The 288,358-nt window shown below is 46.7% G+C and overlaps 2 protein-coding genes and 1 long non-coding RNA gene across 6 annotated transcripts; 1 reads left to right on the top strand and 2 right to left on the bottom strand.

Annotated features, from left to right (window-relative positions):
• The first annotated feature begins 99,780 nt into the window (after nucleotides 1-99,780).
• Nucleotides 99,781-209,331, top strand: TNRC18 (trinucleotide repeat containing 18). 4 transcript variants are annotated; one of them, XM_054995628.1, is made up of 30 exons: nucleotides 99,781-99,854; nucleotides 100,001-100,400; nucleotides 102,640-102,972; nucleotides 135,143-135,268; nucleotides 137,088-138,932; nucleotides 149,370-149,472; nucleotides 152,332-152,537; nucleotides 153,501-153,647; nucleotides 154,590-154,774; nucleotides 157,171-157,597; nucleotides 158,529-159,482; nucleotides 160,599-160,771; nucleotides 162,223-162,359; nucleotides 162,780-162,908; nucleotides 165,386-165,560; nucleotides 167,065-167,413; nucleotides 168,647-168,925; nucleotides 180,094-180,321; nucleotides 188,570-189,015; nucleotides 190,666-190,827; nucleotides 191,484-191,625; nucleotides 194,102-194,219; nucleotides 195,754-195,829; nucleotides 196,444-196,552; nucleotides 197,532-197,648; nucleotides 198,147-198,311; nucleotides 199,919-201,243; nucleotides 203,875-204,111; nucleotides 205,910-205,984; nucleotides 206,678-209,331. In XM_054995628.1, the coding sequence occupies exons 3-30, from the start codon at nucleotides 102,780-102,782 to the stop codon at nucleotides 206,882-206,884; spliced, it is 8,835 nt and encodes a 2,944-aa protein (XP_054851603.1). In that variant the 5' UTR covers nucleotides 99,781-99,854; nucleotides 100,001-100,400; nucleotides 102,640-102,779; the 3' UTR covers nucleotides 206,885-209,331. The 4 variants fall into 4 exon arrangements, with proteins under 4 accessions (XP_054851603.1, XP_054851604.1, XP_054851601.1 ...); XM_054995629.1 differs by having other exon boundaries at nucleotides 160,596-160,771; nucleotides 167,065-167,299; XM_054995626.1 differs by having other exon boundaries at nucleotides 160,596-160,771.
• A 35,277-nt stretch (nucleotides 209,332-244,608) lies between these two features.
• On the bottom strand, nucleotides 244,609-245,214 carry LOC129340706 (uncharacterized). Its single transcript, XR_008598045.1, has 2 exons — nucleotides 245,126-245,214; nucleotides 244,609-245,052 (listed from the first exon to the last, which is right to left on the bottom strand). It is a non-coding gene; the product is annotated as an uncharacterized LOC129340706 (long non-coding RNA).
• A 12,205-nt stretch (nucleotides 245,215-257,419) lies between these two features.
• On the bottom strand, nucleotides 257,420-287,919 carry SLC29A4 (solute carrier family 29 member 4). The gene is made up of 11 exons (XM_054993492.1): nucleotides 287,848-287,919; nucleotides 280,284-280,453; nucleotides 272,521-272,660; nucleotides 272,137-272,250; nucleotides 270,992-271,120; nucleotides 269,412-269,486; nucleotides 264,455-264,720; nucleotides 262,603-262,738; nucleotides 261,775-261,962; nucleotides 260,350-260,590; nucleotides 257,420-258,790 (listed from the first exon to the last, which is right to left on the bottom strand). The coding sequence occupies exons 2-11, from the start codon at nucleotides 280,442-280,444 to the stop codon at nucleotides 258,648-258,650; spliced, it is 1,593 nt and encodes a 530-aa protein (XP_054849467.1). The 5' UTR covers nucleotides 280,445-280,453; nucleotides 287,848-287,919; the 3' UTR covers nucleotides 257,420-258,647.
• Between the last annotated feature and the right edge of the window lie 439 nt (nucleotides 287,920-288,358).

Here is a 288,358-nt window from a genome sequence, read left to right as displayed (position 1 = left end):
CAATGCTATCAATCAGAGGATACATCTAATAAGCAGTGTAATAAGGTTGGGAATTGCAGAATTTTGAAACGAGAACTGGTGTCTATACAAAATGTAAGTATTAAAGAGGATATGTTAAACAAACTACCAGGACATTCCATCAAAGACTTAAAGGTCGCTGTAGTTCAACAGAAACCTTTCAAAAACAAAATCCAATGGGAAGCTGCTGAATTGGAATTCATATGTAAATTTGTCTCTGTCAAGCTGGGACTGAATAGGGACTATGAATGGTTATCTCATTATCAAAAGTAACTGATTTCCTTTACCGAAGCAAACTGATCTCCATATCAGAAGGAGCTGTTTGCATCTACTCCTCCCTCCCCTCTCCTCCTCTATATCTGACCAGTTTCTTCTTGCCCTCCATGCATCTGACGAAGAGAACTGTGACTCTCGAAAGCTTATGCTACAATAAAATTGGTTAGTCTTAAAGGTGCTACTGGACTCTTTTTGATTAAACAATACAGAACATGGTATTACACCAGTAGGAACACAGTACATTTTTCTGGACCTGTGTGTTATGATGTCGCCCTGTTTCTCTTACCACAATGTCCTCCTGAACAATTCTGTTTTACATAGTTGGCAAAATGCCAGGTGTCGTATGACAATATTCGTGGATCTGTGTTGAAGAAGAAAAATTAACAGGGATCCCTGCGGCCAGCCCATGCCGACTTCTTCCCACTTTCCAGCCACCGAGATTAACAGATTAAGCCTTTAACAATACTGACGCCCAGCAGATGTCACTAGAGGCTATAAGATAAAGAGGAGGATTCGCTGGCTCTAAGCAGGAGATCTTGATATATATCTAAAGTTCTAGCATGATTCATCATCCCAAAGATTTGGGATGGGCTCCTATGACTTGTTCAAATGGCAGCGTTTTGCAAAGATAGAAAGAAGAACCCTGTAAGGTAGGCTAGGAGAGTAACTGAAGTATGGGAAATGCTTTCAGCTCTCAGGAATGGTGCTATATAAAGGCTCTGCTGCTGTAACAGTAAGTAAAATGTATAGTCTGCAGAGGCATGTTTCTGGCCAGTAGTACGGATCCTTTCCAGCTCTGAAGGCAGACTAAGATTCCAGCAGCCCAATGTTCCATCGCTTGTGTGGTTTTTTCTTGGAGAGCTGTTCTCTATATTTATGAGAAACGTCATGTCCTGAATTTGACCGCTTTGTGCAAAATTTTCCATGCATTCCTAGTATTTGAGGTGTTTGTGGCTCCCTGGGTGCCAAATTTCAGCTATCCCTGGGACTGAATAGCTTAATCAGTTAAAGCAGAGATGGGGCACCATGGCATGCACCGATAGATTTCCTGGTGTCCATTCGCTTCTTTGTCAAAGATCCAGAGGAGTTAGTCGTTTTAGTCTGCAGTAGCAAAATAGCAAAGAATCCAGTAGCACCTTTAAGACTAACCAACTTTATTGTAGCATAAGCTTTCAAGAGCCACAGCTGTCTTCATCAGATGAGAGACGGTGCATCTGACGAAGAGAGCTGTGGATCTCAAAAGCTTATGCTACAATAAAACTGGTTAGTCTTAAAGGTGCTACAGGACTCTTTGCTTCCTTGTCAAAGCATCTTTTCCCCAAGCAAAGAGCTCGGCCTGGCTTTCCTCTACGCCATAGCAGCAGGAGATGCTTCAGAAGAACCCAGGAGGCCTCACCTTTGTGTCTGTGGGAGCACCCATCTAAAAGCGGTTGCCTCCACCTCCATTACAGGTAGATGTTTGGCTTGGAACCTCCCAAAATTTTGTGATGGACCCTGATGTGGTGGCACCCACTCCCTGTTCTGAAAATCCCAACAGTGCCCTGACGGCAGGCTCATTAAGACTGGGGCACCCTGATTCAGAGGTTCCTCCTGGTCCCCATTTAGTAAGAGAAGCACACAAATGCCCTGACTTTCTCTAGTAACTGAGCAGCTTGTCAACCTCCTGGTGGGGTCTGGACATATTCCAGAATTATAATTGATGTTCAGACTATGGAAATCAGTTTCCCTAGAGAAAATGGGTGTTTTGGAGGGTGGACTCCATGTCATTCTACCCTGCTCTCCCCAAGCTCCATCCCCAGTTCTCCAGGAATATCCCCTGTATCTGGAATATTGGATGGTCCTCTTTCAATGCAATCCTATGCATGTTTACTCAGAAGTAAATCCTGTATTATTTAATGGGGCTTACTCCCAGGTAAGTGTTCTTAGGATTGCAGCCTTTGGCACATCGAAATATTGGCAGTGAGCGATGCCTTCTAACCCACGCAGTGCAATAAAAGTGGAATTGCTTTTTTAAATATTTGCCATTGAGATAATGTCATGCCAGGTGAAGTATGCTCTTCCTATTGCAATAACTTGAAACTGAGGAGTATATTGGAATTTCCTTCTGCTGTGTTTACAAGTTTCGTTGTTAATTAAAAGTCGTTCAGACTTTGCGCAGAGTTTATACTGACCTGCAGCTGAGTTTGTGCAAGGAGTTCTACACCTGATCTGGGTAGCTCAGCTCTTGCAAAAGCTATCGCATATGCCGCCAGTCAACAATGCTACTGATTAAAACAATCCCAACAGCAGCAGAGTATACTTTGAAGAAAATGGCATAGAACAAAAACAAATGGCCAGGTGGGGAGATAAGATTCAGAGGCAGTAAAGAAGTTAGATAAGCCCCAAAAGGTAAAAGAGCTTGAAGGTCTGCCAAAAGGAGTTGGGAGTTTGATATGGTCTCTTGGTTTTAAGGAAACAATAAAACAAACTTTTTTTATTAATAGAATACCTTTGATCTTGAAATTGCAAAACAGAGTCCAGAAGCCTCGCTGTTCCTCTCATGCTGCTTCAAGCTTTCAACAGGGCTCAGTTTGAGATGCGCGGTTAGTTCCAAAACCAGCGGCGCAGGGCTTGGAGGAAGTGGCATGCTTAAGAGCTGTTCGCACCTTACTTTGCATCAGATGTTCCCCAGGATTTCCATGCAGAGCATTCCCAGTTGTGCAGGGGCCTGATTTGGATCTGATTCGATTCACATACTGCCCCCCCCTTCCAGATACAGAAATGGCCTCAAGGAACCACTCTTTGCCCTGCTGCAGAAACTTGCGTAGACTGATGGCAATATGCAAGTTTCCCTGGAGGCAAACAGTGGTTCTCTCGGCTATTTCAGGTCGAGAATCTCCTTCTCTCTACACACCTGAATGTGGCCCCTGCACACCTGGGAACTCAGTTCCCAGCATGCTTGTTGCTAGTCCACACATCTGCCACGCAGACTGTATAAAGTGCGAGTCATCCCTGCAGCCTCCCAGAAATTTCTCAGCAGAAGGAAATTTCAGTCAGGTAATTTTCAGTTTGCAGTCCACCCACAACAGCTCTCTGCGTTGCCTGTCTTCAATGGAATGTTGCACAAATTCAAAGTCTGGCATGCTCACACACAAACATGCAAAAAGCAGAATAATTCCATGTTCTAATTTCCCAGCATTGTCAAATGTTGCTTTTGGAAAGTGACTCTTTTTTAAAGAAATACTTCTATACATCCTCTATCTACATACCTCCCTGTTCATCCATCCATCCAAAGCACCTCCCTCTCCTGGAACGCCTGTCTGAACAGAAAGCTTTTTGCTGCCTTTCTAAATGCCTGTAGGGGCAGGTTGAGGTAGACCTGGCTAAACGAAGCATTCCAAGGCACTGGGCTGGAATGGAGGCAGCCCTGAAAGCCCCTAACTAGCTCTTATTCACTCTAAGAAAGTTTTACACCTGGGAATTCCATAGCTAGCCTCGAGGGGTAAGACAGTGATCCGTCGTGTGACACTGCGGTGTGCCGTGCTGTTTCCTGATGTGTTTCATGCAGGGCTTTTTTTCAGCAGGAACACAGGGGAACAGAGTTCCAGCACCTCTTGAAAATGGTCACATGGCTGGTGGCCCCGCCCCCTGATCTCCAGACAGAGGGGAGTTGAGATTGCCCTCCATGCCGCTGGCTGTAGATCAAAACAAGAACCCCAAATGCATTATATTTACACTCCATCTTTCACTCAAGGAGTTAGGCACAGTTCTCGGCATAAGAGCCAGTTTGGTGTAGCAGTGAGAGTGCTGGCTGTTAGGGAGATAGGAGTTCAAATCCTTACTGAGGGCTCAGTTTTGTTATTCGAAAGCAGCTGCCCCATAAAAAAAAAAATTCTTCTTTAAAACTCTTATCAGCTTAGTAGGGACACCTGTTTCAAATATAGTAACTGAGTGGCAGTGGAAGAGTTAACCCTGCAATTCCTTTCCTTTCATGCCCTGAGGTAAACTGAGGCCACATGTCAACAGCAGTTGTTCATATTGTGATGATCTTTTCTTGTATCCTTATTGTGACGGGCAGAAAGTGCAGGTGAGTTGTGCTTCCCCTTGCAATGTTTCTGATGGAACAAAAAAACCCAGAAGCGTCTGAACCTAGGACATTCCCCCATGTGGGTTTTCTTTTGAACCTTATGTTGGGAAGTATGGCTCAAGTCATTTGCACTTCCTTTCCTCCCACCTATTCTTGAGAATATCCAAGAACTGCTATAGTAAACACACACACACATACACACAGATTCCATCGCCTTCAGTCCTCTCTGTGGTTTCCCTCCCAGTGGGAAGAAGCCTGAAATGTTTGGTAAATGAAACTGTGCCCAATTCCAGCAGGAGGGCTTGGTGGCATCGCAAAAGTGCTTCGGTAGCTTTTGGCATTAGGTTGCAAGTAACAGATCCCCCACCCGAACATGTTATTTGTATTTCCCAAGGGGACACAACTACAGAAGATACAGATTTCTTCCCTCCTCCCCTCTGCTGCAGCATGCAACCACAGCCAGATATTCCCTTCTAGGAAGAAGTGCTGACTCCAGACATTTTTCCCCCAAAGGAGAAAGCTCTCTGCAAAGATCTTCTTCGCCAGTGGGACACGAAAGAAGATGAAAGCAACCAGCAACAGGCCATTATAATAACAGCAGTAACAACAACAACAACGATTATGATAATGATGTTGATGATGATGACGACGTTCTTTGAATGGTAAAGAGACCAGTATAATGCCATTGAGCCAACCTTCCAAGGCAGCCATTTTCTCCAGGGGAACTGAGCTCTGTCACCTGGAAATGAGTTGTAATTCTGGGAGCTCTCCAGCCACCACCTGGAGACTGGCAACTCTAGGCTTTGGGGGGGTGAGACAGGCAAGCCTGCCCCCCACTTTCCACGATTGTGGCTTTGTGAGGAGGGCATATGAGCAAGGCTTGCCCACTGCCGCCCGCCCCTAGGTTTGCCAGTGTCCAGGTGGTAGCTGGAAATCTCCCAGAATTACAGCTGATCTCCAGTCCATAGAGATCAGTTCTCCTGGAGAAAAATAGCCCTTTCAGAGGGTGGACTCGATAGCATAATATATTGGTGCTGCTGCCGGCAGGGAGCATGGGCAGGGGGGGGTGTGTGGCTCCAGATGCCTCCGCCTGGCAGCCACCTCGATCGGGGCACTGTGAGTGGGAAGTGCAGGGGGGGGGGCGGCTCCAGGCTCCTCTGCCCAGCAGTTGCCCAGGTCGAGGTGCTGTGGGGTGGGGAGTGCAGAGTGGGGGGCGGCTTCAGCTCCTCTGCCTGGCGGCCACCCAGGTCAAACTGCAGTAGCACAGGGTGACTCCCCTTCGTATCTCTGCTAGGGGCGCAATAACGCGCCTGCACTGTGGGATCCGGAATGAGTCATTGGAAACCTGCTTACTGAATTATGTAGTAAGATAAGATTTCTTTTTTTTCAGTTTTATATAAATTTTTATTTTTAATTACTAACATCTAAAACTACAAAAAAAGGGGAAAAGGGAACAAGGGGAAAGGGAAGGGACAACATATAAAAAACACACACTACATCTACAAGTATTGCATTCCCTTCATAATACAATTATTTGAAGTTAAACTTTCTAATATGCTATTAGATTGGTAGATCTTATAAAATACAAACTACAGTCAGGATCAGGTCTTCTTCCCCCCCCCCTGTGTCTCAGTCGCAGCTCTCTCTGAACAGCTACAGTAGCTGCGCTCACTCCCTCCTCCCCATTCCCCCCTTCAGATTCTAAATCTTCTCCTTGCTGAAACTCTTGATGATTAAACACAAAGTCCCTCAGCTGTGCTTCCGATGTTATCTTGTAGGCTTGGTCTTTATAACTGAACCAGATGCCTTCCAGAAATAACCATTTGTATTTTATTTCACGCTTCCTCAGAAGAGCTGCAAACCTTTTATATTTGAATCTTCTTTTCTGAGCTAAAAATGGAACGTCCTTCAATATCTTAACCTTGTTGCCCAGAAAGTCCAAGTCCACATTGTACGAATTATATAAGATGATGTCCCGAGTCTTCTTAGATGAAAAATCAATAATAATCTCGCGAGGCAGCTGACGCTTCGTTGCATATTTTGAAGATGTCCGGCGGACTTCCAGAATATCGCTTTTTAACTCTTCTTTAGTTGCCTTTGCGGATGACGCCAAAAGTTCCGACACCAAATCCTTTAAGTTTTCACTTTCCTCCTCCTTCACATTCTGAAGACGCAATACCGTCTGAGCACGATCCACTTGTAACCCTATCAATTGATTCTCCAAAAGCTTTACTTTGTTGCTTTCATGAGTACTGCGTTTTCCCGAGCAGACTGCTCTGCCACAGACGCTACGTCTTTAATGGTTTTCACTTCGTTCTCGACTGAGCCAACCCTTTGACCGATTTCATTTAGCTTATCAACAAAGGGCTTTTTTTTTAATAATAATTTTTTATTTTTAATTGCTAACCACAAAAACTACAAAGAAGGGAAAAAGGGAACAGGGGGAAAGGGAAGAAACAACATATAAAAACACACACTACATCTACAAGTATTGCATTCCCTTCATAATACAATTATTTAAAGTCAAACTTTCTAATATGCTATTAGATTGGTAGATCTTATAAAGTGCGAACTACAGTCAGGATCAGGTCTTCTTCCCCCGCCTGCGTCTCGGTCGCAGCTCTCTCTGAACAGCTACAGTAGCTGCGCTCACTCCCTCCTCCCCATTCCCCCCTTCAGATCCTAAATCTTCTCCTTGCTGAAACTCTTGATGATTAAACACAAAGTCCCTCAGCTGTGCTTCCGATATTATCTTGTAGGCTTGGTCTTTATAACTGAACCAGATGCCTTCCAGAAATAACCATTTGTATTTTATTTCACGCTTCCTCAGAAGAGCTGCAAACCTTTTATATTTGAATCTTCTTTTCTGAGCTAAAAATGGAACGTCCTTCAATATCTTAACCTTGTTACCCAGAAAGTCCAAGTCCACATTGTACGAATTATATAAGATGGTGTCCCGAGTCTTTTTAGATGAAAAATCAATAATAATCTCGCGAGGCAGCTGACGCTTCATTGCATATTTTGAAGATGTCCGGCGGACTTCCAGAATATCGCTTTTTAACTCTTCTTTAGTTGCCTTTGCGAATGACGCCAAAAGTTCCGACACCAAGTCCTTTAAGTTTTCACTCTCCTCCTCCTTCACATTCTGAAGATGCAATATTGTCTGAGCACGATCCACTTGTAACCCTATCAATTGATTCTCCAAAAGCTTTACTTCTTTGTTTGTTGCTTTCATGAGTACTGCGTTTTCCCGAGCAGACTGCTCTGCCACAGACGCTACGTCTTTAATGGTTTTCACTTCGTTCTCGACTGAGCCAACCCTTTGACCGATTTCATTTAGCTTATCAACAAAGGGCTTCATAGCTTCAACGACCGACCATTTAACCAGCTCTTCAAGAGACTCTCCTTTCCCCTGCAAAGCAGCCGAAACAGATTTGCCCACAGCAGGGCTCTGCTTTTTTGTCGCCATCTTAGGGGGGGGGGAGTCCGCCAACTAAGTTCCAAAACTCAATGAAGGGGAAGATATCCGAACCTTCTTAGCTTCAACTCCCACCAATCCTTCGCATACGCTTAGAATAACAGAAGGGATTCGCTTACTTTCAGGTTTTCACCTTAAATCTGCTTGTTGCCGTTCTCCATGGCCCGGCAGCACGCGATGTGCTGCGCAAGTCTGCCGGCCTCCGTAGGAGCAAATGGGCTATTTACCCCCTGCATGAACTTCAGGGGGCTCTTCCCACAGCGCTCCGAACCCTGACCCCCTCACTGGGAGTCCTAGGGGTTAACCCTCGCAGGTCAACCACCCGGTCAGGCTGCTCGGGCGCTTCCTCCCGGACCTGCATGGCCAGGAAAAACGAAACCGAATCCGTAGTAAGATAAGATTTCAAGAACCACAGCTCACTTCGTCAGATGCAACTTTATTGTAGCATAAGCTTTTGAGAACCACCTCTGACTAAGAGAGCTGTGGTTCTTGAAAGCTTATGCTGCATCTGACAAGAAGAGCTGTGGCTCTCGAAAGCTTATGCTACAATAAAGTTGGTTAGTCTTAAAGGTGCTACTGAACTCTTTACTATTTTGCAACTACAGACTAACACGGCTAACTCCTGGTTCTTTGAATGGTTTCAGCTGAGGTAGGAACATAAAATGGGAGGAGATTCTACAAAGGAAAAAATCAGTCTCTGCTGTCCTGGTCAAACCTCCTCAAGTGCTGGTCAGTTTAAACTATGGCCACCCACTCTGTGTTATTTATTTTTTTATTTTATCACATTTCTAGTCCGCTCTCCCCGTCAGATGGGCTCAGGGCGGTTTAACAACAGTTTAAAACAATAAAAACATTAAAACATTATATCAAAACAATTAAAATTGGCGGGTATAAAATATTAAAATACAGCACTTTCCTGCATGGGTGGTGGAAGGTCTTCAGTGGTATGGCCGGCGAGAGGACAGCCTAGTCCCCGCCAAATGCCTGGTGGAACATCTCTATTGCAGGCCCGGCAGAAAGATAACAAATCCTGCCAGGCCCTAGTTTCCTCAGACAGAGAGTTCCACCAGGTCGGAGCCAGGGACCTCCCTGGGGCCAGGGACCATCAGCAAGTGCTTAGTAGCTGATCAAAGCGACCTCCGGGGAACATATGGGGAGAGGCAGTCCCGAAGGTATGCTGGGTCCAGTCCGCATAGGGCTTTATAGGTCAACACCAAAACCTTGAACCAGACCCGGTACTCAACCGGTAACCAGTGCAGCTGATGGAGGATGGGTGTTATATGAGCCATGTTTGGTGCTCTGGCAACCACCCGTGCAGCTGCATTCTGAACCAGCTGCAGTTTCCGGATCAAGCTCAAGGGAAGCCCTGCGTAAAGCTAGTTGCAGTAGTCTAATCTGGAGGTGACCGTTGCCTGGATCACTGTCGTAAGGTCATGGGTCGATAAGTAGGGGACAAGTTGTTGAGCCTGTCGTAAATAGAAGAAAGAGGATCTAACAACCGCTGCGACCTGTGCCTCCATAGACAAGGAAGCATTCAGGACCACCCCCAGGCTCCTCACTCTTGACACCGGCGTAAGTGGCGCTCCATCAAGAGCAGAGAGCCGGAGTCCCGCACCCATGGACCCTAGACCCGCATGTAGGACCTCCGTCTTCAAGGGATTCAGTCTCAGCTCACTCTGCTTCAACCATCCAGTCACAGCTCTGAAGGCACGTTCCAGGACATCTGGGGCAGAGCCAGGCCATGGTAAAGATGCCCTGTTTCTCACCTTTGGCCCCTCTTTCTTGGGATTGTCTGCTCTGACTGGCAGCTGCTCTCAGACAGAGAAGGACTCTGAAGCCTCGATGCAATCTTTTAACTGGAGATACTGGGAACTGCTGCATGCAAAGCAAGTTTTCCACTGCTGAGCTACAGTAGCTCCACAAAGTGAATTGTGCTTTATTGGCCGCCTTCCCCTTAGTGAGACTCCACCCCATCGCTCCTGCTTTCCCCATCTCCTAGTTCATGGCTTGCAGGCTGTGTTCCCTGAATGAACCAGGCCTTTGGATCCAGAACCTGCCTAATATGTGCTTGTTGAGGGTTTTTAATTTAATTTATCTGTATTCCATTTGTTTGAATTGTTCGCCTGTTTAAATTATGGTAAGTTTCTCCCACTGGAAAGAAAAGTGGAGAAATTATACTGGGAATTGTGAGTAAATAATTGTTGATACATTGTACTATGGGATTGTGTATAGTTAGTTTAGATTGTAATGAATGAGAGATGACGTTGATGAACATTTAATTATATAATTTATTAAAATTTGAATTTATAGTGTATGTCATGTTGAATAGGAGCCTTTGGAAAAGTCGAGGGTCAAAACAGGATAGGATATGCTGGAAAAACCCGTCAGGCTCTTCAACCAAATATTGGTGATTGACATGAATTTTCAGACGGTGTTGTCTTTGGAGGTGTCCATATTCCTTGTGATATACAGTACCTGCAAAGAATAAATATAAAAGCATCAGGAAACAAGACATGGTGGTATATCCCTCATGAAAACTATTACTTACCCTGCTGGTTTTCTTCGTGGAAGCTCTACACCAGTTGAACTTTTTGTACAAACTTATTGTATTAGATGGGATATTTTTGTCTGATGTTTATGATGTCTTTAATTATGATATTTATTGACTATATTTAACCATTAATGTTCAAAAGCACTCTGGCACGTAGCACTTTACACTGTTATATAGTAAAAATCATTTAAATATATTTGAATGGTTGAATGAATTGATTTGACTTGTGTGTACCTCCTTGTTAGTTGCTAGTGCTAGGATCCTTTCTTTGTTGGTTGTTAATATGCAAAATGAGCAAGAGAGTTAATAGGAAAATGAGGGAATCTCTAAAGAGGGTTGTGCCTTCTGACAGAAGTAGGTCCAGAGTTCTGTTTTACATGCTGTTGCGTTTAAATAACCTTTAAGGAATTCTCCTTGCACCAATAGGCCTGAGTAAGTCAGGTGATACTTACTCCTGACCTCTGGGTTAGATTTGGCTGCTGGTCTGAGTCAGTGAGAGAGCTAGTCTTGCTTGCAATGCACTTACTGGAAATAGTAAGTGAAGGTTGTGCCAGAAGAAGAGGATGCGTCAGGGGGTGGGGGGTGGGGGTGAAAAATTCAAAATCACTCCCTCAGGGCTCCCCTAAGAGGCTTCCTGTTAAGGTTGCCAAACTCTAGAAATCTCCCCAAATTACACCTGATCTCCAGACAACATAGATCAGTTCCCCTGGAGAAAATGGCTGCTCTTGAAGGTAGTTAATTGGTTTGGATGCAAATCAGCACTTTGCTGGTTTGACTCTTACCACTGCCATGAGCACTGCAGGTGCCCTTGGGTAAGCCACTCCTCTCAGCCCCAGCTCCCCAGCTGTATTATCTTACTATATAATTCAGTAAGCGGGTTTCCAACGACTCACTCTGGATCCCACAGTGCAGGCGGGTTATTGTGCCCCTAGTGGGGATACGGAGGGGAGTCACTCCGTGCCACAGCAGCCCGATCCGGGTGGGTGCCAGGCAGAGAAGCCTGGAGGCCCCCCCTCCCTGTGCTCCCCACCCGCACTGTCCCGACCTGGGTGGCTGCCGGGTGGAAGAGCCTGGAGCCGCCCCCGCCCCGCACTTCCCACCCACAGCGCCCCGATCCATAACATAATCAAAGATCATTGTTCTCCAAAGAAAGAAGAGAGCCAGTATGGTTTAGTGACTAAGAGTGCAGGACTCTAGTCTGGAGAATTGGGTTTGATTCCCCACTCCTCCACTTGAAGTCCGCTGTATTACCTTGGGTCAGTCATAGCTTCTAGGAGCTCTCTCAGCTGCACCCACCTTACAGGGTGATTATTGTTGTGGGGATAATAATGACATACTTTGTAAACTGCTCTGAGTGGGCATTAAATTGTCCTGAAGGGCGGTCTATAAATCGAATGTCATTATTAACATCTGGTGATTTGGACCCATTTTTCTGACGTGCTTCGGACCTCTGTGGTTTCCTTCCCTTTTAAGGCCTTTTGGGGACTTGTTTCATCCACGGCACCCAGTGATCCATTCCTGTCTCAAGGCCTAGTACATTGTTTGAGTGTTGCAGCATTACGTGTGTAAGTTACTTGGGCACTTGCATGTCAAATGCTACAAGCAGACCTATGGCCTCCTGAATGCTATGTTTTTGCCCATGGCGTTTGCCCATGGCGTTAACCTCGTAGCTGAATGTGTGGATTATCCAGCAAAGAGGAATCGGATGATGCTCATGTACGAATCACTCCTGTGTACTCCTTTCTAACGTATCCCTTGTCTGCAGGGCCAAGGCTAAATGAAGGGCTAAAATGGGCACCCTCTGGTTCTGTAAGAAGTCACTGAACTACAGTATGTCCCTCTCCCGGCTTGCAGAATACTGGTGATGAAAATCATTCTGTTGGAGGCACCATAATCTGATTCACTTTCTAGATTTGCTTGTAATGATTGTACTCAGCATCTATTTGAAGCATTTAAAGGACTTTATTATGGTCTTTCTCGTACAATTGTTACAACCAGGGCTTTTTTTCAGCAGGAATGTGGGGGAACGAAGTTCTGGAACCTCTTGGAAATGGTCACATGGCTGGTGGCCCCGCCCCCTGATCTCCAGACAGAGAGGAGTTGAGATTGCCCTCCGCTCCGCTCAGCGCCGCTCAGCGGCACGGAGGGCAATCTCAACTCCCCTCTGTCTGGAGATCAGGGGGCGGGGCCACCAGCCATGTGACCATTTTCTCCGAGGGCAACCCATTGAGTTCCACCACCACCTTTTCCCAGAAAAAAGCCCTGGTTACAACAGTCCTTTAAGGCAGTCCAGTATGATTACCCCACACCTCTGATATAGCAGCTGAGGCTGGAAGGGAGTAATTTGTTTAAGGCCATCTAACAGCCACAAAGGTAAGATTCAGTCCATGGGCCTCTGAGATCATAGGTCAGTCTCTCAGGGTTCCCCAACGTGGTGCATGTGGGCAACGTGGCCTCCTCCATTACTGCTTCTGACACTTGTGAAGCTTTTCAGAAAGTGTGCAGGTCTGCTGTGGACTTGTTATTGGCTGTCCTCATTCAAATGAAAGCAATTCCCAGTTTCATCCACTGGAGAATCAGGAGGACTGGAAACACCCAGATTTGTGGCTCCATTTCCCCTTCTGACTTCCCTTCTTTTTATTCTCCCGTTCTCCCGCCCTCCCACCTTGGAATCTCCTTTGTTTCTTTTTATTTCCCTTCTGCAATTCCTTTGCAAAGGGAAGAAGGAGGTTTGGGGTTTGGCTGCACCCCTCATGGCATCCATTTTGGGTGCCCACAGGGTTTAAAAGTTTGGGGACCCATGATCTAGGTTCATTGTAGCATTTGTTACAATCAGGGCTTTTTTTCTGGGAAAAGAGGTGGTGGAACTCAGTGGGTTGCCCTAGGAGAAAATGGTCACATGGCCGGTGGCCCCACCCCCTGATCTCCAGACAGAGGGGAGTTGAGATTGCCCTCCATGCCGCTCAGCGGTGCGGAGGGCACTCTAAACTCCCCTCTGTCTGGAGATCAGGGGGCGGGGCCACCGGCCATATGACCATTTTCAAGAGGTTCCGGAACTCCGTTCCACCGTGTTCCTGCTGAAAAAAAGCCCTGGTTACAATAATCCATTCCAAAAATAAAATCTTGCCAAAGCTGAGTCAAACGCTAGTAAAATAAGTTGGTTTCAGGTATGATGCTTGAAATTGCTGTCTTGAAATTCATATGCAGGTATGACGCTATGGATACTTTGGTCTCCACAGGAGCCATGAGCTCACCACAAGAAGTGTTTGTCTTTTCAAGACTTACATGCATCTTTTCTTTGCCAGGTTATCAATATTGACCCACATCCACTCTAACTGGATTGTTTGCTATTTTGACTGGATCTTGTCCTACTCTGCAAGGTAGTTTTAGTAACATATTTGGACAAGGCAGCCCCAGATTTGTTTGTTTGCTTAAAATATTTTAATACCAGCTTTCCAAGTAGTATCCAAGCCAGTGTACAATTCATAGATAAATATAAAAGTATAAAGCCCCAACAAAAAAAATCAATCAGTAAAAACAACAAAACAATGGACAAAACCAGGTTAACCATAACACCATAAAGCAGCAGATCACAAATAATCAAATTAGTTCTAATCCCCACCCAAGCCCAAAGCACACTGGATGACCTGGGGCCAGGCACTTGTTCTCACCCTGCCTCACAGGGTTGTTGTGAGCCTCTAGTGGGAAGAGAAAATAATCTGCCATGTGCCATGCTCCTTGGGAGAAAGAGAAGAGTGAAAACGTGATTCATGTGTGTTTTTGCTGATAATATCTGAATCTGAAGAAGTGAGCTGTGGCTCATGAAAGCTCATACCCTACCACAAATTTTGTTAGTCTTAGAGGTGCTACTGGACTCTGGCTCTTTTCTACTGCTGATAATATGACATACTTGGTATGCTGAGTGCTCTAGTTTTAATTTTGTTATTTCGTCAGTCTATATCTCTGTGCTTGTGTGTTTATATCTTTCTTTCCACTGAGGATAATACTTCATGTATCAAAGGAAGTAGGCTTTGGATCCCAAGGTCTTTTGCACAATAAATGTGCCAGTCTTTGAGATGTTATGAGATAGATACCTCCACCACCACCAGGGATAAAGTTGGAAGATCCATGAATTTTGTTGCATTCATCACCTTTTCCACCTTAAGAATCCATTTTCTTTTGAACATTCAGGTAAATGAGTCCCTAATAGCTGCAGTGCTGGGAATAAATGCTGTTCCCTCAAAGGACTGATTAGGAAAATTATAGGTGTGTTTTTATTTGGAGAGTCAGTAGGCCTGCTACCTAATTGCTCTGCCCAGTGGGAGCGGGTTTTCCATCCCGAACTGCATTTGATCCCAAGAGCGTCCTTGTTTTCTTTAGAGTTTCAACAGTAATGCAGTTCTGAGTGTTGTGGGTAGGGGTGTGCGTGCGTGCGTGCGTGCGTGCGTGCTCTTATTCCTTAAGACCTGTGCCAACATAGCATTAGTGGGAGTTAAAGGTGTGGCAGGAGGGGTGGGGGGGAGCGGTTTTAATCAGCGTTTCAGGCATGAGCTTTGCAGCACCCCTGGTTTTAACTCGGTGAGATACAATGCCGGATTTGGGTAGATGATGACAAAGAGAACTGAAAGACTGGGGAGTGGGTAGGTGTCATGCCGTATCCTATATCCCAGTTCCATCTTCCCAATTCATAATGTGCTTGCACTATTTATTTTATTTATTTTTGTCATTTACAGTCCACCTTTCTCTCTGAGACTCAAGGCGGATCACACAGTGTGAGATTAGTACAATCAGTATCAAGGAAATTTCCATACAGAGTCAAGATATTTCCATAAACAATGCCATAGGGCAAATAAATACGAGTTTTCAAAGACATAGCATTTGCAAGAATCCCATACAGAGTGGAAGAAATGCTGAAACAGAACACAAGCAATTCAAGGACTGACATTAGACCACATGAAGCACAGGGTAGCTCCTAGCAGTACATATTTAAAGCAACAGATAATATGTAAAGCAACACAGTGGTGGAGTCTATGGTGCAAAGCACTAGGAAGTTGGAACGCTTCAGTCTGCTGGCATTTCCTGAAGACACCAAAAATAAGTCTGGTGCAATGCGTGGAAATGCATCAAGAAGACCACAGTTCAAAACTTGGCTCAGCCATGCCGGTCACCGGCGTATTCTTTCCGGGCTGCATTTCTTTCCTACCTTAGATGGCTTTTAGAGGGCAATTGCACAAATTCCCGAAGAAGGCTGGTTTGTCAGCAGAATGAGGCAAAAAACAACAGGGAAGACCCATTTGATTTCATGAGGTGCATATGAACCTCCTGGAAGCCATTTGTGGGAAATAAGATACTGCAGCAAATGGATCTTGGTTCCGATCCAGCAGAGACGCCTTTTACATTCTTCTTGCATATTATCCTAACCTATCTAACAGGATGGTGATGGAGATGAAATGTATTCATTTACTTATTTCATCCTGCTTCTCAGCATAAGTCAAGAACCCTTTGTATGGTGCTTAAATAAATATACAGTGTTGTGAGCTTGGTGAGTTTACCTTAAGAAGCATATCCTGGGAAAAGGGAAAAGTAATGTCCCTTGATTATTGCAGATATTCTTCCCACCACCACCACCCCAGACTGTTAGGAAATGGCTCTGTCCACACACCCCTCAAAGCTTGGAAGAAGTGATTCCCTGCCCCCCCCCCACTAAGCTGAAGGGAGAAGGCAGCAGTCTGTCTGTGCCTGAAGAAAGGGAAGTTGAAATTTCTGATGAGCAGGGCTTTTTTTCAGCTGGAATGCAGTGGAACGGAGTTCCGGAAACTCTTGAAAATGGTCACATGGCCGGTGGCTCCGCCCACCAGTGGTGTGGAGGGCAATCTAAACTCCCCTCTGTCTGGAGATAAGGGGGCGGTGCCACTCGCCATGTGACCATTTTTGCCTAGGGCAATTTAAACTTTTAAAAACTCGATGTATTGTCAAAGGCTTTCACAGCCGGAGAACGATGGTTGTTGTGGATTTTCCGGGCTGTATAGCTGTGGTCTTGGCGTTGTAGTTCCTGACATTTCACCAGCAGCTGTGGCTGGCATCTTCAGAGGTGTAGCACCAAAAGACAGAGATCTCTCAGTGTCACATTTTAAAAACTCCTCCCTTGTTCCAGCTGACCCAAAGTGATATCATTGGCCCTGGGAGCATGCGTGCACTTCGTGCATGCACATGTGGTACCAGGGGCACCACCTCCCGCCAAGAGTTGCCCCCTGTGCTGGCAACCCACTGAGTTCCACCACCTCTTTTCCCAGAAAAAAGCCCTGCTGATGAGACAGTGTGGGAACCAGGCCAACTTTGCTGTGAGTTGGCTAAAGCACCTGGAGGTGCAGGATTTCTCTCCTTTTCTGGGATCTGATGTGGGGTAGTAGATCTGCTGCCCTGTAGGAGCACTTCTTTGCCTCCCTCCCCTGTGCTTTATCTGCATTTTTGTAAATAAAGCAAACTCGGCGGTAAGTCTCCAGTGCCATCTCCGCCAGACTAGCTCTACCAGCTGGGGATTGTCACCACTTGGAGAAAGGGGGGCAGGGCCTGTGACAATACATAAAATGGAACACAGCTTCCCTGGATGCCTGGGACCCAGGCAAGACCGGCCCAGGCTCTGGATTGCATCCTCTTTCCAATGGTGGACTGAGAGAAATAGAAACCCCCAAGCGGACTATAAAGGCAAGAGCCCTCTCCTGCTGGCTGAAAGCGCCTGCTCCTGCCGGGGGTAAAACTCTCCTCCATAAATCTGTCTAACTTCCTTTCAAATCTACCTAAGCCAGCGGCCACCGTGACATCCCACGGTGGGGAGTTCCTGAAGTCATATCTCGGTTGCACTAAGTTTTGCTGGACTTGAATCCTCCACCAGATCAGCTTCCTACCTGTCTGCTGTCGCAACCCTTAGGCATTCTACACCAAGACAAAGTCTCCTTCCCTGATCCTCTCCCACTCCCATTTTGAAGGACAAACTGTCCTGCTGAGACCAAGCTCCTAAAAATATAATGCCTTGACCTCTCCCAGAAGGACAACAGCAGAGGCTTCGTTCAAGAAGGGGTGGCCCACTGTTTCCGTCCCCTCTCGAAAGGCGGCCTGTGCTGCTGCTGCTGTCGCTGAATGACATCTCTTCCAATTGGATGTATTCCTGGGACAGCAACATGTTCCTTTTCCACTTGGTTTGTGAAATCCTATAAGGTCCAGTAGCACCTCCTCAATCTCTTTTGATTCTTCGTTTTCTTAAACAACAGATCCAGAGGAGTTAGCCGTGTTAGTCTGCAGTAGCAAAATAGTAAAGAGTACAGTAGTACCTTTAAGACGAACCAACTTGATTGTAGCATAAGCTTTCGAGAACCACAGCTCTCTTCATCAGATGCATTGATGATGTATCTGACGAAGAGAGCTGTGGTTCTTGAAAGCTTATGCGACAGATTCATCTGATGAAGAGAGCTGTGGTTCTCAAAAGCTTATGCCTCAATAAAGTTGGTTAGTCTTAAAGGTGCTGCTGAACTTTTTACTGTTTTTAAACAACAGAGATCTGTTCCTTGGAGGAAGTATTTAAAATATTTTTTTGAAAAGATACCCTCTCTTCTCCTCTTCCTCTTGCTAGGCTGTGTCCTTGTGTCCAATACAGACTTTAATCTCCAGCTGGTCTTTCTTTCTGCATCACTTCGGCCCTTTATAATCCTTCATAATTACTGAAGTCAGTGAGGAGAAAAACGCTTTAACATGGGGTCAGCTGCTGGAACAGCCCTTGCCTCCCTCCCCTTCCTCTCAGTTCCAAATTGACAACGCAGCGCCCTTTTTTTGTGAGTTTAGCATCTTTTTGCATGCAGGGGCGCCATCTGAGCTTTGCTTGGCATTTCACATTAAGCTCTAGAGCCTATTAACTTTATGGCGTTATGGCTTTAAACATCCTTCCCCCCATACACACACACACTGCAGTTACAGCTGTGTTCCTTTTCAGCTACACTCTTCTCAAGATGCTTTGCTCCATGATCTGGAAATACTTCCTGCCTTGAGCGGATGGGCCGTTGGCATAATCAGCGCTTTTTTTCTGGAAAAAGAGGTGGTTGCCCTTGGAGAAAATGGCAACCACCTCTGGTTGCCCTTGGAGAAAATGGTCACATGGCTGGTGGCCCCGCCCCCTGATCTCCAGACAGAGGGGAGTTTAGAAGGCAATCTCAACTCCCCTCTGTCTGGAGATCAGGGGGCGGGGCCACCAGCCATGTGACCATTTTCAAGAGGTTCCGGAACTCCGTTCCACCACGTTCCTGCTGAAGAAAAGCCCTGGACATAATTCCCTGCAGGGGAAGTACCCGAGACAGTGCCTGCCCCAGGATTTTGGGGTTCCTTAAGCTCAGCCTCCCCCTTTGGAGGAAGAGTCAGGCCATGCAAGCCGGGAGTCAGACTGCCTCTGATCTTGAGTGGTCTGTGCCAATCAGAAGGGGTGGGGAGTTAAGGGAATGGAACGTTTGCTGTTCTTGGGGGGAGGGTCTCTGCATATCTCTGTCACCCTCTGGAGCTGTCCCTGCCTTGGAGAGAAGCAGCTTTACCCCACATCTTATTCCGGGAATTCTCTTCTTTATCTCCTCTATACTGTTTTAGTGTTCTTACTGGAGAAAAGTATTTACTTCCGTGGAAGAAAATAATAACAACATTTGATTTATATATCACCCTTCAGGATGACTTAACACCCACTCAGAGCAGTTTACAAAGTATGTCATTATTATCCCTACAACAAAACACTCTTTGAGGTGGGTGGGGCCGAGAGAGCTAGAAGCTGTGACCGACCCAAGGTCACCTAGCTGGCTTCAAGTGGAGGACTGAAGAATCAAACCCAGTTCTCCGGATTAGAGTCCCGTGCTCTTAACCACTACACCAAACTGGCTACAAGTGTAGTGTAGTAAATAAAGGAGTGCACGTTTTGCGGGGGGGGGGGGGGGCGGAATCCTCCCCTGCTTCCCAACCCATTACTTGAGTTTTTGCTGAAAAATGCAGGAGACAGAATAGGGATCTAATTTCATTGTTAGTTCTTCATTCCTCGTTCCCCAGGGCATAAAGAAGCAGCAGCAGAACTTGTTGAGACCAGTCCTCTTACCAAACAGGCATGTCGGACAAAAAAATGTCTCTGGAGAAACTTGTCTCTGCAAAACACAACTTTGTATTGATGTGGCAACTATGGTTGGGTTTCCTCTCCTCCATCCAAGCTACCCCACAATGAAAGGGAAAGATGTCAAATGTTGCATTGTTCCTTAACAAGAGTGTATTCTGCACAGAAAAATAACATGTCAGGAAAGATCTTAGGAAGAACTCTTCTTCCTAGCATAGTAGTCTTTTTACATAAAGCATGGTTTTAATACACAGAGAGATACCTGTAACCTGAAAAATGAAATGAAATCCTGCCCTCAAGTCATAGTTTTCATGGCAAGAGACTATCACAGGTGGTTTGCCATTGCCTGCCTCTGCAACCCTGGCCTTCATGGGAGGTCTCCCATCCAATTACTAAGCAAGGCTGCCCAGCTTCTGAGATCTGATGAGATCAGGCTCTCCTGGGCTATCCAGGTCAGGGCACCTGTAACCTAAAGTGGTACATTCTGAGACAAACATGCCACCCAGGTGTACAAATTGATCCACAGGTATATTCTACAGTGTGGCAAAAGGGGGCTTCTGTCTTGAAGACCAGTGCTCTGCAATACAGTGAATAAAACCTCCACACTTCAGTACACCTGTCTTCACCTTTGGATAACTGGGACAAAAGAGTAAATTCCAGAAGACTAGTCGTGTCAGCCTGCTGCAGCAAAAATAAACACAAGTCCTGTGGCACCTGAAAGGCTAACCAACTGGCTTGCTCTTCCATGAACTACAGCACACTTCAGGCAGAATAAAACTTATGCTAGGATAAAAATGTGTTAAGGTGCTGAGACGTGACTCTCCAGTTTGTTTTAGTAAATTCCAGACCCCAGCAGGTTCTGCTTCAATGTGTGTTCTACGCTGACCTTTCAGATTCATCTAGGCTTCTCCTGTGATCTGCTAGTTTCTGATTCCAGCAGAGTGTGTGTGTGTTGATGAACCTCAGACGAATAGGTGAGACCTTATTCCAGGGGTTTTTGCCTTCTGAAGTTGGATTTGAGGCTACAGGACTTCTTTGGTGGTGGTGCCCTTCTCATGAAATTCCCTCTCTAGGGAGGCCCACTGGGCACTCTCTTGCTTAATCTTCTGGAAGCCAACTGAGATCTTTTCATGTTAGAGGGCCCTCTTGGGGCAGTGAGCCCATGCAGCTGGCAGGTAACTATTATTCCAAGGCCATTCCCTTTGCTGCACTTTTGCCAGGATTACTGGGCTTTGATCCTATTGTTTTATAGTGGCCGTTGTTGGTTTGTAAGTTGGTTTTAATTACGGTTGCAAGCTTTAATTGCCAGATCAATCAATTAAAGCTCCAGCTGATTAAAAAGCAGAGGCCAGTTTTAATTGTTGCTGGCCAAGTGTAAACACTGGGACTTCATGATAAGGGTCCTTGTTTATTTTGTAGGCTATTTTGGTGCCAGCATGTTACCACCACAGAGAGCGAGAATGAAAATATTAAAGATGGATTTTTGCTTTCAGCAGTGAGTGATAACTTTACTTATTAAATGAGAAGTCATCTCACACACCACTCTCCAAGAGTATCTCTAAGAGGCACCTAAACAAAGGCTTTGGTAATATGCAAGTTTATTTTCAACGTAATAGATCGTTTAAAAGGCAGGTGATTAATCAGCTAAAATTATTTAAGCAGTGGACAGTCTTAATTTTTAATGTGTTTTATGGTACATGTACATAAGCTGCACTAAGGGGGGTGCTCTCATCTCAGTCAAAAGATTGAGATGATAAATTGGAAACAAAATTAAGGGCACGAAGCTGCCTTCTACTGAATCAGACCTCTGGGCCCTTCCGAGTCAGTACTGTGTCCTCAGACCGGCAGTGGGTCTCCAGGAGATCTTTCACGTCATATAGGACCTGATCCTTTCAGGTGGAAACGGCGAGAACTGAGCCTGGGAGCTTGTCCATGCCTAGCACAGGCTCTGCCACTGAGCCACAGGCAAAACGGTGGGCCCTGTTCAAGACCATCATTTACTGTAGGAACTAACCACCAACGGTATACAACCACCTGCTAAGCTGGTCTTCTGCATAGTCCTATAGGATGGGTGGTATTCCTTACCCCTAGATTGAATAATACAAGAAAAATAGACCCTTTAAGTTATCACTTTCCCAAATGCTGGTCTGTTTTTACTCCTACTGGAACCAAAGCTGAAGTCACTGACAACGTTCAGTCCCTATGCTGCCTTGTCATCCACGCCTGAATCCAGCATGAACTCGTCGTCTTTACCCTTTCGGCACCATCTCCTAACTCCTCATCCCTTCCTTAAATGAAGCCCAAGTAGGTGTAACGGACCTGAATGTGTGCTCTGCCCCTGTTCCCCCTCATCTCTCCCTCCCTCCCATTTCTGCCTTCTCCTGTGGCAAATTGGAGATGCCAAGCTCCTCGGGGCAGGGGCCCATCAGCCTGTTGTTCTGCCCAACACCTGTGCATGTTCATGGTAGCTAATACTAAGGACCAGGGCTTTTTTTCTGGGAAAAGAGGTGGTGGAACTCAGTAGTAGAACTCAAGATTGCACAATGACGTCACTTTGGGTCAGCTGGAAGAAGGGGGGAGTTTTTTAAAGTTTAAATTGGCCTTGGTGAAAATGGTCACATGGCCGGTGGCCCCACCCCCTGATCTCCAGACAGAGGGGGGTTTAGATCACCCTCCGAGCCATGTGGTGCAGAGGGCAATCTCCACTCCCCTCTGTCTGGAGATCAGGGGGCGGGGCCACTGGCCATGTGACCATTTTCAAGAGGTGCCAGAACTCTGTTCCACTGGTTCCAGCTGAAAAAAAGCCCTGCTACAGACGATGTTGCAGTAGACTAGATCATAGATGGGGGCCCAGCTGTGCTTGCTGGCAAGGCAGCTCTCCCAAGCTGGGACCTGCTCCGTCGGATGGTTTAGCTCGGCCATGGAGGGGGCCCTGGCAGCTGTGCTTCCGCAGGCAGGGCAGAACTTGACAGCCTCTTGTGTAAGGCCCTGATTGCCTGTCGGGGGCTTTTGGTCAGGCTGAGCCAAAAGGCGCTCCGAGGTCTCTTTAAGCGCAAGCCACGCAACCTGTGGAGCTCTGCAGGATTTATGCCTCCCCCACTCACCCACCCCGCTCCACACACTGTTTTTTTTCAAAATGCAGAGGGAGGCGGGAACTATTTACTCAAGAGCGCTGTAAAGCCCTTGCCAGGAGGGCCGGAGCTGATGTGGCTCAGAGAGGGAGGCAGGAGGGGGGAGCCTTTCTGCCTGCAACAGCCTCGCCCTTGCATTGGCTTTCCACTCACAACCTTGCTTGCAAGCTTGGAGGGCTAGAGAAGGGGAGTTGCCTGGAACTAAGCAAAGGCAGCCGCGGCGACAAACAGCGGGAGGTGTGCGATGTGATCCGCCTTTGCAAAGAAGGGGGGGGGGTTCTGCCTTTTTGGGGTGCGGGAGGAAAGACTGCAAAGAGACCGCCGGGATGTGACGGCTTCAGTTGTCTGGCGCTCCCTGAGGGGCCCTTCCCCTCCCTTGATCTAGCAAGAGACTTCCCTGCTTCTCTCCCAGGGTCTCTAGCTAATCTCCTAATAGGGTGGCCCCTTCGCCTCTTCCTGGATCTGTCCAGGGTTGCAAAATCTGATCGCTGGGTAAGAGTGGCTCGCCTTCCCCCCACCCCTTCCCCAAGGTCATGGAAGGACGGCTTGCCTGCAGTTGGATCTTCTCTGCTTGTAGAAGGAATATTTTAAAAAAAGAAAAATGTGTCTGTTTGTTCCAGGCTTAAAAAGCAATGGAAAAACTGTGAAATGAGCCTCATGCCCCTCTCTGTCTCTCTTACTGGTGCTACGGAGAAGGATGTTTAGTTCCACCAAAATATCAGGCATTTTAAAGCTATATGTAGTTTTTAAGGTGCTGGGTGTTTTGAGTTAAAAGGTACTTCTAAAATTTGAGATTTTGCCAACACAATAAATCTTAGGTATCTTCTTACAAGGCTTCACAGTGTTGTTTTGTCCTCTGATATACCAAAAAATGTTTGTTTTTCTTTATTATTTTTCTCTTTCTTTGTTTTGTTTTCAGTTTCATTACCATTGTCAAAAAATGTTAAGGGTGCATGCATTGAATGTAAACCTCTGTTTGCTGGTGTTTAATTTGCAGGGAGATTTAAGATCCTTCTCTACCTCTGCATTATTAATTTGCAAGGGGTTATAGGCCTCTTACTTTGGTGGTTTTTGATTGGCAAAAAAGTGGCTTCTCCTCCTCCCCATTTTTTTCCACACAAGGCAATTTTTCCCCCTGCAGAGTTGCAGGTTGGTTTATAAAATATTACGAACCACTTAATTGAAATGCGCAGCACGCAACCAGCAACTCCATTAGTGGAATTAATTTGAATAGATGGCACTAAAATATACAGGGTGGGAGAGAGCGATCTGGTAGGTAAAATTTAATGTGCCCGCACATATATGTGCATGTAGATAGACCCACAAAATATTCTGCTTTTTTAAAAAGCCGTGTAAAACACCTACAGAAATAAAATGGGATTGCGCTGCAGTTGTAGTAAAAAAATGTAATATGGAACCACATTTAAATGGAAAAATGACATTACTAGAATAGTTTTAAAGAAAAACTGTGATGGAAGAAACAAATAGAGGTGGCAAGTGGTGACATTCAGGGTATTTTAAAACACCCTTGGATTGCCTTGGGGGGAAAATCTTAATCTCAGTTGGACTCGGCAAAACTGCCGTGCTGGTGGGTTTCGTAAGGAGGCTGTTTCTGCCCGTATGGTATGTCCTGCAACCTCCTGACTTAATATCATGTTCCCACCCAGCCTCATTTCGCTGATAAACGGGATGAATTAAAATCTCAGGGTTCTTCTCAAGACATTTCTCCTGGCAAAAGTCCTGCATTTTAAGATCCCTGTTTTTCTTTTTTGGCTTGAATGGACTTTCCAGCCTTCTTGTAAAATTCCCTTTTGCAGTTTGTTTGGGTGTGGGATTCAGAGAGGCCAGGATCCAGAGGCGATTCGGTTAGCAGCAGTGGGAGCAGCCCCTCCCCCATTCTACATGGATAAGGAAGGAAGTATTTTGTCAGCAGGCTGTTTGATGAGGTAGATGCCAACCAAATCTTAATTGCCCATCATATGTGGCTCAAGTGACTTAGCTGAATAGTTACATCGGGAAATACCTGCTGCCAAAGGAATGACCAGCAAAAACATGGCATCCACTAATTTTCTTTCTACTGTGCAGGAAAGTTTTTAAAGTGGGAGAAAAATTAACACAAACTTTGATAATCTCTAGAGCAAGTCTCTACACTTTCCTACATGCCAATTACTGCAATCCGGGAAATGTTCATAAAGCACAAGATGCCAAGTCGTGTGTGTGTGTGTGTGTTGTAGATTGGTGCTCACCTGTGGTGAATGTGAATATCCTCCAGGTGACCATGCTGGGGCTTCTTTTGTAGACTAGAGGCAAGTTGTGTAGTCTTCCATACTGCTAAAATGACTGTGTCCAGACAAGTGTGTTGATATTTTTAAAAAGCCAGTTATATGCTAAGATGCCTGATATAATCTTGACAGTTTGAATGAATAATGCAGGTAGATTTGCTAACCATTAAATTCTAGTATGTTGCCAAAGTCCAGCAAAGAAGGCATGTCTACACTATAGCTTTAATGGTAATTTTCTTTCCACAAGGAATCCAGAGAGGTGTAGTTCTGAAATGGGGTAGTGGAGTACTTCAGCAGAAGTTTCAGCCTCTTTAAGTCCCAAGGAACCTTAGAGGAAGCCTTGATAGTTAGAAAAAATAGAAAAGAGTCCAGTAGCACCTTTAAGACTAACCAACTTTACTATAGCATAAGCTTTCGAGAATCACAGTTCTCTTCTTCAGTTCTCTTCTTCATTTATCTGAAGAAGAGAACTGTGATTCTCGAACGCTTATGCTGCAGCCAGGGCTTTTTTTCAGCAGGAACGCGGTGGAACAGAGTTCTGGAACCTCTTGAACATGGTCACATGGCTGGTGGCCCCGCCCCCTGATCGCCAGACAGGGGGGAGTTTTGATTGCCCTACGTGCCGCTGAGGCGGCGTGGAGGGCAATCTAAACTCCCCTCTGTCTGGAGATCAGGGGGCGGGGCCACCAGCCATGTGACCATTTTCACCGTGGGCAACCCACTGAGTTCCACCACCTCTTTTCCCAGAAAAAAAGCCCTGGCTACAGTAAAGTTGGTTAGTCTTAAAGGTGCTACTGGACTCTCTTCTATTTTTGCTACTACAGACTAACACGGCTAACTCCACTGGATCTTGATAGTTAGACTGATGTAAAACGGACATATGTTTACAGTGTTGAGTTTATAGGGGCAGAATTTTGTGCTGGGTTGTTGTGACTTCTGCCATCAAATGTGTTTGAAATGAAGTTCCAGGGGTTGCTGAGGACCTCAAACGGTGAGACTGTTTTGCACATGTTCAGTGAGCTGCCTTCATGCATCTTAATCCTAGAAGTCCAAAGTGACCAATTAGGAGTCTTTCTATGTGAGACATCTTACATGAGAACATGCAAGTGTAGAGAGATGCAATGTTAGCAGGGAAGCATAGTTTAAAAAGCTCTGTCAATTTCACCTCTCCAGAGGGTTCCTTAATTTCCTCTTCACCTCTGGAAGGGGAGGTGAAATTGACAGATTTAAACTCTGCTTCCGGCTAGCATTGCATCTTCCTACGCTTGAGTGTTCTTGTGTAAGATATCTCATGTAGGGATACTTTAGTCTCGTTCTTTGTAGGGAAGTAAAACATATTAATCCCTTTCCTTGAAGAACTTGTCAACAGAATCAGTAATGTTCCAAGAGATAAACCATCCCCATTATGTGTAAGATTTAAGAGAATTTGGTGCACGCCAGAAAAGCAACTCCCGTTATGAATCTAATTTTTATACTCTTAACAATTTTTGATTTCAGGAAAGGGAACAGAATACTTTGAACATTGTGCTTAAATTAATAAAATAGTTGTTACTGTTACACTTTTGTTAATCAAATCACTTTAAAAAAATTGGTTAATATACAAAAACAAGAGCATGCAACCTCCCATCTCAAATTTTCTGTTTTTCCTACTAGGTACACTTGAAAATGTGTGTGTGTATACGTATATAAGATATGCATGCCAAGGTTTTCAGACTTTCCAAGGGAATTTAGGATTGTAAATCAGATTACTCAATGATGAAAAGGGAATCGCAAATTGTTGGTGCTACAACTGAGAAGTCCCTTTCTTGTGTTGCCACCCTCTTGCCTCCGATGACAAGCAGCCAAAGCAGGGCCCCTGAAGATCATTGTTATTGTCACGTCTATGTATATCCATGCCGTGTTTGTTTATTCTGTGTCACTGATGCCACAGTGTGTTGAATGTCTAATGTCTAACCTGCTGTATTCTCTCAGTAGCCATGTTCTTTTCATATTATAACTGTTATTCCTCCAGCCAGGATGGGTCTCATGTTATCTCACAGGACTATGCATCTCCGAGCAAGAAACGACCTTGGAGACTCCAGGCACTTGCCTTTGTTACTTTGCCCAGATGCTGGGAATTCAGTATTGTGTACTCAATGCTTAGCCATAACTATAATGGGTTCTCACAGAACCAGTATACCCCTGTGTGCCAAAACGTATCCGTTGCTGTAACACAGGAAAACTCAAGTATAATATTGACCTGTTGTTTTGAATTGTCACTTCTACCAAGCTCTGTGATGGAGTTCAGACCTGAACTGTAAAATCCTGAATAAAGCCTTTTCTATTGGAACCAATGTGTGTTCACTGGAGAGGGACTGGGGGATCTACCTGCCAGGAACTGACATTTATGGTCAAGTAGGTTCATATGGTTCTTTGGGATTCTTTCCCATTGTATGTGATTTTTTTTAAAAAAGAAAAGTAATGATCAAATTTTGGGTCGGCAATATAATGAAAATTGCCTCCCAGGAGTATCTCTCCCTCTGCAAATGAATTTAGTTTGAACAATGTCACTTGAATGAAGTTTAATTGGTTATCATCAGGGGCATAAATTGAAGCTAAGGTTATTTTAGTTTCTTTAAGAGAGCCTTATACAAATATATATCTGCCATTTGGGCCTGATTCAACTTTAGAAAATTTGAAATGAACATTGAAACTCCTCTTGCTTTGGAGGACCCTGGTGCTTGATACTGGTGTTGAAACCAGTGGGTTTTAAAGATATAGGACACATTACCTTTTGGAGGTAATGTTTGTTGGAGAAGAAGGTTTGTTGGAGAAGAAAGATATCTGGGTGCTGCTTAATCAATGCAGATGTGATTCTCTTGAGTTCAATTACATTGTTCAAGCCTCTGCAGGTCAAAGACATATTTTTGAGCTTATTCATCTTGGAAAATTATTGTGAACAGATTTCTGAATAGAGGGTCACAAACAAATGGGTAACAAATTCAATAGGTCTGACAAATTGCTGTTTAAGTAGTTGTTGCTCACACAAAATAGTATTGCGTAAAACACAAAACATAATTTCTAACAATTTTTGTGTAAATGAAAGCTGCTCAGAAATTCTCTGAGAAGAATATAAAGTGTTATTCATGAGAGTGTTACAAAGAAAATTAACAATTGATAACCCCCCTAACAAACACATCCCCCCTCCCTTCAAACCCTCCTCTGTCATGAGGTAGATCCGCAGGACCTGGATTAATTTTTCTAGGAAATTGGGGTAGAATTAACCCTACTCACCAAGAGATCAAAAACAGTCAAGGAGGCCCCAAGACCCCCCCCCCCGTTGCTATTAAGATCAATAAAGAAAGAAGAGTTGTCCCAGAGACAGCCAGCAGCATCCAATGAGGTGTCTCTCCTTGACTGGAGAAGTAGTGTTATTAGAGAGTTAACTACAAAGGGCCAACTAAATCTAAAACATAACATCGCACAACATTTTCATATACTTTATTTTATTAGATCATACAATTTCCAAGGATTTAGAATCAGAAATAGAGAGATATTTCAAGATCAACTCAAATGATGTAGTCCCCCCAAACGTAGTCTGGGATGCTATGAAAGCAGTCATCAGAGGTGAATTCATTTTTTTAGCCATGTGCTACCAAAAAAAAAGAAAACACTATAAATCGGAGCTTCTAGTAAAAATTCAAGAACTAGAACAGAAACACAAAAAAGACTGTAATTCCAAAATCTATAAAAAATTACTAGATGCCCTTGAGACCACCTCAATTTGCAGAAACCTACTTTTTCTAAAACAGAAATACTTGCACAAAAGTCCCAAAACTCTATTGGCTTGGAAAATTAATGAGGTCTCTGATGTCTTTTCAACATACTTTCAAAAACTGTATCAGAAGAACCACCTAGTTCCTCGATACACATATTTGTTCTATCAAAACTATTTTTAAAAAATCACTCCAGAACATAAAAACTAAATGTAACAATCCATAGCTAAACAAGAAGTAATTGATGTTATCAAAAAAATTACAACTTAATAAATCACTAGGTAGGGATGGTTTCCCTGCTGAATTTTAGAAGAAATTCTTACAGAAACTAGTAGATCCATTAACATCCACATGTAATCTTGTATTAATCCAGGGTATCAATCTCTATTCCTGGTATGAATCCAATATTGTAGTGATCCCTAAGAAAGGGAAAGACTTCGCATTCCTTGAATCGTACACACCTATTTCTCTGTTAAATCAGGATGCAAATTTTTTTACTGCAATCCTAGCTAATTGTTTAAACAAGTTCATTACACATTATATCCATAGAGATCAAACAGACTTTATACCACATAGAAATATTGCAGACAATGTAAGGAAAATACTAAATATTATAAACCATTGTAAAATTAATCATTCAGAAGCATTAATATGGGCATTAGACACAGAAAAAGCTTTTGACAGACTTGAAATTAATATTTTCAGTCACCTGTTAAAAACTATGGGTTTGGGTTCAAATTTCCAACAGAATATTCAACTACTCTACACTGTTTCCAAAACCCAAATTATTACAAATGGAATAAAATCTGCAGATTTCGGTCTCGCCAGAGGAACTCGACAAGACTATTGCCTCTCTTCTCTATTGTTCACCATTTCTATTGAACCCCCTAGCTGAAATTATTCAGCAAAACACATCTATACAAGGCATTTCCATCCACAATCGAGAGTACAAAATAAATGTATTTGCAGATGGCATGGTGGTGTATATCACCAATCCACTTTCATCAATCTGAGCCTTAGAAAAAGAAATCAAAACATTTGGCCTTATTTCAGACCTTAAAATAATTCAATCAAAATTGGAAATCTACCCTATAGAATTTTCCAATTGATTAGCCAAAGGATTGGCAGGTTCATTTCCCTATAAAAGGGTGAATAAATCATTAACTTACCTGGGAACTAAAATCCTTCTAGACTTAAATGACCTGAAAGAATTAAACTTTAAAGAACTTAGTAACAAAATTATTCATCTCCTTAAGGACTGGCACAAAAAAATCTGGCCAGGTTTGAAAAAATCCATATAGTTAAATGATATCACCACAATATCTTTATTTTAGAAGGCTTCCTATCCCAATGCCCCCCAACAAACTATAAAAATGGCAAATAAATCTTAACAAGTTAATTTGGGTCTACAAAAGGCCCAGAATAAATCACAAAATATTGACACACCCCTCAAAAAAAGGAAGCTTGGCTATTCCTGATTTAAGCAATTACTATAAAACAGTGAAACTCATAATAAACCTCACAATTCTTCTAAAATCTCCCGATCTCATTGATTGGATTCAAATTGAGAAATCTTATATTGGCACAAGTCAATTTGAAGACATAATATGGAACACACCCAGTGCAGATTGTCCAAAACACATTCGTCCATACCACAATCAGTGTATGGGATGGAGAATGGAAATGGCTCGCCCCATCTTTTCCCCCATGACTTCATTTCTGGGACAAAAATGATTTCATCCTGGTAAAGAAGCTGGTTTCTTCAAATTATGGAGGACGCTCCACAAAACAAGACTCATAGATTTACACAAGTATAGACCTATCCTGGACAAAGCACAAATCGAAAGAAATATTGAACTAACACTACCCTGGTATCAATATCTCCAACTACCCTGGTATCAATATCTCCAATATCAAACACTTATTGGAGAATCATGACATCCAAAAAGGAATAACTCAATTTGAATTAATTTTAAGACAACATTCAATGGAAAGGTCTAATATCTAAAATATATAGAATTCTTAACTCAAAAGACACTGAGAAATGAGTGTCATATCAATACAAATGGCATAAAGACTGGAAGTTGTTCTCAGAAATACAATGGGAAGAACATGGCATTCCAAAACTCTCAATTCAGAAGCCATCAACATTAAGATTCTCTCGTTTAAGATTCTAACACGTTGGTATTCGACACCCAACCACTTTCATCATATATATCCAAACACCCATCCCCAGTGCTGGAAGGGATGCGGTTCCACAGGAATATACTTTCACTGTTGATGGGAGTGCCCCAAAATCCAAACGTATTGGCAAAACAATCACTGCACAGATCAAAAAGATCACAGGATATACAGTTCCTTTAAGACCAGAAACAATTCTATTAAACCTATGCAAATACCCCACAATCCCTTCTATCAGGAAAGATTTAACCTTTGTCTTTTTAGCTGCTACTAAAATGCTTTTCGCTTCTGCATGGAAAAAATCAGATCCACCATTAATGACAACCTGGTACAGAAAATTGTGGGACATCTTCATAACAGAAAAGATATCTGACCACCTAGCTTCTATAATCATCCATTTCAGTCATCATTCTTAGAACAATGACTTCCTTTCATAAACTATATGACTAGTAACAACTATTCAACTTTAACTGACCTACTTGTACATAGTTTTTGGGCAATTCTCTGAACAGTGACCATATATATATAATATACCTGAATGCATTTGCTGTTATATAGGTTGTAATTTATGTTGTTGCTCTGTTAAAGTGTTAGATTGTCAGTTGTCCATGTACAAATTCCAAGTTACTAGTTTGTTTTAATTATTTTTGATAAGCTACTCATCTTTAAGATGTAATTGTGTAAGCTTATTAACAATGGTTGCCCTATTGTAATGTTAAAACTGAAAAATAAAGTGTGTATGTATATAAATTAAAAACAGAGCTGGGGACAGGCCAAGCATTTTCGACATGGGCCACGCTGCAAATTGAGCAAGGCTTGAAAGGCAAGCAGGTTGGTAGCAAAGCTGTTTTTAACCCCCTCTTAGGCTGAACAGCAATAGAGACTTTGGCAGAGCCTCTTTCTTGGGTCGGTGTCTTCACACAAGCATCAGAAGAGCGAGCCGTGGAGATGCACAAATTGAGAACTCCATTCATTTCTTCAAGGAGCTTGTGATGCTGCATGTAGATGAGATCATCCCATTTTTTTAAAAATCCCTGTTAAAAGCAGGGAGCACCCTTTTGGAAACAGCTTCCTTTAGCGTAGGACAATGCTCGGCTTGGAATCTTGTAACGTTTTTTTAGGACCTCTTTGCATTTGAAGATTGGTCCCCTTCCACAGCAGCCAGTTTTTGATGGCTGGTTACAAATGTTTGGAGCAGCTTTATATGTTAACAGATCTTTGGTCCATTTTATCCCTGTGGCCTTCACCTTTTGTAGATCTAAGAGCCACCTTGAACCCCCAAAGTGATAGCTTGAGACTCACTGAATTGCGAGCACAGGAAGTACTGTGATGTCACAATGAGATTCGTGACAGCGGAGCCATGTTCCCAGATAAAGGAGAAGCTCTCTCTGTGGTCAAAAGGAATCCTCTCCACCCCTGAATGACTTTCTCTCACTCTCTGGTGGTTGCCATTGCTCTCTGTACATGTGCACTGGCAGCAGGTCCTTCCCAAACACAACAAAAGGGGTGTGTGTCAGGCCTGCCTAGGGGATTCTCTCAGACTCTCCACTTCATCCAACACAGTTGCATGAGTTAAAGGTCTTTATTCAGATAAAATTCCCTAGAAGCACTCTGTTACATAGAGATTGCCCAGAATGCTGAAGTATAGTTCTTCCCGAGAGATTATGCTCTAGTTCCCCTCCCCCAGTCCAAACAAGTCAGTTGAAGTCAGCAAACGTTCTGCAAGAGATGCCCAGTCAAAGTTCCCATGCCTGAAAAGCTTTGATGAGTCTTTGAGCTTTTACATCTTTAGCTTGAACCCACTCATTTTGACCCTGATCAAAGTACTTCCATTTTATTAAGTAAAACAATATTCCTCTTCTCCATTTTGAGTCCAACACCTCTTCCACTTCACGATGAGGTTGTCCATCCACCATAAGGAGGGGAGGAACTCCAGATTTCTGGTGCCAGGTGTTTGCTTCCGGGGATTTCTTCAACAAGCTGCAATGGAATACTGGATGAATATGTCTTACATTCTTGAGCAGGTCTAGTTTTACAGCTACTCCATTTATGATGTTGAGGATTTTATAAGGTCCGACGTACTTCCACCCTAATTTTTTGCTCAGTTGTTTGCCCTTGAGATTGTTTGTGGACACATAAACCTCATCTCCAGGTTTCAGATCCCAGAGGGGGGAGCATTTATGGTCTGCATGCTTTTTGTAATCCTGTTTGGCACTTTCCAGGGTTTTTGTTACTAGATCCCACTGTTTTACGGTAGAGTATTCCTGGCCACCAAAACTGTCTTTGTATTAAGTGCAGTGTTTTTAAATAGCCCAGATACCCAGCCAACTTGGCATTATGACAGTGTTTTAGTATCTCTCCCCTTAGACCCTGTGGGACATACAGTTTGTTGTCCTTATACCAACACTCATTTCCCCCCTTCTTTAAGTCCCCTGGCCAATTATCCTCCCACTCCTGTTCCAGTTCCACCTTAATTTTCTCTCCCCACGCCTGGGGCGGGGAGAAGGGGGGAGGCGGTTCACCTTGGCCACTTGGTTTCTGGTCATCACAGCCCCTCCCAACTGGGTGGGGGGAAACATCATATCTACCGCTTCCTCCCTCTGGCTGTTGTGTTGGGGAAGGCGGGACAGCACATCTGCCAGGAAATTTGACTTCCCAGGGAAATGTTTAATCACAAAGTTGAATCGTGAGAAAAACTCCGCCCACCGCAGTTGCTTGGCTCCCAGTCTGCGAGGCTCTCACAACGCCTCCAGATTTCTGTGATCAGTCCATACCTCAAACGGCACTTTAGCCCTCTCCAGCCAGTGCCTCCATGTACTTAAGGCCAGTTTGACCGCTGCCACTTCTTTATCCCACACCGCCCAGTTACTTTCGGCCTCAGAAAATTTCTGGGACACATACGCACAGGGGTGCATTTTCCCATTCTCCCCCTCCTGCAGGAGGACTCCTCCCATGGCAACATCGCTCGCGTCCACCTGTATCATGAACAGGCAGCTGTCATCGTGATGGCACAACACAGGTTCGGAGGTGAAATGAGCTTTTAATTTCTTAAAGGTTGTTTGGCATTCCTTAGACCAGTCTAGTTTACCGCTTGGTTTCACCTTCCCAGCACCCTTCCCCTTGAACACCCCAGGGGCCCCTTGCAACCCGAAAGGCATGACTCGATATTCAAATTATCCCAAGTGGGGTATTAAAAGTAGTCTTCCACTTGTCCTCCTCCTTTATTCTTACATGGAAATAAGCATCTCAGAGGTCCAGCTTTTTGAAGATTTTCCCTTGAGCCGCTACCCCTAACAAGTCCCTAATCAACGGGATGGGGTAAGTGTTCGACATCTAGATCACATTCATTCCTCTATAGTCTGTGCACAATCGCAAGCCCCCGTCCTCTTTCTTTCTGAACAGGACAGGGGTGGCATGGGGGGAGCTAGCTGGCCGGATGAAATCTCACGCCAGGTTTTTATCAATGAACTTACACAACTCCACTCTTTCTCTTGGGCTCATCGAGTAAATTTTCCCCTTTGGTAATTTAGTCCCTGGGATCAGTTTGATTGCACAGTCTGTAGCTCTGTGAGGAGGTAATTCATCCGCTTCCTCCTCTTCAAACATTTGACTTAAGTCCTGGTATGCTGGAGGAATGCTCTCCCTCTCCTCCATAGTTAAACACACAGTCTCTGGGAGGGGCGGGAGGACTTTGGCCCCACTTGACGTCCCATATATGTTTCTGGCAAGCTTCAGAAGGAAAACACAGCTCCCTAGCCTTCCACCTCACGTAGGGGTCGTGGTCCCACAGCCACCTTATGCTCAACACCAGGGGAAACTTGGTGGTGGGGCTGACCACAAAAGCCCTTTTCTCCCAATGTCTCCCCATTTCCACTGGCGTGGTCTCTGTTTTGTAACTAGGGGGGTCCCCTTCAGCACCATACCATCCATCTGTTTGAAGATTAGGGGCTCAGGTAGCTTCAACACCTCCAGCCCCAACCCCGTCATGAGTGCAGGGGCAATCAAGTCTCTGCTGCACCCTGAGTCAATTAAGGCTCTTACCCTGATGTTCGTCCCCCTTCTTGGGTTCAACGGGGTGACTATTATGAAAAAACAACGCACCCTTTGTGACACCGGGACTTCTGCGATCTGCTGGCTCGTCCCCTTCACAGCAGGTCTCCACCGTTTCCCATTGGAGATTTCGGCTCCTCTTCATTGTCTGACGAGAGCTCTTTACTCGCTTTGTCCCTTCCTTCCTCTGGTGCTGCAGTCGCTGTGGCAGCTTCCTTCCTGGAAGTAGGTCGGAGTCACCCCATTGGGCGCTTTTTCAGTAGCCTCCTCAACTTCAGCTCCAACTCCAGGTGATTCTTACCTTCACCCAGACTCTCGGCGGCAAAGTGGCCCGCTTCCCCGCATCTCAAACACAGCCCCCATTTCCTCTTCTGGTCCTTCTTGGCTGGGGTAATGCAGTGTTGCGACTTCCCTTGCTGCTGGGCCCATGCATCCATCGGGTTTCTCCACTGGCCAGCATGATGCTGCAACTTCAGCAACTCCACTATTTGCTCTTGGTTTTCGATTTCGCAAGCCAGTTGAATCCAGCCAAGGAGAGTTCAGGGGTCATCCTGTGACCATTGCCTTAGCCACAAGGTTGGGGTTCAGGCCAGCTCTGACAAACTCAATTTTCACTCCATCCAGTCCCTCAGCTTGACTGCATATTCCCGGAACTCCGCAGCATATTCCTGGACTGGACGGTTGCTCTGTCTTATCATCCTTAGGCATGTTCTCAGGCTCTCCTCCTTGAGAGGGTCCTTGTACTGTTCCTTGAGAGCCTGGATGAATGCCTCCATGGTCCTCAGTTCCAGGGCTTGGGTTACGTACAGAGTCACATTCCATTTAGCTGTAGGACCGCCCCCCCGAGCCGTGATCCTATGTAACTCACTTGACTGGCTTCATTTGGGAAGTTGTGCCCCCATTCCCTCAGGAATTCCATCACTTGTATGAGGAAATATCCCAATTCATCAGAACTCCCTTCAAAGTGAGCCTCCAGTCCACAAAGCTCCAATGGCTGTGGAGGCAGCACTCCTTCCTCCGGTCACCCTGGGGCCCCTCCTGGCAGCGGCCCTTCTCCCCGGGTGACTCTGGTTGGCTTGCTGCCCGTGCCAGTCCATGGGCCAGTCCAATGAGGGTCAGAAGGTCACACCTCAGCAGCTGCAGCTCTTCCCAGAGTGCAGCCACTGTGTTTCTTTTCATCTCATTGTCTCATGGCTCTCCCCCTTTGGGCAAAATGTCAAGCCTGCCTAGGGGATTCTCTCAGACTCTCCACTTCATCCAACATGGTTGCATTCAGATGAAACTCCCTAGAAGTGCTCTGTTATATAGAGATTGCCCAGAATGCTGAAGTACAGTTCTTCCCGAGAGATTATGCTCTAGTTCCCCTCCCCCAGTCCAAACAAGTCAGTTGAAGTCAGCAAAAGTTCTGCAAGAGATGACCAGTCGAAGTTCCCATGCCTGGTTCCCACACAGCTGCACTGATAAGGTCTCTTGGCAAAGCATAGGCATAGTGAAGGAAGCTACACTACAGGAAGAAGGCCTATCCCCCACAATAGACATGCATCCACAGTCATGTCAGGCAGGCTGGCTTGCCTGCCTGACACAGGGTTTGCAAATTAGCCTTGATCTGAAAAGACTTAAATCTGGAGATTTGAGCCATGAAAAAAAAACCAAAACGATAAAAAGAATGCCAGTAGCTTTAACTAGTGGCTGGTTTTAGGCAACCATAACAGTTTAGCCAGTATTCCAGGCTTGATTTCTGTCAGTAAAAGGCAGGGGGAGGAGACAGAGCTCTTTCCAGGGCTTTTTTGGCCTTTGAAGGAGGACTCTTTGGAGCCAGGCACAGAAGCAACCATCACGCAACTTGATACCACTTGACTTGCATGACTCACCCAGGCTTGGCTTCGTCCTACTGTTCAACAGCAGCCCCTCCCACACACACACTAAAGCCAGTATAGTGGTTAGAATTTCAGACAAAGATCAGAGACACCCAGATTTAAATCACCTCTCTGCTGTGGAGGCTCACTGGGTGACTGATCCAGTCACACATTCTCACCCTAACCTACCTCTTGGTTGTTGCAAGGATAATATAGAGGCAAGGAGAACGATGTAAGCTGTTTCGGATCACCACCACTGGGAAAAAAGGGGTATATAAATGAAGTAAATTTAGAATATAGGTGAAGATGGGGGGCAGATAAAAGGTATGTTGTTTAGTGGGTTTGAAGGAGAGAAGGACACAGAAAGGGTGAGCATATGGAGGCTGCCAGGAGGAGGGGGGAAAGGAAATTTTGTGGGGAGGGGGATACAGGGAAAAGTGAAGTTCCCCCAGCAAGGTTTTGCACTTTCTGCACTGTGCAACTGAGCCACAGGGAAGAGGCTGTTGGGGGGGGGGGGAGTTGAAGACAAGGAACCAGACAAAAGTGGACAGGAAGGAAAGAAGGAAATGGGGAAAGGGAATAAGCTCTGGGGGCGGTCAGGAAAGGGAAAGAAGACATCATGGGGGAGGGGGAAATGAGATGCCCCCCACAAGACCTTGCTGTCCTCACCCTTGTCTTTTCTAATTGGCAGTGGGTTTCAAGCACCAGGGTTTTTAGATTCTGGGGGGATGGAACTAGGGACCTTTTCCTTGGGAAGCATGAGCTCTACCACTTAGATAATGGGGTCTTTAGTTGAGACATTTTCAAAGTTAAGGAATAAGGAAATAAAACCTACATTTTCAATTTTGGACTATTCTCTCTCCCCCTCTCCCTTTTTTTGGCATAAACATATCCCATCTTGTTTACCCCTCCAGATACGTTAATTCAAGTGTGTGATCTCATGCCATATCAGAAGTTACTGAGAAGGAGAAGCAAAATGTGTGTTTCAGCCTCGTTGCAGCATTAATTAAAACGTGAGATAGAAATTGTCGGCTCAAAGTGTGTCTTTCCACCCCCAGTACCTTGAGCCTTAAAATCAAAGAGGGTCTCGGTTTTTATTTTATCTTTGTAATTGCGTCTTCATTGTGGCGGGCTACAGCTTGCCAAGATGCATGTGTGAAGAAGATCCTCTCCGGGGATTTAGTCCCAAACAGAGGCATTGGCTTGTTAAAGAAAATAACCGTGGAAGTGCGGAAACTTGCCTTATTCACTCGAGGAGTTGGAAAGGGACCAAGCTGATGGCAAGCAGCGATAACTGCAGGAAGCGATGTGTAAGGACGAGGGTTAAATGTGAAGACATTACAAGTTTGCAGAGCAAGATTATGTTACCTCTTTTCTTCAAGGATATTGCCAAAAGTCTCTTGGACTGTGTGGCCATTTTTAGTTCTTTGAAAGAAAAAGTCTTGACCCTTGAACCTCCTTTTCTGGACTCCCGACAGCAATAGTCAGCCAGGATTTTTTCCTGTATGAGGATTTTCAACTAGCACCTAGTGAAGTTTCCATGTCTTCATCCGTTGCTAACCTTGCTTAGTAACAGGAATAAGATGCAGGGATACACGTACCACTGCAGAGAAGAGCTGCTTTGGTACAGCTAGCAGGTTCACTTTCCTCCCCGAAACTAATTTATAATAACATTCGATTTATATACCGCCCTTCTAGATAAGTTAACACCCACTCAGAGCAGTTTACAAAGTATGTTATAATTATCCCCACAACAAAACACCCTGTGAGGTGGGTGGGGCTGAGAGAGCTCCTAAAAGCTGTGACTGACCCAAGGTCTCCCAGCTGGCTTCAAGTGGAGGAGTCAAACCCGGTTCTCCAAATTAGAGTCCTGCACTCTTAACCACTACACTAAACTGGCTCTCTGTGTCAAAGAGCACTGTGTACCCAGGGTGTATAGACGGTAGCATGGAACGTCTTTCTTTCCCCAAGTATGACATCCTAGAGGGCTGGCTCCACACGTGCATGGGGAAGCAGCGTGCATTGGGGGAAAACCCTTTTTTTTGCCTGAGACACTTCATAGCCGCTGCCAGTCCGTGTTAGATAGATTTAGTGGCCTGACTCAGTAGGAGGCAGCTTGATATATTTCTTGGTTCCCTGTTGCCTCATGACTTGGCACTTTGCCCTGGGTCATGGATGCATTTCATCGCTGAGAACTGCAACCTTGGATGGGGACTGGCATGCACGAAGGGGCCATCACTGGGCATAACTCAGCAGAGAAAACTTTAATGTCATTTCTCAGTGCCCCAGTCAACGACCTTTTCTCAATGGAGTGGGCTCACACATTTCAGGTGCTTGCTGTCAGGTACAGAGATGCATGCATGAGACAGTCCCTGACTGTCAACATTGCCTCCATTGGAAAACATTGTATGTGGGGTGAGCACAGTGTTCTGTTTGTGGTGTCGATAGCTCGCGCATGGAATTCACCACTTAATAAACCTGAAATAAACCTGGACCCAAATCTTGCTTATCATGAACAAAAAGATCTCTTCTCCTATCCAAACAGAAACATTTTACCACTGCACATTATATGACAGCTGTTAGGTATTTATTTACTTCTTTTATACCCTGCCTTTCTCCCTGATGGGGGCCCAAAGTAGCTTACGTGGTTCTCCTCTCCTCCATGCGGTAGGTGGGTCAGAAAGTGTGTGTGTGAGACTGTCCCAAGGTCACCCAGCCAGCTTCCGTGGCACAGTAGGGATTCGAACTGAGGTCTTCCATATCTTAGTCTAACATTTTCTCTATCCACTACATCACACTGGTTCTCAAGTATAATCTGTGCTTTTTTTTAAAAAAACCTGCACTTACAAAAAGTGAAATCTTTAAATCAGAACGACGTTCTTTTTTCTTCTTTTCTATTTGCCATGGCCAGGGCTTTTTTTCTGAGAAAAGAGGTGGCGGAACTTAGTGGGTTGCCCTCGGAGAAAATGGTCACATGGCTGGTGGCCCCGCCCCCTGATCTCCAGACAGAGGGGAATTTAGATTGCCCTCCACGCTGCTGAGCGGCGCGGAGGGCGATCTCAACTCCCCTCTGTCTGGAGATCAGGGGGCAGGGCCACCAGCCATGTGACCATTTTCAAGAGGTGCCGGAACTCTGTTCCACCACGTTCCAGCTGAAAAAAAGCCCTGACCATAGTCAAAGGAAAGGAGCTATACAGAGCACTGAAGCTGCAGACTTTGCTCTGTCCTTTCCTTGCTTTCCACTGGCCACTGACTTTCAGTCAAATGCTGGTGCCCTAAAGTACTAAAATCCCTTTTTTCTTTTTTAAAATTGTGAGGGGGAGGGCGCCTAAAAGTAGGTGGTCTCAGAATGCTGGATCTTATTCTCTACACCAGTGTCACAGAATATATTGGGGGAAAGGCAAGGAAAAAACAACAGACCGCATTGTCAAGAAGGGCAAAGAAACATTTTACTTCCAAGATCCCTATTCCTGAAGAATTTTGGTTGTTAGTGAAAATGCTGTCTGTGCAGTAATCAGGTCAGTGTAAAAGCTAGAGAATCGGCTTCATATCAGGAACTTTTTAAAATTAAAAAACTACTGTATATTGAATAAAAGATGGCCAGTTTGGCTCCAGATGTGTTTCAACTGGAAGATCATTTGAACCTGTAACCATCTGCAGGCATCGTATGTGTTCATTCTGCCACCGAACTACAGCCTCTCTATGCTTCACGCCCCCCCCCAAATACTGCTGCAGTGCAGGCTGACCAGATTATCAATTTTTCTGCAGTTGTCAATATAGCCCCTGTTATGAGTGAAGGCAGGGCCGCTGCCTGTGAATAACAAAGCCGTTCTGAAAGCCTCTTGGGTTTGCGGCCCTGCTCTTTGAATCTCTCCCTTAATAGTCCAAAGCACACTGGAGTGCTGTCACCCTACCCCTTGTGAGCGCGGTGCCATCCTGCACATGGAGGCACTCTGAATGGGGTTTGCCTCCGCCTGGAAAACAAGCTTAGACATGGCCTCGCACGTAGATTTTAATTTTGTTTGTCTCCCTTTTTCCCTCTGACAGATTGTTGGCAACCTTGATTGCTCAGCAATTTAACTAGAAACATTAGCTTTGGGGTTTCCTTTCCTTTCCTTTCCTGAATTCTGCAGGCCTTACCTGGTATGAAATTAGCCAGGTAAGTTGCATAAAACATATGCCTTAACGGAGGTGGATGATAGCTCTCAGCAGCAGTAGAGGCAAGCAGGTACAGTCAAGTAACAACATACTCATATAAAGTTTAGTGTTGAACAATGACATTGCGAGCTAAATGGCTGATTAATCGTTTTACCGTCCTATATTGGAGGCTATTGCTGGCTATTGTGGTACCTTTCTATTTGTCCCCCTCAGGGCTTTTTTTCTGGGAAAAGAGGTGGTGGAACTCAGTGGGTTGCCCTCAGAGAAAATGATCACATGGCTGGTGGCCCCGCCCCCTGATCTCCAGACAGAGGGGAGTTTAGATTGCCCTGTGTGCCACTTGGCGGTGTGGAGGGCAAATTAAACTCCCCTGTCTGGAGATCAGGGGGCGGGGCCACTGGCCATGTGACCATTTTCAAGAGGTTCCGGAACTCCGTTCCCCCGCGTTCCCCCTGAAAAAAAGCCCTGGTCCCCCTGCAGTCGAGTATTGCCTGTGTGGTGTAGTGATTAGAGTATCAGACTAAGATCTGGAAGACCCAGGTTCAAGTCCCAGCTCTGCCATGGAAGCTTGCTGGGTGACTCTTGAGCTGGTCACACACTCTCAGCCTACCGAGCTTACCATACAGGGTTGCTGTGAGGATAAAATGGAGAACAATGGAAGCCACATTGGGTCCCCACTGGGGAGAAAGGCATAGTATAAATGAGATAAATAGAATAAATTAATTTTTTTCACAAGTGAATTGGCTCTATTTTACCTTGACATGGATGACCTGGCCACCTGGATCCACGCTATCGTAACATGAAGACTTGACTATTGTAACACACTATATACATTGGCAGGGCTTTTTTCTGGGAAAAGAGGTGGTGGAACTCAGTGGGTTGCCCTCAGAGAAAATGGTCACATGGCTGGTGGCCCCACCCCCTGATCTCCAGACAGAGGGGAGTTTAGAGTGCCCTCCGCACCACCGAGCGGCGCGGAGGGCGATCTCAACTCCCCTCTGTCTGGAGATCAGGGGGCGGGGCCACCAGCCATGTGACCATTTTCAAGCGGTTCCGGAACTCCATTCCACCACGTTCCAGCTGAAAAAAAGCCCTGTACATTGGTCTCCCTTCTAAGTTAACTAGGAGACTCCAGTTGGTGCAAAACGCTGTTGCTCAACTGTTATCAGGAGCAAGCAGGAGCAGGAGCATCACCCCCATTCTGCAGTCACTCTATTGACTACCTATCAGTTACTGTGCTCATTTCAAGGTATTGGTTATCACAGACAAAGCTCTTCATGGGCTTGACCCGGCATCCCTACAGGACCCCCTCCCTCCCCATGTTCCTCCACGGCAGCTTCGCCTATCTGAACAGGGTCTCCTGCAGGTGCCAGTCTGCACATGGGTGAAATCGACAGCAGCCCGTGCACGGGCTTTCTCTGTGGTGGCCCCTACCCTGTAGAACAGCCTGCCTGAGGAAGTCAGAGGAGCCCCCACTCTCCTGACTTTCCGCAAATGATGCAAAACCAAATTGTTCAAAAAGGCTTTTTGCTCAGATAGGAGGGCTGTATTGTAGGGAGGGGATCTGCTAATGAGTTAGGGACCATAGACCTCACCACTATGTTGTATTGGATTCCTGCTAATGCTATGTCTTTGTGGACTTGTATTTATAGAACTTGTCAGTCCTAGAATTGATTATGTTCTGTTTCAGTATTTTTCTACTCTGTATTGGATTCTTGCTAATGCTGTCTTTTAAACTTGTATCTATTTACCTTATGGCATTGTTTATAGAAATGTCGTTGATACTGTATTGAAATGTACTTCATACTGATTGTACTAATCTCACACTGTGTAATCCACCTTGAGTGTCAGTGAGAAAGGTGGACTATAAATGACATAAATAAATAAATAAATCTATATTACAGACTTAAACTGACTTTGCTGTCATTCCCGTTTCCTAGGAGTCCTTGGACAGAACTATGAGAATTCAGTTGGTATAAAGACAACATGTGCTTACAATGGAGATATACCTAAGCCAGAAAGGCCAGCACTTAAGAAAGGGTTCCCATTCCTGCACCTTGATTCAGGGAACGGTATTCAGCTCTTGCATTTCTGCCCTTCATGCAAGAGTTCTAAGCATCATTGCACAGATTAAAATAGGGATACTGCAGGTGTATCTGCCATTCCTGGACCAAGGCCTGAACATCACTGGTGCTTTCTTTTGCCTGATTTCTTCTCCCTGTGGTGTGTTCTGTTCATTTATTCAGTAACAACCTGTTCTGCACTGACTTCAAAAGCCTGCAGAGTTTATTAGGAAGCTAACTGCAACACTTTCCTTTTTTCAAAAGAGAACGTCTTGATAGAATGTTTGTTTCCCAGGGAGTCTGTTACATCCAGCAGACAACAGTTTCTGTTCAAATTCATTCAGCAACAGTTACTGTCCAGAGAGGTAATTATTTTAATATAAATCCACTATATAAATCAAATAAAAAATTAAATATTGTGATTTGTTTACAGTCCGCCTTTCTCACTGAGATCCAGGGCTTTTGGCCCCGCCCCCTGATCTCCAGACAGAGGGGAGTTTAGATTGCACTCTAAATTCCCCTCTGTCTGGAGATCAGGGGGCGGGGCCACCAGCCATGTGACCATTTTCAAGAGGTTCCGGAACTCCATTCCCCTGCGTTCCCCCTGAAAAAAAGCCCTGCTGAGATCCAAGGTGGATTACATACTACAAGTGACTACAATATAATAAATAACTAGATCATTCAATAATTAGGACATTCACAGCAAAAATATAGTATGATCAGCAGTAAGGACATTCAATGAAAAACAATACAATAGGGTATTGTAGCTGTCCTTTGCAAAGTAGCATAAATCTGAAACCTTTCTGAATTAAAAGCATAAGTGATTAATATGACATCTTTAGTGATGTTAAACTACTCAGTGTATCAACATCAGCAGATAGTACCCAATAGCCTAGCGACAGTCCCTGTCCTTTACCAAGGTATCTATTTGAGCTATTTCTTGTGACCCAGCAGCCAATAATTCACCCCAATTATTCAATCTTACATAGTTTGCGGAAAGCCAAATGAGTGGGAGCTTTCCTGATCTCCTCACAAGGTGAGAGTTACCACAGAGAAAGCATGTGCGTGGGCAGCTGTTGATTTAGCCCAACTGTATGGTGGGATCTACAGAAGGTCCTGTTCAGATGAGGAAAGCAGCTATGGTGGAACCCAGGGAGATAGACAGTTCTTCAGATATGAAGGACTTAGGCCATGAAGGGTTTTGAATGTAATAGTCATGACCTTGAATTGAGCCCTGTAAGTGATGGAGTAACTGCAGAATGGGAGTGATATGCGGGCTCCATGTAGCTCTTGAAAGTAAATGAGCTGCAGTATTTTGCACCAGCTGGTGGACAGAAGAGGAGTCGTGCATGGGCAGCTTTGAGCGCACGTATGCACACAAATGCACACGTGTACTCATGTTAAATATGTCCAGCTGAGAATGGAAATTTTCATGAGAGCCAAACTCTAATTAGAGGGAAAATTCAGAATTTCTCTGGTTTTAGATAAGGAGCAAGGATAATTTGAAGAGACATTCCTCCGTCTCTTACCTAGAGAGGGATGCTCCTTCTGGAAGGGTGACCATACCATCTGCAATTCTTACAAGTGCTTGTATTTTTCATGTATCACTTTAAAAAAATCTGCTGACCAGTTGCAGGCCACAGAAGTGGCTTTAATTGATTAACCAGTCATTCATTAGTACAATCTGATGCCAGTATATGCATTCTAAACACACTGTAATCTATGGTCTCAGAAGTAACTGTATGGGGGATTTTTTTTTGTCAGTGTAGCCTAAACTTTTATTTTATTTTATTTTATTGCAGGTACTGTTGAGAGACTTTGGGTGGCTCTTGTCTGAGAATTCCTCCACGCACTCTCTTTCAGTTCATTCAACTGCTTGTTTAGCACTCATCAGCCAAGAAGGGAAATTATTTCTGTAGCTGTATGTTTGAGCAAAGCCAGTGTTACTTCAGGAGTGCTTTCTGCTGCTGTGGCGGGATCCACCTCCTGGATCCAGTAGTATGCTTTTTGTTAATATGATATCTTTTCGCCACAGTTTTGTATCTGAGCATCTTGGGGTTGTGCCAACACTTTGTCTTATTTTTTTAAAAAGCATCCTGAACTGTTCTACCATTTAGAAATGGAATGGTATGCATATGTATGGGCAAAGGGAATATTGTTGGAAAGGAACAACATTAAAATAAATCGACCCTTTAATCTAGAGGTCATTTTGAACCCCCTTAAGTTATTCCCTGGATGAAAAATAACGCCTGCAAAGTTAGGCTGGCAAACCACGGCACTGGTGTCAAAGGTTGGCCAGATTTATGGTTTTTAATATTTGCACTATTGATTGTGAGGTTGTCTCAAGGGTTGTCGCAACAAGCACAATTACTGCTCTTTGGACAGAGGTGGTGATTCGGAAGATGTTTTTTGTGAAAAATGGACATTAGCAAGAGGTTTAAAAGCATTCATAAACCTTGGTCTGTTGTGTTTGCAATTTCCACCTCCTTGCTGGTTCTCTAAATCGTCTTCCTTATCCTCTTCTCCACTTTTTCTCTCTCTCCCCCCCCCACCTCTCTCTGTTGTTCATGAAGTTTTAACCTTTGATCATAACCAGAGAACACCCATCTTAGTACATTCCTCTTCTTTTGTTAGTTACCAGCGAATGTATCCCTAACCCAACCTAATATTCTTTCCTCTATTCCTATTGTTTCTTTGGAATGCAAGGCATCAGAGCCCAGGGGTAGAATGGGAAGAGGTGTAGAAGCCACTACAGCGGGAAGGCTGCCAGATTATGAGGGAGTTTTGTAGAAGTGCTTCTGGAAGAATTTGAACTAGGCTCTTCCTAGGACCCTTGAGGACCCTTGAGGCTGAAAACTGAAGAAAGAATAAGGTGGCTCCCTCCCCCAGCTGCCCATTTCCCCTCCTGGCCTAGCCCAGCCTCATAACTATTTCCAGGTCAGGGTTGAGAGCCTATTTGGCTTGGAGCCCAAACTCCTGTTCTGGACACCTCCTGGTGTGCCAAATGATCAATTTGAAATCCTCATCTCAGAGTAACTAGAGGATGATGGATTTTTAACCTTTAAGTAAAGGTTATTGCACAGATATTTCCAAAATAGCCAGAGCAGTTTTTGCATCTTTTAAACAATTATATTTTATTCAATATTTTTTCAATTTTACATCCATTAACAATTAATAAACAAACAGTAAACAGATTTAAAATGTTTTAATATGTAATTCTTGTCTCCTTAACGTTAATGTAGCAGTGTCAATGAAATAGTATACAATACTTACAAACTATTTACAGATGTACAACTATACAATATTCTAAGAAAAAAAATCAAAGATATGCCAGCCTTTGAAAGTATTCCATTCTTGGGGATGTTTGGTTTGTGGATTCATTATTAGTTAGATATTCCAAAACTAGAAGCCATTGCTCCAAGAAATGGGAGTTATGTTTTTGTTGTTCCATTTGGGCTATTTGATCTGCCAGCTTTTCCATTATATAATAGTCCCATAGTCTAGCTCTCCAATTTGTGACTGTGGACAAACTTTTTTGTTTCTGTTTGGAAGCAGTAACTTATTTGGCTATTGATAGTAAAGTTGAGATAAGATTGATTCTAGTTTTTGGTATGGAAGGATCGGACCGAAGATTCAACAATATAACCTCTGGTGTTTTAGGTGCCACTTACCAGGGCTTTTTTTTCAGCAGGAACATGGTGGAACGGCATTCCGGCACCTCTTGAAAATGGTCACATGGCTGGTGGCCCCACCCCCGATCTCCAGACAGAGGGGAGTTTAGATTGCCCTCCGTGCCGCTGAGCGGCGTGGAGGGCAATCTCAACTTCCCTCTGTCTGGAGATCAGGGGGCGGGGCCACCAGCCCTGTGACCATTTTCTCCGAGGGCAACCCACTGAGTTCCACCACCTCTTTTCCCAGAAAAAAAGCCCTGCCACATACCCTTTCTCATCTTATGTTTCTGTTTATAACAAGTACACCTTGATTTGGGGCTCTACTTTTCATATCCAAACATCTTATAAAAGAACCTGAATTATCATAAAACTTCTTTGCTTAATGGACTATGTCTGTTCTGCACTGAGGCTGTATGCTTCATTAATTTAGCTGTGTGCCATAACTTATTACACTGGTGGTTCTTAACCTTTGATCCAACATCACCCAGCAAGTATGCAACATTATCATTCAAATGCTCCCAGAAGCCACAAGTAAAAAAACTAGGACATCAAAACAGCATTCCAGGCAAGGCAACTTTATGTAGTTATATTTGTGATCTCCGCATATGATAGCGAATCTCAGGCATGCATTCAATGTGACCCTTGTGCCCAATAGCTGCCAGCTGACTCCTTAACGTTAAGTTGGATTCCTGTTTGCTAGGTGCCACTTTCTTATGAGCCTCAGGGAGGAACCTGGGATTTTTGTCCTCCTGGTGTGTTGAGCACTATGAAATAAAATCCTGAATGCCTCATTTGCCCCCCAAAGTTCTAAATGCTTCCCTTGATTGTATGTGGCCCTTTGGGCACTAGTTAAGAATCACCGAGTCATTGTAGAATTTTTTTCCTGATTTTCCAGCTAAGTGTAGCTAATGCTTTTGTCAGTAAAAGCATACTTTCTCTTGGTTGTGGAATTATGTGTGCTTGTTTAATATTTCCAAGCTAGGATTACTTCAGGATTTAATGAAAGGTTACAGCTGGCTGTTTGTTTGATTTTATTTATTTTGAATTTTAAAAATTTTGGTACACTCTCACCATGCATGCCTAAAATTAGCTTCACTGCAATTGAATCTCCAGCAATTTCCCTTTGCTTTATAAATCTTTGCAATCTTATCTTGTCTTGAGTGCCACTAATATATGACGCAGGTGCAGCTTATAAAAATAGCACTCTATTATTCTCCAGATACTGACCTTTTTATTCCCTTATTTAAAGCTTGCCAACTATTCAGATTGTAAATATTTTTAAAATACTATCCACCAGAGCTGAACTCAAAAGCAAAAGCTGAAAGATGCTTTTTTTAAAAAAAAAATTATTGGTGAGTACATACAATATTATTCAATACACAAATTCCCATCTTATCTAAATTATATCAGCCCCCACCCTTTCCCCCCCTCCTTACTGACTTCCAACAGCTTTCCAACCCCAAACCCCTCTTATTACTCAAATTACTCTTAACCATAATTTTTCTAAATCCTATATATGTTATATCACTTATTCTAAGCATGTTCAAATTCTTCTATATCTCCGATTTTCTAATATATCAATCTACATTTCACTGTTTAAACTATCTATTTTTTAATACAATCTCCTTATTACTAATGTTAGCTTAGATTAATTAATAGCTAAGTTTCCCCATTAATGGTAAAGTTACTTCTCTCTCCCCTTTATAAAGTCACATATTAATAATTCTCAAACTGCCACAATCCTCCTTTCACATCCCATTTTTTTTCTAGATATTGTTTCAATTTCTCCCAGTCTGCAATATATTCTCCTGGATCAAGATCTTTAAGTTTTCTTGTCATTTTGTCCATCTCAGTCATGTACAGCAATTTGTAAATCCAATCTTCTATAGTTGGTATTTCTTGCACTTTCCATTTCTGCGCATACAAAAGTCTTGCTGCTGTAGTCATGTAAAATAGCAATGTTCTGTACTGCCTTGGAACTTCTTCCATTCCCAAGTTCAGTAGCAACAACTCTGGGTTCTTATTTATTTGGGTTTGCAAAACCTCTTTAATTATTTCTATTATATCTCCCCAGTATTGCTTAGCTACCTCACAAGTCCACCACATATGATAAAATGATCCTTCATGCTTTTTACATTTCCAGCATTTATCTGACATATTTGCATTTCCATGCGCAATCTTCTTAGGCGTTAAATACCACCTATACATCATTTTATATACATTCTCTTTAATGTTGGTACAAGTTGAAATCTTCAAAGTATTTTTCCACAGGTATTCCCATGATTCCATTGTTATAATGAACAACAATGGAGACAATGGGCAACCTTGTCTTGTACCTTTACCTATTTTCATTTTTTTAGTCAAATCATCATTAACTACAATCGCTGCACACTGGTCTTTGTAAATTCCTTTAACTGCTTGTATGAACTTTTCTCCCATTTGTAGCTTTTCCATAGTGGCAAACATAAAATCCCAGTTCAAATTGTCAAATGCTTTTTCCGCGTCTACAAAAAAGAAACCAACTTCCCTATCACAGTGCTTATCGTAATATTCAATAGCGTTTATTACTATGGTTGTTGGGGGTTTTCCGGGCTGTATTGCCGTGGTCTTGGCATTGTAGTTCCTGACGTTTCGCCAGCAGCTGTGGCTGGCACAACAGCTGCTGGCGAAACGTCAGGAACTACAATGCCAAGACCACGGCAATACAGCCCGGAAAACCCCCAACAACCATCGTTCTCCGGCCGTGAAAGCCTTCGACAATACAGCGTTTATTACTGTCCTTAAATTGTCCTTAATTTGTCTATTGGGTAGGAATCCAGCTGAAAGATGCTTGATGTTCAAAAGTGTAATCTGAATTCTGACACTTGATCCAGTTTTGGATTTCCCTAAAGTCATCTTTCAGCTCTGGAAAATGGCTGGGGTGGGAGGAAGGTAGGAACCTCTGGTTTTACCAGGATTTCATGTTCTGCCTTATAGCTCAATGTGCAAATCGGTATGCAAAGGAAGAATTTCAGGGGTGGTTTGATCATGTACACAAGTCCTGCTGATGGCTTTATCTACCTGGATGCCCATATAACAACAACAACATTTGATATATATACCGACCTTTAGGACAACTTAATGCCCACTCAGAGTGGTTTACAAAGTGTGTTATTATTATCCTTACGACAATCACCCTGTGAGGTGGGTGGGGCTGAGAGAGCTCCAAGAAGTTGTGACTGACCTACTAGAATTGGTGTCAGCACACAATACCACATGTTATAACAACCACCAGTGGAACTGTCCTAGTGCTTGATTTTCTGTGGCTGTTTCCTGGGGCAGTGGTTCCAGTACAGACTGAGAACCTGTGGGACACTGTAAAGCCTGGAAGGCAACTAAAATTGAGCTATCCAGTTGTAGGAAACAAATAGGTTCTAGGACCAGGTTCCTCAGGACCCAGGAGCGCTCCCACAAGAGGCAGGTGTGGCTCTAACAAGGTGCTCTGGTTTGGAGACACATGCCATCAAATGGTATTTCATTATGTCTTCTGGCCTTCTCCAGTGGGACCCTGTTAGAAATCAAGTCACCCATGAAATTGCTTTACACTGAACCAGACCATCGGTTCATCAAGGTCAGTCTTGTCTACTCAGACTGGCAGCCCCTCTCCAGGGTCTCAGGCAGAGATGTTTTCTATTCCCTATTAGGAATGTGCGCTTTGGGTTTCCAATTCAGGTTTTTAACCTGAATCAGGCCCGATTTGGATTTGGGATTCCCAAATCGGCCCCAGCATCGCTGAGCCAAGTTGGGAATCCCAAAGCAAAGCTTTCCGAAGCGATTTGTATTGCTTCGGGCTTTGGAAAGCTTTGGGCAAAGCTGCAGCAGCCATGCCCGCAGCACTTTTCTAGCTGTTTGCATTGCAATGTGCTACTTGACTTTCAAACTTTCCACCCCACCGCTTTTTTCCCCTGATGGGTGAAAAAGTGGCAGGGTAGGAAGTTTAAAGCAACACTTTTCCTGCCACTTGCTTCAAATCTTTATGGAGCATACCGAAGCAGTTTACACACCTGCCGCTTCGGAATTTGGACTATCCCAGCAGGAAACCCGAATCTTTTTCAGGTGCACAACCATATTCCCTACTACTCTTTTACTGGAGATGCCCAGAGATTGAACGTGAGACCTTCTGCATGCCAAGCAGAAACTCTATCACTGAGCCATGGCCCCTCCCACGATGGGTGGACCACTTGACTCCTTTTGGAATAGAGCCACCTAACACCTGTTTCATGTTGTGCCGTTGTTGGCTCTTGAGTGTATGTGTGATGTGCCATCAAGTCATTTTTGTCTTATTGTGATCCTATGAATCGACAGCCTCCAAAATGTCCTATCACTGACAGCCTTGTCAGGTCTTGCAAACTGAAAGCCATGGCTTCCTTCTTTGAGTCAATCTGTCTCACGCTGGGTCTTCCCCTTTTCCTACTGCTTTTCACAGTGAGTCTTTGCTGGGGCTTCTTAGTAACTTGTCTGGGATTCTTCAATGAGATCACTAATGGCCAAATTTTTTTTTCTTGTTCATCTTTTTACTGATTCTCTCCCCCTGCTCCCACTTCCCAGATATTGCAAGAGAGTGTAGGGGTGTTGACTTACATTTAACATAGGTAAAATAGTAAAGAGTCCAGTGGCATGTTTAAGACTAACCAACTTTATTGTAGCATAAGCTTTTGAGAATCACTGCTCTCTTCGTCAGATGCAACTTTAATGTAGCACAAGCTTTCGAGAACCATAGCTCTCTTCGTCAGATGCATCTGACGATGCATCTGACGAAGAGAGCTGTGGTTCTCGAAAGCTTATGCTACAATAAAGTTGGTTTGTCTTAAAGGTGCTACTGGACTGTTTACTATTCTGTGACTACAGATTGATATGGCTCACTCCTCTGGATCTATGGACACAGTAAAAATTGCAGTGCTCACCTGTTCCCAAGCAAGCATGACTTGCAGTCTCAGGGCATGCCCCCCAAAGCTGCTCAAAATGTGGCAGGGTTGCTTGACAGACCTGCAGTATGTGCTCTGCAAATTGTATTGTTGAGTACATTTTCTCTTTGCTACCTTTCCATTTTTTAAAAACGCACATGCGGATGAGATGAGTTAATTTGGAAAGCATTCCTTGAAATAAAAGTTTGAAAAAGCAATTGCTTTGGGGCACTAGAATTGGTAGATCTGACCAGGAACGTGGATCAAGAATTTCAGCCTCTCCAATAAAATTGAGTCCCTCCACTATGGCCTCTTTGTGTGTCCATTCCTTCTGGGGGGCAAAAAACCCCTCCCCTGCATAAGTTAGCAGGCAGCCCACCCAACAGCATCTTCCCCTTTGCCTCCCTCAAAGAATGGAAGCATGTTTTCTTTATCTGCTCCTAAAGCAGGATTTATTATCCACACGGCTTCCTGTGCTTTCTTTCAGCATGCTCTATTTCTTCTTGAGAACAATAAATCAAAACTGTACTTGTTGTTTTACTAGCGTGGTCTCTCTTGGCACCACTTGCATATGTGGGATGGGCCCAGTGAGAATCCAGCTTGCTGTTGAGCAGAGGGGAGGGCGGGATCATCTTGTTGCCAAGCAAGCCTAGCTGTTTTCTCTGGACGAAAATGGGGCAGAGATTCCTTGGTGCCCTGGGCAGGAAACGCAAAGGGCTCCCTCCCTTTCCTTTGGGAAGTTCTCCTGCACATGGCCCCGTTGAAACTAGCTGCAGTTCTCCAGCAATGCTCCCATTCACGTTGACAGACGGTGCCCCGTGTGGACCAGCTCTCTTTCTCTCTCTTCTGCTCTGCCATCCTTAATGGTGCTTTAGGAGATGGGTTCCTTCTGCCTTTCTGTGAGACTGCTGCTGGAGGACAGGGCCAGTTAAGGCTAGTTTGTTGTCCTAAGCTAGGTACACCCATCACCCATCCATTCATCACCAGCTGGATCGAAGCAAAGCCTGCTGTGGTATTACCGCAAGGGCTTGGCTTGAACCTGAGTGGCAATAAGGCAGGCCCAGGGGGTTATGCCAGTCCCTTCCCATACTGTTGAGGCCTGGGAATATGCTGTGCCACCACAAGCAGTGGCTTGGGTCAGCTGGTGCGAGAGCCAGCCCTGCTGGAACGGGTGGTCTGCAAGGAAATAACAATAACAGCAGCATTCGGTTTATATACCACCTTTCAGGACAACTTAACACCCACTCAGAGAGGTTTATTATCACCCCCCACATCAGTTACTCTGTGAGAGGGAATGGAGCTGAGAGTGCTCTGAGAGAGCTGTGACTAGCCCAAGGTCACCCCGCTGGCTTCAAGCGGAGGAGTGGGAAATCAAACCCGGCTCTCCAGATTAGAGTCCCATGCTCTTAACCACTACACCAAACTGGATTTACACATTTTATGGGACAAAGGGGCTTCTGATCTACAGAAAGTAAAAGAAACAAGGTGAACAGCTGCCAGTGATCCAAGTGTGAACCACGCACAGATATTTAAGGCAGCAATTGCAGAGGGTGTTCCGGTGTATATTTATGATGTATTTTGAGACCTTGTGTGTTTGTGTGTGTGAGCACGAGCGCACTCATGTGCCATTACCTAATCAAGGGCTAGCAACAACCAGTGTTTGGGCTGCAAAAATGTTTATAGATTATAATATAATAATAGTAACATTCAATTTATATACTGCCCTTCAGGACAACTTAATGCCAAACTCAGAGCACTTTACAAAGTGTGTTATTATCTTCCCAACAATCACCCAGTGAGGTGGGTGGGGCTGAGAGAGCTCCGAGAAGCTGTGACTGACCCAAGGCCACCACCTGGGTGAGAATACTGGGAGAATTATCTAGTGAGCGCCAGTTCTGCCCCTTTCCTTGCTTTGTTCCGCTTTGTGGATACTACCTCTGCAGATCATGCATGGAATGTTTCCTCACACTACACACTCACACCAGAAGATAGAGCCCCATCTGGGGTTTTGTTTGTTCATGCTGTTGGGATGGGATGGTGATGAATGGAACAGCTGGCACGGTTAAAGATCATATCCCAGTTTATTCTGCGTGAGTCTCTGGGGTGTAGTGGACTCAAATCAAGGCAGGTTACTTACGTTACTTGAATGTGAAGGTTACTGGGTGGCCTGGAGCAGCCACTGGCCGTTTCCACATGTCTTACCTGCCTATGGAACGTCGCGTGAAAGACCTGGAAGACAGTGTCCCGGATAACAGCGTCTTCCTGGCGCGATTTTGCATGAGAAGACGCTGTCTTCCGGGTCTTTTACACGATGTTCCACAGGCAGGTAAGACATGTGGAAATGGCCACTGTCTCTCATCCTAGCTGATGTGGTTGTGAGAATAAAATCAAATAAGCCTTCATGCACCATCCTGAGTTCCTTGGAGGAAGGGCAGAATATGAATGTACAGTCCACGTTTTTTTATGTGGATAAGCAAGCAAGTTCCTTCTGGGGGCATTTGCAAGACTCAGCAGGCATTCCCTGATGCAGAAATTGTGTCATGGTCTGCTCTGGATTGGTATGGCAGGATGAGACCTTGTCAGAAGAGGAGGACCTGCCCCAAACCTCACCCTGGCCCCCTCCAAGGTGGAGTCCTTCATGTCTCCCCGAAGGGAACCTTTGCCAGCACCGGCACAGTCCCGAGCGGGCAGGGTGCTGAAGCCAGGAGGCCCCAGCATAGACCCACCTGCTCCAGACCTCCCATGATTTCTGCTGGGAGCAGAGGAGGCAAAGAGCTGGGGCCGAGGCCTGGACCAGATGCAGGAAGGGCTGCCAATCTCGAGGTGGTGGCTGGAGATCTCCAGAATTCCAACTGATCTCCAGGCCACACGGATCAGTTCAACAGGAGGAAATGGCTGCTTTGGAGGGCGGACTCTGTGGCATTACACTCCCCCCCCCCAAACTCCAGAAATCTCCCAGCCTGGAATGGGCAGCCCTAGAGGCAGAAATGCATGCCTGGCCGCCCGAAGCCTCCTCTCTGCTAAGGAGGCACCAGAAGAAACCAATGAGTCACCGCAGGATTTGGGCCTTGCTAGTCCTCCGGAGAAGTGCTGACTCAGCTTGCTCGAGGACCCTAATGCTGGGCCCAGCATTGCCTGTAGGGAAACTCCCTGTATAAGCCTGCCCTTTGAATCACGCAGGTAGGGCTGCCAATCTCGACATGGTGGCTGGAGATCTCCAGAATTTCAAGCGATCTCCAGGCCACACGGATCAGTTCAACTGGAGGAAATGGCTGCTTTGGAGGGTGGCCCTACCCGCGTGATTCACAGGGCAGTGCTATCTGTGATCATTGCAGATGGCATGCAAGAACTGGGGGAGGCAGCAGTGCAACAGTCAGCAACGCGTTCTGTTCTGTTCTATGAGGCTGGAGCCGGTGTGGGATCAACTTGTCTGCGGCTTTGCAGATGAGCCTACCAGTTGCTTGAACCTTGCCGGTGGACCTGTCTGCCAAGTAGGGTTGCCAATTCTGGGTAGGGAAATGGAGATTTGGGGGGATGAGGCCTGGGGAGTGCAGAGTTTGGGGAGGGGATGGACCTCAGCTGGGTATAATTCCATAGTCTACCTTCCAAGCAGCTGCTTTCTCTAGGGGAACTGATCCTAGAGATCAGTTGTAATTTTGGGAGATCTCCAGCCACCACCCTACTGCCAAGTGCTGTTATGGAGGAACTCTGTGGTTGCCCAGGACCTTTCCTCCAGTCCTGTGAGCAGCCAAATTAGAAACTGTGGTGCAGAAGCAGAGAAGTGGATCCAAGCATTCTCTGCTGTTGTTAGAGGTGTGGGCATGCAGCTTTTCAATCATGGGATAGCAAAAGCACCCAGAGAGCTGACTCTTGTCCTCTGCCAGTCTTTTTCAGTTGAGTGAGACACAGAGAGAGAGAGAGAAAGAGAAAAGAGTATACAAGTGGACCAAGGTTGTCTCTAAATCTAGAGGGACTAGAAATACAGAAAACGTCTCTGACCTGCAATATCAAAGCTTGCGCATACATGCGAGAAGGTTTATCTAGAGAGGTCAGGGGAGCATGCACATCTCCAGGTAACTGTTGCCATGGATTCTGGGAATCCTGGAGGAAGAGAGAAGAGAGGGGCCCTTGAAAAACTGAGAGGCTGGGGAAGGGAAAAGGACTCCCAGAGCTGCATGGGACAGAAGGAGGGGAGACCTGGGGCCTGCCACACGGAGCCTGCATGGGAGCAATGGAACACTGTGGTACCAGCCAGGACTCTACTATGAATATATTGTTTTAGGAGAAGGCCCAAGACTTTGTGGGCATCAGTTGTGTGTGGGAAGTTTATTCTTTATGTGTTCCTTTTAACCTTCAGGGTTTGTTTGGGTTTCTGAAACTCTTGCTTAGGCTTTTAAATGCCACACACAGTTTTTACATTATCACGGGAGCCACTGAATCAAAGTGGTAAAGTCATTCCTGGGCAGCCCCACTTCAGAGTGTGGGGAAGAGCTGCACACTGTATCTTTGAATGTTCTCTTTCCAATACAGTCACTGCGCATAGATCAGAGGAAGGAGCCAGGGTGCATCCTCCTTGCTTGTATGTTTTCTGCTTGCATTGCATGTTTTACCTCTATTCTTTCTCAAATGTGCAGTTGGGTTCCTCGCCGGTCGTTCGCTCTCGCTTCCAAAGCGTGTCCCGCAGGCATGCCGAGGTGAAAGCCAAGAGACACAAGATGGAAATAGTCTCATTCTTCAGGGTTACGGAGACAGTGTTGGGTTTAACCAGTTGGTCTGAAGTTATTCTTTTCTTCCCCCTGCCCCTGGAATCGCTCACAAATAAGGAGCAAACACCTGGCATCTCTGTCCTCCTCCCTCCATCTTTTCCACTATATTTTGTCTGGTTCTCTCTTCTCTTTATCATCATCTGGCTCTTGGGAAACAAAAATGTTAGAGTTTAGCTTGGAAGGAGAGACAGTAGAAAAATACTTGTTTTTTAAAATTCTCAAATTAGAAAGTGGGTGGGGGTGGGGAGATATTTTTGTATCTGCTTGGTTTTTCTTTTCTTTTTTAATATGTGTGAAGATGCTAAACCGATGCCGTTTCCACACGTCTTACCTGCCTGCGGAACATTGCATGAAAGACTTGGAATACAGAGTCTTCTCGCGCGAAATCGCGCCAGGAAGACGCTGTTATCTGGGAGTTATGCCCGAAAACGCTGCTGAAACCATTCGAGACTGAGAACCTGAGCGCAACAGGCTCAGAGTAGAGGGGGAGGATTTTTGCAGCCACTCTGGGTCTGGGGGATTATACTGTCAAGCTTTTCTTCCCGCAGTGTTTATTCCTTTTAGCATTTTGTACAGCGAAGAAAAGAAACAAGGCATCATTCTCTCTCTCCCCCTCCCAGATGCTGCTGGAAAGGCCCCCCCCCCCCACTGACTGAAAAATGTGAAGGAGCTACAAAAATCCCACAGCTGAACATTATAACACATGAATGTGTTTGCTCATTCTGCCTTGCAAGGCAGTCCATGTGATAGATGTCGCATCTTGAATTCTGACGTTTTTGTAGGAGTTGCAGTCTCTTAGGCAACATATTAGTACCATGGTACTTAAGCTGCCTCCTACCCCACACCATTTTCCTGCTACTGTTTACCTTGGACGTTTTCAGTTTTCACACACCTGTAAACGCCTCCAGAAAATCATGCAAAACTCTCGGCACGACAGCATCTTCATAGCGTGATTTCCCATTTAATGGCGCAATTTGCACCATTAATCTGGAAATTGTACTATCGTGCCATGAGTTTTGTGCACGATAGTGCTATGAGTTTTGCACGATTTTCTGGAGGTTTTAGGAGTGTGAAAACAGCCCCTGTTGAGGAACCTTGTGTGGCTCTCTTGGTAAATAGCTCCCCAGGCTGTTTCAGGGAAGATGGTGCAAGTTAGAAGGCTTAAGTGCCCAGTCCTTATTTGATGTGATCCAGGGCTTTTTTTCTGGGAAAAGAGGTGGTGGAACTCAGTGGGTTGCCCTCGGAGAAAATAGTCACATGGCTGGTGGCCCCGCCCCCTGATCTCCAGACAGAGGAGAGTTGAGATTGCCCGGCATTCTCAACTCCCCTCTGTCTGGAGATCAGGGGGCGGGGCCACCAGCCATGTGACTATTTTCAAGAGGTTCCGGAACTCCATTCCGCTGCGTTCCAGCTGAAAAAAATCCCTGATGTGATCTTGATTTGAATAGATCCCCCAGATGCCTAGAAATTCAGTTCTGACCGCAGGACCCTGAAACCCTACCTGTCAACCTGACTCGTAGAGGATGCAAGGACTTTTCAGTGTGCAAATTGGCCCTTATTTATGTGGATTCAATCAAATGGGTCTGTTCAAAGGCAAATGGTTAGTAGCTTACAAGTTGTGCCACCCGTTCTTCCCTTGTGCTGTCCCCCTTCCTTGTGCTCCTGATCTCTGCACGCAGGTGACGTCTTCCAAGCAGAGGCATATTCAGGCTCTGCGCACAGTTGCAAAGGGCCAAAGAGAAGGATGATGGCGATGGCACACGGTTGGGTCCGAAAGCGTTAATGCCAGTGCTTTGACATCGATCTGATAGCAGAAGATTAACTCCGCTGCTCCACAAGATGAAAGAGGCCGGGGGACGGGGAGGGAAAGATCAGTTATTGATCCAGGGCTCAGAACTTTTATTATGCTGGGGGATGGAATAAAACCAAGCTGCTGCTTTCTCTTCTCCTTCTCTCTTTAACTTGCATTGGTGGGGAAACAAGGGCCGTTTTCACACGTAGTTAACGTCGTGCAACATCGCACAACACTCATGGAACGGTGGTGCCCTCATGGCGCGATTTCTGACATCACCCCGTCATGATTCCATTTTCGTGGCTCGAAAACAAAATCACAAGAAAATGTCCATCGAAAGCTGTCTCAGTGTCAGTTTGCAAGTGTCGGCAACAGTGTTGCCTCCAGGATTCTGGGAGCCTTCATGTAACGCATCCTCTATGGGGCCCCTGCAACAGCAACCGTGGGGCAATGGACCCTCTGCTGGTCTCAGAAGGGTCTGGCAAATACGTGAGAGGTCTTGCTGGCCCACAGAGCCAGCCCAGGCACATGTACGCAACCAGAGCCCTCGGGAAGGCATGCCACTCACTTTTGTTTCTGGGAGGTAACTGCACTCATTTCTGAGTGGCCACATTCTTTTTTTAATCTTTTGCTTCAAGACTCGCTAACCATGCCAGTCTTTGCCCCTCTCAGACCCCTTCTTTGCTGTGACAGGGGTTGGTTCTTGGACCTGCAAATAGATCTGAGGTGAGGGGAGAGATTGATACAATTGCTGATTTCTTAAATTATATAAAGACGCTGAGGACTGTAAAAATTTCGGAAAAGCAGTGCCGTGTGCTACGTAGTTCCTAAGTGATGGGGTATTGGAGAAGGGGGGGCGGGCGGTGAGCAGGAACTGGTTTCCCCAGTATATGATTGCCGGTTCCACAAACACAGTCTGTTCCCTTCCTTGCCTTTTTGCTTAAGGCCTGTGTCCTATCCACACTGGCAAAGCAGCTTGGGAGGGGAATGCAGGCAGACTCATAGAAATGTGCAGTATTATTATAGAAAATATTCACGTGATCTTTACATTATAGGGTTTAGGGCATTTTCACAACTTATGCTTTTATCTTTAAATGCTTTTTATTCTCAGATTGCTCTCTGGAGGGAGCAATTTCTATTTGGGCCGGCCCTGCCATTAGCCAGGGTGAGGGGACCTGCCTCAGGCAGCATGTTTTAGAGTGCGAGAGAAAAGCTAGCAAATTGTAGATTATTTAATTTATAATTTTGCCATTAAGATTGTAAGAGTGGGGAGGAGATATGGATTTTCTTTCAGGCACCCAAATCTATAATAGTAAAGGGTGGGGGGGAAGAGAGTGCTTGTTACTAGTTTGTAGCATATTGGCAGGTGGAATGTGGCCTGGGAGACCAAATCTGCTTCTGCGTTGATGCTGCCTTCTCAAGAACTCTGCACAGGGCTGTTTTTTGCCTCCCCGGGCACACTCCCACGCTCCACAGCAGGCTGATTTTGGCCAGAAATGGGGAGCACAGGAGCACTCCTGGGGCGGCGTGTGGCCTGCACAATGACATCACTTCCCGGAAGTGACATCATCGTGTAGCCCAGGAGGAGCGCATGCACGAAGATATCTCTAAGGTGAGTACCAGGTTTCCTACCTCCTGCCCGGAGGGTGGGGGACCTGGCAACCCTATTTTCCCACTAAGCCCCCCAAGTGACCGTTTGAGGCGGGATACTGTGGAGGGTAACAATTCTGCACATGGACTCGGCTTGCTGCTACCCACCATTTCTCCCTGGGCTGCTACTGCAGGATCATTGCTTGGACCTGGCTGGTGACAGCACAGGCCTGAGCCCTCGGCCTGTTTTTTGCAAAGGCTCCTTGGGCACTCAAGCACACCCGGTGATGGAATGAGTTGGTAGAATTCAGAGGTGGTAGAAGGAACTATACTGCTTCATGCCCACACCGGAAAATGGGATGCCCCATTGTAAAATGTGCTGCCCTGTGACAAAACTAACTTGCAAGCGGGAAAGGGCATGAGAAGGAGAAAACAGGACTGAAGGGTTTTCATGCTGCTGTTTGTTTTTCAGCTTGCGGGGAATTTTGAATTGAGAGGAGCCTGAAGAAGCACGACCAGAAACCACCAGACTGAAGTGCCCTCATCCTCTTGGACTCTCAGGGCCATTTTTCCTTTCAACATATATGCCCTTGTTAAATTAGAAGGAAAAAAAGGTTGAAAAAATTATCAACCATCTTTACAGTGCGGTATCTTGATATAGATTGTGTAATTTAGCACATTTGGTAACCTGAGGTCACTGTCTGAGTACTGTCAAATATATCCGTGGCAGTTAAAAGCAGAAGCTGTGGGCAGGGAGTCCCTAATTCAAATCTAGGTTCCACCACTGAGCTCAATGAGTTCTCAATAGGGAAGCACGCACACGCACACCCTGGTCTGTAAAATGGAGATTGATGGGCAGGAGCTCCAAATCTCATGCTCCTCTTTGCTGATCCAGCGCCTTGTAGGATTGGTCTGTTCAGCTCGAGCATTCAGCCCCAGCAAAAGAGCCATGAGAATATCATTTGGAAAGAAAGGAAGAGGGAAAACACGCCTCTCCCCCTCCACACAGCCTTTGCCAACTTGGCGTTTTGTAAGAAGAATCCCTTCTATGTATCTCGGTTGGTTTCCTCCACCCAAGTGGCAAAAGTGAGCAAGCGTGCAGTTCTTGTTACATCAAGGGGGTTTTAAAAGGCTGTTGTGTTGGGTTTTGTAATATGGCATGCCTGGGCCTGCTGGGCTGGACACAAAAGAAAACTGTTAGCTTTAATCCTCTCCCCCTTGCCGCACCCCCATCTCTCTCTCTCTCTCTCTCTCTCTCTCTCTCTGGAATTGGTGAACGTATATAATTTGCTTTGCACCACCAGTTCCCTCCACTATACATACTCAGCAGGGAAAATGCAAACCACTATCCCCATAACTTCAGCACTTAAGCAATTCCACGTGTGCGGCTCTGCTTCTTGTGTTCTTTCAGATGCTGTATGATGCCACTTTAAAAAGTTCCATTGTACAAAATAGAAAGGCAACGGTGTGAAGAAGTTGGCAACAGACTTAGCTGGCTGGGAGCCAGTGAACGGGGGTGGGGGAGTGGGGAGCTAGGCCCTGGAGGGTGAAAGTGGCTAAGCGATCACCTGACCTCTTGACGAGAGACAGAGCTCTGATGTTGCTGTAGCAGGGTGGTTAAGAGGTAGGGCTGGGAATCGGCACTCTGCTGGTTCAAATCCCACTACTTGCCATGAATTCAGCAGGTGGCCTTGGGCAAGCCACGCCTCTCAGCCCCAGCTGTATTGTGGGGATAATTATGACACTGACTTTGTTCACCGCTCTGAGTTGGGCACTAATCTATCTAGACAAGCAGTAGATAAGTGTGTTGTTTTTAGTATTGTTATTATACAAAGGTTGCTTTGATTCAGCGGAGAGAAGGTTTGGCTTGACAGCGGCATGGCTGACAGCTGTGAGGAGCAGAATTTACCTGTTTCTTCTTGCTGTGGCTTTTTGGGGGGGAGGTCTCAAGTGAGGCAAAGGTTGCCCAATGGAGCCTGGCCTGCTTTTGGTGTCTTTTAACAGCAGATCTGCATGTTGAAATTGGCCTGTGAAGGTCTTCAGGGCACAGAGAGAAAAATGACCCCTTCCTAAGGGCTGCAGCTCTGACTACTGTTAAAGGCTCGGCTACAGTTGCCAGATGAAAAGTTAGCTCACCCTTGGTTAAGCAGGAGAATGCTTGGTGGGGACTTCTGTCTCTTGGAGCTTCCAGATTTACTGCATCATAAATAAATTCCATTCCAGCCTTTTCTTTATCTCCGATCTCCCAATTGCTCCCTTGACCTTTATGGTTCTTATTCCTATTGCATTTGGACTCGTTCCTTTAGAGCTGACTGATGTTCTGGTATGCTTTAAAAAGAGTCTGCCGTTCTTTTTAAATATATAAATATGTGCCGATGGCGAGAATTGCTGATACTGGAAGCAATGGTGCATTTCAGATTTCAGCAGAGTAGTGAAGAGAGATTTCTGCAGCAAGGGACGGAGCTGTTCAGCAAGGTTCAAAAGCTTGGGATTAAGTTACAACGAAAGAAAGAAAGAAAGAAAGAAAGAAAGAAAGAAAGAAAGAAAGAAAGAAAGAAAGAAAGAAAGAAAGAAAGAAAGAAAGAAAGAAAGACCCTTTTTAAAGAGCCTTTCTTATGCTTACGGATTCCACGGGGTGTTCATCTGTTGCGCTAAAACAACAGGCAGTCTTGTGGCTCCTTAAAGAAAACACATTTGTTTGCATCAGACATTGGGGTTTCTGATCAGATGTAATTTAGCAGTGAGAAAGATGAGTTGAGGCTGCAGTACTGGAGAAAGGGGGACTTAACTCCCCACCCCTGAAGTGTTTTGTAACTGGAAATGTCCTCTCTCGGGGGCTTAAAGCAGGTGGGGGGGGGTCATTTCTGATTGAAAAGACTGCAAAGGAAGGAAAATTCGTCCTTCTCCTTCCTTAATGTTTATGGGGTGTATGTGGCCTTTGGCTGTGTTTCGCAGGCACATCATACCTGGGAGGGGGTCCAATTTCAGATCCCTAACACAGGGGACTACCTTTACTTTTTTTTAACCTCAGGGGTAACAGTTTCCTTTGAACCTGAGAACACATTTATGGATCTTGTTTGAGGTTGCTGGGTGTTAGGTAAAGGCAGTCCCCTGTGCAAGCAAGAGTTATTAGTGACCCATGGGGGGGATGTTGCATCACGATGTTTCTTGGTAGACTTTTTACGGGGTGGTTTGCCATTGCCTTCCCCAGTCATCTACACTTTACCCCCAGGAAACTGGGTTCTCATTTTACCGACCTCGGAAGGATGGAAGGCTGAGTCAACCTTGAGCTGGCTATCTGAACCCGGCTTCTTCCAGGATCGAACTCAGATTGTGAGCAGAGCTTGGGCTGCAGTACTGCCGCTTACCACTCTGCGCCACGGGGCTTTTTGTGCCTCCATCTCATTTTTAAAGGTTTGGTTTAATCCTGATAAATCATAGGTTGTGATTTGATGGTTTTGTGGTGGAATCCCTACTATGTGAGCCACTTTGAACAGGACTCTCGAGAGGCAGCATGTATATTTTCTAAGTAAATGTAGAAATACATTCTCTTTCAAGGTGTCACCAGACTTGAGTTTTTGGTCCTTGTGAGGTGTAAAAAGTAAAGAGGTATATCCACACAGGTTGAATAGCCTCTCCTCTCTTCCATTTTAATTATGCAAATAGATTTGAACCTTTGGCATGCATATCACTATAGATTGAAGCTTTATGGTATCCAGATAGAAAAGCCCAGTTCACAAGTTACAGTGAATACGCGTACATTTGACTGTAAGCAGGGCTTTTTTTCTAGAAAAAGAGGTGGTGGAACTCAGTCGGTTGCCCTCGGAGAGGGCAATCTGAACTCCCCTCTGTCTGGAGATCAGGGGACGGGGCCACCAGCCATGTGACCATTTTCAAGAGGTTCCGGAACTCTGTTCCCCCGCATTCCCCCTGAAAAAAAGCCCTGACTGTAAGAAAAGAACTAACGTGAGTTCCATTTAGAAATATAACTGGGGAACAGTACCTGGATAAATGTGGGCTTTCAGTCATATATTCAGTGTTGATTGTAACATAAATACAACTCAATGCAAGTATAAAGAAAAATCAAGTGTACATTGTACACAGGTTGTACATATGTTCACTGTAATGTGAACAGAGCAAAAGAAAGAGTTTCTTGTAAGGAATAAATTGTGTGGGATCTTGACATACAGGATGGTTACTAGGCACCATGCCTCCCTCTCCCAAGTGTCACCCTTCCCTGAGACCAGACTCAGCTTAGGCAGAGGTTTAGTTCTCAAACGGAGGCTGCTCAGGAATATGATTGATATTAGTGGATGTGGACGTGACTTGATACAGCCGCAAATGTCAAAAGGGTAATATAGACAGACGCAAAGCTGCTTCCAGGAGCAACTGGTAGCCTTCTCATAGCTCTGTCTGTCGGAGGCAGTTGGCTGTGCCGTTCCCAAGGCAAAGGGGGGCCACCTGGCAAGCTTGAAGAGTGGCTCCCCTTTCACTCCGCTGCCACTGTCCTTGCTTCGACCTACGGCTCTTCCTGCAAGTTCTTTGGCAGTCCAGAGTTACTCCTGTTGGAGCCTATTACAGTCCAGGGGACTGGAGTAACCCCTGCATGGGATTGAGTTGATGGGGGGGCGTGGGGGGGCACCCACAGGCTGCAGTTGGGTTCTGCCATGAAGTCAGTAGACTAGGCCAAGCCACTGCCTCTCACTGTCAGCTGGTGATATGTGTATGATGATGGCCTACCTTACAAGGATGGTTTTTAGAAAATATCTATTGCATTTTTATTCCACCCTTTCTTCAGGGAGCTCAGGAGCACTGTTTTCCACTCCTCCATTTCATTTTCACAACAATCCTGTGAGGAAAGTTTTTTTAAAAATTTTTTTAAAGATTTTATTTAAAAAGAAAAGATATAACAATAGAAAGTGCATACAAACTTATATAAGCACTACATTTGAAGTTAAATCAGGCTAATATTCAGAGTAAATAACAACACAACTAAATTATATAATAGCTCTCATTCCCTCTCCTTAGTTGCTTATACCCAAACCTTAGTATCAATAATTTTTAATCAATCATTTCTCCTGTTTTATCTTTATATCATACTAGAAACGAAATCCGTTGTAGCAAAAAATACAACGGGCTCTAGAAAGGGCACAGGGGCCTGGCCGGCCATTGCCCCCTCCCCAGCACCCCGATCTGGGGCAGGGGAAGGAGGGCAGGGGGGCATACCTGATTCTGTGCCCCCTGCCCCCACCCCCATTGTGGCTTGGGGGAGGTGAGCGAGGTATGCCCACCGCCGTGCCCCCTTGCCTCCCCATTGTGCCACTTTGGGGGGGGAAAGGCAGGCAAGACCACCCCTCCACCCTCCACGATTGTGACTTTGTGGGGCTTGCCGACTGCCGCCCGCCCCTAGGTTTGCCAGTGTCCAGGTGGTAGCTGGAAATCTCCCAGAATTACAGCTGATCTCCAGTACATAGAGATCAGTTCTCCTGGAGAAAAATAGCCCTTTCAGAGGGTGGACTTGATGGCATAATAAGCTGCTGAGGCCTCTCCTCTCCCCCAACCCCACCCTCTCCAGAATCTGCACCCCACGATCTCAGCCTTGGGGGAGGTGAGCAGGTGAGCCAGGCTTGTCCACCTCTGTGCACCCCCAACCCCCAAGGATCATGGCTTTGGGGGGAAAGCAGGCAAGGGAGGCTTGTGCACTGCCACTCAACCTCCCTGCCCCGAAGGATCGCGGCTTTGGGGTGGAAAGGAGGCGAATGAGGCTTGCATACTGCTGCTTGACCTGCCGCCCCCAGGATCGCAGCTTTGGGGGGGAGGAGACAAGCAATTGGGGCTGCTGCTGGCAGGGAGCATGGGGGTGGGTGGCTCCAGGCGCCTCTGCCCAGCAGACACCCAGATTGGGGCACTGCGGGCGTGAAGCATGGGGGTGGGGGGCAGCTCCAGACTCCTCTGCCCAGCAGCCGCCTGGGTCAGGGCGCTGCAGGTGAGGAGCGTGGGGTGGGGAGGCGGCTCCAGGCTCCTCTGCCTGGCAGCCACCCAGATCGGGCTGCTGCAGCATAGAGTGACTCCCTTCCATATCCCCGCTAGGGGCGCAATAACGCGCCTGCGCTGTGGGATCCCGAGTGAGTCGTCGGAAACCCACTTACTGAATTATGTAGTAAGATTACCTTAATTTATCTTAGTTTTAATCTGAGTAGTCGAAGAAATCTTTTCATCTTTTCCAGAATTCCACCTTTGAGGACAGTTAGACTGAAGACTGTCCCAAGGTCACCCAGTGCTCTTTGTGGCCGAGTGGGCATTTGAGCTCCGCTCTCCCCATGCTTAGTCTGACATTCTATCCCCCCCCACCCGCTGCTATGCTACTCTGGCTGTTCATCCTGGCAGGGCTGCCTGTTTTCATGTGTGTGTGTCTCTGTGTTTATCAAAGACGGGGCCAATTGCCTTTCAGGTGGAAGGTCCCAGTTTCAATCCTTGGCATCCAGCTCAAGGGAAGGAGTGCTCAAGGAATGCTGCCAGAAAACCTGGCGAACTGCTGCTGGTCAGAGCAAGACCACACAGATAAACCAGTGGTACAAAGGCAGTGTATGAGCCTGGAGGCCACCCTCCGTTCCCCAAGGTGTGTGTGTGTGTCTGGCCAAGAGTGAGCTGAGCGTCCCACCCTCCCCCATCTGTTTTATGTATACAGATCTGCAGGGACGTGTCAGCAGGTTAAGGGAATCACTTTTCTCTTCCCGGCACCTGCCAATTGTCCCCTTACATATTCCATTTTAGGTATTGTCTCCCATCCAGTTTCCCTTCCAGTCCCAGAGGCCAGCCATGGGGGAAAGTTGACCAACTAGAAAAAGTAAGGGGCCCCCATAACAGTTTTAATGGGACCCTCAGTACCCCTTCCTTGTCATTTCAGCACTGTTTACATTTCTTTCAGAGAATTACTGTTGTCGAGCAAAAGTTTTTTAAATGGATGAACTCTCTCTTGAAGGCTTTAAAGTAAATGTTGTATTCTCTCACTTCAGGTGGTATTTTTGGGCTCCTTGGAAAACGTTAACACTCCAGCTTGGCATTGTAATGCACTAAGGAATTGTTTCTCACTTGAATAATCTCCCCAAAATTTACGCTGCTGGAATCAATTTATGCAGATTGAAATGTGCATTCAACAAGACAATATGGACTTTATCTTTTTAAAAAATCCTGAGCTCAGGAAACTCAAATTCCGTTATGACAAAAGCTGACCTCTTCAACTTTTGTTCATTATGGAAATCAAAGATATTTGCAGGGCATTGTACGGTCATTGGGCAGCTGTGATTGCTGGAAACAGTATCCAAAAATGACTTGGGAACCCAGAATTTCACCCCCGCATTGCCTATGCATTTTTAAATCTGTGTCTTCATCCTTAAGGGCTAGAAACTTCCTTTTTTTTGAAACAGGAAGCTGAGATTCTGCACCCAAGGCTGCATTTGGTGACATTTCTGTATTCCTGCGAGACCACAGCATACTTGCAGCCACGAGCCTCTTAATTGGAGGGCACATCTGGATGTGAATCCAGCCCTGCTGGGGATGTGAATAGCATTGCGGTGCAGTCCTTCCTGCAACGATGCAACATTTGTGCATGGATCAATCCAAACTGTGTGTGACGGAGCATTGGGCTTCTGACAGAGCATTGCTCCAGAAAATCCACATTTTAAAAACCCGTGATTCTTAGTGGCAATCACGGGATTAACTGGTGGCATGCTTTCAAACCTGGCAGTAATACACCCCTAAAAATACGCCTCTCCCTGCTGGCTCCCCCTCACTAATCCTACTCACTGGGTGGTCCTCGCTATCCTCCCCAAGATTATGGGAAAGCAATAATGTAAGTTTTGTTAATGCTCTGCTTACAGATAACTCATCCATCACTGTCTTTCGACAGGCTTTCTATTACATAACATAACTGTGCATTTCCATTAACATCCATCTGCCAAATAATATAATGTGCAGATGTGTGGAGATTACCTTAAAGGGACATGCCGTGTCCTTGAGGTCCTCGCATCTCACTTCCTGCTCAAAGGCAGGCAGTATATCAGACTGGGGGAGTGTGCTTCCTATCTTAAGAGGGAATGGAAGCAGGGGAAATTTCAAGGGTGAAAAGGCAAGATTGGTTGATCGTGTGTGTATTTTTTTTTATTGCCAGTACCTGTTATGAGAGACCTGGTGCTGATGAAATCGGGGTTGGGTACAGTGCACTCCTGATGCATTTGCATGCCGGTGGCTGAGGCCAGGGCTTTTTTTCAGCTGGAACGTGGTGGAACGGAGTTCCAGCACCTCTTGGAAATGGTCACACGGCCGGTGGCCCCGCCCCCTGATCTCCAGACAGAGGGGAGTTGAGACTGCCCTACGCGCTGCTGCGTGGAGGGCAGTCTCAACTCCCCTCTGTCTGGAGATCAGGGGGCGGGGCCACCGGCCGTGTGACCATTTTCGCCGAGGGTGATTTAAACTTTAAAAAACTCCCCCCTTGTTCCAGCTGACCCAAAGTGACGTCGTTGTGTGGTCTTGAGTTCCACCACCTCTTTTCCCAGAAAAAAAAGCCCTGGCTGGGGCCATCATGTTTCATATTGTTTGGTGTTCTCTAGAGGGGATGGAGGGGACTGTGGGTCAGTGGCAGAGCATCTGCTTGGCATGGAGAAGGTCTGTTTCAATCCCTGGCATTGCCAGCTAAAAAGATCAGGCGGTAGATGATCTTTTTTTCAGACTTCTGCAGGAGAGCTTGGAGAACCACTGCTAGTCAGAGTAGACAAGAGTGACCTTGATGGACCAAGGGTCTGGACCCACATGGTGGGTTCATGTGTTCATAGTTCTTTGGCAAATCCTATTTGCTTATGATGAGAGAGTATTTAGAGACTTAGGGAATATTGGGGAGAGAAGCAAGATCCAGGTCCAATAACACCTTAAAGACCAACTAGAAAGCTCTGGCAAAGGGGGCTTTGACTCTTGAAAGCTCCTACCTTTGAAATCTAGTTGGTCTTTAAGGCACTGCTGGACCTGGATCTTGTTCTTCAACTGCAGACCAACACGGCTACCCACCTGAAACTATCTTGCGAAGAGGAATATTTGTTGATTTTCAAATATATAAACTGAGTCTCTGGAAAGCATCCATGTGTTCCTTAGTTTTTCAAGAGCCCGCAGATAGCAAAGGTATGCGCCTTACCACCACCACTACCACCTCCCACTTCCACCAGAGCTGCCTCTTTTTAACCAGCTGCAAACTTCAGACTTCCATCTCCTTCACCAACCATGATGGTGTATTGTGCCGGCTGGCCAGTTGCCATCAGCCATCAACACTAACAAGCAGGTAAGCAAACATCAAGCCATCAGGGCCCACTGAAGAAACAGCTTTAGCTATTGGCTAAACAAAAGCCTAGAGAAAATTTTTTAAAGGTTTCCCCCCCTTAACTGAGGCACATAACCAGGGCTTTTTTTCAGCTGGAACACGGTGGAACGGAGTTCCGTCACCTCTTGAAAATGGTCACATGGCTGGTGGCCCCGCCCCCTGATCTCCAGACAGAGGGGAGTTTAGATCGCCCTCCGCGCCGGTGGCGCGGAGGGCAATCTAAACTCCCCTCTGTCTGGAGATCAGGGGGGCAGGGCCACCAGCCATGTGACCATTTTCTCCAAGGGCAACCCACTGAGTTCCACCACCTCTTTTCCCAGAAAAAAAGCCCTGCACATAACAATACCATGATGTACAAATGGCAGTGTTCTCGAGCAGGTGAAAATAACTGCAGTGGGGTTTTTTAACACTCATCTTTACAGGGAGGAGATGAACGGTTAAGCTCAGCTGGACACACCCATCAAGCTGCCTTATCATGACTCTGTCAAGGTCACTGTTGTCTATGTTGACTGGCAGTGGCTCTCCAGGGTCTCAAAAGGAGGTCTTCCCCCATCATCTACTACTTGGTTCTTTTAAATGCAGGTGCTGGGGATTGAACCTGCGGCCTTCAGATTCTCTACCACAGCCCCACCGCCTGAATACAGCAGGACTGCACAAGGTTTGGTGCTTAGGATTAATGCTGTGAAACAGAGCTTGTCCCCCAATATAGCGGATTTAATTGAGGAAGCCTTTGCTAAATTTGAATCTTCAGTAAAACCACAGTTTAATTTTACGTTCCTTCCCCTCACACTCGAGCCCAGTGTTGCATTTCGGTTTGTGGCCAGGGGCTACCATTGTCCAGATCAGCCAAGGACAAAGCTTGTGGAAGCTGAGCCAGGACTGAACAAGATGTGAAACCAGAATCTAGGCCTGAAGGAGTTGAGCACCATGTTCCACTAGGAGTTCATTACTTGGAAATCCAGTAAGAGCTTCAACGTCCGTGGGGAGCTGTCTATAGCACAGAGAAAAGTCAAAGAACACAGCCAGCCACTTCTGGATTGAGTATGACTGCTTCCCCTGCAGCCTGATCCTGATTCCCTGTAGGAAAAATATCCACACATGAGCCAGGCCTGAAGACCTAACAGGGCTTTTTTTCAGCAGGAACATGGGGGAACCGAGTTCCAGAACCTGTTGGAAATGGTCACATGGCCGGTGGCCCCGCCCCCTGATCTCCAGACAGAGGGGAGTTGAAATTGCCCTCCACGCCATGCGGTCCGCGCCATGCGCAATCTCAACTCCCCTCTGTCTGGAGATCAGGGGGGCGGGGCCACCAGCCATGTGACCATTTTCTCTGAGGGCAACCCACTGAGTTCCACCACCTCTTTCCCCAGAAAAAAAGCCCTGGTAATTCCTAAAGGACTGTGTTTAGTGAATGAACTGTGAACTGTGAACTGTGTTTAGTGAATGAATGTGCATCCTTCCAATCAGCCTCCAGTGGCAGTGGATGCTCTGGGTACCACTTTGCGGGGGGTGCAACTGAAGGATCCATTATGCCAGGTGAAAGGTGTGCAGCAGGACTCACCACTGTTTGGGACTTGTTTGGAATCTCTGCCGCAGTCCCCCACTATGGCTGGGCCTCCTTTCAGTCAGGGGGCAGAAAGAAACATACAAGGGGGGGGGGCGTGATATGCTCCCTTGATGGGAGGGCAGTTCTTATTTGTTCCCATTTCAAATCAGTAAAAAAGTGCCTTTGGTTTTAACTTGGGATAATAATAATAATAACAACATTCGATTTCTATACTGCCCTTCAAGACAACTTAGTGCCCAGTCAGAGCGGTTTACAAAGTATGTCATTATTATCCCCACAACAAAACACCCTGTTGAGGTGGGTGGGGCTGAGAGAGCAAGAAACTGTGACCAGGGCAGGCACCACCACTGAGGTGGTGAGGCGGGGGCCGCGGGGGCTGCAGGGCCAGAGGAGGCGCCAGAGGGGGTTCTGGGGGCGGAGGCACGCACCACGGAGCTGGCATGCCTGCCTTGTGCCACTGCCGCCACCGCTGTTGTCCAGCCCCACATCGCTGCCGCTGCCACCACACGCTCCCGGGAGCGGGTGCAGCAGCTGCGGGGCAGGGATGCCAGGCAGCCAGGGTGGCATATGGAGCGCGGGCAGCTTCCTCACGCCGCCCCAGCCACCCGCCGGCCAATGGCCCTGCCTTTACTGCGTGATGACATCATCATATGATGATGTCATCACACTGTCCCCAGGCACGTGCGCACTGTGTGTGCGCGTGAGTGGCCGCAGGCACCAGAAACCCTGGCGCCGGCAGCGGCTGTGACTGACTCAAGGTCACCCAGCTGGCTTCAAGTGGAGGACTGGGGAATCAAACCCGGCTCTCCAGATTAGAGTCTCGCTGCTCTTAACCACTACGCCAGACTGGATGGGGAGGATGTGGCCTTGGGCTTTCAGAACTTTGAGGAAACTATTGGCATACTGCTTTGCTTCCTGAGGCTCACTTGTTCTGAACTCGAGGAAACCGTTCTTAAGGCTTATTTTAAAAAATCACAGCCAGAAGACGTGACTGTGACATTTTTGCTTCGGCTGCAGTGTCTGGGAACTGCACTGGTGAAGGATTATCCTTCTATCCTGTGCTTTCTGGCTGGGACAAGGATTTACACACCGTCCTGCCAGACTCTCCGAGTCTCTTAGCTTTTCCCTGCGAGAGATCCTATCCGAGATCCCCAGCAAATGCAATTGAAAGGTCTTTTATAAAGGTTTTCATTTTGTCAACACAATTACACTTCTAACACTTCCAAGCTGCAATGGACAGAAATCTTCTTGGTTCTAAGTAAGTGATATATTCCCATTGTTATGTGCAAATTATGGGCTATTACCCCCTGGAGGGAATAATCACATTGTCTGAAATGCCACAGAAAGGAATTTGCATGGATCTCAATGTATACCTAAATAAACCTAATATGTACCAAAAATAAGAATCAAGTCCAGGGGTGTGACTTATTAGAACTTTGAAGATTCATCTGTTAACAGAACATTTTCCTTGGAAGAAAAAGAAATTAATGGTTGCTAATTTTTTAAATCGTTGGTTGGGTTCTTTTGCAAAGAAAACAGACCAAGCACTGGAAAACTTTCAGCACATCTGATCACACTCTGAGCCGGACAATCTGTTTCAATAAGTGAAAGATGGAAGAGTACCTCCAGAGAAGTACGCTGGGCTGGTTCCACCATGATGGCTAATTGGCTGCAGTTCCTGTACACGGGCTCATGAGAACTTCTAGCTCTACGAAATAGCTACAGACCTTTAAGTCTGGAGGCCTAAGAAAAGCCTGTTTTCCACAATGGCAGCCCATCTAAAACTTCCCGTGGTCTTCCCACAGAGGACAGGAAGGCAGTAGTCCTCCCATCCATGGTTCCATCTCCTAGCAACTGCTACTCAGGAGGAGAAAGATAGAGGCGCCATTCAGAAATCGTTGGCAAGATCCACTTTTAGACCAGACCTCACATGGATACGTCTAATCCTCGTTTAAAGCCCTTTTAAGTCAGTGGCCGTCATGACATCATGTGGACAAGGAGTTCCAGAAGTTAATGATGCATTCTGTGAAGAAGGGCTTTCTTTTGTCTTTCTTGAATTGACTGCTAATCACGTTAATTGGGTGGCTCTGTTAAAAAGCTTTTTCAGTCCGCTTTCTCCACATCAGGCATAATTTAAGAAACAGCTACGAAAATATCATGATTAAGGGGGCGGGGGAAGTATGATCAACCCCCTCCCTCCAGTCTTTCATAAATGCACTATAGTCAGGGCTTTTTTTCAGCAGGAACACAGTGGAACGGAGTTCCAGCACCTCTTCAAAATGGTCACATGGCTGGTGGCCCCGCCCCTTGCTCTCCAGACAGAGGGGAGTTTAGATTGCCCGGCACAAAGGGCAATCTAAACTCCCCTCTGTCTGGAGAGCAGGGGGCGGGGCCACCAGCCATGTGACCATTTTCGCTGAGGACAATTAAACTTTAAAAAACTCCCCCCTTGTTCCAGCTGATCCAAAGTGACATCATTGTGTGGTCTGGAGTTCCACCACTGAGGTCCGCCACTTCTTTTCCCAGAAAAAAAGCCCTGACTATAGTTGTCCGTTGATTTGTTTATTCACAGAGGCACATGGTTTTGATTTTGCAGGATTTTCTCATTGCTTCAAAAACTGGGTCCCTCAGATACAACAGACAAAAGAAACGTGCACAGGCCATGGAAAGCAATGCGTTGCTCTGGTCACTTCCAACGCTCTTCAAATTAACCAGTCTTCGGCCCAGTCTAACCAAGTGGGTTTGGTCAATTTCAGACTAGTTCAACTACTGGTCTATTGAAATTGACCCAGAACATCAAGAAGAGAGATTTCTCTGTGGTTTCCCCCTCTCCAGTTTCTTCCATTTCCCAGGCAATGCAGATTTCGTTCATTCTTTCCTATTTTGCAGTTCTGCCCTGATCACTAGAAACCCAAATCACGGCTTGTCCCGGAAACTCCCAGGCTCAAGTAGCTCACCCCCTCCCAATTCTTTTTTTGTGTGTGTGGTCCTAAAAGCCATACTTTAGCTCTGTGCATGCGCTCGAATGCATACAAAACTCACAATGCAGCTCTATAATTAAATCCCTCCATTTCCCCTCCTGGAGAGCACTTTCCTTTGACACACACGGTCGAAAAACAGTTGTTATGACATCAAATTCCAGGTTGCTGTAAGAAGGGCCCTCCGCGCTGTCCCTGGCCGCTTCTCCTTGTTGTCAAGGAAATAATAATTGAAAGGCAGAAGCTGACACCGCTCAAGCTTTGCCAGTGCCTGATTAAAGAATGTGGGAGGTGAGTCGAGGTGGGGATGGAGGGAAGAGACTCCAACTGCCAGTTGACCAGAAGAGAAATGCCGTCCTGGCTCCTTCTGACCAGTGGGCTAGTAGCCTGTGTGTGCGTGTGCGCGTGTGCATGTCTCAGTCAGTCAGTGGCTATTGGCCATGCTGACTGCTTGGAACCTTCATGTTCAGAGGCAGTATATCTCTGAATTCAAGTTTCTGGGAGTTCACCCCAGAGCATGGCATCGGCCAGCATATGTTGCATGAAAGGTTTTGGGGCAATCTGGTGGACTGCTGTGTGATGCAGGACTGGATTAGATGGACTAGTGGTGAGATCCAGCAGGGCTGCTCCATATGTTATGGCTCAACCAGGACTCGCATGGCCCTCTGGCATTTCACAGCGGCAGTTCTGCCTGCCTGCAGCCCACCCATATTACAACCAAGGGACCCCTCCCTGAGCTCCCCCAGTATGGCGAGTGTCACGCTAGGGTCTGGGAGAATCCAGATTCAAATCCTCGCTCTGTCAAACTCTCAGCCTAACCTACCTGATAGGGTTGTTGTGAGGATAAAATGGAATAGAGGAGAATGATGCAAGCCACATTAAGCCCTGCCATTAGGAAGAAAGGTGGAGCATAAATGACGTAAATAAATCAACAGAGGTATTCATAGTTGAAGGCTCTTCACTACCTGCCATGTAAGCATCCACGGTTCAGACATCTTGAAAAATTTACAGTGTTTAATGGGATGCTCAGCCTCACAATTCCCTCTTGAAATAGTAAAGAGTCCAGTAGCACCTTTAAGACTAACCCGCTTTATTGTAGCATAAGCTTTCGAGAACCACAGCTCTCTTCATCAGATGCTGGATCTAATTCCCTCTGGATCTAATTCCCTCTTGTTGTACTTCTGACAGGGCAGCTGAAACTCAAAGGTATCTGTCATATATGCCCCTGCATATCTGCCATGAATGTATGTGTGTTCTGTCTGTGGCTCCTGAGAATGGGGGAAGTTCTTTATTGTTCATGCCTGTTATCTTGCAATGTTTACTTTCTCTTTCTCGCTCCATTGAGCTAGTGTCCTTGACAGCCAGCCAAAGCTGGCTCTCGGTGTGCTCTTCCTGAGAACCAAAGATAAATCCATCTTTCTCACTGCTTGTTCTAAATAAGGTTTTACTCCAACTAACCCCCCCCTCCCTTAATGGTCCTCTGTCCTAAGGTGGGAAGATTCCCTATAACCAGGGCTTTTTTTCTGGGAAAAGAGGTGGTGGAACTCAGTGATGGAGCTGACCACACAATGACGTCACTTGGGGTCTGCTGGAACAAGGGGGGGGGGAGTCTTTTAAAGTTTAAATTGCCCTTGGAGAAAATGGTCACATGGTCAGTGGCCCCGCCCCCTGATCTCCAGACAGAGGGGAATTTAGATTGCCCTCCACGCTGCTTGGTGGCGCGGAAGGCAATCTAAACTCCCCTGTCTGGAGTTCAGGGGGCGGAGCCACCAGCCATGTGACCATTTTTAAGAGGTGCCGGAACTCCATTCCACCGCATTCCCACTGAAGAAAAGCCCTGCCTATAACTAACATTATCGGCCCCACATACGTCACTTCTGCCAATTTTCAGCTGTTGATGCACCTTGTACTGAATGGATCTCTAAAGTTACTTCAACTGGAACACCTGTGTGTTATCTGTGGAGAACTTGGGGACCCAACTGCCAGGGACTGACAGTATCTCACCCGCCTGCTGAATAGGTGATTGTGCAACTACAGAAAAGGGCTCCTCCGAGTCCAGAAATGTCATAGGATAGATGATTGTGAGCAGGATGGACCAAGAGTTCCTGCCTTCTTTTGCTTCGCAGTACTAACCAGTTGAAGTGACACTGCTGTTGTCTGCTGCTGCCCAGTAGCTAACCTTTAGGAATTCCTGTGCTCCCATCACCTCTGGAACATTCAGTTCTCTTCTGCTGCTGTGACCGTTGATTCCTGAAGGGGGTGGATGCATCTTAGTCGGGTGTCTCAGCTCTGACCATTCTGCCTTGAATGACTCTTCCAAGAGTTTAGACTCTTGCTCCTGACGGTGTTGCTCTCAGCTTCACTGACACCCTCAACCCCCCTCGCCGCATTAAGGTGTGTATCTAAGAGGGGCCGAGAGTACTTCTGTGTTCATGGCTGTCCTTTGGCATGTGAACACTAATCAAGATGTCTCACCCCTCCTCAGAGGTTTAACAGCAGGCTTGGGAGAGGGCCCAATCTCAGCCTTCCCGCCAGGCGTGTGTGCATGCTAGAAGGACTTTTCAAAGGTTCTTCCGCCATCTTTCTCCAAGCCAAAAAAGAGGGATGCTGTTTTACTAGACCCATAAAATGGGGCCTTGTCCCTGGTGCTAGGAGCAGAAGGAATCTGAATATTTGAAACCTCAAGCCCTGAATGGGAGGCAGTGCCGAATCAGCTTCAAGACAGACTGGACCTTGCCAGCTTTTGCACCAGGTACCTGTCCCTGGAAAACACAGAAAGGACAACTCGCCTGAGCATTCCAGTGCTGCTGTCCCAAGCTTGCTCCAGTAGCACATAGGTGTGGGCCTTCACCAGTTTGTCCCAGCTGGAACAGAGGAGGAGCAGCACCCCACGCTATGTCCACCCTCTCATTCTGCAGGGCCCTCGCTCACCTTCACGGGCGCCATGCTTGCCAAACAGCTCAGGTGTTTGTAAAAGAGTTTGGTCTGCCCCGAACAGGCCGTGTACATTCAGGTTTCTGTACTCGTTTTATAGGAAGCCGTTTCCCAAGCCCCTGCTTTCTTGCAAACCAGGTCAGTTTTATCTGTTTAACTCTGAGCCGTTGGTTCCTTTTGGTCCCCTCTCCTAAGGCGGGCAGGATGTTTTATCTTCTATTTCTCTGCATTTATCACGAGCCTGGCTCAACAGCTCCTGAAATCACAGCTGCAGAGGTGAAAAGGCAGAAAATGTACCGAAAGAGCCCCAGACATCAACATGCAGAAATAGGAGTTGACATGCAGAAATAAGCCACAACTGGTGTGAGATTTATTGATTACGCCTTGTCGTGGCAGGTTTTCTGCAGCTAGTAAATTTATATTGTGCGTGTGTGTGCGCGCACACACACTCACACCAGCATTTTTAGATCCACATGGAAATTCAAATGCTGCTGAAATAAAATCCAAGGGTCTATAACTGTCTGAATGGGTATGAATAGTTGTTAAATGCTTCAGCTATTTATCATATTATATAAAGCCAGTGGAACACATGAAACTGCCCTGTATGGCCTATCAAGGTCAATCTTGTCTACTGTAACTGGAAGTGCTGTTCAGAGCCCAGGCCAAGGTCTTTCATATTGCCTCCTACCATAGATGCCAGAGATTGAGCCTGGGACCTTCTACGTTCAAAGCAGGAGCTCAAGCACTGAGCCCTGGACTTCTTGGACTTTGTCAGACTCCAGCATGGCCAAGAAATTAAATCCAAGGAGAGAGACATAAATCACCTCACTCTTTCTCTCGGGAACTTAGGGAAGCATATATGGTGCTCTCACACTGTTCTTACAACAGCCCTGCAAGGTAGGCTGATGACTAGCCCAAGGTTGGCAGGGAATTTGGGCTTGGATTACCCTGGCTACAAGTCTAACACTGTAACTCAGTGGTACTCACTCTGTGGCTCACAAAGAGCCACATTCATTATTATCATCCATCAAAAGAGCCACACTTATTTCCAGAGCTTTTTTTCTGGCAAAAGAGATGGTAGAACTCAGTGGGTTGCCAGCACAGGGGGCAACTCTTGGCAGAAGAGCTGTGCAACGGACTTAGCAATATAATATATATCAGGCCTAAAAATGCAAACGTTATCTTCAGAGTAACTCCTGCTTAGAAATCACTTCTAATGATCTTTTAGATTTGCTCTTTTTTTCCTGCGCTTGTAACAGCAGAATTCCCTAAAGAGTACAACACCCAGTAAAAAATGACATGTCAGGATCCATACTAGTTTTCCCTTTGATCTTTCCAATATTTCAACGTTGCAGTGATTTCCCGGCCACATGATTTGGCAATGGGCTTTATCAAAATGGTATCTTTTGTATGTTGAGCATTGCAGAAGGAAGTCCTGATGCTCTAATCGGCTTAAGTTTAGTAATCAACCAACAGTGCAATTACTCCCGTCTAAGCCCATTGGTTTCAGAGGGCTTTGACTGGAGTAACACTGTATAGGAAGTACCAAGCAAAACTCTTAATATTGTAAGAGGAATAAAAAATGTAGTTCTCTCCATACTTTTCATTGTTTTATAAATCTGTCTCTCCTCCCATTTCATAGAATCATAGAGTTGGAAGAGGCCATACAGACCTTCTAGTCCAACCCCCTGCCCAGTGCAAGATCAGCCTAAAGCATCTCTGACAAATATTCATCCAGCCTCTTCTTGAAGACTGCCGGTGAGGGGGGAGCTGATTATTGATCCAGCCCCCCCCCCAAACTAAGAATCTGCAAATGTTTTGGCTTTTCCTCATTGGGAAGTTAACCCCACCCCCTTAACTATTTGGTTGCTATGTGGAATGAACAACACAGATCGAACAACTCGATTATTTAAGAATGTGCTTTTATTAAAATGGTATATTTCATATGTTCTGTTGATGCCTGTAACAAAACAGAAAACCAAGTTTCTAAGGTTGTAAGTTTTTTTTTGAAGCAACCTAAATAAACAGCAAAAAAAGGATGGCATGCATTCACTGCAGATAGGCTGATGGAGAATGATTGGCCTTGATAACTATAGAACCTCTCTGTGTCAAGGCACTATACCTCTGGTTATCAGTATACATTTGAGTGTCAGTGGTTGGGGACATCCTCGGGTTCCTTGGAAGAGAAGCAAGAAAGTGAGAACGTCAGCATCCTAAACACACCCTCAAAGTCCATTGAAGTTCAGGATTGCATTGAGAAATCTGTTGGGTATTTACTTGTTTTTGTACTGGCCACTTCGTTTGATGTGTAGATCTTAATGTCCGTTTTTTCTTATTTTGGGTGGTATAGATACCTCTTAATTGTAGCATTGGATATGTTATTCAATACCCAAACTGGGTAATGTGCAGTACATTAAATGTTTAAATATGATATACCTAGGACCTGGAATTGCTAGATTTTTTTTCCAGAAGAGTTAGCCATGTTAGTCTGTAACTGCAAAGTCCAGTAGCACCTTAAAGACTAATCAACTTTATTGTAGTATACGTTTTCGAGAACCACTGTTCTCTTCTTCAGATGCATCGACAGATGCATCTGACGAAGAGAGCTGTGGTTCTTGAAACCTCATGCTACAATAAAGTTGCATCTGACGAAGAGAGCTGTGGTTCTTGAAAGCATATGCCATATGCATATGCCATGAAGTTGCATCTGATGAAGAGAGCTGTGGTTCTCGACAGCTTATGCTACAATTAAGTTGGTTATTCTTAAAGGTGCTACTGGACTCTTTACTAGATTTTTGTTTGTTTGTTTAGGAGCCTACAGTAGTTGACCCTATTATCAAGGCTGGGCTCATACTCCCTTCCTGCCCATCAAGATTCATGTTTTCATGGCTGCTGTGAAGCTGGAAATAACATGGAGGTGGGGGTGGGGCATGGCTCAGCTTCTAAACAGATATTTTAAAAGGCACAAAAAAACAGACATGCAGAGGTTACCAAAAACACTTCAGAGAGTTCATTCCCAGGCCACACAGCTGCTTATTTACCTTTGCGACATGAGGCTATTTATTTTGAAAAATTGTTTTGGGTTTTTTTTTACAAATGCATATTCTGGAATTTCACCTTGGGGCAAAAAAATTGTGTCTTTATGTTTCAGGGTATTACGAAAGCTTCTTTCTCGAGGACCAAATTGCAAATCTGGATTTTCCAGTTCCTGGGGGGGGGGGGGTGCGGGTGGAGGAGGGGATTCTGCTTGTTTAAAAGAGCAGCCAGTTGACAGAGGGGAGTGTTAAGAAGGGCACAGTAGAGACACAGAGCCGCCCAGGTAACTTTTCAACTTTTCTTCCCTGCTGTCTCCTGCCGAGTTAATGCACTGTGATCTTCCAAACACAGCTCTGGAGGATCACCTTGAAAAGCCCCTGTCAGGATCTCTCTCCTTAAAATGGCGAACGCAGTGGTGAATATTTTCCATGTGTGGGGTGAGGAAAAAGAATACTTTCTGAACACATATTAAGACGCCTGCAGATGTTGTGGGCTTTTGAGATGAAAAAAAAAGGCTCCTAGGTAAGTCGGGCATTCAAACGCAGCACAAATCAAGAACTATGTTCTTGTCTTTAAAGAACAAGTGGCCCAGGAAAGAAAACATCCTGCATGTTTTAGCAGAATGGTACAAAACTCACATTCAGAGGCAGAAATTCTACTTTAATTTTCTAACAGTTCTCTCATAACCTTTCAAATCCAATACAAAACTTTGATGCTGCACAGGATGGATATTCAACCCCCTCCTTATGTTTCCCTATTCAATGAAAAACTGGATGAGCAAAGTCTCAACTTATTAGGTTGCCTCCTCTTTAATTTTCAAAATATTTGCTTTCTAGGCCAGAAGGGGGTTTTCCTTAACAGCTGTGTAGGAGTCAAAGCTGCTCCACTTTTTCTCAGTCCTGCATGAAAAGTTGCACTCACCAAAAATTCTTTCTGGAGGGCTAAGATTAAAGTGACACTTGTCTCTCACTTCCTGTCCCCATTCAAAAGCCGCCGTTCAGGTGGCAGGACCATGAGGCTGAGCTGTACCTGTATTTCTATGGGGCAGGGCTTGTTTTCAGCTGGAACGCAGTGGGAAAGGAGTTCCGGCACCTCTTCGAGGGCAAACCACTGAGTTCCACCATCTCTTTTCCCAGAAAAAAGCCCTGCTATGGGGTAACCTGTTTTAGCCTAGTGTGGGTCATGTGAATGCATTCAGCTGGAAAACAGGATGTACTTACCAAAGGGCCTGCATGGGGCCTGAGACATCTCGCTTCTAGACTACAGACAGAAGGTAAATCTCTCCAACAGGAGTGCTGGGGGTGGGGTGGGGGGAGTCTGTCTGTAAAGGTATGTTGATGTCGTGGGTAAACAGAAGAAGAGGGAGGACTGGACTTGGCCAGATGCAGTGGGAATAGGCTGAGCCCCAGCGCCCTGGCCAGGGCGATGACTCATATAAGGCATATCCAACAGGTTCTCCTAGCGTTGCCAGTATCCAGGTGGTGGCTGGAGATCTCCTGGAATTACAACTGATCTCCAGGCAACAGAGACCAGTTTCCCTGGAGAAAATGGCTGTTCTGAAGGGTGGACTCTTTGGCCCCAGCGGAGGCTCCTCCTCTCCCCAAACCCCGCCCTCTTCAGGCTCCACCCTCAAATATCCAGGAATTTCCCAACCTGGACCTGGCGTGCCAGCTACTTGGTCTGGTGAGCCGGTCTTCAACATGTGTCCCAGAGGTGGCCTCCCCTTGTTCTAGACCTCTGTGTCTCCCCCTCCCAAGCTGGTAGCTCTGAGTAGTGATAGTCTTGGAATCTATTAATCTGAGATTCCCCAACTTCTGCAAGCACCTTTAGCATTTTTATTTTATTTAATTTATAATCCACTCCTCCATGCAAGCAGGCTCAGAGCAGATTCACAACGTATAAATACATATAATCTATCTATATACATAAGGCAAGAGTCCTGACTGGCTCATCAACACCCAGCCCAAACCCCTGGACCTAGAAATATGACATTTGGGGAGAACATTCCTTTTATGATGTAAATACCCACTAAGAAGGGATTTTAAGAATTTCGCCTCCTAAGGGGGTAAAGGGGTAAAATGTATTTTCCAAAAGGGATACAGCTTCCCTGTGTGGCTGGCTGGCAGGCTGCTGCCTGCTTGCACCCCCGCCCACTGCCAGCTTGGCCACTTTTCCCTGATTGGGCCAGCCTTTCAAGGTCATTTGCATATGTGGGCTGATTGGGGCTCACAACATTCCACACCTCATTCCCCCCAGCGGTTTTTTGCGTATGTGGCCTGATTGGTCCTCAACCCCACATTCTGTAGTTGCTATTGGGAGTCACTGAGGCCAAATGCACCTCCCAGTCTTCCTCTCAAAGTTCATGAGGGTTACCAGCTCAAAAAAACCCGACACCCCACAAAAAAAAATTACATACCCATAAGTATTATAACTGGATTTAAAATAATTAAATACGGTAGCAAAAGAGCCCCGTGGCGCAGAGTGGTAAGCGGCAGTAGTGCAGCCCAAGCTCTGTTCACGACCTGAGTTCGATCCTGGCGGAAGCCGGGTTCAGTTAGCCAGCTTGGTTGACTCATCCTTCTGAGGTCGGTAAAATGAGTACCCAGTTTCCTGGGGGTAAAGTGTAGATGACTGGGGAAGGCAATGGCAAACCACCCTGTAAAAAGTCTGCCAAGAAAATGTCATGATGCGACGTCCCCCCATGGGTCAGTAATGACTCGGTGCTTGCACAGGGGACTACCTTTACCTTTAAATACTGTAGCGAAGCATGGGTATCAAGCTAGTAAAAACATATAATAAAACATTGGTAACAATCATATAATACTGCACTAAAATACTGCACTAAATGAGAGGGGGTTGTGTGAGTGCTAAACCTAAAATGGCTTCCACAGGAGGCAGCAGAACCAAACAATATGCTGTTACCAAGTTCAGCCTTCCTAGATGTGTGCTGTGTCTCTAGGGTTGCCAGGTCCCCCGACTCGTCCGGCAGGATATCAGGGGCCTGGCACCCACATAGCTGTGTTCTTCTGTCCCTATTTGTGTACGCGCTCCCAGGCTCGTGCGATGATGTCACAGGGGTCAAAGGGTGGCCTGGGACTGCTCCCGCGCTCACCAGGGGGATGAATTGGGATGCATGGGAGCACTCCACACTGCCTGGGGGCGGGGGCACCCCCTAGGGTTGCCAGCCTCCAGGTAGTGGCTGGAGATCTCCCAGAATTACAACTGGTCTCCAGGCCACAGAGGTCAGTTCACCTGCAGAAAATGGCTACTCTATGGAATTAGGCCATGCCAAGGTCCTTTCCCTCCCCAAAACCCACTTTCTCCAGGTTTCTCCAGCTTTCACCCCCCAGATCTCCAGGAATTTCCCAACTAGGAGCTGGCAACCCTAGCACCCCCCCCCCCCCGCTGGCCAGGTAAGTAGGGGCCGGGGAAAGGGTGGGAGCAGTGGATCCTCCACCCTGGTGGGGTGAAATGTATCTCAGAGCCAACTCCATCTTTGCTAAATTTGCCCGAGCAGCCATTTTAGGAGCTAGCAATGCTTTGCTCTGGGGATGGTAAGGTCAAGGCTATCCTTAGTCAAGCCGTGCTAATGAGTGCCCAGTTTCCTTGGGCAAAAGGATACTGATTCAGTTTTGATAGGATTTATTCAGGAGTCTCTATCTTTGGTAATGTTTGTAGGTTTTTAAGGTACTGCACTTTCCCTACAACAGGCCTCATGACCAGCAAAGGTCATGAGAATTCTCCCAGAATTCTCTGCTGCTGAATTGCCCTCTAATTCTTTGCTGTTGTAAAATGCCTTCTCAGAAAGGGAAGTTTTTTCATAGAGCTAAAGAAAAATTAGGAAGACATAGTTACAATTTAGACGGCAGGGTTATGATGATGCAGGTGAGGGAGAGGCGGTGGGGATCTCATCTCATAGCGAAAGCCCTTCCTTAGCCACCACTGCAATGACAGTGGAAGTGCCAAGCCAACTGCACTAGAATTGGAATCCCTTGATTGCCTTTTTTCTGTGTAGGAGGAATTACTCACCCTCAGAGGAGCCTGCTCCCTGTGTCTTCTGCCTCATTGAAAGGAGGCAAGTGCAGAACAGTAACTCAAGCAGAGAAGCAACAGGCAAACCTCATCAATAAGTGTTGGGGGCTCACAGGAGCTTTGGTTTTATGCAATTAATCTTTCTTCCTTGCAGCAAACAAGTTGTTAATGACCGGTTTGGGAGATGACGCATCAACAACTGGACATGCTAAACAGATTCTAACTAATGAGCAACCAATGCTGTATTATTATTATTTTGAGCTACTATAGGGTATTTATTTAATTATTTGTCCAGGTTTATGGATCTCTGACACAGCAACCTTTGACAAAAATACAACCCTTGGCACAATTTATTTTTCTTCTTTTGTAAATAGAGAGGACAAAGGACACCTTGATTGGTGACTTCATGTCTGACCTTTTCCCTCATTGGAGAACAGGCAATGAGGTTCTCATCTTTCCTTCAGTGTTTATCAACAGGTAAGCCTTTTCCCCCCTCTCTCGTCTTCTTTTTTCAAAAAAAACACTGTGGCCTGGATAGATCTAATCAAGAGTCAAGAAAACCGGGGACACTTTTTGTGCAAGAAAAAGCTAGATGTGAGGGAGGAGGAGAGAATGACTTAAGCTGTTTAGTCCCCACTGGAGAGAAAGGTGTATAGATACAATAAATAAATAAATAAAATATTCACAGTGTAATCCTAAGCAGAGTTACTCCAGTCTGAGCCCATTGATTTCAATGGGCTTAGACTGGAGTAACTCTGCTTAGGATTGCACTGGCAGTTTCCCAAACCTGCTTTTCTGTGATCTTTCAGGAAAGAATTTACAGCAGTTTATTGGAGCCCAATGCAAATAAGAAAGATGAATTGATGGGTTAGGCTGAGAAGGAGCTACGCAGCCCACGGCCTCCCTGTGTGCTTCACGGGCATTCGGCTGATTCCCAAAGAGCTCCAGCGGGGCATTTGGACTTGTGCTGTCTTTGTCCAAGTCTATCAGCACGCTGCTGGCTTTGAAGAAATGCTACAGCATTTAAATGTCTGGTGAAAAGTAGTTTTTAACCAGACTGATTGATAGAGAGGCGGGGGCGGGGAGACTATTTTTCGCTCTCCTACAGCACTAGAATTTGGAGGAAGGCAACGAAGTTGTGGGCAGGGCTTTTTTCCCAGCTGGAACACGGTGGAACGGAGTTCTGGCACCTCTTGAAAATGGTCACATGGCCGGTGGCCCCGCCCCCTGATCTCCAGACAGAGGGGAGTTTAGAGTGCCCTCCGCACTGCAGCGGCGCAGAGGGCAATCTAAACTCCCCTCTGTCTAGAGATCAGGGGGTGGGGCCACCGGCCATGTGACCATTTTCGCCGAGGGTGATATAAACTTTAAAAAACTCCCCCCTTGTTCCAGCTGACCCATTGTGTGGTCCTGGGAGCGTGCTCACACTTTGTGCATGCACATGTGGTACCAGGGACACCACCTCCCGCCAGGAGTTGCCCCCTGTGCTGGCAACCCACTGAGTTCCACCACCTCTTTTCCCAGAAAAAAGCCCTGGTTGTGGGCAATAGGTTCCTGAGGGACAAAAGGAAGTTCTTCTTTAGTCAACAATTACATTGCGGGATCACTGTCAGTGGACATAGTGACGGCCATAAGCATAGATGGTTTTTAAGAGGTTAGACTGCCTGTGGTTTCTAGCATCTGAAAACTAGTGGTAGGAGGCAGGGCTTTTTTTCAGGGGGAATGCGGGGGAACGGAGTTCCGGCACCTCTTGAAAATGGTCACATGGCTGGTGGCCCCGCCCCCTGATCTCCAGACAGAGGGGAGTTGAGATGGCCCTCCACACCGCTCAGCGGCGCAGAGGGCAATCTAAGCTCCCCTCTGTCTGGAGATCAGGGGGCGGGGCCACCAGCCATGTGACCATTTTCTCCGAGAGCAACCCACTGAGTTCTACCACCTCTTTCCCCAGAAAAAAAGCCCTGGTAGGAGGTGATATTGGGGAGAAGCCTTGGTTTGTCTCCCCCCTCCAGTCAACTAGTTGGCCGTTATGTGGGAAAAAATGTGCTGGAATAGATGCCCCACTGGTTTTGATCCAGCAGGCTTTTCTTATGTTAGATAGGAGAGGGTTGGGGGTAGACTCCTTTTTCTTCGGAGAGCAGCCCCCATCCAAACCCTTTCCCCACAAAGTCAGAAGAAGCTTCTGAGATTGCCACAGCATGTGTGCATGTATGGAATCACCTGTTCAGAGACAAATAGTTTTTAAAAATTGATAGGGCTAGCACAAGATCCTTACATTAAATGGGTCTGTAAAAAAAGAAAAGCCAGTTTGGTGTAGTGGTTAAGAGCACAGGACTCTAATCTGGAGAGCCGGGTTTGATTCCCCACTTCTCCACTTGAAGCCAGTGGGGTGACCTTGTGCTAGTCACAGCTCTCTGGAGCTCTCTCAGCCCCACTCACCTCACAGGGTGTTTTGTCCTGAAGGGCGGTATATAAATCGAATGTTGTTATTATTATTATAAAATCAGATTCTACAGGACTGAAATGGACATGAGATCTACCATAGGATATTCAAAAGGCATCTGAATTTAATATTTCTATGCAAGTCTATAGCTGTTCTTCTTGCATCTTTTCCCCATATCATCAGATATACATTTGTAACAAGATAATAAAGCACTCTGAAAAGCTTTCTCTAAGCCACAGCTCTCTCATCAAGAATCCTTTTTTTCTTTTTCTTTTTCTTTTCACAAACCAGTCCTTAAGCTGACATTGCATCCAGAACCTAACTAACAGGGCATTAAGACAATGTTGTACCATGAATTGGAGAATTAATGTCTAGAGGGAATTTTAAAGATAACACAGGCCTTTCCCCATCTCTCCAGTTTCATTTTGTCCCTTATTGATCAATTCTGGCTTAAAAGGTCAAAACAGAAAGGAAAACTAATTGTATATCATTATACAGCCAGTAGAGTCTTTTAAAACATGGGTTTTTTGAGGTGTGTGTGTGTGTGTGTAAGTGTATGTTTACTAACTGCAGATATTTAAAAAAAACTGTATACTGTCTTACTTAGTAGGCCAAATGCCCACCTTTCAGGCTCTAAGATAGATTAAAATTGTTTATCCCTGTTATAGATCCAGAGGAGTTAACTGCGTTAGTCTGCAGATGCATCTGATGAAGAGAGCTGTGGTTCTCGAAAGCTTATGCTACAATAAAGTTGCATCTGATGAAGAGAGCTGTGGTTCTCAAAAGCTTATGCTACAATGAAGTTGGTTAGTCTTAAAGGTGCTACTGGACACTTTACTATTATCCTTGTTGCATAACTCACTGTCCAGTTAGAAAGCTGGGCACTGCTTCTATTACCTGATCTTTAAGATGCAGTAGACATGTACTAGATAGCATGCCATCCACTTCTACATACCTACCTGCTCGCTCCTTTTTCTATTTTCAGTTATTAATTCTTTGTGGCCCCTGCCAGTAGATTTTGATTTAGATGTCATTATTAAATGCTTATGCGTCACAGATTGATTCAAGGAGTGTACATTTAGGTTATGGATATAGCAGGATCCATGTGCTAGAGGAAAGCATCATTTCTGGGATCCAACATTTCATATAGTCTCAACATCTCTTGATTTCAAGAAGAAAAATAAAATCAGGACATGAACACCACTGCTTCAAAAGACGGCACTCCAAAAGCACCCTAAAGTAGCTAAGGGACTTTTGCGGCAGCCCAAAAGCATAAATTTGGCACTCACTCCGGCTGAATCCACGAACACTGTGCTACACGTATGCTTGAACACTGTGCTATCCTTTGCTGTAGCACTCATTCACAAATGGGTTATTTGGTCCGCAAACTGAAAATCTAATTGCAGTGTCTGTAATACCATGATAGAACGTCATATCTGATGCTGTGAGAATGCAGCCCCATTCAACAGCGACCAAAAAAAGTCTGAAAAACACTTGTACAAAATGACAGCATGAAATAGAAGCTGGCTAAAGCAACCCAAGCTACCCACAGGCCAGAATGTGTGGACTACAGGAACACCGCTGCTTGGGTGGGGTGTGTGTGAAGGCCCATGTCCAGAAGAAGCCAGGAAGTATCATTTGGTGTTAGCAGGATGGAAGATTCACTTCCGAGTGCACCCTTGAGCCTCACTCACTCACGGGAGTATCTAAATCGCAAGGGCTCTTCTGCATGAAACGAGAGGTACGTGCGTAATCGAAGACCCCTTGATTTCTAGAAAACCTTCAAACAAAGGTTGTTTTTAATCTCCATCTCAAAATGGAAGCAGTAGAAGCGTACCTCCAATGCGGCTCAGGTTATTTCCACTCTGCCTAGAAAGCTGACATCTAGTGTGCGCATGCCTGTGAGCAGGGCTTTTTTTTCTGGGAAAAGAAATGGTGGAACTCAAGACTGCACAGTGAGGTCACTTTGGGTCAGCTGGAACAAGGGGTTTTTTAAAGTTTAAATTGCCCTTGGTGAAAATGGTCACATGGCCGGTGGCCCCGCCCCCTGATCTCCAGACAGAGGGGAGTTTAGATTGCCCTCGGCACCACTTGGCGCCACTCGGTGTGGAGGGCAATCTCAACTCCCCTCTGATCTCCAGACAGAGGGGAGTTGAGATTGCCCTCCACACCGAGTGGCGCCAAGTGGTGCCGAGGGCAATCTAAACTCCCCTCTGTCTGGAGATCAGGGGGCCACCGGCCATGTGACCATTTTTAAGAGGTGCTGGAACTCCATTCCACCACGTTCCCGCTGAAAAAAGCCCTGTCTGTGAGTGCCCTGATCCCAAGAAAAGTGTGAAAGTGGGCTATGCCATCCAACTGTCAAAATGTAGAACATATGTACCCTGTATTATTGGACAAGAGTCCCCCACAAAGCAACCGTGGGGTGGATTACTGGGCTTTGGAAGGTGATCTGAATCAGCCCATTGGGGGGGATTTCATGTCCTCGTCAGGAGGACCTTTTTGTTTGATTCCAGATCACAAGTTTTATTTACACCGAAGTGAGTATGTGTGGGTGGCTCTGTTTGTGAGCTCCCTCTGGAGAATGGAGCGAAGGAAAGATGATGCTGAACTTGGTGTAGCTTTAAAAAAGGTGCTTTGTCCAAATTTAAGAATGGAAAGTCCTCAGGACTATCTGTCCAAATTACTTCTGTGCATACTTTTCCTGAATGTCTTTTTTGGCTTCCTTTTCTGGTGATGTCAGCTTTTACAGCTCAATGTTCAGGCAATTGGTTGGGCATTAAAGGAGGAAGGGAGCTTTGGGAGAGAGCCACATTTCAAGGATGCGCCTGCATGTTTGGAGAGGCTGTCTAGTCCCTGTTAAGAGTTGACAACTATCTTGCTTCTTAATAGATTCTGTTTTTCAAACGTGAATATTGTCGCTAGCTAACATGGATCTCATCCCTTGTTTCCCCTTTTTCTCTCCTCCCTTCATTGGTTCCCTGCCACCAATGCCAAAATATACATAGCAAGCTCTTTGGTGAAGAGACCGCCTCCCATTTGCTTATGTTGCTCAGAACGGCAACAGATAAAGTGATGGGCAACGAGGATTACTTTATTTATCTTCTTCGAATACTACTTTTCCTCAAGGCACATCAGATTGAAGAAAGGGAGGTTATCGAGTTACATTCTCACAACAGCCCCAAGGTGTAGGGTGTGCTAAAAGCCAGTGGTTTGGCTGAGCCCCCCACCCCACCCCTTATTTCAGATTACTAGCTGGCATGTTATGGCAGCTGCCCTCTATTGTGAAAATTTTCAAACAATAACAGCATTCTTTCTCCATTTCTTCTCCCCTCTCCCATGCCTCAGCCATGGCTACACCTCAGTGCATGAGTGTCAACAGGCAGTCGTAGTCTATACAAGCTGTAACATTCTGGCTTCCAATCCATGCAAAGCTCAGCTGACGTTTATTTGCTAAGACATTTGCAGCCAGGGTTCCATTTTCTGAACTGGTTTGCAAATGGTTTAAGCAACCAGTGCCTTGTGGTGATAGATTCAAACCTCCTTCGTTCATATTACCCTTCTTTTGAAACTGCCTTTTCTTTCAAAGGGCTGGGCTCAAGCAAGGGGAATCAGAGCCACCCCTAAAGTACATTTGTGGTTTTAAACAATATAGATGCCTGTATTAGAATCCTCATTTTATCTGGGAGTACCTGCACCCTGAAAAACGGAACATTAACAATGCATCCAAAATGCTCCGCCAGCACTCTCTAATTCTGGAAGTGTGGCTGCAGATTCCAAACACCCCTCCCCCAGATTTATAGCTCAAAGCAAACTATACCAAATTGGGGGGGGGGGCTGCAACTACATTTTATAACTCAGAATCTCTGATGGGGGGAAATCAGGGCTTTTTTTCAGCTGGAACGTGGTGGAATGGAGTTCCAGAACCTCTTGAAAATGGTCACATGGCTGGTGGCCCCGCCCCCTGATCTCCAGACAGAGGGGAGTTGAGATGGCCCTCCGTGCCGCTCAGCGGCACGGAGGGCCATCTCAACTCCCCTCTGTCTGGAGATCAGGGGGCGGGGCCACCAGCCATGTGACCATTTTCTCTGAGGGCAACCCACTGAGTTCCACCACCTCTTTTCCCAGAAAAAAAGCCCTGGGGGCGATGATTATTGCTGGAAAGTCGCTGGTGGGTAGAAGTTTTTTTTTTTTTAAGATACAAGTCAGAAGGTTGCCAAGGGTGTGCTTCAGCACCTTTTCTCTGGTGTAGCTTTCCTAGCTAACCAAGGAGTCATTTGCCTTCTCTCATGGGAGGCTGCATTTCAGGAAAAGCTGAACATGGAGAGCCTGGTGAAAAATCATTCAAAGATTCTACTCACTTACATACAACGTACGCACTTATGTCCCTGCACAAGCCAAATTTAACCCTCAATAAGGAAGAAGCGAGTGAGTTAATAGCACGTCTACTGTTGCATCTTGGGGGGGGCGAGATAGGAGTGGGTAAACAGGGCTTTTCCGCATGATACCAGAGGATGATTAGATAGTGGCCAAAAACTGGTACAGTTTCGGAAAGGGCTCCTCACCAGACTGCTGTCTGTTTTTATTAGGATTTCGACAGATGATGCCTGGTCTAGTTGTCAGAGTTTTGTTTAAGAACCTTACAGCCTGCACTGGAATCCTGATTGTTAAAGAAGTCAGGACCCTTTCAAACAAGACTTTATGAATAAGACTCTGTAATCCTTTGTCAGTCCCACTGTGGGACTGACTCTCTAAGCATGCTCAGACAGGTGACCTCCATTGGAAAAAGACACACGGGAGTAATAGACCACAGTCTGTTTCTGTGGTCTGTGTGTGGGGGTTATACAGTTTCTTTTTTTGAATGCAGTGTTGTGAACTAGCTTTTTTAACAGACTGTTTGACAGTCCCTGTGTTTCCACTGGTCCAGAAAAGTGTTAATTAAAAAATGTGAGAAAGCGCACCCGCACCCAGACCCCCCTACAAACAATCTCCAAAGTGTAAAACTTGCAAAGCTGTGGTGTTTGCTTTCTGAAAGAGTAAATATCCCCAAAATAATGGATGTCCTTATCTCCATGAATGAGCTGGAAAACTGTGGAGTTCTCGGTAAACTGAAACAATTCTGCAGGAATAATGAATAACAATGACCTGTGAAAATGAGACTTTCTGGATTAAGTAGTTACCTGGTGATGCCTATTAATGGATCGCAGAAGTGAGTTTGTGTGTGTATCTATGTAACATCATTATACACATGCATACGGTTATTTCTTGTTTACACCAATGCAAACTGTATTAAGGTGTGTGCGTGCATGCAAACGTATGGGATCAGCCATATACCAAGGCATCTGAAGGGGCTAGCTAAGCACCATAGCTTTACCCAGGGCTTTTTTTCTGGGGAAAGAGGTGGTGGAACTCCGTGGGTTGCCCTCGGAGAAAATGGTCACATGGCTGGTGGCCCCGCCCCCTGATCTCCAGACAGAGGGGAGTTGCGATGGCCCTCCGTGCCGCTCTGCGGCGTGTAGGGCAATCTCAACTCCCCTCTGTCTGGAGATCAGGGGGCGGGGCCACCAGCCATGTGACCATTTTCAAGAGGTTCCAGAACTCCGTTCCCCCGCGTTCCCCCTGAAAAAAAGCCCTGGGACCCCCCTCCTCCACTGCACTGTGCAGTTTTATAATTGAAGAGAATGCAGATACCACAGCTCCATTCCCACAATGTTGATTGGTGCTTCTAACAGATCTGTTACTAGCTTCTTTGGTCAAACTACCTGCAGAAATAAGGGGGGGGGGGGTATACTGAGAAAGGATATTGCACTGTAGTGTGTGCGTGCTTGTGTGTTTTAAGAAGATTATGTACCTAGCTCAAGCAATTCCCATTTAATATTTTGGACAAATGCAGACAATGTCTTTCCCCCAGTTTGTTGAGGATACATTACAGTGGAGTCAACAAGGAAGACGAGTCCGTCTCCCAACAAATGTTTCAGCCGGGTTTGGAGGACGCAGGAGGAAATGTAAAATGAGAGCGCCCATACAACACATAATGAGAGAGCACATACACCACTTAAGAAATTGTGGTGTCATATTCTAGCCATTTAAAACAATTTCCCTCTTGCCCAGTTCTACATGAATATCACACAGAAACACACACACACACACACGCACACACAGAATCTTAGCATGCATCCGCACAGCACTGGGCATTGCTCTATAGCAGTGATTCACAACTGTGTAGACAAAACAGTCCAATTGTGAATGATAGTTACAACCAGGGCTTTTTTTCTGGGAAAAGTAGTGCTGGAATTCAGTGGGTTGCTCTCGGAGAAAATGGTCACATGGCCAGTGGCCCCGCCCCCGATCTCCAGACAGAGGGGAGTTGAGATTGCCCTCCGCGCCGCTCTCAGCTCCCCTCTGTCTGGAGATCAGGGGGCGGGGCCACCAACCATGTGACCATTTTCAAGAGGTGCCGGAATGCCGTTCCACCGCATTCCAGCTGAAAAAAAGCCCTGGTTATAACGCAAGAATAACACAATACCTAATGGGATGAGGATGCTGCCCTCGCCCTTCTTTCCCAGAAAAAGATTCCCTGCAGGTTCTCTGCTCTCCAGGAGTAAGAAAGGAGGAAACTGCATTTGTGAACACATCTGAGCCCATCCTCTTAACATTTCAAGCCATATCATTCTTCCCCCCTCCCACAGCAGTGTACATTAATGTAGGGGGAAATTCATTACAATGTTCATGGTAGTAGAGCAAAATCTTACACATCTCTCTCTCTCTCCAAACAGAAGTTACAGTAGGTAGCAAGTTCCCAGCTAGAATACACCTTCCAAAATAGATCTACATTCCTCATACATGATGTCTTTTCCAATTTTCCTAGCCATGTAGAGTAAGCATGGCATAGGAAGGAGTCTTTAGAAAGTGTACGTTCATGGAACATCTTGCTCCGGCACAGCGGAAGCAGGGTTCCCGCCCCCCCCCCCAAGGCTTGGTAAATGTCTTAGACAACATAGGTATTTATATGTATTTTTAATCTGCCCTTCCTCCAAGGAGCTGAGACTGGTGTATGTAATTCTCCCTTCTTCATTTTATAAGAACCTGTGAAGTAAGACAGGCAGAGAGAATGTGGCTGGCCGGTGGTTACGCAGTGCGCTTCCATGGCAGAGCGGGGATCATGCTGGCAGGCAATTTTAAGGATAGTCAGAGCTCCTCTATAAGGATGCCCCCCTTACAGTTGGCACTTAGGAACATTGTATAACCTGATCCCCCAAATGCTGAGTCTGATTAAAAGGAATTGGAACCCACTTCTGTCTTCCCAAACCACCCAAGCTAACCTCCAGAGGTCTCCTGGTGAGGTTTTGATTTCAGGAATGGAAGAGATTTCAGACTCAGTTGAGAAATGCAAAGTTTAACGCTTAGGTGGAGGAAGGGTTCTCTGTGGGTTGGTGGTAACTGGGGGAGGGGCGTTTCCACCCAGTTCTTTCCCAAAGTGGAAGCCGAACAGGATTTTTTAAACATGCAGTTCTAAAGGCAAAAAGGTTTTCAGCAAAACATTCAGCATGACCATATTATAATTTATATTGCTCTCGCTCTTTCTCTGTATGAATGTGATCTGACAGATGCACAGCAAGATAAATTATTCTGTCCACAAAATATTTAGAGCTCCCTTCTTAGATGAGCTATTTTTGGCTCAAGTTAGATTTCTGGCCAAACAGACGAGACTGAAATACATTCCCTTACAGAACCATCCTAGTATCAGAGTTTGTAAAACCTGTGCATGGAAAAATAGAATCTCATCCATCAACTCCACACACCCCCTGCAACACCCACTTTATAGGTAAACTCCAAATACTAACTAATTTCACATAATTTATCAAGGATGCCCCAGCCCATCATTACAAGAAAAAGGAGGGTATATATGAATATCCCAACAAAAACCACTTCAGAGTTATTTCCATAAACTGGGCAATGAATGGATGAATAGGATTACTTTTAGGGAGATGGGAGGAAATGTGGGGGGGGGGGGGTGGCAGCATCAAACAGCTTTGTAGTATGCAGCCTGGTTCAAACTTATAAAGTAAGAAAACAAGTAGGGAAGGCTTTGATCTCATACATAAAAGCTTGATTACAAAAAAGAAAGTTGTGTGTGGTGGTGGGAGGGTTGACTAGTCCTTTCTATACTGTAAGTCCATTTGCACAGGGAAAGTGCTACAAAATGGAGATTTGGAAGGGAAGGAGTTTTCCTTCTGCCAATTAATTGCTTAAACAAGGAGTTTGAAAAAAGCTTTTAAAAAATACTTAAAGAGTTACAAATTGAAGATGTTCAGAAATTATTCAAAGCAGGGCTTTTAAAAGCAGTAGTCCTACCCAAACCTTATTATTATTTCTCTCTCTCTCTCTCTCTCTCTCTCACACACACACACACACACACACACACTGACATAGTAGCACATAGTTTTGAAGGAGAAAGCAGGTATGAAATGGTTTTATGAATCAAGTTACTGTTGTAAAATTGATTTTAATTTTGTTACCATTTTGTAACATAGGCATAACAGGGAAACACACACACACTTCACAGGGGAGGTAATCTAACAAACATCCCCCCCTTCCCACCCTAAAACTTACCATCTTTTGATATTTTTGCTGTTTAAAGATTATTTCCTTTTTTAAAGACCCAGATTTTAAAGAGGGTTGTTAATGTCCTATCAAGGCGAGGGCTCTTAGAGGGGTGCAGAGCAGGGCAGGTCTTCTAGAAAGAGCAATATATGTTTTTAAAGGGTGGGGGGAGAACAGTGCAGAGAGCTTGGCTCCAAGTTGAGATGACCTTTGCAAAATGGTTGAGGGAATCTTTACTGTTACTGTTACTGTTGTCGAGGAGGCCAGCTTATAATGATGAATTTATACTGTCCCTCAGGAAATGTTCCTGGATTTCTACCATACCAGGCAAAACCCACCCAAAAGTAAGCCTGTTAAACATGATGGACAGGAAGGGGGCTGTATAAAAAGAACTGGAGGGACAGAAAACTGACATGCTTTGATGCAATTCTGATGGTGGTTTTTTTGGTTGCAAATTCAGTCAAGTCATAGAGGCCCTTCTAAGGAAAGAAAAAAATTCTAATGTTACAATATATCAATATGAGAAAACATACTCCCAGTTTTTTTAAAGGTATCTACATTGTTTTGAAGCATAGAAAAAACTGGGATTCAGACAGCTTTACAGATGGGAGGAAGGAAAAAAGATGTTTGTGAAAAACAAATAGCCCTTTCTTCCCTCCCCCTTCAAAGAACAGATACAATGAATTTGACTTAACGTTTAAAAAAAGCGGGGTGCAGAAGCAACCTCCCCCCAAAAACGTTAATAAGGCTTTTAAAAAAAGAAAGAGGCAAGCGTGGAAATTGACGCGATTCTGTTATGAAATTGACGCAAGCGATACACCCGAGGAGCCAAGATCCGCTCCGGGCTGTTCGCATTCACAGCTAGAGAGAGAGATGGTATATCAGCACTAACCTGGAAGACGGTCTTTTGCAAGCCAGATTTTAATATTGGGGGTGGGTGGGGTGGGGGTGTAGAGAGGCAGAAAAGAGAGAGCGCTCTCCGAGTCATCTTCCTTTTAAAAACCACGCTCTTTTTCTTCCTCTTTGGCCCCAAACACTCCACGCCCTGCTTACAAGATGGCTCCCAGCTGCGGTTTATGAGACTGCACCAAAAAAAAATATGTTTTTTAAACAAGGAAGAAAATCTCCATTCCGGTTCTGGTCGACTTTTTGCTATCAGCGCCGATGATCAAACCCATTAGGTATTTGCAACGAAGTAATAAAAAGAAAAAAGAGGCGGATTGTAAAGACTGCTCGGAGGGAGGGAGGGAGGGAGGGAGAGAAGAAAGCAAAGCGCGAGAAAGCCTGACTATTTTCCGTGTGTAGTTCACAGCCGGAGGAGGGAGCGTTGCAGTTACAGTCTTGCAAACCTTAAAAATAGACTTTTAACTTTGGACCCAGTTGAGACCCGAGCAGTAAAGGGACTTTTGCTGCTGGAGCAAAATGCGTAGGATCGGGATGCAAAAATTAAGCGGGTCGGGAGATAGGGAGGGTTACCCTGAAGCGCCCCAAGGAAAGATTGATGGGGCGGGGGGTGGGGGAGATGGCGCTTCAATGTTGGCACTTTGGGGCTTGATGAGAAACACACACAGAAGCGATAATTGGAGGCAGGGGGAGCAAGCCAGAGCTGCGGACCGCGCACCAGGCAGACATTGGGGTTGTTTTAGCAGCTCAGTGATTTATTATATACATATCCCGCTTGCACCTTCTTGGAAGATCCAGGTGCAAACAAATGAAACTTTTTTTAAAAAAAAAATCCCCCACTCTGCGTGTTTTGCAAGGTCCCGTCAATGCTCCAGGTCGGTCTCCCCTTCCTCTTCTCCCACCCCACTTTTTGCAGGGGATCCTGGCGCAGACCAACCCCCCCCCCCTTCATTCTAGATCTGCGGCTGGAAGAAAAGGCCTCGCCTTGGTAGGGAATGTGTTTGGTTACGCAAAAATTTAAAATTGTCCAGCTTAGAAAAGGAGGAATTGACTATGGAGGGGGAGGGAGGACAAGAGTGGCCAAAACAAAAAAAAAATCCTGAAAAAGGTGTGGGGGGTGTCCAAGCCGGTCGCTCTCCACGCCCGCCGGCTGGCAGACCCTTGAGCCTCGCTGCCGTTCGGTGCGAGCCGCCATGTGCCAGGCGAGCCGCATTAATGCTCCTCCGCAGTCGCCTCCCCCCCCCCCCGTCTCCATCTTCTTGTTGATCCTTTGCTAATTTGGAGCCCGTCCATTAAGTCCCGCTGCCAAGTCGTCACCCTTGCGCGGGGGGGGGGGCTTGGGCGAGGTGCCTGCTTGCAATTTGTTGCTAACTCTTTTGCTTTGTAAGGGATTTTAAAATATATATATATATAAATAAAAAAAAAAAACTCTGCGCCCTCTCCTCCCGGCTTATATTACTATTTTCAGTCCCTTTTTCTCACTCTCCCCCCGCCCTTCCGTGTTTTCTCTGCTTCCTAAAGAGGGGAACCTCGAAACCGTCGCGGCAGAGCTTGGGGGCAATTTGAAACTGCTCGACTTTTTTTTTTAACATTTGCGCTGGAATTAAACGACCCCCACTTCTCTCCCCAAGCAGAGGCGAAAGGAAAAGTGTGTGTTGAAAGGCGGGACTAGAGACAGTTAGACAGGGTTTTAAAAATGTATTTTATTTTTACATAACACTTTTAAAAGAACAAATAATGGAAGAGATCGATACGATCTAACTAAAGGAATGCAGGGCAAAACCCTCCTGTGTTTAAACTGGGCAGTTGTATTTTTTTAAATCTGTAAACGTTGCCCCAAAAACTTACTCCGGAAGAATTTTTACCCCCAAGCGGAAGGACCAGAGAATAATAGATAAGACGGGTTTTCACTTTTTCTTCCGGAGAGGATTTTGGTTTTTAAAGTATGTCCAGCCTTAGTATTTTTTTTAAGTTCCTTGTGACTCCTGGAAACTGGTAAGATTTAGGCCAAAGGGCTCTCAATCGCATCTGTAGGTGTGTACTCGGAAGGAAATAGAGACTAGTAGCATCTTTAAGACTAACCAACTTTATTGTAGCATAAACTTTCGAGAACCACAGCTCTCTTCGTTAAATGCAGCGTCAGAAAGCATCTGGTTCTTGAAAGCTTATGCTACAATAAAGTTGGTTCGTCTTAAAGATGCTACTGGAGTCTCTACTATTTTGCAACTACAGACTAACACGGCGAACTCCTCCGGAACTACTCAGAAGGGCGCCCCAGAGAGATGTGTGAAGAGCCGTGTTGAGCTGCAGGATTCGGGGCCAGCACCGCCTTCAAGACCAGCCAGATTTCCAGGGTGTGTGAGCTTTCGAGAGGGAGAGCGCCCTTTGTCAGATGCCCTATCCTGGAAATCTAGTTGGTCTTGAAGGCCCTGCCGGACCCGAATCTTGCTCTTCCGCAGAGCTCAGTGGCCCTTACTCCTGAGAAAGATCCGGTGCGCAGGATCGCAGCAAGGAGGGGGAAAAAACAGTCGATGCTGGGTCTGTTTTAAGGCGCTCCCCGGTCGGTTTTCTCCCTCCCAAGTCAGGTAGGGCTTGTTTGTTTCCAGCCGGGGAGTAAACAAGGGGGGGCGTAGGGGGAGCTGAATCCGCACCCACCCTCGGGTTGGGCTAAAGAGGAAGCCGCTTCAGGGGCCGCTTTCTGCAAGGCGTCGATAGACACCCCCCCCCCAGCGCAGGGGCTCTCCTCGGGTGCAGACGAAGGCGGAGAGGGAGAACTTTCGACCGTCTTTTCCCCAAGGAGGGAGGGGGGCACGGGTCTGCCAGGAAATCCAGCAGTGAAAAATGGATTCCTCCCCCCCCGCACTGATCACACGCACTATGTGAGTTACTAAGCAGAGTTACTCCAGTCTAAGCCCATTTCACTGTTAGATAGCTGGACTCTGATCGGCTTTTGACCAGCAAGAAGGGGCGTGGGGGGGGCGTTTGCTGGGGGGGGGCAGAGCAGCAAATTATTTATTCAGCTCTCGAGTGCATTTCGGGGAAAATGCCTTTTCCTTCCTGTCTGGAAACCAGGTTTCTATAGGAACCTTGTAGCAGATTCGGGAGGGGGGGGGGATTAAGCGTCAGCCTCCGCCGTTTCAAGCGCGGGCCAGAGATTTTGTTTCCAGCCCCCCCCCAACCCGGGTTTAAAGCCGCCCCAACTCCCGCCACGTTTGCAAAGGCAGCCCCCACCCGCTTGCAAGCGAGTTTCAGCCACACCGCCCGACTTGTGCGCGGGTTTTTCCTTCCAAAAGCCCCCTAGACGGGCCGGAGCCAGGCACGCTTACTTGAAAGCGAAGCCTCGGCCTCCGCCCGATTCCCACGCCTCGGCTTCCTCGGCTGCAGTGGAGGTGGGGGGGGGGCTTTTTCTATCGCCAAGTCCCGCTTCGTCCCGGGCTCTCAAGCGCGCGGAGGATCGCCCCTTTAGAAACGCTTCCCAGGCGCGCATTAGGATTGCAGCCCTCGCGGAGTATGCCAGAGAGATTCGCAGCGCGTTTGACTCGCAAGTAAGCCCCACCGCTCCACAAGCCGCCGCAGCCCAGTCCTCTACACATTTTTTAAAAAGTCTCAAGGCTGCAAAAAAAAAATCCTCTGGGTATTACTCGGAAGTAGCCTTGACGTCAATAGGGTTTACTTCCGAGTAACCCTGCCTATAAAAGACGCGGCCGGACTGCTGCCAAAGCTTTCGGCGCCCTATGCTCAGCTTCAGACCCGTCGAACTGCGACGCTTCCTTCCGAGTAAACACGCGCGGGCCGTAAGACAGCGCTCTTCTTCCCTGGAAGACAGAAATCGCCCCCTTTTCCATACAGCCTCCCCCAGACGTTGCAAACCTTTATCATCCGAATCCTCTTTTAAAACTTCTCCAGAAAGGTTCCCAGGGACCAGAGGAGGGGGTGAGGGTGGGAGGGGGCTGGATCTGCCCCCCCCCGCGTTAAGGCGGAATGAAAAGAAGCGAATGGCAGCGCCGAGCCAGCCTCCCCTTTTGATCAGCCAGCCCAGACCGGCGGCGGCGGCGGCGGAGGAGGGGGCAGCCTTGAAACCGCCTCTCCAAATTCCCACCCCCCCCATTCGCAGCATTCAGCCTCGCCTGCAAGGGGGGGGGCGGGAGGAGCGCCTGGAAACTTCTCCAACTCCCCCTCCCCTAGTCCATAATTGGTTTTATAGGAATGGCTGAGGGCCAAAGTGTTTACATGAGGGTGAGTGGCAAGAAGAGCGGCCAATGGGAGGCCGGCGATGGGATTTTGGCAGGCCAGTGGGGAGGGGGTGGGCCGGGAGGAACAATGCTTGTTTCATTGCTAAAGAGCTCCCCTCCCTCCCCCCTCCCCCTTTCTCTTTTTTTAAGATCCACCAAGAGGAACTTGAAAGGGGGGTTTTGTGTAATGTACCTTTTCCAATCCTGAGCTGTCTATGGAGATTCTCAAGTCTCTCGACCAAGCACTACCTGGAGTTTACCAAGCAGCAGCAGCAGCGAAGTTGGATTATTTGAAAAGCAAGCAAGAGACTCTGTCCTTCCCAGGACTGCCTTTTCCTTCAGGGCGGAGGGAACAGCCCAGCAGACCCCTGGGCAAGGAGAAATAACCTTGTTTTTTGGGGGGTCTACCCAAAGAAAGAGAGAAGCTCCTTTGTTTGGATATAATTTTTGAAAGGGGGGAGGGAAGGAATCCGGGTGCAAAAAAATCCGGCTGAAGAATGCCAAGGAAGAGGACTGGATAGAAAATAAAAGGGGCAATTCCTTAAGCAAGGTAAGACCCGACTCTGCATTTTAGAAGTTTTTCCCCCCCCTGCAGGATGGGACCTTTGCTTCTGAGATGAACCCCTCCCAGCATTTTCTCCAGAAGCAGATTGGATTTTGAGGCTCCCAAGTGATTCTCTTTCCTAGCCCCCCTCCGTAAAAATTAATCTCGCACAAATAGGGAGGGTGGCAAAGTAGCCGGAACAGCAGTTCCACACAATTTTTGGTTTTTTGGCAAATGTCGTCTAAGAAAGAAAGCCAAGAAACAGACGTTTTTGGTGAGGCGAGGCTGCTTTTAATTAAAATCAGGAATCCAGCCATATTTTTGGGCAGCTGGGATGAACCAGGAGAGGAAAAGGGAGAAGAATGAGACAGAAATGGCCCAGGTCCCTTCCAGCCAACTGGATTTTTTTTCCTGGTTTGGTTTTCATCAGATTCTTATATGATCGGGTACTAAGGCGTGTGACTGCACTCATATCTATAGATATGGGTAGTTTGTACAGATAGTTCATGAAATCCATGAAAATATAAACTTGAAAAATGTTGGCTTCGTTTTCATCAGATTCCTGTACAATCTTGAACTAAGGTCTGCCTGCCTAAATTAGATAGCTCTACACCTCTTAGTTCAATATTATATAGGACTCTAATGAAGATTAAGTTTTAAAAGTCCAGTTTATATTTTCAGCACACACACATAGGAAGTCAGACCGTCTACCCTCCCATTTGCTTCAAACAGAAAGAAACTAATTGCCAACAATTCATCTTTTTAATAGCATAGAGACAAATCAAAGGGATGAGTGAGTGTCTCTAAATCTGCTGGTAGTTTTAACTAAACCGGGATTAAAGAAAGAAATTATTAATTTAAACCTAATAGAGGATTTTTGTCTAGTGCATTTCATCCTTGGTCAACTGAGAATGGAAACTGATTTGACAAAACTATTTTTTCCATAGAGAGAGAGAAAATGCTCATGAAGCATTTATTTTGTGATGTGTATGATTTCAAGACCGCCAGGGTCTGTCTTTGGGGAGGAAGTCAAAGTCCATTTTAAAAGTGACTTTTACCCAAATCAGCTATGTTATTTTCCAGGTTTCTTTCTCTCCTTTTTGCAGTCCAAAGAGGGGGATATTTTGCCAAGTAGCTTCTTGTATCCTTTTCATGTTAAATACATTGAAGGAATGCTAGACGTGGAACAAAAATTAAAATATTTCAGTCATTTTTTTTTACATCCCCCCCTTAAACCTATTTACTGTGAAGTATCCCCTTGTTGAAATCAACAGGGCTTGCTTCTGTCTCCACGGATGTAAAACTGAGGTGTGTGTTTAACCATAAAATAGATTCTGGTTTTGATGCAGAGACGAATGAAACCGGGGATCTTAATTTTGAACCCGTTTCTAAATTCGGTTTGGGGGTTGGTTTCCTATTAAGTCATAAAATCCAGGCGGCCTTCACAGCTCCATTTTGCAAGTCACTTTAGGGGAATCGACCCTCTCTTTGTCCAGTTAGGGATTGGATGCGCTAGTGTGTGTGTGTTTTCCAGCTGTAAAAAAGGTTAAACATTAAATAGCGTCAGGCCCCAATGGATGGATCCATCACACATACGCTGCATTTTTGTCTATCCAAAGATGTTATTCAGGGTTGAAACTGGAGGGGGTGGGGGGTGAGGAATCAAGATCTGGGCAAAGAAAGAAACACGAATTAAAACTGTGTGATAAAAAATCTCTCAAATGATAAAAAAAATCTCTCAAGGGGGGAGGGTTTAAGCCCCTTCCCCCCATACCTGCGGGCAGAGGCGGGGAGAGAACTCTTTTTCACACCGCGCCGCTTCCGTGGGGGGTAAATCTCAATATGGGCAGCGCGGCTGGAACGCCTGTCAGGCCGAGCTTCTTGCCTGGGTCAGCCCGAGCGAGGGGAGGCGAGGGCGCGCTCTCCGGGCAAGCGGCCCCGGCCTCCGACCCCTTCAGTGGGATGTAATCAGAGCGGGGCGGGGGCCCTTTGCCCGGGACGGGAGTGCTCCTCCTCGGGGAAGTCCCCGTGCAACGCGAAGGGGCTTCCTTCCGAGCAAACGGCTGCTTTGGCGGGGAGAGCGCGGCCCTTGCAAGGTCAGCGCGCCAAGCAGCCCCCCGGACGTGCCTTGACCCCCAGGTCCCCGCCTTGCATGCATCGGAGGGGGGGATCGCGGCCGGTCCCCCGGGAGCCCCCCGCGCCTGCCTCGGCCAGGGCGCCGCTCATGCCTGCCTTCTCTCCCCAGGCGCAGCCCCGCTCCGGACGCCGCGGGAAGAAGACGACGAGGAGGAGGAGGATGGCGCCGGGGCCGCCGCCGCGGGGCCGCGGCTGCCTCCCGAGCCTCTGAGCCCGGGCGCGGCGGAGCAGGCGACCCGCCGGCGGACGATGGATGGGAGAGACCTGGGGGCCCCCCGCGCCGTCCACGGCCCCCCGCCGCTCCTCTCCGGCCTGGCCATGGACAGCCAGCACCGGGCGGCCGCCGCCGGAGCCGCCGCTCGCCTGGCCGCCGGCCTGCCGCCCGCGCCCCTGGCCCCGGGCAAGTACCTCGCCTCCGGCATCGGCCTCCACGCCCACCCGGGTAAGTCGCCGCGCCGCCCCAGCCCCGGCCTCCCTTCCCGGAGAGCCCCGAAGGCCCCCCCCCCCCCTCCTCGGCAGGCGGCTTCCGCGCCGCGCTCCCCCCGGCTGGCGGCTTGCGGCCCCGCGGAGCGCCCCCCTTGCCGGCCCGCCTGCCCGCCTGCCTGCCGGAGGGCGCCCAGCCGCATTTCCCTAGAGAACCCAGAGGCCGCCCCAGGTGGCTGCCGAGCCTGCCGGAGCCTGCGAGCTGCCGGTACGTAGAAGGGCTTCCCTAGTTTGGGGGGGACCCCATTTTCAGACCCCCCCCCCGTGCGTAGCCGAAAGCCGCGGCGGCCGCGGGCTGCGCTGCCTGCGGGGCGCCCTGGACTTCTTGCTGGCGCCTTTGGGAAAGGGGGGGGGGATTTGCATCCCAGGGAACAGCCCAGCCCCGACCCATGGGATGCCGCCTTCGCTTCACCCTCGCCAGCCAGCGTCTCAGCCGTGCTGCAGTTCTTGCCCAGGAACTTGGGACCCTTTAAACAAAGCCCCCACATTTGTATGAGGCAGCCTTTCCGCTGCAGGCGTCAGAAATGCAAAAGGGGCTTTCCTCCCCTGCCCTTCAGAAGGCCTGTGCCTGCAATGTGCTGGTGCGCCGCTCTGGAAGTCCTGTCTCAGAGTGCTGTTTTTTCTTGCTAAATCACAGGCACGAAGGTCTTTTCCCAGTGTGGCTCTTTACTTCGGCATGTGCATAGTTTATTCCTGAGGGCCGCCCCCCTCCACATTTTGCAAAATCGTTTCTGTAGTCTGATGGGGTGTGGGGGGGTGGGGGGGGGGAGAAGACTCTCAGAGGTGTGCGAGTGTGGGTTTAAGAATTAACCAGTTTTGCTAAACCATTTGGCAAACCATCCAAAGTTTTATGGACACTTCATATTATAAGTATTCATAGTTGGGAACAGATGGTTGAGCGCATATTTTAAACCTCCCCCCTCAATTTTTCCACCAAACAAGGTTGGAATGAGATCTGTGTTAGAAAGCGTTTATTTTTAATTGCAGTTTGGATCTCTGTGTTGTAGCTTTACAGTTTCAGTTAATTCCGTTGTTGTTGGAGAATCTTGCTGGTTGAATTGCTGGAGGTGAGGAACTGCAATGGGGGGGGGAGGGAGGGGGGAAACCATCCACCCTGTTTCTAAACGGAGAAGCTTTTAAAATAGCCTTAACGTTCATTTTGTCTTGCTAAAATCTTGTTTGTCCTGCTGGGTATGAAGTCTGTCTTTAACTGCATACGCGACACAGAAATAGCAGGTTTCCCTATGTTTTGGTGTTTAATTTTAACTTTTTGAGAAAAAGGCTTTATTTTTAAAAGGGAAAAACAGAAGCCTTAAAGAAGAACTTTGCTTTCAGGATTAAAACAAAATTATTTACAGTGTGGCCAAAGGAAGCCTGTTTCGTTTAAAAAGAAATTGGCCATGAGGAGGCTCATGCTTTACATTGCAATAGAAAGGGAGCTTAAGAGCAAGTTGTATAGCAAGATCCAGCTTTTGTGATAAGGTCTTCATCTCTCCCCCACCCCCCACTTCTGTAATTCATTGTGTGAAATGGGTTGTACTGCAATAAACAGCTCACTCACTGTTTGAGGGGGGATCTCTCTGTGTGTAAGGACGTTTGTGTGCACCCAATTCAAAATGCATGAAAAGTCATAGCGTTCTTAGAAATTCCCTGCTCCTGTGCTCTTTTCAGTCTCTTTGAAGGTGAGAGTGGATATATGGGGGAGAGGGGGTCAGATACGCATTAATGTAGACACACACAGCCACTTTGAAAACCGTTGGAGCCTTACTGTGTGTGTGTGTGTGTGTGTGCGTGTGCGCATTTGAGCATGAGGTGGATGTTTGTGGTTATGTATGCAAGATTCAGTGTAAAAGCCAAACAGTTGGAAGTATGGTCTTAATTTTTTTTTTAAAAAAAAAACTTATGCACAGAAAACAGTTGTGCATGTAGAATCCACACACACACACACACACACAGCTTTTTAAAAAACAGTCTTTTACTGGCCTGATGGGCACAATTTTTTCAAGCGCTTTAGGCTCTTTCCCTATTAAGGCATAAAACTGTACTTTGAAGTTGCCTGCCCTTTTTTTTTCTAAATTAGATTTTTTGTTTTAAATACTCTACTCAGACGACCCACCCAGATCATGGGCTGCGTTTTGAAACAGCTTTCAACCTCTTGCAGATAGGCAGGCCAGGCCTACACCGTTCCATTATAAACAGGAAAAAATGGGACCTTTTCTCCCCAAACTAGATCAGGAGGACTTTGCGTCCTGGTATTCTGGAAGCCTGTCTGAAATCAGGATGGAAATGTGAACACCAAGTAGGTTTTCTTTAGTACAAGGTGTATTTCTCTCTCACCCATTCACACACACATACACACCCCACCCCAGCTGGGTGTGGAAGAGGTGACTTCAAGTTTATTTTAAGGGGTTGGTGGGGTGACAGATTTTGCAGTAGTGAGACTGGCTTCTCCTCCTCCTCCTCGCCCACATGGAATGAATGACTTTGAAATTTTGTAAACCTGATTGCCAACATCTGCAGAGAAGGAAGCTGGCTGAGTTGAGAGGGAAGATTTATTGGATTCTTCGAATAGGTGGCACCGCCAATTTTCCAGGTGCTAAAACAAGAGGTGGAGAATGAAAAGCAATAAAACGGAGCACTTCAGCAAACACCTTTTTATTTAACCCCAGCCCTCCCCCCACTTACTTTCCTCCCTCTCGTACCTCCTCCTCCTCCTCTGGCAATTCCTAGTCTTTTTAAAAACTGAACTCTTTGTCCAGACAATCTCAAGCTGAGCACAAAAGCTTAAGTCGTTTTAACATGGATATTTAAAACTTGAGGTGGAACCTTCATAGCTGTTGGGTATGTTTTCAACATGTTAAAGAGAATTTCCAGCATTCTGCTTTGCATTTGGTTTTGTTTTTGTTTTTTGACTACTTCCAGCACAGCTGCTCTTAGATCTCTCCCCTTTATCTGGTGGGATCTTATAGTTGTAAGCTGGTCTTGTAAATAGCCGTTTGCTTGCTCACCAGGGGTGAATGGGGATTGCCTGCAGGCGAATGAGCAAAAAGTGGGTTCTCCCTGCCCTCTTTTAAAAAATAACAGTGTAATCCTAAACAGAGTCGTGCCTTTTTCCACTCATGAACTTCAGTGTCTTATAATGGTGTAGCTATGTATGCAAGTGGGCTATTATATTTTGTGGTCTTAATTGCAAGGTGGTTGTGTGAATCCTGGTGTCTCTGTTTAAGTCAGGTAGTTTTGGTACAAAGCACAAAATGGCTAACATCAGAGATGCTTGTCCTCTGGTCCTGATACAGCGGACATTTCCCTTTTTCGGTAGCAGTGGGCTTGCTTGTTGAGGTTGATGATTACTTGATTAATTTTTTTGATTTATTTATTAAAATGCATCTTTGGTTGCTTTCTTCACCTCAGGGAGAGGTGAAGAAAAATGTCATTGATTCAAAAGATGCCGCAGTTAATGAGGCTGTAGATGTTTGTGTTTTTTAAAAAAAATAATAATCAATTATATTCAGTGCAAGTAATTATAAATCCAGAAGTGGCAGTGCAGTCTTAAAAGAGGCATTCTTCCAAGTCTGTCACATGAATACAGGGAATGCTTCTTCTGAGATGATATCTCCTATGTGCATATAATTGCAATACGAACGGAATATGCTTCAGCACCCCTCCCTTTCAGGGCCATTAGCCTATCTTTATGCAAATATAAGCAGACGTATATTATTAATGAAGATTTCTTTAACTGAATGACAGCCTGGTGTGGGAAAGCTGAATGCGGAGCTGTGCTGGGCAATGGCTGAGAAGTGGCTCTTCCCTTCACGGGGTGGGCTGGGTGCAGAGAAAAAGTTTCTGTATGGCAGGAGCCTCTCAGGGCCGTGGTGTGCCTGTTTTGCACACACAGACATCGGCCTCCCCCCACCCTGATCCTGAAACTATCCAATACCAAGCAGGGAGAACAGTGTGCGTGTGTGTGTGTGAGTACGAGTGCATGCACGTGTGTGCGCGTACATGTGCACGTGTGTCTCTGCCTATGCTCCCGCAGTAATATTCCCAGGCAGAGTACTGATCTTCCTATATTGGAGGAATTAAAAGGGTGCACTTGAGTGCCCGTTCGGGATGCATATTAACCCCCCATTGACCATGCGGAAGGGGACACATCTCCCTGTCCAGAGGAACTTAACAATATACATTTTTACAGAAGAAAGTTGAAAGGGCATAAGCTAAACTTACAGGCTGGAACATCCGGTTCAAGGAATTTTTATACCGTTCCTTCAAAATCGTATTTGCCCCACCTTCTAAAAACCACGTTTAGACACGTTTACCAACCCCTGCCATTGTGTCTTACAAATAACTCCCCCAAATCCTTACTTTTTCCATGAATCTTGAAACACTGTGGGCCACAAAAAATTTTTGGATTCAGTTCAAAAGCAAGACATCTGGCATTCTGCCATATCAAATATGCACAGTTGAGGGTTGTTCCTGTTTTAGATACAACACACCAACATCTGATACACGCAGGGAGAAAATAGGTAGTCTCTTAAATAGGTATGGCTGGGGAATATGATGTGGGAGCTAAAACTGGAGATTTCCCTTGAGGAATGTATTCAGAAATATAATGACTTTTCTGGGGAAAGCTATCAGGTTTTTCCCCCCGCTAAAGACTGTTCCCCATTATACCTTAAACATTTGCAGATGCTAGTCTTGGATCAAAATCTACAGAATGTCAGTTCTTAACCTAAAATGTAAGACTAATCTTCTAGACCTCATGGTTATTAGAAAAAGAATTAATTATGCACGGTACTACACGATTGGTGCTATCCTAAGCAAAATTTCACCCTTCTAAACCCATTGACTTCAGCAAACTTAGGAGGGTGTAACGCTGCTTCGGGTGGCACTTCGGATGTTATGCTGTTGTTATATGTGTGCGCACTTCCCATCTTCAGTTGCTCTCTTCTATAATGGGTCTTCCTTATTTCCATCCAAGGATTTTTAAGAATGCCTTTGCAGCCATGATCGGCTGCATTACCAAGCAATAATTTGCAGCCAATCTAAATACCATTTTTTTTTAAAAAAAATTGCAATTAACTGTTTAAACTGCATTATAGCTGCATGCAGGGATGTTTGGTCCTCAACCACCTTCATGTAGATTTTGCAAAGGTGAAATATTTTTAATGGTATAATTCCTGTGAAACTCACATGGCAGGGAGTGACCATCTTGGATCTGTCCCCAAATTCTAATAAATACCCCTCTTAAAAATAGCACGATGCACCGTCCTTTCTGGGGCTGGATGTTTTCAACCGTAGCTTTGAAAGAGGTGTGCCTCGCCAGACTTTGCCCAAGGGAGAGTTCCTGTCCTTCAGTGGGGCAGGGTCACCATGCTGACGTGAAACAGCTCTCTCTCCTCTTTCCTTGTATTTATTTTTCATGTTAACTTTTCAGTAATACCAGCCTGTAAAAGTTTGGGGCGGGGAACAGATGGTTCTTTGTGTGTGTGGTTGGAACAGGCCGGCGTGGCCAGGTGGAGCGGCAGGCAATCCAGACATGGTGTTGGGGCAAGGGGGAATAGGAAGGTAAGCAGGATTTGCTACCTTCTCAATTTGGGATACATCCAGGGCTTTTTTTCTGGGAAAAGAGGTGGTGGAACTCAGGACTGCACAATGACATCGCTTTGGGTCAGCTGGAACAAGGGGGGAGTTTTTTAAAATTTAAATCGCCCTTGGTGAAAATGGTCACATGGCCGGTGGCTCCGCCCCCTGATCTCCAGACAGAGGGGAGTTTAGATCACCCTCTGTGCCATGGAGCAGAGGGCAATCTAAACTCCCCTCAGTCTGGAGATCAGGGGGCGGAGCCACCGGCCATGTGACCATTTTCAAGAGGTGCCGGAACTCTGTTCCACCACATTCCAGCTGAAAAAAAGCCCGGGATACATCAAAATGGAGGTGTTTGACATGCTACTATCACAGCCCTCCAAATGTAATGTTGTTGCCGTGACACTGAAACACTTAAAAGAACTGGGGGTTTTTTCCCCCAAAACCCCCTGTGTGTTTCTAAGCATTTGGAAAATGAGCAGTTTGACATGTTCCACGATTCTTTAATGGGAATAGCCAGTGATGTGAGATCCTTGCGGTTCAAAGTTGCTTTTTATTATTGATTGAATAATTGATTTTATTCCTTTATATCCTGCCTTTCTCCCCAATGGTGATCCAAAGCAGCTTATATCATTAAATTTATCTTTATAACCAACAATTATTTTTGATAGCACTTCTGTAGTGTATAATATACTTGTTATAGATCTCTGCCACAGTCTTGTGAGGTAGACAAGGCCGAGAGATGTGATGAGCTCAGTGCGGTGAAGAATCAGGTTAAGATTTGAGAGACCTGGGTTCAAATCTCGTCTCAGGGCCAAGCTACAAGTGACGAATGACACAGGTTGGACATTTGTCAGCTTCCCTCAAGTTTTGATGGGAAATGTAGGCATCCTGGTCTTGCAGCTTAGCTCTCCGACTGCTGTCCAATGGACTTTTCAACTGTCCAACATTCCGCCAAGCTGCCTACATTTCCCGCCAAAACTTGAGGGAAGCTGGCAGGTGTCCAACCTGTGTCAGGCATCACTTGTAGTTTGGCCCTTTTGCTGATTGTGCACTCTTGCCTGCTGCTAAGCCGTGCCTCTTTCTTGTTACTGGGGGAGGCGGCATGCAGACATAAATTTACATCTTTGGTCTAGTCTCTTGTGCTGCTTGTACTGAGTGTGTAAACTGGGAAGAGAAAAGAGGACTGACATATTTAATGTCAAGTAGTACGAAGGATTAAATGAGCAAAAATTGCCTTGGCAGGATACTTGCTGTGCTTTTATTTTCTTGAACTCAAAGCAGCCTTGGGAGGCTGTGAATATAAATACCAGTTTGGCAGATGGGAACGGTGGCCCTAACCTGTTTCCCTCTGGGTGTTTTTCCCCCTTAAATTTGCCTCCGCGCAGTTGGTTTTTCTCCTGTTGGGTGTTTGTGTATTGTCCCTGGTGGGGGAAATAACTGTTCAAAATTCCACTAATGTCCAGAGGACTGACTTCTGAGTAAACATGGTTTGCTTGTTTGTTTGGCTCATACCCTACCCTTCCTGCGAGCGGGCTCAGGGCGGCTTCCAATAATATTTCAATAAAAATACAATAAAACATTAAAACCACTTAATCCAGATAACATGATAAAAAAATTCCGGCACCACTGATCAAACCAGGCTACTATAAAACCACTACGAGCCATGGGCACCTCCATGGTGTAAATCCAGGGCAGCTGCAGAAGGAAAGCAAGGCGGTCTGAAAGGGGGACACAAAACTGGCCCCTAATCAAAGGCCCGGCAGAACATCTCCATCTTGCAGGCTCTGCAGAACTGTAATAGGTCCCGCAGGGCCCGGATCTCCAGTGGGAGAGCGTTCCACCAGGCCGGGATTAGGGCAGAAAAGGCCCTGGCCCTAGTTGAGGCTAGCCAAATGTCCCTCCGGCCAGGGACCACCAGAAGCTGCTTATCCACAGAGCCCTGCAGGGGACATAACGGTTAGGATTAGACTGAGCTATATATTTGGTTTCCATATGAACCTACCTGATAGTGTTAAGCTCTTCAATGTACGCTCAGCTCCTTTCAAGGGGAGGTGGGTGGCTACTAGAGGCGGGGCCTTTTCCATTGTGGCCCCTTGTCTTTGCAGTTCTCTCCCCACATTCTTCACTTGTGGAGCTTTTTAGGCACCATGGTTCCATTTTCCCAGGCCTTTAGCAATGTATTCTTCTCCCCAATTCTCTCTTTTGCCCTCTGGACTGTTTTATGGTGTTGTGTTTTCTGTGCTGCTGATAATTGATATTGATTGTTTATTGTTGACTGGTTTTTATTGCCTTCTATATTATACTGGTTTTTATTGCCTTGCTTGAATTTTGGAGGTGACCTACAAACTTTTTAAAGAGAAGTAATCAATCCTGTACGCTTTTGCTTGGAAGTAAGTGCCCTTGAATTGGTGGGACTTTCTGCTGAGGAAATGCATTTCAAACAAGGCCAGCGCTTCTTAGTTCACTGGAGAGAATTCACTATTATTGAGCTGGTTGGGAGTTGTGGGAAGGATTAGGGCAAGTAGTTAGAATTTGTGTCCTGAAAGAGTACAAGGAAAATGCACCGCTGAAATGAAGAGATTTCGTTTTTCAACAAGCAAGTTTTGGGACTTGCAAAGAGAGAGAAAACTGCGTATGCGCAGCTGTGCATGCGGGACTGCACAGAAAACACAATGATGAATAGGGCATGAGACTGTGGGAGGGGAGTGAAGAACCAACCATGATTCCAAAGAGCAAGATGGGGGGGGGGGAATCCCTGCCTGAGGTCTCTTAAGTGGACTGGCCTAGGTGGATTCTCAAAGGCTTGATCCAGCGTAAAGTAGCAATCGTGGTTTCAAACCGAGGTGGAGGTATTTTTAAAAATATTCCCTCTCTGAGCTTTGGGGTTGGGACTAAAAGATATAAAAATTCCCTGAGTGATTGTAACTGGCTCGTCCCCATCAAGGAATCCTGCTAACACTTGTTAAAATACACATACACCTCCTGTAGACCGGTTACTCTTTCATCTGTATGCAACAATGCTAAATTTGTATTTGTGTGTTCTCCATGAGAATCCATGGCCTTGTTTTCCAGTTCTTTGTGTGCTTGTGAGACCTGTGTTGGCTCAGAACTCCGGCTGTCGGTTGGAGCTGAATGCTTTTCTACAGAGCCTGTTCACACAACCAGCTAGGAGAGATCTGCAGCATCTGCATGCCTATGTCAACTGGCCTGTAAAAGAGTATTGTGTTTCTGCTGACTATGGAAGAGGCTCAATTTATTTTAATGATTGGTTTTAATTAATGTAGCTGACTGCTTTTATAATTTAGCCTTTCTTCCTTCATGGAATTCTGGGTGACTTACATGGGGTTCCCAGATGGCCCCTGCTCAGTCACCGGCTGGACCTAGACTGCATTGGCGTACTTGCTTGGTTGCTGTGTCTGGTGCCTTCCAACCATATCCTGTGGATGTTCTGTCTGTGGGAATTTGCGTTGGCTCATTCATATGTGGAATTTACCTTGTGAAGCCAGCTAGTGACTGTTACACGGAGAGCCAGTTTGGTGTAGTGGTTAAGAGCAGTGGGACTCTAATCTGGAGAGCTGGGTTTGATTCCCCACTCCTTTGCATGAAGCCAGCTGGGTGACTTTGGGTCAGTCACAGCTCTCTCAGAACTCTCTCAGCCCCACCCACCTCACAAGGTGATTGTTGTCAGGATAGTAACAACATACTTTGTAAACCGCTCTGAGTGGGTGTTAAGTTGTCCTGAAGGGTGGTATATAAATTATTATTATTATTATTATTATTATTATTGAATCGGACTGTTATTGCTTGACAGAACACAGTTCTCCTGAGCACCCAAGAAAAGAAGCTGCAGATAGTTGACACTTGTGCTCCCCAAAAAATCTGGAAAAAATAGTAACTCACCACAGTTCCCCCTACCTCCTTTCTCTTTCTCTTTTAGTTTTTGACAGGGGGACTTGCAAGTGGCTTTTAGGTAGAAAGATGAATTTATCTCAGAGAGTTGCATCTGGATGCATCACTTCGTTACTCAACGCATACGACTAACAACAATATGTGAACCTGATCCTGTTGGGAAAATACTGCATTACATTTGAGATGACATCGGGTGGTCTGAAAGTAGATCTGTAATGGCACATTCACATGTGCAAAGTCATGGCTTGAGGTTGCTGTTCTCCAGTGATGGACCTCTGTGTGCAAACCAAAGACTGCCATAGGACTTTAAGAGGGGAAAGCAAGTGTTTCTTAACTGTTTTTTTTCATCCAGTCCAAACAGCTCTTTCCATATCATCCAGGCTTATGAATGCAGAGTGAGGTTTTGTTTTCTTCTCTGAAGGCAAAGACCTTGTTAGTTATCAGCAGGGCTTTTTTTCAGCTGGAACGCGGTGGAACAGAGTTCCGGCACCTCTGGAAAATGGTCACATGGCTGGTGGCCCCGCCCCCTGATCTCCAGACAGAGGGGGAGGTTAGATTGCCCTCCGCTCTGCTGGTGGCGCGGAGGGCAATCTAAACTCCCCTCTGTCCGGAGATCAGGGGGCGGGGCCACCAGCCATGTGACCATTTTCAGCAAGGGTGATTTAAACTTTAAAAAACTCCCCCCTTGTTCCAGCTGACCCAAAGTGATGTCATTGTGCAGTCCAGGGAGCATGCGCGCACTTTACGCATGTGCATGTGGTAGCAGGGGCACTACCTTCTGCCAAGAGTTGCCCCTGAGTTCCACCACCTCTTTTCCCAGAAAAAAAGCCCTGGTTATCAGTATCATCAGAGGCACATACTTAGCAGAACGGTTATCAAACTTTCTTCTTTCAGGGAGTGCTTTCTGTGTTGCTTGCGGGATCCTTGCGTGTCTGCTGTGGAACTTCTCCATGCTGCAGGGAACTCTGGGGCAGAGGAGCATTCGGTGTGCACTGGCCAAGTTTCTTTGGCCTTATTTTCACCCCATCTGAAGTACAAAAGCATCCTAAAACAGTCAGACTTTTCCTAAAGCTGTTTGTTGCAGTGGAGGATTGGTAGCAGTGAGCCTGCTCCTTTTTAGGGAATCTCCTCTATCTTTCCTTATCAAGGACACCGCCCCGCCATAAGCTTTGGAGCAGACGCTAAGCAAGAGAAAGTGTTAACAAATTGAAACAGAAGCCAGATCCTGTGTCTCAAAAATGAATTGGGGGCCACATTCGTTGAACAAGATCCACAGTTATAAATTCACCTCATCTCTGTAGAGGGTTCTGCACCTGTATACCTGGAATTACGATATGTTCGAGGAGAAGTTGTGATCTCAAACGGCCCTTGAAATTGCGTTTTCCTTCCAGGTTTGTGTGGCCTGTGAAGTTGCAGCCCCAGTATATTTCATAAAATTTGTGGCTGGCGAGAGGCCTGCTTGGTGTGACATGGCTTCTCTCTCCCTTAGCGTCTCTCTTCTCTTTTGATTCCAGTGAAGTGTGTTAAGATCAGCCACGTCCCTTGGCTATGCTGTGTCTGGACCACAAACTCTTCCAGAAGAGTAGAAAGAGAGGGCAGTTGTCCCTCTGGAGACTAGCTGAATCTTGTCAGATGAGGGCCACGGGCAACCATCCCCACATCCTCCAGCTCTGGGGTCAGAAGCTGGATATACATCGGGGGGTCCGAGCTGGTGCCTGATGCGCAGCAGTGAGAAAGCCAGGCTCCAGCCCAAAAGCAGAGCAGGAGCTGTGGCTCCGTAGGAAAGCACTTGTTTTGTATGGAAAGTCTGTTCCCGGCATCTCCAGTTAAGGAGACATCACTGTGGCTTAGTGTGAGATATCTGTTTGAACAAGCAAATCAGAGTGGTTCCCAAATAGCTCCTGAATAAAATCTAGCTCCAGGTGGGTTGGTGTGTCCCATGCTGCTCTGAGTCCTTAGATTGGTGTAACGTGCTCTCTGTGGCCTTTGGAACCTTCTCCGCAGCTTCAGCTTGTGGCTTCAGTAAAAATAGGATTCTTCCATTATAACTTCTTTGCTGGCTCCCAGTTGCTTCTGCCCACAATTCTGTGGCCTCTAAAGACTTACATCACTGGGATGTATCTGAAGGACCTGCTGGTTCATTCTTCGGAGGTCCTTCTCTGTGTGCCCCAGCCTAGAGTTGTAAAATGACTGGTGACCAGAGGCGAGGCCTTATCAGTTGTGTCCCTGCATGTCAGGAACTCCCTTCCTGACATGCATGGCAACAACACTGTTGACATGTGAGCATCAGGCAAAATTTGTGTCATCGTCTTTTGGACTGGTTCTCGTTTTGGGAAAACTGCTGCTGAAATCCAGTTATGTGGCAATTCCAGTGATTCGAATTGGTCTGTGACTCATCTGAGGTGGTTTCAGATTGCTCTTGTTGTTTTGTTTTAGTTTTGATTACATTTAGTGATTTTATTGCCTATTATATAAGCCCCTGTGAGGAATCTGTTTTGGAAAAAAACGGGGTAAAATATTTCATCGCTAAACATCTTCTTGTTCCACTCAGCTCTGACTCTCCCCCCCACCCCCAAACAAAACTGGTAGCCCACACAGCAGTTTTTTTGGCTACCAAGATGTAACCAAGAAGTGGAAGAATTTTTTTGCTCTTCTAAGGTGGAAAAAAGTGGTTAAACGTTATGATTAAATCTCTGAATTTCTCTGGGTTCTGGTATTTTATGTACTGCCAAGACTTCTGCAGGTGAATTCTGAAAATGCAAAGCTCCGGTTTCTTGAAGATGCCAAGTTAGACTGTGGAGCTTAAAAACCCACCTGAGGGACAGGTTGAAGGCAAGATGGCTCGACCACTGGACCAATGGATGAGCGGGGCTGAGACTCCTCGAAGGCTCTGCCATTGGGCTACTGGAAGCCTTTGGAGACCTCAGGCTGGCTAATTTGGTCCTGGGAATTATTCCCACAAGAGAATTTACGCCTGAAAGACTCGTGACCGAATTCACTTTCTGCCTTAACTCCTCCCTACTGGCCTGGTGGCCTGGGCTAAATCTGGATTGTTTCGGGAGGAGAGATGCTGTAAACTGGACGGAGTAGGACTCCCCCCTGCTTCCAGGCAGTGCCTGCTCCGCAAGAGAGGGAGAGACTCCTTTTCAGGACCCTCCAGCGAGAAATTACGGCAACAGGTGTGTGTGCGGGCAGGGCCCGTGAAACGTTTTTTCATGGTGGACTTATTTGCAACATGTAATCCTTGAAAATTGATGGTGCTTTTTTATAAAATGAAACAACAAGCAATTAAACTGGGTAGTGCTTCCTTTGAAGACTCCTCACTTGTGGTCTAAAAACACAGGCGAGAAGCACGGGGGGGGGGCAGGGCAGCCGGAACTCACGGTGACGTTTCCACGGCCTGCCCGTACGCAGGATTCATGTCTGCCCTACTTCTGAAACCTGGCTGTAGACACTTTCCTGTGGGTGTTGATTATGCCACTACCGACAGGGCCAGGCTGGTATGCTAGGTGGCTGTCGCTGCCTTCAGAGCTCTGTGGCATGCTTTCTTCATCCCAGGCATCGTGGAAGTCATTGGCTGGGTTTGGATGCTAACCCTGGAACAAAACATTGGATCTCAAACTGTGGGCTGGGACCAACAGTGGGCTGCAAGTGTGAACCGGTGACTTGGGCGAGGGAGCTCGAGGTGGCGCAATTGGCAACTTTGAGATTTGCCTCCACCAAATGTGTCATGAAGTGCAGCCCGTGGCTCTTTCTAAATAGTTAACGTGCAAAATAAATGCAAACATGCAAAACTGGTTTACTGCCAACTGGTATAAGGTTCTCGTGCTTTAGGTTGGAGATGGAGGCAGGTGGGGCTGAGTTACTTTACGAGCACCTCCTGTGAAGTAGAATAAGTTTAAAAGCAGGCCGCCATTGGAAAGGTTTGGGGGCGACTGAAATAAAGTGTTAGTCTTGGCACTGGCTAGATTTTTCTGGGGCTGGAGTTGGAACCTGCCTCATTACCTGGCTCTATTGCTTTATCTGAACCCCCACCCCCACCCCCAGTGCTTCCCACTTGCTCCTTCCCGCCACATCAGAAACCAGCACTGAGTTTCTCATGGCGATTCCAGCACCGCCTAAGCAAGGTGAAGAGTACTGCTTTGTTGGCTTGCCCTCGAACCCGGCTTGTGAACGGCTTAAAGATGGCCGATCAGCTGTCTTGAAAAGGATTGACTTGACTTTCATCTATTTACTTATTACGTAGGCGTTCCCGCCCTTCCTGCGAGGAACGGAGGGTGGTGGCACTCATGGGGGTTGTTTAGTTGCTGTTACAGTCCTCTGCAGTGAGTTTAGTGTAGAGATAAGAGAGGGCAAGCTCAAGTGATTGGCCCAAGACTGCTGGTTTCCTGGTAGGGATTCAAATCCAGATCTTTTGGACCGTTTGCTGTATCCTGCAGGCTTCGGTCACATGTTGTTTACTTGCATATTGCAGAACCTCAAAGAAAGATTCTCTTTTTGCAAGGACCCCGAACAAAACAAGAGGATGTAAATTTTTGTTTCATAAATCAACCCATCAAATGATCAATGTTTTGTATAATTTAAACACTAACAAGCTCGCTATCTATCTGGCCCAGACACCGTACTCTTCCATATTATCAGCTCTGCTGCTGGTTTTTGTTGAGAAAAGCTAACATGTGAATAGTCTCTGGTGTCAGTCTTGCCTGCAGAGAATTAACAGGGGGAAATGCATGTTCTGCAGGCACAGCCAATCCTGAAATTCACAGGGAACCTTTTACCAGATTTCCAGACCTTGGAAAACATTCATAACCATTTACAACAATGTATCGATGGTCAACAAACTCTTTTCGTTTACTCATTTAGGAAACAAACAGTTTACATCCACAAATGCAAGTGGTACTTTCAAGGTATTTGAAAAATAGTAAAGATTCCAGTAGCACCTTTAAGACTAACCAACTTTATTGTAGCCTAAGCTTTCGAGAACCACAGCTCCCTTCGTCAGATGCTGTGGTTCTCGAGAGCTGACGATGCATCTGATGAAGAGAGCTGTGCTTCTCAAAACCTTATGCTACAATAAAGTTGGTTAGTCTTAAAGGTGCTGCTGGACTCTTTACTATTTTGCAACTACAGACTAACACGGCTAACTCCTCTGAAAGTATTTGAGGACGTTTCTGCATTTGAACATTTGCAAAAGGGGTGTGTGTGAGAATCCTCACAAAGGCAACAAAGGTTTAGATATAAGAGGCATTTTTTCCCTTGCTGTCTGATATGGGTGATGCCACCCCTTAGGTTTGCCAGTTTTACCCAGTGATTTCAAGGGGACTGCTTTTGAAGGTATCAATGCCACTCAAAAGTTGCTTGAAACAAATTCCAGGTAGGAACTGTTGGGTTCAAAGCATTGGGTTTTGGACCTGGTATGTTGGGACCACCAGGGGCTGAAGATGAGACCTCTGGGTCGCATTGGCAGTTTCTCTGTGCCACCCCCCCACCCCCACCCCCATTAACTTTTCTGGACAGCAGTGAAGAAAATGGCTATGTGATTTCCATAGGCAACCATAGGTCTATGAGTTTATTGGGGGTCGGGGGACACTTGTGCAGCTTCATTGCCTCTATTTTATAGCTGGTGGAATATTTAAACTTTTAACTGGTCAAAGGATTTTGAGACACCTCTAACGTCTGGTCTTCTGTATCCTTCCAAAAGTTCCAGGCTCCAGTGTGCTCAGAGAGGTCAGACATGTCGATCACAATCCGTTGTGTAGGAAAACATCTACAGTCAAGTGACCCAAACTTTTGCAGCAACAAACTTGGCAAAGGGCAAAGAACCACAAGGGTTGTAATGTTTACATTTGCATGTGACATTTACAGAACTTCATCAGCGCAGCCAGAATATTTGCTTGTGTGTCTCTCTGTCTTTTGGATTTCCACTTAAGGGTGTGCCAGTGCTTATTTAAGCAGGTTTAACTTTTGAATGCATTTATCAAGGCCGTGCTGAGCCACTGCTGTGTGTTGGGCTGCTGACCTAAGTCCGTGGGTTCTCCTGCAGGTTTGTGATGGGGCTCAGGAATGTGATAGACATGATGAGGGAATACCTGTCTGAGGACCAAATCTGTGGGCCGGTCCTGGCAGGCGCTCCCCCCTTTAAGGCAATTTTAAGAATCCCCTTGCTGGGTGTTAAGGGCAGCCCTGTTTCCTTCTTTTAATATGGCGTGGGGAGTTCATTTCAAGGAACACAGTAAAGTTTATTTCCAGCCTTCCTTTGTTCAGCTCATGAATGGAACATTCTAGGTGCTTTTTCTTATGTGCAGGCATCAGCAGTGTTGTGTAGTGGTTGGAATGCTGAGGCGGGACCTGGAAGACCCATGTTCAGGTACCCACTATGCCGCGGAAGCTTGCTGAGTGACTTTGGGCCCGTCCCACTGACTCAGCCTATAACGTACCTCACAGGGTTGTTGTAAGGATAGAATGGAGGAGAGGAGAACAGTGTATGCTACTTTGGATTCCCACTGAAGCAACTAAAATGAACGAAGCAAATAAAATAAAGAAGCATCTTCTCTCCACCATTCCGATGACGACGCTGGCCAGCCTTTCAGGGTTGTTATCTTCTTGTGATAAATAAGGTGCAGATGAAGCTGGGCTCAGGCTACTGGCGGTTTGACAAGGTGCGTAGGGTGCATTTCCGCATTTTAGACGTGGCTGAGAAATGGCAGCTTGCATCAGGCCATACATGTTAATGCATGCATAGTTAACGCACGCCCTACACGCACCGGTGACCCAGGACTTTGGGGTGGGGCAGAGAACTGCTGTTCCCCCTCTGCCAAACCAGCTATTACAGACTCCCAGTGGTTCCTAGATTTACAAAGTTAAGCAGTGTCCCAAAATGGTACTGCCTTTCACCCCAAGATCAGCAAATTGCTTTTCGGGATGGGATGGCACCCTTCTCCTGGCAGTGGCAATTAATTCTGCCAGTAGGAGAGCGATTTCCATCTTTCCCAGGCTCATTAGCCATGCCCTGGAGGGGGACACTGAGATCTATTTTCAGTCATGGTGACTTAAGACCAGGTCACTGGCAGGTTAAGCCAACTTATGTGGCTTTGTCGGTCTGGCCTCCCATTGAGAAATTAAATACGGAGGACTGATGGGCAGTAATCAATATTGATGAGTGATGGCCAGGAGCCAGCAGTGGCTAAAAGTGAAAGGGCAGGAACGTTAATCATACAAATTCTTCCCCCCCCCTCCAATGGCCACCCTAGCCTACTGAAAAGGGGTAGTGTCCTAAGAAAAGGACTACAATACTGACATTTTCTTAAAATTGCACATGAGGCTGGAGTTCTGTGATACAAACTCCCTATTCATCTGTTTTTTTCCAGCCCAAAGTGACTGGACCAGCATCATGTATAGGTGGTAGCTCCAAAGGAGTTAGCCGCGTTAGTCTGTAGCTGCAAAATAGTAAAGAGTCCAGTAGCACCTTTAAGACTAACCAACTTTATTGTAGCATAAGGTTTCGAGAACCAATGCATCTGACGAAGAGAGCTGTGGTTCTCGAAAGCTGACGATGCATCTGACGAAGAGAGCTGTGGTTCTTGAAAGCTGACGATGCATCTGACGAAGAGAGCTGTGGTTCTCGAAAGCTGACGATGCATCTGACGAAGAGAGCTGTGGTTCTTGAAAGCTGACGATGCATCTGACGAAGAGAGCTGTGGTTCTCGAAAGCTTACGCTACGATAAATGTGGTTAGTCTTAAAGGTGCTACTGGACTCTTTACTATGTACAGGTGGAAGGATCTTGTAGAGTGCCTGAAGCTGCTTGGGAGAAGGTTGGGATAAAAATATACTCTTTGATTTATTTCACTGATACCTCCCCTTTTTGTCCAGCGAGGACCCAAAGTGTCTTAAATTGTTTCCTCCCTTTTATCCTCGCAGCAACCCTGTAAGGTAGACCACACTGAGAGAGAGAGAGTGACTGGCCCAAAGTCCCCCGGCAAGCTTCTGTGGCTGAGTGGGGGCGGGGAGAGAGACTTGAGCCTGGGTCTCCCAGATCCCAATCTGACACTCCAACTACCATATCATACTGGCCAAATAGGTTGATACCAAAGAGCAGCCAGTGTGTGTGTGTGTTTGTGTGTGTGTAATATGGATATGGGCTGTGGAGCTCTGGGTTGGAGGGGGTTTGTCTCTCCTTTCCCCGTGCCGGTGCCTTGATTTTTTTTTTTAAAAGTCCCCTGGGGTAGCCATAATCACTTTACAGAGGAGGTCAAGATTTAACTTAACATGGATTAGCTGGACCTTTAACGCCAGTGGCGGCCCCTTGGGAGTCCAGGGGTGCGTGTGCAACCTCTGCCCTCTTTTATCGGGCTCGTCTCCTCACTCTAAGCCCAAAGCAGGAGGCACAGCTGTCTCTTGCGGCACACCGCCTGCCCTGGCGGGAGGGCCAACCGTCAAGTTCTTCAGCCTGCCAGATCAGACTCTTCGCAACCAGGCTGGGTGGTGGCAGCAGGCGATGGATGCCCTGGCTGGAGAGGCAGTGTGTGTGTGTGGGGGGGGGGGTGAGTATTCTGCTGCCCCAGCCTAGGTTTCGGCTCTCCCTTGCTGCTTTGAACAGTGTTAATTGGTTTCACAATTGGGAGGGTCGTTGTGCAGTGAGGTAGCTCTTGCCCCAGTTCTGGTAGTTTTCTGCCTTATCGGGTAGAAAAACGGTGTCTGCCGCGGTGTGCATAGCAGCCCCCAGCTTCCTGGGAGGTGTACGTATCAGGATAATATTTGGGCCTGGATATGACTCATGTTACAGCGGCCTGTTGGACCCTGCTCTTGGGAAATTGACTGATGTGGGGAGAAGGCAGAAGGTGGCCTGTAGCCCAGCCCCACTGCCTCTCCGATGTGATCAGACCAACTCTGGCTCGTGCCTTTTACGGGGAGTATCTCCTGACCCTGCCTGGCTTATTAGCGCACAAAGCCTTCTTGACTAGTCTAGCTGATCTCCTTGCCTTTCCTTCTTGTGCCCGCAACTGTGACCTTGCTTGACATGCCTGCAGGCTGACATCTTTCAGACTGTCGCATTCGGAACCCATGGCCAGCTCAATTAGAATGTATACATAAGAATGTAAGAAGAGCTCTGTTGGATCTGAGCAGTCTAATCCTCCATCTTGTTTCACACAGCAGCCAATCAGTTGCCCTGGAGGAACAAACTAACAGGCCACAGAGGCTAGGGCCTTCCCTTGATGCTACTTCCCGGCACAGGTAGACGGCAGCTCACCCCTTCCCATCTCCAGAGGTTCCCTTTACTCTCCATGGCTAGTAGCCATTGGTACACCTCTCCTCCATGGGAAATAGTAAAGAGTCCAGTAGCACCTTTAAGACTAACCAACTTTATTGTAGCATAAGCTTTCGAGAACCACAGCTCTCTTCGTCCGATGCATCTGACGAAGAGAGCTGTGGTTCTCGAAAGCTTATGCTACAATAAAGTTGGTTAGTCTTAAAGGTGCTACTGGACTCTTTACTATTTTGCTACTACAGACTAACATGCCTAACTCCTCTGGATCTCCACTATGGAAGGACCTGTCCTCCATACCACTAAGGGTAGCACAAGCTTGAAAAGGTGGCCAGTGAAGTTAATGGTTAGGTGGGTAAGTTAGTGCAATGTTACCCTTGTTGGGGCATGAAAAATACCTAATATCACCTATATACCAGTGGGAACTGGAGTGGCAGGGATTGTCCAGTAAACCAGTCTCGGGCTGATGGGGAGCTCGATACAAATGTCAGCTCTCTCTGTTAGTAGCTATGAAAAAGGCAAACTTTGGGCTAGAGTTGTTAGGAAAGAGAGTGGAAACAAAAGGGTCGGTGTCATAACCAGGGCTTTTTTTCAGGGGGACCGCGGGGGAACGGAGTTCCGGAACCTTGTGAAAATGGTCACATGGCCGGTGGCCCCGCCCCCTGATCTCCAGACAGGGGGGAGTTGAGATTGCCCTCCGTGCCGCTGAGCGGCACGGAGGGCAATCTCAACTCCCCTCTGTCTGGAGATCAGGGGGCGGGGCCACCAGCCATGTGACCATTTTCTCTGAGGGCAACCCACTGAGTTCCACCACCTCTTTTCCCAGAAAAAAATCCCTGATCATAACACCCTTGTTATCTACGGTGCACCCGCATTTGGAATACTATATGCAGTTCTGGTTCCTGCATTGAGAAAAGGATTTTATAGCACTGAGGAAAAGGTGGAAAAATGATCCCCGGCTTCCCAACCAGGAAAGGCTAAGAATTTTGGGGATTTTTAGTTTAGAGGAAAGGGGGCTGAGGGAAGACATGACAAAAGATTTATAGAATTATGTGTGGGTAGAGAATTGGGGTGGGGAAAGAGAGAGAGAATTCCTCCCATAGAACTAGGACTTGGGGTCACCCAATGAAATTGACAGGCAGTAGATTCAGGACAGACAAAAAGGAAGTACTTCTTCACTCAAACCGTAGTTAACTAATAGCATTTATTGCCTTAGGATATAGCAAGGTCCCAGTAGTTTAGCTGGCTTTAAAAGGGGATGAGACAAATTCCATTTCTGACAATTAAACCTCCATGATCCAAGGCATTAACCCCAAGAACACCAATGCTGGGGAACCACACTTGGCCGGGGGGCGGGGGGGACATTGGTCTCTGCGCCTTGCTTACAGACCTTCTGGGGGTGTTACCTGCATGAAACAGAATGGGGAACTAGATGGGACCATTGGTCTGATCCAGGAAGGCTGCTGTTAGGTTCATTGGGCATGCCTTAAAAGGTGATAAGGTAGTCCTGTACACTGTCTGTGGGTTTTCAGAGAAAAAGTCAAGAGGAGGAGGTTTGGCTTGGCTTAAGAAGGAGCTTTGTAACATTAGGGGGGGGGCAATTTTTCTGGTGGTTTGATCTCTTGCCATCATAAAAGGGGGACCCGTGGGGAGATTGGCAGTGCCGCACACAACGCTCCAGCCAAATGCGCTCAGTCACTTGGCAGGCATCTTTGAGCGACTGGTAAATAATCCAAACTAACAATTGATGTTGAAGTCCTGGACCCACTGGCCCTCCAAGGGATCCTTTCAGGAACAAGGTTGTTTGCAGAGAGGGCGACGCCAGCTGAAGGTTAGTGCGGCTGCACAAAGGACATACGGAATCTGCTCAGCAAGGCAATGGTGTGTATTTTGGGAGCCAGCACTCTCCTCAGCCAAATGGCTTTGGAAGCAGGCTGGGGAGCTGCTTCTTACTTCACTGTTGTTGAAAGGAAGGAAGGCTGGCACTGTGAGATGTGTGCACTGGGCCCAACATGGATATTCTCAAATACCGAGAGTCAGGGCTTTTTTTCAGCAGGAACACAGTGGAACGGAGTTCCGGAACCTCTTGAAAATGGTCACATGGCTGGTGGCCCCGCCCCCTGATCTCCAGACAGAGGGGAGTTGAGATTGCCCTCCAAAGCAGCCATTTCTTCCAGGGGATCTAAAATCTGTAGTCCAGAGATCAATCAGTTGTAATTCCGAGAGATCTCCAGCTTAACAACCAACAAAAAGGCACCTTCTGTAACAAACCACTACTACAAGGAGTGGGCAGCCTGCAACCGGAGGAGTAGGGGAACCACAGACCCCTGGAAGAAGCAAGAAACATAATTCAAATATGAATTTATATGTGCTCACTTTCAAAGTGCTTATGTACTTATACTCATAAATAACCTACAAGTTCATACAAAGTTGAGTCAACATTCCAAAATATGCAGTCTATGACAATCAATAATACACACATGAAGGTTGGCAGCTCTACTGGGTGAGCTTGTGACAGTCATACCTTCAGCCTAACCTACCTTACAGGGTTGTTGTGAGAATAAAATGGAGGAAGGGAGAACAATGTCAGCTGGTTTGGGGTCCCCGTTGGGGAGAAAGGTGGGACATAAATGAAGTAAACAAATTCATTAATCAGTCTTGGTTAGCAGGTGGTTTTCTGAGCTATGGTGAGCTGTTGGTCAGTTGAGGTCTTCGTGGGAAAGGGGTGGAGAATTTAAGGGAAGTTTGTGGAAGGTCAACAGTTATTTTTAGATAAGCAAATCTATTGTATTGGCCACTGGCCACAGCAAATAAAACTGTATAAATTCACAGGTTTCATGTTTCAGTAAAAAAAAAATCATTAACGCTTTGGTAGCAAATTAATGATTGTCCCACACAGCCAACCTACAGCTGATTGCGCAAGCCGTTGGCGCTTTGTTGCTGCAATAAGCACAGAGCCATGCATTGATTTGATGGTGCCCTCGTTTTAGTTTGTCAGGATAAGGTCAGTTGTTTGAAAATTTAGTTAATGAGAACAAACCTCCAGAAACAGCTGGGGAAAAGTATACTGGTGTTTCCTTGGGGCATATTGTTAGGGTGTGCCTTCTACAATGTATAAAACTGGGAGTCCGTGGCATCAATTCAGAGCAAAAATGGAATACTTTCTTGCCACGGTTATATTTTATAAGAGCTCCTAAAACTGCAACCTGTCCCGCCCTCTTAGAGACCCAGTTTGGTGTGGTTAAGAGCAGCAGGACTCTAATCTGGAGAGCCAGGTTTGATTACCTACTCCTCCACTTGAAGCCAGCTGGGTGACCTTGGGTCAGTCACAGCTCTCTCAGAGCTCTCTCAGCCCCACCCACCTCACAGGGTGATTGTTGTGGGGATAATAACAACACACTTCGTAAACCGCTCTCAGCTGGCGTTAAGTTGTCCTGAAGGGTGATCTATAAACCAGTGTTGCTGTTGTTGTTAAGTTCTGTGTCTTGGTCATCCAGGGGTTCCTAAACCCTTCAGTTGACAAGCCTTCTGTCCCCACCCTGCTTTATGATCACATCAGGCATATTCATAGTGAATAAACTGAGCAAGCTCCTGATCCGCACCAGCTCCTCCCACTTTTCTTTAAAGATGGCTGCCTTCTGGCAATAGGAAGTGGTGTGCCATGCTTGAAACGCCGATGAGGTTAGACTGGGAAATCATCTGCTCCAGAGGTGCTCAGTTCATTTCTGTCGAGGGATATCTCTGTAGTCTTTGCATCTCTTGGCAGATGAGACATCCGGGCGAACGGATATTGCTGCTGAGGACAGAGGAAGGGAAACGCATGCCGGCAGGATTCTTCAGGGAACATTCAAAATCAGCAGTGTAAATGAAACTCTCCGCAGTGACAATTGGCTCGGGGCTTGAGAAGGAGTGAAAATTAAGACAGTAGAAGTAGCAGATATTGGGGGAATCTTTTGTTGGACAACAGATGATGAGCTTGCACTTTTAAAAAAAAACAGATACAGCAAGGATGTCCACATCAGAGAGACGGAGGAAGACAGCAGCACAGAACAGAAACCATGTCAAAAAACTAGATGATCCAATGAGCTATTGCAAGAGCGCCTGTCCCTTGTTTCTCCAAACTGTTGTTGAGCTAACTAGGCATACGTTGGAGATTTTAGTTGCTCGTCTGTTGACCGGGGTGCCCACCACCAAGTAATTTTTACTGGAGACCCCTGGCTGGCCCGCAGCGCATGCACTGACAGGTCTGCCTTGGGGAGGCTGGATTCCATTTGGGCTGTGTAACTGCATTCCTGTCCCAAGCGGAGCCTGTCTCCATCCGAAACATTCTGGCACTCTCTTGCTGTTCACCTGTCGGTTCCTGATGGGCAAACAGAGCAGAAGTGAGTGCGGGAGATGTTGGCTCGCTAAGGGCATCCTGCCAAAGAGTGGAAGAAGGGAATATCTGGCTCAGAGCGGGAAGGAGATTGTGTTTCTGGATCTGGGAAGGAGGGACCTAAGTAGCTGTAGAAACATTTTAGTAAAAACATGTTTTTGCTTTTTTGATTATTAGTATCTTCAGTACAGGACTAAATTTCAGGATGTGTGCAGGGGAATCTTAATGCAGTTTTTGTTCTTAGAAACCAGCAACTTGGAGAGATATTAATTTCTCTTCTTCTAATTTAGTGAGAATTGTTAGTTCTATTTTGTCTGTAGCTCTGTCTGTAGCATGTGCCTAATATTAAAAATGTCCAAAATTCAAGTCTTGGTATTTCCAGCTGAACACGCAGAGCGGCATTCTACTGTTAAAGTCTGTCTTGGTCTATTCTGACTGGTGGCGGCTTCCTAGGGTCTTGAGAAAGAGGTGTTTCACATCACCTGCAACCCGATCCTTCCGGCTGCCAAGGCCAGGGACAGAAACGGGAACAGGTGGTGTACCCCAGGGGTCCCCAACCTTTTTGAGCCCATAGGCGCATTTGGCATTCTGACTCAGGGCGATGGAGGATGCAGTTTAAAATGAACAAATTGTTTAAACATATTTTCTTGCATACACAGAGCTTACTGGAAGTCGTGCAGTGGTGGTTGCTACTGCTGAAGCACCTTTATAAAAATTGGCTGATTGCACACCCTGTCAGGTCTCTAAGTGGCAAATCAGAAGGCCTTTTGGGCAATGTCCTTATCTGGCCCTGCCCACTTTCCACAAACGCTGAGCAGAAGTTCTCCGTAGGCGCCATGGCCCGATGGGCACCACGCTGGGGACCCCTACGGTACCCACTGATCCACAGATCTTAGGTAGGAAAAGCGGCCCTTGGCTAAGAGAGATCCTGGAAAACCACTGCCCGATAAATAGACAGCGCTGGGCTGGAGAAGCCAAGGCACTGCCTCCATATAAGGGAAGTTTCGGTGTTTGTGCTTCAGCTCCCTCATAAGGATGCATAGAAGTAGCTAAATAAACATATGAAGTTGCCTTACATGGAGCCGGACTAGGGGCCCGTCCCCCTGAGTCTTGGTCTTCCCTGGCTGGCAGCAGCTTTCCAGGGTCTCTGGCAAAGGCACGTCTTCCTCCACATCAGCTACCTGACCTCCATTAACCGGAGATGCCAGGAATGAAACCTGGGACCTTCCACAAGCAAAGCGGAAGCTCTGCCCTTGCTCTTCCGTGATGCAGGAGTAGTTTACCCTGGCAAACGCACCTCCTCGGCTGAGGGTTGAGCCACCCATTTAGGAGCAGAGAGCCAATTGTGCAGGATTGCTCTACTCCCCGCTGCCCCCCCAGCTGCCCCAGGGATGAATGCAAATATAGGAGAGGAAAGGGGTTCCCTTAGGGTATGAATCTGATCCCCAATTGTCTTGCCTGCCAGTCCATGCGTCTGCTCCCAGCTTGTGGCCACGTGGAGGTAGTGAAGCCTCCATCTCCCCCAACTGTCTACCTTACAGCTTATTCCTGTGTAGTGACTTCTGGGGGCAGGGGCAGCCCTGAATTTTGTGCAAGGGATTCCAACCCCCCTTTTTCTTCTGACTTGGAATGGCCTGTTTTTGCTGCCAGTCACTTGCTCTTGGGTGCCGCGTCTGCCTCCAGGGAAAGGAATCATCCTGACAGTAAAATGGACCCCCCCTCCCCCGAACAACTGACCCCTGTGCTGCTGAAACCACCTGTGCATTTAGCAGCAAGCAAGGGGCTGTGGACTTCAAGAAAACCTCAGGAAGGCGAGCCGTTTGCAGGAGGAAGCTTTTGGGAGATAGGGGCTTTACCCTTTTCTCATTTGTCTCATTTCCCCTTCTGACTTCCCACCCCCCCCCCTCCTCAAATTGTTCCCAATTGTGTATTTGCTCCCAGTTGGGTATTTATTGCATTAAAGAGAGCATAGAACCATGTGTGTGCGTGCGCGCTAAACACTCATCTGCCCTTTTTCTTGCAAGTCATTTATACCCTGGCTGCTGTTCTGTGGCAGAGAAGCTGAACTTTGAGATGCACAGAGGTATCTTTGCCATCCGGTGCCTCCTTACGCCCTTTGAGTCCCCAGTCTTGCTTGTATTTATCAGGACGTGGGTGTGGCACCCTTCGCCCTGTTGAATTATTACATAAGGCAAGAAGACAACCAGGACAGCACCTTGGGAACCAAGCCATCCAGGAGAGCAGATCCACCTCTCTCATGCTGACTCACGAGTAATTGCATGTTCTCGGCACCTCCTCAGTGGCCTGCTCCTCTCCCAAATGGGGTTAATGGTTTTGACCTACTTCAGTGTGTTTTGGGAGGAGACGGGTGGAAATCGAAGCAGAAGAGCTGTTGTTGCAAGGACTTGGCAAGCCCAGATGTCTGGGTGAAGGGGGAGGAAAAAAGTAATATTTGTTCTGTTTTCAAAGCAGCCGAGGGTGGAGTTTCAAAACACACACACAACGGGGTGACTCATCACCAAGAGAGGAAGCGTCCAGTCATGAGATTCAACATCAGCCAGACCACTGAAACCATGTACAGCACAATGCTTTGGGGCAGTGTGTGGTTGCAGAGGTTTGGGTGAGGTGGAAGGTAAACATGTGTTCAGATTAGTGCCCCCTGCCCATTTTTCCAAACCACCTAGGGAGACTTGGGAAGGATGCCAGTCTAGCTGATCCCAGTTCTATTCCCCCCTTCTAGAAATGGGGAAGTTGCCAGCAGCATGTCCCTTGGGGCTCGTGGTAAAGAAGGCTTGCTAAATGGCACTGAGTTACGCAACCCTTGAGAGGTTTTGAAACTCTTCTCTTTATGTCTAGATAGGAAGTTTCTAACCCTTGCGGTTTTGGGGGGAAAGATCTTCGCTCTGCAGTTATGCCCTCTTTTCCTGGTGGGGTGCCCTTATCCTAGTCCTGTCCTATAGGGTGGGGCCAACTACCGCACTGTATAGGAAAGCTCTTTGGGGGCTGAGAGCATCCCTTCTTCCAGGGACCAGCACTGGGGAAAAAAATCAGCCCTGCAAGTTTATAATCCACCAGCCACCTCTGTGACTTCCACGTTTTCCCTGCTCTAATTTTATTTCGTAAGAGGGTAGCTGAAGCCTCCCAGTTCAGCGCAAGGCGAGAATTATCTAGAGGTGGATATGAGAACGTGGAGAGCCAGAATGGTGTGGCCTGCAGAATGCAAGGTTAGAACCGGGGACGCATCAGCTCACATCCCCACCCAGCCATAAAACTCCCTGGGTGACGTTGTGCCCTTTATTCTCTTTCTCTGGCTTATTACTCTCACAAGGTTGTTAGGAGGGAAGGGAGAATCCTGCACATTATCTTCAGCCCCTGGGAGGAAATGTGGAATAAAATGCAATTGTTATCCAACAGATAGAAAGTTGACGTCACAAACACCCCCACCCCCCACCCCCACCCCAGTGTTTGTATCTCTGTGGGTGGTTTATTAGCAAAAGCACCTTCTGAAATTAAAAATATTTTCCCAACTATGAAAAGCATGCACTGAAGGTGGGCCGCCAGTCCAGTCCAGCAGAGCACCTTTTACATTCTCTTCATGGGGTAACCTGACCCTGGAAGACTGAAGGCTTCAAAGGCACGATCCAGAAGCTTGAATGGAGTACAGAAGCCTGACCTGGATGCTGTGTGGGCGTCCAAAACGGAAGGGCATCCGAAGCGTGGCTCCTGCCAGCACAAGGCGTGGAGTGGGATCCAGAGCACTCCTGGGGGGGAGCCGGAAAAGTTTTGGGCAGGCTTAGGGGGAGAGCCAAGTGCAAGCAGCGTCTTCTCGCCTGAAGTTTATAACTTAAAAACCAGCCTTGACGTTTATTGGGTTGACAATCTTACTTAAAAATGGCCTTTTCTTAACATTAAGAATCTCCGTGTACTAAGACTGCATCTTCTGTCCACCAATAGTTGCCCCAGGTCCTCGGCCCAGAGTTTTCCCCTGGGAGGATGAGGGGCCCATAGGGGCCTGGCGCCAGCCCTTTTCTCGCCCTGTCACCCTCCCTGCATTACGGCTGTTCGAGTTCTGCCTTCGAGGAATCCAGACTCGCCCCTGAGCAGCTGTTTCCCTGGGAAGGCTGTTCTTGTGGCAGAGCCATCAGCCCCGGTCAGTTTCCTCGTAAAACACACAAATGGAAACCGCAGGAGCATTCCAAGAGATGGTCCCCTGCCATCTTGAGACAAGCTGTAAAAAAAGAGCGGATAGCTTCTTAACGTGTCACTTCCTGGCCTGGCTTTTGGAACTCTGCTCTAAAAAAGGCCAAAGTGTGTGTGTGAGTGTGTCCACACATGATCTGTGGAGACAGTATCACTCATGTACACTCTGCGCTCACATACGGGTGCAGGAGTGTGTCTGCATGTCTACCAGATCAGCTTCAGTGAGCTGTATGTGCTTGAAATGTTGCTCTTTCCTGATTGTATGGGGGTTTGTATGCTTATACATGCACATGGGGATTGTGGCAGAGGCTCAGCTGAACATGTGGCTACCTGTAGGGGGGCAGCTGCCCTGAGCCCCCCTGCGCTCTGTTCACATATGGCTTATAACCCTTGTATAGGGCTATTGTAGGCACTACGCAGGCTGTTTGTTTAAACGCTTACTGCCAAAAGCTGAATTGGGTGTCCTGGTTCTATTTGTACCAGTGAAGTCTGCTTGCTAGCCTTTAAGTTCGTTTACCCGTCTTTCTCTACTGAATAGCCAAAGAAAAAGCAGAGGGTGCTCTCGCCCTAACTAGGTGTATCCTGGCTCACGTGTATTCAAGTCCAGTCTGAAGGGCTGGGGGCTTGTGGAGCTTTTTGGGATGCTTTGCTTTTTGTGTACGCTGCAACTGTACTTCTGTGCTGGCAGAGCATCCTGGCTATTGGGGAAGTCCCAGGCAGGCGCGTCCCTTCTGCTTCTTGTGTGTTTTGCAGAAACAGTTCACTTGTTGTAACGGAAGTTCCCATCCTTTGAATCTCATCGAGGCTACCGGGGTGCGTTGGCATTTTCTATTTCAAGATTTGTAGCCTGTAGATGTTTTGACATCCGTCCCTCAAGTGTCCACGTTGCCCGTGGCTTTGACAGCCTTTCCGTTAGTGGCTAGGACTGTGAAAGCCAGTTTTAGATTCTTTTAGGAACGTGGTTCCCAATCTTTTGGATATGGTGACCCACAAGTTGAAATTTACTCAGTACAGTGACCCAGTCAGGGTTGGCCCAAGGTTTTCCGGAGCCCTAGGTGAAGAATGGCCTTGGCACCCATCTAGTCCAGCATTTCATTTTCTGCAGTGGCCAATTTGACATTTTTGAGAAACCAACAAACACCACATTCTACTATGAACCCCAAGGAAGAGGCATCCTAAAGTGCGCAGCCTTTGCGTAGTAGGGCTATATTCCAGCTATTGACTACCTCCTTCTTCTCCTCCTTCATTACTCCCATCTAATCCCCTGTACGATGCTAAGAAACTCTAGTAACCAGCGCTTTTTTTCTGGGAAAAGAGGTGGTGGAACTCAGTGGGTTGCCCTCAGAGAAAATGGTCACATGGCTGGTGGCCCCGCCCCCTGACCTCCAGACAGAGGGGAGTTGAGATTGCCCTCCGTGCCGCTGGTGCGGAGGGCAATCAAAACTCCCCTCTGTCTGGAGATCAGGGGGCGGGGCCACCGGCCATGTGACCATTTTCAAGAGGTTCCAGAGCTCCGTTCCACCGTGTTCCAGCTGAAAAAAAGCCCTGCTATTAACCATCAGGACACATTTTACTTGATTCTTTATAAATGAACGTGCCTATGAGCCAAAACAGTGCCTATGAGCCTGACGCGTGGAGGACACGTGCCAGTTTCCCGCAAGGTTCCACGGTAAGTGTAGTGAGAAAGAACCTCTGCCAGGGAAAAGAGAGAAAGAATCCCTCTTCTCCCTGGCAGAGGTTCTTTCTCTAGGTGTCTCATCTAGTCCGCTCGGCTTCCTCCCGCCGCCGCCGGCTCCCCTTGCTCTCCTAAAAGCACTCTGCAGCCAGAGCAAACCGAGCGTGCGGGCAGCTGCCAGAGGGAACCGATTGCACCGACAATGGTCAGAGGGAGCCGGCAGTGGTGATCCGCTCCTTCTCCCTCTCGCTGCCACCTGCACGCTTGACTCTCTCTGGCTGCGGAGTGCTTTTAGGGGTGCAAGGGGAGTTGGTGGTGGCGAGAGGGAGCCAAGCGGACTAGACAAGACGCCTAGAGAAAGAACCTCTGCCAGGGATTCTCTCCCTGGCAGAGGTTCTTTCCCACTACACTTCCCGTGGAACCTTGCGGGTAACTGACGTGTGTCCTTCACGCATCAGGCGTCTCATCTGTTTTGGTTCTATGTAGTAAAGGAATAATACCAACTGATGTATGACATGGAAGATCCTCCGTCTGGTGTTAAACCTTAGTTTCCAAACTGCAGGTCAAAGCCTTGCCACAAATTAAGCACTGAAGTTGGTTCTTATAGGAGCCGCTTCACACATGGTGATTTTCCTACAGAAATTTTATTCTACATGGGAAATTTGTATACCTGTAAAGTTAGTAGTTGCCGGACGGCTTTCCCTTTCTCATTATTGTTGCAAAGGAAAGTAAGAATGTGAGAAGCTAGGATGGAGGAAAAGGAGGAAAAGAGAACAGCGCAAAGGGCAGAGGTAGCCATGAGGGAGGGCCGGCCTGTGACCCACTTTCAGAGGCTTTGCAACCCACTGGTTGTGAAACACTGTTTCAGGATCTAGAACATTTGCCCCCCAAGCCCCGCTCCCAACCACTGTGCCAAAACAAAAAGGGTGCTGTCATGCAGGATGTCCGGACCGGTTTCCTCCGGGCCAGCTATAGAACAGAGACCGGGAGACTGGCAAAGGAAACGAAGCCAAGCGTGTGCAGGGAGATTTCTGCTATGGGCTGCAGGTTTCAGTTCCCTTTGACACCGCAGCTGGCAGGGCTCTGCAAGAGGTTAGGCAGGTCTCCCTCTGGGCACCAAGACCCTGCTCCGCCGGGGTCTTGGTTCACTGTGAAATATTGCTAACTGCCAGTGCTGTTGCTGCCGTTTTGGCAAGACAGATGTGATAGGAGGAAAACCAGGAGTCAATGTGGCCTTCCGCTGAAGGGAGGTGCGCTTGGTAGGGCCGGATGGGCTCCATGCTGCAAGAGAACATTTCTTGCTGTTTTCAGAGGTGTAAGAAAGGACCCAGGCATCCAATAGCCACTGGCACTCCAAAGCTGGGCCTTCTGCTGACATCTCAATGGCTGAAAGGGGCCGAAAGATAGTTTCTTTTCGTCTAGGGTATAGAATTACCATATGATCCAGCCATCTGGATTTTGCCCCAGTTCCGAGCATGCCACCCAGTGCCTGTTTGGCCATTATCTGGCCCGAATTCCCAGCTTTCCTTTTTAAAAAGGAAGGAATTAAAGCAGCATCATTTAGGTGCCTCTGGGAAGCAATTCCAGGCATAAGTGGGAGTGTTAAAGGGTACAGGGAGACGCTGAGATGACGGGGGAGAGAAGGGTAGAGTCTTATCCAGATGCCCCAGTTACTCAGGAGTAAGAACGTGGCTGCTGGCCTCCAGAGTCTAGGCTGACGCCTCTCATTTGCATGCTAACTTCCTTCTGAATCTTGGTGTCTGTGAGCCAGATTTCCATGCATGATCCCATGCGCTAGGCAAGCTGCAAGTCAGGCACCACTTTAAGACAGGCCCTTTTATCTCCTTGGACATGCAAAGTGCCTGCTAATAAAGCGAGCGGGGGTGGGGGTGGGGAGGATGTGGAGAGAGAACTTGTCTGTCATAATCGGGGCTTTTTTTCAGCAGGAACGTGGTGGAACGGAGTTCCGGCACCTCTTAAAAATGGTCACATGGCTGGTGGCCCCGCCCCCTGATCTCCAGACAGAGGGGAGTTTAGATTGTCCTCCATGGAGGGCAATCTAAACTCCCCTCTGTCTGGAGATCAGGGGGCGGGGCCACCAGCCATGTGACCATTTTCGCTGAGGGCGATTTAAAGTTTTAAAAAAACCCTTTGCTCCAGCTGACCCAAAGTGACGTCATTGGCCCTGGGAGCATGCGTGCACTTTGCGCTTGCGCATGTGGTACCAGGGGCACTTCCTCCCACCAAGAGTTGCCCCCTGTGCTGGCAACCCACTGAGTTCCACCACCTCTTTTCCCAGAAAAAAAGCCCTGGTCATAAGGAACCTGAGGAGTAGGTATAGCAGTGCCCGGCATCCCTCTTGCCCACGCGATCCTTCTCTGGGTGGGCTAACTTTTCCGTCCTTGGAAGACAGGTCAGGATTTGGCCGCAGTGTTGCAGCTTGTCCCGGGAGCGGCACTTTGCTTTGCCCCGTCGGCATGAATGCATGAAAAGGAAAGGGGGGTGGTATGGGAGTGCCTGCTTCTTGCCCCCGGTAGCCCCTGTCTCCCCCCCCCTCCCGGACTGCAGCCACTTCAAATCAAAAGTTCTTCTAATCTACACTTAGGTGGGTGGCCCTGTTGGTCTGCAGTGGAGCACCAGGATTTGAGTCCAGTGGCACCTTAGAGGCCAACAAGGTGTTTACGCTCTGAATGAAAACCTCGTTGGTCTCTGGCTCTGCACTCAAATCCTTCTGATCAAGAACGATCCTCTGCCCGACTGTCTTCTTCTTGGGTCCTGCTGCTAAGTGGCAGAATGTTTGGGAGAGGGAGAAGGACGTGTGTGTGTCTGCTCTTGATATATAAATAGAGAAGCTCTGTGTGTGTGTGTGTGTGCGCGTGCGCGCGTGCGCGCGTGTGTGCGTGCACGCGCGTGTGTGCGCGTGTGTGTGCGCGCGCGCGCGTGCGTGCTCTATCTGGCAAGAGATGGGAAGGCTGGCAGGGGTGGGCAAAGGGGGTATGTCGCCCACCCTGTCCATCTGTTACGCTACAGGGGTGTCTATTGAATTGAATTGTATGAGCTCTTGAGACACACATTTTCAAATCCATATATATTGATGCCCCCCTTTTACCCTCTTTTCAGGTTTCTCCCATCTGCCTAATGGTCTGTACCCTTCGTACATTCCCTTAAGTCACCTGGAGCCTCATAACAGCGGGAGTCCTTTGCTCGCTCAGCTGGGACAGCACAGCCTCTTCGAGTCTCCAAAAGGTCAGTCTGCCTCTCCTTTGTGCTCCCTGCCTGTCCCTGGCGTTTCCCTGTCCCTGGCGTTTCCCTGTCCCTGGCGTTTCTGCTTGCTTTGCACCCGGAAGGTCTCAGCTCCAAAGCTTGGGCATCTTCCAGGGAAAGGGGCTTGGGTGAGGAGGCCCACCTGAGATTTTGGCAAGCTGGTTCTCTGTCCAAGTGACTGCTTGGAGCTGCATGGTGAAGAGGGTGCGCCAATGCCCCTTGGGGACTGGCTCACTCCCAGCTGACCAATTTCCCCTCCTGGACTTGGACCACCATCATCTGCAGGTGGTCCTGCAGACCTAGGAGATGATGAGTGTGTTTTCCTCAGAGAGAAGTCAGGCTTTGCAACATCCCTGTCTGCCAATCAGAATAGATGATCTCAATGGGCCTTGTGGGTCTGGCTGGATAAACCAGCTTCTTTCCCCAATAGGCGTGGTGCATGTGTTCCTCTGGAGAGGGAAGGCGGCTTGGCATGGCCCAACCATGGCACATCTTGGAAGCTGAGCAGAGTTGGTACTTGGATAAGTGACCACCAAGGAAGACTCTACAGAGAGTGGCACTGCTAAACCACTTCTGCTCCTCACCTGCCTTGAGCAACACACACCTCTGTCCTGAGCTTTTTTCCTCCACTGCAGTCATTAATGTTATGCATTAGAGCACTGTAGGTGTTGGATGGCTTTACTGGATTGTGTGATCTCCCTGCAGTCATTCATCTGCCTTTGGTTGCATATCACTTCTGTGACTTGCATTGAATCCTTGGGATATAGTAGGCTGTAAGTTGTAGCATTGCGATAGACTCTGCAAATATGTTTTTAGTCTTCTTGTTTTTCCTGTACAGGAGAAAGTCCATTAAGAGAGGGGCAACTCTAAGACTAACAAAATTTGTGGAAGGGGATAAGCTTTTGTGAGCCACAGCTCACTTCTTCTGAAGAAGTGAGCTGTGACTCACAAAAGGTCATCCCCTGCCACAAAGTTTGTTAGTCTTATTGGTGCTACTGGACTCTTGCTCTTTTCTACTGCCACAGACAGACTAACATGGCTACCCATCTTGATCTGTCATTAAGAGAGGGTTAGTGTAGTCTAGTGTAGTCAGGGCTTTTTTTCAGCTGGAATGCGGTGGAACGGAGTCCCGGCACCTCTTAAAAATGGTCACATGGCCGATGGCCCCGCCCCCTGATCTCCAGACAGAGGGGAGTTTAGATTGCCCTCTGCGCTGCTGGAGCGGTGCAGAGGGCAATCTAAACTCCCCTCTGTCTGGAGATCAGGGGGCAGGACCACCCGCCATGTGATCATTTTCACCAAGGGCGATTTAAACTTTTAAAAACTCCCCCCTTGTCCCAGTTGACCCAAAGTGACGTCATTGTGCGGTCCTGAGTTCCACCATCTCTTTTCCCAGAAAAAAAGCTCCGAGTGTAGTAATGTGTGTGTGAAGTGCTGTCAAGTCACAGCTTTCTTATGGTGACCCCTGTTGGGGTTTTCAAGGCAAGAGACTAACAGAGGTGGTATAGTATAGTATATCTTTTCATCTAGTATTCAATTACTTCAGTGATCTCCACTTTTAAACTGAGTAATGTTTCTTTACTCATGACTTCAGTGGGCAGTGTCTGAGAAGTTATTCCACACACTCTCTTTTGTTCTGCAAATTGATGTGGATATATTTCTCTTCCACTTTGCCATGCTATGTGGGACTTTTGTTGTGAATGAGGGTGATCGTACAATATGGTGTTGCCTGGGTGGGATGCACAACCCCGAGCAGACTCTGGAACGGGGGTCTTCCTAACTCTTTGCCATTTCTTTGCAGATGGATTTTACCTCACCGGCCATGTGGGGCAGTCCACCATGCACCCCCAAGGCCCTCCCTCAAGGTCAGCGTCCAACCACACGCCCAGTGCGCTGCTTCGTGAAAAAGACCTCGGCCACCCCCACAGGAACTCCAAGGACATTTTAAAAGATGCTGCTGGCAAGGAGCGGGCGTGCCGGAGCGACCTCTCTTTGCCTGTGGCCAAGAAAGAGGGCAAGCTGAAAGAGGAGGCCAGGCCTCACAGCGTGGTGGATCTCACAGTGGACACTAAGCCCGACAGCGACCGGAAAGTGAGTGGCCCCGAGAAGGCGGTCAAGACTGGGGAGCGTTTGTCCCCTTTCCTGGCTGAGCACATGCCAAATCGGGGGACTCTTAGTGCAGAACCAAAGTCCAAAAACCCACTACAAACCTCTTCGCTCAACAACTGCAATGGTGGAGGGGACCTTTTGGGGAAGGCCCTGGGCTCTGAGCAAGACCGCTGCGCCAAGGACCCTAACAGGCACGACGAGAACATGAGGCCTTCTTCTCACACGCACTCAGACAGGCTGAAGAGGGGGGATTCGGTGGTGGGCTCTGTAGCCACTTTGCACGTTGCCTGCAGTTGCCCCTCCCCACACCCATCCCAAGCGGGAAAGCTTGCTCCTTCCTCCGCCTTCCCTCCTCAGCCTGTCCATTCTAACATGTATACCATCTTTCCTCTGACCAAGGAGCCAGGGAGGGAACACAAAGTCATCGCCCCGACATTCGTGCCTTCAGTTGAGGCTTATGACGAGAGGAATGGCCCCATCCAGATTGCCTCGCAAGCCCGGGACAACGGCAAAGCGAAAGAGAGAGAGACTTCTGGTGCTACCGCAGGCCGAGTGGGCGTCTTGCAGTCTGTGCCTGACAGGTGCCTGGGCGACCCCTCTCGCAGCCTTTTGTCCCAAGATTTCCCCGGCCATGGTGATGCCAAACGGGCAGAAGTCCTGAGGGAGAAGAGCTCTGTTATCAGGGCCAACTCCATGGTGCTGAAGAAACAGGGGAGTTCAGAAAACTTCTCAAACAGGCCACGTCTGAGCTCCCCTGAAAGCAGGGAATTCCTCACCTCGAAAGACTTGCTAAAACCCACCCCAGAGGCAGAACACCGCTCCTGTGAGCGGGACAGGTTTCAGAGATCCGGTTGCAAGGAAGCAGCTAAGGTATATGGCACTTTGGACTCCTCTTCCTCCTCCTCCTCCTCCTCCTCCTCTTCCTCCCGGCAGCATCTAGACCACAGTCAGCTGAAGACTTCAGAACAGAAATGGAAACCTTTTGAAATGGGCAATTTTGCCACCACCCAGATGGCCGTGCTGGCTGCCCAGCACAACCACGCCAACCGGGTGGAGGAAGAAGCCAAGAAGGCGTACCTCGACCCCAGCAGCCTGCAGAGATCCTCGGTGGTGGGTCCCCGGAGCACTGCGGAAAGCCTCCACCCTACCTCGCACAGCGAAGGCTCTGCCATGCAAAGCCTCATCAAGTACAGCGGCAGCTTTGCCAAGGAGACCTCAGCTCGGCAGGGCGGTGGGAAGAAGAGCCCATTTGGGGGCTTGGGCAACATGAAACTAGACCCCAGCCAGCAGGGCGTTTCCAAGATCCAGCAGCTCCTGCCCCAGCAAACCAGCAAGCAGTTAAAGAAGGAGCCCGAGAGGCCAGAAAGCGCCAAGTCCTTTGGGCGTGAGAGCATCGGATCTCAGGGAGAGGTGGAGGTGAGACATCTCCCTGTGGGCATCGCTGTGGCTGTCGCCCGGCAAAAGGACAACAGTGGCAACAAGCCGAGCCCAAGCCTCTTGGACCGTGATCGCTCCCTCTCCCTGGGCAGCGTCAAAGGTAGGCAATTGTCTGGCTTTAAGAGATTTGGGGGAGGTAGTGGCAGAGCAAGGGCTGGCAGACTTGGCAGCGAAAATTCTTTGGGGCTGGCCCACACACGCATGCCCCCCCCGTGCCCCACCAAAAGCCATTCTGGCAGCACCTGGTCTTGGTAAAATCTGTTTAATATAAGTTCTGAAGTCTCCGTGGTGCTGGATCGGAAGGGAGATCTGTGCAAGCCTTACCCTGGCTTTCTTGAGCGCTGCAAAGAGTGAGGTGTTTATTTTTATCCTCCCACGCATGTTCTCTCTCGTCATTGCTGACAAATGTAGACTGCTCCCCTCTGCTCATGTGCAGTCATTCTTGCCTTCTCCCCTTCTTTGATTTTAACAGGGTTCCAGCTCCCCCAGCCCACTCCAATTCAAGATTTTATTTGAATGCCAATCCACTTTATTTTTAAGTGTGGCTATTGTTGCCTAAATTCACTCTTTCAATTCCCCCCAACAGATATTGGAGCTGGGATGGGAGGCAACCTGCCTGAACGAATCCATCTTGCAATAATTCAGACTGGCCACAGGGCGTCGCTCTTGTGCCTCCAAAATATACTGCAGGAATTTTTTTTAAAGGGAGCAAAACCTCTTACAGTGCAACCTTACTCTGTTTTACAGGGAAAATCAGATCTCATTGGAGCGTACTCCCAAGTAAATGTGCAGAGAATTGCAACTTTATCCCATACTAGATCACTTTTGAATGGAAGAGATTGAAGCGCTGCTTGATTGTTGATTGTTTTTGTCATTCATAAGTGAGGGGCAAGGGCTGTGCAGCGTACACATTGCACACAGAGTAGGTCATTTACCTGGGTTTTTTAAAAAAGTCAATCAGTGCAATAGTGTAAAAATAGTGTAAAATAAATACATAATTTGCAAAAGTAGAAAAAAAATCCCTTGCAAGTATGGTTGGGTCTAATAGCTCCTACCCCCTCTTTTAGCCGTACCCCTTTAGGACCACCCCTTTCATTCTTATCCCTACCCCTTCATACGAACTACGAAGCAGGACAGTTTGACTGTTAGGAAGGGATCATCAGTTAGTTCAACAAGAGGTCAAACTATTATTCATCAACAAAACATGGGTTTTTAGGCAGGAAAGTTTTATGAAGCACAGTCAAAGGACCTTGAAAAAATTTGAAGCAGAGCATTTGCAACTGATGAAGCCACCATGTATTGGGTTGTAAATGTATCATTTTTATGTATGTAGTATCGTTTTGGCATATTGATCTTGACAAAATGACTGTTAAGTGCTGCAGATTATGCTGCTGTTAAAGGGGTAGCTCCAGAGGTTGGTCCAAAAGTTGGCAGCCCCAGCCAAGCCCCTTCTGTAGATCTGAAGAAACATAGAATAACTTTGTAAAGAGTTGCTCACCTGGGGCGAGTAAGAATTTACATCTAGCTGACCAGCATAGGAGATTTTTATAAATATTGTTGCTGCTTTGGCTTCCTGGGCTGCAAATGACTAACGCAAGTCTGTATAGAGCCCGCAGGTTAATTAAACTGCTTGGGGTGCAAGTAACATTTTGTAGACTGATGTACAAGGCTTGCTGACCTCTGAAATAAAACTTCATTGGAGCATGTGGAAATTTATCTCTCTTTTGCCGCTGAGCAAGGGCAACCCATTCCAACACACTGAATATGAAGGCCTGCTGCATAGGGCAGGGGTCTAGTGGTAGTCAACCCACCCTCCCAGCCCTTCTCTCTTTGTTAACTGAACACCATTATGAACAGTGGACTTGTTTTCTTTAAAAGTTGCCTATAACTTTGGTTTCAGTCACTTTCTTATGGCTGCAGGACAAAGAGCTCTTGGCCCTTAATGAAATGTGAGATCAGGTTGTTAGTTTGCAAAACTAAAAGGGGAGGAAATCTGATTTCTGAATAGGGCCTGAAGCTGAGGTCTTTAGAGATTGGGCTGCTGTGGAGGCAAAAGGCAGAGCTCTGAGCAAAAGCGGCCTGTCTCTTTTGAGCCAAGAAATGGCCCGGGACCTTTTGATACTGCAGAGTTGCTGACCGGTAACCTGGACAGTAGATTTTGGGAAATCCCACACAAGAATGGAATATAAGGATTATATAATATATATTATCACCTGAGACATACCGCTAAAAGAAAAAAGTGTGGGGAAGCATTTGAGTGGGGGAGATGGGAGAGAGGCCTGATTTTAAAGCTGGACAAGAGTGCCGATAAACAAATAGAAAACAGAAAGCAATTTTTGAATCCTTTAGTATTAGAAACTGCTAATATAGGAGAAGATTGGTGTGTGTGTGTGTTTAGTTTTGCCACAATAGAATAACACAGCTTCTAATCTGGAAAAGTTGAAAGTCCAACATGTTGAACAGCAGTTGAAAACAAGCAGGCTTCCAGTCTGTGTGTGTGTGTGTGTGTGTGTGTGTGTGAGAGAGAGAGAGAGAGAGAGAGAGAGAGAGAGAGAGAGAGAGAGAGAGAGAGAGAGAGAGAGTATTTTGATGTAGCACAATGAAAGCCTTTATTTCTGTTTTTTTCTAGACTGCTTACATCATGGCTTGGATTGGTGAATTTAAATTTAAAACAAAACACCAATTGCATGAAGTGGAATTTATGGCACCCTCCAGTGGTGGGGATCAGCATGAAAATGCGAGCATAGGCATGCCCTGGTAGCTGTTTCCGCTTCCCCATTGCCAAGAAGAGAGAGGCAGCTAGAAGTTCAGAACTGTTGGTGGGCATGTGGTAGTAATTATATGAAATTAAATCGTTGGAAGGGGGTGGCTCCTGCTTGGCTCAACAGCTAAGACATAATGGAGAAATTAAAGGCATATTGGCTTGTGGGGGCATTGAGCATCATTTCCTTTGACCTGGTCCAGTTTTTTAAACACAGATTTGTGTGCATGTGCGCGCACACACACACTGCGATATCTATCACTCCATAATATATTTGTATGAGTCACAAAATAAAAGGTTCTATTTCTGGAATGACGTAAACAGACCCTATCATGGAGTGGAATTGCTGACAGTGCACACCCACGCCGGCCCGAGCGAATTGTATTTGTGCCCCTTCCCCTCATGCTTTGGCCCTGTAGGGGCATTCAGACAACCAGGGCTTTTTTTCTGGGAAAAGAGGTGGTGGAACTCAGTGGGTTGCTCTCAGAGAAAATGGTCACATGGGTGGTGGCCCCGCTCCCTGATCTCCAGACAGAGGGGAGTTGAGATGGCCCTCCGAGGGCCATCTCAACTCTCCTCTGTCTGGAGATCAGGGGGCGGGGCCACCAGCCATGTGACCATTTTCAAGAGGTTCCGGAACTCCGTTCCCCCGTGTTCCCCCTGAAAAAAAGCCCTGCACACAACCATTTTCATCTTGGCACCCATCCTGTCTGCTGGCTGCAAGAAGTCAATAGTTTATTTGGGGGAGGACTTAGCTCAGTAGCCCAGAGAGTATGCCAACACTAGTGTGAACAGATGGGAAAGCATTTGCCAAAACTGAGCTAGTCCAGACAGCAAAATGACAATTGGAGAATAAGATTGGGGAGGGGATAGCTGTGATGCATTTTAAGCATATATCGATTTAAATGAGATTATTGGTTAAATTATTAAATTATTGGTTATACCATAGAGGAACCAGGTTATATTGTCTCTTAGTGCAGGAAAATGCAGGAGAGAGCCTGTCGACGAAAACCCACCAGTCAATTCACGAATTCTTCCCTTCTCTTTTTTATCCTCTGAACTTTGATTGGCCATTCAGTTAGATGAGCAGGGAACTGAGCATGGCTCTCCCTAGACCCCTAGACCACTGCTGGAAGCACAACATCGCAGTGACTTTAGTTGTTGTGGGGGGGGGGTATGTGTTTGGGATTTGCATCCCCTTGCCAAATGGAAGAAGGGCATTGTCTAAATAAAACATAAAAATGTGTTCAAGCCATATTTCTGTGCAATCTAATCTGCACTGGATGCCACATGACATAAAGTGTATAAATATTTCAATGTATTCAAATACTGTGTGTTGCTCCCCTGCTCCCAGAAGGGGAGAGCACAAGTAGTTATCTACTGCTGGCCAATTTTAAATGGCTACCGTGTGGATCCAAGATGAAAATAGTCCCCAGCCCCTGCTTAAATGCATGAAGCATTGGGCTTTGGAGAGACCTTTCTGTACGATGGATGCAATTGGCAATGAGATGGTTGTCCAGATGTAGGGATGCTACTTGCGTGTGCCAGCAAGCACAGGAGAGAGAGGAAGAACGAAGGCATAGGTTTCCTGGACTGCTCCGTCAACGTATGAGCAGGGGAAGAGACTCCAGTCAGGGTTGTTGTTTTTTTAGTGGGGGAGAGCATTTTCTTACCACGAGCTTGCAAGCTTGAGTGCCTTTCCATGCCCATCCCAGGATCCTCCTACCTGGCTGTGTCTCCCCCCCTCGCCCTGCTCCCCTCCCCTCATTTGCTGGGCTCTGCCAACATGCATTCAGTCTTGGCAAGAAGCAAACGCACATTCATTCTGATAGAGAGAAGTCTCTCCCCCCTCCCGCTCAGCTTTGACAGAGAGAGAGAGAGAGACTTCGATTTCTATCAGTCAGTCTGCCGCAGACACGGGAGGTCATCACTTTTGTTTCAGGGCCTCACTTTTCTCTCTGGCAACCCCTTTTGCACCATCTCTGCAAGGGTTGCAAGCTCTGGGTTAGGGAATTCTTGGAGATTGCGGGGAAATGGAGCCTGGGGATATAGTGCCACAGAAGCCACCCAGCAAAGCCACTCTTTCTCCAGGAGAAGGGATCTCTGCAGCCTGGAGAGCAGTTGAAATTCTGGGCAATCGCTAAGCTCCACCTGAAGGTTGGCAACCTTAGCCCCAGCTCTTGGTTCCCACAGCCTTGCTTCCCCTTGTCCCGCCTTGCTTTGCTTGGAGCCAAGAGACGGAGTCTGGTAGCCAGCCGAGGAGGAGATTTATTTGTTTGAGCCATTCAGAGAGGGGCGCACTGCCCCCTCCTTCGCCACCCTGCCCTCCGGCTGCGTTAAATGTAATTTACTGAGCAGAACTAAAAGCCTGCAGACAAGGGTTGCCTTCTCTCGGGCTGTCGGGGCTGTTGCTAAGCAATGGAATTGGCTTTCATAAGGAAAACAAGGCCTTCCTTTTCTCTGCCCCCCTCCCTACCTCTTTCCCCATGCTTGTGTGCCAAGAGACGTTTTACTAATAACATTAGTTTGCTTGCGCCTGAGTGAAGGGTGCTTGAATGTTCAAAACCTTTTAAGAATGAGAAAAGCAAGGCTTTACTTGACTAATCTTGTAGGATTTGGCAAGTAAACTGCACGTATTTAATGCAGGGCATCAGTTGCCATGGAAACGGACCTAAGGACCCCCCCCCCCCCTACACACACTGTGCATAACTGATTGAATTTTGTATGCGCTTCGTGCGTCATGTTGGTGCATTTATAAAGACAAGGCTGGCCATTGAATTGCGAGAGACAATTGCTGGTTTGTAATTGGAGGGTGGGGTGGGGGGAACCAGCCCTCCTGAACTGGCCGACATTTTGTGCAAGCAGGTTGGGACTCCTCTGGCGGTTGAATTATTTGTGTCAGTGGCGGGCTTTAAAAGGAACACCCTCCCCTTTACAAACAACAGCTTGAAATAATAATATTGCTGGCAAAATAAATATCAAGGCAACTTTTTTAAAAAATGAGAGAGACTTGGCTTCCAAAAGCAACTTGGCACACGTAGGAGGAAGAAAGGGAGGGGGGGTGGAATCCAGACAGATTCTGTCAGAGGTTCAGTTCCTTCTGCAGCCGACTGAGCGGCAGCCAGGCATTTTATTAAATAAATAAAGCGCCCTGGGCTGAAGGAGGCTGCCTGTTGGCTGGCTTTCGTGAGCTCTAAAATAACCCACATTAGATGGCAATAAATACACAACTTTGGTCTGTGTGTGCTTTAGCTGAAGAATTGGCAAGGCAGCGCATACCAAGGAGTGAGCTGTCAGGGTACAGCTCTCCATGGGAAGGTCTGAGGGAGCCTAGCTATGGGGCTCAAGGCTTGGACGGCCTCTCAGCGAGGAATGAGTCTGCATGCTCGCATCAAGGCCTGAGCCCCTCTCCCCTGCCAGCCGTCACCCGTGGCCGGACTCTTTTTTTGCTAGCCGTACACTGCAATCAGTTGCTCGCCAAATTATCTCTCCTGCACCATTTTTTTTTAAATACCAAAGACTGTATTTATTCTTTTGATTAAAGGGTTTTTTTTCTGGGAAAAGAGGTGGTGGAACTCAGTGGGTTGCCAGCACAGGGGGCAACTCCTGGCGGGAAGTGGTACCCCTGCTGCCACATGTGCACACGCAAAGTGCGCACACGCTTCGGGGCTGCGCAATGGCGTCACTTTGGGTCAGCTGGAACAAGGGGGGAGTTTTTTAAAATTTAAATCGCCCTCGGCGAAAATGGTCACATGGCCAGAGGCCATGGCGCAGAGGGCGATCCAAACTCCCCTCTGTCTGGAGATCAGGGGGCGGGGCCACTGGCCATGTGACCATTTTCAAGAGGTGCCAGAACTCTGTTCCCCTGCGTTCCAGCTGAAAAAAAGCCCTGGGTGTACTAGGAGAGCACCATTGTCCTGTCTGTATTACCTTACATTCTAAATGAACTGTGCTAGCTGCAGGGCATGAAACGGCAGGACAGAAACTGACTGACGCCTGAAGGATGAAAAACAGAACCATTTTTTAAAAATTCATCCCCAAAAGACAAAATGGAGGCCAAGAAGGGCTGATGGAAAAAACCCCAGGAAGTGTCCTTGGAAAACGCGGACGTGGAGTGGAGTGTTCTTCACAATAGCACCTACTACCTCCCCCCCACCCCCAAAAAACCCTGGCATTCTGAAGTTGTCCTTCTGCTTTGGGGGCAGGGTTTGAAGGCAAGAATGGGAGAAGGCCTCTTAGTACAACTAGGTCAAGATGTGGTGGTGGTGTTGGAGAGTGCCCTCAAATCATATCTGACTTATGGCGCCCCCTGGTGGGGTTTTCATGGCTAGAGACTAACAGGGGTGGTTTGCCGTTGCCTGCCTCTGAAGCCCTGCTCTTCGTTGGAGATCTCCCATCAAATTACTCACAAGGCTGACCCTGCTTAGCTTCTGAGATCTGAAGAGATCAGGCTCACCAGGGCTATCCAGGGCAGGGCAGATTAAGATATATGGGGTGTATAAATGTGTTGAGTTACTGAATTTGGATTGCATTCTTCAGGACAATATGTACATGTGTATTTTTATTTCTTTATTTACATACTTACATACTTAATTTATACCTTACCTTTTTCTCCGATGGCAGCCCCTAGCAACTTACTTCATTCTCCTCTCCTCTATTTTATCTTCATTACAACCCTGTGAGGTAGGTCAGGCTGAAAGAGTGTGAGTGGCCCAAGGTCACACACTGAGGTTCCTTAGAAGGGCAGGAATTCGAACCTGGATCTACCAGACCCTAGTCTGATGTTCCAGCCACTCCATCGCACTGGCTGTCCAGTAGTGGGGTGGTCCATAAAAGCTACCAGCTGAAGCTGCAGTCTGTGCCCGTGTTTGTAGCTTGTGGCCTAAACTGAGAAAAGAACCAAGGTGTGCAAAGCGGCCTGGCCCAAGAGGCAATTCTCACAGGCCACAATAACTGCACATGCAGCCATTGGCAAGGTTCACACAGCTTTAAAAGTGCTCAGAAGACAATGGGAGATTTCTTTGCAAGTGAGAGCAGGTGGGAAATCTCTTAACCTGTCAGTAATAATAACAACAAGCCGGTGTGGCTGTGGGGAAGTTGTCAGAGTATAATTGTGCTAGGACTTGGCAGTCCCAGGTTCAAATCCAAATCCTGCCCCAAACTTTGCTGATCTTGGGGCCTTTCACACAATTTCAATATTAACTGGACAACTTGCCCACTTAGAGCGGTTTACAAAGTGTGTTATTATCCCCACCAGGGCTTTTTTTCTGGGAAAAGAGGTGGTGGAACTCAGTGGGTTGCCCTCTGAGAAAATGGTCACATGGCCGGTGGCCCCGCCCCCTGATCTCCAGACAGAGGGGAGTTGAGATTGCCCTCCGCGCCGCTGAGCAGCGCGGAGGGCAATCTCAACCCCCCTCTGTCTGGAGATCAGGGGGCGGGGCCACCGGCCATGTGACCATTTTCAAGAGGTTCCAGAACTCCGTTCCCCTGCGTTCCCCCTGAAAAAAAGCCCTGATCCCCACAACAATCACCTTGTGAGGTTGGTGGGACTGAGAGAGCTCTGAAAGAGCTGTGACTGACCCAAGATCACCCAGCTGGCTTCAAGCAGAGGAGTGGGGAATCAAAATTTGTGCTCTTAACCAAACTCACAACAACAACAGAGCAACCCTCACAAGAACTGAACCTAACAATATAATACAAGGGCAACCAATATAACAACCAGTAAAACAAAATTTAATGTGACAATAATGAATTAAAGTCCAAGAATTGAACCAGACATGAAAGTAAGCCCCCACACAAGGGAGACATAGGCAGCAATAGTCAGCGCAACACAGCAGCGTAGTAAGGTGCAAAGTAAGTGCAGTGAGGATCTTTACACATCTTGTTTGAAGACAAAGCCTTGAATTCTTAATGTTGCTTGACTTGTGTGTTTTCTCTGCAGGTGTCCACGAGCAAACAAGGGGTACAAAGACCCCAACGACTCTACAAGGAGCCAGCAAAGAACTTGTTGTAGCATTCACTTAGCAAGAACATTTTGACAAAGTAACTAACACAATGATAGTAAACAATTAACAGTATTCTCACTTGTTAAAATGTTCTTGCTAAGTGACTGCTACAAACTAAGAATACTGTTAATTGTTTACTATCATTGTCTTAGTTACTTTGTCAAAATGTTCTTGCTAAGCGAATGCTACATATTAAGAATATTGGTAAAATGGTTCATTACTATCCTTTTGCTTTTATTTTTAGTCAAGGTGGTCCTCTGTTTTTTCGACTCCTGAGGAAGAGGAATTGAAACAAGTTCTTTGCTGGCTCCTTGTAGAGTCGTCTCCCTTGTGTGGGGGCTTACTTTCATGTCTGGTTCAATTCTTGGACTTTAATTCACTATGGTTACATTAAATTTTGTTAAATTTTGTTTTACTGGTTGTTATATTGGTTGCCCTTGTATTATATTGTTAGGTACAGCTCTTAACCAGGCTGTCTCTTAACCACTATACAAAACTGCCCCATGGAGTTATTGTGAGGGTAAAAGGCAAGGTGTCTGCCCCTGATCCCAGCTGCGTGAAGGTGAGGGGCAGGCATTGCACCCTGCTCTGCGCCTGATCCCAGCCTGGGCTTCCCGCCACAACGTGCTCTCTAGAGGGACGGGCTGCGTCACCTGGTCTTCCCTCCACTGCAGCGCCCTCTGGTGGCGCACCAGGATAGGATGTGAGTTGTCTGGAACGCGCTTAGCCTTTTATATAGTATGATAAATATAAATAAAAGCACTTTGCACAACTATGCATTGGCGAAGTGAACCAATTTTGTCCATATCTCATATATGGTATCTGAGATGGTATGAGACAGGGCAAATGTTATTATATAAATCAAATGTTGTTGTTGTTGTTAGATAGTGGCTGAGAGGGAACAGTGGCTTATAAAAGCTGGATAATAAGGTCAAGGCTGGGATGAGATTTGAACAGGGTTTTTTTATTCCCTTGGTTAATGCACTTAGCAACTGTAGTATATCAGCTCTAGTTTCTTAACTCCTTCCTCCTGTTTAATATCAGAGTTAAGAAAGGCTTGGACATTGTGACTTCAGAATGGTGCAAACCAAAGAAGAAGAGGCAAATGGTGCAAAGGGAAGAATCTTTAATAATTGTACAACCACTATGCATTTCGTATGCAGCTTCATCAGGGAGAATCTTCCCATACATGGGAAGTGAACTAAAAAGAATTTGGAAGATTCCCCTGACGAAGCTGTCTTGGTGAGGCCCCCCTTCTTCTTCATTCAGAATGGTGCAGCCAGGTTTTTCTGTATTCCAGGCTAATTCCTTCTGCCTCCTGTGATGAAGAGAAACCTGGCTGTACTGTTCTGAAATGACGATGTCCGTGCACCCAGTGTCCTCCCCCAAATGAATAACCAAATTCTTGCTCTGCCTGTTTTTATTTAGCTTCCTTTTAAAAAAAACAAACCAGCCACCTTGTCTCCACGTCATTTCGCCTCTGTTTGTTGTGGAGGCCCTGTGTTTAGAGTTCACGCTTTTGTCCTCATGGCTGGACCTTGCCCCCAGCATCACCATCAGAGAAGGTGTCTTTGTGATGGCTGCGTGGAGTGTGTGGAATGTGGGGACTGGTTCTCGTGCTGTGATTACTCTCCCTGCTCCCTTTCCCCCGGGGGCATTACAGGGAATTGGGGAAAAAACTTTTTAATTAATTTGTCAAAGAATTCTCCCAAATTTCTGGAAGAAACCAGGCCTGGACCTTTGTGACCATTGCAGTTTGTTTGTACTTTAGGGCACGGGCGCTCAGATGAAGACTGCGGAGATGACCTGCCACGCCATCGAGACAGCCGCCTCTTGGCCAGTCGTCTGGAACGGGACCAGGAGAAGCTGCTAAGGTGACAGCTCTTTTTTGGGCTTTACTTGGGCCATCCTGAGAGGTGCTTTGCAGTCTGAGTGGAGGAGAAAAAATAACCTCAACATCTGAGTGGGGTACTGCATCATTTCCCCTTGGAGAGAGGTCTGCTCCACCAAAACCATTGGTATAGGAGTCCAGAGGAGGGGCATAAATGTTCCTCAACCCCACCTTGGATTTTCTCAGGTTCTGTTTGCACCCTTAGAAACAGGGCTTTTTTCTGGGAAAAGAGGTGGTGGAACTGAGCAGGTTGCCTGCACAGGGGGCACCTCTTGGCGGGAGGTGGTGCCCCTGGTACCACATGTGCGTGCGCGAAGTGCACACATGCTCCCAGGGCCAATGATGTCACTTTGGATCAGCTGGAACAAGGGGGGAGTTTTTAAAAGTTTAAATCGCCCTCAGCGAAAATGGTCACATGGCTGGTGGCCCCGCCCCCTGATCTCCAGACAGAGGGGGGTTTAGATTGCCTTGCGGAGAGCAATATAAACTCCCCTCTGTTTGGAGATCAGGGGGCGGGGCCACCAGCCATGTGACCATTTTCAAGAGGTTCTGGAACTCCGTTTCACTGCATTCCAGCTGAAAAAAAGCCCTGCCTAGAAATATCCACCACGTATGACTTTTGTACGTGGGAACTCATTGAGGGCTCTCCCCTTGCCCCCATTTTAGATTCAGCAGAAGGATCATAAAACAGTATAAAAGACGGGTCTAAAAGGATCAATTTGTCTAACAAACCTTAATCTAACAGTATGAAGCCACAGCAAAGCAAGAGAAGAGAGAATGAAAATCTACGTACAAGTAGTCCCAGAAAGCCTCTGAAATAAGCACATTTTCACGGTTCCCTGAAAGTTGAACTTTCCACAGAAGGGTATTCGTTAGCTGCAACACTGTGACTGGAAGTCCCTGTCTGGTGTTCCAAGTGGCCAAACTTTAGATAGAGCAGGGGGTCCCAGAATAAGCCTCCAGTGATGATCTATGAGTCGAGATAGATCTGTGCGGAAGGAAGTAGATCTTAAGATCTGTTGTGGGCTTTAAAGGTTAAAACCAGCACTTTGAACTGGGCCCAGAAAGAATTAGGTTACGACTAGTGAAATTGACATGGTGCTGGTCTTTGGCAGGCTCTGGTTGATAACCTGGCAGCTGCATTCTGGAACAGCTGGAAGCGTCTGCGCTTTCTTCCGTGGCAGCTCTGTGCAGAGTGCTTTGTAGCCATCTGATCTGAGTGTGACTTGGGCATGAATCTTTGTAACTCGGTTGTATTTGGAAGCTGCCTGTGTCTCCTGTTCCTTCCCATTCTAAAGCATGGTCCGCTGGAGTTGTATCCCCCCCATCAGGCATTTTACAACCCTGGTTAACGTGTTTGCCATTTATCCACATCTTGTGACATCTTTGTGGGGTGCAGGGGTGTGCTATGCTGGTTCAAAATAGAAGATCCCAGACCAGATCCAGGAAGCCAGTTGCTAATGGGATGGATTAAACTGAGTTGATTCACTTTAATCTGCCAAATGCTGCATGCTGACTTTTTTATTTCTTTCCTGGCATGGGATGGGGGGAGACTGTCTCCCTCGGCCCATGCCCTCACAGCTCCCTACGCTCCCAGCTGGCGCATCTCCCAGCTTCTCTGCCTGCTGCCTCCTGTCCTCCACAAGCCTCCTGCTGTTCTCCTACTGTGGAGTTTTCCTTGACAGTACTTTGGACCTCTTTGCATGGCTGTGCTCTCAGTTGCTGCTGCTCTGCCTCTGCTACTTGCGTTACTCTGAGAGTCAAAGGCTGTGGATTCCCTCTCATCCTGGCTCCACCCCAGCCAGAGCTCCAAAAGAGCCCTTCAAGCCACCAACAGCCCTCTTTTAAACTTTGTGCCTTCTCCAAAAAGCCTCAAACTCCCCACCCCCCTTGATTCAGTTTGAGATTCTCTGGCTTGACATTGGTTCACTTGCTGTAGTTTGGTTCTGTTGGGCTTTGTTGGTTCATCTTGCCTTGGGAGAGGGACTTGTGTTGGGACTGGCTTTTGGCCAGGGGTTGCTTTTGCTTAAGGTTTCTCTTAGCTTGGAAAGCGTTGGAAATGTTTCCCCCATAGGAAACAATAGAAAGTGGCTGAGGGCACCTTGTTCAGGTCCAATCTTCCTGAAACTGGGGGGGGGGGGCGCTTTAGTGGAAAGAAAGGAGTAGGTTGTATTGTCGAAGGCTTTCACGGCCGGAGAACGATGGTTGTTGTGGGTTTTCCGGGCTGTATTGCCGTGGTCTTGGCATTGTAGGAACTACATTGTCAGGAACTACAATGCCAAGACCACGGCAATACAGCCCGGAAAACCCACAACAACCAAAGGAGTAGGTTCTCTGCAAATTTGGTGGAGCTTGCTTGGAAAATACCACCCCCAGCCCTCTTGGATAGTTTTATAAAAACTGCGCTTATATACCGCTCTTCTAGACAGATTAGTGCCTCACCCAGAGTGGTGAACAAGTTAGTGTTATTATTATCTCTACAACACAGCTGGGGAGCTAGGGCTGAGAGGAGTGGCTTACCCAAGGCCACCTACTAAGCTCATGGCAGGAGTGGGATCCGAACCAGTAGAGTGCTGATTCACAGCCGAACCACTTAACCACTGTGCTACAGCAGCTAGTGGCTGCTGTATAGAGGCTGAATAAATTTGGGATTCTCTAATCTTACCAAACTGGATTAGAGAAACTCACCCAGATTTCAGAGATACCAAATTTTTATGGTTTCCCTGATATCTGGATCCAGATTGAGCCGAATTTTGTTTGGGTGTATGCCTCTAATGTGGTGTGGTCCGTCCAAAAAACATGCCCAGTGTCCCCAACGCCTCACCATTTTCTTTCCCTTTAGAGAAAGCAAAGAGCTTGCCGACTTTGCTCGGATACATCCTGCTGGCTGTACCGCAAATGGCTTGAACTCCAACCTCATGGTGACTGGAGGGCCTCCGCTGACCGGCTCGGGGCGATGGTCTACCGATCCAGCCTCGCACTTGGCCACCCACCCATGGTTACCAAGGACCGGCAGCTCTTCAGTGTGGCTCGCGGGCCATCCCTACGGTGAGTGGGCTGGATGAAGATCTCCGCTCGTGCACCGGATTGCTAGCCTTGGCCAAGATCCAAAGAGTTGGAGAAGGGGAGGGCTGCACACCTGCAGAAGCGCAGAATTTGAGCTCTTAACTGGTTGCTATAAAGTCTCCAGCTGGCATAGATGGATTTTAATTTATTACTTCGTTTTACTTTATTACTTTGTTTTACTTCTAGTTTACTTTATTTACTTCATTTATGCCTCCCCATTTTTCTTCCCAATGGCAACCCAAAGTTGTTTGCAGCATTCTCCCCGTCTCCATATTATCCTCACAACAACCTTGTGGGGCCTGTTAGGCTGAGAGTGTGTGACCGGATCAAAGTCACCTAGCCAGCTTCCATAGCAAAGTGGGAATTTGAATCTGGGTCTCCCAGCTCCGAGTCTAACACTCTAGCCTCTATAGCATGTGGACCGTAGTCGGTCTTTCTTGCGAGGCTTACTGGTTTCATTTGTCCTTTGGTGGCACCACGTCCTCCACTACCCTTGCAGGTGGTCTAATCCTGACCTAGGAAGTTGTCAGCCACCATTTGCAAATTCTGTGCGCACTGCGACTCCGTCCCCAGCATCCTCAGAAGCTTTACAGTGTTAGGCCAAAAAAGTCCCATATACATGTGAAAGACTTATAGTTGTACTGAAACAGAACCTTTTCTTTACCCAACTTGTAGAAAGAGTTGCAGTCTTGTGTGTGTGTGGGGGGGGGGGTCTGCTGGAGTGTCTCCAGAGGGCAGCTGGCGCCCTTGCACCATTCACACCTACAACAGGCACGTGAGATGCACTTGGCTTGGATGTCGGAATTGTTGTGCAACCAGCTCACAACGCAGAGTGGGTTGACTGGCCGCCTCAAAGAGAGCTGCATTAATTGGTCATTGAATCAGTTATTTTTCCTCCCATACCAATCATTTCTATTGACTGTTCCCCCATCTCCCCCTCTCTAGGCCTGGGACACCCTTCTCTGCACCAAGGCATGGCCCCGGGTTTCCCTCCTGGCATGGGGGCAGCGCTCCCTTCTGCCTATCAGTTTGCCAGGGATCCTCAGTCCGGGCAGCTGGTTGTGATCCCCAGTGAGCATCTGCCACACTTTGGTGAGTACTGGAGCAAAAGGGGACGTTTCCAAGAAACCTCGTGTGGACGTGAGTCTAGGAGTGGAACTACAAGTGACAAAAGGCACAGGTTGGACACTTGTCAGCTTCCCTCAAGTTTTGATGGGAAATGTAGGCAGCTTGGCGGAATGTTGGACAAGTGACAGTTGAAAAGTCCATTGGACAGCAGTCGGAGAGCCAAGCTGCAAGACCAGGACGCCTACATTTCCCATCAAAACTTGAGGGAAGCTGACAAGTGTCCAACCTGTGCATTTTGTCACTTGTAGTTCTGCTCTAGATCAATCTGCACTCCAGAAGTCAAAGGCCGTGCAAAAGTGACCCTCCTCGTCCACTCTCTTGGGAAGGATCTTTCTGCACGTGCCTGGGGGGGCGGTGGAGGAGGGCATCCCAATAGCACAGCTATTGGGTTTTTTTTCCTATGGAGGAAGGATTCACGGTGGCTCTGATTTGAATCTCTGCCTTGTGTTTGTGTTTTGGATTGTGCCGAAGTGAGGAAATCGGTGCTTGGTTCACAGTTTAGTATCCTGATAACCATTGCAGTTTGCTTTGAAAGCAACAACAAGAATCAGGTTCCTAGCCCTTAGGATTTCTAGCCTTAAAGCACCTGCTGAAATCCCAGCAGCCAGAGGGCCTCCAGCAGCCAGGAAGTGAGACTTCCATGCTTATTAGCATTGGCATTGTAAATTGTGGAGAATAAACCAATATCTGCAAAAAAAAAATCATATGATTTTACAAGTCACAAGACTTAGCTCTCTGCAGTTATGTGTGGTTTTGATGTATAGGCTGTAGATCACCTTATGTGTGACCAGCACTGTGGACCTAATGCCTGGGAGAAGGCTTATCTCTGATGCTTCAGGCTCTTGTCCATCCATGCGAGACGGAACGCAGCTGTAATTTCCTGTCTGTCTGTCTGTCTATCTGCAGCAGAGCTGATGGATCGGGCTCCTCCTCTCTGGCCTGCCATGTACCCCTCGGCAAGGAGCTCTCTCCAACATGCCCACCAGCTCCAGCTCTTGTCCCATCAGCAGCTGCTCCGCCAGCATGAACTCTACATCCTTCAACAGCAGGCTGCTCACGCCATGGAATTGCACAGGAGCGCCCAGCTGGTGGTACGTGCCAAAGGAGTCTTTCAGTGAAGCCGTTACAGATCATCAGCTGATGGGTGTGGTGGCCGTCAGGTTCACGATCACGAGCCACACGGTTTCTTGGCTTCTGCAGTGAAGGGCCCAGCTAGTTCAGACTAAGGATTCATTTAGTCCGCTGCTACTAACTGACTTGGGAGCCATCCGCCAGCCACGAGCCCCGCCAGGCAAGAGCCTTGTGCACATCTCAGAAATGTGTGCAAGGATCTTGCCTGGTGGGGTTCCCACCTTGAAACAGCTGCCACCAAAGGCCTCATGCCAGGGATGTAAGTAAATGTGGCCCTTTTGGTTGCTGACAACTGCGAATGTGGCAATTGCGAGTATTGAACACCAGTCCATCAAACTCAGTATTGTCTACTCAGACTGGCAGTGGCTTTCCAGAGTTTCACATCACCTACTACCTTAACTGGATATGTTGGGGATTGAACCTGGGACCTTCTGTATGCCGAGCAGATGCTCTGCCACTGAGCCACAGCTCCTCCCCTAGCTGCAGGCCAGCAGTGATCTAGTCCTATTTCCAGCAGTAGCCAGTCCAATACCCCAGAAAGTCTCCTAGCAGGACATTAGCCCCCCCTCTGTTCAAATGCACTCCCTTTTCAAGAGCTGTTTTGCCCACGAACATGTCAGTAGAGATTCTTCCTCTCTCATTGGAATGAAGCCATCTCCACAACTGCAGTAAGCCCAGATTCCTGTGAACCAACTTTTTGCATCTGGACTCTGTCCAAAGTCTGTCTAGGCATATTATTATTATTATTGTTGCTGTTGTGGTGGTGGTTGCTATTAATGTCATTTATAACCCGCCTTTCTCACTGAGACTCAGGGTGGATTACACAGTGTGAGATTAGTGCAGTAAATTTCAAGGACATTTCCATAATCAATGTCATACGGTAATTAAACACAAGTTTACAAAGGCGTGGCATTAGCAAGGATCCAATGCAGAGTTGAAGAGATGCTGAAACAGAACATAAGCAATTCTAGGGCTGACATTAAACCACATGAAGCACAAGTAGGAGCACATATTTAAGACAACAGGCAATATGTAAGGCAACATAGTGGTGAAGTCTACGGTCCTTAACTCATTAGCGATGCATCTGAGACCCCCTCCCTACAATACAAAAGTCTTTTTGAATAATTCGGTTTTGCATTGTTTGCGGAAAGCTAGGAGAGTTTTGGCCACCACTAATTGTGGGGGGAAACTTTTATCACCTCTGTTTGCCAATTAGGAGGTCCCCCTTCTCTCCTTGTCTGAATAATAAATCAAGGCTTTAAACTTGGTGATCTTAGAAACAGAAAAGTTTACTGTGAGAAGTTCTCAAATAAGTCTGATGCACAGGCTATTACAGCAGGGTGCGTGCCAACAACCAGGTGGCACCTACCATCACACAGGCATGATGCAAGTAGACAACAATTGCCTACAGTACAGAGCATTATTACAAGAATATATACACAATCAAGTGAATATCTCATGATGTTCAGAACATGATAGATTGACAGGTCAAGATTATGTTTCCTTTCAGGTCACGTAACATAAACTATCAGAAAGACTCCGTAGTTACCTCTACATTCCTGAGCAATGTGATCCACTTATTTATAGTTACGTTGTGTTGTCTTAATAATTAATATGTATACAGTTTGTTATGCATTAACTTCAACATTTTTCTTAATGAGTAACCCTTTCCATGACACCCTTGAAATGTACATGTTAAGGTGTTATATTAGTTTGACATTTGAGTATTTTTACAAAGGTTATAAAAATAAAGTTTTTTAAAAAGAACATACCCAAGGCTGAGAACAGGGCAGGAAGGAAATGTATGTAGCCTTCGTTTGTTCTCAGAGTGCGGACTGCCTGTACGCAGCAAGGCCTTTGCGTTACTACAACCAAAATACAGGATGGAATGAGGGGGATGAGCACACAGGGAGAAGAGTTTTATTCATAAGTTCTTTAGTCAATTTAGATCACAGTCACATATAGAAAACAATAGAGCACCCCCAAAATTCCTCAACACTAATAAATACTGATAAATACTGAAATAAATCCTGAGGCTCCTGCCATGAGATTGCTGAGGAATAACTTCGGTGGGTATTCAATATGCCCAGGAAGAGCATCACAAGGGAAATTCAGCAGTGAGCTAAATACACCTGATCCGATCAGTGGGGTTAAGCACCTGTATTTCAGCACTGGGCTGTGTCCCATATGTGCATAACAATGCAATCCTAAGCAGAGTTAATGCCTTTCTAAGCCCCTTGACTTCCACAGTCTTAGAAGGATCTACCTCTGGTTGGAATTGCATTGCAAGTTTCTTTTCTTCCACCTCCCTTCCAGACTTTACCAAAATTTCCTCCTTTTCTTCCTCTCTCAACAGGAGAGGCTAAAGGCTAATGAGCAGCGAGTGGAGATGGAAGAGAAAGTCTCCAAGCGGAGCATGGACAGTGGAAAGGCAGGCTTCTCCTCCTCCGGCTCAGGCCTCTTGCCCCGAAAGCCTCCAGTGCTGCCTCACAACACTTCAGCATCATACAGCAAGGCTGTGAGTCCCCCTCCCCTGTCTCCCAGGGCTTCGCCTGTGTCTGGGCTCAAAGCTGAGGTTATCCAAAAGATGGAAGAGCCACCTACGCAGCCCGCCTTCTCCTACCCTGCTACTCCCATCTCCCATCCTTCTAGTCCGCCCCCTGCTTCTCCGCCCCCTGCCCCTGGCATCTCCGCAAAAGAGGAGGAAGAGCCTGAGAGCGTGGAGAAGAAAGAAATAGAGCGGGGAAAAGAGACCAACAGTCCCTACCAGGCTTTGTTCCCAGGTAAGAGAGCCAGGCTATGTTCCCTTGCATTTTATCCCAGTTTTCCTTCTTTTCTGTCCTGCTTTCCTCCCTTGTCTCTCTCTCTCCTGCCTGCCTGTCTTCCTCTCCAAGTAATGTAGCCCCATGCCCCTTCCACTGAAGGCTTAAGAACCATGAAACACACAGTGTTAGGCTGCATTCAGACAATAGTCAATTGGGGTTGTTTAAACCATTGTTAGTGCAATAAACCCTGGTTAGTCTACCACTCCTAACTTCCTAAGTGACAAATCCTGGATTGTGCATGAACCTTGGGCTGTCTGTTTCTCACCTTCTCTCCACCTCCACCACGGAGGATATCCACCCTATTCTGCTTTCTCTGGCCAGGTGGCTTCCAAGGATGGAGCTATTTGACAAATTGTGGTTTGTGAATCCAGATCTTGTAAGAAACCACAAGTAGTACCAACCACAGTTAACAATCCAACTACAAATCCTGGTCTGAAATCCTGGGGTGCTGCATTAGAATAAACTTGCATTAGAATAAACCATGGGTGCTGTGCGTCTCCCTCATTTTTTAAAAAAATAATCTTTTAACACTTCCTTGGACAGCCAGTTTGGTCTAGCTGATGGTATGCTTGACATAGGCTGGGGTAATGTGGGTTGTACTTTGGGCCAGTTGGTGTCTTTTAGCCAAAACTAACCTTACAGATTAATTGTGGGGATAAAAGTAGAGAACCGTATGCTTACCTACACTTCCAGGAAGAAAGGTAGTCTACAAGAATGTTTATTAATAATATTAATAGGTTATTTTCACAAACCTGAAGTCTAGACACATCTTTTTTATAAAAAAGACGCTGATTTATGTGATGCGGCTAGGGAATCCACCTGGAGGAAAAAGAACAGAAGCCTTTCCATGGATCTCTGTTCATCACACCAGCTGTTCTTTCTCTTGCAGAGATTCCATCAGGGTATCCATTCCAGTCCCTGCCCAACGCATTCAGAAGGCACTACCCATACCTTATCCAACCGGCTGCAGCAACGGACGCAGATGGCTTGGCCCCTGATGTCCCACTGCCAGCAGGGGATTCGGAGCACATGGCCCTTTCCCCAGAGGCCAAACCCATCCACCTCTCCCCATCCAAAATTGTCAAACCCATCCAGGCCGTGGAGGAAGAGGAGTCTTTGGAAGAACGGGTGAAGACTGAGATCGAGATGGATGAAATCCAGGAGGGTGATGTCTGTGATCAAGACGTGGACTCTCTGAACATGGCAAGATCCATCACGCTTCCTGTTCAGGACGTGGACTCTTGTGGCCTTCTGCTGCACCACGGCAAAGCCTTGAGTAGTGCAGTCGAGGAGGAACGACCTCTTCAGGATTGCCAACCCACTTACCAAGTGATGGCATGCCCTGTGGAATTGGGGACCCAAGAAGATGCTGCTAGTGGCACAGAACCTTGTCCGGTCCACCTGAACTATGAAGTGGGGTTGTTACCCAGGGACGACGAGCCATCTGGGATGGGCCTCACACCTCCACCGGAGGAGGCTTCTCTAGCCACGGAACTGCCTCACATCAGCTCTCCCCAGGAGAGGGAATTTCCCAGCATGCCTCAGGAAGAGGGAGAGCCACCCTTGGAAACGGCCAGCTACGGGGATGAGATTGTATCCTGCCCAGTCCCTCCTCTGGACATCACACCGGACGACCCACTGGCGGGCATGAATGCCTTAGCAGCTGCCGCTGAACTGCCTCAGGCATGTTCCTTACTGCCAAGCGACAGTGTCACTCAGGAGGCAGTGGTGAACCTGGAGGTGTCCTCGAGCCTGTCGCCCGAGCACACCTTCCTGCAGGGAATCACACTGCTGAGTGAAATTGCTGAACTGGAACTGGAGAAGAGAAGGCAGGAGGGTGAAGGTGAGCTGCGTTTCGACCTGCGTTCTTGTGCCCCAGAAACCCAGGAGGGCACCACGGAACCTATTGCTGAGTGTGCGTGCGTCAAATAAGTCCTGTAAAGACCTGATGGATGTCTTAGAGGCAAGGCCTGAGTCGGTCTGTGGAGAGATGCTGTGTTTTGCTCATCCACAAAACTGTCTCTGTTTCCAGATGGTTTTAGGTCTATTTATTATAGTCATAACCCACTGTTTCTTTAGAGAGCTCAGAAGGCAGTTTACGTGGTCTCTCCCATGGGGTCCCTGGCCAACAATGGCTTAGACTGTACCACGATACAACTTTGGTGGCTGTTTGCTGAGCCAAACTGACCACACCATGTCAGGAATGCCAGGAACTGGGAGAGGAGAAGGGTCATGGGCTGGCTTGGCTTTGGGTGGGTGGGTGGAATGTCAGCTCTCAAGAACGTGCCTTTCTGGAACAGATCAAGATTTACTTAGCCCAGCATTCCCCACCCTCCACCCCATAACTGAGGTGAGGACCAGGGCTGGATCCTAACATAGTCAGTGGGAAGGGAACGTATGGAAGGGACCTGCTGCTCCTGCTATAGTGAGCACAGCAGTGTGGCAACAAGCACTCAGTGGCAGAGAGGACTCCTGTTCAGAAAGGACCATCCTGTTGCATGGCTGTGGGGTAATGTCACCTTGTCCTTTGCTTGCAATGTTCTGGGTCCCATTCTGCCACTGGGAGGGGGGGTGTTAAAGGGGGGCTCCAGGTCTAGAAAGGCTGAAGACTGCTGCCCGAGACAGTTCCCTTTGTGCCTTCTTGAGGCTTACCCATTCTTGGCTGAGTTTGGTGTAGTGGTTAAGAGGTTGGTGTCGTGGTTAAGAGCATGGGACTCTAATCTGGAGAGCCGGGTTTGATTTCCCACTCCTCCACTTGAAGCCGGCTGGGTGACCTTGGGTCAGTCACAGCCTCTCAGAGCTCTCTCAGCCCTGCCCACCTCATAGGGTGTTTTGTTGAGGGGGTAATAATGGCATACTTTGTAAACCGCTCTGAGTGGGCATTAAGTTGTCCTGAAGGGCGGCATATAAATCGAATGTTGTTATTATTATTGAGTGACCGATTTTGTATCTTAAGCAGACGTAGAGCGCTTTGCTGCCCGGCCAACCTTGGAGAGCCTTTTGGCCGCCAGCACTCAGATGCTGATGGAGGTCCTTTCAACCCCCTTTATGGACAGCCTGAAAAACATCCGTCTGCCTCGAGAGCTGGACCCCAACAAAAAGTACAGCTGGATGCAGAAGAAAGATGAACCAGTGAGTAGTCCTTTGGTACCGGCTTTAGGTTTAAAGGAGGGAGGGAGGATAAGGGGCATGGGAGAAATGTGTCCAGGCCATGGGCGAAAGGGGAATCCGTGCAAAGGTTCAAGGGAATACAAGAGATGAAATCAAACAGGAGTAGAAATGTATTGTCGAAGGCTTTCACGGCCGGAGAACGATGGTTGTTGTGGGTTTTCCGGGCTGTATTGCCGTGGTCTTGGCATTGTAGTTCCTGACGTTTCGCCAGCAGCTGTGGCTGGCATCTTCAGAGGTGTAGCACCAAAAGACTGTCTTTTGGTGCTACACCTCTGAAGATGCCAGCCACAGCTGCTGGCGAAACGTCAGGAACTACAATGCCAAGACCACGGCAATACAGCCCGGAAAACCCACAACAACCAGGAGTAGAAATTTTTGAATTCTTTCAATTAATTTTGTGAAACAAGGTCATGCTGGCTTCATGCTACTGGTCCATCTTATTAGTGGCTTTCTGAGGCTTACAGCAAAAGAACTTTTACTCCTTTTATGCGAGGAGTCGGTGTTTGAATTTGGGATTTTATAGATATGAAGCAAAAATTCTTGTCACAGAGCTGTGCTGCACACCCATGACTGTAGACTCACTGGAGATTTGATCCAGGCAAAAGATGGTTCCAAAAGTAATGATTGAACGTTGTTGCTAGTAATAAAGACTTTGTATTTCTTTTAAATATTTCTTTGTCTTACTTTTCAACCAGAAGATTCGAAGACAGTCAACCCCCACCCAAAAACTGAAATGTCATCTCAATAAAGCACTGAACTCAGATGAGATACTAAATGAAGCATTAAAATCAGTAAAAACTCAACAAATGATAATAATCAAAACAGGCATCAGCTCATTAGAATAAGGAATAATCTAGAGTTATTTTTAAGCAGATTCTCCCACCTTCCCCAAAAGCATACATGCAAACAAAATTATAAAAATCAGATCTCATGTACAATGGAAAGAAATCAACCCAAAATGCTGCTATAAAACCAGGTCTTTTTTTCAGTGGGAACGCAGTGGAACGGAGTTCCAGCACCTCTTAAAAATAGTCACATGGCCGGTGGCCCTGCCCCCTGACCTGCAGACAGAAGGGAGTTTAGATCACTCTCCGCGCCGCCAAGCAGCATGGAGGGCAATCTAAACTCCCCTCTGTCTGGAGATCAGAGGGCGGGGCCACCGGCCATGTGACCATTTTCTCCGAGGGCAGTTTAAACTTTAAAAAACTCCCCCCTTGTTCCAGCTGACCCAAAGTGACATCATTGTGTGGTCCTGAGTTCCACCACCACTTTTCCCAGAAAAAAAGCCCTGTATAAAATAATGTTCTAATCCCATGTCAAAAGCTCAGGAGCTCAAGTGCATTCTTGTCTCTTCGCTCACCTGTTTTGATTCCCCCTTAATCCTTACTGGTCGACTCCCTTCCTCGTCTCAGATGTACTCCATCAAGTCGGCTATTGGGGAAATGGATGCTATGGAGCTGGACTATCGGATGAGATTGGCCGAACTTCAAAGGCGTTACAAGGAAAAACAGCGGGAGCTTGTGAAGCTGCAGCGCCGAAGAGACTCCGAGTAAGTCACTGTGGGGACCCCCTTTTCTTGGCTGGCCAGTTGGGCACCATGATCCGCCCTCTGTAGACTCAAACCACCTTGGCCTTCCCCATCCCCGTCGTGGTACATTCACATGCTGAAACGAGGCTTGTAAAGCATCAAGGAGGGAGAGGCACCCTTACGACTTGTGGATGTGAGCGGCACTAGCTGTGTTTTAGGATTGTGTGGGCGCTCTGCTGTTTTTAGCTTTCCTGGTCAGTGTAGAGGTTTGGTGATTGATTGTAGAGGCTTAGTGATTGAGTCTCATGGCTCAGGTTTTCGGTTTGTTCTTCGTTCCATTTTTTAAAAAATTGCTTTCCCTACCCCACCAGTTTCTTTATTTTTACGTGTTTTCTTTTAGTTCCTTTTGGTTTAACAGTCAAGCATGTGGTTTTTTTAAAGGGAAAAGCATGACGAGAAAAGTAGAAGCTTGGGAAGACGAGGCCCAGGAAGGCCCAGGAAGAGGAAGCACGGATCCAGTGCTCTGTCGCCCCCTAAGGAGAGAGGGAAGAGTGACGGCAGGAGTGGAAAGTAAGGCGGGACTGTGGGGAAGCCGGATACAGCAGGGTCACCGTCCTGGGATGGAGGAGGTGGGACGTCGCAGCTCTTGTTCAGCGTGACGTTGAATTGGCAGCGGCCCACAGGTTGTATGGAAGGTTTTGATGTGCGTGGCGCTGTAGCTCACCCACACAATAGATTGTGCTGAAGGACAAAGTGCGTCCAGTGTAGCGGGGCAGCAGAGTCCAGCCAGTCCCGCGCATAGCGTGGCTGAACCAAGGGGGATGGAAAGATGATCCAATAGTGGGAAAATAGTGTGGCAGGTGAGTGGGCACTAAACTAGGCTCCGTGGCTTGGGTGTGGAACCCTGAGTCTGAGAGTGGCTTGTGAGCCCCCCAGGGTTTTTTGAAAGAGCCCCAGAAGTCCTCTGTGAATCAGTGTAGATATTGTGGTCTTGCTGTGTCTGGTTCCTGGTGCTCTCTCTTCTTCCTTCACTCTCATTGTTGCTAGAATTTTGCTTCTCACGCCCAGTGCGTAGATCGTTTTTGGCTTGTTTTCAGTTTTTTTCCCCTTTGCTAATGCAGGAGTTTAAGAAATTCCGGCTTGATTGTGTGAAACTGGTTGATCTTGCTGACTTGCGTTGTTTCCCTGGGTGAAGCCAGTTCTTAGCCCTATGGGGATTATTGCCAAGGATGTATAGGGCAGTTTGTGTGTCTGTTTCTTGCTGTCAATGTCCTGTGGTGTCTTTTCACAAAGCAGCATCCCTTCTTTGTAACACCGTGTTTTGTTTATCTGTGGTGGTTGCCTGCAAGGGAAGCTCAGTGCTACCTGGAACTTGGAGTGACTGTGTGTGTACTTGTGCAGATATGATGAAAATGTTGAAGAGGGCGATCTCCTACATTCAAGGAGTTTGAAAAACATGCTTTCTAAACCCAAATGGATACGGATTTCTCTCTTTCTGTTTCTTTTTTAACACTATTTATTTGTTAGCAATATTTATGCATAATAATGATGATGATGATAACAGTAATAACACATTATAAAGAACATGAATAAAACAGTTAATTAATGATCAAGGAAGAACTAATGATAACATTAACCAGTGGTGTTCCAAAATAGGCTTGTTTGGATTAGTGAGCATTTATGTAATCACATCATACAGAATTTGGGTGGTGGGTGAAATATTTATGCTACATAAGTGTATGGACAGAGTCACTGTTGGATAAGTTGTTGTCATTTCTGCTGTTTCTAAAGAATCCAACTAGAATCACGTCTGCAAGAATTACCCATTACAACGTTGGGTGTTCACCATGGTCAGTTGCTGCTCCAGCCCAGAAAGATGTACCAGCAGTGCTAAGAAAAGTGGAAGACAAGAATAGGAGAGGGAAAGCAGGAACTGAGCCAGTGGGAGAAGAAGTATGGGGGAGATGCTCAAAGAACCAGCCAGGGCAGGGCATGGGGGCAGGAGGAAGCAGGTGTGGGAGAACTTCAGATCGTCGAACAAAAGAGATAACGGCAAAAAAGAGCAAGCAGGGTGGTGTAGGGAATGGAGCTGGAGCAAGGGGGACAATGCGGGGGGAGGGCTGGTGAGAGGATGGGTTGCCTGCCCCCCCCCCCACACTGCTGCTGTTAGTCACACTCGCTTTCCATTGTAATCTGCTTTTACAGCTGGGCTGTGTGTGACAATTTGTACACGCCTCAAAGGGGCGCAGTGAGGAGGTCTGATAGAGCCTTTCCGAGCACGGAGCTGCTTCTGTCTCTCTGGTACGAAGCTGGGCGCAGAGAGAGAGGCTGAGTGAAGAGGAGGGCCCTTTCCCCATGTTGCGCCCTGCCGTGTTACTTCACAGGTGGCCTACCTCAGCTGGGCACAAAGAGACAGGCGGCCAGGAATGGCTGATCAGGGATCAGGAGCCAGTCCAAGTGTGCTCTTGCTTCTCCCTTGGCAACAGCATTTTGGACCACGACATCTGATCAGCACAGGGCATTTTTTTCAGCAGGAATGCAGGGGAATGGAGTTCTGGCACCTCTTGAAAATGGTCACATGGCTGGTGGCCCCGCCCCCTGATCTCCAGTCAGAGGGGAGTTGAGATTGCCCTGAGCGGCGTGGAGGGCAATCTCAACTCCCCTCTGTCTGGAGATCAGGGGGCGGGGCCACCAGCCATGTGACCATTTTCTCCGAGGGCAACCCACTGAGTTCCACCACCTCTTTTCCCAGAAAAAAAGCCCTGGATCAGCATATCCACTAGTTCTGTATTATTGTAGAAATCACAGAGCTGCCAGCCGTGACTGCAACTTGAACTGCAGGTTTTCATCTCCTTGACCTTTTGTGTTTGGAATCTCAAGCCGATGCTGCCGTGGCCTTGGCTCTTCCTCAGTCACCACTCAGAGCATCGGATCATGGCCATGAAGTCCTTTGCACAACTTCATTTTCTCTTCTGTGTATGTCTTTGATCCTTCAAGGTGGTGTAGCTGATTCCTGGCCATGCTGATTTTATTTGTCTGGTTTTCAGGATAAGCAGGTCGTTGCTGCTCTCGGAAGACTCGGAAATGGGAGAAGGAACACGGAAAAGACACAGGGGCTTCCTCCTTGATGAGGAAGAGGACATGGAGGGCAGAAGTGGGAAGATGAAGAGCAGGAATCGCAGCTGGGATGAGCATGACATGCTGGCGAGCTTTTCCAGTGAGGTCAGTACCTCTCCCGCCCATGTGAGCGAGTGCCGTTTTGGCTCACCGACTCACAAAACCTTTAAACTCCAGACTTAGGCTTGAGTCTGTGTGAACATTTCCAAAAGGGAATTGTCACCAGATGGTGAGTTTTAGGGTTTCTAAAACATCTTCAGGGTGCCATCAAACGTATTTCGTGCATTCTCAGAGGAGCTTCACTTTGCCAGGCTGAATCATCAGGGACAGTTTTCCATGATGGGATCAAAAGGCCAAATAATCTCGTGTCAACTGTGACAACTTATTTGACAAATGAGCTAAGAAGTGAGTTAGGCCCACAGATGGTCTTGCTGATTATTTCGGGCTTTATGGATGAGGATTTGAATTTGGGTGTGGAATGAGATGGATATTTGCTTCTAGCCACAGCTGCGTAAACAACAGAATACATAAAATGCCCATGTGAGTCTAAGGTCCCCAAAACATGGCCCCTGAGAAAGGTGTTTCGGAGTGTGGTGGAACTGTAAACTCTCTGAGGCAAGGCTGGGTGGAACTTACTAGGAGGTGTGTCATCACGTGTTGTCAACTCTCACCACAGGGCTTAATTATCTACCTCATGGAGTTGTCTGAAGTACGGATGTGCTTGAAAAAATCTTTGCTAGTCTAAATCAAAACACTCTTGGTTTTCCTCAGAAGTTCCTTACATATCATAATTGAGGAAGTATCTCTCCCTTCATTCACTTTGCTCGAGGTTTTGTTGGCAACTGCATATGGAAGCTGAAGTTACTGAGAGCTTATTTTCTCCCAGTAACTAACTGATGTTTAATAGTCCCCCCCAACTGCAGGCCCTACCATGTCAAATGAGAAGGCTTCTGGATAGTGCAGTAAATGCAAAATGAGCCCTTAGTGAAGTGCAGGCATGAAATAGGTCCTAAAATGGGAGTGGATAATCCTGCCTTTCGTCTCTCAGTCGAAGATAACTGAGAGTAGCACGGCGTTACCACCAAGCTGCTCACTGCGAGGTAACTTCTGCCAAGAGAATCCTCAAGGAATACTCTCTGCTTTTGCTAATTGGCAGCATGTAGGGGGGAAATAATGGAATTTACTCTTTCACCTCCATCATGGGCTTCTGGTTTCACACCTGGGTCTGTGGTTTTCAAAGTCTGTTCTGAGAGGAACTGTGAGGCTTCTTGGAAGCTTCTTGATAAGGGCAGAAAAAGTTCCCTGAAAATCTGTTTTCCCACCACAACTAAACTTCCCATGCAAATGTGCACATCTTCCCGGTTCACCAAGATATTAGTAAGATCCAGTGGGATTAGCCAGTGTCACGTAGGAGCTGAGTATGTGCCCTTGAATATGACCCAGAATCCTCTGCAATCCTCTAGGGACTCCATGGCAGACAAAGTCAATCTGGAAAGGACTCCCTGAAGGCCAAAAGACCATTGAACTGAGTGAAGTCAGACATAAAGGGAAAACAAAAGGTGTTTGCAGTGAATTCACCTGTGCCTGTTGCGTTCCCTCCTTTCTGCAGTTAAAGATTAAGAAGAAGAAGCTGGCCTCTGACCAAGAGCATCTGGTGAGCAAGCTAGACAAAGCCCTGTCGCTCTCAAGGCACAAGAAGTTGAAATCCCCTTTTAAGTGCATGGACAGCTCTGGAGGGAAGCAGAAGAACGGCGGATGTGGTGGCAGCAGATACCTGTTGCCTCATGAGGAAAAGAAAAACTTGTCCAACACCCTGAGCTTCTCCCTGAAAGCCTCCAAAGAAGGTAAAAACAAAATAGCTGCCAAAATGAAGAAGATGGAGGTGGGGCTGAAACTCAAGGGTCACCTGAAGGTTACCACTTCACCAGCAATATCTGAAGTTAGCAGCTATTCCTACAGTAAGTGACTTGACAGGTGCTGTTGTTGTTTTGGTTGTTTGTCTCCATATATGTTTCTGGTTTTGTCAGAAGTAAAAGTTTAATCTCTTAAGTCTCTCAGTGGCCATAACTGAGTTTTGTTTTGTGGTAGGGTGGGGTGTGGGAAGTTGCTACCTTGATTCATAGGACGAGGAATAGTCAGACCTGCACGATCTCAGAAATGATTTCACTGAAAACAGGGGAAGGATTTCTCTCCATCAGCCAATGCGATCAGCATTCTGTTTCTAACGAATTCTACCAACCACATTGTAAACAAAGGAGGGAAAATCATTTTCTTTGCAGGCTCAATTCATAGTACTGGTAGCTGCTTTCATGTGGCTAGATCCCATACTTTTTCTGGTAAGCGCCAAAAAAAGGAATCATGTGACCAGGAGAGAAAAGCTGTTCATTCCCGCACTAGCATTGCCAATTGTCACAGAAAAAAGATTGGTTCCTGGTTGGTTCGAGATTTCTACAGTGTGAATCCTGTTGCATTGTTTATTGGATCGCCCTTCCTTTTGATTGTATTGACTTACTCTGTGTAATCTGTCTTGAGTCCTAGTGAGAAAGACAGACTATAAATAACAAAAAAATTTTTTTTCAAATTCAACCAAGCTGAGTGATCATGGAAGTGGGCAGAGTGGCATGGGATCTGGCCTCGGGATTAGCTGTCACGCCACCTCAGTAATCAGTGAATCAGACATTATATTGGGTGGGGGACACGTTGCCACACCCTGGAAGTTGATATTGTACCATCTTTCTGCATTTCCGTTCAGTTGAGGTGAAGGAACAAGCGTGTGGTTTTTGTTTGTTTGTTTGGCTTGCTCTTGTTTTTTTCTATGAACATGTGTGTCCATAAAGGCGCAGGGCCAGGAGAGGCAGGGTGGGATTAAGATGCTGGGATCATTTCCTTCTTGTCTGGTTGTGCTTACGGAAGAAGATGATTTTTGGAAAATCTGGTCACTTGGGGAGCAAAGCGCGTGGGGGGGGGAGTTCCTTTTCATCTTGTGTAGGTCCCTCTGCACCAGATAGAATCAGTCCTGTTGTCTTGAGAGAAGTGAAATTTGCTGTAGTGTTTCCTCTAACCAAGTGTCTTCTCAGACCTGTCTTTGTGCTATTTTACCTTTGAGAGAGATGCGAGCAGCAGATGTGTTGCTAACTTACCATTTAACAACAAAACCTCCCCTCCCACCCCAAACCTTACGTTGTCTGCAGATACAGATTCAGAGGAAGATGATGAATCTCTGAAGGACGAGTGGCCTTTCCCACCCCCATCCAACTCCAGAATGAGACTCCCCAACCTGTATGGTGCAGTGGGCCAAAAGACCAGCAGGATCGCCGGAGGCCTCAAGACCTCCAAGAAAGGCATACCTGTTGCTAGGACTCTCAAATCTAAACTGGCCACAAGTCGGAAGCAGCAGTTTTGTATGGTGCCCAGAGAGGCCGAAGTTGGATCTTCGTTCAGCGATTCTTCGGAGGACTCGTTTGATCAAGGTTACTAGATTATAACACAAAACAAAACAAAAAGATCAAATAAGTATCCATGTTTCGAGTGAGTGAGAGAGTGTGGGAAGGGGTGAAGGGGAGATGGTTCTATAGTCCGCCATCTTGAACAATACTGTGATCAGCCGTTTTTGGATGGTGATCTTTTTTTATTTTGGCTTATATGGCCTGCTTTATGAGTATACCTTTTATATATAAAAAAGAATTTGCTTATGTCACGAATGATATTATTAGCTGGCTCTTCTTAGAGCTTTCAAATCAATTGGGGCTTTAGTCCCCACCTTATTCTCCCTGTTCTATTCCCCTTCTCTTCGTACGCAACTTTTTTTTTAACCTTTCATCTCTTGTTGCTATTGCTGTTGCTGTATGTGGCTTTTAAAAAAATTTAATTTTGGCATGTGTAGAGACTTGGGAGGACGTTTGTAAAAGTAGAATACATGTTGTGTGGGAGTTTCCCCCCCCCCCTCCGTGATGTTTGTATTTTGCAATTTGGTACCAAGCTTTGTATTAAAAGTATCCAGTCTGTTTTTAACTAAACCCGTCTGCCTTGTCTCTCTTCCTGTGTCTCTCACTAGGTGATTTAGCTTGCTGCTTCACTTCATTCCGCTGTCCCTCATCATTCCCAAAGAATATTAGAAAAGGAATTAACCAAATTGCGATGTGTTCTCTATTATTCAAATATCCCTGGCTTGCAACTCACTTAAGGTGCTTTATTTTCCAGGAAGAAAAGCAAACCTACGCAATGATCTCTCCTTTTCTTTGAAAGGAAGCCCAGTTCCTTAACATTGCCCAGAGATGTTATTCAGCTGGGGGTTTGTTTTCATTTTTCTTTTGAAATGTTTGTGGCTCCCCCCGCCCCAAGATGTATTTTGGAAAAGAGATGGGAATATCAATAACCTTGGTAACTTTTTTCCCCTTTTACATAATGGCTGAAGTATGTAAAATAAAGCCAGTTTTTCATTGCCAAGTTTAATTGGGGTCTAAGCAGTTTAAAAATGCAAGACTTTTTTTTTTCTTTTTTCTGCATTAATTTTTTTTAGCCAAGCAGATTATGAATATTTCAAATTATGTAACAACTGTGCAATGGTAATGAAATTACTAACTAAATATGAAAAGCAGAGTAGGGAGAGAGATCTGAGTGCTGCTTCTGTATTTTTTAAATCTGCTTCTTGTGAGATATTCTTGCCCATGAAGAAGGGTGTGGAGGGGGAGACAGAAAAAGAGAAGCACAGGTGATGAATTCCTGGGAATGTGCATGTAGACCACAAAGGATTTTTTTCTGGTTTAGAGTTCACTTACTAAATAATAGCCATATAATGGCCATTTTCACACTGCTTACCGGCCACGGAACATCACGCCAAGCTCCTGGAACGACAGCATCTTCCTGGCATGATTTCACGCAAAGTCGCCCCAGGAAGACACTGTTGTTCCGGGAGCTTGGTGCGATGTTCCGTGGCCGGTAAGCAGTATGAAAATGGCCAATTTGAATGAGTCCTCTGACTTAGAAACTTACCTCCCTATAAGAGGATGGCTTGTCTGGACTGTGAGCTGAGTAATGGGGCAGGGTAGATGTTGAACAGCATAGCTGAGGCAGTTTCTTGGATGAAACAGGAAGGGCTGCCATAGAGCCCTCCTGGTGGTCACAGAAAGCTGTTTTGAGGCTTTTGATCTTTTTAACCTTATTTTTCCTGACCTCTTTCCCCTTCTGAACTAGCTCAATTTTGTCAATCAGAAATACAGTACAGCACTTAGTAAAATGGTGGTTTTTGTATATATGTAAAAGGTTCTGAAATAATGTCATGAAAAGCTTTTCCAAAGAAATTAGAATTATATTATTTTTAAAAAACAAGCTTTAAAATATTTGGAGGTCAGTCAGAACCCAAGAAGGATTTAATTCCATGAAAAGGCCAGTGTGACTTGCAATAAACAGAGTCCTTCCTATGCTATATACTTCAAGTCTTAACCTGTCTTCCCCCTCCCCTTCCACTAGTTTTATTTTAAGTTTTTTTTTAATGCAGATCTTGGTCATAGCAGTTACCTTTTTAGATTTTCTTGTCATTAATGAATTTTTTGCTCTTGACAATCAAATAGACATTTGCTCTCGGTTTGCCTTTTCCCGAGATAGGGTTTTAGGAAACAGTTGTGGGGAGAAGCTGATTTTCAAATATTGTGCATCATTTTGTAGTAAGAACGGAGGGGGGAAATGTGTATAGGATGGGGGTGGGAAGGGAGGAATCTGGACAGATGGAAAGTTTTTTTAAAAAAGAAAAAAAATTATGAATGCATAGTATATATATTTATATATATATAATTCTATTTTTTCTCTTCTGATGAGTTTCTTTTAAGGGATATTTGGGTAATAGTGTATCTGATGGCTTTCCCTATTTTACTAAAACCATTAATAACCTCAGCTTTTCTAGCGTGCTTGCTTTCTCCTTGCAGCTGCTTGGCCAATCCCTTCACCCCCGACCCCCACCCATGATGCTTTGAGTCTCTATATCGGCCCCTTGCATTTGTTCTCGCGCTCCACTAAAGAAGCAAAGTGATTGGCTTTTGGAGTAGGGCAGACACTGCTCAGCGAAGGGTCCCCTATTATGTAGGTAGGCAAAAGTTATCTCCTCTTTTTCTTTATAACCTCTGTTTAAAAAGAATAATTTTTTTAAAAAAACCTGAGTGGTTTTGCTGTCTCAAGTTTACTCCACCCCATTAAGTAAACAATGCTGAAATTTTGTGGCACTTCTGAGTTTGGAGGGTTTTCTTCCTAGTATAAACCTTGAGAATGATGGTTAAAATAAAATCTGATTCATTTTGCTTAAAGAATAGGGTATGTTTTTGCTGAGGACTCCAGAAAAACTTCTTGAAAATGTCCTTAAGGCTTCTATTTCCCATCCAGGCAAACTGGCAGTGGAAATATGTTCAGGGAGCAAGAAATACCTGCAGATGGGAAGATACACCTAAGACTTCCCCAAAGGATTTGCTAGTCTCCTTAGCAGAGTTTTTGTGATTCCTTCTCCAGCACAAATTTCAAGTGACAGTTCCTCAAGTGGGAAATTGGACAACGTTTTGAAGTTGTAATAATTGGATGTCATTTTTTTTAGATGACCCTCAGTTTATGAATTAATTAAACTATTTACATCCTGTTTTTCCAACCTGAAAGTTTTTCATAATGATGACTGGCATAGATTGGAGTCACCCTGCACAGGATTGAACAGTCAGTGCAATTTTGTCCAGAAACTGAGCTCTTTCAGGAATTTTCCTTTGCAGCCTCCACTGAAATTAACCACTCAGCTGTTATTCAGCTCTCATAGGTGCAATGGAGCTTGCTAGAGTTAGCAGCACCCTTTTCTCCAAAAAGAAACTATCTGTCCAATATTGATTTCCCAGCCTCTTCCATAGCATGAAGAACAACTTTCCTCCTGTTCTGATGTGGTTACAATGAGTATTTCTCTGCCACCAGCAGCCAGTTACATGGAAAAGGGTTGGGGAAATGCAGGGCTTTTTTTCAGTGGGGAACACGGTGGAACTGAGTTCCAGCACCTCTTGAAAATGGTCACATGGCCGGTGGCCCCGCCTCCTGATCTTCAGACAGAGGGGAGTTTAGATTGCCTTCCACACCACTGGAGCAGCACGGAGGGCAATCTAAACTCCCCTCTGTCTGGAGATCAGGGGGTGGGGCCACCGGCCATGTGACCATTTTCAACCGAGGGTGATTTAAACTTTAAAAAACTCCCCCCTTGTTCCAGCTGACCCAAAGTGTCGTCATTGTGCGGTCCTGAGTTCCACCACTGAGTTCCACTACCTCTTTTCCCAGAAAAAAAGCCCTGGGGAAATGTATTCCTCAGTGCCCTGAAGACTCACGTCAGGTTACAGAAGTAATGTTACAGTAATGTTACAGAAGGGGGTGGGTGACTGTGAGAACCAGTTAAGGATTAACTAACACGGGGCTGCCATTTTCAGCAGATGCCATAGTTTTAAATATCTCTTTTAATACCACGAATAGAAGCGGATTAAAAAAAGATTCTTGCATCAGGTATAGCCTATGTGAAATGGGTTCCTTAGCAGCAGCTTTCATGGTCAAAACTAGCCAGGGTTGAACTGAATAATGCCCTCGCGTTTGCAGAACAGATTGCTGGTCATAGACCCTTGTTTCCAGTTCCTACTAATTTTCTCCACTCCCCTTCACTGCGACTGCCAGTGCCGCATCCGTTCTGTTCAGAAAGGTCCCTGGGCCCTAAGGAGTAACTTTTCCAGAGAATTGCTGCAGGAAGGAAGTTCCAGTCCTCTTCACTTTCGGTCTCTAGAATCCAAGCCCACGTGTAGCATCGCCTTTCTTTTCCAAATTTGCTTTGTTTTAATCTCACTCTCTCCCTTCCCAGTGCCCTCAAAAGTGACTGCAAATCAAACGTTATGCAGTTTTCTAGAGTTCTGAAGGACATTTCTAAAAAAACAATAATAATTACAAAAAGTCTTTTTCTGGAGTCAGCAGCGTGAAACAAAGAGTTTTTTAAAACGGGGTTTGGTGCCTTTTGCATCTTGAAAAACAAAACGTTAATATTGCTGGAACTGGGCTGGCCAATCTAAGCCACATGCAGAGGACCCAATAGCTGTCTAAAGTCTGCCTGCACGTAGCCAGCTTTGTGTGCTGTCTGTCTGCTTGGCAATATGATGAAATTGTCTTGTTTGCTGTAATCTACAATATATATATATACTCACAATATATATATTTCAATACACAATCTTAAATGTACATTTCTACTCCACCCTCCCTGCTCATCCCATGCCTTAGCTGTTCCCAGTCATCTTGTTACATTTATTTGTGGTAATTTTTAACAAACGTCTTGTCTATTTTTTTAATCAAGTTGTTGTTTCTTCCACTTGGACTGCTTTCTGGGGGGAAAACAAGCCATTTTTTTTCCTGGGGGTGGTAGTGGAAGTTTTGGTACTGAATTGACAAATACCACGAGCAGGGCTTTTTTTCAGCAGGAATGCAGTGGAATGGAGTTCCGGAACCTCTTGAAAATGGTCACATGGCTGGTGGCCCCGCCCCCTGATCTCCAGACAGAGGGGAGTTGAGATTGCCCTCCACGCCACTGGAGCGACACGGAGGGCAATCTCAACTCCCCTCTGTCTGGAGATCAGGGGGCCACCAGCCATGTGACCATTTTCTCCGAGGGCAACCCACTAAGTTCCACCACCTTTTCCCAGAAAAAAAAGCCCTGACCACGAGCAAAACATGTACTTGATTATTGGCGCAAGCAACTTTGTCCATGCAGACTGTTGGATGGCGTTGCATGCTGAGAGTTCTTGCCGGAATTCCAACTTTCATTTAAAAAAAAAAGAATAACAGCTTACTAGTCCTCGTGATTAGTTGTGGTAATAACCTGATTCATTTAATGAGAGAGAATTTGCAGGCACTTAGTTTATGTTAAGTATACAAGAACTCCATTGTGCCTGCTCTGCCCTCTGTACTGACTAGCCATCAATTCAATATTTAAAACATTAAGAAGAATGACTTTTCCTACAAATCAGGTGGTAATTAGAACAGTGCTTTTCTGCCAATGTCCATATAGTTTCGTTTTGATGTGATATCTCATTCAAATATCTCCGAATCCCCACATTCCCTAGCAATGAACTGCAGTGCACTATCAAGCCCCAAAAATGGACTTGACTTTGTTGCTTTTCAGCTTCATTATTAGATCAGAATTAAGCCTGTAAGCAATGTTTGAGGTCTAGAGACATATATTTTGCAAGACTGGGCAAGTTTTTTTAGTTTTCACTTAGCTCCTCAAGCTATGTGGGCAGTAACTCTGGCCCTGCCCTTCAGAACCCCGTTCGTAATGGTTCGCTGAACATACCCGGGTTTTTCAGCTGATACAAGGGACTATCCTTGGAAGGGGTTCCCTGAGTCTCCCCAGTTCCCTTGGGGAACATCTGTCTGTAACCCTTTAGGTACCACCCACAATAATCTGTCATTGATGAGCAGCTATTAAATCAGCACAGCTAATGGTAAAGGATTATGTGTGGAAGTATCTGAAGTGATATTTGGAGCTGATCACATTGCCTGCTCTGACATGTTTCCATGGGTATGAATCTATTGTACTTAATTGAAGGCTACTCATCAAAAGTGCATGAATGTGTTTCACCAGCTTTTTAAAAAACAACAACAGCATTACACAATTTGGTGATGTTTGAAAATGTTAGCATATGTACCAGTTGTGACAATAGACTATTATCATATTTATGGAACTGACTGTGAATGGGTGTGATTTTTCGGTAAGCACAAAAGATTAGCATAATGTAAGTATAAGGGAGAGTTGAAATAATTTCTCTCCTGCCCTTCTAGACTCTCAGGGAAAGCAAAACCCCAAACTTTCTACTTTTAACCAGCACCTACTTTTTTAAGGAGTAAGTCATGAGATCTTGGGGTTAGGCTGTTCTCCAGTTGAAGAAATCTTAATTGAGTAACCAATTAAAACTCATAGATGAGTAGATTAAATCTGTATAGTTTTGCATGTGAATTGAAATGAGAAAGCATGCCACATTGCACACGGTTTTGGAAGAGGCAATCCATCTGATGTGAGTGGGTGGGGTGGTGGTTTCTTGTAAGGGTGCTTGCCACCTGTGGTAGTTGTAAATATTAATATTAAATTTAAAACTATATATATATTTAAATCTGATTGATTAGGGTCCCTTTTTGAATCTGTCAGAATGTTTTAATCACTTAATCCCATGAATCATCTAAATGTTGAATCCCAGAAAAGTGCTGTTCGTTGCCAGTAGTGACAAATAGAATAAAAGTTCAGTGGTAGACCACATTCTTTCTTTCTTTCTTTCTTTCTTTCTTTCTTTCTTTCTTTCTTTCTTTCTTTCTTTCTTTCTTTCTTTCTTTCTTTCTTTCTTTCTTTCTTTCTTTCTTTCTTTCTTTTACTCCATTTATACATGACTTTTCTCCCAATGGGGACCCAAAGCAGCTTACAACATTCTCCCCTCCTTTGATTTATCCTCACAACAACCCTGTGAGGTGGGTTAGGCTGAGAGTGTGTGACAGGCTCAGGGTCACCCAGCAAGATTCCAAGGCAGAACGGGGATTCGAACCTGGATCTTCTAGATACTAGACTATCACTGTAACTGCTACACCATGCTGGCTGTATGCTATGCATATAGATGGTTTCAGGTTCAATCCCCACCATAACTCAAGAAGTAATTTGTATGCAAACCCCAGGAGTATATCTATATTCTGTCACAGTTCAACAGTGAACTTCCCAGAGCTTTTGGTGGTTGTGAGTTTGGCTCCCTGGTTGCTTCTGCTTTTTGAAGGCTTGCCTCGCTTGTTGGGCAGTGGATAGTGCCTGAAAGCAGTGGTGGTGTGTTTCATGTTGGTGAGATGGTCCCATATCAGATGCAGAATATTCTGCCCGGGGGCAAAGAACTGTGATTGTCCTGAATGCTGCCTTTTCTGTGCCCAGCAGGTATTATAGCATGCACGCAGATCTGGTTAGAATGACATGACATAAATTTACATGTTTTGTTCGTCTTCTGATGAAGGCCAGTTTTTTCAACATGGTCGATGTACAGTGCCTTTTAAGCAGGGCTTTTTTTCTGGGAAAAGAGGTGGTGGAACTCAGTGGTGGAAATCAGGACTGCACAATGACATTATCTTGGGTCAGCTGGAACAAGGGGGGGAGTTTTTTTTAAGTTTAAATCACCCTCGGCAAAAATGGTCACATGGACAGTGGACCCGCCCCCTGATCTCCAGACAGAGGGGAGTTTAGATCACCCTCTGTGCCATGGCGCAGAGGGCGATCTAAACTCCCCTCTATCTGGAGATCAGGGGGCGGGGCCACCAGCCATGTGACCATTTTCAAGAGGTGCTGGAACTCCATTCCACTGCGTTCCAGCTGAAAAAAAGCCCTGCTTTTAAGTAAACATTTGGGAAGCAGATCAGATTGGCCTGTTTAGATTTTTGGGCTGAAAATAGACCTTTTAGGAAACCAAAGTATTTCCTAGAAACCCTCTTCATCATTGAGAGTGTTTGCTTTTTCTCAGGTCCCTTCACTTTAGTTGTTTCTCTGATCTGCTGTACGGTGCAGAGTTGTTTTCTGCTGCTCCAGAAGGTTGGACCAGAACCAACGGGTTGAAATTAAATCAAAAGAGTTTTTGGCTAAACATTAGGAAGATCTTCTTGACAGTTAGAGCAGTCCCTCTAACAGGCTTCCTCGGGAGGTGGTGGGTTCTCCTTCTGTGGAGGTTTTTAAGCAGAGGCTAGATGGCCATCTGACAGCAATGCTGATCCTGTGAACCCGGGCAGATCATGAGAGGGAGAGCAGGAAGGGTTGCATCAGGGCTTAGTTCTCGTGGCCCCTTCTTACATGCCCAGGCTGATCGCCACCTTGGGGTCAGGTAGCAATTTTCCCCAGGCCAGTTTGGCTAGGGATTCTGACGGTGTTTTGCCATCTTCTGGGCATGGCGTAAGGGTCACTATGTGTGTGGGGGGAGGTATTTGTGAATTTCCTGCATTGTGCAGGGGGTTGGACTAGATGACTGCAGAGGTCCCATCCAACCCTATGATTCTTTCTTTGGGGCTATGGGCCTTATCCTCGGTTGGGGCTTCTATGGTAGGAATCCCACTACGTTGGAAAATCAGGGATCATATAGGGACTGTCATGATGTAACGATGCTGTAGAGCCAACTCGATTTGGTTATGTGCTGCCACTGCCACTGAATGCCACCGTTAGATTGAGGTCAATGCTTCTGGGATTGGTTACGTAGGAGGTCCTGGCCAATCAGGAAGGCATTGAAGCCAGTAGGGACAAGCAAAGCTCCTGTTCCTAAATAGGCCATGATTCAGTACTCCTTTTCAGCAGTCCCTGAAAAATTGCCAGAAAGAGGAGTGTGGGTCTCGATGCTGACAAGAAAGCTTGTGGACTCCCCCCACCCTTAATTTAGCTCTGCCTTATAGATAGCTTCACACTTGCCTGGCCTTTGTCAGAGCACCGGATATTTAACAGAGAGGGTCTTTATTGGGTCTGACTCTAGGAGTTGCCCTTGTAACATGCAAAGTAAGTTTTTAAGATGAAAAGAGTGTCTTTGAGTATGTGCAAATGCAAAACCCAACTGGGTTAGGGAGCACAGATTCCATGGCTAAAAGTGCACCTTACAGGAATGTTTGAATCCTGGCACCTGTAAGAATGCCCCAATGGCTATATGAAACAGCTTGAAATGCCTTGTTTGTTTGGCTGCATAGTGGGGTGAGGGAAACTGAGTGGCATTACTCCTGTGCTGAGGTGATTGATATGTGTCAGCTGTAGCAGAATCCTGTGATGGTTTGGAATTTTCAGTACAACACAGGAGAAAATGCCAGTTTGGTGTAGTGGTGAAGAGCGCGGGACTCTAATCTGGAGAGCTGGGTTTGATTCCCCACTCCTCCACTTGAAGCCAGCTGGGTGACCTTGGGCTCGTCACAGCTTCTAGAAGCGCTCTCAGCCTCACCCACCTCACGGGGTGTTTTGTTGTGGGGATAATAATAACATACTTTGTACACTGCTCTGAGTGGGTGTTAAGTCATCCTGAAGGGCAGTATATAAATCGAATGTTGTTGTTGTTGTTATAATAAAAATGACAAAGCAGTGATCTCCCCATGCCCAGCTCAGAATAGCTAGTGTCTGCCTACTGGTTCATTGCTAGGCAAGTGGATTTTACTTTATCTTTGGCACTGCTAACTTAGCGTCTGTGGCAATGAGACACAGGCTGTTTTCACACTGCTCACCGGCCACGGCAGTTCTCACACAAAATCACACCACAGAGAGAATCCTAAGATTCAAGGCCCGTCTTCATCCAATGTGGTTCTTATGAACCTAGATGGAGAATGGGTTATCCATGTGGGTGTAGGGGTGAGAGTAAGTGGGATTGATAAGTATGCTGCCTGTCTCTCTTTCCCACTATTTCCTAATGCTTGGCAAATAGTCCGTCTTTTAAAAACTGAGCCAGATTAGCAGGGGTCTGGCCTGGGTGAGGGGAAGTTAGCAGCGACACCTGGCAGGGCGGACCCAGAGCTCCGAGCCTGCTGCAGGTGAAAGCTTTAAATCCAAGAAGCAATGGAGGCAGATAAGCATATTGTCCATAATGGGTATTGGCATTCTCACATCTACGTGAGACTGAAATTTTGATAGCAAGGGAGTTGAAGTTTGCAAAAAGAGAAATGCAAGTTAGGGCCTGTCCACCAACAACCATTTTTGAAAAGACATAAAGTAACATCCCTGAATGAGGAGCTGTGGGTTGGGTATTCCCTTTGGTTGTGTTGGATCCCTTGACTCCTTTCCGCTCAGTCCTACTCTTGTGGAGAAAGACTGACAGAGGCGGAAGGGAGTTATCCGATCCTACCCTCCATCACTGCCACAAACTGCTGCTCAGGTAGTCCCAGCTTTGCCTGGAGATTTCTCTGTACTGTTTGGAGTCATTCACTGGCTACCAACAGTATGAGGTGGGGGGGGGGTCACCACCTTCCCTTTGTCAGAGCTGCATGTTGAATAGCAAGCACATGTTGATAGGCCAGCATCAAGAAAAGCTTATATGAATCTTAAGTAACGGTGGAAATCAGACTAAGCCCCCCCCCCCTGTGATTTCAGAGATTTTATCATCATTCACCATCCACACCCTTTCCCTGCCTATCTTCGCAGCCACAAGGACTAGCAACTTGCTTTTAAAGAAATAAAGTTGAGCTTTTCAGGATGCTGAATGCTGTGTGTGGTCAGTGCCTACAACATTACACAGTGTTTGTGTGGCATCATAGAGTGTACACAGCCCCTCAGTGTTCAAGGGACTTAAGGTTTGTTGGATCTGTTCAAAGGGGGGCCTAGGGATGCTTTGTAGATGTGTGGATGCAAGCAGTGATTTGCATTTTCCAGGGGTGCCTGATCTCTGTATGGATTGTGCATTTGGGGGCATGGTGGTCTGTAATCTTTAGTCTGTGGTGGGGCTTCCCTCGACTCCTGCTCTGCTCTTTCCCTATTGTTCCTTGCAAAGACCAACCCCCCCCCCCCCCCCCATCACATTGTGTTTGCTGAGAGGGTTGCCTGCCATAGAGCTGGGCTTGAAGACTGAATGGTTGAAAACTCATTTGGACTCGTAATGGGGTCTTTCTTCTGTCTCTTACATACCAGATTCTACCTCAGAAGAGGAGGAGGAGGAGGAGGAGGAAGCGGAGGATTATAGGCTGGCTGGAATCGAGAGGCTTTCGCCCCCTGCTTTGGATGAGAGTGGCCTGGGCCTGCTTGCCAGGTTTGCAGCCAGTGCCATGCCAAGCCCCATCATCCCACCTTCTCTCTCCATAGTTCAGCTGGAAGCGAAGCAGAAGGCCAAGAAAAAGGAAGAACGACAAAGTTTGATGGGTAAGTTTGCTGTGGCTCACTGGCTTTTCCATGCAGATTCAACCCCCGGCTTCTCTCCATCTTGAAGGACTTCTACTACCAGAGTTGAGAAAGGCCTTTGTCTGATCTTGGAATGTGGCTGCCGACTTGTGGGGTAGCCTCAGAGTCAGTATAAAGCAGCTTTTGTGTATTTGTCTATCCCGCTTTAGAGCCCAAGTATTGGTTGCTACAGCTTCCCACAGGATCTCTGGGAATACTCAGGCGTTGTGATAGCCCTGTGTTTGTCTCACCTGGTGTCTGATTATAGATTGTCCAGTGAACTGGGGTTGGCGCCAGAGTGGAATTTCAAATGAGGCTGTGTTCCCGGTTTGTGAGTCACAGTTAACTGTGGCTTGCTGAGATGTCTGAATATGCAAACTGAGTATGCAGAGTAGCAAATGCCTTGCAGCCACCTGGCCATAAAGATGACTGCACGGAGATAGCTCCCTCCGAGAGTTTCCGACCTCCAGGTGAAGCCTGGAGATCTCCCAGAATTACAGCTGCTCTCCAGACTAGAGAGATCTGTTCTCCTGAAGAAAATGGCTGCTTTGGAGGGCAGGCTGTATGGCATTAAACCCTGCTGAGGTCCCTACACTCCCCAAACTACCATCCTTCCAGGCTCCACTTCTACATCTCCAGGATTTTCCCAGCCTGCAGCTGGCAACCCTAACTCCCATCTCTACCAGGATGCAGGCAAGAAGCAGATGAAGCTAAAGCTTCCTACACAAAAGTTGGATTTGTGAAGCAGTGCTGGCCTGAGATTTTTGTGTGTGCACCCTATGCAAATAACTTCATCCCCCCACCCCCTTGGGGGAGCTGCTGCCACCAGTTCCACAAGCAAAGCAGCAACGGCTGATTTGGCCACTTCTCCACCTCTGGCTGCCTAGATTTTTGCTTAGATGTGCCTGAGGGACTGGCCAGTCCTGTTGTGACTGAAGATAAACCAGAGTTTATTGCACAAACTGTGGTTGTGGTTTTAAAAATTATTACTACAGTGTCTAAACACAGCCTGGGTCAGAGTCACAAGAAGACATTCCAGAATAGGGATCTGGGTTGGACTGAAGATGGAGGAGCACGGCTCATTCTGGCTCCGCTTCTCCAGCTGTCTCTGGCTCCCCCCCCTCCCCTTTTCCCCATGAATAATTGAAATTTTGCTTTTTAATTCCCTCATGAGCCTCTGGCTGCTGAAGTCGCCCCAGGGCAACATCTTTCTCAGTCAGGCAGCTCTGTAAAAAGCTCCATTTATAAACCCCTTTATTAATATGTATTAAATGATAATGGGATTTATAGTGGGCTTCAGATGGAAAATGATGTCTTCTATGGGAGATTGGCTTATTTTTAGCCAGTCGTTTCTCCAGGCTATGTCCAGGCCTCTACCAGTCTGTTCTGGAACTTTCCTCCGCCCCACCCGCCTCCCATTGCAAAGGGATAAAATCTAGTTGGCCTGTTTGTGCCCTTTCTGTCAGTATTGCCCACATATTTAATAGCTGTGTGACATACTTCCACCCGCCATCTAAAATCGTAAGCATACTTTGTTATTTCTACCCAGAAAGTTTACTTGTAATTAATTTAATTTAATGTATTTGATGTTTACCCGCCTTCCCCGCAAGCGGGCTCAGGCCTGGTTACAACACTATAATAACAATAATACAATTTAAAATAAAACACATAAGGGTAAAAATAGTCACATTATTGAGTTAAAACCGGTAATCCAAGATGGTTCTCAGTGTTCATCATATACCCCATCGCTCAAGATGTTCTAGGGTAGGGCAGGCAGGTGATGTGTTATGTCAATAACAGCGGGGCGGAGGCAATCGGACAGTTTGTCCCAGTCGCAACCACAGGCCTGGTGGAACATCTCCGTCTTACAGACCCTGTGGAACTGTAATAAGTCCCACAGGGCCCTAATTTCAACAGAGAGGGAGTTCCACCAGGCCAGTGTCAGGGCAGAAAAGGCCCTGGCTCTGGTCAAGGCTAGATGAACATCCCTGGGACTAGGGACCACGAGGAGGTATTTTATCAGCAAAACGCCCTCTGGGGAACGTATGGCAAGTGACAGTCCCGCAGGTGCGTTGGTCCCAGTCTGCTAAGAGCTTTAAATGTTATAACCAGTACCTTGAACTTGACCCAGAACTTGACTGGGAGCCAGTGCAGCTGACACAGAACAGGTCTTCTATGCATCCTAACTGGACTTCCAGTGAGGGTCCGTGCCACGGCATTCTGGACCAGTTGTAGAGTGTGTGAAAAGGGAAGAATTGCCTGTTTCCTTCAAGAGTTCCAAGTATGCCTCCTAATTGGAAGAGGGGGGGAAACTAGGGCCGTGATTGCTACAGAGGTACAATAAAAAACATCCGAATGCAGTAGCACTTCTGCTTTGCTAACAGCTCGAGCACTCAGTTTTACCTGATGCCGAGATGCAATATCATTCTTCACTTTCCGGAGAGATGGATTGGTTACTGAGCCGTATATCATGGAGAGATGCAGCAGGCATCCTCCCGGTCCGATGAGTGCTTTGTGCTACGAGGAGTCTTTAATTTATACCTTGTGCAATTCCAGAGTGCCTTGCCTTCCTGTCTGGGACTGTACACGTTAATTGGAAAGTCAGCCTGTGCTGTAATTACAACCCCGTCTTTGCCTCCTGTTCATGTTGTGGCTCGATCCCACACTGCTCCAGTAATCTTTGAATGGCTGCCCTGTGTGAGGTCGCTAAGATCACATGGCACTGCTTGCCTCAATGCCACCGACCCAGATTTTTGGGGGCCATGTTGACTCCTGCAGGCTGTGCAAGTGGAACGGTGTTGGGGTGAGGTGGCTGTGGTTTGGCCAGAAAGCAAGTGGGAAGCAGAAACGGTTTGGGATGATGATGATGATGCCCTGTGTCTAGCATCAGCTTGGAAGCCCATTGGCTTGGCCTGCCTCTGACCATGGGGTAGAATTCATGTTTGCACACGTGTCAAGACCAACACAGATGGGCCCTACCAGTGTGATCTTCACACAGGTGCAGACATACTGTGAAGTATGAAGTCTGTTCCATGAACTTCAGGCAGCTGTGGGGGGGAGGGGGGAGATCTGGTGGGGCTGTGCAATCCTGATAAAACCAAATATATGGTGGGGGCATCTGCCCAAAGCTGTATTGATTATATTTTTCTACTTGTTCAGTATACTAAAGAGTCCAGTAGCACCTTTAAGACTAACCAACTTTATTGTAGCATAAGCTTTCGAGAACCACAGCTCTCTTCGTCAGATGCATCTTTTCTATTTTGCGACTACAGAATAACACAGCTAACTCCTCTGGATCTTGTTCAGTATGTAACTGATCTCTGTGTTTTGGGATTCGAAAAGATTCTTCCCCCATCCCAGTGCCTATCAGATTATAATGAGATGGGAGTTGTGTTTTCTGATGCACTATGTAGTTTGCAGCTTTTGGTTAGCACAAACTGCATTTAAAGGGCACCTGCTCTTTGCTTCTCACTGTCATCTGAATTGTGCATGCAGGTTGGCTCGTGGTGTTGGGTGTCTTTGGCCCATGCAAAAATGAGAAAACCCTTATTGCACCTTTCATTTGACAAATCAAATTGGCAAAAAACACTTGGCAAGTGTTTGAGCTTACAAGAGCTCCAAATCAGGTTGAATGTTAAACATTTAAAAAGATAGTAAAGAGTCCATTAGCACCTTTAAGACTATTTTATTTATTTATTTATTTTATGTCATTTATAGTCTGCCTTTCTCACTGAGACTCAAGGTGGATTACACAGTATGGGATTAGTACAATCAGTATCAAGTACATTTCAATACAGTATCAAGGACATTTCTATAAACAGTGCCATAAGGTAAATAGATACAAGTTTAAAAGACATAGCATTAGCAAGAATCCATTACAGAGTAGAAAAGATACTGAAGCAGAACATGATCAATTCTAGGACTAACATTAGACAACATGGAGCACTGGTGGTACATAGGAGTACATATTTAAAGCAGCAGATAATATGTAAGGCAATATAGTGATGAAATCTATGGTCCCAACTCATTAGCGAAGCATCTTCCCTACAATACAGCCCTCCCATTTGAGTAAAAAGCCTTTTTGAATAGTTCAGTTTTGCATCGTTTATGAAAAGCCAGGAGAGTGGGGGCTCTTCTGACTTCCTCAGGCAGGTCATTTCACAGGATAGGGGCCACCACAGAGAAAGCTCGTGCATCTGATGATACAGCTGATGAAGAGAGCTGTGATTCTTGAAAGCTGTCGATGCATCTGATGAAGAGAGCTGTGGTTCTCGAAAGCTTATGTTACAATAAAGTTGGTTAGTCTTAAAGGTGCTCTGGACTCTTTACTATTTTGTGACTACAGACGAACACAGCTAACTCCTCTGGATTTAAAAAGATGGAAAGGTAGAAGGCAGAAGCCTTAGGTGTCTTCCAGAAAGGGATTAACCTAAACTGCCCTTGGGTTCAGTTCTGACATTATGTGAAACCTGGGTTTAATCAAACTGGCTATAGTCAGTTTATGGTTGTCGGAGTGTGTGCGTGCCCCTCACAGTTGTTGGGTTCCATGAAACAAGGATCTGTAGTTCACTTATTGAACACAGTTATTTGTGGTTCTAGGTGATGTCTGAAAGCAGATATCCATTTTTAATCTTGGCTCCTTCTCTAGTGATGTCTTCCCAGGGTAGAGAGAGAAGGAGATGATCTAGAATTTGTCAAGGCAAACCAGGATTTGATTGAACTGAATTCTGGTTTTGCAAACTAGCCATATTTGAAAGAAACCAGGATTTTGCATCATGTTTGAACCAAGCCATTTAGGGTTTCTCCTCCAAGTGTAGCAATTCTGTAAACTTATGATTGTGCCAGCCCTGACCTGGATAACCCAGGTGAGCCTGATCTCATCAGATCTCAAAAGCTAAGCAGGGTCGGCCTTGGTTAGTGATGGGAGACTTCCAGTAAAGACCAGGGTTGCAGAGGCAGGTGATGGCAAACCACCTCTGATAATCTCTCACCATGAAAACCCTGCCAGGGGTCACCATAAGTCAACTCTGACTTGAGGGCAACATACACACACATACATGATTGTGCCGAGGATCTTCACGTGTGCCTGAGCTCTGCGGTGGGGTGACCCTGTGTTTATGTGCATATGGAAATGCCAAGAGGTTGTGTTTAAAGGCTGGGTTCTCCACAAGAGACATGTCGGTAAGACAATAGAGAAATAGATGTGCCTTGAAATCAATGAACTCAGTAACCTGAAATCAAAGCATACCCTCTTCTATGAGGGATTGTGGCCAGCGTATTTTAACTAGGAAGGAATGTGTCAGAGCTGTCTCTCTTCCAGAGGAGGGGGTTAAGCAGAATTTCAGTCTGAGGCACAGAATGCTGTATGAATTAGGTGTCGTTTTGCTTTGGTTCAGAAACGGCTGCGACTGGATCCTTCAGGGAGGTTGATGGCATGGATTAGAGCATCTCTGTGGATTACTTTTTATTTTGCTCAACTTGTATGTTTTCAGCAGAAATGGTTCATCAACCGCAAATCATAAAAACGTTCCATGATGATAGTTTCAGGTGGGTAGCCATGTTGGTCTGTAGTAGAAGAGCAAAATTCGGGTCCAGCAGCACCTTAAAGACCAACTAGATCTCCAGGGTACGAGCTTTCAAGAGTCAACATATCTGACGAGGGGAGCTCTCTGACCCTTGAAAGTTCATCCTCTGGAAATCTAGTTGGTCTTTAAAGTGCTGCTGAACTCGAATCTTGCTCATAAAAACCCTGTGTTCAAAATATTAATATCAGACCGTAGATCTAAGCTTTAACAGCAGGAGCAGCAACGTCATTTTTGCCAGCTCGTCTAAATGTGTTTTGTTGGGTGGGCCTGCGTTGAAGCACGAGGGAGTTTCCTGTGGCAAGTCCCTGAGGATGGTAATGGCGTCTCAGGTATCCACCTACAAGGCAGAAACATCCCGTGGCCCGTTGTGTGAACAGGAAGACAGCATTGTGGGAATTTCCCCAGTTTTTGCAGCATCGTAGTGTAACCCTATGATACGGGGCTTCCTCAGGCTGGAAAATGGAGGCACTGGGTGTCAGTTGAGGCAGAGAAGAGGAGGGGGAGGACATTGTGGCCACGGAGGCAAAATGGTGTCCTAAGGTGAAAGGTGCCCTTTCACATCTGTCTGGATATAACCATCCCTCCTTCAGAAGCTTGCTAAAGGATGACCCAAACCTGAGGAGGTTCTTTATTCCACGCATCGGGAACAGTTTGGCAGGTAGGATGCGCGCTCCCGTTCTTCCTTTCTCTCCCCCTCATGCTTAAAATCCCCAAAGATGGGACCCTTTTTCTGGCCTTCACAGAGCTGACAAGAGTTGAGGTCTTGAGAAAGAAAGGATCGGCGCTTTGAGTGTTTGCTTTTCCTGGGGCCACAGATGTCTCTCTAGATGCCCGCTCGAGACAGGGGTTTAATTCTTATTTCACTTTTAAATTCATTTCTTTTCACCTGACATCCAAACCTGTTAAAGTCTCTGTCTCTGTCACTCTCTGTCTGTCTCTGTCTCTCTCACTCTCTCTCAAGACAGCCAAAAAGGCAAGCTAGCTAGAGCTTGGCACACAGGGTAAACCTCCTCCCCATATTATGTGCGTGCGCAGTTTAGGACCGCGTGCTTCCAATCCTCCTGTAAGCAGTGTCTTTCTCAGAGCAGCCTCGACAAAGAAAAATGAACCTGGGTCCGATCTTCCATCACTTACTCATGTTGCCTTAATTATCATGTGTGCAGGATAGGGACCCGTTTTTCAGGGGTGGTTCGGGACATGCTGAGGAGGTTGTCTAGATCAGACCACGTGCAGGTCAAACACTTATTTCTCCGAGGCATGTGGAGATAAAGGCCAGTCCGAGGATCATCCAGAGAACTCTGTGGCTGGGCTGGGGATTTGAAATAATCTTTTCAAATGTTACGGTTAGCCAAAATAGGAAGTCCCAAACACAACCCTACCAATGATTCCCAATCATATCCCCGCAGCAGTGAGAAGAAAAGAGAAAGAGAACAAAAAGAGAGACTAGCCAGAGAGAGCGTGAGGGAGGAAGGGGAGAGATGAACACTGTTTGGTGTCCACTGGGGATTTTTGAGCTGAACTCTTGGGGACCCTGTGCGCTGGTTCACATGTACTCATGGACTCACATGAAGCCATCTCATTTGGTCTGTCAAGTTCAGCCTTAAAGACTAAGCAGATTTCCAGGGCATGAGCTTTTGAGAGTCAAAGCTCCCTTCTTTGGATATGTTTAGACATTCTTCCACTTCTGACGGAGGGAGCTTTGATCTCGAAAGCTCACGCCCTGCAAATCTGGTTGGTCCTTAACATACAACCGAACTCAAATCTTGCTCTTCTACTGCAGACCAACATGGCTGCCCACCTGAAATTAAGGTCAGCCTCATCTCCTCTGTTTGACAGCAGCTCTCCAGGGGTCTCGGGTGCCGGTTTTTCACATTGTCTACCTACACGGTCTTTTGAACTGATCATGTAGGTAGGGGTTAAACCTGGAACCTTCTGCGTGCAAAGCAGATGCTGCACCACTGGGCCGTGGCCTTTCCTCTGATTCAGTCATCTCTGTTCTGTGCTCTGCAGCCTCTTTTTCTCAAACTTCAAGGCTTCTGACAGCATTTGGTTTGAATTTGCTGTAAGCATTTCAGATATCTCACAGGCAAAATAAGTTGAATTTATTTGAATTGACTGTATAAAGTGCTTTAAAAAACAAAATGGCTATATTGTCTGATGCATCTGACAAAGAGAGCTGTGGTTCTCGAAAGCTAATGCTACAAAAAAGTTGCATCTGATGAAGAGAGCTGTGGTTCTCGAAAGCCCATGCTACAATAAAGTTGCATCTGATGAAGAGAGCTGTGGTTCTCGAAAGCCCATGCTACAATAAAGTTGCATCTGATGAAGAGAGCTGTGGTTCTCGAAAGCAAATGCAACAAAAACGTGGCATATGACAAAGAGCTGTGGTTCTCAAAAGCTTATGCTACAATAAAATTGGTTAGTCTTAAAGGTGCTACTGGACTCTTTACTATTTTGCAACTACAGACTAACACGGCTAACTCCTCTGGAAAAATGGCTAAAGAAACGTGAAGGATGAGTTTGTTGGTTTTGGGGTAGCCTTCAGGCCTGGGGGTGGATATGTAGGCAGTCCAGCACTAGCAGAGGGATCAGTTCAATCCAGTTGGTGCTTGGCTTGATTCACTCTGCTCCTTCTTCATGTTAAGGGACGGAATTTGAGTACACAGATTCGGAGAGCGAGATCAAGATCAGGAAGAATTCTCCGTCTCGGCTGTTGCGTGGGAAGAAGGGAATGCTCGAGTCAGGCAGTGCCACACCTGTACCGTCCTCAAGCCCCATGGATGCCACCTCTGGGATGAGCTTGGACAAGGCCAAGATGGCATCCGAAAGGAGCCGAAAGCTGAAGAAGTTCAAGTCGCCCAAAGACCTGAGCTTTGAACTCGGGCTGGAGATGAGTGACGACGACCTCTGGAACCGGCGGCGAAGTGAGCGGATCTTTCTGCATGATGCCACCACGTCGTCAGCTGTGCTGTCCCCTGCCGCACCGAGCAGCTTGACGCCCGTGTCCAAGGTGGGCCGCTGCGTGAAGGGAACTCCCCTCAGCCCCAAGAAAGACGGCAGCAAAGGGAAGGAGAGGAAAGATCTTGTCAAGGTACGAGCCACCCCTGCTGGAACACAGTAAAGCCAGAGTGGCTTTACATAAAGAGCCGCTCCACAGGTGCAAATTCGGTTTCTCACAGTCAAATGCGTGTGCATTTTAATTTGTAATGTTTTTGTATCAACATGCACATTAATTTTGAAAAGGGCCTGAATTGCATTTTGGTTGATGTGGCATTTTACCCTTTGATGGTTCCCTGTGCTTGCAAGCCCTGACTCTGTGCTGCTTGCCACCAGGCACTTAGGACACATTTGTAAACCTGCCCATAGGTTGCTGTTCGTTTGTTCGTTCGTTCGATTTATATTCCGCCCTCCCCACACCAGCAGGCTCAGGGCGGATTACAACCATATACAATTAAAACACATTAAATAATTAATACCAGTTAAAACCAAAAAACAGTCAAAGTTACACAGTTAAAAATACATATATAGACGTAATCATAACTGCCCAGCAACCAACCAACAAATCTTCACCCATCTCTAGAGCATCATAGCGGGGACTGTTTGCTAGATGGAGGTAGTTGCTAGTAGGGAGGGCATATTCTGTGATCTTACCGGTCAGGGGGCTCCGCCTAGCACCGCCCATACGCCTGGCGGAACAGCTCCGTCTTGCAGGCCCGGCAGAAGGATAACAAATCCTGCCAGGCCCTGGTCTCATTAGACAGAGCGTTCCACCAGGCTGGGGCCAGGACCAAGAAGGCCCTGGCCCTGGTCGATGCCAGGCAGGCCTCCCTGGGGCCAGGGACCCTTAGCAGATGTTTATCACTAGAGCGAACAGCCCTCAGTTGACCTTCAAATCCATCCATCCCTGCACTCTGGAGTCCACTTGATCCTCAGTGCATCCAGACCTTCCTGCTTGTAGATTAGTTCATCCTTGAGGCTGTTTTCCTTCCTCCCCAATTCCATGACGCTGAAGCCCAGCCTGGACACAGAAGAAGAAGCTGGCAGAGCCCTGATGTCCTAGAATGAACCCTACTGCTTATGACCGCTCCTCCATGTTAAAGACACCCCGTGAGCAGAAATGTAGCAGATTCAGGAGGAAAGTTCTTGCCCGGCCCTTGTTACGCTGTTTTCCAACTGGCAGGGTTTGTTGTTCCTCTCTTTTTTTTTAACATGATCCCAACAGAATCAGAAGCAGTGAAGTCTGTTTTACCACCTATGAGCCCCCCCTTATTCTTTGGCATGGGTTGAGTAGATCATAGAATCACGGAGGAAGGAAAACAGCCTCAAGGATGAACTAATCTGCAAGCAGGAAGGTCTGGATGCCTTGAGGGTCAAGTGGACTCCAGGGTGCAGGTGCTGGGCTGTTCTGCCTGGACCAGTTGCTGTGTAATGGATGATGCCGATGTGCAGGATGCTCATCCCCCCCCCCCCCCCCGCCTCTGCAGCAGAGCATGGGAGCCATTTTGGACTTTGTGGAAACTGTATGTCTTGGTTCTTTACTGGACCTTGACCGTAAGCAGAGGGTGAGTCCTTGGTGTATGCAGAATGCCACCTTCCCCCCCCCCCAACAGTTAGCCACCCCCTGTGATTAGAGAGCGGGCAAGACGACGTGGCACATGGGCCTGGTCGTTCCCTTATATAAAGGATTACCATTTCCACACTGATGAGGGATCTTCCCGTCTTCTTCCCTTTCGTTGTGCAGAAGAAGAAGAACAAAGACAGCCCTTTCTGCTCTTCCTCCTCTTCCCACTCTCCTCCGGACATCACCAGCTCCCCACCTGTCATCCGCACCAGCCTGGCAAACTCCCTGGGCTCCAGCAAGAAGAGCAAGGCCAAGACGAAAGCCAAAGAGGCGAAGAAAGAGGTGCGGGTCCGCGCCACAGCAGGGCATCGGTTGCAGTGTGACCATTGGGGTGGGGTAGGGTTTTCGTGGGGTCGGTGGTGATGGGGGCAACAAATGTGTCTCCTCCTGGCCACTCTGAACTTCAGACTTGAGAAACTAAAGGCCTGAGCCCAGGTAGTCCAGATTCTGCAAACTATATGCGACTTGGTCTACTCACGTAGCAGAGTGAGGCGGTAGGTCCTGCAGTCATTAGAGAGGACTGGCCCACTACTGGGCTCTTTACTATTTTGCAACCACAGACTAACATGGCTCACTCCTCTGGATTTAAAAAAAAAATTCCTTCCAAACTGAGAACTAGCACAGCAGAGGGGGGTTCAGCCCAGCTTCCTCATCTCCCCTTCCCTCTGCCAGGATTTTTAAAAAACATTTTAACTCTACCTGGGAGGAGCAGTGGCCCGAGTGGCAAAAAACTACCCACAAATAGGTTCAGTCCTGGGATCTCCGCCTGAAGGGATCTCTTGGGCCAAGAACAGCCTGAAATTGCAGGCAGCAGCTGCTAGTTGGAGTCGGAAGGTACCAAACAGGAGGGGTGCAATAGGAGGGCAGCTTTGTCTGTTCCCATCGGTGCAATCTTCTTACCTCGTCCTTTTTGCTCCTTTCTCTCGAATCCTCCCCAGAACCGAGGGAAGGGAGGGGCTGTTAGCAAGCTCATGGAAAGCATGGCTGCCGAGGAGGACTTTGAGCCCAACCAGGACAGCAGCTTCTCAGAGGATGAAAACGTACCACTGAGCGTGCTCCTGGAAAGGCCGCCAACGCCAGGTGAGCTGGGAGGGGTCAGTCACCTTTTATAATAATAATAACTGCACGTAAGAATAATAATAACTCCACTAAGACCCTGCATGTATCTAGACAGATTAGTGCCTCACCCAAAGCGGTGAACAAGTTAGTGTTATCCCGGGCTTTTTTCTGGGAAAAGAGGTGATGGAACTCAGTGGGTGAACAAGTTAGTGTTATCCCGGGCTTTTTTCTGGGAAAAGAGGTGATGGAACTCAGTGGGTTGCCCTCAGCGAAAATGGTCACGTGGCTGGTGGCCCTGCCCCCTGATCTCCAGACAGAGGGGAGTTTAGATTGGCAAGAAGGCAATCTAAACTCCCCTCTGTCTGGAGATCAGGGGGCAGGGCCACCAGCCACGTGACCATTTTCAAGAGGTTCCGGAACTCCGTTCCACCGTGTTCCCGCTGAAAGAAAGCCCTGGTGTTATCATTATCCCCATGGGGAGCTGGGGCTGAGAGGAGTGGCTGACCCAAGGCCACTGCTGAACTCATGGCAGTCGTGGGATTCGAACCAGCAGAGTGCTGATTCTTGGCCCAGCCACTTAACCACTGTGCTCTCTGCCTTTTGCAAAAGGCTCATGGCGAGTTATAAGCTGCTGATACGTCCTTTTATACTGGTTACAAACCCCTGGGACATTGGCTTAGTTCAGACATAATGTGGAACTCTGGTTTATCTTAACTATGGCTAGTGTGTGAAACTAGGATTCTGCTCACTCAGATCCTTGTTTGCCTCAACAGATACTAGTTTCACTGTTGCCTGAGAGGGCGTTTCTAAAGAGTGGGTCAGGATTTTACCAGGAGGTTTGCATTCAGTGGTGGAGAGTGCCCTCAAGTCAAGCTGACTTTTGGCAACCCCTGGTGGGCTTCAAGGCAAGAGACTAACAGAGGTGGTTTGCCATTGCCTGCCTCTGCAACCCTGGTCTTCCTTGGAGGTCTCCCATTCAATTACTAGCCAAAGCCGACCCTGCTTAGCTTCTGAGATCTGACGGGATCAGGCTCACTTGGGGTACCAGGATCAGGACACATCACGGGAAATCATAGTTAAGACTGTCTGTGCTTAGTAAATGAGCTGCAGATCTTGCTTCGGGACTCTTAGTGAAGCAGCCCATATTCGGATGATTTTACTAACCCTGGTTAGATTAGGGTTTCACATAATGCCAAAATTCGACTTTCCCCAAGCCATCTAGTACATTTTGTGGCTGCCTGGCCCAGTCAGACCCAACCCTTCTGTCCATTAATAGATCTAAGCACAAACATTGACGCTGGCTCATCTTTTGTCTTACCTGGAGTGGCATTTGCCTCCCTTCTCTTTGATGGTTCCCTGTTTCCATGACAGCAGCAGATTGTGGGATGTGAAGTGACCTGATTCGTTAGAGCCACTCATGCCTCCCTTTTTTTTATTCAAAAGATCTAGTTTAAAGGACCTTTTTGGCTGTGAGCTGAGCACACTTGGTCAGAGTCTGTTTTTGAAAGCTTGAAGCCCAGCCTACTCCAGTAATTTTTATCCCTGCTGTCATCGGTTAACAGTGAGCTCCCTTGTCCAGCAATCGTGGGATTTGACAGCTTGCAGGTTCATGGTGAACCAAAGAGGATGTTTGCCCTTTCTCTGGAACCGCCTCTCCCTAGAATGCCACAACTGGTCCCTTCCCATCTGGCAGAGTTTTATGTTTGTAAGATATATGAAATAAATAAGGGGGCTTGACTAATTCTTCTCTAGTCATTTTGCCATCATGGAAGTTAGTCTCCAAATCCAGCAGGTGATTTCATTGGACGGGGGGATACTCTTCAGCATAGCCACTTTTGTGCCATTTTCTCCTCTCTTCCCCATTTGATACTTTCTCATTTCAAGATAATGATACAGGGGAATCCCAATCAATCTGGGATCACGTTATGAGAGGAAAGATGTCAGGATACGGTGTGAACAGTTGGCTCAGGCCACATTCCTGGTATTACTGTCAACTGGCAGTAAGTGTCTTTTAGTCAAATAAATAACAACAACAACAACAACTGCGCTTATATACCACTCTTCCAGACAGATTAGTGCCTCACCCAGAACGGTGAACAAGTTAGTGTTATTATTATCCCCACAATACAGCTGGGGAGCTGGGCTGAGAGGAGTGGCTTACCCAAGGCCACCTACTGAGCTCATGGCAGCTGCGGGATCCAAACCAGTACAGTGCTGATTCGCAGCAGAACCAGTTAACCACAGTGCTACAACAGATCTCTGTGTTTTCTAAAATCAGTATTTTCTGAAAGGAGTGCCTCCCAGTGACTGAAAGTCAGTGAACAGGGAAATCACACACACCCATGTCAGAAATGTTTGCAAACTCCTCGATATATTCTGGATCAGGAGCTGGCAACTGTTTTGAGATACAATGCAGGCTGTGTTTATAAATGAATGATGAAAAAAGTTTCTGCTGCTGTTTGAAAACGTTGCTGACCTCTCCTCTCACATCCAACAGCCCCCCGTTCTTGTATAATTGACAAAGAAGAGCTGAAAGACGGTTTGCGGGTCCTCATCCCAATGGATGACAAGTTGCTCTATGCTGGACACGTGAAGACAGTTCACTCTCCTGACATGTAAGCAAAGAATGGACTTGGTGGTTATATTTTTCATACCCTTTTTCAGATGCAAAATTGTATTCTCAAGCAGCTCATGCAGACTAGAATTCAGTGCACAGTGATGCTGCCTGGCGCTTGTTAATCCATAAAATCGAGGCCTGGGGAAAAGTCAAGGTGGAAAACCAATCTGTTGTTACAGAAAAGAGCAAGAGTCCAGTAGCACCTATAAGACCAACAAAATTTGTGGTAGGGTATGAGCTTTCATGAGCCACAGCTCACTTCTTCAGATACTCACAAAAGCTCCTACCCTACCACAAATTTTGTTGGTCTTATAGGTGCTACTGGACTCTTGCTCTTTTCTACTGCTATGGACAAACTTTCACAACTACCCATCTTGATCAATCTGATGTTGACATGAACACAGGGCTTTTTTTCTGGGAAAAGAGGTGGTGGAACTCAGTGGTGGAACTCAGGACTGCACAATGATGTCACTTTGGGTTAGCTGGAACAAGAGGGGAGTTTTTAAAGTTTAAATCGCCCTCGGTGAAAATGGTCACATGGCCAGTGGCCCCGCCCCCTGATCTCCAGACAGAGGGGAGTTTAGATTGCCAGCGGCGCGGAGGGCAATCTCAACTCCCCTCTGTCTGGAGATCAGGGGGCGGGGCCACCAGCCATGTGACCATTTTCAAGAGGTTCCAGAACTCCGTTCCACCGCATTCCCGCTGAAAAAAAGCCCTACATGTACATGTGTTATACGTGGGCAGAAGTTATTGTCAGGAAGTTGAATGGGCAGTGTGATGTACAGTTCTGCTCCAGGTTGTTTGTTTTTCTCCAAAAATGAAAAATCAAGTTCCTAGCCCTTATCATTTCAATAACAGGCTTGACAAAGTCTGAGCCGGGCCTGCTGAAATCTCGGAAGCTGATTGCGGTTGGGAAGGGCTTCAGTGATCCGCTGAGTGTCTCGGGCTTCCCCATGGCTAGCAGAAGCAGAAAACCATGTATTCAAAATCAGCTAATAGATGCAGATCTGTGTAATGCTCATAATTGGCTTGCTTCATTTTTTAAAATTTCCTGGCTCCTTTTTGACCCTTGAGGGGTGATGTGGGGCTTGAAGTGAGTTCCACTGAACAAAGGAAAAAGAAACAGGAAATAAATGCACCAGATGAGAAAACCACAAGGTTGTTAGTAGTTATAACATTTTTCATCTGCAGCAGAATCCCAGCTGCTGACAATAACTGCAGTTTCTAATCGGTGTAGCCCCAAACTGAATTGAACGTCTGGATAGAATAAATGTCATGGTTCTTTTGCATTTCTCCTGTGGTAATTGGATGGTCTGTACAGCATGCTATTTGTGTGCTTAGAATGTTGTGCTGTGCACCTTGGAGGAAGGGCTGGATAAAATGTCACCAAACGAATGTTTAAAATTGCACTACCAGAAAGTTTAGCAAAAGACATTCCAAGCCTCTCTACCCTTTGCTCCGTCCCACTCTCTGTGTCTTCCTCGGCTGCCTCCACCTCTCTTTCACTTGTGTTTTGGGTTTGCGCTTTTCAGATACCGCGTGGTGGTGGAAGGCGAGCGAGGGAATCGTCCCCATATCTACTGTTTGGAGCAGCTGCTGCAAGAGGCGGTAAGTCCTGGGCCCTCTGCGAGGCAGCCTCCCCCGGCCCTGAATATTCCAAGCGTTCAAAACCCTTTTCCTTGGCCCTTGCTTCAGCCTCCTCATTAAACTGTTTTGCATTGTCAGTTGTGTTCTTTCGTGTTTAATTTCTGCCATTCCCATCATGCGGATTGCATGCCAAAGGTATAGTCCCTTTTGGTGCTTTCCTGAGCTGTCAGGAAAAAGAGGGGCATGTAAATACTTTGAATATACTGAGCTGTGCCGTTGCTCCATCTAGCTCAGAATTATCCACGGGCATCAGACCTGAGACACAGAAAGGCCCCGCACCGTCTTCCTAAGCGTCTAAAACGAGAGATGTCAGGGACTGAAAATGGGACTGCCTCCCTCTCCAATTCAAATGTACCAACTGATTGCAGATTGTGGCTGCTTCGGTTGCCGAGTTATGGGCCTTCTTTCATTAGCACCCCACACTACAGGGTGATGCGGCATTGCCATGAAATTGTCTGTAGTGGGTTGTATGCCTTGAGTAGGAAAGGGAAAGCCCTCATCATTTGTGCAATGAAGATCTGGCACACGGTGGAACCGCTACTGACCCTTCCACTCTCCCCTTTCTTCCCTTGCAGATCATCGATGTGAAGCCCCCTTCGGTGCGGTTCCTGCCTGAGGGCACAAGAATCGCTGCCTATTGGAGTCAACAGTACCGCTGCCTGTACCCAGGGACAGTTGTCCAAGGTGACAGCATGCCACATTTCTCCAGCATGCCTGTAGAAAGGGGATGAGCAATGCGGAGGCCTGTGTCTTTTGGTCTAAGCTACTCCCTGAAGTGGGATTGCACCTTGTTTGTGTGTGTTAGGCCCTGTAAGGTCCCCTGTAAGGTTTTCTGAGGTTTGGCAGGTCACACAGATGGGCGAAGGACTGGTGGAAGCAGATAATTATCGGTGAGAGCCATTCCGTCAATGAAATTGTTGGCCAATAGGTTCAGGACAGACAAAAGGAAGTTTTTCTTTACTCAATGGGTAGTTAAACAATGCCAATGGACGTGGTGATAGCCACGAGCACAGATGCCTTTCAAAGGGGGTTATATAGATTCATGGAGGAGAGGTCCTTCAGTGGCGGCTACTAGCCCTGGTGACAGAACAGAGACTCCATCTGCAAACTTCTGAGCACCAGCAATTGCCCTGTTTGTTTGACCCTCCAGGGCAGTCGGTTGGCTGCTGTGTGAAAGAGGATGCTGGGCTGGATGGACCACTGGTCTGATCCAGCAGGCATTTCTTATGTTTGACAGAGGCCAGTCACCTGCACAGGTACGTCCACAAGCAGGGCCCCCCATTGGCAACAGCTATCCCCAACACGTGGAAGTCCAAAGCATTCTGCTTTTGAACTCAGAGAAGGTCCACTTTGGTAATTGTGGCTAATATCGTCCATAAATGTGTCTTCCCCCTTCTAAGCCAATGGCCCACACCACCACATCTTGTGGCAGCGGGTTCCACAAGTCAGCTAGTATGCTCTAGTATGCAGGTTCACTGTCTTGGGGTGCTTTTATGCCCATGTCTTCAGACGGACGCCCAGGCTTATTTCTATTCCTTGTAACGATTAACATATATAGTGGTGTCTCTCTCAACTGACCCTACCTACTCCTTTTCTGATTTGGAGGATAAGCAGGACATAAAGAGACAGCAGCTAGTAGTAATCTTCTCCCTTCTATCTACAGGAGCCCATGACCAAGAAGAGGATGGAGATTTGATCACTGTGGAGTTTGATGATGGAGACACTGGACGGATCCCCTTGTCTCACATTCGCCTGCTGCCACCTGACTACAAGATCCAGTGTGAGTTTGATCTCCTGCTGCCTTGTAAGAGAGGTCCCCAAGGGGTGGCCACATTAGTCTCCTGCAGCCAGAATAACAAAGTGTCTTGGGGAATCATCGACTAAAAAGTTTATTGTCACTGAAGCATTTGTGAGCGCCAGAGCTTGCTTCATCCAATGAAGCAGGATTATTACACACTAAATTCAAGGGCCCATCTTGTGGACTGTGCTTCCCTCCTGATCTCCCTTCTGCTGCAGAAGAGACATACCACGCGAGAGGTGGTAGCAAAGTTCTTTTGAAGAGATTGAGCTTTGCATGCCACTGCATTCACTTTCGACCCTGCTCATATTTGAGAGGAGGGGGAATACAAGCAACAGCCAGAAAATTGTGAGTGGGATTTGCTGAGCTCACTGACACTTCTCAGACACGTTTGCCTGTTGCGCTGGTGGGTGGGGTGGCGGGTGGCAGAAGAGATGTGCCAAGGGCACCAGAGCCAAGCATGGCTGTTGACTGTTACAGGTGCGGAGCCCTCTCCTGCCCTTTTGGTGCCCAGCACGAAGCGTCGCAGCCGCAAGTCCAGTAAGAATACTGGAGAAGGAAAAGAGGGAAGCGGGATGGGATCAGAGGAGCCAGTGGCAAAGGGCAAAGGTCGTGGGAGGAAACCAAACATCAAACAAAAAACTGGTACGAGATGCCAACCTCTTTTAAGTTTTGCTTGCTTACATGCTGTGCTCAGCCAAATTTTGCAACCTTTAGAGCTGGCAGCAATGCAGAGGAAAGCAGATTCAACCCTCTTGGCTGAACGTGAATGTGTGAAGAGTTGAACCGTTGGTCTGTCAGGCTCGGCGTTGTCTACTCTGACTGGCAGGGGTTTTCCAGGGTCTCAGGTAGCGAGTGGTCTTTCTCTGCACTGTGAGATTCTTTCAAGGGATGACGCTCGAGGTCCTGGAATCTTTTGTGTGCTAAGCAGGTTTTGCCATGGTTTTACCTGCTGAGGATCCCTTGCCCCCCACCCCTATCAAAAAGAACGTATATCTGAGCGGTGGATTGTCTTCACCCAACATCACTGCTGTAGCTAAAAGGATTTGTTCCAAGCTGCACTGCTACTCAGACAAGCTTGAATTTGAAAAAAAAAAATCCAGAGATGCCGCTCTGTAATGCCCAACCATCTCTAGGAGCTTAGCAGATGCAAGCCATTAGATTTCTACCTGCTTGTCTCCAATGTGAAGGTAACCATACAGACTGACTTTAGAGGTTTGTTTGTAAGGAATACCAAGATAATATACGTGAAGCTGTTAGAATGCTAAAAGAAAGCATTCTGTAAACGCTGTTCTGTTCTGTAAACGCTGCCATAGTTCCATCATCGCTATAGCAGGCAAACTGGGGTAGGGCTTGTCTACTGCAAGTGCTCTGGGGGTGGGGGGTGCAGCATGGGTGTCTCTTGCACACATGCCCCAGAACTTCACAGGTGTGTAGGCACAGCTGGTTCTCAAGCTAAGCCACCTAAGCAACTGGTGTGGGGCTGCACAGTGAGGAGGGGATGAATCTGCTGCGGAGATTCTACTTGCTTCCAGCTGGCCTGGAAGGTGAATGGGCGAATACCTTGAACCAGTTCTGAGTACAGGCCAGATTAGGCAGCATCTCAAAAGCCAGGTTTAGTTCTTTCTGTAACAGCATCCTAAACCACAGTGCTGGAGCATTTTCCATAGATGTGAGCAGGGCTTTTTTTCAGGGGGAACACGGGGGAACGGAGTTCCGGAACCTCTTGAAAATGGTCACATGGCTGGTGGCCCCGCCCCCTGATCTCTCAACTCCCCTCTGCCTGGAGATCAGGGGGCGGGGCCACCAGCCATGTGACCATTTTCTCCGAGGGCAACCCACTGAGTTCCACCACCTCTTTCCCCAGAAAAAAAGGCCTGGATGTGAGTGATTGCTGTTTGGGATAGGGGTGGGAATAAAGAGTTTCCTCAAAAATGTTTTTAGAGTGGAGACTACCCCTGCTCTCCACCCCTGGTGGATCTTGCCTTTGAGAGTCAAGCCCACCCCTATTGATAGAAGCCCATTCTGGGTTCCACAGTTTGCTTGTGTAAAAGCATTGACAGCACCTTGGGCTGGAGGGATAGATGGTCTTTAAACGGCTATATGTATATAATATTATATATTATATACACTATATATATGTATATAATATAATGTATATAATAAATTATTCCTCACTATGGGAGTGGTAGGGCAGGATCCTGGTGTGCTGTAAATGCCATCCTAAGCATTCACCTTCTGCTGCTTTACAGAAGAAAATGCCCCAATGGAAGAGAAAAACCAGGGAGAGATGCCCGCTGCCCCGTCTCTCGTGCCCGAAAAGCCTGTTTGCCTTAGCAAGCAGTCTGCAAAAGGCTCAAGGAAAGCTCAGCCGATCCCGGCCCGATCCTCCTCCATTTCCAAGGGAGAAAAACAGCACAGTAAAGGCAACAAGGTGAAGCTGTCCGGCAAACTGCCCAGCTCTGCTCAGCCCCCCTTCCAGTCTCCCGTGTTCAGTAATGTTCGTGGGAGCGAGTCCTATGCTGAGTTGCCAGGCATTCTGGGAACTTTTGGCCATTCGGACAACTCCTCAGGGAAAGTCAAATCTAAGAAAGGGAAGTCCACCGAGGAGTTGCAAGAGTTTGGGTCCACGGCCAAGGCTCAGAGGAAGATCCCTGACAGTGAGATTCTGATCAAGCTGGACCACGAGGGTGTCATGTCTCCCAAAACGAAAAAGACCAAGGAAGCCATGAGGATGTTGGGCGATTCGAACGTGCCTGGCAGAAAGGAGGCCAAAAACGTCTTAGGGCTGAGTTACGCCTCTGTCACCAGTTCAGACCCAAAACAGAAACCTCCCAAAAGCAAAGTGGCCAGCAGAGAACCCTCCGCTCCTCATTTTGGCAGCAAGTTTGGCGGAACCAGAGAGAAGGCGACCTCCTCGAAGGATCAAGAGGACAAAGCGCAGCCAGCACCAGCTGGTGACGAGTCCGAGAGCAACAGCAGCGGCAGCAGTTCTGAGTCTGAAGGAGAGGAGGAGGCAGAGAAGAACGGGGGTGGCGCTCAGGACAGCAGCTCGGCCAGTTCAAGGGCATCAACCCCCGTGTCTTCGTCCAATTCCTCCTCCTCCTCTTCCTCCAGCAGCAGCAGCTCTTCTTCCTCCTCCTCCTCCTCCTCCTCCTCCTCTTCCACCTCTTCTTCATCCAGCTCCAGCTCGTCATCGTCCTCGTCCACCACCGACGAAGACTCTTCTTGCAGCTCTGACGACGAGACCGCTGAATCCCAGCCCAGCACCTCTTCTGTCCAGCAGGTCGTCCCGACAAAGCCAGCCAAGCAGGCAGGGAAGTCTCGGGCAGCTTCCCACCCACCAGGCCCCAAACAGCAGCAGCAGCAGCAGCAGCAGCAGCAGGGGACAGTGCAGAAGCAGCAGCAGCAGCAGAGCAGTAGTAAGAACCGGCCCAAGAAGCGCGAGGGGATCCACCTTCCCACCACGAAGGAGCTAGCCAAGCGGCAGAGGCTCCCTTCTGTGGAGAACAGACCCAAGATCGCCGCCTTCCTGCCAGCCCGGCAGCTTTGGAAGTGGTTTGGGAAGCCAACCCAGGTGAGACTGCAGATCTGCCTTTGCTGAGTTGATGCAAGACAAGCAAGCAGGGTCTGTTGTCTCAGAGCAAAGCTACAAGTGACTTTCTTCACGTGGAGAACACTAGATTTTTCTCACAAGGTGACCTGGGAAGTGACGTCCGAGTGGTCCTTCCCCTCTCTGTTAGAATCGCTGCCTGAAGAGCCACAAGAGGGCTTCGTTTGGGGGCGGGCAGCTGCTACTTTCTCCCAGGGCGTCCTGCGGGCTGCCTGCTCCCAGGGAGCTGCTCTGGAGAAAGTGGCCGCATTGGTGAAGCTTCAGCTGCAGCAACAGTGGGAGGATCTGCTGCAGATTCTTCTGCTGTCACTGTGGCTGAAGCTTCACCAATGCGGCCACTTTCTCCAGAGCAGCTCCCTGGGAGCAGGCAGCCCGCAGGACGCCCTGGGAGAAAGTAGCAGCTGCCCGCCCCCAAACGAAGCCCTCTTGTGGCTCTTCAGGCAGCGATTCTAACAGAGAGGGGAAGGACCACTCGGACGTCACTTCCCAGGTCACCTTGCAAGAAAAATCTAGTGTTCTCCACGTGAAGAAAGTCACTTGTAGTCACACTCTCAGAGACAGAAAGAGGGAGCGAGGGGAGAGAAAAATGGAGGGGGCAGGCAGAGAGGGAGAAGGAGAAACAGTGGATCCAACCTCTGGGTCTATATTTGACTGTCTTTCATTTTACTAGGATTTTAAGTCACTACTGTGCATTCCAGTATGGTCAGGGTAACATCTCCTAGGCCGACTAGTGACCCAGAACTAAAATTGAATGAATGAATGAATGAATGAATGAATGAATGAATGAATGAATGATTACAGTCACAGACCAGCACAAAAATACATACAAGGCCAAGATCAATTTTTGAATGTTGTTCCATGGTTTGTGCAAGCGTTTTTTAAAAAGAGGGGTAGGGATTTATGGGTGCTTTTAAAGGAGAGAAGAATGCATTTAAAAACATATCTGGCCCCCAATCCAACTTAAGCAAGTTGGCAGTTGCTAATGCAGGAAGTTGTGTGTTTACAGCAAAGATTTCAGACCTCTTTCACACCCTGTAACTGAGCAGCCCTTGACACTCATTGGTGCCAAAGAGTGGAGCTTCATCTCTCTTAAATGGGACATTTAGCCCCGGGCTATGCCTAAGAGCAGAGCCCTAATTAGTTTAGGACAACAAGGGAAATTCAAATCGGGGACTGGCTGATTTGAATACCAGTCTGTGGGCCAGTGCAGTATACCCTAGTGTATCCAAATAGCACGGTCTGCAGAATTTCCATTCCTTTAGCTCAGAGCATACAAAGCTTTAGCCATGAACCAGCAAGGGAGAAGGCTCTAGGGGAAGAATCTGCCTTTGTATTTTTACATTTGTCTGCAATTGCAAAGTCTCCAAACTTGAGGCTTTCTTTCTGTTTCAGTTCCAAGAGTGACCCCAGAATCTGTATTAGGAGCCTGATTCTGCCACTTGGCCTGTAGTCATAGGCATCAAATACTCCCAAAGTCCCAGTACCTGTGGAAACAAAGCCCTTTCTTTTTCGATGGAAGTCCTGCTACTTTGCTTCACACATTACACAGCACCAAACCCAAGCATGCCGTTGAATATGTCGGTTCGACAAAGAATGTACAAGAGTTCTGGCTCACTGACTTGGATCGTACACCATTTTTCAAACGCCTTGTGTTATTTTCCCTGTTCACGTGAGCCCACCCAGCAAATAGAGCCACATCTTATACAGGTGTATATTGTAGCATAAGCTTTTGAGAACCACAGCTCTCTTCATCAGATGCAACTTTATTGTAGCATAAGCTTTCGAGAACCACAGCTCTCTTCATCAGATGCAATTTTATTGTAGCATAAGCTTTTGAGAACCACCGCTCTCTTCATCAGATGCAAGTTTATTGTAGCATAAGCTTTCGAGAACCACAGCTCTCTTCATCAGATGCAACTTTATTGTAGCATAAGCTTTTGAGAACCACAGCTCTCTTCGTCAGATGCAACTTTATTGTAGCATAAGCTTTCGAGAACCACAGCTCTCTTCGTCAGATGCAACTTTATTGTAGCATAAGCTTTTGAGAACCACCGCTCTCTTCATCAGATGCATCTGACACGGCATCTGACAAAGAGAGCTTACAATAAAGGTGGTTAGTCTTAAAGGTGCTACTGGGCAATTTGCTACCTGATCCTTTTAACTGGAGATGCTGGGGATTGAACCTAGGGCCTTCTGGGTGCCAATAATATGAGGATAAAATAGAGAAAAGAGAATGTTCTAAGCCACTTCGAGTTTCCATTGGGGAGAATATTGGGGTAAATGTGAAGTAAAATGTAAAAAATAAAATAAAGGGTAACAAGCAAAAGAAGAGCTGGGACAGCGATTAGAGGGCTGGACAAGGACCGAAGAGACTCAAGTTTAAACCCACAGTCAGCCTGAAGCTCATTAAACAACTTTGGACGGTCACGTGCTCTGTCTCACCTACCTCAGAGGGCTGTTGTGAGGATAAAACAAAGAGAGCCATGTGTGCTGCCCTGTGCTCCTTCAAAGGAGGGTGGGATTAAACTGGCATTGAAGGGATGTGCCAGATGTGCTCTTTGTGCTCATGCGCTTTGGTGTGTTTTGACTGCACAGAGGCGTGGGATGAAGGGGAAAGCCCGGAAGCTCTTCTACAAAGCCATTGTCCGCGGGAAGGAGATCATCCGCATCGGAGACTGTGCTGTCTTCTTATCGGCCGGCCGCCCCAACCTGCCATACATTGGCCGGATCCAGAGCATGTGGGAGTCATGGGGGAACAACATGGTGGTCAGGGTCAAGTGGTTTTACCACCCGGAAGAAACCAACCCTGGGAAGAAGCTCAATGAAAGCAAGGTAGGTTGACCGGGCATCCTGTTCTGATAAGGAAAGCGGCAGGCCGAGGTTCTAGCTTGGAAAGGGAGAGGAATTCGTCTCTTGCCCTTTGAAAAGCGAGCCCAGCATCAGGGCGGATGGGTTGCTTTGTTCATCTGAACATTCTGTGCCCTGAATCGCATTCCCAGGGGTGTTCCGGGGTGCGCATGGAACTTCATGCCAGTGGAGGCTCCCCTGTTTCTTTCACTGTCACAGGAAGCTCCGCAAGTTGCTTGAAATTTCCCAGCCTATGATGTTGTAACGGATTCTTATCCGTGTTTCGCTAAAGGCTTCCACTATCTCAGACTAAAGATTTATCTTTACTCTGGGACAGCTTTCAGCAATAAGTTAAGACCTGCAAAACAGAACTTGCTCTTTGAACAAGTTTGCTTATCGGTACAAAGATATTCATAGGGTTCTTCTTGCAATATTTTTCCCCATCAAGACACACAGAGTCCTTCTGGAATTTATTTATTTCTTTTTGCTGAAATACACTCTAGTTTAAAGAAGCAAGATATCAAAACATATGTGAATATTAATATAAATCCTACAGAGAGGGAACACAGAAAAGCAATAAGAATTAGGTTTGCTAACATTTCCTAATTAATTCTAAGTTTAAAACAATCAAAGTTTCTATGAAATGCATTAAGATTCCCATAGCAATGGTAAAATTCTCACCTAGATCCTCAAGAGATTTCTTCCAGTCAGAACTCTGACATACTATCTGAGTTGGCATTTTTATAAGTTATCTTATGCAGAAAGCTAAGATCTTTTTCATGTGATAGCATAGATAAACTATGATTGGTTTAATGCTTAATTTAATATTCCTATTTTCTATTGCATAACACCCTAAATAGCCAAAATGTGACTTTATATCCAGCTTGCAAAACAAAACTATAAATCTGTGAAAAGTAACAGAAAAAGTTAAGTAAGTACATCACCATTGGTCCATTCTGTGATTGGAGAACATTCATCTTTATAGTGTCCACTACTTTCAATTAGCTGTCAAAGATGAAAGCCCACCTGTATTGGTTATACAACACTAAAAGATACAAGACAGTTCATGCAAAGTGCAGAAGTTCGCTTAGAATACATGTGTATTGCTTTGTATAATGTGCTTTAATCTGTATTACTGCAACAATGTAATTTAAGTTGCTTGCGGTAAGGGGAGTGGAAGCCAGTATCTACTGATAGCTAGTTGTGCCTACCCACAAAACTGGTGCCCTCACAGACAGGGCTTTTTTTCAGCAGGAACGCAGTGGAACGGAGTTCCGGAACCGCTTGAAAATGGTCACATGGCTGGTGGCCCCGCCCCCTGATCTCCAGACAGAGGGGAGTTGAGATTGAGGGCCATCTCAACTCCCCTCTGTCTGGAGATCAGGGGGCGGACCACCAGCCATGTGACCATTTTCTCCGAGGGCAACCCACTGAGTTCCACCACCCCTTTTCCCAGAAAAAAAGCCCTGCTCACAGACATTGCAATGCCAGTGCCTGTATAATGTTCCCCGTGAGCAGAGGCATGAGCCGGAGTTGGCTAGGGTTTTAGTTCCCCATATAAGAGAAGGATTGACTGCTGTCTTATGGCAGAAAAGTGAGAGAAAGAACATTCAAGTCTCAGACAGTGGACAGAAGAAGAAAGGATACTGGGAGATTATACCCTCTTCCCTCTGAAGGTGCTCAAATGAACAAAGCTGGGTGTTGTATTCTAATCTTACCTTGTTCCTGTGTTTGTTTTCTCTCCCTACCCACCCCGTCCTTTGCTTGGTATTCCCGATGTCAGCGCTGGGATCAGAAATCTGGCAGAAGCCTCTCAACTGCTCTGCAGGCTTCCAGCCAGAGGAAGGACTTCATGGAGGTGTGTATGTCAGACTAGAGCCAGTTCCTTCTGCTTGCAGGGGAAAAAAACCTGAGCAAGTAGTAAAAGAGAGAGAACAATGCCCGGCAGGCTTTGTAGGTAAGGCTCTTCTCTAAAACCAGGGCTTTTTTTCAGGGGGAACACGGGGGAACGGAGTTCTGGAACCTCTTGAAAATGGTCACATGGCTGGTGGCCCCGCCCCCTGATCTCCTTGGCGGCGCGGAGGGCAATCTCAACTCCCCTCTGTCTGGAGATCAGGGGGCGGGGCCACCAGCCATGTGACCATTTTCTCCGAGGGCAACCCACTGAGTTCCACCACCTCTGATCAAGCTGGACCATGAGGGATCTCCAGACAGAGGGGAGTTGAGATGGCCCTCCGTGCCGCTGAGCGGAGGGCCATCTCAACTCCCCCTGCCTGGAGATCAGGGGGCGGGGCCACCAGCCATGTGACCATTTTCACTGAGGGCAACCCACTGAGTTCCACCACCTCTTTTCCTAGAAAAAAAGCCCTGTGTGTGAGGAATAGGAACCTGAGACTAGTGTAGGAACCAAGGATGGGATTATAAGGAATAAGGTGAGACCTCCTTGCTCTTCTAGCTTTGCATTTGGGCTCTTAGTATCTGCAGTCCAGAAGGGACATTCCACAGGGCTTGCCTGTCAACATCTCCCTTTTCCGTTCTGTTTCTAATCCAGCGAGCCCTCTACCAATCTTCTCATGTCGACGAAAATGATGTCCAGACCATCTCGCACAAATGTTTGGTGGTTGACCTGGAACAGTATGAACAGATGCTGAAGACAAAGAAGTATCAAGATAGTGAAGACCTTTACTACCTAGCGGGGACATACGAGCCCACCACAGGCATGATATTCAACACAGATGGGGTCCCCGTCATCTGCTAACTGCCCTGGAAAAGGGATTTCTGAGAGGCATCCCCCTCATCCCATTCTTCCAAAGCGTTTGCTCATACCTGCACCTCTATGGGAGAAGAATGGGACAAACTGAACGTATGTGCCTGTTTCTTAACGACAGCATGATTGTGTAATGTCCGCACGCATCATAGCAAAGACGGAAAATAAAAAGACTCTTTTTCAAGGGACTTCCTGTAACGGCTCAGGTGACAGCCAGGATCCAGCGACGTGGCTTTTGGGGAAGAACGGCATAGGAGAGTTTGAGGGTTTTGTTTTGTTTTAATTTTTTCCCACGGATCCTAAACATGTGCAATGAACTTCTTTTTTGCCCTTGAGAACCGGAGCGCTAGACAATATTAAAAAAAAAACAGGATAAATTAAGAACCATTTCATAGGATATTTGAAGAGGACAACTTTTCATCCGGAATCAACACTCTCCAGTTTTTTGGGGCACCCATCTGTCCTTCCTTGCCAGCTGCACACTAGCTTGGCGGGGATAGTATGAGGACAGAGGGAAACCCAAGCATCGTTTGGAACTTTTGTATGACTTCTTTGTCTCCAAAAACTGCTTTCCGATTTCTGGCACAGAACTGATGCTCAACAGAAAGCCCAGAAGGCTGTTGCTCAGGCAAAGTGTTGTTGATTGACACCCTCCCAAGATTAAGAACAGGCCCTGGGCTGTGTTGGCGTGAACTTTCTTTCTTTAAAAAAATTGCCAAATCGACTGGATCAGCTTGTTGCCCCTTGCCAACCTTTGCCAGGGAGAGCTTTTTTAATCTGTGCAGATGTAGTCTCTTGAACAAAACAAACAAAACCCCATTTCCTTTCTCATGTAAGCTGAATGTAAGTAAGTCATTCTTGGGACTGATGAGAAACACAGTTCTCCGTTTAATTTGCCATTCCCTATATATACAACACAACTTTTTTTACGGGGGAGGCGTGTTTTGCAAAGCACACTGTCAACCGCTTGCTGTTCTTACGGCAGGAAGCTAAACAACACTGCTGGATGTCATCTTGTTCCAGCAGACTTTCTTCTCAAGGACTCCTGGGTGTTCATACGGAACAAAATCTTCAATCTTTCTCCCCGCCCCCTGCCCCCCCTGCACACAAAGAGTTTAAAGATAAAACAGCACTTGGGGGGACCTTGATCTGTCCACGCAGGAAACATTGGCTGGTGGGATCCAGGAAACTGCCTTCGACTTGTCAGTGCATGCGTTTTAACTTGGCAGGTCTAAGTATGAACAGCTCCACCCCTAATTGATGCCAGTCAGACATTTTCCATCTCCTTGTCTGTCTGGTCATTCCACCATCATCTCCACCATTCTGTTTTCATCGTGGGCCTTGAGCTCTGGACTTTGCCTCTTGCCATTTCAAGGCAGGGCAGGAGCCCAAAAATGGACACTGCCAAGGAAGAGAGAAGGTTGAACAGCCGTGGCAGAGTCGAGGCAAATTTGGGGATGGGGATGAGGGAGGGCGAGGGGGAGAAACAGCCTGGAGCAATGTCCTCATCTTGCACTTAGAGAAACAAACATACACTACACAGCCTAAGACCCCAAGATTGTTTCCGCCCGGAACGGAGTGTACCATTCCAGCACTACAAGGGTGGGGCCATACTTACTTACTTCCACGGACAGATTTTTAACTATCTACCACTCTTCAGTACTCTTTGGGTACTGAAGAGTGTAGCCAATTTGAGAGGGAGGGAGGGAGGAAGGGAGGCACCCCCCCACCCTTTTTTTAGAATCCTTCACAACTTTACTTCTGAAAGAACCACAGTGGTGCTGATCTGTACTGCCCACCTTCTGGACCACAGCTGCCGAAGACTTCGGTATATAAACTTTCTTTTTAAAAAAAAGCAAACAAACTCTGTACAGTTTTAATGTACCATAAGACTCATGAAGCCCTTTCCCCCCTGTATTATAGAACCTCTTTAAAGAAAAGGAAAAAAAATCAAAAATGGATTCAACTTTTTAATTATAAATATAAAATATAAATATATAAATATATATAAATATATAAACTTTTTAAAAAACTGTGAAAAAGTATGAAATTATAAAAAAAAAACACAGTCTGACATTTAGACTCTTTATTTTTTATTTCCTGTTGGGTTGTGACTGTAAAAAAGAGAGAGAAACAGGGGAAGAGGAAGTTCTCACCTGCTTACGTAACAAATTGTGTCCTGTGCTGGCTGAAGCACCTCCAGAGACACAGAAAGAGAGAATTTATGCGAATGTTGAATAGAGAGCACTTAGCTGCCCGTTGCCTTCTATGGAACACAAGGATTTTTCCAGACAATCGAGAGGAAAGGAGCCAGGTTATTTTTTTTTTTCATCCTGTTATTTTCCCTGTTGTTATGTTTTCAAAGTTTTTCCCTTTTTTTTTTTTGCATTGTTTGTTGGCCAATTATGTGTGATCCTTTTTCATAAAAAAAAAATCAATTGAAAAACAAAACTCTGCCTTCTTTGGTCATTTTTTAAAAAAAAGTCTCGTTCTTCTATTGCCGGGCCCTAACTTGCGTAGGCCCCGTTGGTGACATCCTTGAGGTTATGTGAACATATGAAGAAGAGACAGAGTCAGACCAGCTTGGACCATCTAGACCAGAACTGTCTACTTTGGCAGGTAGCAGCTTGCTAACTTGCTCCTCGAAGGTTATTTTTAAATGGCGATGCTGGGGTTTGAACTGGTGACTTTCTGCACGCAGAGCAGAAGTTTCCTCTCCTCGCTGTGTGGCTGCCCCTCAGAATTAAAATTTTATTTCACGGACCCACATTGTGCATCGCAAGGCAACATCTCTGACCTCCTTGCCTGGGAAACTATTTGCCACATCTCTATTGGCATATAGGGAAGCTGGGACAGGCAGGTGGGTCAGAAGGCCCTTTCTTGGGGGTCGCCATCCTGCCCACCATTCCAAGTGCTGATTACAGCCGCTCAGACTTCTAGCAGGCCTCCTGGGAGGGTGGGACTTTGAGACTCACCAGTCTCTGGGTTCTTTACTCTGGGGGATCTTGCACTCAGTTGGTCAGGCACTCAAGACACAAGACTTATATATAATAGATGGTTTATTAACTTAGAAGAGTGCAGGAACCACTCTATTAAGGCACAAGCAAAATACATTAACAAACAGCTTGCCTATTCTTTACTAAAGCTAACTGACTAAAAACATAAGCTTGCTAACTTGCATTTCTCTGAAGAGGCTTGAGGCTCATACTCACAAACAAGAGACCATAAACCATGCCAGGCAGGTATGGGCATCTCAGGCCTGGCATGGAGCAAAGTCTCTCACATGCTGATGGAATAAAGTAGCATAGGAGGATCCAACAGAGAGGAGCCATCTTTTCTATGATTGTCAGCCATTCAGAGGCACACTTGCAATCAGCGTTGCTAGCCTGAGAACTGAGAAGGAGTACCTGCGGAGCCAAGACTCCTTCGTCTCTCAAGGGCACCTTCCCTGGGCAGCAGCTCACAGGTGCAATTAATTAACTGAGCTGCACATTCCACTCCCAGGGTGTCAGGCCAAATCTGGGCCTGTGAGATCTTGGAAGCCTGAACCAATGTAGGCAATGTGGCTCCACTAGACAGGCCCCCTACCAGAGGGCTGGCAGGAGTTGGATTCCTCCCCATGGCCAGTCATCAGGCTGGCTGTGGGGGACGTGGAGGTTCTGTGTCTCTATTTTAGCTGCTGCTGCTCCATTCAGAGTAGATTTCTGCAGCATCAGGAGAAATACAGTTTGCAGAGGTGGGGGTCAGAAGCTCTGCACCCAGCTGATCCACCCCACCCCCGGTAGTACCACTGCATTTCAGCAAGACGTCCAGCTAGACTTAGGTGAACATCACATCTACACCAGTTGGGGCTGCATGTGCACACCTGCAAACTCGATTCTGCAGCACCGACATCCCTCAGTGGAGCACGAGGATGAATGGGTCAAAGAATTGCACAGGCATTTTCAGACATGCAGCTTTTACATGAGTCCCGTTTGTAACTGGAACACGGAATCTACACTGGCTTTGGCTTCCGCGTCTCATTTTCTTTTAGAGGAACAATGAAGGGACAGGAATATGAGTGAGGGCATGAACGAACATCACCATGCTCAAGAAAAATGTATATGAAATGATGAAGTTAAGGTCCTTTTTCTCAGGTTCACATTTACACAGTTAGCTTGACAGTCTACCTTAAACCTGCCCCCTCCCCCCAAAAAAACATTTAAGTCCACCCAAGGAAATATGCGCCATCTGTGCAACCAACAGCACTGGAGGGTGGAAAATCTGGCAAAGGTACATTCAAGTGCATTTTGTTAATATATTGGGAGGCTAATTCTACACGGAATGTGGGATCATAAACAGGGCTCCCACTTGCTTTAGTTCTGATGGAGGGGTGACCTTGGGGGTTGAAAGGGAGAATCTGACCGGGGCTTTCTGGTACAGGAGAGAGAAGGAGCCCTGCTCAAAGGACACTACAAAGTTGTTGCGTCAAAATGGGTTGCTTTGTGGTTGCTTCCCTTTATAACCATCAGAAAAACTGCATCCCATTAGATCTGTGCGATGTATCAGGTGATTCCTACAGGAATGGGCATGGTATGAGCCATCATAATGCCAGCACTGAACTTTGAAGTCAGGACATGACTGTGAGTTTCCAGCGATCTACCTACCTTCTATATTTTTTAAAGACTATCTAGGCTGTTAGCTTTTGGACCTTTCCCCCACTGGCCTAGCATGCAAAATCTCCTTTTACCATTTGTGTGTTTCCATTGAGTTGGCCAACATCTGTGTGGTCAGAAGGCAGTTGACCTTCGGATGTCAGAGTCCCCAGATTCAAGTGCATGTTGCAGGGGGTGGAGAGGCCGGATGAGCCCTGAGCCATCTTGGACACACAGTGTCAGCAATGAAAAGATGGCCTTTGGTAGCCCCCGTATGTGCAAGCTGTTCCACTGCCCCGTGGGCACAGTCTGTCTATGCAAAGCCGGACTACCTTACCCAGTATCTGAAGAAGGGAGCTCTGACTCTCAAAAGCTCAAACTCTTGAAAATCTTGTTGGTCTCTACAGTGCCACTAGACTCAAATCCTGCTATTCTACTGCACACCAACACGGCTACCTTCCTAAAATTACATTTTCCTAGCCCAGCATAGCTGCGCTAGCAGCCATGGGGAGAGTCACAGCCCCCGGCAGTGTTGGCACAGCTTCTCAGTGATGCCCTTGCCAATTAACGGGGAGGGTATCTGTGTACCCCAGCCACTGAGAGAGCTGCTGGACTACTGCTTGGAGCTGGAAGAGAGTTTGCATGTCTGGGCGGAGCTGAGGAGGCATTTTGGAGTGGCCAGTGGGGCTGAGACAAAAATAAAGCAAAGCAGCCTCTCTGGAGGACACTGAGAAGCTTTTCTCTGTTGCCCCTAGGGTCGCCAGGCTCTGCTTTTAAAAGTTTCCCTTTAGCTGCCGTGATTCTGAGTGTTAAAGGCTTTGCATTCTACAATCCTAGCCTAACTGCATTACAAAAAAATCTTATCTACTTAATGATTGCCTGGAAAGTTTTTTTCATACTTGTAATCCACCTTGGGGCCCAGTGAGAAAGGTGAACTATAAATGATGATGATCAGGGCTTTTTTTCTGGGAAAAGAGGTGGTGGAACTCAGTGGGTTGCCCTCAGAGAAAATGGTCACATGGCTGGTGGCCCCGCCCCCTGATCTCCAGACAGAGGGGAGTTGAGATCGCCCTCTGTGCTGCTCAGCGGCGCGGAGGGCAATCTCAACTCCCCTCTGTCTGGAGATCAGGGGGCGGGGCCACCAGCCATGAGACCATTTTCAAGAGGTTCCAGAACTCCGTTCCACCGCGTTCCTGCTGAAAAAAAGCCCTGATGATGATGATAAACTCCTTAGGATCATGGATTGTCTTCACACTTGCTTTCACTGTTTCTTCCCATCTGGAATTGTCACCCTCCCCACCACACACACACAAGGAAGACTGATTAAACATTTTTTGTAAAAACTGACACTGTGGTCTTTAAAGGCTCAGCCCATTCAACCACTTCATTCGTCTGTCCCCCCTCACCTCCCACACTTGTGAACAGGGTCTTCCAAAGAGAAGGGGAAAAGGAGTGGATAAAAAGCACCAGTTGTCAGCACACACACAATGGGCCACAATTTCTGTACCCTCTTTGAGGCCCATCTCAGAGGGTGGAGACTGTGGTTCGGGGACAGAGCGTGCTGAAAGTCTCAGGGTACAATTGTTTTTGTTTTGTAGGTTTTGGGGACACTGTTTGTTGCATGTATTATCTTGTTTGCACTGCATTTTCTGACAGTAGAAATCCAGTTGTGGCAGAGATAGTGGTCTGTCTTCCACTGGTTCTCTTTATGGTAGTGTTTTTCTGGTTTTGTAATCCACCTCGAGTCTCGGTAAGGAAGGTGGAGTTATATGTAAAGTTGATAAATCAAAAAATATCTTGGCACAGAGACTCAGTCCCGTATGACTGGTTAGGAGAGGTCCAGAGTGTCAGATCTAGGAAATCTGAGTTTGGATTCCATCCCGCCCCCCCCGCCCCCGCGCGCCAAATAAAGCTCACAGGAAGATCTCAGGCTAGTCATTTCCCCTCTGCTTAAGTTACCTGCATAGAGTCATGGTGAGGATAAAAGAGGGAAGAGGGAACCCTGAGGTTGGTATGGATGGATACAATTAAAACTTGCTAGATAGATGGATGGCTACTGTAAAAATACCTTTGTTCATACACAGAGTGCCTTTCCCTGTCGTCAGAAAGAAAAGGTTTCCCAGCAAAGAGCAAAGCATATCATATCAAATTTTTATTAGTATGGTCATAGACCAGCACAAGTCTTGTGAGAATTCCCAGCCACTATGACAAATAAGGTTAAAATTGTCACATATAATAATTCAGAGGATACATATTAATAAAATAGTGGGTAAAATTATTAGAATTCTACAAAGCGTATAAATAAAACTTAAGTCACCTGTTTCTGACAAATTTGCAGGCTGCCATGAAGAATTTTGCAGTATATGCTGTCACCAGTGAATGTTCATCTATTAGTAGTATTATAACATATGCCGAGCCTGATTGACTGGGATACCTACTAAATAAGGGGAGGATAAACGCCTCTTGATACAAGGAACAACGAAGTAAAATGTTTTCCATAATTTCCATCTTCCCTGAACCACAAGGACATAGCCTGTCTGTCTTGGGAACATTTTTATACTCCTTATCCAAATCTGCAGAGGGTAATTCTTCACCTCCAGCAAGGGAAAATGCCTTGCTGTGACTAGAGATCTTCAAAAGAGAAGAAGCCAGGGAAACTATGTTTCTGGAGTTTTCCGAACACTGAAAGGTTGGTGACCTCTCTAGATCTACCTGCTGCTCAATATTCATCACCCTTTGCTTTAGAACTTGTTTTGCCTGCTCATACCCCATTTCCAGAGCAGAACAAGGGGAAAAGCTCAAATTCACCAGCTGAGTTGCCTTTAGCTGCATGGATTGATAACTGTCCTGAAGAATCAAGGGGGATAACCCTTGAGGCTTGAAATTTAACTTTAGCGCCTCCACCTTTACCATACCTGTTTCCAAATGCAAGTTTGAATTTAAAACACAGCAAGGCGATTGCAGGGCGGCTCTCAGGAATTTCAATTGCACTTGCTCCAAAGGTGCAAAACAAGATGATGGCCCAATCATGGTCCTGTATAGACAAAGAGCCAGTGTTTTGACCCAAAATAGTTTAAGAGCAGCTGGAATACACTGGCCACTCTTGGTCCATAAGAAGTTGATATTACAGGCAGATTTTTGTCCAGATTGGCTACATAGACACAACGGGTTTTCCTCGAACCAGAGGCATGCAATTTACCCCCTAAATACTTAAAACTGGCCACCTGCTTTGTTTTATGGCCATTTATGCTCCATGCCTGGATCAGGAGACCTAAGTAATTAGTACCATTTAGAAATAAATTACCAACAAACTCAAATTAAGGCATTTGGTAGGACATCTACAAAATGCCTTAACTTTAGTTTTTTGGTAATTTATTTCTACAATGTTGTGGAAACGCCCTTAATGCTCTATGTCCAGATTACCTTCGTTCTGATTCTGAGCAGAGACTGTGGCCCTCAGCAAAGGTGGTAGGGGATGTACCATGCAGTTTCTCCTGCACTTGCATACATCTCTTAAAAGATTCCTCTTCATGCTTTGGAACCATGCAGCAGTTATGATACATGACAGAAGGCATTTATTTCTCATCAGCAATCTTTCCTACAAAGAAATGGACAAAATGATGTATCTCATTCTTGCTGGTTTAAAACCAGAGGGTGAATTGGGGTTGAACTTAGCAATATCTGCATCTTACAAGTCACCTAGCTAAGAGGTGATTTCCACTGATTCCTTTGGGCAGTCCTGTACTGAGAGGTGCTGTAATTCCACCACAAAGAAGAAACAGGCACATGTGCACAAAGAATGATGCTGCAGAGTGAAGTTTATTGAGAATTGCATGTTTACATTTTTTTTAAAAAAGTATTTCTTGCCCTAATGACATGCTTGATATCTGGTTGATAAAGCCAGTTAAAACCTGTAAAGCCATCACATGGACAGCTTGCCCAGGGCTGGCGCTTCAGTGGCTGGCCTGTCCTCTCTGTTTGCAGACCTCTTGCAATTGCTGAACTTTTAAAACAAAAAGCGGGGGGGGGGGGGAGTGCAATTCAGCTAAAATTTGGTCAACAAGGGTCCTTGCCTGCAATCTGTTAACTTTCTCCACAACTCGCTGTTTTCCAAAGTTAATATATCACCAGGACTGTCCTGGCTAATTCTTAAATGCACATAACAACAAAGCACGTAAGAATAAGCCGGGTTTTCTGAAAGCAAAGAGGAAGCTGAAGTTGGTTCACAGTTCCTTATTCGCAAAGCCAAACACAAATATTAGGGAAAATGGAAACGCTATGCACCTCAAAATAAAGTTTGTAGGGCTGGGAATCAAACTTCAGCTTTGTAAAAGAAAGGCAGTTTTTTTACTTTGCAGAACACGCCATCTCCTCGCGTGTAAGAGAGGGCTAGTCCTGTTGCAGTAGGCGTGGAGGGAGGAGCAGGGTTCAACTCCCCGCCTGCACCACAACGTGCGTGTGAAGCTGCCTTTTTGCGAGTCAGACCGATCCCTCTCGCCCCTACGCCAGGAGCAGTGCGGGGGACGCTCCTCTGCTCCAACCCCCGCCCGCCCCGCCAGGAGGATCCGCCCGGGCTACTCTCGGCGTCTTTGGCCGCGGGTGTAGCCCTGAACGGAACGATCGACGCAACAGCCCGCGTTTCCGGAGAGGCCTTTTAGGAGGGCGCGCCCCGTTTCTTAGATACGGGAAAAGGAGCGGAGGGGTTCCGGTTCCAACCGGAAGGCGGCGTGGCCCAAGCGGGTGTGGCCTCGGTTCTGCGCCGCGTCCAGAGGGAAGGGAGGAGGGGCAAAGGGGCCGGTTTCCGACCAGAAGTGTGACCACGCCCCCTCGGCGTCTCCCCACCTGCTCGCCTCTTTCCGCTCTTGGGCAGCCCGGAAGCGCCTCGGCTTCGCCCGGGACCGGAAGGGGCCGGGGAGTGGGCGGCGGGTAGGGAGGGAAAGGAAGTGATGGGGCGCGGCTCGGGATCGGCTGGCCGCGGGATGCGGCGCTGGGGAGACCGCCGGGAGCACCCCGGTTGTGGGAGAGGCTGGCCTCAGGCCGCCTGGCGAATCAGAGGAAGAGGCTGGGGCTGGAGAGGGGCCCTTCCCGGTCGCTGCCCTGGCTGGAGGGAGAGCCCCTTCCTGCCTCCCAGACCCTTCCTGAGGGCACCGTGGTTACGTGGTCCGGGGGCGAATCAGCACTTCACTGGCTTGAATCCAACCGCTGACATGAGCCCAGCGGGTGGCCTTGGGTCAGCCGCTGCTCTCGGCCCAAGCTGTATTGTGGGGATAACAACACCGCTCTGGATGGGGCACTGATCTGTCTAGAAGAGCAGTGTATAAGAGCAATTATGGTTATTATTCTCTCCCTGCCCCTTTGGGCTTGTCCCCGGGGCTTGAAGTGGCTTACATCTTCCTTCTCTTGTTTTATCCTCACAACAGCCCTGTGAGGTAGTTTAGGCTGAGAGTGTGCAACTGACCCAAGGTCACGCCATAGCAGAGTGGAGATGCAAACCAGGGAATCTCGGATCCTAGTTGACCCTCTAACCACTACCCAATGTTGGCCACCATCAAATGATGTGTCTTGACTGCAGTGGCCCTCTGGACAGCAGACTGCAGATAAATCCAGTTAATCCCAGTTCATCACTTACTCAGTTGAAGCCTTGAATTTAGGCCTCTAGCCTGCTTCCGTCTACTTGATGGGGCCGAAAACATTGGTGGGGGGAGGTAGAACAGTCTGCTGCAAATGTTGAGCAGTGGTGGCGATGCATATTTATGTCCATATGATTTTGGGTTCCTGTTTTCATGGCTTTGCTAGTCAGTAGTGAGGCTAGTTAGCAGCAAATTAAAATAGGTTATAGGGGGTTATGTAAATATAATTTTGGTGCTTTGATGCCTGTTTTGTCTTGTTATATCTTGGCAGCTTGAAAATGGGTTATCGGTTCCTGTTGTGTGACCTCTTTTGGTATAATCGCTTGTATGAGAACCCTTGGTACCCTCACACAGCATCTCATTTAAATGGGGCTGCCAACTGTGCAAAGCACCTACACACATGCGGGTCTGATATTGCCATCTGGATAATATAACACTCAAGAGTCGGTCTAGGACTGGATCATGAAGCTTTCTCCAGGATCAGACCCCTTCAAAGAAAGCCTAAGAAGGCATCCTGAATGTCCTCAGCCTTCCCACCTCCTTTTATGAGCAAGAACTAATCAGCAATCCCAAAACTACATGCTGTGATAGCGCCAATGTATTTCCCACAAAGGCCGAAGGGTGCCCTTGCTCACCCTTTATGAGGTCCACTGAGATCCAGGGGTTAATGAACTCTCCAGGCCAAGCAGAGAAACTCACTGCCCCTTCCTCAGTGACATGCAGTAGCATTGTGAATTTGCAAATTGAGGACAGCTTAACAGCGTGGCCATGTGCCAGAAGCACCAAGGGTTTCTCCTCCATATAATAATTGGCCATTCCTTAAATATCCAAAAATTTTGGAGCATAGTAGACCCTCTACCACCAATTCCACACAAAGAGGCCAGAAAGGGTTCAGGGAAGCTCCGTGCAGTGACTTGCCATCCAGGAAAGACCAGGGGGGAAGTTCCATGCAGTGATTTGCCAGCCAGGACAGAAAAGGTCCTATAACAGTAAATGCAATGCTCCAGAACACCTTTTGACAGCAAATGATTGATTAAAAAATGCTAGATTGGAATACTGAAGACAAAAGGATTTTATGCGTCTCTTGAAGATACAAGATTATCAATTGAACAAGCTGGTAAGCGTATTGTCATTCTATGGATGACAGGCTATGGCAGATGGACCCCTGTACCCTCATAGCAAGAAATCCATAATCTTGGTTGAAAGGCTTTATTCAGGAATCAAATCCAAAGATTTCGATGTAATGGCTGAATTGAAGAATTGCTGATTTCGATGCAATGGCTAAATTGAAGAAATGCTGAAACAGATCATAATCACTTCTAGGACTGACATTAGACAACATGAAGCACAGGTAGTATATAGGAGTACATATTTAAAGCAACAGATAATATGTAAGGCAACATAGTGGTGCGGTCTATGGTCCCAACTCATTAGCGAAGCATCCGAGACCCTGTCCCTACAATACTGCCCACCTATCTGAGTAAAAAGCCTTTTTGAATAATTCCGTTTTGCATTCTTTGTGGAAAGCCAGGAGAGTGGGGGCTCTCCTGACTAGACATGGGTACGAACCACATTATGAACCAAAAAACCCCATGAACCGCCTGATTGTCTGTTTGCGAACCGGCGGTTCGTGAGGGTCCATGGCCATGGTTCTTGGAAGCCCGGTTCGTTGTGTTTGGCCGCGGTTCGTGAAGCCAGACAGCCAGGCACCATCAATCAGTTCCCTTGGAAACAGAGCTGGGGAAATGCCTGAACTCTGCACTCCTGTCGCCCTGGAAACCTGAATCGAAGCCTAGCTTACCTTGATCGGCAGGTCTTCCAACCATGGAGCTGCAAATTGGTTACAATTGGTTACATGGGAGAAGACACCCGGGGGAGGGAGGGGAAAGGGGGGTGTTCTGTAGCCATGGGCACCCCAATCTCATCCCTGCAAACCCTGATAGGCAGTTCTGACGGCCAACCCCTTGTACACTGGGCCAACATCAACTAGTGGCTCTAATTGTACTGAATGGGAGTTTCCTGGGGGCCTCGGATTGGAGAGGGTATAACTCCAAGATCCCTATTGCAATCTTGACCAAATTTGGGTACTGGCTGGAAGAGAGCCTGCCAAACACTCCCTGGGAATATGGGCTCTCTTAAGTCCAATGGGGGCCGTTCTGACGCCCATGAACCTTAAACTGCTTCGTCAGCAGGAAATGTTCATTGCGGTTCGCTGGTTTGGGTTCATCGTCGGCACCGAACCATGAACCGCTGGTTCGTTAATTTTTTTGGGTTCGTGCCTCAGGCAGGCTGTTCCACAGGGTAGGGGCAACCACAGAGAAAGCTTGTGTATAGGCTGCTGTCGATTTCGCCCATGTGCAGGGTGGCACCTGCAGGAGACACTGATCAGATGAGCTAAGCTGCCGTGGAGGAACATAGGGAGAAGTGGTCCCATGGATGTGCTGAACCAAGGCCATGAAGAGCTTTGTATGTAATAACCAATGCCTTGAACTGAACACAGTAACTGATCAGTTACTGTGTTCAGTTCAAGGTGACTGCAGAATGGGGCGGGGTGTTCATGTATAGTGCATTACAATAGTCAAGTCTTCATGTTACCATAGCATGGATCCAAGGGGCCAGGTTGGTGGTGTCAAGGTAAGAAGCCATCTTACGGGCTAAAGTGAGGTTGTAGAAAGCATTTTTTGCAGCTGCATTAACTTGTTTTTCTAGTAGTGGTGCTGGATCCAGTATAACCCCATGGCTCTTAACCATGTCTGCAACGGTCAGACAAACTTCGAGAGGGGAGTACAATGTCCTTCAAGATTTTATTTATTTATTTATTTCGATTTCTATTCTGCCCTCCCCACATTGGCAGGCTCAGGGTGGATTACATTTATACAAATTAAAATTTACAGTTAAAACGCAATAAATGCAATATAAATATTTAAAAATACAAGTACAGAGCAGCACTAAAATAATCCCGTTAAACCATTTCCACTGTCACTAAAGATAATGAAGGTGGAGGGTGTAAACTGAGAGTTTCATCAGTGTCTGGGGAAACAGCTGCATGTTTGGGCTCAGGAGAAGCTGTTAGCCTGTCAAGGTTGACATGGCTTTCGAAGGGATTTTTTTTTCTTTTGCCGAGGGCTTTCCTGCAAATGAATGCCACAACTGCTGTGTTTTCAGGATATGAGATTTCTGAAGATTTTCCAGTGTTTAATATTGAATATGTAATACAGAACAGGGAAAAAACAACTCCACGAAAGAGTTTGGGAAGGCATATGCATTCTGCAGCTAACAACCTGAGAGTTTTATACTTCTTCTTCCAAGGACTTTCGAAAAGTGGTCCTGTGGTGCCATCTCCTGGCTAAAGAAATGTTTGTTATGGGTGGGGGAGATGCACAGGGTGAGAGGAGCTGGTTGCTCAAAGCCAAGAAGAGCAGCTGGTCGCTCATGCAGGGATTTTTGGAACAGCCGGTAATTGGCTGTGAGTCCTTTTTTTCTCACTTGCTTCATACTGTTTCAGGGAGCTTAAACTTCAGGCAAATGAAGCAGGTTGTTAACAGCCTGCACAGCCACCCTTTTCCAGAGGCACCTCCCTCATTATTGTTTCCACCGAGAAAGGCAGGGTATAAAACATAGCAAATTCAATAAATCCATTTATGGATGCTGAGAACTCCTAAGATGAAGGACAGAGTCTCTGCAGTTGTTTGGGAGCAAAGTCAAGGGCAGTTGTGGTCTCTGGTCCATTGCCTTCTTTCCTCATCATCACCTGCCAGGGAGCTGTTCTTACCCTTCTGTCTGTTCCACTTTAAATACCCAATTACAAACAACAGAACACTGAGTAAACACATTAACCCCATAATGACTGAATGTCAGACCTTGCAACCTATATTCCAGCATCCCTTCTTAAGGTCTAACATGGAAGTCATTATGCATCCATATCTAACAAACATTATTCATCCTTTATCTCAGCATTAGGCTCAAACATATTCAACATTTCACGAAGATATTCAAACTTTGTTTTAGACAGTAGCTTAGTCAGGATATCAGCCACCATTTCTTCTGTGCGGCAATGTTCAGTCTCGATTAGTCCCTTTTGGTACATCTCTCTCACAAGTTCACATTTAAGTCCAATAGATCTGCTTCTTGCTTTGGTACTTTCTCCTTTGTATATGGCAATACACGTGTGATTGTCCTCAAACATAACTACAGATATAGTTTCATTTGTTACCTGAACGGGACTTCTTGCGAGTAGGGGAATTAGTGGCAAGGAGAAGGCTATGCAAGAAAGGTAACAAAGTGAGATCTTCCACAAAATGTTATGGGGTCCCTTCCCCACGGAAACTCAAGGCTGATGTTCTCGAAGTCAAAGAGAAATTTTATTTAAAAGAGAAAATACAAGAAGCAACTAAACGGTTTCCCCAAACTCACAAAGTCCTAGGAAATTAGCCAGAGATTGGAACAGAGTGAGGGGTTGGGGTATATTTACCATCAGAGGCACAGAGTAATCCACGAAGGAAGAGGGTTTCAAACAGCCCGCATTTTCGACCAGGAGAGTCTTAGGGAAAGTGACCCTAAGGGTACAGCACTTGGATCCAAGAACGCATGCACAATTTGAATGGGGGCAAAGCCAGTATTCTTATAGGACAAATCAGGCCTTGGGGCTGGAAAGTGCCTCAGCCGTTGGGACGTATCCTAAAGTAAGTCACAGGAAAGTAAATGTCGGTGGTTTTATTGAGTATGACAGCAACTGGCAGTACAGGAATAAAAGAGCAGCAAAAAGTTCAGGGAGAACATTTAGTTTGATCAGTTTCATCCTATACTTTCCTTTTTTCAATGCGAGTGGGGGTAAAAATGACACACACACCCCGTACCTTCAAAGTACACATTTCACTTTCCAAAAAATTGCAAGTGTGTGTCGGGAGGGATGGTGAAATACCCCACAGCAACTGAACTTGCTACGGCTGAGTTAAAACCAGAGTATGGATGAGTCCTAGGACAGCGGAAACAATTAAGTTTCGCCAGTTCCCCCCACCCTCATTGCTGGGGGTCAATTTGATCCTCATCACTGAAATTCTGCAGCCTGGAAACACCCTAGTTGGGAGAGACTCAGAGGGGCGACGGAACCTGGCCTTTATCCCAACATTCCTGTTGTTTTGAGTCTTCTTCGGGCTCTGCTGAGGACTGGGGCTGAGGTTCTGCTTGACTGGATTGCAAAACCCTTCCTTGGCTTGTGGTTCAGGGTGGGCTCTTGGAGCGATGCTTTGGGCATTGTCCTTTTTGCTCGAACAAGGTTTAAACAAATGCTGTTCCAGGATGTGTTATAATCACTATGCTGTGGACTCCACCAACTGGGGTCCTCGCTGCAAACTGAGATTATCAAAGACGAAGCAACGTATGAGCATCTTTTCATCGTCACAAGATGCATTCAGAGGTTCTTTGGCAAAGGGAATGGGACCAAGTTCCCAACTTTAAGTTTGAATTCCAGCACCTTTGTCAGCATGACGAGCAAGAAAAGGGCAATAGGTTTACCTGGGGTACTGTGTTAAAGCTATACCTGTGGCAGCTTAGTTTCTGGCACCAGTGCATGAAGGACCTGCCGCCTACTTTGGTGAATGTTGTCTGTGCAAACTTCCATCTCTGACCAGCAGGAGGCAATATTGCCCTGTTGGTCATACAGGAACAGGCAGGCTGGAATGGACCTTCCTGAATTTTTAAAAGCCAGCTGTGTTTTCCTAGTTTGTTCAGAGTTGAGGCCTAACTATGCAGAGAGTGCTAACAATGCCCTGGTCCTCCAACTCTCTTAGCTTTCTGCAAAGGACACAAAACAATTATTCAAAACGGCTTTTGTACTGTAGGGAGAGGTTCTCAGATGCTTAGCTAATAAGTTAAGGACCATAGACTTCACCACTATGTTGCCTTACATACTATCTGTTGTTTTAAATATGTGCTCCTTGAGCTACCTGTGCTTCATGTTGTATAATGTCAGCCCTAGAATTGCTTATGTCCTGTTTCAGCATTTCTTCCACTCTATATTGGATTCTCCCCAATGCTCTGTCTTTGTAAACTTGTGTGTTTTTACTCTATGACAATTTTATGGAAATGTCCTTGATATTAACTGTACTTATCTCACACTGTGTAATCTGCCTTGAGTCTCAGTGAGAAAGGCGGACAATAAATGACGTAAAACAAACGAAAAAGAAAAGCCATCTTGGAAGGAGGGAATTTCACAGGAGAAAGGAGGGGGAGGAATCAGGAGTTAATCTTTCCTCTCTCACTATCAATCCACTGCAAAGTACTCTCCTGTCCTCCTCCAAAAGCAGGTTTTCCCTGCCCCTCCCCTGGACATACAAAAATCAAATAATTGTTGGCGGGGCGGGGCGGGAACCTATCTAACTCTGTTATCAACAAAGGCAGCTATTAAGAATCACTTTGTAATCCTCGGAGCTTTGCTGCCCTTTTGTCTCATGGCTTCTTGACTGCAGGGTTGAAAACATTCCTCTCTCTACGTACTCCACATCTGTCCGTGGCACTGTCTTGTCCCCTGCCTCTTCGTCCCATTCCTAAAAACTAATTCACGTTAGGACTGTGATGTGTCATTTGTGTCTTCTGTTGTTCCTCTGAGCAGATGTGGAAATTAATTAAGACTGAAAAGTAAGCTAAAAATATAATAAATGGATGAAGGAATTATTTCTCTCCTCCCTCCCCTCCAGTGTGGGGAATTGGGGAATAGATTAACAGTTCATTATGCATGGGGTTTACTTAGTGAATTCCAATATTCTTTGTTGTTATTATTTTATCGCCTTTCATATACTGCAAAGTGGAACTATCTGAAAATCGAAGAACAGGGCCTCAACCATCTAACTTTTCCTTGGAAGGCCAATTAAAAAATTTGAAGAGAAATGGGGAAACTATTTCGCTTATAACAGATAAACTGTATAAGATATCTCAGTCTTGTAAATTTGAAAATGATTGCATATTACTTTATAATTTGATTATAAATTTGATAATTCGGCCACAGGAACAGGGTTATAGCTGGGGCATAACTATAATGCCTTCGCAGTATCTTGAAAGGGTTTGATTCAGTGGAGTATCCTAAGGACTGCAGAAAAGGGGAAGTCATGTTGTGTGTGCGCACGCGCGAGTGTGTGTGTGTGTGAAAATAGGAGCACCTGACTTGAAGGAATGCCAACCTCAGAAAGAGCTTATTGTAACAACTTTTAAGTCTGATAACACAAACATCTCTCATACAAGCCAGCAACTTAAGAACCATACTGTTTTGTGCCTCACACCAGTGAAGTGTTCAGTTTATAAACCTCTACATTACTTCAGTTTTAAACACCTGCCTACATGCCTTCTTATTTTACCTCCTTGTAAATAAATCTTCTGTTTCATTTTGAATCTCCACAAGCCTTGTGTGCCAGTTTCTGTTTAAGGGAAGCGCAAACCCCTGATCTTTCCCCTACTTGGACTTCTGAGAGAAATATAACCTGTGTGGAAATCTGAACTCTGTGTTTCTGAGAGAAACCCATTCATTCTATCTAAAGCAGGCAAACTGTGTGTGTGCCTGAGAAAAAATCTATGTGCATTCAAGTGAGAAATTGATATCTGAAGCAGCCTGGACTTCCGGTTTGGGATTTATGGAGGTCTGACGCAGCTCCAACTGCGGAGCTGACCGGACTGCCGTTTTAACCGGCTGGCGGGGGCAAAACAGCCCGCGGCCGACTGCTCTCAGGCGGAGAGCAGGCAAAGAACGCTCAAGACCTCAGGGCGCATTGATCTCGGGCGAGGGGGGGCTCCACGCGACGGGCCCCCTCACGACCCTTGAGGTCCCACCCTGTGACAGGTCGGCAAAGATCTCTGCGGCAGTTTCGGGGCCAATGCGGTTGGCATAAGACCTACGTACCCAAGCTTCAACAGGGGAAAGAGGAGTGGAGGAGAAACGAAGATCGAAACAGTGATTACAACCCACAGAAAGTGAATGGGAAGGTAAAGATCACTATCTCCTGATACGGGACAGATTGTTAAAAGTAAAGAAGATTAAAAGTTGATTTTAAAACTGCAACAGGCTAATTATAACGGGGAGAAGACTCGGCAAGAGTCGAAACAGAAAAAAGACTAAGTTTAAAGAAGTTATTAAAGAATTAAGACTATTGTTTTGAATACTTGCGGTTATGGAGCTGTGAGAAAATTCTGCCATCGCGAGAGCTACTGCGGGAAGTCAGGAAACAGGAAGTACGTAATAACAATAGAGTTGCTGGAGAGAAGCGGCCCATGCCGGAGGGCAGGAAGAAGGGAATCGCCATCTTTGAAAGGGGAAAAGCTGCGGCTTCAGCGGAAGAGGAAGTAAGCCATTCTGAATTACAAAAACCATAGAAGAACCATAGAGAAAAGACGCCCGACATTTTGGATTCTTTAAAAGTTTTTTCTTTGCAAAAAGACTGGGACATTTAAATTAAAAATTAAAAAGACGCTTAATTTCACGCCACGGAGTTAAGGAAGAGGGCGGACTCGTGGGAGCGAGCCAAGGCAAGCCCCACGATGTCGAAAAAAGAGTGGCAATCGGCAATAGAGAATCTAGACAAAAAACTCTTAGAAGTGATCAAAGAACTTAAGGACATTAAACCGGAGCTGATCAAAGAGGTTAAACAGACAGTGAAAAGTGAGCTGTCAGAAGTAAAGAAAGGTATGGAAATAATGCAAAATGAACTGCAAGGAACACAGCAGAGAGTTAAAGCAGTAGAAGGCGCGGTGGAGAACTTAACTGACACGCAACTAACAGAGATGAGGCTGATGAAGGGGAGAATGGCGGTTGCGGAAAGCAAACACATGGAGAAGCAGCTAAGATTTCGCGGTTTGCCGGAAGTGGAAGAAAAAACAGCGCAAGAACAGATGACGGAGGTGTTAGCTGAATACCTGGGGAAGGAGGAGGAGGAAGTTGTGGCTATCCTGGACGTGGTATATCGTGTAAATTCAAGAATTGCGACCCAGAGGAAACTACCAAGAGATGTGATTGTGCAATTTACGACCCGAAATATGAAAGAGAAGATTGTGACTAAACAGTTTCAAGATCCATTGGAGATTGACGGCAAGACGATTATCATTATGAAGGAAATACCCAGATCGGTGTTACTGGACCGGAAAAAATATAAGGCGCTGATTCAGATTTTGAAGGACATGAAAATCAGGTACAGATGGGAACTACCAGAGGGAGTGTCCTTTGAATTTGGAGGGGCCAAAAGACGCATCAGATCGGAACGAGAGATGGAGCGATTTATAAGAGACAATGAAAAGGACTTACCAGCAACAAGATTATGATTATGGAGTGTAAAGTTATATCTTGGAATGTAAATGGACTTAATTCACCGAACAAGAGAAAAAGCATTTTTCACTGGCTATTAAAACAAAAATGTGATATTGTTTGTTTGCAAGAGACCCATATTCGAAAACAAGATGTAAAGTATTTAAAATTAAAAAAATTGGGCAATGATTTTGCAGCGGCCTCTAATAAGAAAAAAAGAGGAGTAGTGCTTTACATTAAAGAGGAGCTGCAGCCAAAGTTTGTAATGAAAGATGTGGAAGCCAGATTTATAGCAGTGGAATGCGTATGGAATTTAAAGAAAGTGCTGGTAGTTGGAATTTATGCACCTAATGGAGCAAAAGAAAGCTTCTTTGAGGACTTAAGGAAGCAACTAGATGAACTTTCATATGATCAGATAATACTGGCTGGAGACTTCAATGGAGTGACGAATTTGGAGTTAGACAAAAAATCATCAACTGCACAAAAGAAAAGAGGATTGCTACCAAAGTTGTTTTTTGAACTGATACAACAGGAAACCTTAGAAGATGTATGGAGAAGACAAAATCCGAAAAGTAGACAATTTACGTTTTACTCCGCAAGACACTTTACATTATCGAGAATTGATATGATCTGGGCCTCAAAAGACTTAGCGTTATGGACTAAGGAAGTGGAAATAATGCTGATGGTAGGCTCGGATCATAATCCAATTATGTGGAAATTGGGGAGAAGGAGCAAAAGGAAAGGATGGAGAATAAACGAGGATTTACTTCAAGAGGGAGAGAATATGGAGATGCTTAGAAGAGAAACAAAGTTCTTCATACAATACAACATGAATAAAGAAGTACCAACCAACAAGGTTTGGGACACTTACAAGGCGGTAATTAGGGGCATACTAATGGACTTAAATGGAAGAGCCAGAAAAAAGAAAGAGGAGAAGAGACAGGAGATTATGGAAAAAATAAAAGCCAAAGAAATACAGTTAAAGAAGAGACCGGGGAAAAAGAAAATTTACCAGGACATTAAAATATTACAAGAACAGCTAACAGCAATGAACAATAAAGAACTGGAGTGGAATCTTAAAAGACTGAAGCAAAAAGGGTTTGAAGGTGCAAACAAACCCGGGAAATATTTGGCATGGCAATTGAAAAAGAGAAAGGAAAAGAAAATAATAAACAAAATATGCGAAGATAATAAAACGTATTTGGAACAGACATCCATTAGTAGAGCCTTCTATAAATTTTATGCTAAATTGTATAATAAGAAAGTGGTTAATAAAGAATCAATAGCGACATATTTGGAGAAAATGAAGCTCCCAGTAATCTCGGAAGCGTGGAGAGACAGACTGAATAATGAAGTAATGGATGAGGAAATAAAAATGGCAATACAATCAACAAATTTGGGAAAGGCACCAGGGCCAGATGGACTTACAGCTAAATTTTATAAGACAATGGCCAATGAACTGGTACCATTCCTAAAAGAAGTGATCAATGGAGTATTAAAGGATCAACAGATTCCAGACACCTGGAAGGAAGCCAACATTTCACTGATCCCTAAAGAGGGCCAAGATCCGACTAATGTGAAAAATTACAGGCCTATATCCTTACTTAACAATGACTATAAAATCTTTGCGAAGATACTGGCAGAGAGAGTGAAGGGGTGGCTTTCGGAAATTATTGAGGAGGAACAAGCAGGTTTTTTACCTGGTAGACAAATCAGAGACAATTTAAGGACAGTGATTAATGCTATTGAGTATTATGATAAGCGTTGTGACAAAGAGGTTGGTTTCTTCTTTGTTGATGCAGAGAAAGCGTTTGACAACTTGAACTGGGACTTTATGTTTGCCACTATGGAAAAGCTACAAATGGGAGAAAAATTCATAAGAGCAGTTAAAGAAATTTATAGAGACCAGAATGCAGCAATTGTGGTCAATGACGAGACTACCAAGAAATTGACTATAAGTAAAGGAACAAGACAAGGTTGCCCGTTGTCTCCGCTGCTATTCATTTTGGTACTGGAGATTTTGATGATACAAATACGACAAGATGAAGAAATCCGCGGAATAAAAATAAAGGACTTTTCTTATAAAATTAGAGCATTTGCGGACGACATAATGTTAATTGTGGAAGATCCAATGGAGAATATGCCAAAAGTGATAGAGAAGATTAAAGAGTTTGGAGATTTGGCAGGGTTTTATATCAACAAAAAGAAGTCAAAGACATTATGTAAAAATATGACTAAGCAAAAACAACAACTGTTAATGGAAATAACGGATTGTGAAGTAACAACTAAGGTGAAATATCTGGGAATTGAACTGACTGCAAAGAATATAGATCTATTCAAAAACAATTATGGAAAATTATAGACTCAGATTGAGCAAGATTTGATCAAATGGAATAGATTGAATTTGTCATGGCTGGGAAGGATTGCAGCAGTTAAAATGAATGTGTTACCAAGAGTAATGTTTTTGTTACAGACAATACCAATTATCCGAGACTCTAAGCAGTTTGAAAAATGGCAGAGGAAAATATCAGATTTTGTTTGGGCAGGCAAGAAGCCTCGAGTGAAAATGAAAGTTTTACAAGATGCAAAGCAAAGAGGCGGAATGCAACTACCCAATTTAAGACTTTACTATGATGCAATTTGCCTAGTGTGGCTGAAAGATTGGATGACGTTGAAGAATAAGAAATTATTGGCCCTAGAGGGATATAAAAAAATATTTGGATGGCATGCATACCTATGGTATGATAAAGTAAAAGTGAACTCTATGTTCCTGCACCATTATATACGGAAAAGCCTATGTGCAACCTGGAAGAAGTATAGAGACTTCCTACAAGAAGGAACCCCCATGTGGGTAGTTCCGTATGAAGTAATAGATCCGAGAGCTGTCTATACTGAGCAACAGTGTTTAACATATAAGGAGATAACCCGAATAGAATCTTCTAAACTTAAAATAAAGACACAGGACGAGTTATCTCCCAACTACGATTGGTTCCAGTACAGGCAGATCAGAGATCTCTACAATTCGGATTGTGTAAAGGGAGGTATAAGAACAGAGAATTCGGAACTAGAGCAGACACTTTTGAAAGAGGATAAGAAGGAAATTTCCAAGGTATATCAAGTACTGTTGAAATGGTATACTGAAGATGAAACAGTTAAAGTACAAATGGTGAAGTGGGCCATAAATTTTAATAAAGAGATAACAATGGAGGCATGGGAATACTTGTGGAAAAACACAATGAAGATTACAACGTGTACTAATATCAAAGAGAACATTTACAAAATGATCTATCGTTGGTACATGACACCAAAGAAGATTGCGCTAGGGAATTTGAACACTTCTAATAAATGCTGGAAATGTAAAAAACATGAGGGCTCTCTGTATCATATGTGGTGGACGTGTGAGGTAGCCAGGCAGTACTGGGGAGAAATAATAAAAGTAATAAGTGAGATTCTACAATTTCAAATTAATAAGAACCCAGAACTCCTGCTACTGAACTTGGGAATGGAGAACATTCCAGCCCAACATAGAACATTGTTATTTTACATGACAGCAGCGGCCAGACTTTTGTATGCGCAAAAATGGAAAGTACAAGAAGTGCCAACTATTGAGGATTGGACTTACAAATTGCTGTATATGGCCGAAATGGACAAAATGGCAAGAAAACTGAGAAATCTGGACCCAGGACAGTTCAACACAGATTGGGGGAAGCTGAAGCAATATGTGCTGAAGAAATGGGAGGTGGGAAGAGAACTGTGGCAGTTCGAGAATTACTGAAATATGACGAAATGTAGAGGGGGGTGACTTTACCGGAGGGTAGAGAGAGAAATGAAAATGTCTAAGCAGTTATTTTGTTAGATTGTTATATATAGAAAAACATATAGAATATGGATAGAAAATAACTAACTATAAGGACCGACTAATTAATATTGTTTCTGGTATAAACGTGTAACATGTTAAACTGAATAAGTCTACCTGAAGAAATATATGGATTAAATTGATTGATAACTTTTGACGATAGTTATATAAAGTAATATACGGAATATAAGTCAAATTGGTTGACCTATATAAATGTATGGGTTATATGGTATAAGGCTTATAGAAATATCTGAAACCAGGAAACTATGAAATTATGTTAAAAAGGGACAAATTGTTTGTCTAATGTGGAAGAAGGGACTTAAAGATAAGATAAGGTATAGAGTATTAAAAATAGTTAAAGAATTATTGCTTAGATTAAAGGGAAAGTACATGTTTGTTAGATAGATGAATTTAAAATGAGTAAGAGAAAAGGGATAAAGGGTTGGAAAACTGTTGGAAGTCAAAAGAAAAGGGGGGAAAGGGAGGGGGTTAGAAATTGAGAAATGGGAATTGATTGTAATAAGTAATTATATGATTCTAATTCCAATAAAAATTTTATTTAAAAAAAAGATATCTGAAGCAGCCTGAGTGAGGGAGAGTTTATGAAGATCTGAGTGACTGGGCCTATGTAAACAAACTAAGAACTGAGAACTATCCTTGAAACCAACAAGGTAAATTAACACTATGAAACTGATATGCTTCTTGTAAAAATACAAGATCTTGTAAAAATGGGAGATCACCCGCCTATTAGAATGCCACCTTATAAGGCAAATGGAGAGGTGCTGAAAAACATAAGAAGGGAGGCGGGAGGAGTGAATGCAATTTTTAGTTACTGAGGGAGAGAAAAGATTCAGTCTGGGGAAAGCAGGCAAGCTGTGTGCAGCCTGAGGAAGTCTACGCATTTCTGAGAGAATTATTGAATCAGGGCAAGAGAAGCAAGTTGTGTGCAGCCTGGGTGTGTTTAAGCATTTCAGAGAGAAATATAACCTGTGTGGAAATCTGAACTCTGTGTGTCTGAGAGTAACCCATTCATTCTATCTAAAGCAGGAAAACTCTGAGTGCGCCTGTGATGGACTCAGCTTCAAATGCTGGGATTGCCGGACAGTAAAGTGGGGAGGATGATGGACATGAAGGGGAGATAGAAACTTACTTAAGTTTAAAAAGGGGTATATTTTACTGTATTTTATTGGATTAGTATAGTATATTTACAGGGGAGTATAAGTTTGAGTAATAAGGTTATAGGGAATATATGTGAAATATAGATAATATAGATAATTGGTATGTAAGGAATAGTATGTTACACATAAATATGTATTTTTTAGTTAGTATATGTACCTATTATTACTTACATAATTTTTATATTTTTAATTAAGATAAGTAATATAGTAAGTGTAGATAGTTAAGATAAGTAAAGAGATTTGATTAGTATGTATAATATAGATATACATTATAGACTTTAAGAATTTATATGATATACTTTTTAGATTAAGTTGGGTATGGAAAACTGCTGGGAGTCACCAGAAAAAAAGGGGGGGGGAAGGATGGGGAAAATGTTATAGGGTAGAAAATGATAATGATTTTTGTGTATGTTCGTGAACCCATCCAATAATTTTTTTTTCAGAAACAGCATGTAAGGAGCATTGGTGATCATGTGGATCGGATCTCACAAAACATCGGCTGACCTGCCTGCCAGCCAATGACCCCTCCCCCTCAGACCCCAGCTGAGGGGGGGGGCCAAGAAGTGGCATTAAGGGGGAGATCATGTGGGTGTACACCCCTGAATGATTCCCCTGCCACCTGGAAGTGAGTGTGCCCCGGCAGCCCCCGAGCTGGGCGTGCACCTCCATCACTCACTCCAAGATTCCATATGGGACTCCCCTTACGGGGAACCTGGGCATGCAGGCCCTGGTTCCCCCAAAAGAGATCCGATCCAATGACCAACCACCACAAGAGCCATGGAGTGACTCCTGCCAACGCTCCTACATCTGCAACCAATCCAGCAGACCATCCCTCAGGTCCTGCAGCCAAATGTCCTGTCACCAACTGGACAAGTGGACCCCGTCCAGACGGTACAAGGCTTCCAGGCAAAAGGAAATGTCCGGGTGGCTGATGAGCAGGCCCCTAGCTGCGATGATGTAATGCTCCATGGCCCAGGCCAACCGTTGCCTGACGCCATCAACCTTGTCGGGGTGCCAAGCCCCGCGCCAAACACGCCTCTGAAGCAAGTCCGACCAAAGAAAGCGAGTCCTTGGAAAGAGGCCCCGTAGGTAGTCTAGGTCAGCACACATCACATGCTTCAGGTCTGGACATTCCCGCTTGCCCAGGTCATTCTCACCAAGCTGGATGACAAGTGCATCGGGCGGTCCCTGCTGCCGAGCCTGGTGGACCAAGGTGGGAACCAGCGCTTCCCATAGCATGCTGTGGATGGCAAACCAGCGGATCTCAATGTGGCCATCCAGCCCAAGGTGTCTTCCCCATCCAGAAGCTGCCGTATATCTCCTGGCCCAATGCACGATGCTGTACCTGTCAGGTTCAGAATGCTTTCATGTATGTTCTTGCCTAACCGACTCCATTTTTAATCCTTTCGGTGTTTAAGTGCTTTCTTCACAGGTGCCAAAGTTCCCAGGCAGCTATCTCACAGAGAAGGATTGTTTTGGCTACTGCTGTTCCACCAAGAACCGGCCTTGAAGGACTTTCGCTTTCCTAGCTTCCAAGGGATTGTTTTGAGAACTATGGGGGGAGGTTGGGCCTGCTGGGATCTGTTACTTTGTACCTCATGCTTTGCCTGTCATTGGTAACAATGCATATGTACCATCCTGAATATTGTATTCAGGCCAGTGGACTATAATGAACTAATTCTTCAGTAAAAACCTTTTGGAAACAATGGACTGTTGTCTAATTGCAGAAGGTAGTCTGGAGTAGGGACATTATCTAGCCACAGCTCTGACATTTTGTTACCAATCATCTTTTTCCAATGCCTAAGCCGGATCAAACGGACTCCAAAGCTGTCCCGCTCAGGGATCCTTTGTTTGACCCGTATGCCTCCCCCGGCTCCCAAGGATTGGAACCTCAAGGACCTGTACCAAGAGGAAACAGCTCCTCTGTTACTACGCTCTACACTCTCGCTCCCAGCAGTGCAGATACCCGGCCTAGAGCTACAGCCGAACCACTGTTTTCCATACCCACTCCGACGCAGTGGGGCGCGAGACCAAGGGAGACGAGGAAACGGAGGGCCAGTACGATGTTCACGCAAACACAGGTGGATAGTTGGCGCAGTTTGGAGTCGATACCCGAGCATGCCAGCAGCCAACCGTGGCTTTACTGGAACAGGACGACCGAACAAACGGAGTGGGAGACGTCTCGCTGTGGCGCCCTGAGCTGGGATTATTCGGAAATCACCCCGTGGTCGGGGCAACAAGAAGTAAGTGAGCACCAGTGGGTGCAGCTTCAAAGCAGAACGATTGCAATTGACTCTGGGATATCAGCAATCACTGGTTTGGCGAAAGGGATCTTAGCTGCAAGATCTCAAGAAGAACAAGGTGTGGAAGAAATCATACCTGGTTTACCGAGGCCACATACTGAATATGTGCCCACCTCGCAAGCTACTGGTTATACCGAACAGGAGGAGGTGAATCCAGACAGAGTGCAAGTTTTGGAGACCAGACTGGCAAGCATGGAAGAAAGTTTAACCCACGTCATCCACCTACTATCTGTACTCGTGGTGGGGGACGGTGGAAGTGAACCGCCAGCTGGTCTACCAGACATCAGTCAAAGTTTGTCAAACCTACAAAATCTTTTGCCCCGTCCGGAAGGCCCTATCCAACCGTGGCCGCAACAGCCACCGGAAACGGGGGATTCTGACTCTGTAACCGGGGAAAGACCTTGTCCTGAAGACCCGTGTCCAGAAGAACCCTGTCCCGAACAGCCGATCATACCGGATGACAACGGAGCCGGCGGAGGAGGTGGAGAACCGTGTCCAGAAGACCCCCGCCCCGATCGTCCAATACCGAATGACAACGGAGCCGGCGGAGAAGGTGGAGAACCAGGACAACCCCTAAGGCCCACTTCCCCTATAGTGCCGCCACCCACGACCCAAGCAAATCAGCCACCAAGCCTCCCGAGAGGAGATACACCGCGAGTCATTCCTGGGACGAGCAGAATTGGAAGAGGTACTACTCCCAGGCCACACCAAACGCCGGGGCCGCGGGGGGCCATGGTGCCTCTCCAACCTATCTCTCCTCACCCATCCCCGTTTCAACCGGCACCCCAAGGGCCGATACCCGCTCCTCTTTTACCAGCGCCCAGATTACCGACGCCTTGAGGCCCACCGCCGGTTCAGCCGGCACCCTTACGGCCAGCGCCGCTACAACCCATACCTGGAGGGCCTCCCCAGCCGATCCCGGGAGGGCCTCCCCCACAACAACCTCAACCTTATCCTCAGCAACCTCCGCCACCGCTACCGCCAACACCGCGACAGCCTCCTTTACAACTCGCCCCGCTCGACGTCTACCCGATGCCAGCACCAGCTCCCAGGCAAGAACTTCCCATGGGTTGGGTTAAGCTGGAAGCTACATTTGATGGAGATCCTTCCAAACTGGGATTTTTCCTTGTCCAAGCAGTACAGTTTTTCAATCGATGGGGACATCTATTTGGAAGTGAAGCCAGTCAAATCGAACACCTGGGATCGAGACTTCAAGGCAAAGTGGCTGACTGGTATGTAGGACTTTATGATATTGGTGCCCCCGAGTTGAATACACTTCAAGGGCTAGTGGACGCGCTCCGAGCCCAATATGAAGATCCCCTAGAAGAAACTAGAGCCCGGACTGAATTGCAGTCTATTAGGCAAGGCAGCATGTCGGCTAGAGACTATGTTACAAAATTCCGACAGCTTGCTGCCAAATGCCCAAGGTGTGAGGAATTCACCAAAATCATTTTATTCAAACAGGGATTAAATCCTAAATTGTTGGATAGAGCCCTCATGCAAGATAACCCTCCTACGCTGTTAGGATGGATCCAGTTAACTTGCGAAGTAGAAAATCGCATGCTAGAAGTTCGTCTAGTGGAACAACATCAACAACCCGCGGGCCAAAGGCACTCCTCAGTTCTCGTTCGAGGGGGCCGAGGGGCTGGATACGCTACTCGTGGGACGAGAGATGCTAGATGGCAACAAGGTTTGTGCTTGCAGTGTGGTCAAAGTGGCCACTTTGCAGCGCAATGCCCGTACCGGCCTGTGCAAAGACCTCCGCTCCAACTAAGACGTCCAGCCCCCGCAACCTACTCGGCGCCACCGCACCCAACACCAGCTCCCAGATCAGCGAGGGGCAGAGGAGCTCCCCGGAAGAACCTCCCCGAGAGAGGGTTAGAGTTGGAAGAAGTTATGGAATATGATTCAACAGCTCTAACTGGGGAGGAGAGTCCAGAAAGTCCCGCTTCGGGAAACGAAATGGATCTGTCGTAAAAGGACCCAAACGGCAGATCAAACCTCAGTCCGTTCCTGCTTTGAACAGACCTCAAGGGTCCATACTTTTCATACCGGTAATATTAGTAAATCCAGATAGAAAAATGCACATCCGCGTGCAAGCTCTGATAGATTCGGGCTGCTCAAGAGACATTATTGCATCAGCCTTGGTGAATGGATTAGTGCTTCCTGGATGAGAATTGGAAACGCCCGTTATTTTTGAGCAAATGGATGGCACTAATATGAACCCAGTCACTACTGAAGCCACTCTGGTCGTAACCGGCATGGGACATCACTGGGAAGTAAGATCGTTCATCATTAGTGCCACTGCCAAATACCCCTTGATCCTGGGAAGCCGGTGGTTGTGTGACCACAACCCCTATATAAACTGGACAGAAGGAAGCATCACGTTCAGCCATGACGCCTGCAAAAGTCACCGTTGGGATAAAAATTGGGGTACCAATCCTACCCACAACGAATCAGCTCTCCTCACCCAGGAAGAAATTAATCAAATACCCAAGCAATATAGAGCCTACATCCAAGCCTTCACAGAGGAAGAGGCCAATACTCTACCTCCACATAGGAGGACAGACTGTGCTGTAGAAATTTTACCGGGCGCCTCGCTGCCTAAGGGCCGCCTATATCCCATGAGCCCCAACGAAAGAGAAGAACTCCGCAAATTCATTGACACTAATCTTCAAAGAGGATTTATATGACCGGCGAACAGCCCGCACGCTGCGCCAGTGCTCTTCGTCGAAAAGAAGGATGGGGGCTTAAGACTGTGCACTGATTTTCGGGGACTTAACGCTGTGTCATCCAGCAACGCATACCCCATCCCGCTCATCAGAGACCTTCTCAACGTCGTGGCTCAAGGTAAGATCTTTACAAAATTAGACTTAAAAGATGCCTACTTCCACGTTCGTATCAAAGCAGGAGATGAATGGAAAACCGCTTTTAACACGCCCCTCGGCCAGTTTGAATATTTAGTCATGCCGTTCGGTTTAGCTGGGGTCCCATCGGTTTTCATGTCCATGATTAATGAAGTATTACATGAATTTTTGTACAAAGGAGTGGTGGTTTACCTAGATGATGTCTTAATATATTCAGAATCTGAGGAGGAACACGTGGACCTTGTAAAAAGGGTTCTGACCACACTAATGTGTAACAAACTGCCCATCAAACTATCTAAATGTGAATTTCACCAAACAGAACTCACTTATTTGGGCTACTGCATCTCCAAAGATGGTTTAAAAATGGATCCAGGCAAAGTACAAGCAATCCAAAGTTGGCAAACTCCTACTACTCGCAAGGAACTACAATCCTTTTTAGGTTTCGCCAACTTCTATAGGGAATTCATTGCAAACTTTGCTCAACTTACACTCCCCCTAACCGAACTGTTAAAAACGAAAGACAAGGGGGCCAGTGCCAAAAAGCCGAGTGCCAAATTGCCTTGGACACGAGAATGCCAAGAGGCATTCAATCTCCTCAAAATGCAGTTTGTTTCCGAACCCGCCCTCCAACACCCCGATGAGAATCGCCCCTTTGTAGTGCAAGTCGACGCCAGCGACACCGCAATTGGGGGCGTACTTTTGCAAAAGGGGGAGGATGGAAAACTCAAACCCTGTGCCTTCCTATCCCGAAAGTTTTCAGAAGCGGAGAGAAATTGGAACGTGTGGGAAAAGGAGGCATTTGCTGTAAAAGCAGCTCTCACTACCTGGAGGCATTGGTTAGAGGGAGCCCGTCATCCATTCGAGGTTTGGACGGTCCATAAGAATTTAGAAGCCCTCCGCAGCCCTCGGAGACTAAATGATAAACAGCTGCGCTGGGCAGAATACTTTTCCAAATTCAATTTCACTTTAAACTTTTTGCCGGGCAAAACGAACTTTCTTGCTGATGCCCTATCGCGCATGCCCCAACACAAAAGCAAAAGGGAGGAGACTATAGACACCGTCTTTTCCCCTACGCAATTAGGGGGTGTGGTAACAACGCGCAGTCGCACTGCCCAGCCCCCTCAGCCCGATCAGGGATGGAGGTTGAAGCTAAAAGCTGAAGTGGAAAAGGAGGGGGGAAAGGTTCCCAAAGACAAACTGCAACAATCGAAACAAGGAGAATGGCTTTGGGGGGACCGCTTTTATGTTCCCGACAGTTTAAGAAAAGAAGTCTTGCAGCGCTGTCACGATGCCCCTACAGCAGGACACTATGGGTACTTAAAAACGCTTCATTTAGTACAGCGCCAATTTTGGTGGCCAGGCATGCGCAAGGACATTTCTCAATATGTAGCATCCTGTCCCATTTGCCTCAGTGCCAAATCACGCAAAGGCAAGCCTCCCGGATTATTACAACCGCTAGAAACACCAAGCAGACCTTGGGAAGTAATATCCATGGATTTTATCACTGACTTACCCCCCTCCAAAGGTCACAACTGTATTCTGGTCGTAGTGGATTTATTCTCCAAGCAAGCACACTTTATACCTTGTACCACTATGCCTTCAGCTAGAAAACTGGCGGATATTTTTCTGAAACACATTGTAAAATTACATTCTTTTCCGTCTAAGGTGATCTCGGATCGCGGCGGACAGTTCGTTGCCAACTTCTGGCGGGAGCTTTTACAAATGCTAGATATTGAACAAGGTTTAAGTTCAAGCCATCATCCGCAAACCGACGGGCAGTCCGAAAAAACTAATCAAATCCTAGAACAGTTTCTTCGCTGCTATATCAACTTCCAACAAGATAATTGGGTCGATTTGCTCCCCCTGGCAGAATTCTCTTACAATAACAGCGTGCACGCCTCAACAGGAGAAACTCCATTCAAAATCGTTTATGGCTTCCACTTCAAACCCTTCCCGTTCGAAGCGCTCCCCCTTCCTACTGCGACTTCCAGGGACATAACGGAATGGTGGGGGGAAGCTGCTCACCAATGGACTCAAATTAAAAAACATCTCAACAAAGCCAAAGGATTACAAATGATACGCCGACCGCCACCGTGCGGCTGATTGGGATTTGCAACCCGGCGATCTTGTTTATCTTTCCACGAAGAATCTGAAAGTGGCTCAAAGCAGCCGTAAGCTCGCGTTGAAATTTCTTGGACCCTTTCCTATTCGTAAAGTAATCAACAAAGTGACTGTTGCCTTGGATTTACCAAAAAATTTGCACCACGTACATGATACTTTTCATGTTAGTCTCTTGAAAAAAGCTCCTCCTGCAGACCAGTGGCACACCCGTGCCCCTCCCATTCCAACATTGATTGATGATCAAACTCACTACGAAGTACGGCAAATTTTGGACTCTAAATTAAAAAGAAATCAGCTATTTTACCTCATCAGGTGGAAAGACTTTGACTCTGGGTTTGATGAGTGGGTGAATTCTGTACATGTTCATGCTCCTAGATTGGTTAAAGCGTTCCATTCTCGTTACCCACATAAACCTGGAGGGGGAGCATCTTAGAGGGGGCAGAATGTCAGGTTCAGAATGCTTTCATGTATGTTCTTGCCTAACCGACTCCATTTTTAATCCTTTCGGTGTTTAAGTGCTTTCTTCACAGGTGCCAAGGTTCCCAGGCAGCTATCTCACAGAGAAGGATTGTTTTGGCTACTGCTGTTCCACCAAGAACCGGCCTTGAAGGACTTTCACTTTCCTAGCTTCCAAGGGATTGTTTTGAGAACTATGGGGGGAGGTTGGGCCTGCTGGGATCTGTTACTTTGTACCTCATGCTTTGCCTGTCATTGGTAACAATGCATATGTACCATCCTGAATATTGTATTCAGGCCAGTGGACTATAATGAACTAATTCTTCAGTAAAAACCTTTTGGAAACAATGGACTGTTGTCTAATTGCAGAAGGTAGTCTGAAGTAGGGACATTATCTAGCCACAGCTCTGACAGTACCCACAAATCCAGACAATTCTCCGCTGACCTGGGAATGTGAGCACCCGCTCTGGGCGGATGTAGGAACGGAAGGCCCTGGAACGCCACAGGGTTGAGGCACTGGATGGCGGCAGTGGGGAGACCAAGGTCAGCTGCCACTGTGGCTGCCCCGATGCGGAAGGAGTGGGTGGCAAAATCCGCTGGGGGGAGGCTGGCTGCCTGGAGGCATGAACGGAGCAGGGCCGTGAACTGGTACCAGGTGAGGGGGGACCCATCCCTGTGAACCAGAAAGGGTCCTGGTTGGTGAGGTCAGACCGCTAGAAAGGCTCGCACAGCGGAGACGGGGCAGGTTGCCTGCTCTGGGGAGGCCCACAAGCAGACGGAGGCACCCTGGCCCTGCTGGTCCATCTTGGAGCAATGCACCGTGATATAGTCACCCTGTGCCACGAAAGGCATTCTAATGCCCTCCTGGAGGAATCCTGGGGGGAACCCGCCACTAGCTCGCTAATGCGGAAAGCCCCCCAAAAGGCCAGAACAAATGCTGTGTGAAAAAGCCGAGCCTCAAAGGAGGACCAGCAGAGGTCTGGAACTACCCACAAGATGGCCTGCAAGATGGGCAGGGTGATGGGCCTCTGCCGATCGGGGGTATGAGAGAAGGCCCGACCCCACCCCTCTACGGCCCTGTGGGCAGTGAAAAAATCGCAGGGGTCAGGGAACCCCTGTGCTTTGCTGAAGAAGGAGATGGCAGCCAAGTCTCTCCGCATGGTTCCAGGAGCAAGGCCCAACCCCCGCAGATGGACCAAGTATTGCAGCACTAGTGTCTGAGATGCAGGCCAAAGGTTCCGATCCCCTGCCCTTGATGCAAAAGCCAGGAAGTGCGCTGCAGCCTTGGAGTACGCTCGCAGGGTTGATGGGACCACCGAGTTGAGGATTCCCTGCATCACAGTGTCTCGCCAATTAGCCACAGGTCCAAGGGGAACGCGTCGGGAGTGAGATGGGCCTTGGGGGCCAAAGTGAAGAACCTCTCCATCTGGAAGCGAGATAGTGCGTCCGCAATGCCATTATCCAAACCTGCTACATGATGGGCTGAGAAAGAGATGTTAGAAGCAAGGCAAACCAACACAAAATGGCGGACGAGGCACATGACCCGCTCAGAGTGAGAGGACTGCTTATTAATCACCCTCACCGAGGCCTGGTTGTCACACCAAAAAAGGACCCGCCTATCCTGAAACTGGTCACGCCACAATGTCACAGCTACCAGAATGGGGAAGAGTTCCAGGAATGTTAGATCCCTGAGAATCCTCGAGTTAGCCCAATGGGAGGGCCAGCGCTGTGCACACCACCTTCCATTGAAATAAACCCCAAACCCAAGGCTGCCGGCCGCATCCAACCAGACCTGAAGATCGGAAGCTGGGACAAGGGAACCCTGCCACAAGGACACCCCATTGTAGTTGGACAGAAATTCAAACCAGACCCTGAGGTCATCCTTGATCCCCTTTGTGAGGTGGATGTGATGGTGGGGGGAAGAGGCTCCCCTGCAGGCCCTGGAGAGACGGGCGCAAAAGGCCCGACCAGGGGAGACCACCCTGCAGGCAAAGTTAGGGTGCCCGATGATGGACTGAAGGTCCTTCAATGTACATTTTTTATGCATCAGGGTGAGCGTAATGATGTCTCACAGGCAACCCAATTTGTATGGAGGGAGGCGGGAAAGCTCGGCCTTGGAATCCAGCTCAATTCCGAGGTAAAGGAGCCAGGAGGCCAGGCCTTCAGTTTTTTCCCGGGCGAGGGGGATGCCTAACTCCTCAGCCTGAGACTGGAATATGCGAAGGTGGTCAGTGCAGGAGCTGCCCCTGGGGGGGAGCCATTATCAGGAAATCATCTAAATAATGGCAGATGTGGGGGGAACCCATGCGGTCCTTGGCAGCCCATTCAATAAAAGTGCTAAATGTCTCGAAGGCAGCACAGGCCACTGAGCACCCCATGGGCATAGCCCTATCTGCATACCACTCCTCCTGGAACTTGAAGCCCAGCAAACAGAAATCCTGGGGGTGGACTGGTAACAACATGAAAGCGGATTCCACATCACATTTGGCCATAAGGGCCTCTGGCCCACACAACCGCACTAGGCGAACCACATGGTCAAAGGAGGAGTACTTTACTGAGCAAAGCTCCTCGGGAATGCTATCGTTGACGGATGAACCGCAGGGGTACAAAAGATGGTGGATCAGCCGGTACTCCCCGGGGACCTTTTTGGGGACCACCCCTAATGGGGAAACCCTTAAGTTAGCCATAGGAGGAAAGGAGAAGGGGCCCGCCACCCAGCCGGCTGCCACTTCCTTGACGATTTTGGCTGCCGCAACGTCCAACAATTCTCTGGCAGATTTAAGGTTGCCAGAGGTGGTAGCCACGTGGGGGCCAGTGAACAGAATACGGAATCCAGCTGAAAAACCTTCCAGTAGGAAGCCAGCAGCCAGTTTGTTGGGGTAACGAGATAGGAACAGGTGGAGGGTCTGCAGGCGCATGGGGGAATAAGCTAAGCCCAACTCCACAGGACTAGGGCTATTTACTGCCCCTGGCAACCTGGGCAGCGGTGGCACCAGACCCCCCATCCTTATGGGACCTGCCATTGGAGGACTGGCCACCCCAGAAGGGCGCAGAATTTGGGAGGGCCACAGGGGCAGGACAAGCGAGAATGACGGGCCCACATGAATCGCAGTTGTGCTCATAGCGGCACTTTGACCGCTGGCACTTGCCCTGATTGAACTCCCAGACTAACTAATCCACACGTGAGAGAATCACAGAGGTAAACAGCAAAAAAGCAAGCAAAAAATGCACCGTGAAAACCTTACTAACAAAGTGAAATAAACTCTATTGATATATGTACAGTGTATCAAGAAATAAATACAAAGAAACAGTCAATATTGCAAATTAATTCAAGTTTTGATGTACAGTAATTTCTGGCTGCGCAACAACACTTTAAGGCATCTTTATTATAATGCATTTACAGGGTCACAAGTCCTTTGGAAGACAAGCTTAACAGCAGACCATATGAATAAAAATAGGCTTAAAGTGACCTATGCTTACAATGCTAAAGTGCTAGTGCCTTGAGTATATAAATTTATGTAAGACCAAAGTCTTAATGAGACAGAGTCCAATTCATTTCCAGGAGGAGATGTTCCAATGGTGGAGGTGTAGTAGATGTGTACCAATACTGCAACGGGGGTACCAGTATTTCCTTCCCGTTTCTGTATTCCTTCCTCTAGCAGTTATCACGCTATAAAAATACATTCATATAAATAACATTCTCATATTTAATACAAAATTTAAAACACAGTTTGTAACAATAATCACAAAGCCACTACTCCATGAAAAAGAAGAACATGTCCATAATGATTCCTATGTCTACCGCAGCAGCAGTTCATCAAACTAAAGAACATCAATTTAAACAATACCTAACAGCTGGGCAAAATTCCCTCATTCGACATTTAAAGGAACATTTACAGAAACAAAAACAATAAACCAAATGCCCTTATTTCTAATTCAAAAAACAAGATAAATCCATGTTAACATTTAATCCAAAAGGTGACACTATACATATACCAATAGAGTTTATTTCACTTTTTTATTTCACTTTGTTAGTAAGGTTTTCATGGTGCATTTTTTTGCTTGCTGAATTGCTGATTGAACTCCCAGCACAACCCCCAGAACCTGTCCACCCCCCAGGATTACATCAGGGAAAGTTGAACACTGAGTGAACAGTTTGGAGCTAGGGGCTACCCGAGGAGGATCATTGAACAGGCGAGTAGGAGAGCAGCGGGGGTAGATAGGAACCAGCTATTGCAGGACAAGACAAGGGATAAAGATAACAGATTGTTCTGGGCAATTGAATACACCAACAGAGCCCCAATTATCAGAGAAATCATTAAGAGAGACTGGTATATAATAGAACATCTTCCGGGCTGTGGGGTCATCCCTTTTATTGGATACAGATGAACGAGGAATGTTAAAGACATCTTAGTGCATTCAGATATGCGTGAAGGGAGGGCAAGAGACACAAACCCAAGGGGACACTTCCGATGTGGACATTGCAACGTCTGTAGACTGACCATAGAGGGACAAACATTGGTTATCCCTGGGAACAACCCAATTAAGTTAAGACATTTCTCCACATGCAGCACAGCTGGGGTAGTGTATGTCATTAAGTGCCCCTGCTCATTTTTTTTATGTGGGTAGTACGATAAGACCAGTTAAGATCAGAATCCAAGAGCATATGTCCAAGATTAGGAGGCAGGTGGTAGAGGCTCCCTTGGTGTTACATTGGCAAACTAAAAAACATGCTCTAGAGGAGAACAGATTCGGGGTCCTGGAAGTAGTGAGCAACTATGGTAGTGGATCAGCACAACGGGTGCTGTTGCAGAGGGAGGCGAAATGGATTTTCGATTTGAGAACAAAAACCCTGTTGGGTTTAAATAATGAATGGGATTTATCATGCTTCTTGTGAGCAGTTTCCCTTTAAGACTCCACAGAGACTAATTAATTGCAGAGAGAGCATTTAAGGCTGGGGATCCACCCTTGTAATTACGCCGACATTGATAAATTACCTGTGAAATTGTAATGTATCAGAAACTGGTGGTAACTGGCAGAGTGAGTAGAGATGTTTAACAGAATTTTTAATTGTAATAACTTTAATTGTGTCACCATGTATTGTGAGTATTGTGTTACATATAAGTATGTTCTTCTGCATCTAGTAAATTGTGTGCCCCTGAGGAAGCACAGTGTGAAGATATCACGTGTGAAACGGAAATGGCCAATTGTCCATAGGGCAAGGACGTCTGGGAGCAGACGCCGGCTGAAGGACATTACACCTCCTGCCGTCTATTTTGCACTTTCTGCGCTTTATTGACTGTATATATTTTCATACAACCAACAGGAGCTTCTCCGGAAATACAATTGCTAACACACAAAACCAACTAGCCGGAGTAAACCATATATAAACCAAATACCAAGCATTTAATAATACATATAAAGTGCAGAAGTGCTTCAGTGCTAACAGTCAATGACATCAATCAATACAATTGTAAACATATCCAACTGGTGGAAAAATACAAGGACAGTTTCATATACTCTCCAGAATGTACACAGGCATTCAGTAATACATAAAGGGAAATATAAGTATCAATCTCTGCAGCTTATGCTTGCAGGAATCTGTGTTAAAGTCCACCTTAAATAAACATGCCAGAGTATAGTATCTTGTAGTCTCTAGAATGCACACAAGCATTCAGCAAGGCTTTATCAGATGACAGTCTTTGCAGCATACGCCTACATAAATCAACGTGTAACTTTGTAATAAGCCACGTCAAGCCACACCTACAGATTTTGCCAGCATATAATCTTCTCCCCGTTTTGTCCACTCACTTCTTCATAGGCATATTAATCTGTGAAATGACATGTCCAATTACTTTATATTCCAAACTCCCCCAAGTATAACTCTCCAGCTGTCATACTCACTCATCACATTTATCTTCAAGCACCCCACCATGTTGGTTAGCTCAGGACAGTCTGACGCTGTGAGCGGTCTTCCCTTATCCCGTGGTTGGAAAGTGGGTCAGTCTGACTGACGGAAAGTAGCTCCTCCTCTGCCTCAGGGTCGGTCAAATCAACGATCCTCTAGGAGGAGGGCTCTTCCCTGGAACACCAGTTTTTTGCCGGCCCTGCTCTTGCAGGGAGTCAAGTTGCTTTGCTCTGTTGAGCACCGATCCAAAAAAAGAAAAGAAGAAAGAAGAAAGAAAAGTCTCTTGGGGAAAAGGAAGGGCTTGTCCCTCCACCCCAACTCTTCCTCCCGCCCCCTCCGAGGGTTTTTCCAGCCGTTTGCAGCCGCGGCGGCAGAGAGCCCCTTTTGGTGCCAAAAAACAGCAACGTTTTTTCGCCGCAGCAGAAGAAAGCGAAGCTGACGCCGAGCCAGCAGGCACTCGTGCGCACTTCACAGGGGGACGCCAGAACAGATCGTCGGAGTGGAAGGGGAGGCTGAGGAGGCGCGCGGCGAGAGTGCAGCAAAGCAGGGGAGCGCCACGCCAACTGGAGAGGCAATCCCGCAGAAGCACGCCCCGGCGGCAGTGGTAGCCAGAGCCTTTGTACCTCTGAATCCCGGTAAGTGACACTGCAGGGCACTGGGATCGGAGGGCAGCAACGCCGGGGCTATGCACAGCTGGGGAACCTGTTCTTCAGAAGCCCATACTGTGCTAATAGAACCACTTGTTGTTTTTTCTCTGTTTCCCCCCCTCCCCCTCCCCCCTTTCACCTTAGGCGGGAGTGAGTTGTGGCGGGAATGGCTGCCAGGAAAGACATGGACGGGCCTAGCACGGCTCCTGACAGGGCCGAGGGCCTGGAATCTTCATACTCTCTTGCCTCAACTCAATCTTCACTAGGCCACAGTGGATTAGGCCAGGAAGGCAGCCAGTTAGATCTTGCGGGGCCTGAGGCCAAAGAAAACCTACTGACATGGATTAGGACAGAACTCAAAAAAGGGTTTAGAGAAATTATGGACAGTATTAAGGATCAGGGAACATCACAGAAAGAGCCTTCCCCAGGGCCAAGTAAGAGGCCCAGGTCCAAACACTACTCTACCCCTCCAAAAGCTAAGAAAAGCAAAAGGCAAGTAAAGTATCTGGAAGAAGATTCCAGTCTTTCAGAGGAGATCCAGTCAGATTCTGAGCTTTCTAACCATCACTCTGACAGTGAGGAAGGGGAGCTTTCTGAGGAACAGGAGGATAATGGGGAAGTGATACAAACCAGACTTTTCCCCCAGGAGGTCTTTCCAAAAATGCTTCCAAAAGTCCTGAGAACCCTAGAAATTACTCAGATAAAAATGGGAAAAGAGGAACTAGACCCGGCCTTCCCTCAAGGCTTGGAGAAAGTGCTTCCTAAAGTGAGTGCTTTACACACAGGAGTGCCTCTACCAGCAATCTTTCATAGTGTTTTAAAGGCAGAATGGGAAAATCCAGCAAAGCCTAAAACGTACCAATCAGTGTTTAATAAGTTTTACTCCCTAGCCCCAGAGGCTGCAAGGAAACTAAAGCTGCCGTGGTGGATGATCCAGTAACCAGTCTGTCTACCACATCTGTACTGCCCATGGACGCAGAAGGCATGCCCAAGGATCCCTCGGATAAGAAAATTAGACAAGCCTTGCGGAGGGAATTTGAAGCATCAGCTGCCTCGCTCAGAGCCTCAGCTACTGGATCATTATTCGCCAGAGCAGCCTATAATTGGGCATCTAATCTGACAGCGGCAGGGAGAGAAGTGCCGAAGGAAGTTAAGAATGAGGTCAAGAAGATAGCCCTGGCCATAGCCTTCGCAGCAGATGCTACCATGAACACATTCCAGATGGCCTCCAGAGCAATGGGCTTCAGTGTCGCAGCTCGAAGGAACACCTGGCTGAGAAATTGGGACGTGGATCCCCCTGCTAGGAGCAAGGTAGCAGCGATCCCATTTATGGGGACCAAACTATTTGGAGAAGCCCTAGACAAATACTTGGTGGAGGACACGGAGAAGAAGAAGGTCCTTCCATCAAAGAGAAAGGAAGCGAAGACTAAAGAGAGACATTCCTTTCGTGACTCCAAGCGTCCCTTCAGACAGAGCTCAACTAGATCTTACAAGACCAGATGACAACTGAGGCCCAGAAGTGATAACAGATCCTTTTCCTTCCGGAAGAACAGTCAGCAGGCAAAGAGCCAGAAAAAGAATCAGCAGGCATGACTATGGCCTACCTACGTCCATACAGATCGGGGGGACGACTCCAGGGATTCGCCTCACAATGGGAGATGACAATCACGGACAAATGGGTACTGGAGACAGTATCCAGGGGCTATTCTCTGGAGTTCCAGTCCCTTCCCCCGAATCGAATAGTCAATGTTCAGAAAAAGCCTTTACAATCAAAACATCTACAAATGACGGGAGCCATTCATCATCTATTATCTATCAAAGCCATAGAACTGGTACCTACCCCTTATCGGAACAGGGGAGTGTATTCAATTTTCTTCACTGTACCAAAGAAGAATGGAGACATATGAGCAATTCTGGACTTGCGCTGGCTGAATCAATTCATTGTGTCACCCAAGTTCAAGACGGAGACGATGAGATCTATAACGGGAGCCATCCAGAAGGGGGATTTTCTGGCATCCATAGATCTCTCGGAGGCCTATCTACATGTCCCTATAATGGAAAGACACAGATGATACCTTCGCTTTGCGTACAACGGGGAACACTTCCAATACAGGGCTCTCCCCTTCGGGCTCAAGTCGTCCCCCAGAGTTTTCACGAAGGTGCTGGTGACCCTGGTGGCGTTCCTCAGGCTAGAAGGGGTATATCTCTTTCCCTATCTGGACGACATCTTAATAAAGACCCCTTCTCTTCAGAAGGGGGTGGAAGATGTTCAAACAACCATCTCATGCCTGGAGAGACACGGCATTGTAATCAACAAGAGCAAAAGCAAACTCTCTCTGTGTCAAAGGATCACGCACCTGGGAGTGACCATAGACACTGTCCTGGACAGGATGTTCTTATCGGAAGAGAGACAAGTAAAGATCAGGTCGTTGATTCAGGTTATCCAGGGGGAGGTAGCGGCGGAAGTCATGCTGTTAACCAAGCTCCTGGGAATGATGGTCTCCAGCCAGGATGCGTTAGTGTGGTCCAGATTTCATTCCAGACCGCTACAGAGATTATTACGGCCATTCCAACGGGTCATAGCGCGCAGGGGGCGCAAACGCATACTGATACCAGATTCACTAAAGGAGGAACTGAACTGGTGGACGGCACCGAACAGATTCCAAGAAGGGATTCCCCTCAGAGAACCAGCGAGAAAGGTGCTGTACGGATGCGAGTCTGACCAGATGGGGAGCACACACAGGGAGCCACATGGCACAAGGTACCTGGTCAGTACAAGAAAGACAAAACAGCATAAACTGGCTGGAATTGAGGGCCATCAAGATGGGATTATGGGAACTTCAGGATGTACTGAAAGGACATCATATCCTGATACAAACAGACAACACTACAGCCAAAGCGTATGTGAACAGACAAGGAGGAAACAGGTACAGGAACCTGAACAGGGAGGCGGAGGAAATCATGCTTTGGGCAGAACAGAACCTGGACTCGATAAAGGCCATACATGTGGCAGGGACGCAAAACACAATGGCGGACTGGCTGAGCAGGAACAGTGTCGACCAAGCGGAGTGGATGCTGAACAGGGAAGTTTTCTCCCAGGTATGCAGGAGGTTTGGAAACCCGGAAGTGGACTTGTTCGCTTCAAGCGAGAACTCACAACTACCAAAATTCTTCACCAGGCTAAGAGAACAGGGGGCGTCAGGAATAGATGCACTGAACGAAGCTTGGTCCCAGGCTCTTCTCTACACCTTTCCACCAATAAGGATAATGGACAGAGTACTCCAAAGAGTGGTACAGCAGCAGGCAAAGGTGATACTAATTGCGCCTTTCTGGCCAAGGAGGCCCTGGTTCCAGGAACTGAGGCAACTGTCTATCATGGAACTGTGGAGCCTACCACAGTGGAAGGATCTACTCTATCAGGGAAACATGTTACATCCAGATCTGGTATCCTTGAAATTAACAGCCTGGAGATTGAGCGTCAACAGCTGTCAGACCTAGGTTATGGAGACAGTGTGATTTCCACCATGTTGGCCTCCAGAAGAAGGTCCACTAACAAAAGCTATAATAGGACATGGCAGACATTTTATGCATGGTGTAGACAGAGGGACATTGATCCGCTTGCTGCTTCTGTGAGGGAAATACTTGTATTCCTTCAGGAAGGACTGGACAAGGGAGTCAGCACCAGTACCCTAAAAAGGCAGACAGCAGCCATTTCTGCGATTAGGGGTTCTAAGAGTGGGGTACCCCTCAGCAATCATCCACATGTCAAGCGTTTCCTCAAGGGGACTATGCAAATTAACCCACCTCAGGTGCACAGGTTTCCCACGTGGAACCTAAACGTGGTGCTAAATGCTCTCACTAGAGGACCATTTGAACCCATGGCCACTTGTCCTCTTAAGGAGTTGACCTTTAAGACATTATTTCTAGTGGGGATTACCTCGGCTAGGCGGGTGTCTGAGATTAGGGCCTTGTCTGTAAACAAGGAGTTATGCATATTTCATAATGACAGAGTAGTATTGAGACCCAATCCGACCTTTATTCCCAAGGTTAACTCCGCCTTGCACAGAGGGGAAGATATTGTCCTACCATCATTCTGTGAGAACCCTAGACACGAAAAAGAGAAGGAATGGCACAAGCTAGATGTTAAGCGGGCGCTTAGTTATTACATAGACAGGACTAAGGAGATTAGGAAGGTGGAGAACATTTTCATCTCCTTTAGGAATTGCTCTCTGGGACAAGTGGTATCCACAGCCACTCTGAGTAGGTGGCTTAGGGACTGCATTACACTAGCATATAAGGCTAGACAGCTTACCCCTCCAGAGGGAATCACTGCACACTCTTTGAGGGGGGCGGCAATGTCAGTGGCGTATAGGACCTTTCCGTCTTTGGATAGGATTTGTAGGGCGGCTACCTGGAAATCAGTTCATACTTTTACTAAACATTACAAGGTGGATAAGGTAGCTTCAGCCGAGGCAGCATTCGGCAGGAGGGTGCTACAGCATGCTCTATGAATGTGTTTCTTGCCCGCCCAATGTAGTTCTGCTAGACGTATATCCCGCCAGTCAGACTGACCCACTTTCCAACCACTTTTCCACCAATGCCTCTTTCTCTAGGGTGGAATATGCTTTTTCCCTGGGGAATAATTTTCGGCTGAGGAAAAGTATGGGGTGCTCCTGCCCCTCTTGTGTCTGGGCTAGGATTGCCCCTAGACCAACTCCGGAGGCATTGGTGTAGACCATGAATGGCCGACAGAAGTCTGGGGCCCTTAGCATTGGGGGATGTTGTAGGATTCCTGTGAAATGGAGCCTAACTGACATGAATTTGATGCCATACAGAAGCCATATTTTCTACTTCTCATTGAATGAAATGCCGTGATCTTGGTCGCTAAAGCAAGCTGTGTGCTGTTTACAGAAAGGCTGTTTGCTGAGACAAAAGCAAACATGACGAACTGACCAGGTCACTGTGGAATGGCTTTATCCTTTATCTTGGCAGTTGCCCCAGAGAAATAACTTCAGATATCAGCAGATTTTATTTTTCATCTACAATGGTCTTGGCGGGGCGGGGGAGGGGGGGAGAAATGAGAACATCAAGTTATAGATTCAATTATTATTCAGAGGTTTTCCGTCTGTGACTTTTAAGATTCAGACCATTAAAAGGAACTACGCTGTACGATGCTAAAACATCTGATTTTTATGAGAAGAAGCCTAATGTTTATAGATACGCACACATATACATTCATAAGAAGGGAGTGACGGTCCACAAAGGTATAGAAAGTGTTATCTCCTGATTAGTTTAAGTTTCTCTCTATTTCTTCACAAACAGTTTCCTTTCCTTTCTCTGTAAGCTACTGGAGTTTATCTAGGATAAGAGTCTAACTTAGAGTTAGCTATATACTCATTCTGCTGAAGCTACTTAATACAAAATGATACAAGTATTGTCAATCATTACACATTACATACATATACACATTTACACGTGCCTATTAACACAGAATCACACAGCAATCATATATCATATATCTCTTCATGTGTAGCCATAATCGGATATAAAGCTGCTACGACAAGTGCGCTAAACAAAATGGAATCGTGAGGGGACATTTGTATAATCACATACTGCAATAAGACATGGTTGCAATGGGTCAGAATAACCCAGGGGATTTTTGCTGGTGTATGTTGAAATAAATTATCATAATTTGGGCAAGGACAGCAAATATTGGAATGAGTTGTTGACCCAGCCATTTTGCAGATTTTACGGAATTTTGGGTGCTTTCCTGCCAGAAGATGACTCCGAGAGATCTTATTGGTGAAAGAGAGGGGAAGAGAATGTTTAAAAAGAGTATAAAACTGAACCTGAGAGGTGCAGGAAGCTAGAAGGAGAGGAAGGAAAGTACACATACTTTCCCCTGCTTCTCTCCTTTTGTTTCAGGCCTAGAAAGAAAGGTGAAGCTCTCCCTCCACCAGTACATACATTTTGGATCTTGGTTTGGCAAGACAATTTACTATGTTCTGCTGTGCCTTACTAAATGTTTTGCCAATTGTAATTCTTCTATCTCCCTACAACTTTATAGTTTGGCTTTTTAGAGCTCTGTACCATGATTTTTGAAAGTTTTCCGGTGTTTTGTGAAGCTTGATCTGAATAAATTCTGTAACTTTATGAACTGGTCGGTCTGGCATCTTTTGTTCTCCATTAAGGTTTTTTCCCCCAGTCCAAACTAGCCAAAGATTTCTCTCGCATGCAAAAAGCTTAACTTGGCCATGAAAGGGTCAGTTAACAATGTGTTAGGACATGTACAATCTGGCCCAGGGCCTGCTGGTGTGTTGAGTCCCATGGGACTGGTTCCACGACCCCCTTTTTTAGTAGATCAGATAGTGGGGCTGCCCAGGTGGCAAAATGGGGCACAAAGCGGCTGTAGTTTCCAGCCAACCCCAAGAGCTGGCGGATTTTTTTTCTTTGTTTCCGGTCGGAGGAGGTCTTGGAGGGCCTTCACCTTGCTATTTTCCTCTGCAGAAATCACTCAGAATACTAATCTAAGAGAGTCACGTGGTGCCATGTAAAGAGATCTGTTTTACTAGCAACCAGCTGCTTGCATCTTCCCAAGCTTTAGGAGCTAGGATGCCAGAGCTACCAACTAAGCTCACAGTGCCATCTAGTGGATGGAGACCCTACTGCTCATTCCCCCCCCTCCTGCACATGCCAGGGGTGCCAAACTTGTTTGTTTGGCAGATCTGAGAGCCAGATCTGACATAAATGTCACTGTGTTGGGCTGGGCTGTGTGTACCATAAAATTTAATGCCACTTACTGGTGATTTAAACTTTATAAAGGACACTGGCAAACCCAATTGATATTTCTTACTCAAAATACAAACATGCTTACTAGGTAAAGAGTTCTAGGAGTCTTATCTCACTACAGATGCTAATTTCTGCTCTAACCAAGCTGCATTGACTCTTTACATCCTGATGCCCCTCCCTTGTTACACCCCACCCACCTTTGCGTGGGCTATAAAGGCTCAGGGATCTCCATTCCCACTCATATCTGAAGAAGGGAAGTCTGACTATCGGAAGCTTATGCCCTGGAAACCTTGTTGGTCTCTATTGGACCAGCTAGACTCAAATCATGCTGTTCTACTGCAGGCCATCATGTCTACCCACCTAAAACTTAGCAGTGGTAGCAATACAGCATCCATAGAAAGGACAAAGCAGAATCTGACGTGAACACATTGCCATTGTGTCTTGCATAATTAATACTACATATATATTCACTCAGGGCTTTTTTCTGGGAAAAGAGGTGGTGGAACTCAGTGGGTTGCCCTCCGAGAAAATGGTCACATGGCCGGTGGCCCCGCCCCCTGATCTCCAGACAGAGGGGAGTTTAGATTGCCCTCCGTGCCAAGCGGCGCGGAGGGCAATCTCAACTCCCCTCTGTCTGGAGATCAGGGGGCGGGGCCACCGGCCATGTGACCATTTTCAAGAGGTGCCAGAACTCCGTTCCACCACGTTCCAGCTGAAAAAAAGCCCTGTATTCACTCATATATATATTAACTAGTTAGGAAACATCGGCGTGATCAGATTAAAAACAAGTGTCAGTGCATAAAAATGCAATGGCTTGCAGCCCCCGGGTAGCTATGAAAGTAATGAAATTGAGTATTATAACTAGGCTCTAAATGTAACCCTGTTGGGAGAAAAGGGCTCACTTTTGTCCATTCTCCGCATATTATAAAGATTTTATGGCATGAATATTCTCTTCTTCCTTGTCACACACACACATATACACACCCAAGTCGCTGAAGCAGCCTCACGATTCCCCCAGGTTGGCAAGGCTAGTCTGGGCATGGAGCCAACTGAGAACGCCCTTTGTTTCTGCTTTGTGTCCGGACTTCTCCCCTGGGAAGATTCCAAGGACCCAACCATACAAGCTAAGCACAAGGCAGGACAGACAAGAAGCCACGGAGGGAGTCTTGGCCAAGAAATTCCCCAACCCAGCTGCCTCCCCACTGCCCACCTCCGCTGTCTTAATCACTCCTTGCCCTGCTTTCCCCAACCTCCCCTGTTCCTCTGCCAGCTCCGAGGGCATTTACTCACCACGTCCACCAGCAGCACCATTCCCTCACAACCCCGGACAAAACGGGAAGACTGGGCAATACCTGAGAGTAAGGGGGGGAGTGTCTGCAGCCCCGAGTGGAGCTGCACCAACTACCTTCCCTGCCAGTTCCCCTCCTGAGAGCTGCCAGCGCACCGCCTCTCATCTAAGCTGCCACTGTTGCCACTACTGTGCCCCATTCCCAATGGAGACCCTCATATAGGAGAGACTCCTCCTCCAAACTCCCCCCCCCTTGCGTACTGCTTGAGGAATACAGAATGGAGGTACATCAAAAGCCTCCAGCCTCCTGCCCTTTCTCCCAGTTGCACACTGGCTGGAAAAGAATCCTGGAGATGCCAGATCCAGCCTGCGGGCTGTATGTTTGACACCCTTGCCCTCCTACACAGTACCAGCCTGAAACAATGAGCTCACGCTATGAAACTTCCTTTTAGGCATAGCCTAGAAGCTTTTGACCTTGCACTGAGTGCTCCTTCCAATGCGTCTGTATCTGATGTGCGTTTGGGGAGTCCCCGCATCCATCACTGGACTCTCTGGGAATTCCCATCTTGACGTCAAGCAGGGGGTTATGGATGCCACTGCTGGCATCTGCAGCTCCATCTGTTCCATCTGAGGGGTGCCTTCAACATCATCAGAGGCGTGATATTACCCTAAGAAAAGGGATGGAGAACCAGCCCTAGAGAGGTTGCTTAGAGGAAGGTGCTGATGCTTTGCTGGAACTTCCCTCACTCCCAGCCATCAGTGGCCCAGGAGGTGGCCCTGCATCACCTCTAGGCAGCAGTGCAGGTCTTGGAATGGATGCCTGTACCATGTTCAGGTGTGACAAAACATCTTACACGCACCCAGCTCCTGAAGCTGCCTTAAACCTTGCTCAAGATGGGGACTGGCAGAGGCTTAACAGAGCCAGGTATCAGGTACTTAAACCTTGCTTACGACTCCTATCAAAAGCTTGGAGTTTGACCCCATCTGCAAAGCACGTTCTACCATTAAGCTTCAATGCCCTGCTTGTGATCCATTTCCCCAAAAAATCCACATGGAGTGCAGTGACTTTAGACAAGTGGATCTCCTTTCATGGCTTAGAGAAGGCCACATTTGTAATCAACCACAAGAGCCACATGGCTACTGTCTGCCCTGCACATCATCTCACCAAATATTAAATGTAACCATTAATATAACTATAAGCAAATAAATTCTCTGCAGCTAAAGTAAATTCCAACAATTTAATTGTTGCACAGATTAACTTCAGGGCACCCAGTCATGCAAAGCAGCAGAAACGGACACAGGAAGAAGAACCAGAGGAAACTCGCATGTGGCTCTCCATTCACAGAGCAAGCATCGCTGCTTTTGGCCGTCACACACACACACACACACACACACACACACACACACACTCACTCTGAAGCAGAAGGACTTTCAGACTAAGCCCACTTTGTGCTCTCAGGAAGTACTTTTTTATTATTCAATCCATCTTCTTTCCCGCCTACCTATATTTTTTTCTTCTCTCTCTCTTCCACTGCTCACCTTTTCCTGCTGCCTCTCCTTAGCATACTGAATTAATTCCCTTTGAGCAATCTCCAAGGAACCTTTAATCAGGGGACTGCATTTGCAGGCACTCCTGTGATGTTAGCCTCTAGCCTTTATTTTATTTACTGGATCAGCAGCCGGGTAGCTGATAATTGAGTTCCCCAAGATCCTACCAGGCCCCCCCTAGCCCCAATTCCTACCTTGGCTCAGCCCAAGTTTGAAGACTTATGTCAGACAGGCAAGCCAGCCTGCCTGCCATACCTGTGAATGTCTATCTCCGGGGGGTGGGGTGGGTGGGTAGTAGTATAGTTGCTTTCTTGCTTCACTGTGTCTTTGTTAGGCTTTGTTGCTGTTTGAACTGAGTGGTGTTATCAATGCAGCTGGGACTGAGCGTCTGGGAATCGACCGACCTTGAGAAACTCGGCTCTGCATCTCTGCCAGGATTCTCGAGCTTCGCAACTCCGTGCCAACTTCAACTGACTGTCATTTGAACTGGGGGGAAGAGACTGGGCGTATAACTTTTCTGGGAGGACTTTGCTTTGGCATTCCAAGCAATTGCTATGTACAGTATACTTCTAGGGAGCAATCTCTAATAAAGACCTTTAACTCATACAGCTGTGTCTGATGAAGTGCAGAGTCTGAGAAAATCCCTTAGCCAGGCCCGACAAATTATTTGAGCCTTATTTACTGTTTTTTGGCCCCCTGCAAGTTGTACATGATTTGCATTCTGCCAGCATTCCCACTGGCTTTACATCACCAGTTCCACAGGAGGAGTGCTTGGATCTTGGCAGAGAGATGCCCCTCCTACACATGCACATGTATGTGTGCGTGTACACACACACACACAAACACACGAGGCTTCCCTATCGGAGTAGAAATGGAAGTGAAGCCAGAAAGTCGGTGTGTTTAGAAAAAAATCCAGTTTTATTCATCAGCAACCACACACACACACACATAAACAAAGAGTTGACAGTGGAGAGAGATGGAGGTGAAACCCTCGACCTCTCCTGAAAGGTTTCTTCTTCTCAGCCTGGTTAGAGGCTCTATAGCCCCGTTGCTGTGAGCGAGGCTGGCTGAGCCATGCAGAACATGAGGCATAGCTGGGCATGCACACAGTGAAGGGTCAGACAGGTGATCAGCAACACTCTTTGGGCAGGAGTGCTTCCTAAGGACGGTGCACCTTGAGAAGTGGCTAGTGCTAGCTTGAACCAGGGCTGTAGCTGTTCCACAGGGGTGCAGAACAGACTCAGCCTTTGATAGGGACCATACAAATCAGGGCCATGTGGGACAGAGCAGGGAGAAGGACACTGGGAATCAGAAACGGTGCTAGAACCCGGCCCACTAAACAGCTGCAAGGCTGGGAGGGTGGAGACACCTCTTTCCTCCCGCTGGGCTCAAAAGCTTGCTTGCCACAACTGAGGGGTGGGGAGGTACTGGCAGTAGAAGGGATGCGAGAGGAAGCAGCAGCAGGCGGTTTCGCCATGTTCCCCGTCTAAGCCACACATCCTGCTGTTTTCCAGCAGTTTGGCAGTGGCCCAGACAAAGAGCGTCAGTTCAGCCCCAAAGAGAGAATGGAGTCTTGGAGGGTCAAACTGGCTGTGGCTGCAGGCCACCTGCAGTTGTAGCACTTGAGTCAGAGTTTCAAGAGTCCAGGTGGGCTTCCTGGCCAGAGGCTGGAAAAAAGTACGCTAGGGAGTCCGCACAGCTTTCTGCACCCAGCCACCTCCTTCAAGAGTCTGGCTGGAGAGGAGCTCCTTCCCACAAACCTGGGGATGGAGGCAAGTTACATTGAGGTGGCAATGGTCGAGATGGCCCAGACTTTTACTAAGAATCACGAGGCCCACAATCCTCCTCTGAGTAAAACCATCAACCCTTGTACGTGGCGCAGATTCGCAATGTTTGGGACGCGTCCTTGCCACCTAATCCCTGGCACTATACCACAGGAGAAAACAGTGGCCATTTTCACATTGCTTACCGGCCACGGAACATCACGCCAAGCTCCCAGAATGACAGCATAATCGTGCCAGGAAGACGCTGTCGTTCTGGGAGCTTGGCGCGATGATCTGTGGCTGTTAAGCAGTGTGAAAATGGCCAGCAAGAGGAAGGAGAGGAGGCCAGATCTGCCCTTCCTCTTCTCAGCAAGGGCTTCTGTCACTTTATCCTTCCTCAGCATTTCTGAAATCCTTTGAGAAGACCCCATGGAAGCAGGCAATTCATGCCTCTTGCTCTCTTCCACCCTGAAAGGAAGTTGGAGATCATCGTAAGGAACATGTTCTCCTACCTCAAACAGCAGAGAACTATAAGCAAAGGGAGCTCTCCTGTGGAATTGGGCCTCTGTCTGTAAAATGTCCCTCACCTAGAAATCTAGCAATACAAAGGGTTTTCCCTGACATGCTAGTGTTTTAGATGCAGAGATTTTGGGAGGAAAGGGTTGTTTTTGTTTTGTTTTTCTTAAAGGGATGAGCATTCAAACTCGTGCCCATCTTCTGCATCTTAGCAGAGTACAGACTAGGAAAATCTTCACTGCTGCAGACTGAAAACCAAGTGCATCTAATTCTTTTCCCCTCTGTTGGGAGGAAGTATTTATAAGTTGGTAAGACCAGCCTGATTAGAACAGCGACATTAGGAAGGCTGTTTTATGGCAGAGGTGTCTGAGTGCTTCATACCAGGTACCCCCAAATCACCTCCAAGGAAATTGCTAATCCCAGTTTTGGACAGTCATTTTCCTTGTTCAACCCTTTTGTACCAAGGGAAAAAGATATAAAGCTGTGTATCCACCGGCCAGGCCATTCAACACCCCCACCTCCCAGTTTTGTGGCAATTCTTCCAGGTTTCCAAAACCTAGAATGCTTCATATAATTCATGGTTAGGCTGGAGGAAAACATTATGGTTTCAGCTGGTGATTAGGCAGGCACCTAAAACACAGAAGGCTGGGAAGTGGCGACTGCCTCAGGCTGCGGATTCTGGGTGCCACGGAGGGTGGTGGAGCGGGAGGCAGATCAGAACCAAGGGGCACAATCTGCCAGGAAGTCCTGCTCGTGAGAACGTGGGTGGCTCCCACTCAGTCCAGCACTGCATGTGGTGGAGAACTTCCTGGTGCCAATGTTAAGTCAGTATGGAGCTCCTTTTGATTTTTCCACCTCAGGCACCAAAAGCGTCTCAGGCTAGCCCTGCAGGGATGCCAACTGACCTTATCCTCTTTCTCTCCCTTGCTTGCCCGTAGCTGCACAGAACCGCCTCAAGCAGCCCAGTTCAGAACCCTGCCGAGACTGAGCCGTTGTAGGTTTCCGAATGGAAGCAGGTGCTGTGGGACGTGCTGGTGAGGCTGTATGCAAAATAGGCCACGGCAGAGCCCAGCGTCAGCCCGGTCATGTACGAGACGGTCATGGTGTTACCTGGGAGGGACAATAAAGAATGTGATAGGGAGGGGAGACTGAAGGCAGATACTTGCTGCCACGAGATGAGTTGCTAGTCAAGAGCTACACTTGAAAAGCTGACAGGAAGATTTGTGGATCTTCTCCTGACACATACACCATAAAATCTTTTGCGGTAACTCGAGGAAAATCAGCTCTGGGTTCAAAGTTTCCCTCCTTTTTGTCCCCATTCTTAAGTCTCTCTCTTTCTAATTGTAATCGTTCTGCTTCCAAACTGGTTTGTCTTTCCATCTCATGAGTTCTAAGTTCTATTTCAGCTTTCCACTTTTCTCTCAGAAACTCTAAATATTCTGGACTGGGGTTATACATTCCCTCTGGGTTTCTCTCAGCTACGGTTCTACTAGGCTCCACACTCCTTTGTATCAATATAACTCTCAGTTCTTCTACACTTGTCCCCTCATGAGGTAAATTTAGCTCTTTGCACTTCTGAATCAGAGCCTCCTTTTCCATCCCCAGAAACAATGCCATTTTCTCTTAATTATATTTCCTTCGACAATTTTACTAACTTGACCAGATTACGTTCTCTCTTACAAATCCTACTAGTTTCTTTCCTTTATAACAGTTCTGTTTCCCTCACGGAATCTGATTGAACACTCTGTCTCCTTGGCCATCTGTCCCCTCAGAATGCCTTTCTTCCTCCCTCCCTTCCAGGATAGTCTATCCCATTTAAAATATTTTCTCCTCCTCGGGATGTTTGATCCTGCCATTAAGCCCCACTTGCTTTAAAGACAATTCATGGTCTATCAGCAGCTACAAAGCGATCGCTGGATGGGCCTCCCCTCCACCTACATCTACCTCTGGATACCAGATGTGGGTGAGCAGCCCCCTGGAAGGGCTGTGCAGGGGCTGGCAGCGGCAGGATGCTGGTGGAAGGCAGACAAAATGCCCGTGAGACCTTGGCATGATCTTGCTGCTTGTTTAATGGTCGCCTTTGCATGCACAGACCATGTTTGTGCTATTTCGAAGGTGGGCCTGCTCGAGTCTGCAAAATGCATGTGTTTCATCTGCTACATAACTCAGTGCAGGGCTGCCCATTAACTCCTACAAAGAAGAGGAGTGCTTTGCAGTGGAGGCAAAACCTCGCCACAGGGACTCGACTTATATTTATTTTATTTATTTCAATTACATCCCACCTTTCTCCCTAACAGGGACCCAAAGCAGCCTTCGTTCTCCTCGTCTCCATTTTATCCTTACAACAAACCCTGGGAAACAGGCTGGGCTGAGTGAGCAGAGCATGGAGTCCAACCTGAGTCTCCCAGATCCTAGTCTGACACTCTAACCACTACACCACCACTGCTGTCTTGATAGTGTCGGGGAATGCAGTGTGTCTCTGGAGGCAGAGCGCAGAGCTGCATTGCACCCTGCAAGATGTAAGTTGTCTCTACCGCTGACTCCTGCCCCATCATAACAACAACACAGCAAGAAGAGCATCTGGGGCCTGATCTCCTTGGAAAAGACTGCACCCAACCTATCAGGGTTTAAGATCAACTACTCAGGGTTTGATAGGCTTTCCCACTGACCTGCCAGCTCCCGCTGCTCTGGGCTCACTTTGCCAGCTGCAAGGATCATGGGTACGCTGCCAAAGTAGCCGTTGGTGATCCCCATGAGGAGGGAAAAGACGCAAGGCCAGGCCGGGTGACCAAAGGTGGGCTTCCCGTTGGGATACACGCACATGATGAACAGCGGGATGAAGACAACTCGCAGACAGGAATAGATGAGAAGGTGGGTCCCCCGCCAGTCGTAAGGCAAGGCAGCCAGAATCTGCAAGCAGGGAGAGAGAGAGTGCTCCAGCAACAGGACTGCTTTTTAGAATGTTTCTGCCACGTTTCTGCCATAAGAAACATACCACTGGATCAAATGCAACGGACTCTCAAATGCAGCATCCTTTTTCCCAGAGCAGCCAGTCAGGTACTTCCACGAAGCACACGAGTTAGCTATGAAAGCTGCAAAGCTGCAGTCCCTCCCCAGCTGTTGTCTCCCAGCAAGTCCCTGAACATGGAGATTTTACTTATACGGAATTATTAACCACTGTTATTAGAACTGCCATTTTGTGCCAGCATCACAGAAGCGCAAAGTCTGACTATGGCTGTGGAACATTCTGAGACTTGTGACTTCAATTCACAACAAAACATTCATCAATGGTCTTCCGTGCAGTCCCATATGTGTGCCTGCACGAAGACCTAGATGAACAACAGTTACAGGTAAGTGCAACACTGTTTTTCTAGGTCTTCTTGTAAGCTGAAAGTCTTTAGGCCAGTGCCTGATGAAATCTGGGGAACTTTTGGTCATCTCTCATGTGTGGGGAAATGGCTGGTCGCTTTTCCAGTCATCAGGACTTCAGAAACAAAATAAATTATATAAAGTAAGTGTGCTGTATAAAGCTGATTGATTTGTATTAACTCTACAAATCACAGCCAATTTTTGGAGGTGTAGAATTCAGGTTATTTTTTGCTCTGACCAGGCTGGAGAGACAGCATTTCCAGTGAGAAGCGATCTACCTCCACCAACCGCCCAGAGCATGCTGCATTGCAGAAAGCTGCCTACCCAGTGGAAGTAATCTGCCTTATCGCATGCAGTACAGACCATTTCTAGCCAACCAGGCAAGGCGCCTTAAACTGAGTCAGACCTTCGGTGTATACTGAAGAGCACTAACTGGCGCTGCTCTCCAGAGTCTATCCTAGTACCTGTGAACTCAGTGAAGCTTTCATAAACTGCAAAGGAGGCACTTCCTTTGTAAAAGGTTAAGGGCCAGCAACACAGCTCACAGGTGGCCAGGAGAGCTCCTAAAATAATACAGAGGCCAGTCACTTCTCTGAGCTCATTAGCAAATTGGTAACAGAAAATTGCTCTAGGAAACCCATATACAGAACGGCAAACAAAAATGTGGACAAAACATGGTTTCTTTTGCACTCTGTCCCAGTGCCCAGAGGCAGGCCAAGTCCTACCTTGCCCACAAAGTCTGAGAGGTTGAAGATTGCCATGATAAGGATTGGGAGCCACTCCCCTAGGGTGCAGTTCCGGATTTCTGACTCCAGTCCAGGAAAGAGGCACAGCGTGATGAAGTAAGTCATTGCTATCGACAACATGTATGCCCAGATCACCCGGGAAACGATGTAGCGATGGAGCATCATATCTGTGCATGGACACCAAAGGAACACAAATCAGGCTGGAATCGGTAGAGCCAGCTCAACCAAGCAAGCAAACTATGTAGCTCCCTGAAGCAGCAGGATTCATGCAGGACCAACCATGCTGGAAGCAGTACAGAAGTTGAGGGTCTCATGCTCTTTACTGTCGTGTCTTCTGTGCAGTCCCACATGGGAACTGCACATGCACTTGGCTGGCTTGTGCATGCGTAGTTCCCCATGTGTGCCTGCACAGAAGAACGCTTGGTGAACAACAGTTATAGGTAAGCGCAACCCTGTTTTCATCATCATGTCTTCTGTGCAGTCCCACATGGATACTGCACATGTGCAGGGCTGCCCTGTGCATGCACAGTCCACCATATGGGACTGTACAGAAGAACACTTCATGAATAACAGTTACAGATAAGTACAGCCCTGTTTTTCTGGTGCAGCTGCTGGGCTCCCCTGGCTGTGTTAAGAATCTCAGCTCATCCATGACTTCACTGGGAAAAGCTACCATTTTTTCCAGCTCCTGCCCACCAGCTTGTGACATGAGCCAACGTTTCAGGTGTGTTATGCTTACACCTGGCTGGTGTTTTCAGAACTAGGCCTTTACAACTGCACTTTCCCCAAGAATCACTGCATTCGTACCTCTGAAGCTGGGCCAGCTCCTTTTCACTTTGTGGGATGGGACGTCAAACCTCATATAGGTGCCACTGCCAACCAGCTCCCCTTCCTGCACGAAGGTGTCCGGAGGGGAGCCCTCTGGACCACGAGGCCGGTTTTCCTGGGAGGGAAAAAAAGAAGCAAGAAGAATACTTAGCATTTGTATAAGCACTCGTCCTCAAAGCCCTTGATGGGCATTAGCATGTGATCATCCGCACAAGAGCCCTGTAAAGCAGGCTAGTTCATTATCTGGGAAAGTATAGCTTGCCTTCGGCCACCTGGTCAATGTGTTGCAGGGGCAGGATTCAACGCAGGGACTTCCTGATCTACCATGCCATTTGACAGCCACTGCGCACTGCATCAGGGCCCCTCCAACATTTTGTGCTCCTTCTACATGCCTGAAGAAAACAGCCCTGCCCTACAGTTGGGAGGGTCCCATCTTCTGCAGTCACAGGAATCAGTGGGTTTTGCAGTGGGATAGAGTTGTCGGAATTTAAGATGCCACAAGAGTATTTCTTCTTTTGCTGTGAAAATTAACAGATTTACTGTGGCATTCACTTTTGTGACTCCCCGCACCCATCCATCCATCCTTTCTTCCTTCCAACCAGCCAGCCAGCCAATGCCAGTGAGTAATTGAGGGACTTAGGTGCAGATCGCTCAGCAGTTATGAAATACTTTGAGCCTCTGGCTTGTGTCTTTGATTTTATCATATATTTTTACCTACTTGCAAAAACATGGGATTTAAGAAAAATATTTTGTATGCTCCTTCTCAGAAGCAGGATATCAGGGTGAAAGTTAAGTGTGTACAGTCTGGTACAGAGTTAAGAAAGTGACCAAAGTGGAACTTCCCATCTTCTGCTTCAAGTCCCCCAAGAGACACAGAAATTTAAGTTACTTTCACCCCTGTAGGATATAAATATTTCAGCTCAACAGTCCATGAAAGGAATGCACGGAATGCTGATTCAGTCCCACCTTTCCTGCTGCTCCAAGAGCCTGTTAGTCCATGTTTCGAATTCTGTTTTTAAAAACACCCCACTTAGTTCAAATAACTGAGCAGTCATCCATCATCCTTTTTTTTTTTAAACCAACCAAATTTTTTCAGAGTGGGAAAATGCCTCTAGAGGTAGCAGAGGACATAGCCTGGGGAGGCCGCAAAAAGCCCAAGCGTACACACAGCCTTTTTTGTCTGAAAGCAGTAGGAAGGGATTTCCCCTTAGGGAAGACTGCACGTCTGAACAGGACCCAGAATTCCTTTTTACCCAGTTTCTCCCTTCGCTTTTCCTCTCTTTAGGTATTTGGAGTCAGTTTTTAAACAATTCCTTTTTGATCAAATTGAAATTTGAAGAGAGGAAGGGCAGGAACGAAGGTTCTGCAACATTTCAGAATTTCACTCTGTAGACGCTCAGAGGCAGGCAATGTCTTCCAAGGCCTTCCTATCTTCCTGCTAGAGCACCAGAGTTAAACACCCTGGAATGTAACATAAAACAACTGCAAAGGTTGAAGTTACAAAAGGGTGCCTTGATTTCTCTTCAAGGAGAAATGAAAGAGAAATCCTGCTCTTAAAAGAGAAAAAAATAGGAATCGTGGCTATTTCTAAACAAGTGAATTTCAGAAAAAGAAATTACCCACCCCATAATACCCCTCCATCAGAATTAATCACTGCCTCTGAAATTCCCAAACTGACTGGAATTCCCAAACTGACATGGACCCATTTGCCTGCCAACAACTCGCTAATTTTATTTCCTTCTCTCCAAAGGATTTACAGCACTAGAACGAAAGGTGTTCTCCCACTCCCACAGAAATGCGCTGCCACTTGCGCCTGGAGAAGAAAACATACGAATCGGACATCTTCTGCAGTGACGTCATGGTGAACCCTGTAGCCAGTGCCATGGTCCCCGGCCCTTTTGAACTCAGGTGCCACGTCTCGGGAACGAGCTGTGTAATACTTCACAAACTGCGTCTGTTTCACCAGGAGGTGCAGAATGAAGCATGTGAGCTCAAGGCTGATGGAGATGAAGAAGAAGATGATGGTATTCTCTTTCTCATTAGATAAAAGGAGCTTGGTGAAGATGCGGCTGAGAGAGATAATCACGCCAGCAGTGCCTAGAAAGAACATGGAGATGGGGGTTTAACAGTCTCCAGAACTGCATGCTTCATCAGACCCCTACCCTGGTTTCCTGTCAACCACAAGCCCCTCAGCCTTACCCTGGTCCCTGGCCTCCACGTATCCTTGCCTCTGTCCTTCCCTCAACTGGCTCCTTCACCCTCCACCATCCAAAGGTCTCTGCTTCTTCCAACTGTGTTGTCCTTTCTCCTTTGCAGCCCCTTACTTATTTAACACATTTATAGGCCCACTTTTCAGTCAGAAACCTGGGGCCCAAGATAGGCAACAAGCACAAAATCAAATACATCCTAAAAACAGCAAATGAACACTGTTAAAATAGCCAGCAAAAGTATGGTTCCTCTCTGTCTTTCTCTTTCTCTCTAGACCCACCTTTCTCTCAGAAAAATAGGGCCCAAGATGGGTAACCCCTGTAAAATGAAAAACATCCTAAAAATAGCAGATTACCATCACTGAAAGAGCCGCAATAATATGCTTCTTCTCTCTCTCTGGTTCAGCTAAGCCCCTCTGAAATGTTATATTTTTCCATGAATCCTTCGATACAGTCTCTTAAAGCAGAGAAAGAAGGCTGGAATAATTCTTGCAGTGGTGAGAAAAGATCTGGGCCAAGCTCATTACTTCTTGGTTTCAAGTATTTGGACTGGGCACTAACTAAAACTAGGCCTAAAAATGTGTTGCTGAAATAACCGTTTATTCTTCCCTGTTATTCTTGAATCTTTCCTGGGCCGATTCCAGACGACTAACCTGAAGGCGCTGCATGCCGCCATGTTCCGGATCGTGACGGGGAAAACGCGAAATATCGCGTTTTCCCCGTCGCGATCCGGAACATGGCGGCATGCAGCGCCTTCAGGTTAGTCGTCTGGAATCGGCCCTGTTTCTGCCCCTATTATTATAACAATGCAAAAACACTACAAATATGTACATATGATTCGTTTACATATTTTAACATAATGCAATTCTGTTTTTCTTTTATTTTTATTTTGTACTGCAGAGCGTGCTACAAGTCCTGACTCTAAAACACCACAACACGAACTTCCCTGTGTTACAAAAGAAAGGTAGATTCCTTTGTAGCGTACTACAAAAATGCAGCAGAGTTTTCTTCATTAATCATCCAATTAAAAGCTTGCACGCTCTGTTATCACTGAGATTAATATTGTATCTCCAAGGAGCTTTTACCGCTCTCATAAATTAATCTGGTTAGTACAGTTTTGGAACTTAGCATCCCACAAATCCAGGTAATATATCTCTAAAAGTGGAAGATAATATTATAGACTAGAACTAGGCACAAGCATCTCCCCTATATAATGTCCTGGTCTGTTCTGACAACATAATGGGTTTGGCCTTACCCAGGAGAAACAAGAATGCCGTGAGAATGCCTGCTTTGGTCACCACAGCAAGAATTTACAGGCCAAAATGTGACTGCTTGCCACAGCAATCAGGCAATTTGGAAGTGTGTTTTTGTATTTATTTATTATTTCTCACAAGTTGCGTTTCCAGAGACCTGCCCAAGGTTACTCGCAAAGTTAGAAACAATACAATAAAACCATTTTTTAAAAACCCTTAAGAATGATCAATAACAAAGCAACCCAAAGTCATAAAAACAATATAAAACAACATTCAACAGCCACAATGATATCTTTAGGCTAGAAGCAGACCACAAAAACTGCTAAAAAGATGGAACCCCGCTCAGTTAAAAGCCTGGGGAAAAGACATGGCTTGGCTTGGTGCCTAAGGGACAGTAAAGCAAGCATCAAGCAAGCCACAGCTGCACATGCTTCCTCACTGACATAGTCTCTGCTTTTTTAAAGGAGTCACATATAAAATGCCCTGACTTGGATGGTCCAGGTTAGCCCAATCTTGTCAGGTCTTGGAAACTAAGCAGGGTCAGCCCTGGTTAGCACTTGAATGGGAGACAACCAAGGAAATTGAGGGTCGCTACGCACAGGTTGGCAGCGACAAACCACTTCTGAATGTCTCTTGCCTTGAAACCCCAGCAGGGGTCGCCGTAAGTTGGCTGCGACTTGACGGCAAACAAAACAAAACAAAACATATATGATATAGCCCCCTCTTTGAAAACCCAGCTCCTTGCATCCTAAAAAGCTTACTATTTACAGAATTGAATAAAAAAGGTAAAGGGGGGAGAAGATAGAAGCAAGGTTGGAAGGGGCTTTGCCCTGCTTGGGACTGGGGGCAACCACATGAATTAAGATGAACCCAGGAAGGGCTGCTCTTTTCTGCTTTTTACTTTTTCTCTGATGCTAAGCAGCTAAGCACATAACATATACCCCCCAAGGACGCATGAATGTGACAGGCTGGCTGCCAAGCAGCACTGCCTTAGCCCGCCTGCCAAGAGCAAGCGGCCAGCAAACAGGGCCCCAGCTTTCTGTCATCTGCCCCCAGCCATTCCAGCTAAGCTCTCCCGAATCCAGGACGTGGAGCAGGAGAGGAGCCAAGGGCTGTGGACTCCGGTGAGCAGCAAGCAAACTCCGCATTAGGGAGCAGACAATAGAGTCAGCTGCTCCATCCTGCGAAGTTAATGGCGCAAGGCTGAGCAAACACAGAGGTGAAACAGAGCGCTTTCTGGTCATGCCCTGGGCACGTGGAATTGAGTTTAATTTTGGATGAAGACACAGTTTTGAGGGGGGTTCTGAAAGTGGCTGAAGAAAGAGGCAGAGAGATGCAAAGTTCTTTGCTTCTGGCCAAACCCGTTTGGGAAAAACACGGGCTGAATGACTTGGGTGGTGATTGCCACTCCAGCTGAGCTACTGGGCCCAAAATGCAGCCTTAACAACAACAACAACATTTAGTTTATATACCACCCTTCAGGACAACTTAATGCCCACTCAAAGCGGTTTACAAAGTATGTTATTATTATCCCCACAACAATCGCCCTGTGAGGTGAGTGGAGCTGAAAGAGCTCCAAAGAGCTGTGACTGACCCAAGGTCTTGTCTTGTGTGGCTTCTGACAGAGACTGCTGAGCTGCCTCTGCTTGGGCGCTCTCGCTCCCAACACTGAGTCCGGGAGCTGGGAGGTTGCTTGTGGTTTTGGCAGCTGGCTGCACCGCTGGTCTCTGCTACGATAATTTGGCATAGAGAATCCAGCATTGCAGCACCTTCCCCAAGATGGCTGGCACCCAATTTCCAAGCCAGCAGACCCAGGCTGCACCTGATGCTTGTCTTCAAGATGCCATCTATTATCAGCTGGTTAATCAGCAGGCTCATTGCATCCCACAAGGACTGCCAGTTCACCAGCGTGACAAACAATCCCAAATTTCTGGTCCCCAGCAGGATGCAGCCATTTGTGCAGCAAGAGTCTAGACTGAACAAAAAAAAAAAAAAGAAAGAGTCTCAAGGCAGCTGAAAGACAAACAGATTTATAGACGCCCGCATGGGGACCTGTGAGGACTTGTGGGGAAATTCCATTCCCCCTTTGTTGACATTCCCCTTGCTGGCTCAGCTTCCACACATCCCATCACCTCTGTCAGTCACCCTCCTCTCGAAATGCTGGAGACCAGCACTGCTGACTCACTGTAGGCTACTCTGTGTTGCCACAGCAACCCCAAATGCTGCCTGAATGCCATTCTCCCTGCCATGTTTGAACAGACAATGCTCTTGGTGGTTCAGAGGGGTACACCTGATATACCTGTTTTAGATTTATCTGTAAACTTGAGAGCACTTCCTGGTTTGTGGAACCATGGCTGGGCTAAGATTTGTTGAGTTGAACAGGTGTCATGATTCTTAAAGATAAAGATGTCTCTCTGGGAACCAAGATCAAGATATTCCAAACTATGGTATTCCTCATTACTATGTATGGATGTGAAAGTTGGATGGTGAAGAAAGCTGACAGGAAGAAAATTGATTCATTTGAATGTGGTACTGGAGGAGAGTTCTGCGGATACCATGGACAGCCAGAAAGACAAATAAGTGGGTACTAGATCAAATCAAGCCTGAATTCTCCCTAGAAGCTAAAATGACAAAACTGAGGCTATCCTACTTTGGTCATATCATGAAAAGACAAGAGTTTCTGGAAAAGTCAATAATGCTTCGGAAAGAGGAAGGCAGTAGGAAAAGAGGAAGACCCAAAGTGAGATGGCTGGACTCAATCAAAGAGGCCACATCCTCCAGTTTGCAAGATGTGAGCATGTCTATTAATGATAGGACATTTTGGAGGTCTTCATTGATAGGGATGACTCACCATAGGTCGGAGGCGACTTGACAACACATAACACACACACACACACACACACACAGGGCTTTTTTTCTGGGAAAAGAGGTGGTGGAACTCAGTGGGTTGCCCTTGGAGAAAATGGTCACATGGCTGGTGGCCCCGCCCCCCGATCTCCAGACAGAGGGGAGTTTAGATGGCCCTCCGTGCCACTCAGCGGCGTGGAGGGCAATCTCAACTCTCCTCTGTCTAGAGATCAGGGGGCGGGGCCACCAGCCATGTGACCATTTTCAAGAGGTTCCGGAACTCTGTTCCACCGCGTTCCCCCTGAAAAAAAACCCTGCACACACCTATGATGTTCTGCACAGTTTGCCCAGCCGTACATATCTCAAGCATATTCAGTGTTCAAACTGTGACTGCACACAGTGCGGGAACCCCACTTGAGCATCCCCTCGAGTGACTGTGCCAGCGAGCGCTCGAACAGACAAGTTTAGGAAGAATACTCACTTTCCCCCGTCATCACCCCCTGGGTGTAGCGCTTGGGCAACATCCCGGTGTAGCCATAGAAACTGGATTGCTGCACTTAAAGAGGGAGACACAGACAAGAGAGAATGCAGACAGCAGTTATCGCTCCATGACCAAGAAGCAAACTCATGAGGCCGCATGAACACGCATACGGAATCGGGCCCTTGGTCCATCAAGGGCAGTATTGTCTACTCACACTGGCAGCAGCTTCCCAGGGTCTCAGGAAGAAGTCTTTCGTATCAACGACTGCCTGTCCTTTTAACTGAAGATGCCAAGCAGTGCCACTGAGCCCAGCCCCTCCCCATGAAGGGGAAGGGGCTCACAGCTCCAAGGCAGGCACATTGCTAGGGCAGGGTTTTCCAGTAGAGCTGAGGAATGTAATACTAGGCTAGGTGGCCTGACGCAATATAAAGAATTCAGTATTCAGAAAATATGGAAGCTGTTCCCTTGATATGTGGTACATTGTTTACCTGCAAACCTGTTTACCTGGAGGAGACTCCAATTGGTGCAAAACGCTGTTGCTCAACTGCTATCAGGAGCGAGCAGGAGCATGAACATCACCCCCATTCTGCAGTCACTCCATTGGCTACCTATCAGCTGCCATGCTCAGTTCAAGGTATTGGTTATCACAGACAAAGCTCTTCACGGCCTTGACCCGGCATCCCTACCGGACCGCCTCCCTCCCTATGTTCCTCCATGGCAGCTTCGCTCATCTGAACAGGGTCTCCTGCAGGTGCCAGTCTGCACACGGGTGAAACCAACAGCAACCTGTACATGGGCTTTTTCTGTGGTGGCCCCTACCCTGTGGAACGGCCTGCCTGAGGAGGTCAGGAGAGCCCCCACTCTCCTAGCTTTCTGCAAATGATGCAAAACCGAATTATTCAAAAAGGCTTTTGTATTGTAGGGAGAGGCTCTCAGATGCTTCGCTAATGAGTTAAGGACCGCAGACTTCACCACTATGTTGCCTTACATATTGCCTGTTGTCTTAAATATGTGCTCCTACTTGTGCTTCATATGGTCCAGTGTCAGCCCTAGAATTGCTTATGTTCTGTTTCAGCATTTCTTCAACTCTGTACTGGATTCTTACTAATGCTATGTCTTTGTAAAATTGTGTTTATTTACCCTATGGCATTATGGAAATTGACTGTACTAATCTCATACTGTGGAATCTGCCTTGAGTCTCCGTTGGAAAGGTAGACTATAAATGACATAAAATATGCTGCAAGTTGGATGCCCAGAGGGAAGTCCCTAAATGCAAACCATTCAGATGTTGGCAATTGTCAATGTGCTGTACCATTCTTGCACCAGGCAGGACACAAATTGCCCTCCAGAGTACAGATGAGACAGCCTCACACCGAGTTAGCCAGCTGGCCCACCAAGCTCTGAACAGCAGCAGTTCTCCACAGTCTCAAGCAGAGAAATGTGCTTCAGCACCTCAGGCTCTCTGAACCAGAGATGGCAGGGATTGAACACAGGCCTTCCACATGCAATGCATGAGCTCTACCACCGATCCAGAGAACATCTACATCTAAGAGCCACTTTCAACCCTTTCCCACACATACCTGTGCAGCCAAAGGCCACCACGCCCACTGCTATGAGGTTGATGGCGTAGGCTTGCTGCTGGGTGAAAAGTTCCAGCCAGACGTCGCAGAGGCTAACAAAGAGAAGGGGCCCCAAAGCAAACAGATACCCTGCAACAAACAAGAGCAGAAGAGAATGGAATGCGTTAGGCTTGATGTAGGCAGATGGAGCGAAGGACAGCATCCTCATTGTCAGATCTCTTCTCTCTCTTTCTGCTACCAGACAGTAGGCAATACTTGCAAGAAATTCTTCCATGACAAGTTCCCATTTTTTGCTGATGCCCTTTATAAACTCTTTTATTCTCTCTCCTTCTTTCTATCTCACCCCTATTCTTATTGTTGCATAGTTTCTTTTCTCTTTGGAGAGTTTTATTTGATGGCTTTTTAGCTCAGGTCTACATTTCCTCCCCCACTGCCCTCAGGAGTACTTAGACTAGCTTGCGTGAGTGGTGGAGGTCTTGGGCTGAAGGAGGGGTAACCTCCTCCAACTGAGTGAGGACGCTGGACAACGGTCTGTCACCGAAATCCGATCAGTTAGGTTGCTCTCCTCCTCAGAGTGAGAAGTTGCAAGCAAAGAATAATTTCAAGGAATTATTCTAGGAAGAGGATTCCAGGGATGTCAGATGCTATGGAACAACCCAGCCTGGAAGCTACATTTTCTGATATGCACATCCCACTCCACAACTGGGATCATGGGAAAGACGCAACCTCCCGCCACCATTCTCCAGTCAGCGTCGTCTTTCACTTCTTTCTGAAACGTCTTTGGTTCTCTATGATTTACTTTGGAAGATGGGCTGCTTCCACACGTCCTTAATGGGAGGCCATACCCAACGGTACTCATTACACACGTCATGCGCGAGCGGGTCAGGATGGTTCCGTTTTTTAAGCGGTTTTTGTGAGACTGGTTTTGGTCCGTGTTTATTTTTGATGCAGGTTTTTCGCACGATTATCCTACCATATCAATGCATGCGGAGGCTTTTTTGTGCTTCAGAAAAAAATCTCCATCCCCTCCTCTCGCCCTCCTTTAAACATCACACATTATTTGGGACAGGGAAAATCTGAAAAAAACAGCCACGGTTTCTCTGTTTAGCCTGGGGTAGAAAACGGCACTGGGGTCTTAGACTTACCTACAGAGATCCTAGTGTGGAGACTCAGCATCTCCACTAGGGCATTGTTGAGGATGACAGCTACCAAGGCCACGAGGATGTAGGTAAGGCTCATATCAAATACAATAGAAGTCCCTGCAAAAGAACACAGAAGAATGAGACAAATACATAGGAATTTTGAGAACTGAATCTAATTATATATAACTTCGGCTTCAATACAGTGATTTTATAACACTTCCTTTTAAAAATTAAAGAGTGCAAGCATTAAGATTTTTTGCCTGGCTTTGACGGCTTTAGTTTCAGCAAAGTTACAGGAACAGAGAGAGGCAGAACCAAGGAAGTCCAGCAAAGAAACCCAATTTCACACCGCAGGGTTTTTTTTTTTTAAGTATTAAGATATTATACCTGGGTACTTATGATGAAGATAGTCCACATCTGTAATAAAGCTGTTATAGGGCAAGAGGAATCCAACTCCGGCGAGTAGCATAGCAAAATAAATACCATGGTAACGATCCTGAGGTTCGGGGTCTTCACAGGCTGTACCCCAAAAGGGAAGGGAAGAAAACAAAGAGAGAACGGTTATAATCAAGGTTGGACTGGGGTTTGGGAAGGACTTCAGGCACTGACTGACAATAACAACAACAACATTAGATTTATATGCTGCCCTACAGGACAACTTAACGCCCACTCAGAGCAGTTTATCAACTATGTCATTATTATCTCCACAACAATAATCACCCTGTGAGGTGGGTGGTGCTGAGAGAGCTCTGAAAGAGCTGTGACTGACCCAAGGTCACCCAGCTGGCTTCAAGTGGAAGAGTGGGGAATCAAACCCGGTTCTCCAGATTAGAGTCTCGTGCTCTTATCCACTACACCAAATTGGCTCTCACAAGGACAGTGGTGTTCATGAAGGAGCAAATGGCTTGAGCTATTGCTATTATGTAGTCTTTCCCAAATTCATCACTAGTATCTGCCTAAGCGCAGTGAATACACATGACCGGTTTGCCATGCACAGAGGTGAAGAAAAGCACATGGTGATAAGGAATCTGCCAAGTTTTATGGCACACAGAAAAAAAAGGACTTGAGACAGGGCTGCAGTCCTATGTTAACACGTAGTTCCACTTTGCATGAGTGAATACTCCGAGCAACCATTTTAGCATCCCACGTGCTCCAGATGACCTTGAGACCCTTGGGAGCGCGCCAATTATCAGCAATTCTAAATTGCCCATCAAAGCCCAGGTGATGTAATTCTAGGAACATCCAAGGAAGGGTGGAGGATTTGCTCAGCTCCTCTAGCAAGAGCTGTGCAAACTTATCCTATATTATTATTATTTTTTAAATTAAATTTATAGTCCACTCTCCCTACAAGCAGATTAGAGCAGTTCACATCCGTTTAAAAACATCAAATTAAACAGACAAAACTGGTATTACATCTAGCTTAGACTACTGCAATGAGCTGTATGAGAGACTGCCCTTGAACACTGTCTGGAAGCTTCATGTGGCAGCAGAATTGCACACTGGGGAAATTATAAGGATCACACCTTACCAGGTTAAAAAGATCTACAATGGTAGCTAATTTGCTTCAGGGCACAATTCACACTGTTGATTATTAACTCTGTAAGCCATCTCAGACCATCTGGAGTCTAAATGACTTCCTCCTCTCTTATCTTTACAAAATCTTTACAACATTTCCAAAATTTATAATCTCATTATGTCAAGCCAGCTAACAAATTAAAAACATATATAATAAAATCACATCTTGAAAACCATTCAAACCAGCATCAAATATTATTGATTCATCATAGGTCACAGGAACCGAACTGACTGTTGAGACCCATTTTCTTGGTGTAGCCTGACTTTCAGAAGCATGTGAACAAGCTGCCATTTATGGAATCAGACCATCAGTCCAGCAGTTCTCCAAGATCTCAGGCAAAGATCTTTTACGACACCTACCATCTGATCATTTTTAACTGGACATGGTGAGAATTGAACCTGGGACCTCGATTAGATGCTCTACCACTGGGCCACACCACCTCCCCAAGTAGAATGAGAATGAGGGGCAGGGTCTTTTTCTGCTGTGCACCTAGACTCCAGAACTCCTTCCCCATAGCAATTCATCTGGTGCTGAACCTGCAGTCTTTCTGGCATCCGCTGAAAACGTTTTTATTTTCCAAAACCATTCATTCAGCTACTAGCACTGCCCCGTTTTCTCATGGCTGGTTTTCCAACTATTTTTTTAGAGGTTTTAGATCACAGAGCTGCTGCTTTTATTTATTCGAACCAGCCTCTCCCCTTTCCTTGCTGCATTGGTAGAATATTATATCAATGTTTCACGGATTGTTAGGCTGCTGGTTCTTGTATCTAGCCTTTTGTTATTTTTAACGGATGTTATTGTATGCCGCATCAGAAATATTTTCATTCAGCATGTAAGATATAAATATTTCACACATAAAACAAACACTGACTCGTCAGCAGCTCCCACTGAGCTTGATTGGGCTTACTCCCAAGAAAGTGTGCAGAGAATTGCAGCCTCGGTGAGAAACGGGCAAGCACGGCGGGCCACGCAAAGGCGGAGAACTGCCATTTCTGCAATGGCAAACAGCGAGCTTCCGGTTTGTCTTTCCAGCTTGAAAACAAGGGATTTAAACACTACTTTCATCTTTAATTTTTAAAATGCTGGCATTAATGTCTGAAAACGGCAGGTTTTTGCAGGGTGGGTAGCGCCTCTAGGGTCGATGTTCACTGCACAATAAATACCGATCTGATTAAATTCCATTCAGCGAATTGCAACCTTTCAATGGATACCCAGGAGGGTGTTCAAACACCAGATCTTTGCTGTACTGTGTTGCCAAACACCGCAGTATGGAACAAAGGAAGGACAACAAATATGTAGAGAGATTAAGGGGCAGAAGTACAGGAGATAGTTCTAACAGGAGCTCGGCAAATATAAGATCATGTCTTTTAATGGTGGAAGTCAGTCAACGGAGCCACCATCTTTCAGGGTCAGCTAGTTTATCTCTGTTCCAGGTGAGCCTTGGCTACAATGTAAGATTCTGGACATCAGAGGAACTCCCACTTCTGCAGAAAAATAAAATTGAGCAGAGGTATAAAAACCTCCATTGGGGGTAAAATGTTACGAGCAGGGCTTTTTTCAGGGAAAAGAGGTGGTGGAACTCAGTGGGCTGCCCTCGGAGAAAATGGTCACATGGCTGGTGGCCCCGCTCAGCGGCACGGAGGGCAATCTCAACTTCCCTCTGTCTGGAGATCAGGGGCGGGGCCACCAGCCATGTGACCATTTTCAAGAGGTTCCGGAACTCCGTTCCCCCATGTTGCCCCTGAAAAAAAGCCCTGGTTACGAGCCAGTGTGGTGTAGCTCCTCCTGGAGGAAACAGCAGCTCCGTAGGATGGACTCTATGGCACCACGCCCCCAACTGAGCTCCTTCCCCAAACTCTGCGTTCCAAAGGCTCCACCCCCAAACCGCCAGGAATCTCCCAATTGCACCTGGCAATCCAATTACTTCCCAGGTGCTGCATCGCAGTTTTGGAACACCGTTTTTAAAGAGGTGCACCTATTGCTATGCTGCATTCTTCTAGGCATGGGAACCAAATTATTTTATTTTCCAATGCCTTTCCTGATTGTAAAAAAAAGTCACGCTCTCTGCTGTCTTATGTTCTTAGCATTATCATAAATTTTATCGATAACCACTTTTTGTTCTTTACAAGTTTAATGAAATTGTTCCTGGCACGGTCTGTACTTTTGTGAGCATCCTTTTGTGAACAGTATGTTTGGAAACATGGGACAGCAATCATTTCAATAAATAAATGAATACATAAAAGGTAAGCCTAGTCAAGACTGCATGAATTTCTTTTGAGTCCTCTGGGGAATCTTTTGACCTTCTCCAAAGGCCTTTTTTGAATCAATTGAAACTCTGGGCACACTGGCAAAGGGGAAGAGAAAACCGGCATGGTCTTCAGACTGCAAAGACACCTGGGTACTGTTAAATACCACAGCACAAGACAGGATGGGTATAAGCAGCCCGAACCAGCTGTGGCTCAGTGGAAGAGCACAGGCTTGGCGCACAGAAGGTCCCAGGTTCAATGCCAGGCATCTCCAGTTAAAATTGCAACGCAGTTGGTGATGCGAAGTCTGAACAGACAAAGACTGCGGCCAGTCTGAATAGACAAGACCGACCTCAATGGACTGCTGCTCTGATTCAGTGTAACGCAGCTTCCTATGTGCTCTTGTGAGTGTGGCAACTAATGAGAAGAACAATACGGAGTTGGAGGGACCAGAAGGGTTGCCAGGCTCCCTTACCATCCAGGGGGGAGGCTGGAGACCTGGTGTGTATCTTTCTGGTGGCCCTAGCACGATCCAGGGGCGCTCGCAGCCCCGCTGCACCTGAGCAAGCACACACTTTGCAATGGGCTTCAAAGCAGGTGCCACAATGACATCACTCCCGGGCAGGGCTTTTTTTCTGGGAAAAGAGGTGGTGGAACTCAGGACCGCACACTTTGGGTCAGCTGGAACAAGGGGGGAGTTTTTAAAAGTTTAAATTGCCCTCGGTGAAAAAGGTCACATGGCCGGTGGCTCCACCCCCTGATCTCCAGACAGAGGGGAGTTTAGACTGCCCTCCGCGCCTCATGGCGCGGAGGGCAATCTCAACTCCCCTCTGCCTGGAGATCAGGGGGCGGGGCCACCGGCCATGTGACCCTTTTCAAGAGGTGCCGTAACTCCGTTCCACCACGTTCCAGCTGAAAAAAAGCCCAGCTCCCAGGAGTGATGTTGTTGCGCCATCTCAGGAGGCCCCTTTCCATGCCTTTCTCCCCCAGCGGCCAGGTGAGTGGGGGGGGTAGAGGGTGAAAGAGGGCGGTACCCTGCCCCCACAAGGGGAATGGGATCCCTAGGGGCCAGTAATAATAGGTGGTACATGGATCATGTTGTGAAAGAAGCTAGTTTAATTGGGAAGGGCCAGTGTTAAAATGGCTGTGACGTACAAACCAGTTAAACCAGGCAGACAACTCATTTAGAGGAAAAACCCTCCAGGGGTTCCATTGGTGTGACAGCTACAGGTCAGAACACTCTGCTCCATGTGAAAAGCTATGAAAGGTATAAGGAAAACTAACACGACATGCAGAATCCTTTGCCCGCTTACTTAGCGTTGAACGCAGTGGTTTTTACTTCTGACTAAACATGCACAGGATTGCATGTTTGGATCTTGGGTACAGTTTGGCTGCTTCCACAGAATTGCTTCCACAGAATTGCTTCCACAGAATTGTGGACAGAACGCTGGGTGAAGACTCAAGTTCAGATTCTATCCATTCATTTTCACTTGAACTGATTTACTTCACAGGGTTGTAAGGATAAACTGCAATAATGCCCTTCATGGTTTGAGGGATTTCTTGGGAAAAGGGTGGGATAGAAACGGAATATACTCTTATATCCACATAGTACACTTGTTTTCTTTGTCTGGCTGCATAGTGGTGGATTTTCTTTTTTCTCCATTCAAAACCGTGGGGATTCTGAGAGATGTTTTGCACAAAACAGAAGGCACTCCGAGAATCACTGCAGCGGCTCCGGGCAGAACAGGAATTAATTGCCATTTTTGTGGCTGTCTTCAAGAAAGACAACCAGCAATCCCTCTACAGTTTGGCTGAAGCACACCCAACGGCTTACATGAATCCAGTGGGATAAAGATTTGAACAGCCAACATGTGCACACACACACACACATGCACCCCATCTTATATCACAAACCGCTTCTTAAACTTCTCTATGTTTCAAAATCACTTTGCCTTATGCTGTTTGAGAACTACACAGTCATTCTGCATATCTAGCTGTGTTAGGAACTCATGTTTCCCCCAAAATGAAAATGAGTTGCATTAGGGATCATCTAAAATAAAACATTGTACTACATTATTTTGAAGATGGGCCTGCATGGTAAATATAAAACAATGCTTTTCTCTTGTACTAGTGACAACCACCCGCTTTTTAGCAAATAAAATTTGACGCATGTCAAACTGTTCATCTCTGACTCCAGAGTTGAACTTGGAAGTTTACAGTGTGAGGCTGAAATCTATCACTGAGAGCTAAACTACACGAGACAAATTACAGGAGGGAGATGTAATGTTAGCTGGGAAGCGTAGTTTGTTAATAATTGACAGAGTCTTTGGGGAGGCAAAGAGGAAATTAACAAATCCTCTGAGGACTAACTCTGTAGAGGTGAAATTAACAAAACCTCTGAGGAGCAATCTTTGCCGGCTCTGTAGAGAGAGGTGAAATTTAAACTATGCTTCATGGCTAACACTGCGTCTCCCTTCACTTGTGTAACTCACAGGGCTCATTTGGAGGGGGAACGCGCTGGAACAGTGTTCCGGTGGAGCTGGAAAAGATGGGTTTTGGCCCCACTCACGATTCCTTTTCCTCCCCTCCAAAGACAGCTAAGCTGCTTCAATTCATTCTGCTGCTTTATTTTTATTTGTGAGAGTGAGAGTGAGTGAGTGCAAGCTGGGCAACTGGGCCGGGATCTCCAAAGGAGGGTAAGCTGCTTCAATTCATTCTGCTGCTTTATTTTCATCCGTGACTCGTCGTGAGAGAGAGAGTGAGTGAGTGAGTGAGTGAGTGAGTGAGTGCAAGTTGGGCTGCTGGGCCGGGATCTCCAAAGGAGGGTAAGCTGCTTCAATTCATTCTGCTGCTTTATTTTCATCCGTGACTCGTCGTGAGAGAGTGAGTGAGTGAGTGAGTGAGTGAGTGCAAGTTGGGCTGCTGGGCCGGGATCTCCAAAGGAGGGTAAGCTGCTTCAATTCATTCTGCTGCTTTATTTTCATCCGTGACTCGTCGTGAGAGAGAGAGTGAGTGAGTGAGTGCAAGTTGGGCTGCTGGGCCGGGATCTCCAAAGGAGGGTAAGCTGCTTCAATTCATTCTGCTGCTTTATTTTCATTCATGACTCGTGAGTGAGTGTGCGTCCGTGCAAGTAGGGCTGCTGGGGCTGGCTCTCCAGAGGAGGGTAAGCTGCTTTGAGTTCATTCTGCTTTATTTTCAGGAAATACTTGGAGATTTTTGGGGAAAGGGGCCTGAGGGGTGGGTGTTGCCTTCTGACACACTTCCGGTGATGTCAGGGTGTGTGTGGCAAATGCTAATGAGATGTGCTAATGAGTTATGCTAATGAGTTCCTGCAGTTCTTTTTCTATGAAATGACCCTTGGTAATTCGTCTAGTGTAGTTTAGCTCTGAATGAGCTATCCAAGTCATTGTGTGTTCTAGCCTTGGAGCCTTCTTCACTCACAGAAAGAAATAAGGGAATAATGCAGTATTAGCCCCTGAGACTGGCAAGCAGTATGAAACCTGTGGATTGGCCAGGCCAGGCATCAGTATCAGGGTTTGACCTTCTCTCCTTATCTGGTCAACAGGGCAGTAGACTTAGCCACCTACACCCAAGACTCATATGCTCCAATTCAAGTAAACCAACCAACCGCTCTGGCCTAGCTTTGAGGGGGGAGGGTTGGTGGAATTTGCCTGCAGTTTCAAAAGGCACCAAATATTAACGAGCAGAATAGAAGAACAGAATGTTATTCCATCATCCAAAGCTGCGGTGGAAAATAAGGACATAAAACATTCCAAAGGAAAGAAAAGTATTTGCGTAAGTAATCGATGCTAGTTGGAAATTCTAGTATCTACCATTAAAGCTAACTCCCTCTCTATAGTAAAGAGTCCAGTAGCACCTTTAAGACTAACCAACTTTACTGTAGCATAAGCTTTCAAGAACCACAGCTCTCGTCAGATGCATCTCATGAAGAGAGCTGTGGCTCTTGAAAGCTGACGATGCATCTGATGAAGAGAGCTGTGATTCTCAAAAGCTGACGATGCATCTGATGAAGAGAGCTGTGGTTCTTGAAAGCTGACGATGCATCTGACGAAGAGAGCTGTGGTTCTCGAAAGCTGACGATGCATCTGATGAAGAGAGCTGTGGTTCTCGAAGGCTGACGATGCATCTGACAAAGAGAACTGTGGTTCTCGAAGGCTGACGATGCATCTGACGAAGAGAGCTGTGGTTCTCGAAAGCTTATGCTACAGTAAAGTTGTTTTAGTCTTAAAGGCACTACTGGACTCTACTATTTTGCAACTACAGACTAACTTGGCTAACTCCTCTGGATCTCTCATGGCTACTTGCCTGGCTCCATGAAGGTGAGGACTCCTTTGGTCTGACACCCTTTTGCCTGGAGCTCCTCTTCTTCCAACTGGTAGCTGTCAAAACTGAAGCTCATCACCACGTTTCCCTCTGGCGTTATCACAGGGCTGATGTCTTTGAAGTGGTCTCCCCTTACAGAGCCCATGGCTGTTGACTTAAAAGCAAAAAGAATGAGAAAAAAGGATTTATATAACTTAAACACAGCCAGGAGGGATTTCCCCACTGCCTGACACACTATCCCAAAGATCACCTTCAGCTGTGCATTTCAAGAACACCAGATCATGTCGGAGCGGCTTGTTCACTGGAGTATATGACATATCCCTGGTGAGTGAGACTTATCTGAAACTTTGCCTAGCATGGAAAACAGGGGCCGTTTCCACACATCTTACCTTTTGCCGGCACATCGCGGAAGACAGCATCTTCGCACGTGAAATTGCATCAGGAAGACGCTGTTATCGCACGAAATCGCGCAAGAAGACACTGTCTTCCGTGATAACAGTGTCTTCCTGGCGCGATTTCACGCACGAAGACACTGTCTTCCACGATGTGCTAGCAAAAGGTAAAACGTGTGGAAACGGCCAGGGTATCTAGTGAAGGGCGTTTTGACTCTCGAAAGCTCATACCCTGGAAATCTAGTTGGTCTTTAAGGTCCTACTGGACTGAATCAGGCCTCAAAAAAGCACACTGACATTACAGATTGATTATTTGCACCCAAATCCAGCAGCTCACACAACAATCATTTGGCTGGGGACAACGGGTTACTTTAGATGCACAAGATATGTCTGTGTGCCTGTATATATAATACAACATGGGCTAAGAACAACAAGAGTCTGGTAGCAAACACTGAATTCTAACCATCTATAGGTGTGACTACCCTGTCCTGAATAGCCCAAGTGAGCCTGAGCTCGTCTGATCTCAGAAGCTAAGCAGGGTCGGTCTTGGTTAGTAATTGGATGGGAGACCTCCAATGAAGACCAGGTCTGCAGAGGTAGGCAATGGCAAACTACCTCTGATAGTCTCTTGCCATGCAAACCCCACCAGGAGTCGCCATAAGTCAACTCTGACTTGAGGGCACTCTCCACCACCATAGGTGTGACTAGACAAGAAAATCAGTAGATGATGCTACAGGTATATAATACATATCCAACAGCATGTATACAGTGAGCTACAGTGTTCAAAATAAAGCATGTTGCCAGTAGCAGACAGTGCGTTCCAAGGGATTCTAAAGATTTTATAGCACTATCATTAACATCCTAATCCATAGGTGTTTGTTTCCGTGATATGTTCACACGTCTGGTACAGATTACTCTGCATCATGCTTGCTGCTATCCATTTCAGTCCCTTCCAGGAAAGCATGTTTGTCTCTTGATCGCTATGAGAATCCTGAACTTATATCTGCCAGCAGACAGAGCCCAATAGAAGATTCTTACTCACATTCAGGGTTCTGTGCACACCATGATCCCATGAAAGTATACCAGTTTGATTTTTTTAATCAAAGCAAGGGCTGGAAAAGTGAAGTGGGTTTAAAGTTCTTGGAATTCCATGTGAATCATGTGTTTATTTATTTTCTGCCAACACCAACAGGATCTGAAAGAACTTGATGTCAGATTATCTACCAAATTTCTAGCTCTTCACATTGCAAAAATAGACATGGAAATGTGGTACATTTGTAGAAGCCATACAGGTTCATTTCTAGAGGTCAGAAGGTGGAGCTGAGTGGTTGATCAATTCTTGGCCCTTCTGTGATAAACAGAAGCAGAATGCATTATACAAATTACATGCCAATACTAAAATATGCTTAATTTGCAGAATCCATAGCGGGTGGACACATCAGGTATTCCTGGTATACGCAAGTGCAGGCTTTTTAATTTCTTTACCTCCAAGTATACATAGCCTTGCGCAGGACTTTTTTTCTGTGAAAAGAGGTGGTGGAACTCAGTGGGTTGCCCTCGGAGAAAATGGTCACATGGCTGGTGGCCCCAGCGGTGCGGAGGACAATCTAAGCTCCCCTCTGTCTGGAGATCAGGGGGCGGGGCCACCAGCCATGTGACCATTTTTAAGAGGTGCCAGAACTCCGTTCCACTGCATTCCTGCTGAAAAAAAGCCCTGGCCTTGCATATACTTTATGTCTCTTACCTCTCTATGAAATGATTTTTTGTTTGCTTAAAAGGGAAAAAAAACCTTCTATTTTTGTTATACAATCACACACAAAAATGCTGGAAGGCATACAACTGGTGCTGCTGTAGTGGATTTATTTTTTCCCCTTTTTAACGTATTGCAGAATCCTTTGGTGCTTTCTATTGAAAGGGTACAATTTTTACAGTCTCAACTGCTGCAAGGAAGGAGTACAGATGTTCCCTGCATTAATTCTTACGGGGATGAACTCCTGTTTAATTAACCTTTCATGGACTCTGTTTAGCAGAAGAATAAAAGCAGTCAAACAAGTTATTTTATTTTAAAAAAACACACACAGCTGCACAGAAAAATATCTATGCCTGCAAACACATGATAATAAAAGACAAACTCACACCAAGAAAGGCCAGACAGGAAATGATCTCCATACATTAACTGTAAAAGATGTGTGGATTGTTTGTTTTTTTAAAAACAATTTTAAAATCTCTTATCTAATACTTGTCAGTATTCAAACAAGAGACTTACTGCATCAAATAACGTATTTTCTTACATGGATACAACCCCAGAGCTCGCTTTCATTAACTTCAATCTAAGACCATTTTGTATTACAAGTCTAAAAAACAAACATGGCTGCATCCATGAAAATACCTGGTGAAGGACCATTCCAGACAGTGCCGCCAAGGTTCAAACATCTTACGCTTTAAAATGTGGTCCCAATGGGGACCTGCAGGACACCAGACACAAACTCCCCGTGGCAAATTGATTTATAAGTGCCAGAAGGTACCGATTCCTGTCAGGCCTGTGGCACAAGGGCAGGAGGGGCTCCCACCCACCCCTCCGGCACCATTTTCCTGACCAGAAACAGCTGCCAGGGACCGTTATTCAGGGGTTGCACATGCAAGCACTGAGTGTGCATATAGTCCTCTGGTGGGGGGCATTTAATGCCCCCTGGAGCCTTTTCGGGTCAGAAAAATAGCATGGCAAGAGAAAGCAAAAGCTCCTCTCCTCCCTCCACCATGTCCCAATCCGAAGCATATCCTGGTGGCGTTTCTAAATCGGGTAGCCACTGGGAATTCACAGCTGCTGTATGGCCCCAATCTCTGTAGCAATCGTGTGTAAAAAGTGTGACGTGTCGACTGGGCCTAAGTTGAAAAAACTGCCAACTTTCAGGTGAGGCCTGCAGATCTCCCAGAATTACGTCTTGTCTCCAGATGACAGAGAAAATGGCTGCTTTGGAGCCTGGATTCTATTCCATTAAAATCTGCTGAAGTCCCTCCCCTTCCCAAATCTTTCCCTTCCTAGGAACTCAGTGGGTTGCCCTTGGAGAAAATGGTCACATGGCTGGTGGCCCCGCCCCCTGATCTCCAGACAGAGGGGAGTTGAGATGGCCCTACGCGCCGCCAAGCGGCGCGGAGGGCACTCTCAACTCCCCTCTGTCTGGAGATCAGGGGGCGGGGCCACCAGCCGTGTGACCATTTTCAAGAGGTTCCAGAACTCCGTTCCGCTGCGTTCCTGCTGAAAAAAAGCCCTGGTCAACGTTAACTGCATCCAATTCATTTTGAATCGCACATATGCTGGGAAATTTCAATGTAGGAGAAATTTGGATGCCCAACTCTGGTATTTGGTTTTACCAACTTTGCACATGGCGTGTGGAGTTTGGGCGAAGGCAGATGCAATACTTGAAAAGCAGCAGGGCAAGTCCTGGTAGTAGTGTTGTCAACTCCAGGTGGTGAAATTCCTGGAGATTTGGGAGTGAAGCCTCAGGACGGTGGGATTTGGGGAGGGGAAGGACCTCAGCAGGGTATAATGCCATAGAGTCCACTCTCTGAAGCAGCCATTTTCTCCAGAGAAACTAATCTTGATCAGCTGGAGATCAGTGGTAAAGAGATCTCCAGGTTGGCAATACTGCCTGGTAGTGCCTTCCACTGCGTTCACACACAAACATAATTTCCTTTGCTACACATGAACTGAAAGAGGGAGGCACCCAACACTAAAAGCGACCATGAAGTGCCAACATCTGAAGAAGTGAGCTGTGGCTCACGAAAGCTCCTACCCTACCACCAATTTTGTTAGCCTTATAGGTGCTACTGGACTCTTGCTCTTTTCTGCTGCTACAGACAGACTAACACGGCTACCCATCTTGATCTAATGCAGAACCTGGCTGTGCACCATACTGGCTCTCCAGTGACATCAAGTAAGACAGCTCAACATAACTCTCGTTATTTCATTCTTTAAAATCGTTGATTTTGTTCTGTATTAAAGTGGTGACGGATGGCGAGCGGAGGGGATCCCTTCTTCTTCAACCCCAGACCCCCCAAGGGCACGTGTGCTGACGTAAGATTTAGGAGGGGCTGTGGCTCAGTAGGAAAGCCCATGCTTGGCTTGCTGGTTCAAGCCCCTGCTTTACTCTCCGGCACCTCCGGTCACAGCAGCTCAGGCAGGCTGAAGAGGATGGAACAATGGGCTGCCTTGGTACAAGGTGGGTTCACATATTCATGTGACTATTTGTAATGTTTTTATCCCACCCTTCCCATGGGAACACTGGAGTGGTATATACATTGTTCTTCCCCACCTCCAAGTTATCTTCACAACAACCCTATGAGGTAGTGAGGTCCAAATCTAAGGTCCACTGAATTAGCTTGTGGCAGAGGGCAGATCTGAACCTGAATCTTAGTCTGAAGCTCTAACCACTACACCACACTGAGTACTAACATGCATACACATTTTCTGCAGATCTCAGACAGGGATGAGTAGAACCCCTCATAGAAAAGTGGCCAGACTGATTTCAACTCTTTTTAAGGTGGTGGGGTAGGTTGTACAACAGGAAGTATAGCTTGCTGGCACATTTTTGCTGCTTTGCCTTTTTTTGGGATTATTGCAGCAGGAGGTGTAACGATTCCGAGTTCATTAACAAAGAGTGAAGAGGGTAAAAAGACTGCAAGCCAGACATCTTCCCTCTGTGCTATCTAAACATAACCCAGGAAGCGGCTTCTTAATCTGTGCCGCAAGCCCATTTGATTCCTCCCGGTGCCCAAAGCCCTATTACAGCCAATATACAAAATCCTTGTTTGGGGCCAGACTCTGGTTTCCAAATGCATGGGGGGTGGGGGGACTAGTTGTGCAAAGGCCTCACTGTAAACACCCATGACAACTTTGTGTTCCCCACCTGTTTGGAAAGGTTTTTAAGGTGTGACACAAATACAGGCCCAGCCATCAGGCCACCCGTCCACGGAGGGGCCTCTTTGTCGTGCCTTCACCGATTTTCTCCCTTGGCTTCCATCTCCCAGCCTGCAGATCAATATTTCATTTCTAAAAGGAGAGGCGCTGAGCTAGAGCCTGCTTAGAAATCATAACCCTGTCCCAGATTTAAGATGCATTTGGGCTAGTTGTAGTTATCCACTGGTAAGAGAATGGAGGCACACAATTCTAGGACCAGTGATCCCTACAGGTTGTTATTCCCAAGACATTTTCTTTCTTTGTGACTTCTACCTACAAAAACAATCCCACCCATCATTGACTTGAATTATTTCAGAAGGATTTTGCCAGGGGTGGCTCAATATCCTGAAACACAGTACAATCTGATTCATCCCTTCATCATGTAAACAAAGACTGCTCATAGACTGTTCTGCCTGAATGAATCCACATGAGGCCAAGCCCACCACCATTTTGTTATGAGCTTCCAGAGACCCTGTTGAGGTTCCCAGGTCTACACTCCTCACATCTGCTACAGAATTAGTGTCTGCCAGGCCCAGATAGGGCGCGTATCCTTCAGTTTCAGCCTCAATTATCCTTTCCACACAGAAGAAGCCAGGAAGAGCCAAGTCTGTGCTTCTGAAATCAATGAGTGGACATGGAGAACCTATTTTTCTGGAAAATAGTAAAAAATCCAGTAGCACCTTTAAGATTAACCAACTTCATTGAGGCATAAGCTTTCGAGAACCACAGCTCTCTTCATCAGATGCATCTGCCAAAGAGTTGTGGTGCTTGAAAGCTTATGATTTTTTACTATTTTGCAACTACAGACTAACACGGCTAACTCCTCTGGATCTATTTTTCTGGAAGTTACCCGGTAGCAAATATCCACACACCACTGGAATACATGATTACAAAAGCCCTAGCATTCGATTCTCCATATTGTGGGTAAAATGTTTAAAAAGAGACATCTAAGGCTACAATGTTTATCAGTCCTTGCTGGGTGACCTTAGGCCAGTCATATTCACTCAGCCTACCCAACCTCACAAGGTTGTTGTGAGGAAAAAATGGAGACGAGGAGAACAATGTAAGCCACTATGGGTTCCCGCTGAGGGAGAAAGGCAGAGCAGAAATGAAATAATTAAACCATGACTTACTCAGGAGCAAGATTTATTGTAAAACCAGTAGAACTTGCTCCTGACAGAAGTGTGTGTAGAATGGAAAGAGTATTCCTATATTGCAGGGAAAAGAGTATGTCCAGAATAACCTAACCTTTTTCATATTATGGACTTTTCTGGGCAACGGTACAAACTACAGATGAACGCCGAGATGAAAAACAGGCCACCATTAAAGGCCATCCTTATACACAGCCATGTGTTTGGACACCTACGGAGAGCAAACATCTACCAAAGCAACAAGTAAACAGACTGGCTAATAAAAATGCTGCACGGCTAAACAACTTTTGCAGCTTTATTCGGCAAGGTCAATTTTATGCTGTCAAGAAAAGCAGCCAGCTAACCAGATCATCTTATGCAGAGTTACTCCAGCGTGAAACCACTGAAATCAAGGCCACCTGTTTACTTGTGCCTATATATTAAATGCTGATGGTCTGAAAGAGAGCCAGTTCTCTAAAACTGCCCTTCTGGGTTGCCTAGAGGTGATTTCCACTCACCATAGACGGCCAATCAAAAGCCAAACTTGCCCTTTATTCCTGTTAGATGTAAGAAGCTGGAGCAGAGGAGGTTTTCCTTTCTACCTCCCACCCCCAAATAATCCCCCACCCCTTCCAGATCAGGGCTGTGTATGGTGCCCATTAGAGAAACGGGAGCAGGGGAGGGCATGTCCCGAAGTCACACCACTGAGGGGCGCTGCCTAAACAGGCGAAGAGGCTGGCATCGGCTTTGAAAGCCCCCGTCGACAACAAGGACAATGGGGGGGTGCCACATCTTCCTGGCTGCAAAGGGCGTCCCCTCCAGGCCCCCCAGCCCGGGCTGCATTTGGGACCAGTCGCAGGCGGGGAGAAGCAGCGTCCCTCGCCTTGACTGTCTCGGGGCGCCCCGAATGGCCCCCCGCCTGCCCCCCAGCGGGCGAGCCTTTGTCTGCTTCTCCTTTGCCGCGGAGGGGCCGGGGAAGACACGAGAAGCCCCGACCCCGCTCCTTCCCGCTGGCCGCCGGGCAAGGCCAACAGGTTTGCCCCTCGCCGCCCGCCGCGCCCAGCCTCACCTCGCCTTCCCTCTCTCGTCTCCGCCCGGGATGGTCGGAGCGGCTTCAGCGCCGCCGCCGGGGGGGCTTCAGCCGGCCTGCTCCAGCTTGCCCGGGGCGAACTCGCATGGCACCGCCGGCTGCTCCGTGCCAACTCCGAGCCGGGCGCCGTGCAGACGCGGGAGGGAAGCGAGCGGGTGCGCGCCGGACGGGCGACGCGGGAGCGCGCGGGTGCCTCCGCTCCAGCCCCGGCTCGGGCGCCCCCCCCCCGCCCTCTTCCCTTCCTTGCAACGCGGCCCCCTCCCTTCGCGGGCTTCCCTTCCAGAGGGGGTCGAGGGAGCCAAAGGGACAGTCCGCAAAGAGCGCCCTTCTCCTCTCTTGCCACTTGGCCCACATTCACACGAGACCTGTCTCCGGATGGCATGAGTATGGGGCTCACTGGCACGGTTGCCAACTCCAGCTTGGGAAGTTCCCGGAGCTATGGGGGTGGAGCCTGCGGAGGGTGGGGTTGCCAGGTCCAGCTTGGGAAATT

Source organism: Eublepharis macularius, chromosome 12 (assembly GCF_028583425.1).
Source record: "Eublepharis macularius isolate TG4126 chromosome 12, MPM_Emac_v1.0, whole genome shotgun sequence".
Taxonomy (NCBI): domain Eukaryota; kingdom Metazoa; phylum Chordata; class Lepidosauria; order Squamata; family Eublepharidae; genus Eublepharis; species Eublepharis macularius.
This window is presented reverse-complemented; position numbering and strand designations above follow the sequence as displayed.

Bases quoted from the DNA above. Each gene is read 5' to 3' on its own strand.
- TNRC18 (XM_054995626.1), top strand. From the start codon at position 102,780: ATGGATGGGAGAGACCTGGGGGCCCCCCGCGCCGTCCACGGCCCCCCG. The intron at 154,775-157,170 runs GTACGTGCCAAA...CTCTCTCAACAG, and splicing joins ACAGGAGCGCCCAGCTGGTG to GAGAGGCTAAAGGCTAATGA. The intron at 195,830-196,443 runs GTAAGTCCTGGG...CTTCCCTTGCAG, and splicing joins AGCAGCTGCTGCAAGAGGCG to ATCATCGATGTGAAGCCCCC.
- SLC29A4 (XM_054993492.1), bottom strand. From the start codon at position 280,444: ATGGGCTCTGTAAGGGGAGACCACTTCAAAGACATCAGCCCTGTGATA. The intron at 272,661-280,283 runs AGGCAAGTAGCC...CCTTCCCTTTTG, and splicing joins GTCCTCACCTTCATGGAGCC to GGGTACAGCCTGTGAAGACC. The intron at 262,739-264,454 runs GTATGTTTTCTT...TTTCCCTCCCAG, and splicing joins CTGCAGAAGATGTCCGATTC to GAAAACCGGCCTCGTGGTCC.